We start from the raw sequence: 288,358 nt of genomic DNA on the forward strand, positions 1-288,358 counted from the left end.
ATCTGGTTTAGACCTCGATAGTCAATACACGGGTGCAGACCTACCTCCTTCTTCTTCACAAAAAATAAACTTGAGGATGCGGGTGAAGTGGAGGACCGAATGTACCCCTGACGCAGGGATTCGGAGACATATGTTTCCATAGCCGCCGTCTCCACCTGTGAAAGGGGATACACGTGACTTCTGGGAAGTGCGGCGTCTACCAGGAGATTTATCGCACAATCCCTGCATCGATGGGGTGGTAATTGAGTCACCTTCTTTTTGGAGAAGGCGAGAGCCAAATCGGCATATTCAGGCGGAATGCTCACGGTGGAGACCTGGTCTGGACTTTCCACCATAGTAGCACCAACGGAAACCCTTAACCTCTCTGGTACAAGTGGGACGCTTGTGTCCCACCTCTACAACAGCCAGTGAAATTGCAGGGCGCCAAATTCAAAACAACAGAACAACCACAGTGTCCGATATCAAAAAGGCTTTACTGCGAAAGCACACCATGCGATTATGTTAGGTCAGCACCTAGTCACAGAAAACCATACAGCCATTTTTCAGCCAAGGAGAGGGCTCACAAGTCAGAAAGAGCGAATAAATTAATCACTAACCTATGATGATCTTCATCAGATGGCACTCATAGGACTTCATGTTACACAATATATGTATGTTTTGTTCGATAAAGTTCATATTTATATCCAAAAATCTCAGTTTACATTGGCTCATTGGGTTCAGAAATGCATTTGTGTAAGTAAAGAAATAAAACAACAGTAAAAAGACATTTGAAAAAAGAGTAGCAAGGCTATATAAAGACACCTGAGGTAGTATGTACATGTATGTATCGTTAAAGTGACTATGCTTAATATGATGAATAGAGAGTAGCAGAAGCGTAAAAAGAGGGGTTGGCGGGTGGTGGGACACAATGCAGATAGCCCGATTAGCCAATGTGCGTGTGCACTGGTTGGTCGGGCCATTTATGTAGTATGTACATTAATTTATAGTTAAAGTGACTATGCATATAAGATAAACAGAGAGTAGCAGCAGCGTAAAAGAGGGTTTGGGGGAGGCACACAATGCAAATAGTCCGGGTAACCATTTGGTTACCTGTTCAGGAGTCTTATGGCTTGGGGGTAAAAACTATTGAGATTTCAAAAAGGCTTTACGGTGAAAGCAAACTTTGTGATTATGTTAGTGTTACGATCGTTTAGAGAATTAGACCAAGGTGCAGCGTGATAGGTGAACATCTTTATTTAAAATGAACACCGAAAAACAACAAAATACAAAATGAACATAAAGTTCTGCAGGCTACACAGCACCTATACAAAATCAAGGGGGAAAAGAGGGAAAAAAGGCTGCCTAAGTATGATCCCCAATCAGCGACAGCGATAGACAGCTGCCTCTGATTGGGAACCATACCAGGCCAAACAAACTAGAATGCCCACCCAAATCACACCCCGACCTAACCAAATAGAGAAATAATAAGGCTCTCTAAGGTCAGGGCGTGACAGTTAGGTCAGCACCTAGCCACAGAAACCCATACAGCTATTTGCCAGCCAAGGAGAGTGTCACAAAAGTCAGAAATAGCATTAAAATGAATCACTTACCTTTGATCTTCATCTTAAGGCGTGTGCACTAAGTCCAGACGAAAAGTCCAGAAAAAGTACAATAAAAGTTAGTAGAAACATGCCAAACAATGTTTCAAATCAATCCTCCGGTTGTTTTTGTCATAAATAATAAATAATATTTAAACCGGACAAAAGCAACGTCAATTGCAAAGGAGAAACAAGACAGGCGCGTTTCCGATCAGGTGCATGGCTGATGAAAGGAAATTTCCACTGGCCACTGATTGAAAGTGATGTATCTCCCTCATTTTTCAGAGTAAAAGCCAGGAAGAATGCCTAAAGACTGGCCACATATAGAGGAAGCCACAGAGCTTGTGAACCGAGTCCTAAGTCTTTGTATGGTGGATAGGCATTCAATGGAAAAACAGCCTTTCAAAATAATAGTACTTCCTGGTTGGATTTTCTTCTGGTTTTCGCATGCCATATCAGTTCTGTTATACTCACAGACATTATTTTAACAGTTTTGGAAACTAGAGTGTTTTCTATCCAAATCTACTAATTATATTCATATCCTATCTTCTGGGCCTGAGTAGCAGGCAGTTTAATTTGGGCACGCAAATTAAATCCACATCCACATCCATCCAAAATTCAGAATGCTGCGCCCTACCCTAGTGAAGTTAAATATCTCCCCGAACACTCTCACGACAAACCCGTGAGAGCCCTCCGTTGCCATGAAACAGTGGGGTCATGACAGGCTAACCAGGGTAGGCCTAGCACCACGGGAAACGCAGGAGAGTTAATGAGAAAGAGACTGATTCTCTCCTTGTGACCCCCCTGCGTCACCATGCCCAGGGGAGTGGAGGCTTCCCTAATCAACTCAGACCCTTATGGTCGACTGTCTAAGGCGTGAACGAGGAAGGGCACAGCCACGGGAACGATGGGGATCCCTAATATATGGGCGAACGATCTGTCTATAAAATTCACAGCCTCGCCTGAATCGACGAGCGCCTTATGCTGGGAATGCGGTGAAAACTCAGGAAAAGTGACATACAAAAACATGTGTGCAACAGATGTTTCACCCGAAGACCGGGTGAAATCCTCGAAATGGTCCAGCGCCGCCTCTCCTTCTCCCCACACGGCGTTGGCCCACTCCAGGGCTTTCCCTGAGAGGCACGTGACGAGGGCAGACACCCTCTCACGGCCCATAGGAGCCGGGTGGACGGTTGCCAGGTAGAGATCTAGCTGCAATAGGAAACCCTGGCAGCGTGCAGCTGTCCCGTCGTACTCCCGGGGAAGGGCGAGATGAATCCCACTGGGACCGGGTGAAGGTGAGGTGAGTAGTGGAGGCCCTGGTTGTGCTGGTGGAGGCGCTGGAGGAACTCCCTGTCTCTCCCAGCGGTCCATGGTTTGGACGACACGGTCCATGGCGGTGCCAAGATGGTCGATCATCGCCGCGCGCTCCTGGACGCGCTCCTCGACTCCTATACCAGGGCCACCTGCTCCTGCTGACTCCATATTAGTGGTGTGGGATTCTGTAAGGGGTGAGTAACTGGTGGCAGGGAAGTCAGATGCAGGAGAGCAGAACTAGGTAATAGCCAGAGCAGTTTAATTGCACAAACCAACTGCATAAAGAATAACAAAACATGGGTACAAACCCTGTCGTGCACCAGTCAACATGTGCACAAGCACTTACAATAAACAACAGAGGGTTAAATACACAACAATTAATGAGGGAAATGAAAACCAGGTGTGTAGGAAAGAAAGACAAAACAAATGGAAAATGAAAAGTGGTTTGACGATGGCTAGAAGACCGGTGACACCGACCGCCGAACGCCGCCCAAACAAGTATAGGAACCGAATTCGGTGGAAGTCGTGACAACCGCATAGAGACTGCCAGAAGTCAAGACAACAGGCCCTCCAATTTGACATACTGAACTCTATCTGAGAGGTAGTTGGTGAACCTGGCGAAGCAGTCATTTACGAAACAAAGGCCATTGAGTCTGCCGATAAGAATGTCTTCCTCACCAGCTTAAATAAGCATGCCCCATTCAAGAAATGTAGAACCATGAACAGATATAGCCCTTGGTTCTCTCCAGACCTGACTGCCCTCAACCAACACAAAAACATGCTATGGCGTTCTGCATTAGCATCGAACAGCCCCCGTGATATGCAACCTTTCAGGGAGCTTAGAAACCAATATACACAGGCAGTTAGAAAAGCCAAGGCTAGCTTTTTCAAGCAGAAATTTGCTTCCTGCAACACTAACTCAAAAAAGTTCTGGGACACTGTAAAGTCCATGGAGAATAAGAACACCTCCTCCCAGCTGCCCACTGCACTGAGGATAGGAAACTCTTTCACCACTGATGAATCCACTATAATTGAGAATTTCAATAAGCTGACCATGCTTTCCACCTGGCTACCCCTACCCCGGTCAACTGCACTGTACCCCCCACAGCAACTTGCCCAAGCCTTCCCCATTTCTCCTTCTCCCAAATCCAGTCAGCTGATGTTCTGAAAGAGCTGCAAAATCTGGACCCCTTCATATCAGTCGGGTTAAACAATCTAGACCCTTTCCTTCTAAAATGATCTGCCGAAATTGTTGCAACCCCTATTACTAGCCTGTTTAACCTCTCTTTCGTGTCGTCTGAGATTCCCAAAGATTGGAAAGCAGCTGTGGTCATCCCCCTCTTCAAAGGGGGGGGGGGGGGGCACTCTTGACCCAAACTGCTACAGACCTATATCTATCCTACCTTGCCTTTCTAAGGTCATCGAAAGCCAGGTCAACAAATAGATTACCGACCATTTCGAATCCCACCACACCTTTTCCGCTATGCAATCTGGTTTCAGAGCTGGTCATGGTTGCACCTCAGCCACGCTCAAGGTCTTAAACGATATCTTACCCGCCATCGATAAGAAACAATACTATGCAGCCATATTCATTGACCTGGCCAAGGCTTTCGAATCTGTCAATCACCACATCCTCATCGGCAGACTCGATAGCCTTGGATTCTCAAATGATTGCCTACTTCTCTGATAGAGTTCAGTGTGTCAAATTGGAGGGACTGTTGTCCGGGCCTCTGGCAGTCTCTATGGGGGTGCCACAGGGTTCAATTATTGGGCCAACTCTCTTCTCTGTATACATCAATGATGTCGCTCTTGCTGCTGGTGAGTCTCTGATCCACCACTACGCAGACAACACCAATCTGTATACTTCTGGCCCTTCTTTGAACACTGTGTTAACAACCCTCCAGACGAGCTTCAATGCCATACAACTCTCCTTCCGTGGCCTCCAACTGCTCTTAAATACAAGTAAAACTAAATGCATGCTCTTCAACCGATCGCTGCCTGCACCTGCCCGCCCGTCCAGCATCACTACTCTGGACGGTTCTGACTTAGAATTTGTGGACAACTACAAATACCTAGGTCTCTGGTTAGACTGTAAACTTTACTTCCAGACTCACATCAAACATCTCCAATCCAAAGTTAAATCTAGAACTGGCTTCCTATTTCGCAACAAAGCATCCTTCACTCATGCTGTCAAACATACCCTTGTAAAACTGACCATCTTACCAATCCTCGACTTCGGCGATGTCATTTACAAAATAGCCTCCAATACTCTACTCAATAAATTGGATGCAGTCTATCACAGTGCCATCCGTTCTGTCATCAAAGCCCCATTTACTACCCACCACTGCGACCTGTACGCTCTCGTTGGCTGGCCCTCGTTTCATACTCGTCGCCAAACCCACTGGCTCCAGGTCATCTACAAGACCCTGCTAGGTAAAGTCCCCCCTTATCTCAGCTCGCTGGTCACCATAGCAGCACCCACCTGTAGAGCGTGCTCCAGCAGGTATATCTCTCTGGTCACCCCCCAAAAATTCTTACTTTTTCTCCTTCCAGTTCTCTGCTGCCAATGACTGGAACGAACTACAAAAATCTCTGAAACTGGAAACACTTATTTCCCTCACTAGCTTTAAGCATCAACTGTCAGAGCAGCTCACAGATTACTGCACCTGTACATAGCCCATCTATAATTTAGCCCAAACAACTACCTCTTCCCCTGCTGCATTTATTTATTTTGCTCCTCTGCACCCCATTATTTTTATTTCTACTTTGCACATTCTTCCACTGTAAATCTACCATTCCAGTGTTTTACTTGCTACATTGTATTTACTTCGCCACCATGGCCTTTTTTTGACTTTTACCTCCCTTATCTCTCACCTCATTTGCTTATATCGTATATATACTTATTTTTCTTTTATGTTCTTATGTTTGTTTTACTCCATGTGTAACTCTGTGTTGTTTTATGTGTCGAACTGCTTTGCTTTATCTTGGCCAGGTCGCAATTGTAAATGACAACTTGTTCTCAACTTGCCTACCTGGTTAAATAAAGGTGAAATTACAGGTTTTTTGGATTGCTTACACACTAAAATTAAAAGTAGTACACTATTAGCAAAACCTTACACTCAAGAAGCAAAACATCAGCCCATATTTGCACAACTATAAGCACATTGTCAACCTCACACTTGTTGCAAAACTCTACACACAGTGATTTGCAAAACACTAAACACACTTAACATACATTACACACAAAAATCTATCATGAAGTCACGTCCTTGCAATACCAAAGCACTGACTGTCAAATTACCACACCGTCCAACCAATTGGTTCAACACAGTCATAAGGTGTGCAAACACTCGTTTGCTTAATTATAGACACACCAATCAGGTGTATAAGCACTATAAAAAGCAGCAGGTGAGTTCATCTGTCGTCAAGTACAATGGAAAGAGTCAGAGAAAGAGTAAGACGAGGAGGAGGAGGAGGAGGAAGAGAACAAGGAGGACGAGGAGAAGGAGGAGGACGAGGAGAACGAGGAGGACGAGGAGAACGAGGAGGACGAGAAGGAGAACGAGGAGGACGAGGAGGAGGAGGAAGGGGAGGAAAACGAGGAGGACGAAGGGGAGGAAGAGGAAGACAAGAAGGTGCTCAAAGAGGACCGAATCTGACAAATGAGATCCGCACAACACTGGTTGACCACGTTGTCAACCACGGCCTGATGCTGAGGGAGGCTGGACTGTGAGTACAGCCAAATCTAAGCCGATATACAGTGGCAAGTGTGATGAGAACATTTCGACTGGAAAATAGGTATTGTAAAAATATCATCATATCAAAAACATCTGCACGGTTTCAGTAACTGCTTACAGTACTGTATTCTATGCACTATCAGCACTGCTGTTACCTTTTCCTGTGAAATTACTGTACTATTGTATACTGTTTTTTTCTACATAGGGTTGAGGGTCAGGGACGACAAGGGGGAAGGCCTCCTATGTTCACAGAACAGCAAGAGAGGGAGATAGTAAACATGGTTTTGGCCAACAATGCTATAACACTCAAGCAGCTCCAAGCTAACATTGTCAATAACCACGCCCTTTTCAACGATATTCATCAGGTCTCAACATCAACACTGGCACGCATCCTAAAAAAAAACATATTCAAATGAAGCAACATCCACATTTCACCATCTTATATCTTCCACCATACTCTCCATTCCTCAACCCTATAGAATAGTTTTTCTCGGCATGGCGGTGGAAGGTATATGATCTCCGTCTCCAGGCTGAGGTACCCCTCATCCAAGCCATGGAGGAGGCCTGTGACCAGATGGAGGTAGCAGCAATGCAAGGATGGATTCGTCATTCAAGACGTTTCTTTCCAACGTGTCTTGCTAATGACAACATTGCCTGCGATGTTGATGAAATTCTCTGGCCAGATCCAACTAGGCGAAGAGACAATGTCTAGTTATTTTTTTTTTATTTTTTTTTTGAACTTACAATACGTAAAGTGATGTTTGGTTACAGTATTATGAATCTCCATGTCAACATTTTGGGCGTGTTGAGAAATAAATGAGTTTCTTCAGTCTGCAACATTGGTCTGGTGTAGTGTTTGGTGAATTTACATTATATTTGTACTTTGTTGATAGTAGCCTACTCTAATCATAGGGAAGTAGAAGTGCTAAAAGTGTTTTAGGTTTATCACAGCAGAGTGTAACTCGTTGTTAAGGGAATTTTAATGAATGATGACTAATTATGTATACATTTCAATCAGGACTGAATAATCAGAATACTATTATCTTATTATATATGTATGAATTTTCTTTTTAATCCTAGTACTGAATATAATGTGTGTAAATATAATCAAGAATTAGAACAATGACTGTCTGTTCCTTGGTAGAAATGAATGAACTATATCACCAGAAGGCTTATCTTCAGAAGCTGTCCTGAGCTCAGGTCGTATATTATCTTAATAGGGAGAGACGATGTGAGAACCATGCAGCCTTTGTATTAGAACGGAGATGGCACGGTTGGTACTGGAACTAATGACGTCATTTTCAGTTTATAACCTGTGGTAAACTGTATCGTGTTCAGTACTCTCGTGAATAAAATCTGCTGTTTGACTTTAAGACTGGGCTCTGTCCATTACTATAAAATAAGGGCTTACAAATCCTTATGAATTGACAGAGTGTTTGGGTGTTAAAACATAGAGTTATTTAATTCCTGCAACACTCAAACAGAGTATAGTAATGTGAAACGTGTGTGTTTCATATGGTAACAAAGTGTAGTTTTTAAAAATAAGTGTATAGTTTTTACAAGAGTGTTTAATTTTGCAAAGGATCTGTAGTGTTTTGCTAATTGGGTGTGTGGTTGTGCTAATTGTGTGTAGTGTTTTGAAAACACGGGCCCTGTTTTGAAAATCGTGCTTAAGCAATAAAAAAAAAGTGTAAAAATAAAACAAATTGAAAAATAATAAGGTGATTGACAGAGTCGAAAGCCTTGGACAGGTCGATGAAGACGGCTGCACAGTACTGTCTTTTATGGTTAGGGGTTTAGGACCTTGAGCGTGGCTGAGGTGCACCCATGACCAGCTCGGAAACCGGAGCGGAGAAGGTACGGTGGGATTCGAAATGGTCAGTGATCTGTTTGTTAACTTGGCTTTAGAAAGTCTAGATTGTCTCCACCTTAGTAGAGGGGGATGACCGCGGCAGCTTTCCAATCTTTAGGGATCTCAGACGATACAAAAGAAAGGTTGAACAGGCTAGTATTAGGGGTTGCAACAATGGCAGCGGATAATTTTAGAAAGAGAGGGTCCAGATTGTCTAGCCCAGCTGAATTGTAGGGGTTCAGATTTTGCAGCTCTTTCAGAACATCAGCTATCTGGATTTGGGTGAAGGAGAATCGGGGGGGGGGGGGGGGGGGGGTTTGCTTGAGCAGGTTGCTGCGGCGGGTGCAGAGTTGTTGGCAGGGGTAAGGGTAGCCAGGTGGAAAGCATGGCCAGCCGTAGAAATATTCCTATTGAAATTCTCCTATTATCGTAGATTTATCAGTGGTGACAGTGTTTACTAGCCTCATGGGAGTTGGCAACGGGGAGGCGGTGCTCTTATTCTCCATGGACTTTACAGTGTCCCAAAACATTTCGGAATTAGTGCTTCAGGATGCAAATTTCTGTTTGAAAAAGCTAGCCTTTGCTTTCCTTACTGTCTGTGTATATTGGTTCCTGACTTACCTGAAAAGTTCAATTTTGTGGGAGCTATTCGCTGCTAAAAAGTACGCCACAGGATGTTTTTGTGCTGGTCAAGGGCAGTCAGATAAGGAGTGAACCTGATTTGAAGTTATGCAGGACACAAGTAGCCTTCACACATCTGCATTCCTCCAGGACGCAGTCCCAGATGGCCCTGGTCACCCTACCTTGCAGTGCCCTACACTAACTTCTGGCAGGAATCTCCAGTTACAGGTTTCTGTAGGATTAGAACCTCTTCATCTGCAGACAGGCTTTCACAGCACTCTGTATCTGAGGACAGAAAACCTCACAAGAAACAGACTTCACTATACTCAAATTAGACTACACTAAATATTATGTTAATAATATCTCCATCCTCACTTCTAGGGATTGGAACTACACAAAGGTGCCTGCCCTATACAGAATAGCCTACTCTCTCACTTTGACAGTTGGGGCTGCTATCCTTTCACCCTCCTCTATGGCTGTTAGCTAGCTACCTACAAATGCATTTAGATTTTTTTTTACAGTGATAAACACATCAAGATGGTTAGCTAATATGAAGTTGGGTAGCTGGTGATATTTAATGTACTTAGCTAGCTATCATTACAGAATGTAAACTTGGCTAGATAGCTAACTACTGTTAACTACAGTAGCTAGTTATCTAATAGATTTTTTTTTTTTACATTTTAGAAATGTAATTACTTACTTAAATAGGTTCTCCCAGCCTTCCTTCTTCCTTCGCGACTGTTACAAGGTAACCATGCAACCAGCATAGCAACGGACGGGATGGTTCATTACATAATCCGGTCAGAATGTTGCAAGTTCTAGAAACAACCCTAGCAACAGAAGCGGGAACTCATAGAATCCCATTGTGACACAGAGGGGGACACTATTTGGCCGGGGGACATTGTTTGGCATGACAGGCCCACTATGTCCATGACGATGCGTTCAAACGGCACTCCGATGATCAGTAGGGGAACCAGCAGTATCCAGAAGTGTGCTTTTGGGGCAGTGACTCCAGGCAGCTGCGACAATAGTCTTCTACGGCCTGCCTCATCCCACGCTAGTGGAACCAGGCAGCGACCCGTTCCCGGGTCTTCTCCATTCCCAGTTGCACCAACAACAAATGGGTGTGGGCCAGCTGAAAAACGGTTCTGACGTACCGGCGGGCAGCAACGGCACCTCTCGAAGTTCCCCCTGTTCGTGGGGATGGGAGTGTCACCAGTCACTCACCCCCAGAAGAAGCTGGCCGGTCATTTCCGGTCACAACTTGCAGACTTGTTTTCGAGTTGCTGTGCGTTTTGTTGCCAACCTGTTTTGCTACCTGACAAATTTACGGTTTTTACTTTTTAATTACCGTTTATATATATATATTTTTTTCCTCAACTTTTTCACTCCGGACGCTTTATCTGGACACGATTTGTCAGGACCTCCAACAGCCGAAGCTAAGTAGTAACATTAACATGATGCCTTCTAATTGCAGTCGCTGTACTCGCCTTACGGCGAGGATAGCTGTGCTACAAGCCCAGCTTCAGACGCAATCGCTAGGCAAGGGTAATTTCAGTGTAGGAAAGGATGAAACCGCGTCTGTGCCACCAGTAAGTACAGATAGTAGTATAAATCCCCTGGCACAGTCCCCGCAGCCGGACAACTTTCTCACGGTTTCTGGAAGGAAATGCTGTAGTGTCGCTCATTCAGCCGACAGAAACTTTCAACCGGTTTTCCCCATTAAGCAGCGGGTCGGAATCAGAGGCCGAGTCTTCTCTGGTCTCTACTCCTCCCGTTACGGGGTCTGAGACGCCGAAGCTTCCCACCATTAGCTCTGACAAATTGAAAACTCTAGTCATTGGCGACTCCATTACCCGCAGTATTAGACTTAAAAAGAATCATCCAGCGATCATACACTGTTTACCGGGGGGCAGGGCTACCGACGTTAAGGCTAATCTGAAGATGGTGCTGGCTAAAGCTAAAACTGGCGAGTGTAGAGAGTATAGAGATATTGTTATCCACGTCGGCACCAACGATGTTAGGATGAAACAGTCAGCGATCACCATCACATAGCTTCTGCGTGTAAATCAGCTAGAAAGATGTGTCGGCATCGAGTAATTGTCTCTGGCCCCCTCCCAGTTAGGGGGAGTGATGAGCTCTACAGCAGTCTCACAACTCAATCGCTGGTTGAAAACTGTTTTCTGACCCTCCCAAAAGATAGAATTTGTAGATAATTGGCCCTCTTTCTGGGACTCACCCACAAACAGGACCAAGCCTGACCTGCTGAGGAGTGACGGACTCCATCCTAGCTGGAGGGGTGCTCTCATTTTATCTACCAACATAGACAGGGCTCTAACTCCTCTAGCTCCACAATGAAATAGGGTGCAGGCCAGGCAGCAGGCTGTTAGCCACTAGCACAGTCAGTGTAGTCAGCTCAGCTATCACCATTGAGACCGTGTCTGTGCCTCGACCTAGGTTGGGCAAAACTAAACATGGCGGTGTTCGCCTTAGCAATCTCACTAGGATAAAGACCACCTCCATTCCTGTCATTATTGAAAGAGATTATGATACCTCACATCTCAAAATAGGGCTACTTAATGTTAGATCCCTTACTTCAAAGGCAATTATAGTCAATGAACTAATCACTGATCATAATCTTGATGTGATTGGCCTGACTGAAACATGGCTTAAGCCTGATGAATTTACTGTGTTAAATGAGGCCTCACCTCCTGGCTACACTAGTGACCATATCCCCCGTGCATCCCGCAAAGGCGGAGGTGTTGCTAACATTTACGATAGCAAATTTCAATTTACAAAAAAAATAATGATGACGTTTTCGTCTTTTGAGCTTCTAGTCATGAAATCTATGCAGCCTACTCAGTCACTTTTTATAGCTACTGTTTACAGGCCTCCTGGGCCATATACAGCGTTCCTCACTGAGTTCCCTGAATTCCTATCGGACCTTGTAGTCATAGCAGATAATATTCTAATCTTTGGTGACTTTAATATTCACATGGAAAAGTCCACAGACCCACTCCAAAAGCCTTTCGGAGCCATCATCGACTCAGTGGGTTTTGTCCAACATGTCTCTGGACCCACTCACTGTCACAGTCATACGCTGGACCTAGTTTTGTCCCATGGAATAAATGTTGTGGATCTTAATGTTTTTCCTCATAATCCTGGACTATCGGACCACCATTTTATTACGTTTGCAATTGCAACAAATAATCTGCTCAGACCCCAACCAAGGATCATCAAAAGTCGTGCTATAAATTCACAGACAACACAAAGATTCCTTGATGTCCTTCCAGATTCCCTCTGTCTACCCAAGGACGCCAGAGGACAAAAATCAGTTAACCACCTAACTGAGGAACTCAATTTAACCTTGCGCAATACCCTAGATGCAGTTGCACCCCTAAAAACTAAAAACATTTCTCATAAGAAACTAGCTCCCTGGTACACAGAAAATACCCGAGCTCTGAAGCAAGCTTCCAGAAAATTGGAACGGAAATGGCGCCACACCAAACTGGAAGTCTTCCGACTAGCTTGGAAAGACAGTACTGTGCAGTACCGAAGAGCCCTTACTGCTGCTCGATCATCCTATTTTTCTAACTTAATTGAGGAAAATAAGAACAATCCGAAATTCCTTTTTGATACTGTCGCAAATCTAACTAAAAAGCAGCATTCCCCAAGAGAGGATGACTTTCACTTTAGCAGTGATAAATTCATGAACTTCTTTGAGGAAAAGATTATGATTACGGACTCCTCCTTAAATCTGCGTATTCCTTCAAAGCTCAGTTGTCCTGAGCCTGCACAACTCTGCCAGGACCTAGGATCAAGAGAGACGCTCAAGTGTTTTAGTACTATATCTCTTGACACAATGATGAAAATAATCATGGCCTCTAAACCTTCAAGCTGCATACTGGACCCTATTCCAACTAAACTACTGAAAGAGCTGCTTCCTGTGCTTGGCCCTCCTATGTTGAACATAATAAACGGCTCTCTATCCACCGGATGTGCACCAAACTCACTAAAAGTGGCAGTAATAAAGCCTCTCTTGAAAAAGCCAAACCTTGACCCAGAAAATATAAAAAACTATCGGCCTATATCGAATCTTCCTATCCTTTCAAAAATTTTAGAAAAGGCTGTTGCGCAACAACTCACTGCCTTCCTGAAGACAAACAATGTATACGAAATGCTTCAGTCTGGTTTTAGACCCCATCATAGCACTGAGACGGCACTTGTGAAGGTGGTAAATTACATTTTAATGGCATCGGACCGAGGCTCTGCATCTGTCCTCGTGCTCCTAGAACTTAGTGCTGCTTTTGATACCATCGATCACCACATTCTTTTGGAGAGATTGGAAACCCAAATTGGTCTACACGGACAAGTTCTGGCCTGGTTTAGATCTTTTCTGTCGGAAAGATATCAGTTTGTCTCTGTGAATGGTTTGTCCTCTGACAAATCAACTGTAAATTTCGGTGTTCCTCAAGGTTCCGTTTTAGGACCACTATTGTTTTCACTATACATTTTACCTCTTGGGGATGTTATTCGAAAACATAATGTTAACTTTCACTGCTATGCGGATGACACACAGCTGTACATTTCAATGAAACATGGTGAAGCCCCAAAATTGCCCTTGCTAGAAGCATGTGTTTCAGACACAAGGAAGTGGATGGCTGCAAACTTTCTACTTTTAAACTCAGACAAAACAGAGATGCTTGTTCTAGGTCCCAAGAAACAAAGAGATATTCTGTTGAATCTGACAATTAATCTTAATGGTTGTACAGTCGTCTCAAATAAAACTGTGAAGGACCTCGGCGTTACTCTGGACCCTGATCTCTCTTTTGAAGAACATATCAAGACCATTTCAAGGACAGCTTTTTTCCATCTACGTAACATTGCAAAAATCAGAAACTTTCTGTCCAAAAATGATGCAGAAAAATTAATCCATGCTTTTGTCACTTCTAGGTTAGACTACTGCAATGCTCTACTTTCCGGCTATCCGGATAAAGCACTAAATAAACTTCAGTTAGTGCTAAATACGGCTGCTAGAATCCTGACTAGAACCAAAAAATTTGATCATATTACTCCAGTGCTAGCCTCTCTACACTGGCTTCCTGTCAAAGCAAGGGCTGATGTCAAGGTTTTACTGCTAACCTACAAAGCATTACATGGGCTTGCTCCTACCTATCTCTCTGATTTGGTCCTGCCGTACATACCTACACGTACGCTACGATCACAAGACGCAGGCCTCCTAATTGTCCCTAGAATTTCTAAGCAAACAGCTGGAGGCAGGGCTTTCTCCTATAGAGCTCCATTTTTATGGAACGGTCTGCCTACCCATGTCAGAGATGTCAAGTCTCTACTGAAGACTCATCTCTTCAGTGGGTCATATGATTGAGTGTAGTCTGGCCCAGGAGTGGGAAGGTGAATGGAAAGGCTCTGGAGCAACGAACCGCCCTTGCTGTCTCTGCCTGGCCGGTTCCCCTCTTTCCACTGGGATTCTCTGCCTCTAACCCTATTACAGGGGCTGAGTCACTGGCTTACTGGGGCTCTCTCATGCCGTCCCTGGAGGGGGTGCGTCACCTGAGTGGGTTGATTCACTGATATGGTCATCCTGTCCCCCCCCCCCCCCTTGGGTTGTGCCGTGGCGGAGGTCTTTGTGGGCTATACTCAGCCTTGTCTCAGGATGGTAAGTTGGTGGTTGAAGATATCCCTCTAGTGGTGTGGGGGCTGTGCTTTGGCAAAGTGGGTGGGGTTATATCCTTCCTGTTTGGCCCTGTCCGCGGGTGTCCTCGGATGGGGCCACAGTGTCTCCTGACCCCTCCTGTCTCAGCCTCCAGTATTTATGCTGCAGTAGTTTATGTGTCGGGGGGCTAGGGTCAGTTTGTTATATCTGGAGTACTTCTCCTGTCCTATTCGGTGTCCTGTGTGAATCTAAGTGTGCGTTCTCTAATTCTCTCCTTCTCTCTTTCTTTCTCTCTCTCGGAGGACCTGAGCCCTAGGACCATGCCCCAGGACTACCTGACATGATGACTCCTTGCTGTCCCCAGTCCACCTGGCCGTGCTGCTGCTCCAGTTTCAACTGTTCTGCCTTATTATTCGACCATGCTGGTAATTTATGAACATTTGAACATCTTGGCCATGTTCTGTTATAATCTCCACCCGGCACAGCCAGAAGAGGACTGGCCATCCCACATATGCTCTCTCTCATTCTCTCTTTCTTTCTCTCTCTCGGAGGACCTGAGCCCTAGGACCATGCCCCAGGAATACCTGACATGATGACTCCTTGCTGTCCCCAGTCCACCTGACTGTGCTGCTGCTCCAGGTTCAACTGTTCTGCCTTATTATTATTCGACCATGCTGGTCATTTATGAACATTTGAACATCTTGGCCATGTTCTGTTATAATCTCCACCCGGCACAGCCAGAAGAGGACTGGCCACCCCACATAGCCTGGTTCCTCTCTAGGTTTCTTCCTAGGGTTTGGCCTTTCTAGGGAGTTTTTCCTAGCCACCGTGCTTCTACACCTGCATTGCTTGCTGTTTGGGGTTTTAGGCTGGGTTTCTGTACAGCACTTTGAGATATCAGCTGATGTACGAAGGGCTATATAAATAAATTTGATTTGATTTGATTTGATCCACCACTATCATTTGGGCCGCAGTGGCTTTGAAGTTTGGATCCTCCCGAACTGTCCCCTCAACTGAAGGGCGGGAGCATGGGCCCCTCCTATGGTTGTTCACTAGGTGATGTTGGTTCCAGGAAATTCCATGCAAGGTGTTCCAGGGCACCACACTCAAAACACTTAATTTGGTCTTCATTCACCCGTGGTCATTGGCGGGGTGTCGACTCTCCTCCGGCTGTCTCTCCACGGGTCTGCAGTCCTTCAACCCGGCTGACTGTCAGATTGGGGAGTACGGTGGTGGGGTCGTCCTTTCGTCCCCTCCGACGTCTCGGTATTCTGAGGTGTCTCCATGGCTCCCACGTGGTCCTCCAAGGTCTGGGGCATGTTTAGGCTTGTTGCCCTCTTCATGTCATGAAGTAGCGTTCGTAAGAAGCAATCCATGACCACTTTGCCCTACACAGGGAGGATGCCTACGTCAGTTAGGAGCTATGCTCTGGTGATGCGCAGTAGGTCGCCTCGGCCACGAACCTCCAGTCGTGGACCAGTTGGGACCAACGGGCCAGGCTGTACCCATAGTGGCTGAGTACCTCCCTCAAGACCATCGTAGTTAGCTGCCTGTTCAGTGTTGAGGTCTCCGGAGAGGCACAAAGGTCTTATTAACAGTCAGATAAACACACCATTATTATACTATCATTGTCCTCTTCTTCGCTGCTTCCACGTGTTCAGAGATGTTCTCACACACACGCACAGTCTGAGTCACACTCCAAGGCGACTCGTCCACATCCTTCCCTGAGTGCAGTCCATTCGAGATGCGATTTGAGTCTGTGTTTCATCTCACAGCTTCCTGACTTCCTCAAGCAGGCGGACCTTCTGTAGACGCTGTTCCTCCAGGGTTCGTTCCTGAATGTCCTGTTGCACTTGTTGGGCCCGAACAAACTGCGCTATCAACTCATCCATGCTGATACTGTGTAAACGGCAACACTGGTCTGACCACGTTGTCAATTTCCCCCCATTCTCCACCACTTGTGGCAGATCAAGGGGTTTGATCTAGACGTTTACACAGATCACACACAAGTTTGATACCTTAGTTTCAAGTGTTTATTTAAAACACTAAAGAAAAAGAAAAGAAACAGGTCTCCTCCAGGACCTCTTCCGTGTTACCGCCTTCTGGGCTCCGGGGAATGCTGTTTCCTCTGGGCTAGAACACAGAGCCCTTTGGTTGTAGCAGACCACAAGGACGTCTATCCGGTAGCAACCTCTCACTACCTCCAACACTCCCATGTGCTGCCATCCTGGCAGCTTTATGGGCCCCGTATTGGGGTTGAGCAATTTGCCCATTGATTACTCACAAGCCTCAATCAGCCCCCAGTTAGTCCTCAACGAGTCTCCCCCTTGTGGCTTGTCTGCGGTATGCCACAGTATGTTTTTACGTTGTAGAAGTGCCTATGAACTGTTCAGAAACAAACTGAAAAATTCACCAAAATATTTAAGGTCACACCTTTCGACTCCATAGGCAAATGTGTGATTCCGGTTGCAAACTAAGGCAGTACAGGCAGTGAAGTCTTGCATGTTTTGGCCATAGAATTAGGAATTAGAATACTTGTAATTTAATAGGACCTCTATGGTTTTGGCCTGTTCATAAAAAATATATATATATTTTCTCTGGTTCAGAACAGAATTATTGATGCGAGTTTCATCTCTCGTTGATGTTCACACATGGATTCAAACCTCCCAACATGAAAAAATAAAAAAGCATTTTGTAGAATTGAATCAAGACCACTTTCTCACAGATGGATGAAATCACTTTGTGCTTAAAGCTGAAGCTGTAACAAGTCGGCAGCCATTTAAGTGCCATTGAATGATGCATTGCTCAGAGGACACAGGAAAGAACATTCTCTGTCTTCAGTTCTATGAAATTGTGTGTGTGCTTGGCCCTGACACAGACCTTTCCCTTTTGACACATGCCCCTGTTGAATTGACAGGACACTGCAAGTCAGTTGATTTTCCTCTGCCTGGCCTGACCAGGGAAAGGTCTTGTCTGTTGACTTGCATACAAAGCTGAAATCACCACTGGGCAGAAAAGGAACCGATTCTGCTGATTGTTTTGGGGAATAGGTATTGTAATACAATAGTAAAGGGTAAAGGAAAAACTGAGGTAAATATATTGTACATCACCATAGGATGTTTAAAAACAAACCAATAAGCCAAGAGATGAAAAACCCCATAACTACCAGCTAATCTGCCATCAATTTAGAGGTTAAATCTCCAAAATGATTGCATTTTAGCTGGTGGTTTTGGGGATTTTCATCTCTCTGAAATGTTCAAATGTTTAGGGAGCTAAACATTCCCTTATTAGAAATACTACAAAAGCACTTGGTCATTTTAGTGGTGCAGATTTTACTGGCCATTTTTTGTGGAACCTTGTTGCATGGACGAGTCTGTGTTCAAAATATATCTTAGAGGCAACTGCCTTTGACTCATAATCAATTAGTCATCGTTCATTCCAGCATTTATACCCTTTCACATGTCCAGGATCGATAGAAAAATGATTATTTTACCTAATTGTTCTCGACATGTACTAATATAATCACAAATCAGATAATGCAAATGCAATTCTTAGATAGGATTGGACTCTGTCCAACTATGTTCAGCTAACACAACACCCCTGTCTGCCTGCAGACTACTGTAGTTGTCCCACTGGAGCACTGATGTTGGTTGAATCACTGATGCCAAGTGTCCTCTAATAAAATATAGAGGTCCCCCAAGCTCCACATGGAACAACTGTTAATACGTCTTCTCCTAATCTTTGTGGACCTCAGTGATAATCTGGAGAGTGCCGATCTTCATGAGTATGTGGGTTGCCAAATTATATCTTCATAAAAAAGGAACCCTGAATGAATACAGAATTGGAGAATCTCTCCATCTAATGAGTGCATTCAGGATTCGTTACAAGTTATGATACATAGTTATGATTCATTAGTTATGATGCATTTCTAAAATGCTAATGAAACATAACATCTCAAGGTGGAAATCCTCTTACACAGTTTTATGTTGTTTTCTTAATAAATCATCATCATTCATCTGCTATTAAAGAGAGATAACAATAAACAATACTTTCATTCAGAAACATTATTTTGGCACTATGCATGCACTCCCACACTCGAACACACAAATATTCGAACAACCAATCAGACATTCACAAACACACTATTATTGTCTCCCTGAAGCCTCCTCATGTTTTTCAAAACTAATCAAAGACCTTGTACTACGCACAACACTTCAATCTATTCACTCCATAAATTACAAACATTGAGATCAGCCATTTTCAAATGAAAGGTATTCATAATATGATGATAATCAAGTAGCTACATTCACTTTAAGACAAATGTTTATATTGTCTTAATTGGTATGGAAATTGCATGTCTGTGTATAAAAATGTGCCACAATATAACATCATATAATTTTGAACATATTACATAAGCAATCAAATTAACTGAGAATTACAACTGCAACCAGTTTGATGAGTTCAATTGTGTATATGTATAATTGTACATTCCTGTCTATAAGGAGGTTCTCGTTATATCTCCTTTCTGCAGACATTAATGTTGTGACAGTTTTGTGATTGCTCTGTCAATACTGAGACATACAGTAAATAAAATATCTGTTAAGATGCTTCTCACAGTGGAAATATTTCCCTCATATACTCATGAGTTATTGCTGTATGTTTGTGAAATTGTATAATGACATTTAATTGTATGCCATAAAGTGAGCCTGCGATTGCCTTTATTATCAGTACAGTGTTATCAGAGGTATACACCTGCATGTTACTGACTAGTGACTTTCACAAACATATTACACAGGCCATTGCTTTATAGGCATTTATCAATTAATGACATCCATAAATGAACATAAAAGCTTAAATTCCAAACAAAACCTTACGCCTAAAATCTCATACTTAAAATTAAAGTACTGGCAAAATAACAATAATACAGAATATATGCTAAAATTGAATTTATGAATAGATTTGTCTTTTTTTGAAATCTTCTTTCCTTTGTTTCCCTGCATCTTGCTCCCTCTCTGTAGTTGTTTTGTTTCCTTTGTTTCCCTGCATCTTGCTCCCTCTCTGTAGTTTTTTTGTTTCCTTTTGTTTCCCTGCATCTTGCTCCCTCTCTGTAGTTGTTTTGTTTCCTTTGTTTCCCTGCATCTTGCTCCCTCTCTGTAGTTGTTTTGTTTCCTTTGTTTCCCTGCATCTTGCTCCCTCTCTGTAGTTGTTTTGTTTCCTTTGTTTACCTGCATCTTGCTCCCTCTCTGTAGTTGTTTTGTTTCCTTTGTTTCCCTGCATCTTGCTCCCTCTCTGTAGTTGTTTTGTTTCCTTTGTTTCCCTGCATCTTGCTCCCTCTCTGTAGTTGCAGGCAGAGTGCTGACATGGCAGCTGCCCCATATTTGGTTTCCCAGCGCAGCAGTGTGATCAATAGATTAGGATTCATTGGGACCTGTGAACAGTACTGTGAAAATGCTCCCATATGGAGTTCACAGAATTGCCTTTCCAGGGGAAAATCTATCAATTAAGTCCAACAGAAAATGTACAAGAGATTGATTAAACAAGCAAAAATAGGTCTTTCCAGCACCATCACGGGTCATATGTGCGCCATACTGTATTTGCCAGAGTCAATAGACAAGGGTGGTGGCAGCATTGTGCAGTCACTCTTGTGAAGGTCCATGGAGGAAATGTGTTACGTTGTGTGCCTCAGCGCATAGCCTAGATGTGTGCATTCATGTGTGTGTGTGTGTGTGTGCGTGCGTGTGCGTGTGCGTGTGCGTGTGCGTGTGTGTGTGTGTGTGTGTGTGTGTGTGTGTGTGTGTGTGTGTGTGTGTGTGTGTATGTGTGTGTGTGTGTGTGTGCGTGCGTGCAGGGGCTTCATGAACCCAAAATCTGAGGTGGCACAAGTGTGTGAGTATGGCAGGGAGGTGTTCCAGAGGGGGCTAAGCCCCAGTTCTGTAAATTTGAGAATGTATCATTTTTCAAACACCTGAAACAGCCTTTTCCTGCACTCTAGAGCCATAAACATTATGCTTAAATCAATGTAAATGTATGTTATGTTTATACACGGTAGACATTTTTTAACACAACATGAAACAATTTGAAAGATTTTACTCAGTTACAGTTCATATAAGGAAATCAGTCAATATAAATAAATAAATTAGGCCTTAATCTATGGATTTCACATGACTGGGAATACAGATACACATCCGTTGGTCACACATACCTTAAAAGAAAGGTAGGGGTATGGATAAAAAAAACAGTCAGTATCTCGTGTTACCACCATTTGCCTCATGCAGTGCGACACATCTTCTTCGCATAGAGTTGACCAGGCTGTTGATTGTGGAATGTTGTCCCACTCCTCTTCAATGTCTGTGTCCGAAGTTGCTGGATATTAGCAGGAACTGGAACACGCTGTCGTACACTTTGATTCAGAGCATCCAAACATGCTCAATGTCTGGTGAGTATGCTGGCCATGGAAGAACTGGGATATTTTCAGCTTCCAGGAATGGTGTACCGATCCTTGCGAAATGGATTTGTGCTGAAACATGAAGACATGACCCATCATGTGCGTTTGTTAGTTTGTGTGAATTAGTGCGTGCGTGCGTGCATGTGCGTGTGTTGCATGTTTGCATGCCTCCCGTATTTGGGAAAATAACAGATACTCATTTTGTACATGAGCATACTAAACACACTAAATTTATCATGATTTCAATAACTGTTGCATTGAAAAAGGGAAACAACATGAGTAGTTTCATATCTCATATGAGTTATCAGACTGCTGAAAAATATGTCTCACGTTATTCATGAAGAGATGATGGAGTTGAGACCGTGGTAGGCCCTGGGAGGCAGTGTTCCACACAAATTGGGAGACGTTACTTTATCTAATTAAAAGCCTGTATTGTTAACAAGCCCCCTCCCCCAAGCAGTGACCCTGTGCCTTATGGGCTTTGGTCTGGGGAGAGAAGAGTCACTGAAAGGATGTATGTGTGACAATGAGAGCGTTAATGATGCACGGCAGAGATGCAAAGTATACAATTACCGAAAGTTCCCCCTCTTATCACACAGTTCCCTAGGCTTCAGAGGGGCTGGTCCAGAGGGACTGGTTCTGATGTGTGTGAGTTACTATCTGTCTGCTAACACTTCCAATCCAGGCCATGTACCGTAAACTACATTTGCACATGTGCACCCCTACTGTGTGCTTTGGCATTCTAACCCAGCAGCTAAGATCGATGTCCCTGTAATGACGGAGGCCTGTGAAAGGATAGATCTCCTCCAGGCTCTTACTCTGCTCTTCCTTTTGTCTGACTGGCTCGTTCAGTAATTAGTCCAAAGGGAGCTCATTGTGGGAGATGACTGTGGAGGGCCTAGTCTGAAACGCAGCTGGGAAAGATTCAGTGGTGTGAAAAGGTTGGCGGATTACAGGGGTTTAGAGTTAGAGCATGAAAGGAGCATCCTTCCTGTGATAACTGTGCTCTCTGTGGCTGTAAGAAGGGCCACAACATGTGTACAGATTTACTGAGAGTATCTGGTACAGTAGCTTGAGATGAAAGCCATTCTGTCACACCTCCACAGGTATATGTAAAGTTTTGAGAATGATTATCTTATCTTCTACTGCCATCTGATAAGACATTGCAGACCGCTCAGCAGAATGAGAGAATGCTACAACCATAGAAATAGAATGGGCGTCACCATTCAAGTCAATGTTGGTATAACGGGTGGACTGGCGGCCATTGTTAGGGTACCCTTAGGAGCTAAGCAGAAAGTAAAAGCAGGGAGTGTACACATCAATATGTGCTGTGTTGTGTTGATTGAACTCAATTGATATTACAAAAAATGCATTCCATTGCATGAGCCACACCAGTTAACGTTCAGTGCTATCTGGGTCCCTTGGGACGTCCCTAAACCCTAACCCTAACCTAACTTTAACCTTAACCCTTAACAGGGATAGATGTTCCAAGCCTGTTCTATTCATTATATTTACATGGCTACAATACCTTTGCGTTATGACATTTAGTTTTTTCATACAGTCATTTTGTTATCATTAAGAATGTATTGTGTTAGTGTGAAGTGGAAACATATTCACACGAATGGATTTCATATGCCTCCTCTATACAGGCCTTCAAGACCAACCAGCTCTCACAGTCTCACGTCAGAATTAGACATTCATGTTTCTCAAACTTAAATGTTGAGGTGTTTAAGGTTAAGTTTAGGCATTAATTCCAACTTTTTAAGGTTAGGGTTAAGGTTATGCATTAACTCAGAATGGTTAAGGTAAGTGTTACGGTTTGGGATAGGCTAAAAACAAAAATATCAAAAACAACTTTCTATCCCTAGATTCAAACTTGCAACCTCTGGAGTCAGAGGCAGATCCTATACGCAGTGAGATGGCCCGGCATGCTATTAAGTGTATAATCTGCAACATGTTCGTAGTTGTCACAGAGAATAGTCAGATGGGTACCTTCATTTGTGAAAAATGTATTGAACTTGATTCAGCTAAAGAAAGGATTATTACTCTTCATGATGAAATTCAAAATTTGACCAAATGACTTGAACTGAACAAGGATTACATGAGACTATCGGCATCTTTAAATGCTTCCTATCAAAACATCCAAAAGGATCATAATGGGATCTTTCTGGACTATGATCAAAGATATCCGACCAAATTATGAAAGACAAGCATTGTAATTTTGAATTTTGTAAATTAAGTGTGGAAGAGCTGAACACATTATTGTTGTCTATCAACAATGAGAAACCACCGGGGTCTGACAACTTGGAGAATAATAGTGGATGATATTGCCACTCATATTTGCAATATCTTCAATTTAAGCTTACTACAAAGTGTGTGCCCTCAGGCCTGGAGGGAAGCAAAAGTAATTCCCCTACCTAAGGATAGTAAAGCCCCTTTTACTGGCTCAAATAGCTGACCAATCAGCCTCTTACCAACCCTTTGTAAACTTTTGGAATAATTGTGTTTGATCAGGTACAATGCTATTTTACAGACTTTCAGCACACTTATATGGAAGGACATTCAACAAGCACAGCACTTACACAAATGACTGATGATTGGCTGAGAGAAATTGATGATAAAAATATTGTGGGGGCTGTTTTGTTAGACTTCAGTGTGGCTTTTGCCATTATCGATCATAATCTGTTGCTGGAAAAACGTATGTGTCATGGCTTTACACCCCCTGCTATATTGTGGATAAAGAGTTACCTGTCGAGCAGAACACAGAGTGAGTTATTCAATGGAAGCCTCTACAACAAATTCCAGGTAGAATCAGGAATTCCCCAGGGCAGCTGTCTAGGCCCCTACTTTTTTTCAATCTTTACTAATGACATGCCACTGGCTTTTAGTAAAGCCATGCATACCCATGCAAGTGTGAATACTTTTTGAAGGCACTGTACTTGAAGGTAACAGCGCTCACTGTTGACCCTAGTGGCCGGTGTCCACGTCATCTCCCGACATCCTCAGACATGCATGGACATTGAATACTGACTTGTTACACGGGTGAGCTGGCTGATCAAGACATGGGACTGAACCATCTCCACTTTAGCCTACTCCAGGTCTGTTGGGAATTCAACTGCTTTCAATTTCTATATAGCCTCAAGAAAAGGTTTTACTTTCTATTTTCTGTCAGTTCTTCCCATCCTTCCAGCTTTAATATCTCCGTCGCCCCATTTCTCTGTTTGAGTAAATTAATTCCCCCCTGATAGGCAGGGCGAGATCTGAGTGCAGCGTTCGAGGCCCTTTAATCTGATCGACCCATCCGTGAGGCTCTCCCGTGCCTCAGCGCTCTCTGTTCAAACACAATGCTTCCTAGCAATCTGAAAGGGATTACATGAGCGGCAGCTCTCTCTCTCTCTCTGTTTCTCCAAGGGGAGAGACCTTCTCTGTTGGAAGGAAAACCCTGTATGCACTTTCCAAGGACTGAATCAAACCTCCCATAGTACAAAATACATTTTCTTCCACCAAAATAAATCAAAATTGCAAGTGTGTCTGTTTTAATGCAATGCAATGTTTGAGACACTGTGAAGTTCATGGAGAATAAGAGCACCTCCTCCCTGCTGCCCACTGCACTGAGGCTAGGAAACACTGTCACCACCGATAAATCCACCATAATTGATCATTTCAATAAGCATTTCTCTACGGCTGGCCATGCTTTCCTCCTGGCTACCCCGACCCCGGCCAACAGCTCTGCACCCCCCGCAGCTACTTGCCCAAGCCTCCCCAGGCACTTCACCCAAATCCAGATAGCAGATGTTCTGAAAGAGCTGCACATGGACCCGTACAAATCAGCTGGGCTAGACAATCTGGACCCTCTCTTTCTAAAATGATCCACCGTCACAACCCCTATTACCAGTCTGTTCAAACTCTCATTCGTATCATCTGCAATTCCTAAATGTTGGAAAGCTGCCACGGTGATCCCCCTCTTCTAAGGGGGAGACACTCTAGACGTTAACTGTTAAAGACCTACAGTGGGGAGAACAAGTATTTGAAACACTGCCAATTTTGCAGGTTTTTACTTACAAAGCATGTAGAGGTCTGTAATTTTTATCATAGGTACACTTCAACTGTGAGAGACGGAAACTAAAACAGAAGTCCAGAAAATCACATTGTATGATTTTTAAGTAATTAATTTGCATTTTATTGCATGACATAAGTATTTGATACATCAGAAAAGCAGAACTTAATATTTGGTACAGAAACCTTTGTTTGCAATTACAGAGATCATATGTTTCCTGTAGTTCTTGACCAGGTTTGCACACACTGCAGCAGGGATTTTGGCCCACTCCTCCATACAGACCTTCTCCAGATCCTTCAGGTTTCGGGGCTGTCACTGGGCAATACGGACTTTCAGCTCCCTCCAAAGATTTTCTATTGGGTTCAGGTCTGGAGACTGGCTAGGCCACTCCAGGACCTTGAGATGCTTCTTACGGAGCCACTCCTTAGTTGCCCTGGCTGTGTGTTTTGGGTCGTTGGAAGATCCAGCCACGACCCATCTTCAATGCTCTTACTGAGGGAAGGAGGTTGTTGGCCAAGATCTCTCGATACATACATCCCCTCAATACGGTGCAGTCGTCCTGTCCCCTTTGCAGAAAAGCATCCCCAAAGAATGATGTTTCCACCTCCATGCTTCTCAGTTGGGATGTGGTTCTTGGGGTTGTACTCATCCTTCTTCTTCCTCCAAACACAGCGAGTGGAGTTTAGACCAAAAAGCTCTATTTTTGTCTCATCAGACCACATGACCTTCTCCCATTCCTCATCTGGATCATCCAGATGGTCATTGGCAAACTTCAGATGGGCCTGGACATGCGCTGGCTTGAGCAGGGGGACCTTGTGTGCGCTGCAGGATTTTAATCCATGACGGCGTAGTGTGTTACTAATGGTTTTCTTTGAGACTGTGGTCTCAGCTCTCTTCAGGTCATTGACCAGGTCCTGCTGTGTAGTTCTGGGCTGATCCCTCACCTTCCTCATGATCATTGATGCCCCACGAGGTGAGATCTTGCATGGAGCCCCAGGCCAAGGGTGATTGACCGTCATCTTGAACTTCTTCCATTTTCTAATAATAATAAAATCACAAATAAGAGTTTTTGCCTTCTCACCAAGCTGCTTGCCTATTGCTCTGTAGCCCATCCCAGCCCTGTGCAGGTCTACAATTTTATCCCTGATGTCCTTACACATCTCTCTGGTCTTGGCCATTGTGGAGAGGTTGGAGTCTGTTTGTTTGATTGAGTGTGTGTTCAGGTGTCTTTTATACAGGTAATGAGTTCAAACAGGTGCAGTTAATACAGGTAATGAGTGGAGAACAGGATGGCTTCTTAACCTCTCCCCCATACTTTGTGCAATTTCCGCCTGAAGACATACCCAAATCTAACAGCCTGTAGCTGAGGCACAGAATCAAGGATATGCATATTCTTGGTACCATTTGAAAGAAAACACTCTGAAGTTTGTGTAAATGTGAATTGAATGTAGGAGAATAACACACAATAGATCTGGTTCAGATAAAACAATGAAAAAAAACATGCGTTTTGTATCATCATCTTTAAAATGAACAAGATAAAACAAACATTCAGATAGGATGATGGGGACAATTTCAGTGAAAAATATAAGAGGGCAACAGTACTTGTGCAAAGTTTCAGAATGATAACTTCCAAAATGAGTGGGCTACATGACATTTATCATGAAGTCACCCAGGTGTCCCACACAAGTAGCCCAAATGTACCCAAGTGGCCAAATTGGTGAAGGTATACATTTTGAAACAAATAACTATATACAAAATGCCAAAATGGTATTCTAACATACACCCTCAAAAAAGTTGAGAAAAAAAATGCAAATAAATAAATGGAAAAAAATAATTATTGATTAAAAAATATGAAAATATATATATATAAATTTACAAAATTACATGGGTAACTATTTACACACTTCAATGTTTGGATGACCCTCAGTCCTCTATCAAATCAAATCTATTTATATAGCCCCAGCCTAAAACCCCAAACAACAAGCAATGCAGGTGTAGAAGCACGGTGGCTAGGAAAAACTCCCTAGAGAAGCAAAAACCTAGGAAGAAACCTAGAGAGGAACCAGGCTATGAGGGGTGGCCAGTCCTCTTCTGGCTGTGCCGGGTGGAGATCACAGTGGTTGTAGAGGGTGCAACAGGACCTCAATATTAAAAATGAACAGTTTAGGGTTCCATAACCGCAGGCAGAAGAGTTGAAACTGGAACAGCGGCAAGGCCAGGTGGACTGGGGACAGCAAGGAGTCATCATGCCAGGTAGTCCTGACGCATGGTCCTAGGGCTCAGGTCCTCCGAGAGAGAGAAAGAGAGAATTAGAGAGAGCATACTTAAATTCACAAAGGACACTGGATAAGACTCCCATTCGGAGTCAGTGTCACTGTGAAAGAAAATGTTCAGTTAGAATAGTTTCACATATGAGCCCTGTATCAACAGGTATAATAAACAGATATATAGAGAGAGTTGAAGGTTAAATATATTATTATATTATTATTACCTGCTAGATCTACTGTCTCTTTTATATTCTGACATTTCAGCTAGATCTACTGTCTCTATTATATTATGACAGACCAGCTAGATCTACTGTCTTTATTATATTACTGTCTTTATTATATTACAACAGACCAGCTGTATCTACTATTTCCATTTCACTTTGGCCATTGATGTGGTCCTGCACTCTCCTCAACAGCCTCAAATAGGCTATTTCATGTGGGTTGGGGTGGGGCGGCAGACACACGCGTCTCACATTTCATGACATTAAATGTTTATATATTGCTTCTAAAATAAATTAAAAATCACAAATAATATTTTATATTATTAATTTCAAACAAGGGCATCAGCATGATAAGAACTTACCAGTCCAAAACGATGTCCTTTCCCGTTCAAAAAATATTCCTCCACAATCGCTAAATGAAGCGTCCTACAACAATCTCTGTCTCACCTTCCCAATCAATTTATTCTAAAGTTGTGTGTACATCTGTATATCTAGACTTAGATTTAGCTTTCCCTGACTTAGTCACCATAATGATTGATATATAAACAGCTGAATCTGCGCATTCACCAAACAATACAGTGCGTAAATGCGTAGCTTCTTCCGGTGGAGCTGGAGCTTACTACATGGGTTGGTCTTGCAACACATAAACATGGCATATTGCCGTTTAGCTCAGCTCATTGGCTATCTACCCAGCTAGATTTCAAGACGATCAGTGGTCATTGGGTTAAAAGACAGTCAATCAACGAAACAGAGGGCAAATCATTGGTGCACAATGATGTCATTACTTGTTGTCTTCAAATCGTTTTTTTTCAGTCAATACCTCCCGCGAAATGGCCCATCAGGTTTGATTGTGTTACAAACAAACCAGTTGATTGCAGTGAAACCCAACATGACTGGAAAAGTTACGTTCTGTGTGGGTTATTTACCTGGAATGTGTTGTCGAAAATGGAATGAGACGGAATTCACTACACAAGCGGTTCACAAAATGTTTTGTGTTAGGCTATAAAAACGGATTTTATCAAACAAAAGATCATTCATTGTGTAACAATGAGCATTGGAATTGCAAACAAACGAAGATCGTCAAAGTTAAATGATTTATTTTATTGCAGTTTGTGGTTTTGTTGCGCCTGTGCTGGTTGAAATAGTTGTTTTTTATGGGGCTCTATGCTCCGATAATCGCATCTTATTCTTTCGCAGTAAATCCTTTTTTGAATCTGACAACGGAGTTGGATTAGCAAGATTCTAGCCTTTCGATACAGGTGAGACACTTGTATTTTCATGAATGTTTAATATGACTATTTATGTAGCGACCACCGTATGTTGTGGAATTCCAGCCCGCTAGCGGGTTCCGTGCGCAGAGGGGTTAACAAACAGCTCACTGACCTTTTCGAATCCCACCGTATCTTCTTCGCTGTGCAATCCGGTTTCCGAGCTGGTCATGGGTGCACCTCAGCCACGCTCAAGGTCCTAAACGATATCATAACCACTATCGATAAAAGACAGTACTGTGCGGCCATATTCATCGACCTGGCCAAGGCTTTCGACTTTGTCAATCCCCGTATTATTATCGGCAGACTCAACAGCCTTGGTTTCTCAAATGACTGCCTCGCCTGGTTCACTAACGACTTCTCAGATAGAGTTCAGTGTGTCAAATCGGAGGGCCTGTTGTCCAGATCTCTGGCAGTCTCTATGGGGGTACCACAGGGTTCAATTCTCGGGCAGACTCTTTTCTCTGTATATATCAACGATGTCACTCTTGCTGCGGGTGATTCCTTGATCACCTCTACGCAGACGACACCATTCTGTATACATCTGGCCATTCTTTGGACACTGTGTTAACAAACCTCCAACGAGCTTCAATGCCATACAACACTCCTTCCGTGGCCTCCAACTGCTAAAGTAAAACTAAATGCATGCTCTTCAACTGATCGCTGCCCGCCCGCCCGACTAGCATCACTACTCTGGACGGTTCTGACTTACATGTGTGGACAACTACAAATGCCTAGGTGTCTGGCTAGACTGTAAACTCTCCTTCCAGACTCATATTAAGCATCTCCAATCAAAAATTAAATCTAGAATCGGCTTCCAATTTTGCAACAGAGCCTCCTTCACTCACGCTGCCAAACATACCGTTGTAAAACTGACTATCCTACCGATCCTCCACTTCGGCAATGTCATTTACAAAATAGCCTCCAACACTCTACTCAGAAAACTGGATGCAGTCTATCACAGTGCCATCCGTTTTGTCCTGAAAACCCCATATACCACCCACCACTGCGACCTGTATGGTCTCGTCGGATGGCCCTCGCTAGATATTCGTCGCCAGACCCACTGGTTCCAGGTCATCTATAAGTCTTTGCTAGTAAAGCTCCACCTTAACTCAGCTCACTGGTCACCATAACAACACCCACCCGTAGCACGCGCTCCAGCAGGTATATCTCACTGGTCATCCCCAAAGCCAACACCTACTTTGGCCGCCTTTCCTTCCAGTTCTCTGCTGCCAATGACTGGAACGAATTGCAAAAATCGCTGAAGTTGGAGACTTATATCTCCCTCACTAACTTTAAGCATCAGCTATCTGAGCAGCTTACTGATCACTGCAGCACTACACAGCCCATCTGTAAATAGCCCATCCAACTAACTACCTCATCCCCATATTGTTTTTATTTACTTTTCTGCTCTTCTGCACACCAGTATTTCTACTTGCACATCATCATCTGCACATCTATCACTCCAGTGTTAATTTGCTAAATTGTAATTACTCCGCTACTATTGCCTATTTGTTGCCTTACCTCCTTAATCCATTTGAACACACTGTATATAATTTTTCTATTGTGTTATTGACCGTACTTTTGTTTATCCCATGTGTAACTCTGTGTTGTTGTTTTTTGTCGCACTGCTTTGCTTTATCTTGGCCAGGTCGCTGTTGTAAATGATAACTTGTTCTCAACTGACGTAACTGGTTAAATAAAGGTGAAATAAAAATACATTTAGAAAACATGTTTGTATCGGTTACCTGTACAGTACATTGTATTGTGCATGTTTTTTTTCCATTAGATTTTACAGATTGTGTGTGAAATGTGCAATCATGCTAACCAACAACTAACCAATACATAATGTACAGATTACAAAACATTTAGATTTTGTCATTTTCATAAATGCAATCATAACAAACACAGAAAAACAAGACAGCACCAGTGTGGCACATATCTAGAAATCCATCATCTGTGAAATTACGGTTTCAGAGACATCTGCACCATCTCAATGAGACAAGTAGGGAAAACTGTCTCTGAATAAATCACTTCTCCGCTGATGCACAAACAGCAAAGGGGCCTATGTTTAGGCTTCCTGTTTATGTGTGTGATGCACTGTGCCTTCACCTAAAAATTATATTTTAGCACCCCTTTAGGTATAAAAAAATTATTTAAAAAATGTATTTGATGAAACATTGAGTTTGGCCTTACTGCTATTAGCCCATAGAAACACATTGAACAGATTCATACATGGAAATATATGTAGTAAAAAAAATTCTAAAGGAAGTTTGTTTTGAAGTGTCTGTCCTATATCTGAGAGATATAAGAAAGATCCAGAAATGATTTAGTTCAGCATGGAATCATTCATCATTCCCTGCTCTGGCAGAGGGGAGCTTAAGTCTGCAAGTCACAATGGGGTTACAGAGAGAAAAGCCTGCAATAAGCAAAAGCCGTGGCTTGCATTCTGCTCCACTGTGGGAAATATAGAATCTGATCAAATCAAATCAAATAGCTGTTCTCTCCCATTTTTAAACGCTACTGAAACTAAAGCCCAGCTGTATCAACTAGCCTGTTATTAATTACCATGTTATTGCCTCAGTGACAGAGTACCACCAATCACTCCTCTCACTTTGATGGTATCACAGATATGGTGAATCCCCTGATAGAAACACACGTTATTTTGAATGTGAGAACGAAGCTATGGGGGGTGAGACTGAGATGAGTGTAACAGTGAAATATCAATGAAATATCCTAATAGTCTGATGCAGGGACATCTCCTGGGCTGTGAATTCTTTATTTAATCACCTCTCAGAGGGTTCTATAACTCCACTGAGCCAGAACCGCTCTAGGCATGACACATTTCAACACAAGGGGTGGAGGAGGAGGGTTCACTAATTCAGAAAGCAGGACTGAGTGTACAGTATATGTTTAAGAATAAAGTATCAAAGGGTCTATCACAATGCTTTGCTAAAGATTAATTTCCAAGTATTTATTTTCATAATATTTCAACATAATGTATACTCAGCAATCACCTTAACTTGTGGAATTTGAAATAGGGCAGTTGGTTTCACTGCTATGAATGCAAAGTGTAACAAGCAGAAGCTATAAGATCCATGATGCATACAGCTGCACAACCAATCGGAACAAAGGACCATCCAATGTGAAGTCACATCCACACTTTTTAATTCGGGGCAGATGCTGTGGGCATCTGTGTCGACAAAATACTGTTTACCAGACTGATAAAGAGTGCAACCCACAAAGAGTATCAGACGTTTTCTGACATTTAGTCACCTATTTAAATGTTCAGTATTTTATCAAATGTTTTGACAATAACATGCCACCTGCGAGTCAACCATGAAGCTTTAAATAGCATAAACCAAGCTATCAAATAGGTTACAGAATTATAGTTTCTAAGTGTGTTCTATATTTTTCATTGTTTGCCATGTTTTTAGTCAATTGGCTTGTTAATGGAAAACAGTGAAACTGGAGCTTTCTTTTTTCTGCAGGTAGGAAGGCTCCACTAGGATGTTGAGTGATGGTGTCTTACAGGTAGATCTTTGATTCAGATGTCTCTGGGTATTGTGGTAGGGGAGAAAACAAGAAAACTGCAAGACTAGTTTAACGCTGACGTGGATGGCGTTGCAGAGCTGGCAAATCCATTATTAGCTGGGTGGTTTCATGCAGAAGAAGTTTACGTTTCTTGTTCATAGAGTATAGGCCCTGCCTGACAGTTGTGAGTAATTTGTTGTTTTATTCATGTACTGCCATGACACTGAGCCTTTGTGTGGTGTTTTATAACACTACTTTATTGTTCTTTTTTTTCATTTAACCTTTTTTAAACTAGGCAAGTCAGGTAAGAACAAATTCTTATTTACAATGATGCCCTACTTGGGAATAGTGGGTGAACTGCCTTGTTCAGGGGCAGAACGATAGATTTAAAAAAAAATAATAATAACAATGTTTTTACCTTGTCAGCTCAGCGATTCGATCCAGCAACACTTTGGTTACTGGACCAATGCTCTAACCACTAGGCTACCTGCCGCCCCAGACCATTTGAGTAACTGTCTTGTTATAAAACACAACACAAAGGATTGAAATAGGAAGCCAATTTTACCCAATGTTATGGGGTAAAATGGATTGATTTGTAAACTCCATGAACCAAGAAACATTTATATATTTGTAACAGAGGTTGAATAATCATGATGTTCGGCAGAACCATCAGTACAACATCCCACTAGGCAAATATGTAATTTCAAGGTCTAGTTTTGATTTACATTTGGTTGAGTTGTCAACAAATGTGAATTCAACATGAAATCATCAAAAATGTTCACTGTCATTGGATTTGGGTTAAACATTTTGTTAAAAAAATACATTTCCTTAAGTTGATTACTTTTTTCAAATCCATTTAGTTTTCCACATTGATTCAAATTCATCACATTAAATTGTTCTGTTGAAATGATGTGGAAACAACGTTGATTCAATCAATTTTTGCCCAGTGGGATGATCCTTTTAATCTCTGAATAGTAATCTCAAAGAATAAATTGGTCAACTCCTTAGGTTATTATTCCTTAGCAAACTCCATCTCTGTTCGGTCTTAGCTGTTAATCTCTCATCATTTTGTTTTAGTTTGAAAACATTTAATATTAGCCTTGGTAACAAACTTCTGTCTACATGTTGTTTTTTCTCCAAGTGAAGTAATTGATGCATGATATGCTAATGCAGACGAGCACTCTGTGGGTACAGTGTACGCAGTCGCATCTGGCATAACAAATAGATGCAGATAAGCAGAGAGCTTTTATGATTAATGCCAAGCAGTGTTGTTGTTGATGTTGTTGATGTAAACTTCTTCTTCCTGCTCAGTAGAGCAGGCAGGAAGCGGACACCAGAATGTAAATATAATTTCATATCTGTGGGGGAACAAGCTAAGCAAGGGGCTGGAGACCTGTTGTTGTATTCTAATCAGTCTCTGTGGCTGTTCTGTTCTGAATAATCTTATCAGTTATTCATCTGGACATTCAATTATTTAAAAAACCTTGATTGAGTTCTGATTGATATCAAAAGCGGGAAACATCTTTGCACAATAGTACACTATATAAGTAATATCTTGTTTAAAACGGAAATCACATATTATTTCCTAAACCTAAACTTGCACTACAGGAACTAGCTACTGTGGTTGAAGTTGTGACACCAGAGGCAGTATGTGCAGACATGCCTATACTAAAGCCAGTTAACCACATAGGACAGGGCAAGACACGTGTGAACAAGTGAGAGAAAGACAAGGAAATGCCAATGTTATTGGTCAGCAGTGTACTGTAAATGATTGAAGAGTTTACTGTATCAATGTACACATCTATTTCATAGTAAAATGCACCTCTTTTCTAGTTCCATCTTTTCTCTTTTTTAGTGGATGGTGGCATTTAAATGAGTGTGAAAGGATGATGTGACATCAAAAGTGATATTGTTTTGTCTTTGTTGTCACCCCCCCCCCTATTCCCAAAGTGCTATTGCTAATGAGCATCGGCCTGTGAAAAACGAAGCCATCATAACATAGCAGAGCAGCGACTACAGCCAGGATGAATAGGGAGCCTGACAGTTTACAGTGAGAGGCTGGAGAGAGAGAGATAAATGGAATGAAACATAACTGCAGTATGCTGAATAATTTAGTGCGCAGTCCCCAGTAAAGATCTGACTACTCCCTCGTTTAAAAAGATTAACAGAGTCGACAAATCACTCTGCTGTCAATCTTTTTCAACTTTTCTGTGAACTAAAACTATGAACAATTCTTCTTTCATATCTCCCACTGCAGTTACTATTTAGGTGGGTCCCCCTCTCCTCATCCCTCTTTCTTTTTCAAAAATGTTTAAAAGAGCGAGATGCATTTGTTATCCTTGGGAATGAGCGCCTGTGGTTTAATGAATGTTATCTCTGTGAACTGTCCTTATCTCTCTCATTCAAATTCTGCCAGAGCAGCAAGTGTTTAAACAGATTTAGTTAAAGAGCATAATTTGTACTGGCCTCAGAACTACAAAATGATAAAACATAGTGCTCATGATCATGTAATACAGAAAGGCGAGTCCTACTTTGTCAGCGTTGAGTTCATTAGGACAAAGCTCAGTCACTTCCTCTGTGGTAAAGATACTAAACTCAAACAGTGCTACTGTTTGTTCATCGTTGACCAAAATCTAACATGTAACAAAGATAGCATCCAAACACTTATTTTATTAATCCAGACACAACAAAGACGGAATAGGAATGACACTGACAATACATGGCCATCCCTATGTGTGTTTGTTAATCCTGTACACTTGCAGTATGCACCCCACCACTCTATTTTGGTTTTCATGTAGACCTTTCCCAAACCCCCCTGTTGCCTTAATGATGAGCAACATCCCCTATCTACATACAGTAATAGCAGTAACACATTGGTCTGCTTCAACCATTTCCCTAGATATGATCCTCCAACTCTGCGATGCATTATTACCCTAACGGGGCTTATGCCGGTTTTTCATGACACCCCTGTAATTATAATACCTACTCTACTGTATATAGGAACCTTGTTAATCTAACTGCACTGTCCAATTTACAGTAGCTATTACAGTGAAAGAATACCATGCTATTGTTTGTGGAAAGCGCAGAATTGTGAACTTGAAAATGTATCAATAAACCAATTAGGCACATTTGGGCAGATTTGATACCACATTTTGAACATACATGCAATGGTGCATTGAATCAGTCTAAAACTTTGCACATACACTGCTGCCATCTAGTGACAAATCTGAATTGCACCTAACCTGGAAGAATACATTACAGCCTTTCTCTTGCATTTCAAGATGATGGAACAAAACAAATAAAAAATTAAAATACAATTATTTGTATTATCTTTTACCAGATCTACTGTAATATGTTATATTCTCCTACATTAATTTCACATTTCCACAAACTTCCAAGTGTTTCCTTTCAAATGGTATCAAGAAAATGCATATCCTTGCTTCAGGTCCTGAGCTACAGGCAGTTATATTTGGGTATGCCATTTTGGGCGAAAATTGAAAAACAAAAGGGTCAGATCCTTATTAATCTCCCATTGGCCACACAAACATCCAAGGCCAAAGCTGAAAGTTTCCCTCATAACAATATTCATGATACGGCTGTTGTTTATGATTCATTCCCCCCATCTTTTCCCATTCTCTGCAGAGATGTGAGACGTGGGGCTGCTGTGCTGAATTCTGTGTGCTGAGGCTGGCTAATTGCGGAGCAGTGGACCTGAGGAGGTGAGGGATATACAGCAAGCCCTCTCATTTCACCTCCTCAGCGTGTGTCCATGTATGCTCTCCCACAGGATAGAGGAATGCGTGCAGAATGATTTGCTTGGAAGCCTTGTTTTTATCCCTGCTTATCAGCAGCAGTAGAAACACGTCCTGTACAATCGTAAAGGAAAAGGGGGATACCTAGTCAGTTGTGCATTTAACCCAACCCCTTAAGTCTGTACACTTGTGGTAGGATCTTCATTTCACCAGTTTCTCACAGCAGGAAAATAATCAGGAAATGTGTATCAATGTATGGATTATAAATGTACATTTTTGCAGAGGTTGATAAATTTTTTCGTTAGGGCAAATCAAATCTGACATTTTTAAGTGGAAATTACAACATTTAGAAGCCTTTTTAAACTTCCTGCATCAAACCGTCAGTTCAAGCTCTGTACTAAATGTAATGTCCAATTGAAAATAACTTTAGAACACAATAAGTAAAAATGACACCCAATTTAAAGGGACAACAACAGGGTAATCAAATTAAGATCCTACACCTGTAGCTCAAATGTTCCATTATCTGAAATGCTTTGTTAATGTTCAGAGTAAATATTTATATTAGTGCCTTTAGCAAATTAATGGCATACCTGTTTCTATTCACATTGTATATTTGTTATTCTTTTACAGAAAAGTAGCACTGTTGAAACAGTTAATAACAAAATACTCATTCCAAAATGTCCTAAATTGCTGTAATATTTAAAAATCTGTTCCATATGATAGAATATTATGACACAGCAATTGGTGATATTATTGCTTAGGATAAGTTAACTCAATTGTCAGTTTGAGATTATTCCTCTCATACAATTTCTCAATCAACAAAATATCTGCGTCACAGCTTATGCACCATGGGCACATTGTTTACAGAGTAATTCTTACTCTCTTTGGAGAACTGAATTTAATTCTTTACAATTAGCCAAACCCAAGTGATATTTTTGAGTGATTGAAAAGCTGCGTCTGATTGAAGGAGACATCCTCCCAGTAAAAACACTACTACATGCTGCTATACAGAAACACCACATTGGCTGGAAATTAAAACTAATGAGCAATTAGCCCACCAATGAACTTGTGCTAACATCTGTTTTTTCCTAGCTCTCCTCTCTTCCTGAATCCTGATGTTTTTCATTTAATCAGTCTGAATAAGTACAAGTCAACATTTATTTGGAGTTCATTAACATTTCAGGTTTTCTCTTTCCTTCATAAAGAGCCTGATGGCAATTAGATAAGACGTCTTTCCCTGATGTTGTATGACTGGGTTTTGTAAATAAACCGTAACTCATACTGTATATAGGTAACTCTGAGAGTTATAGGTTAAGGTGAAATAAAGACTGAAATCCACAGATCACAGTATACAGTCTGAGTCATCTATAATATCAATAATTCATAGACATTTAACAAATAACCAACGGAGCATGTTTCTGAGCCACATCCAAATGCAGATGTACTTTGAAGCCTCTTGGCCAAGCCATCAATGTAGTGAGAACATATTCCCAGTTGACAGGCCTGGTTATAGAAAGGTTGCATAAATTACATAATCAGTTGGACATATAATATGTTGTAATATCCCGCTATGGAGTTTGTCTACTTGTAAATACTTAAGTATGTGTACACAAGGCATGCATTGTGTAAGCAGCAAATGGATATTCCTCCATAAGCAAAGCATTACCGTTCTCATTGGCTCAATTTGTTTGTGTTTTCATGTGGAGTTTATTTGCATGCTGCCTCTTTAACACGACTCTGCCTTTTGCAATATTAAAGCCCTCAAACTTCTAACCCTGAGAAAGAATCATGGTGCACTCTAGTTGAACCTCTGTTTCCCATTCCCTCTCATTAAATCCCCAATATCACCCAGTTCTATAAAAGCCTTCAATGTAGAGCAGGCGTCACAGGGCTGACTGTGGAGAACAGGGTTCTTTCTCTGTAATCACAAAGTGACATCAAGCAATACAATCCATTATGCACCTTCTCTTTAAGCCACTCCAGATCTACTGTGTTACATAAAAACAACAAGCAAGACACAAGACAGTCCTTTGATACAATAGCAATAGAATCAGAGAGTGTTAAATATTGAGTTGTTTGGTTGGATATTTCCTGCAGTCTCAAGCCCCTTTTATAGCTGCCTCTAACATGCGTTCTTTGTTCTGATCTTGTACGGATCTTGTCCTGATTTTGTCTGTTGACACTTATAAGATCTGATCACAATCAAATCACAATGTGTCTTTTAAATGTCTACAACTGTCTAAAAAAAATGTGGGCACAATCAGAATATGGACACATTGTCACAATCGTGTGTATAGGTGGCAGGGACGTCAGGCACAGGATAATTAAATTGGTAAAATGGAGTAATTTAATAAATCAAAACATAAATACAAAACCATAAATACAAATGAAACAAATTGGGTACGAGGACCCGTCGCGCACCAAATACAAAACAACACGAATTGAACATAAAACAATCTCTGACAAAGACATGATGGGAAACAGAGGGTAAAATACACAACAGGTAATGAATGGGATTGAAACCAGGTGTGTTGGAAGACAAGACAAAACCAATGGAAAATGAGAAATTGATCAATGATGGCTAGAAGACAGGTGACGTCTACCACCGAGCACCACCCGAAGAAGGAGAGGCATCGACTTCGGCAGAAGTCGTGACACACATGATAGCACCAGGTATAAACATGGATAAATAGGACCAATAGGATCCACTGTCTTCTGGACCATTTTGGAGTGTGGTGGTAATGATGTCTAGGCTGTGTATCAGCACCCAATTTCCCTTGTTACAATAAATATGCATTTGTACAAGTTTTAACACTAACTTGATGTTAGACCGATGAAGCATTTATGCCTGGCTGAGATGTGTAACCTTATAAAACATTATTGGGAACAGAATAATGGTATGATGTGATGTGCACCAGAGACCGAGTAATCAGCCCCACCTGAGGTGTTGAAGGCCATGATGTATTATAAGAAGAACACACCATGCAGTGGCAAATCTGACATGAAACCTAGTCATTCAATAACGATCAGTGTGATCTCTCTGACTCTCACTCACTGGACGGGATACTCAGTAACAACCAATCACACAATGACAAAACAAGCACACAGTCTTCATGCAAAGTTGTGTCTTTGAGTAATGTTAAGGCACTCCTACTGAATGACAACCTAATTTTGACTCATCATTACCCTTTTGATCTTTCCATTACCCTTCTGTTCTTTTAAGGCATTTGTTCACTGGCCCATGTAAATATGTGCCATCCCTTTGAGCTAACAGCCATGAACACAGACAGCAATGAATGTGAATCCAATGTGCCATTTGTTTATTTCTGTGTTTACGTGACTAATGCTACTACTTTTTGGAAAATATGTTGTATAATTACAACACCAGATGCACAAAATAAAATTGTATTGGTTACATGCTTCATAGACAACATGTATTGACTAACAGCGAATGGCTTACTTATGGGTCCTTTTCCAACAATGCAGAGTTAAATATAAGATAAAAATGTGATTAAAAGATATAAATAGTGACACAAGGAATAGGAGTGAACACCAACTTAACACGTCACTGACAATTTAACAGGGCACTGACAGTTTAACAGGTCACTGACAGTTTAACAGGTCACTGACAATTTAACAGGTCACTGACTAAATAAAGGAACCACTAATTAAGCAATTAACATCCCATCATGCTTAAGATCATGTATAAAAAGACAGGCCATGATTTTGGCCATTATTTTGACTACCATGGCTATTCCCCCATAGGATGACAGTGCCCCCATCCACAGGGCATGAGTGTTCACTGAATGGTTTGATGAGCATGAAAACAATGTATGCCGTTGCTGTCTCAATCACCGGATCTAAACCCAATTGAACACTTATGGGAGATACTGGAGCGGCTCCTGAGACAGCGTTTTCCACCACCATCAACAAAACACCAAATTATGCAATTTCTCGTGGAAGAACGGTATCCCTCCAATAGAGTTCCAGACACTTGTAGAATCTATGCCAGGGTACACTGAAGCTGTTCTGGCTCGTGGTGACCCAACTCCCTATTAAGACACTTTATGTTGGTGTTTCCTTTATTTTGGGCAGTTACCTGCATCTGCAATATTAACTGAGTCATTATGTAAATTAGCTAATTGCTTTCATCAGTTACAAAACACTTATCTTGTTATGCCACACACAGATGCAGATATATTGATCTTCCTTTCTCATTGTTTAGCCTGGCATATTCTGTTTGTTTGCAAATATCTACCTAAATTTGTGTTAAATAAATCAATAATTGATTCAGAGGCACTCTGAAAGCTTGATTGAATTGTAAATCTTTAACTCCAGTTAATTTATTAATGAATGACACTGTCTCGTACCCATTCACATCAAATGATCAGCAGCGACCTTTCACTGTGTATTTATTACTGTTGCAGTCGTTGTCTGCTCTAAACAATCACATTACTGAAAATGAATTCAGTTGTATAATTTTGGTGTTAAAAGTTTGTAATTGCACACCTAATTGTAACAGTAGTTTATGTCATGCAATCACCATAACAAGCCTATAATCATGAAATTACATTAACAATACACACTTGGGTTTAGCGCCGCGGCCAGCGCATTAGTAATGTCTGGTCAATGCACAACAGTTAGAGAGTTAAACTCTCTAGGGTCAAAGGTTCACATTTCACACTTTATTTCATGAATTATGTTATATCTCAGTTTTGGGAAAACCAACAGGAATTAGAGGGGAGCAGAAAGTGGGGGATCCCATTGGGAACTAGATTAAAGCATCTAGGTTGATGTAGTGTTACCTGTATTGCTCTGTAAGATTTGTGTAGAATAATTTACTTCAACCTCCATCTCCTTGTCCACGGTACAGAACATTTCTGAACGCAGCACTGTACCATTGACAGACATAATCTTGATCTTTAGACCAATGTTGCCCTCTAGTGTTAGAAATATGAACAAGCAAAGGTTAATTTGGTATTTAGGCCTAGATTCAATAGAGCCCCACACCGTAGGTGTCATAACACTCATAAAACGTTCAAACAGGGAAATGGTTCCAATCGTTTTTCCACCATTCGTTTTTCCCATAGGGAATTTTAGAAACACTTAAAATAACAGCTGTGTTTCGTGTACACCTACCCTGGCATGAAGTTTTGATAACCAGGTAACTCTCTCTCGGACAAGGTGACTTTTATCAATATATTCAGCTCTATTTACTCTCAGATTCGAAAATGCTAATTAGCATCAAAGTAGACATCATGCAAGACGACAAATCCCTGCATGCTCCTGCCTGGAATGTCTAGCTGACACCTTTGCTAACAGGTACTGTGTCATTTTAAAACTTGCACAAGACAGTCAAATGTTATTTGTCACATGCGCCGAATACAACAGGTGAAATGCTTAGTTACAAGCCCTTAACCAACAATGCAGCTCAAGAAGTAGAGTTTAAAAAATATTAACTAAATAAACTTAAGTTTAAAAAATATATTAATTTTAAAAAGTAACAGTAAAATAACAATAATGAGGCTATATACAGGGGTACAGGTTAGTTGAGGTGATTTGTACATGTAGGTACAGTAGGGGTAAAGTGACGATGCATAGATAATAAACACAGAGTAGCAGCAGTGTAAAAACAAAAGGGGGGGGGGGTCAATGTAAAAAGTCCAGGTGGCCATTTGATTAATTGTTCACCAGTCTTTTGGCTTGGGGCTAGAAGCTGTTATAAGGAGCCTTTTTGTCCTAGACTTGGCACTCCGGTACCGCTTGCTGTGCGGTAGCAAAGAGAACAGTCTATAAATAGGGTGACTGGAGTCTTTGACAATTTTGTGGGCCTTCCTTTGACACTGCCTAGAATATAGGTCCTGGATGGCAGGAGGCTTGGCCCCAGTGATGTACTGGGCTGTACGCATTACCCTCTGTAGCAACTTTCTGTCAGATGCCAAGCAGTTGCCATACCAGGCAGTGATGCAACCGGTCAGGATGCTCTTGATGGTGCAGTTGTATAACTTTTTGAGGATCTGGGGACCCATTCCAAATCTTTTCAGTCTCCTGGGGGGGAAAAGGTGTTGTTGTGCCATCTTCACAACTGTCTTGGTGTGTTTAGACCATGATAGTTTGTTGGTGATGTGGACACCAAGGAACTTGAAACTCTCCACTACAGCTCCGTCGATAATAATGGGGGCCTGTTCGGCCTGCCTTTTCATGTAGTCCACGATCAGCTCCTTTGTCTTTCTCACATTGAGGGAGAGGTTTTTGTCCTGGCACCACACTTCGTGGGTGAACAGGGAGTACAGGACTAAGCACGCACCCCTGAGGGGCCCCAGTGTTGAGGATCAGTGTGGCATATATGTTGTTGCCTACCCTTACCATCTGGGGATGGCCCATCGGGAAGTCCAAGATCCAGTTGCAGAGGGAGGTGTTAGCTTAGTGATGAGCTTTGTGGGCACTATGTTGATGAACTCTGAGGTGTAGTCAATGAACAGCACTCACATAGGTGTTCCTTTTGTCCAGGTGAGAGCAGTGTGGAGTGTGATTGAGTTTGCGTCATCTGTGGACCTGTTGGGGCGATATGCGAATTAGAGTGGGACTAGGTTTTCCTGGGATGATGGTGTTGATGTGAGCCATGACCAGCCTTTCAAAGCACTTCATGGCTACCGACATGAGTGCTACGAGGCAGTAATCATTTAGGCAGGTTACCTTCGCTTTCTTGGTTACAGGGACTATGGTAGTCTGCTTGAAACATGTAGGTATTCGGTCAGGGAGAGGTTGAAAATGTAATTGAAGACACTTGCCAGTTGGTCCGTGCATGCTTTGCGTACATGTCATGGTAAACTGTCTGGCCCCCCGGATTTGTGAATGTTGACCTGTTTAAAGGTTTTGCTTACACCAGCCAAAGAGAGCGTCATCACACGCTAGAACAGCTGGTGCTCTCAGTGTTCCTTGCCGCGATGCGAGCATAAGACACATTTAGCTCGACTGGTAGGCTCGCATCACTGGGCAGCTCGCGGCTAGGTTTCCCTTTGTGGTCGACAGAATTGTCAATTGAAAGAAATTTAGCAACCCAGATTGCACCATTTTCTTGTTTTTTTAATTAACGGATAGCATGCGGAACACTCCAACACTTAGACATAATTTACAAGTGAAGCTTTTGTGTTTAGTGAGTCCGCTATATCAGAGGCAGTAGGGATGTTCTCTTGATAGGTGTGTGAATTGGACCCTTGTCCTGTCCTGTAAACATTCTAAATGTAACGAGTACTTTCGAGTGTCATGGAAAATGTATGGAGTAAAAAGTACATTATTTTCTTTAGGAATGTAGTGAAGTATAGAGAAAAGATGTCAAAAATGTAAATAGTAAAGTGCAGATACACAAAAAAAGACTTAAGTAGTACTTTAAAGAATTTTTACATAAGTACTTTACACCACTGCTAACATTAGATAGTTAATCCAGATATTCTTACCTTTGCCTAGATTTGGAAGTCTCATCCAGATCATCATGTCAATTGTAGTACTTTATGAAGCCACATTAGCAGCTAATTTGCATTTGATTTTGGGGGTGTGTGTAAGGGGTGCGTAACTGGTGTCAGGGAAGTCAGACACAGGAAAGCAGAACTAGGTAATAGCCAGAACAGTTTAATACCAAAACCAACGGCATCAAGAAAATAACAAACATGGGTACAAAACCCAGCACGCACCAGTCAACATGTGCACAAGCACTTACAACAAACAATACCACACAAGACATGGGGGGAACAGAGGGTTAAATACACAACATGCTAAACATGTTAAAAGTCACCTTGCCCTAGAGAGATTTACACGGTTATCAAAACGTCATGCCATAGTAAGCCTACACCAAACTCAGCCCTTTTTTTAGGTGTTTCTAAAATCTCCTATGAATAGTGGAAAAATTACTGGAAACATTTACTTGTTTGACCACTAGGTTTTATGGGTATTATGACTCGTATGGGGGTACTCTATCAGCTCCAATGTTAAGGCAGCCTCATACATAGGTTCGGTTTGCTCCTAGCTAAACTCGGATAGGCGAAGTGACCATCTGTGCTCTCATACTTCCTAAAGCAGCCTTTCTTAAAGTATAGGTTGCGACGGACCTGTTAATGGTGGGTTGCGAAGTGTAAATGCATAATAAACTAATTAATTACTGGAATTGATTTGGACAAGTGCAACTGCGCTCACTGTTTAGCAGCGGTATCTCAGCTCAGTTTGGCAGCAGCGAGAGTGGGAGAAAGGTGCCTGTGTTAGTGATGGGTCGGTCACAAACGAGTCGGCTCTAAGAGCCATGTCTTGCCCACACAATCAACCTGATTGTAAGAGATGCTCTGAAGGTGATGAAGCCCACCATGGACAAAGTGAAAGCAGCTGTGGAATATTTCCACAGGAGCACAGAAGGTGCCGCAAAACTAAAGTCTACACAACGCCAGATGGGGATGCCTGAGCTGAGGCCTAAACAAGACTGCACTACAAGGTGGAACTCAACATGTTATATGTTGAAGCAGTTTCTTGAGTCAAAGGATGACATCACCTCTACCCTGGCCATTGTCAATGCACCTGTTGATGCTCTGACCCAAGAGGAATGGGAGGTGGTGGAGGAGGTGTGCAGAGTCCATATCAGTGGAGAGAGGTACAGTAAGCAGTTATTACTACATCATTATTTAATCCAGTATTATATATGTATATGCGCAGTATATTGGAATTTAGTGTCAGTAGACAAAACATGAAACTGGACTAATAAGTTAGTGTTCTCTCTTTTCAGCTATGTTACAGCCTCAAAAATGATACTCCTGTGTAAGGGTCTGCAGCGAATCACAGCCAGCTGCCAGAGAGAAGCAAATGTAACCACAGGACATGTGACAGAGTTGATGGACACCCTCTGCTCCCTCTGCTGGACGTGCCAGGTCTCGACGGGCTCTTCAGCCAGGACTAATTTATCTGAACACAGGGTGTCCAACAGAAAGTCCTCCTAAGATCTGCAGATCCTCTGAGCTGTTGGAAGAACAAGGACTCTGTCTACCCACGGCTTACTAAAGTCATGACAGGGAGACTCTGAATAGTGGCCAAATCTGTTCCCTCTGAGAGGGTCTTCTCGAAAACGGGACAAATAATTACTGAGAGACGAAACCGCATCAGCCCCTCGAAAGTGAGGCAGCTTGCATTTCTGAATGCAAATCTCTCATAAAAGCAAAATATGGTCAGCATTGCTGTGTGCTGCTGGTTATAACATGGCAATAAAGAAGAGAGAGAAAAGAGGGACCAGTTTAATGTTTTAAGTGGGATGCTGCAGTTTTGCACATTATTTATTTTTATTTGATATGGTGCAATATTCTATATATATTACGTTGTTCAGATTGTATTCGTTTTGAATTGTACATTTATATGCACTTTGTTTATAAAAAAAGTTATACTTTAAATGCACATGTGTAATAGTATCCATCTTTTTTTACATTTATTTCAATTTGTGGGATGCTGCAGTTTTGCAAATTGTTATTTATTTTTATTTGATATGGTGCAATATTCTATTATGCTGTTCAGATTATATTTGTTTTGAGTGTGTTAGATTTATATGCACTTTGTTTATATACATTAAAAAGTTATACTTTAAATGCAAATGTTTAATAGCATTATTTTTCATAACAAACCCATGCATTTTTAAATACATTGTGGTTAAGGTAGAGTATGATTTCATTTAATAATTTAATTGGAATTGTTTTAACACCAATCATAGTCAAACTATCGCAAACTGTTTGACTTTAAAAGACACAAAACACATATATTTTAAAGAGTCGTTTGAGAGCCAAAAGAGCCGTCTCTTTTTGGTGAGCTGAGCACCTGGGGGTAGCCTGTCAGAAAGTCCAGGACCCAAATGCACAGGGTGGGGTTGAGACTCAGAGCCTCCAGCTTGATGATGAGCTTGGAAGGAACTATGGTGTTGAATGCTGAGCTGTAGTCAATGAACAGCATTCTTATATAGGTTTTCCTTTTGTCCAGATGGGATAGGGCAGTGTGATGCCGATTGTGTCTGTGGACCCGTTGGGGCGGTATGCAAACTGAAGTGGGTCTAGGGTGGCCGGTAAGTTGGAGGTGATATGATCCTTGACTCGTCTCTCAAAGCACTTCATGATGACAGAAGTGAGTGCTACGGGGAAGTAGTCATTTAGTTCAGTTATCTATGCCTTCTTGGGTACAGGAACAATGGTAGCCATCTTGAAGCATGTGGGGACAACAGACCGGGATAGGGTGCGATTGAATATGTCCATAAACACACCAGCCAGATGGTCTGTGCGTGCTCTTAAGGACACGGCTAGGGATGCCATCTCGGCCAGCAGCAAGTCAGCCACGGAGAAGGAGAGGGGGGGGACGTGGCCTGCTAACCAGGACCACAACGGTGGGTGGCACTTTATTATCCTCAAAGCAGGCAATGATGGTGTTTAGTTTGTCTGGAAGCGTGGTGTCCGTGGAAGCGTGACGATGGTATCCCGGTGGAGGTCTCTCTTCCCTTTTTGTTATTTAAATAAACACCCTTGAAACCGAGCTAATCCAACTCTGTCCATGTCTGATCTGTGTAAATGTCTTGACCATACTGCAACACCATATCTGCAACACTAACTAAGATGTTGGGTGCAGTATACTGTGTCTCAAGTGAAAAAATGTGCATGTAAACTGGTCATCTCTCCTTGAATACCAACAAACACTTCATGTTCCCACTCCCACTGGGAGAAGTACTGATGACCAATCACTAATGAAGGGGTGTAGACTTTGGCTGCCGAACTTCGACTTGCCTGAAGAAAAAATTGTGTGCACGAATAGCCAGGGGGGAAAAAATATGAAGATCAAAACTAACCAAAACATTGCAGAATGTTGTCATATGTGCAAACTGTTTCGACTGGGAACATACAGTAAGCTTTAACCGGTGATAGCCGATACCCTCATACTGTAGCTAATGTTTTGGCGGTGTCAGAGGTGTAACTGCGTTGGAGCTGTCAAATCGGTGAGCAGCTACTCTTGATCATTGCCACAAAACCACACCCATCCCAGTCGCGGAAGTTCAGAACGAGAAAGTGTAGGCTATATAGAAATAATTATTCTCAAATTGAAATCAAATGAAATCATTTGTATTTCTATGATTTATGACTCATTCTGATCTCCGTTAGCTGTTGAAGCAGCAGTGATTCTTCCTGCGGTCCACACAAAACAGAACAAGACAAAGTACAGAACACTAATGGACAAGAACAGTAACACAAATTTTAACTAAGAACACTATGACTACATAACAATAGGACTAAGCAACCTAATCGAGGTGTAGATTACATCTCACATTCCAGCCAATGGCAATGGCCAATTTAGGTATAATGCCAGGACTAATTTGACAGCTCTATCACAGTTCCACCTCCAACACCACCAAAACAACTGTGGATGTCGGCTAAAGGCCCTTAAAGCCTGCTGCCACTAGAGGCCCTGTGATCATCTCATGAATCTGCACTAGTTGGAGCAGAAACTATGGCAATTTGTTTTGAAGAAAGGGATCTTATCAGCATACTTAATGTGTTGTGGCAGTTATTTTTGTTCAAATGTAGTTGGTGTATTTGGTCAGAGATGCAAGAGAGTCAATACAGAAATAATCAGTCAATACTTTTAACATCTCAGCTTCCTCCCACTGTTCCTCTCCAGCACGTTTTCCACTGCAGAGAGCTGGGGATGGACACGTTACCAAGTGAATCAGCCTAAGCTGAGAGTGCAAATCAGCTGATGATAACAGACTGGAAATAAGCTGCAGGCCACAGGTGACATCATAGAGGAAGGTCTGAGACGTTCAGTGGGCCCACCTGTGTCTGTCTCTCTCTCTCTCTCTCTCTCCCTCGTTAGTTTCCTATCCTCATGATGTGGTCTATACCTAGAGTTCCAAAACTATGGGGATGAAATGTACAGATGGTGATAAGTCTATTCATACAAAACTTAAAGATTTGTTTTATAATTTACATGCAATGTAAGCTATTGCTTAATAGCAAATGATTGCAGGTCTGTGGGGCATACGTTTTCCTCTTGTATGGAAAACATTTCCTCCATCATAATGCCCATATTTTAAACATTTGTGCATTCGTCAAGAAATCATATACTACAAGCGGTGAGCTTCTTTAGAGAAAAGAAACAGTTTGACGATGTAGTACATTTTATTTCATATTTAACCTTTATTTAACTAGGCAAGTCAGTTAAGAACAAATTCTTATTTACAATGACGGCCTTCCCTGGGCAAACCCGGACGACGCTGGGACAATTGTGCGCCACCCTATATGACTCCCAATCACGGCCTGATGTGATACAGCCTGAAATCGAACCAGTACCTTAGACCGCTATACCTGAGTAAATAATTGATTTATCTGTGTCATAGAAAACAATGCAATTAAAAAATATAATGCAGAATAGGATATCCGTAAAAGCTACATATTGACTGGGAAAAAATTAACAAACTACATGGTCAAAAGAATGTGGGCACCTGTTCGTCAAACATCTCATTCCAAAATCATGGGCATTAATATGGAGTTGGTCTCCCCGTTGCTGCTATAACAGCCTTCAATCTTCTAGGAAGGCTTTCCACTAGATGTTGAAACATCGCTGCGGGGACTTGCTTCCATTCAGCCACAAGATAATTAGTGAGGTCGGGCACTGATGTTGGGCAATTAGGCCTGGCTCACAGTCGGCGTTCCAATTCATCCCAAAGGTCAGGGCTCTGTGCAAGCCAGTCAAGTTCTTCCACACCGATCTCGACAAACCATTTCTGTATGGACCTTGCTTTGTGCATGGGGGCATTGTCATACTGAAATAGGAAAGGGCCTTCCACAAACTGTTGTTACAAAATTGGAAGCACAGAATTGTCTAGAATATTATTGTATGCTGAAGCATTAAGATTTCACTTCACTGGAACTAAGGGGCCTAGCCCAAACCATAAAAAACAGCCCCAGACAATTATTCCACCAAACTTTACAGTTGTTATTATGCATTGGGTTGCGTTCTCCTAGCATCCTCCAAACCCAGATTCTTCCATCGGACTGCCAGATGGTGAAGCACGATTAATCACTCCAGAGAATGTGTTTCCACTGCTCCTGAGTCCAATAGCGGAAAGCTTTACACCACTCCAGCCGATGCTTGGCATTGCACATGGTGATCTTAGGCATGTGTGCAGCTGCTCGGACATGGAAACCCATTTCATGAAGCTTCCAACAAACAGTTATTGTGCTGCAATCAAGGACATGCGATTTTTACCCTCTACAGTGGTTCCTCCGTTAAAAGTTGCGTCACACTGCAGCACTCCTTGCAGGCTGCTGCAGCATTCTGTGGCACGTTATCAAATTGTAAGCCATTTGTTCTGTTAATGCAAGTTAGTGCTAGTTTGACCACCAGAAGGCATCTTTGAGAAGCATTTGATAGTCTTCCATATTGGCATTACCAGAGAATTTAAAACCTTTTTTGTAAAAGCATAGTATATGGGATTGATTTTAAGAAATTTGTCTTAATTAATCTGATTAATATTATGGTGTTTATATTCGGAGAAAAACGAAAAAGGAAACTGTACAACGTGACGTCGGCAGTACAGTACTGGGCTATTTTGCTAAAGAAACCCTGTGTCGTGTGGGAAGAGCACGCGGGAGACCGGGGTTCAATTCCCCAACAGGGAGGAAGGAGTAGGCTGTCCTTGTAAATAAGAATTTGTTCTTAACTGATTCCACATGTGTTATTTCATAGTTGTGGTGTCTTCACTATTATTCTACAATGTAATGAGTGCTCTAACTCCCCCTTGCGGTGGTCTGGAGCAGTGAAGCCGTGACGCAGGGTACCTCTAAGTCCCGCGGTACAAACTTTTAAAGGAGGAACCACTGCATGCGTTTCAACACTGCAGTCCCTTTTTGTGAGCCTGTGTGGCCTACCACTCCACGGCTGAACCGTTGTTGCTACTAGATGTTTCCACTTCACTATAACAGCACTTACAGTTGACCAGGGCAGCTCTAGCAAGGCAGAAATTTGACAAACTGACTTGTTGGAAAGGTGGCATCCTATTACGGTGCCATGTTCAAGGCACTGAGCTCTTCAGTAAGACCATTCTACTGCCAGTGTTTGTCTATGGAGAATGCATGGGTGTGTGCTCGTTTTTATACACCTGTCAGCAACAGGTATTGCTGAAATAGTTGAATCCACTTATTTGAAGGGATGTCCACATACTTTGTATATATAGTGCAGAAGCACAACCTAAAATATGTAAAGGTGACCTTCTTGGGAAAGCATACACAATTTGTTCCACCTGCAGAGAATCAGAGTAACATCTCTGGCTGTAGTGTAGATAAGAACAAAGACCACTTTAGTTCAGAGTGAGTCCCAACAATCCAAGCAGCTATATTGACTTCCTCCGTGTGTGAAGGCTGCTCATCCCCAGAAAAAGGGCATCGCTGCTGGGGAAGGACTGGGTTGAGGTGCCCCTGGAGCTGCAGGAGGCTCCATCCACCCTGTAGGAGATGGAGTTGTAGAAGACAGGGTTGCTGTGGCAGCCTGAGTGCTCACAGTGGGCCGGAGAGGGGCTGTCACAGGCAACCAACCTGAAGCACATACAGGAGCAGAGGGCGCTGATGCGGGACTCAGGATGCTTAGCAGAGTCCCTGACCCCAGGGGTCTCTCTACGCTCCTCAGATGGAGAGGAGATGAGATTGGTACGACTGGTGCCTCCCTCCATGGGCAGGGAGAGGTTACAGCGGCTACTGTTCCCATCCTCAGCTCCAAACCGTTCTATCCCATCAGCTCTGTCCCACACTGATGCTTCCACATCTGCCTCCACCTCCCCACCCCCTGTCGTCTTAGGCGCTGCTGGCTTTTGCTCCTCCCACTCCACCTCCAGGCTCCTGGTTGCCTCCTCTGTGCTGTAGGTGAGGAAGCGTAGCACCACCAGGTTCAGGAAAGCCCCGATCACTGCCAGCCCCACCAGGATGTACATGAAGCTAAAGGCCACATAGGGAGTCCTCCTCTGGAGGGCCTCCTTCTTCTGCAGGGCCACAAAGTCCCCAAAGCCGATGGTGGTGAGCGTGATGAAACAGTAGTAGTAGGCATTGAAGAAAGTCCAGCCCTCAAAGTGGGAGAAGGCTGCTGCCCCGACACAGAGGGTGCTCATGCAGGACAGGAGGCCCACCAGCACCATGTTTCCCATGGACACATCAGTCTTCCGTAAGCCCATGCATCGCTTGAGCCTGCAGAGGAGGTAGCGGACGAACGTGTTGATCCTTTCCCCCATGCTCTGGAACATGACCAGTGTCAGAGGGATACCCAGAACTGCATAGGACATGCAGAATACCTTTCCAGCATCAGTGCTTGGAGCAGCGTGACCATAACCTGCAGAACAGAATCATATCAAAGTTATAGACACATCATATGTGTACATTAACACACACACAGTACATTTTTTAAATAACCCAAAGAACAGTAGTCTCCTTAACACAATTCCCATAACTGCATTATCATTACTGCCGGTTTCACTAATAATTTCAACAAGAATTCAGCTTCAGCACCATGGTAAGCGCCATAAGAGTAGAGGACATGTTCAAACAGATTTGTTGTATGGATGATTTCACTTGCAGAGCAAAGAAACCACATAAACAAAGAGTCCAAGACTTGCTTGGGACATATTTCTAAAGGGCATAGCAAAATTAGTCACCTATCGTTGTGAGGACGGTGATAGCAAAGTAAAAGGATCCCGCGAATTTCCACTGTCTCCCCGCGCGATGGGGCTCCGACTGAAGAACCACTCTCTCGATCTCCCGGTAGTCGTCATCGGTAAACCTGTACTTCTTCTTCAGCTCATTGCGTTTCTGTTCCAGGATCTTCTTCCTCGAGTTCTCGGTCTCTGATTCGAGGGCGTCGAACACCACGGCTCCCACAAGCAGGTAGGATAGCATACACAGGATGAGAGAAAGGGTCCGAATGTTCTGCGCCTTCATCCTCACTCCGAGAGAACTCGAGTGGGCACAGAGGTGGGAGGGTGTGTGTTAAGGAAGAGAGACAGCAGGTGTTCGCGCAAGTTATGTCATGCAAGCCTTGACCAACACAGCCTTGCTAATTATATGAAGAACGATCCTACACCTGTTTTACTGCTTGTTGTCCCTCTGTTATTATCTTAGGCTACTTGAAGAAAAGTGCTAGGCCCTACAGGTGATTAAACAGACACCGTTTTTTTTTTTTTGCATAATTTTCCCCTATTTGAACAAAGCGCGCACATTCACCCCATTCACATAACAGTTATGGGGCCTGGCCTACATAGTTGATTGATATAACTCATCAGTGTCCTAGGCCTATATAGTATTACGGTGTAGGTAATTGTACCTGTCGTATTTTTTACACTGGCACTGCACGCACATTCCATAGGCTTTGGGGTATGTGTTCTCATTACAGTATGCGTTCCGGTGTGCAGGCATAGCTTATAGTCTGAATGGCCATTATTTACTGGTGTTCATCCGAGTCTTTAATGATGATACTCTATCACACATTGGAACTAAAGCATATTGCGGTCAAATTACCGTTTATGGATAGGACCAGACTAGGAGAATTTCCTGACCTGGCCATGGCTAGCCAAACTGTTTTTTCATGGTACACACTGGGTTAAACCTCAGCTCTAATGATGGCGGGTAGTTTAGACAGTTTTTACAACGAATGGCCAAGAAGGACACACTTGGACTTTTTTGTCTGTAGCCTTTTTGATCCTCTAGCCATTGCTCTCATCCATCTTTAACCGATCCAACTTCTTATGTCAGCCCGATGTAGATCATTTCAAATAAACATTTATTTTAATCTAAATGGGTGAAATAAACTGGTGGCCTTGATCAAAAGTCATACCCCACTGTGTGCAGCGAGCTGGACCTGTCCATGGTGCTGAACACTGGTTTGTAATCAGTGAGAGATGGTCAATTGTACGGCTTCAGTTGGTGAAAGAGACTATTGTTATTTTGGTTTTTTGGAGAGAGAGGGGTGCACTGTAGAAACAGCTGGCCTCTTCAAAATCGACTCTCTTGATTACTTTGCTTTGCGAAGCGTACATGTGTGAAGTATTCACAAAACGCTTGGGTAATGTATTACTCTGACTGATGAAGCATGGGCTGGTGGTGGAGTTGACCTTTATAAAGCACACTTAGTCCCAGAGGGATCAATAGAGCCTTCATCATTAACTAAATCAGAGAGAGAGAGAAAATAAAGGTAGCCAACCACGTGAGTATTTTATTACACCCAAAGCATCAAGTCTTAAATGTCATGATTGCGCTCAAATACTCAAAGACTAGGACATGAGGTACATTTACATGGGTCTGATTAGACACAGAGACCAGTGATACAAATGTCAATTGGTCATTTTGTAACAAGTTTAGTATTATTGTATTGATTTTGTGCATACCATGTTACATTTCCATATTCAATTATATTAATATAAACATCATTAATAATAAAGTTAATGAATCATTGCTAAAGGCTGTATCATGTGTGTGTGTGTGTGTGTGTGTGTGTGTGTGTGTGTGTGTGTGTGTGTGTGTGTGTGTGTGTGTGTGTGTGTGTGAGAGAGAGAGAAAGCAAGAGCAAAGAGGGAGAGATACAGACAGAGACAGAGACAGAGGGAGGGGAGAAAGAGAGGGAGAGTCCCTCTAAATTCTGAAGGTTTATTACCTCTTCTCCACCGAGAGCATGATCATCTGTTATTACAATCTACGTGTATTGTTTGTCTCCTTTCAAGCCTATTCAGGGCTATTATGTCCTATATGAAGTACAGTAAATACCATATTGTGCTTTACTCAGTGCCAACAAAATCCATTACCACCCAGATGGTAAGAGTGCAGAGAGTGAGAGTGGCTGTTTTCTCTACTGAAAAAAAAGAATAAGAACAATCATTACTATTTAAATGGATTATATCCCTGAAAGATAAGTTAATAGCCAATGTCCAAAGTCCTTTCCAGTCAATATGCATGGCTGTTAGGGCAGAGCAGTTATACAACAGCAGCTTTAAAGTCAGACACAAATAATGCAATCAAACAAAGGTTTTTGAAGTTTCACAAGAATAATATGCATTGAGAAATATATTGGTTTGTGATTCTCTATAAAAACAGAAAAGGATCTTTGAGCATTAGTCCCCAACCCTCCTAATAGCTTTGTGGCTGCTGATGCCGAAGGAGTATTTATAGTGTTTATCTGATTTGCTAAGCTCCTATCGCGCTCTGGTTCGGCTTGACTCAGCCTCTAAGCTAACTCTCACAGGAAGACATTAAGACCAGGATATCAAGCACCAGGCCAGTCATCTGCCTATGTTCCATCCTTCGATGGAAGATGAGCCATGATATAACCAATAACATGATGCTGTCTTTACACTGATAACAGAGACTACTAAATGTCAGCATAGAAAATGATTAAGATAGAAGTCACTGCACAGTAGCAGAACTGATGCGTTGTTAGTTGAGCGTACCGAGACTTTCATGTTCACATAATACAACTTTTATGCTGAATTATTAAGAGTAAAGTGGGATGCATAAGATGTAGGGGTTCGGATGATGGTAAAAAAGTACCCACTGACTTTCATATCCGAATCCAGATCACTGTGAATGGTGGATTTCAGCTGTCTACTTGTGCTTATGTCGGCAGGGTAGCCTAGGGCGGCAGGGTAGCCTAGGGCGGCAGGGTAGCCTAGGGCGGCAGGGTAGCCTAGGGCGGCAGGGCGTTGGACTAGTAACCGGAAGGTTGCAAGTTCAAACCCCCAAGCTGACAAGGTACAAAACTGTAGTTCTGCCCCTGGACAGGCAGTTAACCCACTCTTCCTAGGCCATTGAAAATAAGAATTTGTTCTTAACTGACTTGCCTAGTTAAATAAAGGTAAAATGTCAAAGGCACTGGCTCTTTTCCCCAGAGGGATACACTGACTTGAACTTTATAGCTAATGTGAGTAGTGCTTTGAGGCTTATTAACCAAAAGGGCAGAATGACAGACCTTTCAAACCTTTCAGCATCTTTAGGGAGGCCTGACGGACCTTTCAATCCTCCTTTCCAGTCCATGTGGCGTCAATATGCATGGTTGTTAGGGCAGAGCAGTTATAGGGAGGCCTGGTGGAACTTTCAATCCTCTGGGACAGCACCTTTAGGGAGCCCTGACGGACCTTTCAATCCTCTGGGACAGCACCTGATGACTGTGACAAGGTATGACTGTGACCAAGTATTCAACAACAAAAAAATCACACCACAAAATCTTTTATCTGGTCTAAATTATGAATAGACATGAAACAAGCAGTGAATATGGAATGTAGGTTATATTTTAAATGCTATTAATTTATATTATAGTTTTTAATATGCCCCATTTCTTTCCTTGGGGACTGCAGATGGAATTTAAATAGAATTCTAAATAAAATAAATGTATTAACAAGTGCCCTATAAAGTCAGCCCTTGAACTCCACAACTCCCTACCAGTGCAACTGCAAGCTGCCTGTGCAGATGCCCTGAGTCATGGCTGCTAATTGTTACTTATCATTGGAGTGCACTTCCTATGATTCTATGGGAGGAAGGGTGGGGAAGGCTATGGCTGAAATTAGAAAAGTGTTTTGTAGGATATTTGGCAATAGCAAGGAACGTGGATGTGATCAGTAAAAAGGTTTCGTCATGTCAATATTAGCCTACTTATTGTCAGTATTCACAATATTCTCATGAAAAGATTCACCAATCTGTTGAAACTAACAATAACTAACCAACCACACAATCATTCAATTCTATCATTCAAATAAAGCATACATTTCCTGTAAACATGCAACTTATTGAATTTAAATCTCACTCTAAATTGTGTTATTTTGATTTTGGCAACAAATCAGCATTCCCTCCTTTAATCTGGTCTCTTGTAAATGTACATTTCCTCCACAAATAGCCTCACCAAAGGACTGTCTGTGTGTGGCCTATAATGAACCATGGATGGAGCTGGAGCCAGAGGGAGTCTTTCTGTACCCAGGCCTACCTGCTGTCTGCCAGCCAACCAGCCAGCCAGCCACCAGAGGGAGTTTTAGGCTCTGATGTTGCCTGGAGAAGATGTACTATAGGTGACGTTAACCTGGCTCAGGTCTGCAGCTGGTTGCCCTGGAAACCAGGGTAAAGGTCTTAATATATCAGATGAGACTTATGTAAAGATGAAAGGGGTCTGGCTATTTAAAAAAAAATATATATATATATACTGAAATACTTTTAACTGTACTACAGTATTTGTAGGCCTACTGATAATTTAGGACTAAGGTTAACTCTTGTATCATGTACGTCTCTGTTTAATGTCTATGCAAACTATGTCAACAGAATGACGTAGGGGAAACAACGCCCGAATGTGTTATCATTACATACTTATAGTGGGAGAAGGTGACTGGATGTGGAAGTGTGGACTCACTCAAATAATTTTAAATATACTACCATAATGACATCTTTTCACTTTTCTGTTGAAAAGTAACTTAGATGGCCTATAGATGGAGCTGATGTTCAACACAGAGCAATAATCATATACAGTACCAGTCAAACGCTTGGACACACCTACTCATTACAGGGGTTTTCTTTATTTTTACTATTTTCTACATTGCAGAATAATAGTGAGACATCAAAACTATGAAATAACACATATGGAATCATGTAGTAACAAAAAAAGTGTTAAACAAATCAAAATATATTTTAAATTTGACATTCTTCAAAGTAGCCACCTGTCACACTTCCTCTCCTTGTTCGGGCAGTGCTCGGTGGTCGGTGTAGCAGGTCTACTAGCCATCACTGATCCATTTTTCTTTTTCCGTTTGTTTTGTATTTGGTTTGTTCACACCTGGTTTTCATTTGATTTCATTTCTGTGTGTATATTTACCCCTGTCTCCTGCTTAGGTTTGTGTGGGATTATTTTCATGTTGCTTGTTGAGGTTTTCCTCAGTTTATTTCACTTGTGTACAGTGTTGTAGGATAAGTAAGGGGCGTTGTTTTTCTCCTTCTGTTAGTGACTGTGTGTTCCATTTGTCTTGGGCGTTTATTGGTATTGTACCTGAACCACTTTTGAACTTGCCTATTAAAGACGCTAAATTGACATCTCTGCTCTACTGCGCTTGACTACCTTAACTACCTCAAGTACAAAGTCGCAACTCCACCCTTTGCCTTGATGACAGCTTTGCACACTCTTGGCATTCTCTCAATCAGCTTCATGAGGTAATCACCTGGAATTCATTTTAATTAACTGGAGTGCCTTGTTAAAAGTTAATTTGTGGAATTTATTTCCTTCGTAATGCGTTTGAGCCTATCAGTTGTGTTCTGACACGGTAGGTGTGGTATACAGAAGATGTTCTATTTGGTAAAAGACAAAGTCCATATATGGCAAGAACAGCTCAAATAAGCAAAGAAACGACAGTCCATCATTACTTTAAGACATGAAGGTCAGTCAATCCGAACAATTTCAAGAACTTTGAAAGTTTCTTCAAGTGCAGTTGCAAAAACCATCAAGCGCTATGATGAAACTGGCTCTTATGAGGACTGCCACAGTAAAGGAAGACCAGAGCTACCTCTGCTGTAGAGGATAAGTTCATTAGAGTTAAATACTTCACGGAGTTCAAGTACACAGACACATCTCAACATCAACTCTTCAGAGGAGACTGCATGAATCAGGACTTCATTGTTGAATTGCTGCAAAGAAACCACTACTAACGGAAACCAATAAGACTTGTTTGGGCCAAGAAACACGAGCAATGGATATTAGACCGGTGTATTAGACCGGTCTGATGAGTCCAAATTTGAGATTTTTGGTTCCAAACGCCATGTCTTTTTGAGACAGAGTAGGTGAACAGATCTCTGCATGTGTGGTCCCACTGTGAAGCATAAAGGAGGATGTGCGATGGTGTGGGGTGTGGTTTATTTAGAATTCAAGGCATACGTAACCAGTATGGCTACCACAGCATTCTCCAATGATATGCCATCCCATCTGGTTTGCGCTTAGTGGGATTATCATTTGTTTTTCTTCAACAGGACAATGACCCAAAACACACCTCCAAACACAAGAAGGAGAGTGATGGAGTGCTTCATCAGATTACCTGGCCTCCACAATCACCCAACCTCAACCCAATTGACATGGTTTGGGATGAGTTGGACCTCAGAGTGAAGGAACAGCAGCCAACAAGTGCTCAGCATGTGTGGGAACTCCTTCAAGACAGTTGGAAAAGCATTCCAGGTGAAGCTGTTTGAGAGAATGCCAAGAGTGTGCAAAGTTGTCATCAAGGCAAAGGGTGTGTCACGTTCGTCGTAAGGATCGGACCAAGGCGCAGCGTGGTATGCGTACATTCTAATTTATTAAAAGAATGAACACTGAACAAACTAACAAAACGTGCCACTAATATGAATAGTGCAGACAGGCAACTAAACATAGAACAAGAACACACAAACACCAAAGGGAAATGGCTACCTAAATATGATCCCCAATCTGAGACAACGATAAACAGCTGCCTCTGATTGGGAACCATATCAGGCCACCATAAACATACAAATACCTAGACCTACAAAACCCTAGATGTACAAAAGCCCTAAACAATACAAAACCCCTAGACAATACAAAAACTAGCGTATCCACTCTAGTCACACCCTGACCTAACCAAAATATAAAGAAAACAAAGAAATCTAAGGTCAGGGCGTGACAGGGTGGCTACTTTGAAGAATCTCAAATATAAAATATATTTTGATTTGTTTACTACTTTTATGGTTACTACATGATTCCATATGTGTTATTTCAAAGTTTGTCAGGATGTGGCCCAGAAGTTAATTGACAGCATGCCAGTGCGGATTGCCAGTGCGGATTGCAGAGGTCTTGAAAAAGAAGGGTCAACACTTCAAATATTGATTATTTTCATCAACTTCATGTAATTGTCAATAAAAGCCTTTGACACTTATGAAATGCTTGTAATTATACTTCAGTATTCCATAGTAACATCTGACAAAAATATCTAAAGACGCTGAAGCAGCACAAACGTTGTGGAAATTAATATTTGTGTCATTCTCAAATCTTTTGTCCACGACTGTACACACAAGTAGACATGGATTTTGTGTTGTAGATACAGTATGTGGTAGTGGAGTAGGGGCCTGAGGGCACACACTTAATGTGTTGTTAAGTCTGTTGTGAATGTATTGTTATGTTTTAAAAATGGTATAACTGCCTTAATTTTGTTCCTGAGTCCAGTGGAGGCAAGCTTTACAGCACTCCAGCCGACGCTTAGCATTACGCATGGTGATCTTATGATTGTGTGCGGCTGATCAGCCATGTAAACCCATTTCGTGAAGCTCCCAAAGAACAGTTATTGTACTGATGTTGCTTTCAGAAGCAGTATGGAGGTCTGTAGTGTTGCAACCGAGGACATGCGATTTTTACGCACTTCAGCACTCGCAGGTCCCGTTCTCCTAGACCTTTCCACTTCATAATAACATCACTTACAGTTGACCAGGGCATCTCTAGCAGGGCAGAAATGTTACGAACTGACTTGTTGGAAAGGTGGCATCCTATGACAGTGCCGTGTTGAAAGTCACTGAGCTCTTCATTAAGGCCTTTCTACTGCCAATATCTATGGAGATTGTATGGCTGTGTGCTCAAAAATCCACTAATTTGGAGGGGTGCCCACAAACTTTGTATATATAGTGTATATCATGCAGAGTCATCCTGACTGTCCAGAATCCCTTCCCAGAGAAATGTAAAGTCCATAATCCCTTTCCACTGAAGGAGTGGAAAGTCCAGAATCCCTTCTAAGTGGAGGATCAGGGGACATGGGAGGATCCTCCAAACGAAGAAACTAGTCGTGAAAGAAGCACCTAACATGTACGTATGCAGGCCCCCTGGCCCCTTTTTGCAGTATCTCAGCAGATGAGTTTTATATTACTGTAGCCAAAGATCAAAAGTCTGTTATTTGCACCATATAAATACAGCTGGGATATTTAATTTTCCAAATAAAGATTTAAATTTTTTCAATGTAGAATAACGTTAACAGAATGTTAATTACTCAATCTTTCCGAATGTTCAGATATAACTTCATTATATAAAATGCTTGGCTCAATTGCTTATACACTTCCCTCTGTGTGTATTTGGACAGTGAAGCTAACATTTTGATACTCCAGCATTTTGGATTTGAGATAAAATGTTTCATATGAGGCAACAGTACATAATGTCACCTTTTATTTGAGGGTATTTTCATACATGTCTGTTGTATAGTTCAGAAATGAAAGCACTTCATGTATCTAATCCCCCCATTTGTACAAGTCATAAGTATTTAGACAAATTCACGTATAATTAATTATAAGGGCACAGGGCGAGACTCAGACGCAGACACGGGAGGCAGATGGTTTGAGTCTGATATGCATTAGTATCTAAGGGACAGGCAAGAGAATGGTCGTGGACAGGCAAAAAGATCACAACAAGGTTAGAGTCCAGGAGGTACATAGTGGCAGGTAGGCTCAAGGTCAGGCAGGCGGGTTCAGAGTCAAGGCAATGGGTCAAAGGGTCAAGGGTCAAAACCGGGAGGACTAGCAAAAACAGAGAAAAGGGGAGGGGTGAAAAGCAGGCGCACAGAGTAACACACTGGTTGACTTGACAAAAACAAGCTGAACTGACACAGACAGACAAAAAACACAGGTATAAATACCAAGGGGATAATGGGGAAGATGGGTGACACCTGGAGGGGGTGGAGACAAGCATAAGGACAAGTGAAACAGATCAGAGTGTGACAAAGGTGTCAAAAAGTATTTGGTCACATATTCCTAGCACACAATGACTACATCAAGCTTGTGATTCTACAAACTTGTTGGATGCATTTGCAATTTGGCTCCAAGATGGCATAGCAGTTCAGACGTCTTTTGTCCTCGTCTTGTCGTGTCCTATATATATATTTACAACTTTCTTCACATACCTTTTTATATATATATTTTATTTTCCATAAACTCATCTTCAAAACACTCTCCTGCAACCCGCCTCACCAATTTATATTTAAAAAAAAAAAGAAAGTATTATTTACCTCAAATCTGTAATCCTCCATAGAAGCTAACCAGAAGCTAACCAGAAGCTAGCCAGAAGCTAATCCAGAAGCTAGCCTGAAGCTAGCCTGAAGCTAATCAGAAGCTAGTTAGCTTCTTTACTGGCTAATCGTTAGTATTCAGCTAACCACGGTTCGTGGTCATCAGCTATCCTTTAGCTCGAAAATCTATCGCCAGTTTTGTACGGCGCGGCTCGGACCAGAACATACTGGACCTATTTTTCTCTCCATGACCCCGGATTTCAACCGCTAACTCTGGACATTTACAGTATACCTGGATCTCGTAGCTAGCTAGCTGCTATCTGTGTGACTATCGGCTTACGTCGATTCTGGAGCAAACATCAATTATTCCGGAGCTAGCCAGCTGAAGAGTTCCATCAGTCACTCCTGGGCTACAATCACCTATCCAGAGCCGTTTTACTGCCAACGCGGAGCCCCACCGGGCCTTCACAACTGGACTACCGATGTTATCTACCCGAGGGAGTTATCCGGCTGGCTCCTCCGTCGCGACGTTACCTGAACGCCCATCTGCGGTCCGCTAACCGTTAGCTGTCTTATCGGCTGCTATCTGAATAGACCTATCGGACAAGTCTCTCACCGTTGCCGCCTGCTATAGACCACCCTCTGCCCCCAGCTGTGCTCTGGACACCATATGTGAACTGATTGCCCCCCATCTATCTTCAGAGCTCGTGCTGCTAGGCGACCTAAACTGGAACATGCTTAACACCCCAGCCATCCTACAATCTAAGCTTGATGCCCTCAATCTCACACAAATTATCAATGAACCTACCAGGTACCTCCCCAAAGCCTTAAACACGGGCACCCTCATAGATATCATCCTAACCAACTTGCCCTCTAAATACACCTCTGCTGTCTTCAACCAAGATCTCAGCGATCACTGCCTCATTGCCTGCATCCGTAATGGGTCAGCGGTCAAACGACCTCCACTCATCACTGTCAAACGCTCCCTGAAACACTTCAGCGAGCAGGCCTTTCTAATCGACCTGGCCGGGGTATCCTGGAAGGATATTGATCTCATCCCATCAGTAGAGGATCCCTGGTTATTTTTTTTAAATGCCTTCCTAACCATCTTAAATAAGCATGCCCCATTCAAGAAATGTAGAACCAGGAACAGATATAGCCCTTGGTTCTCCCCAGACCTGACTGCCCTTAACCAACACAAAAACATCCTATGGCGTTCTGCATTAGCATCGAACAACCCCCGTGATATGCAGCTGTTCAGGGAAGCTAGAAACCATTATACACAGGCAGTTAGAAAAGCCAAGGCTAGCTTTTTCAAGCAGAAACTTGCTTCCTGCAACACTAACTCAAAAAAGTTCTGGGACACTGTAAAGTCCATGGAGAATAAGAACACCTCCTCCTAGCTGCCCACTGCACTGAAGATAGGAAACACTGTCGCCACTGATAAATCCACTATAATTGCGAATTTCAATAAGCATTTTTCTACGGCTGGCCATGCTTTCCACCTGGCTACTCCTACCCCGGTCAACAGCACTGCACCCCCCACAACAACTCGCCCAAGCCTTCCCCATTTCTCCTTCTCCCAAATCCAGTCAGCTGATGTTCTGAAAGAGCTGCAAAATCTGGACCCCTACAAATCAGCTGGGCTAGGCAATCTGGACCCTTTCTTTCTAAAATGATTTGCCGAAATTGTTGCCTCTTCAAAGGGGGGGACACTCTTGACCCAAACTGTTACAGACCTATATCTATCCTACCCTGCCTTTCTAAGGTCTTCGAAAGCCAAGTCAACAAACAGATTACCGACCATTTCGAATCTCACTTCTCCTTCTCTGCTATGCAATCTGGTTTCAGAGCTGGTCATGGGTGCACCTCAGCCACGCACAAGGTCCTAAATGATATCTTAACCGCCATCGATAAGAAACATTACTGTGCAGCCGTATTCATTGATCTGGCCAAGGCTTTCGACTCTGTCAATCACCACATCCTCATCGGCAGACTCGACAGCTTTGGTTTCTCAAATGATTGCCTCGCCTGGTTCACCAACTACTTCTCTGATAGAGTTCAGTGTGTCAAATCGGAGGGTCTGCTGCCCGGACCTCTGGCAGTCTCTATGGGGGTGCCACAGGGTTCAATTCTTGGACCGACTCTCTTCTCTGTATACATCAATGATGTCGCTCTTGCTGCTGGTGAGTCTCTGATCCACCTCTACGCAGACGACACCATTCTGTATACTTCTGGCCCTTCTTTGGACACTGTGTTAACAACCCTCCAGGCAAGCTTCAATGCCATACAACTCTCCTTCCGTGGCCTCCAATTGCTCTTAAATACAAGTAAAACTAAATGCATGCTCTGAACTACAAAAATCTCTGAAACTGGAAACACTTATCTCCCTCACTAGCTTTAAGCACCAACTGTCAGAGCAGCTCACAGATTACTGCACCTGTACATAGCCCACCTATAATTTAGCCCAAACAACTGCCGCTTTCCCTACTGTATTTATTTTATTTATTTTGCTCCTTTTTTACCCCATTATTTTTAATTCTACTTTGCACATTCTTCCACTGCAAATCTACCATTCCAGTGTTTTACTTGCTATATTGTATTTAATTTGCCACCATGGCCTTTTTTTTTGCCTTTACCTCCCTTATCTCACCTCATTTGCTCACATCATATATAGACTTGTTTATACTGTATTATTGACTATATGTTTGTTGTACTCCATGTGTAACTCTGTGTCATTGTATGTGTCGAACTGCTTTGCTTTATCTTGGCCACGTTGCAATTGTAAATGAGAACTTGTTCTCAACTTGCCTACTTGGTTAAATAAAGGTGAAATAAATAAACTGGAATTTAAATGGAATTGAACCCAACCCTGGTGGAAGCGGTCAATGGCAATGTCCATGCTAAAACTGGTTAGAATGATGAGTCCTCTATCTATCTCTATGACAACAGGTACAACTCCGATATAAAGTAGGGTTTTTTTCAGTCTTTTTTTCCCAAAAGTTTAGTCCCCAGGGTTTAGACTTTTAAAGTTTAGTGCCAAAAGTAGAAGAGAACTAGCACACTGTACTCTCTGAGAACTGGATTTGCCTAACCCTGCTCTACTGTAGACACACGTGTGGATTTTAAATAACAAGATGTGTAATCAATGTGGTGAAAATGACATGATGGAGCTCTTGTAACCCTATCATATTAGTAATATAAATCGGTTTAGACACACAATTTAGAATTCAGTCAATATCTATTCCTCTATCTTGTTCCAAGTGGTGTCTTTTATCCCACAGGAGGAAGGGGTGTGTGTTTGGGACAGATGGGGTATGGGTGCAGTGATCTGTGTGCTGCTCTGACAGCTGGTGCTTAAAACTAGTGAGGGAGATATGAGTCTCGAGAAGCTCGTCTGGAGGTTAGTTAACACAGTGATGACAAAGTTTGATAACAGAATTACAGACTGATAACAGATAACAGACTGCTGCGCCACCTTCCTGTTCAAGTGAGCACAGCACAACAAGGTGAGTCCAAAAATGTCTATCTTATATGCTACTGCATAAATGATGTAATATGCCAGGAAGATATGTAGAAAGCAGCTTAGAAAGTAATACTAAGTGTATGTTGTGTAGTAAGCTGTTAATAGCCCATGTGCCTCACCCTATTAATTTGGTATATTTTCACCTCTTAATTTCGCCTACTGTTCTGATTTGGTGGTGCACATGTAGCCTACAGTATAACCTGTTTTTGATAAATGTAATCATTTAATATTTTTTAGAGCTTTCATTGTCTGCTTATATGCCCCCTTTATTTATCCCACAGTTCTGACTTGGTGTACAGGGATAACACTGTAAGAACGGCCCATGTTCTGAATTCTGTCGCTGTACATTTGAAAAGTGCTGAACAAAAAGTTATATTGAAAACATCCGTCCTAGCTCGCTCATTGATGTCATAATCGAAATTGCGGATTGCCTCTTATCCGCTTGTCGTCCACTTATGCCATAGTTGTACATCTCAAATGTCAGTAGAAACCTCAAGTCAGCCATATCAGCTATGTTTTTTTTAAAGGCAGTAAATGAGGCTGAATGAACTGTTTCGCTGCCAGACAGCTTTGTGTAGGCCCTAACAGTTTGTGGGCACTGTTTGTCTCCGTTATAGTGCAATTAATGTATTGTTTAGTGTTGTGTTGTGTTGTGGATTTGCACATTAATTTACTTTTTGCCCTACCAAGATTTACATGCCAAAATCGCCACTGGGGTGGTCCAATCTCTGATGGTATGTATCCACATTTTACAGAATTAATTCTTTTTCAGTATTTTCATTGCAATCAATGTTATTTTGTAATTGAGCTTCATGTAATCTCCAGTTCATATTGGTTTAAGAAATTAGCTAATCGTGTGTGAGTGAATTTGTTGACAGACTCAAATTCTAATTGATTGTCATTTTATATTTTTTAAATGACACACAGTAGAGAGCAAGAGATAGCATAGCAGGTGCATAAAGTCACTCTATCCTACAGTTATTGACCTATTGCCAACCATAAAAGCCCACAAAAAAAGCCTAATCATAGGATTAATGAGGAAAAAAACAAAACAGTCCCCAATAAATTATTATTTCGATTATTGTCACTTCAGCCTACTGTCTCCAATGCCTGCTAAATAACTCAGTGTGCTGGATATGACATGTTTTAAAAACTGGTGGCACACATGATGTAAAATGTAAAAAACGAAACTGAAAGTGTACAGATATTCTCCGAATGCAAGATATCGTGGTGGCATGCTCAACTCGTCTTGATTTCATTCATCTTAACGACTGTTAACATTTGTAACGTTTTTAATAGCTTTTTTAATAGCATATTATCTTATTACGCCATGGTGTGCGCCTGGCTAGGGCTATTCCCATAGAATATAATCCATTCTATGTCTATGGCTATTCAAACAGGGAGAACGCTGCCAGCGATAGTCAAATTGTTTGCTGAGCTGAGACGAAAATGTAGGATGTGTCCCAGGATTGAACGGTTTTGGTTATGGCTAAACGGATTCTATTGCTCTACTCTGCTTAAACGCGCCTTCTGGCGTTTAATTATACTCCCCATACATGCCTGGAGATTGATCATCCCAAATTGTCCTCCTGATCATCCAGAACTCATCCAGGACACCAACGAGTACTACTGCGAGTACGACTCAACATGGGAGGATCCAACAAGTGAAGAAACAAGTCGTAAGAGAACCAACAATGTAAGTATTCAGGCCCCTTGGCCCTGACGATACGATACGTTGGTGCATGTGGTCTCAGCTGAAGAGTTTGTAAAATTTCAGAGAATGATGATGATACAGTAGGCCTAGGTTCCACCATAAAATACAGCTGGGATTAAATAAATGTAATATTCCAAAGAAACATTTACATATGAAATATTTGTTAAATGTATATAACCATCATGACATGATGTGTATGCTAATTAGGCTGTAGATTAGAGTTTAGGATCATTGGTTTTCTGTGATGTTGAAGATCTGTGTGTGTTTATTGAATTAGGCCAATATGAAATGCTTGATCCAAGGCTCCACCTCTTGTACCCTCTCATAGCCCCAAGTCTGTAGAGCATTGTTATACATATGTATCATTATGTTTCAATACTGTCATTTTGCTCCACTTCACATTGCTTGAAGGGGCTAGCAGCAGTTGCTACATTCATATTTGTACTTATAAATTAATGATATGTACCCCTTGATTCTTTAAGAATATAACTTATAAATGATTTGTGAGCTTAGTTCAACTGTCGTACCCAACCAGAACCTCAAAATATAAGCTTGTTTTACTCCAATGTTTGTAAACAAAGTAAATGTAAACACACATGGTTAAAACTGGAATGTTGATATAATGGATGGTCAGCTCATCCATAGCTCTGTCTTTGAATTTGAAAGTGGTTACATTTCTCCCTCCCCATCCCTCAGCTCTTTACCGAAACAGGGTGGGGAGAGCGCTTTGCTGTTGTTTCTACTGCTGATTGCCCCATTAAGAATGTTCCTTTTTTGTATTTACTCAGTACACCATTCGGTCAACAAGGCAACAAGTAAGTATGTTCTCATTTCTTATATACTACTATGTTTATAAACAGGTTTATTGAGGGACATTCATCAATATTTAACTATTATTAGATGCCATTTAGTAAACGTTGCATTTGTACGGCATCATTGGATGTCACATGTTGAGGAGTTGTATTGAGTTGGTAGGCAGGAATACTGATTATATCCTATATTTCATACCTTCATATAAATGTAGGGCATTATTGGATATGGCTCATAAAGTCTGGTAGAGTAAGATTATGTCAGTGGTAGAATGGTATCCAGCATATGAAGCTAGTGAAACAGTTCCCTTCCAGTTCCCTTCCAAACAGTTCCCTTTACATATTGAGCTAAGACTCGTGGGCCTATCAGTATTGTTCAGGTCAGGTATTTCCAGTATCTGCCATTTTCTCAACTCATGAAGTGAGTTCAGAAAATGTGTTTTCAGTCTCAAACAGGTTTAACAATTTCAGAAATGCAGCAAGGGATATGCAAAGTCCTCATTCTCTTCACAAAATCTCTGATATGAATCCTGTACTGTTGAAATTCAGGCATCTAACGAAGAAATTTCCCTATTCTGAATTTGCATTGCATCATCTTTTCAGGATTATAGGCGTATGCCTAATTTACAGTTCTACCTTGGACAGAGGGCCTCCTCCCCTGATGGTAATCTACAGTGTCAGACCCCTTGACTTTTTCCACATTTTGTTAGGTTACAGTCATATTATAAAATGGGTTAAATAAATATAAATCCTCTGAAATATATACACAGTACCCCATAATGACAAAGCGAAAACAGAAATACCTTATTTACATAAGTATTCAGACCCTTTGCAATGAGACTCGAAATTGAGCTCAGGTGCATCCTGTTTCCATTGATCATCATTGAGATGTTTCTACGACTTGATTGGAGTCCACCTGTGGTAAATTCAAATGATTGGACATGATTTGGAAAGGCATATACCTGTCTATATAAGGCCCCACAGTTGACAGTGCATGTCTGAGCAAAAACCAAGCCATGAGGTTGAAGGAATTGACCGTATAGCTTCGAGACAGGATTGTGTCGAGGTACAGATCTGTGGAAGGGTACCAAAAAAATCTCTGCAGCATTGAAGGTCCCCAAGAACACAGTGCCCTCCATCATTTTTAAATGGAAGACGTTTGGAACCACCAAGACTCTTCCTAGAGCGGGCCGCCCGGCCAAACTGAGCAATCAAGGGCCTTGGTCAGCGAGGTGAACTCTAACAGAGCTTTAGAGTTCCTCTGTGGAGATGGGAGAACCTTCCAGAAGGACAACCATCTCTGCAGCACTCCACCAATCAGGCATTTATGGTAGAGTGGCCAGACAGAAACCACTACTGAGTAAAAGGCACATGACAGCCTGCTTGGAGTTTGCCAAAAAGGCGCTGAAAGAGTCTCATACCATGAGAAACAAGATTCTTTGGTCTGATGAAACCAAGATTGAACTCTTTGGCCTGAATGCCAAGCGTCACTTCTGGAGGAAACCTGGCACCATCCCTACGGGGAATCATGGTGGTGGCAGCATCATGCTGTGGGGATGTTTTTCGGCGGCAGGGACTGGGAGACTAGTCAGTCAGGATTGAGGGAAAGATGAACGGAGCAAAGTACAGAGATGAAAACCTGCTCGAGAGCGCTCTGGACCTCAGACTGGGGTGAAGGTTTACCTTCCAACAGGACAATGACCCTAAGCACACAGCCAAGACAATGCAGGAGTGGCTTCGGGACAAGTCTCTGAATGTCGTTGAGTGGCTAGCCAGAGTCCGGACTTGAACCCAATCAAACATCTCTGGAGAGAACTGAAAATAGCTGTACGGCTAACGATCCCCATCCAACCTGACAGAGCTTGAGAGGATCTGTAGAGAAGAATGGGAGAAACTCCTCAAATACAATTGTGCCAAGCTTGTAGCGTCATACCCAAGAAGAATCTTGGCTGTAACCGCTGCCAAAGGTGCTTCAACAAAGTACTGAGTAAAGGGACTGAATGCTTATGTAAATGTAATATTTACGTTTTTTTAATTGTATAAATTAGCATACATTTATAAAATCCTGTTTTCGCTTTGGTAATTATTAGTATTGTGTGTAGATTGAGGGGGAAAAACAATTGAATCAATTCTAGAATAAGTCTGTAAAAAAGTCAAGGGGTCTGAATACTTTCTGGATGCACTGTATACTGTTTATTGAATGCTGTGTAGATTTGACAAGACTCCAATTCATGGGCATTTGTAACTGCAACCTTTTCTCTGATAAGGTATCTACATTGAGGACTTTCACAATAACTGGTATGGGAAATATTCAAAACTGGAAAGAGTTCACTCATACATACAATGGTCAGTTTCCTTAACATTTATATGGGCTTTTAATTATTTTTTAATAATTGTTATAATTCAATTATTTTCTTTAAAATATAGATATTTTTTAAACAAACATTTGATTTAGGTTGTTCCCTCTTCAAGAACGAGGAATGAATTATCAAGCCAAAGAACTCACCAAGAAGGAAATTGAGGTACTTTGTTGCATAGGCAAAAAATATAGTAGTTTCTTTGAGGAAAGAAAGTGTTCTCTACATTTACATAAGTCTTATCTATTGACATTCATAGAAATGAATGAAAATATATTGTGTCCATTATTGTCCTGACTGACAATCCGCTTCCTTCTCAGGCTTTTCTTGAAGATGAAACTGCAAAGAAGAGGCTGGTCAAGTCGTACAAGCTCATGCTGGACTTCTACGGCATCCAGCTGTCAAATGACACAACAGGGGAAGTACGACGTGCTAATAACTGGCGTGACAGATTTGACAACCTGGACAGGTTAGCAAGTTCTATATTTGGTCATTTAACTGTTATTATTTTCTAATCATTGTAGCAGTCTAAGGCACTGCATCTCAGTGCAAGAGGCGTAACTACAGTCCCAGGTTTTAATCCAGGCTGAATCACATCCGGCCGTGATTTGGAGTAGGGCCATAGGGCGGCGCACAATTGGCCCAGCGTCGTCCGCGTTTGGCCGGGGTAGGCCGTCATTGTAAATAAGAATTTGTTCTTAACTGACTTGCCTAGTTAAATGAAGGTTAAAAAAAATGAATACCTTTTTTTTTTTTAAATACTACAATTTCAGTTTTAAAATGAACCTTCTGTGAATAACAGTGCTGAGGTTAACAATACCCTTGTATTTTTGTTGGCCTTGTGTTTTTGTGCATGGTAGACATACACACAACAACCTGCGCATCACCCGCATCCTGAAGTGCCTGGGCACTCTGGGGTTCCCCCACTACCAGGCCCCACTCGTCCGCTTCTTCCTGGAGGAAACTATTGTCAAAGGCAACCTGTACAATGTGAAGGACAGCGTGCTCAACTACTTCATTTCCACTGTCATTGTTCAGCAAAAACGCAAGGAATTAGTTGAGTATGCCTATAAGCTCTATGAGGTCAAACATCAGTTTGTCGTGCCCTAAGAAGATCAAGTGTACATTTAGGGAAGGGACATTCCCACATAATAAGAACCCAATTGATCTGTAACCAGATCCAAAACAGAATGGCATATACTCAGATGACAGTGATGACAACACTACCAGTCATTAGTCTGTCTCACTATGTTAACAAGGGTAAGCCAACGGATAGGAGTGTAATGGGAAATTATGTTAGTGACTTAGTGCGATTGGGGACGCCAAACAATGTGTGGTTGACACGGGTATCCATACCTCATGATAGCTTGCGTGGTCTAGCGACTAGTTACACTTAGAGAAACAAAGGTACCAGTCAGGCCTCAAAGACTACTAGTGGAAGGAATCAAAACACCAGTGCTGATTCATCCTCTGAGAGTCTACCAATTATGCAAAATGATACTGCTCAGTCCAGTAATGGGGTTTTTGGTAACGGGAGCTCTTTAACTATCCACCTACTCTAGCGCCGCATCTACTGATTCTCTGAAAATAATAGCTGCAGCTATTAAGCAATCTGAATGTGGACCTAGTGGTGTAGTTTCAGAGACAATTACCGATGATCGGAGAAAGCGAGCTAGACATAAGCAAACAGAGCATAACCTTAAACTTAGAAGAGTTTCAGAGGAAAAGACTAATAAAGATGATGATGATGATAGAAACAATAAGGGAGCTGCAGAAAAGCAAGAAGAGAGTGAATCAAGCAGAGAGGTTTCAGAGGACAATATTAGTACGTCCAGTGAAAGTTAATTGAGTAAGAAACCTGAAGAGAAACTGCCATGCCCAGCAAAGGAAAACTTACTCCAGGGAAAGATTGAGTGTTTGAGATAATGTGAAGATTGATTAGAGTATTCACCCATACCCTGCACTAATGAAGGGAGAAATAACAAGTATGACATGAACCGGCGGGGGAGTGTGAGCCCGGCGAACCGGCGGGGGAGTGTGAGCCCGGCGAACCGGCTGGGGCGTGGAAGCCCGACGAGCTGACTTAGGCACCCCCGATTCCAACAGCGGCGGCCCCCGGACCCAACGTCACCACCAACCGGAAAGCCAGCACTCCCCGATGCTTCATATGATGGCTTCAGGATTCTGTAGGACGGACGCTGGAGAAGAGAAGCAGGTACGGGGAGTAGAACATTTAATATGGAACAGACATCAAACAGGACAGAGACAGCGTCAGAGCCAGGTGTGCAAAGACAAACAAACATTAATCCTGAAGCAGGGAACAGAGCTTGGAACATACAGATATAGGGGAGGTAATGACACAGGTGAGTCCAGGTGAGTCCAATAATTGCTGATGCATGTGACGAGGAAGGCAGGTGTGCGTACTGATGGTGGCAGGAGTGAGTAATGCTGGGGAGCCTGGCGCTTTTGAGCAGGAGAAGGCGTGACAAGAAAATAAATGTGAATTTACTTTTTTTTTTTATGTTTCAATGACAATTGTCAACTGCAATTAGCAATACTATAGATACTAGGGTTGGTGTCAATTCCATTTTAATTCCAGTCAACTCGAGAAGTACACTGAAATTCCAATTATTTTCAACGCTTATAAATGAGGAAAATTTGGATTTGGAATTTGGTTTACTTCTGAATAATATTAACTGGAATTAAAATGGAATTGACCCCAACCTGATAGAGACAACCAATCAGTGCTTTACTGCTGAACATACAATCACATACTGTTTCCAATGACTTCATACTATAGCAATCAATGTGTTTAAAATTCTCACAATATCCATTCCAGATATATGGTTTATTATCCCTCTACTTTTTTAAAATTGTGATTAAAAAGATACCAGTATGTACACAAATTCATTCATATTTATGTACCAAGGAAGGTGAAGGAGTTAATCAGTTACTTCCATGTGATGCTTAGACAGAAGAAAAGTATACGTAATATATAAATAACATGGTATCATAAACTCAGTTGAATTTAAATTACCTCAAAATCAGTTTTTTCAAATGTGACAAAAAATCATAAAATATGAAAATGACTACAAAGATGTTCAGAACTTTCAACTATAAGAGCATTGTACTTTCAAATCCTTAATTCCCAATAACATCTATTTGCATACAGTTATGATGCTGAAAGTGAAAGTCACAGTGTAGCTAGGAAAACAGAAAGCTAGGAAAACAGTAGCTAGGTTTCCATCCAATTGGCGACAAATTTTCGTGTGAATATTCTCAAATCTGCATAAAAACAATATGCCCATTTTCCCACCAGATATGTGTTTCCGTCAAATTGACTTGTTGCAGATAAAAGGTTGTGCGTGATGACGTACTGCGCATAAAAAATACATTTTGTGTTTAAATTCCCATGCACCAAATACATTTTGTGTTTAAATTCCCATGCACCAAATACATTGTGTTTAAATTCCCATGCACCAAATACATGTTGTGTTTAAATTCCCATGCACCAAATACATTTTGTGTTTAAATTCCCATGCACCAAATACATTTTGTGTTTAAATTCCCATGCACCAAATACATTTTGTGTTTAAATTCCCATGCACCAAATACATTTTGTGTTTAAATTCCCATGCACCAAATACATTTTGTGTTTAAATTCCCATGCACCAAATACATTGTGTTTAAATTCCCATGCACCAAATACATTGTGTTTAAATTCCCATGCACCAAACACATTGTGTTTAAATTCCCATGCACCAAATACATTTTTTTAATGTAAATTAGTTTCCCTCACAATTTCAACTCTACTGATGTTTGATTTATATAGTCTGGTATTGGCACGTGCGCTCTAGCCAACAGTGCTATCTGCGCCTTCTTGACTAGAGTACACGTATAGCCTACATGATGAGATTATTATTATGGACAAAGGAGCCAGATTATTTGTCAGGTGGCAGCCAAACATCGATTATCATGTCACCAGAATAAGATCCTCGATATTTTGGAAAGGAAGATCAAGCTGTAGGATCTTGCAATTTCACCACCCTGTGAAGTTCATCATAATTGATATCAATATTTGCAGACATAAAAGCATTTCCATCGACATTTCTCGCGTATTTCATTTTACAGACACAAAAAGATCCAACCTTGTGTAGTGTATTTGTTTTGTGGACATTTGAAAAGTTTACACAAAAATCTTTATTTTTCCATCAGGCGTTTCCATCAGACGTGTTTTATCCGACATGTACTTTACTCTTTACTTGCATAAAAAGGTTGGACCTGGTTATTGCAATGTATTTTTTTCAGTTTCCACTTCTGCAGTTAGCACTCTCCTTCGGGACGTTATTTTTTGTAAATTCTTTGCTCTTGCTCCTGTCCCAGCGGTCTCTGTGTTTGTCCCCAGTCTTGTGCTGGGACTGAGACAGGGAGAGAGTCAGTAATATTTATTCTGTTATCCTAGCTTGGCTGACACAAATACTTCGATTTATGTGCTAGCCAGACTACTCTCTCCCTGCCTCTGTCCCTGTCTCTGCTCCTGGATTTGTCCCTTTTCTCTGTCGCTGTCATAGTCTCTCCAGTCAGTGACCATTGTCCCATTGGCTGCATTAGAGATACTAAGCAACCTAAATCACATCCACGCATTATTACAAAGAGACATTTTAGAACTTTCAATGAGCAGCATTTCCTGTATGATCTGGGTTGTATGATTGGAAGGCTGTGTCCTCTATCTCTGATTTTTATTTTTATTTTAGCTTTATTTAACTAGGCAAGTCAGTTAAGAACAAATTCTTATTTTCAATGACGGCCTAGGAACAGTGGGTTAACTGCCTGTTCAGGGGCAGAACGACAGATTTGTACCTTGTCAGCTCGGGGGTTTGAACCTTCCGGTTACTAGTCCCCCGCTCTAACCACTAACCACCCTGCCGCCCCAGGGTAAAGGACAGCTCTAACTCATGGTTCATGCATGAATTAGCTGAAAGATTTCATGAACGAAACTTAGCTTGGGCTAAGGCTAGATTGACTGATTCTACCTCTGACTGGCAGTCCTTTAGACATTTCAGAAATAGATGTCTTACTCTGGTTAGAAAAGCAAAGTCAACTTACTTCTTGAATTTTGTATCTGAGAATGTTGGAAATCCATCTATATTCTGGAAAGTGGTCAAATCTTTGAAACAAAACTCCACCCCCCCATTTCCCCAGTGGGTTATGACAGCCTCTGGTCCCTTTCCTTCCAGTTCTCTGCTGCCAATGACTGGAACGTATTGCAAAAATCACTGAAGCTGGAGTCCCTCTCTAACTTTAAGCATCAGCTGTCAGAGCAGCTTACTGATCACTGTACCTGTACACAGCCAATCTGTAAATAGCACACCTCATCCCCATATTGTTACTTATCCTCTTGCTCTTTTGCACCCCAGTATCTCTACTTGCACATCATCATCTGCACATCTATCACTCCAGTATTAATGCTAAATTGTAATTATTTCACCTCCATGGCCTATTTATTGCCTTACCTCCCTACTCTTATACATTTGCACACACTGTACAAGATTTTTCTATTGTGTTAATGACTGTACGTTTGTTTATGTGTAACCGTGTTGTTGTTTTTGTCACACTGCTTTGCTTTATCTTGGCCAGGTCGCAGTTGTAAATGAGAACTTGTTCTCAACTAGCCTACCTGGTTAAATAAAGGTGAAATAAAAATAGTATGTCACTTCACTGCCTTTGGTTCCTTCCCCAGGCCTTATTGTTTCTGTTCTAGTGTCATGTTTGTGCGTTGTTCTTCTTGTTTTGTATTATGTCACATTTATTTATTAAAACACTCACTCCCTGAACTTGCTCCCCGACTCTTAGGGCACACGTTACACTGCTATACCTAAGATCTAAAAGGTGGCACATGTCCTCCCCCTTCACAAAGGTGGGGATCCTCCTGACCTAGATAACTACTGCCCAATTTCTAAACTATCTTGCCTTGTAGAAATATTAGAATCACTGGCAAACTTTTGTACTTCAAATTATATTCTTAACTAGTGCGCACCAGTCTGGTTTTAGGCCTGGACTGAGCAACGTTTCAGCAGCTACACTTGTCTTCAATTATGTGTTAAATTGCTTAGATCATAGGAATCACTGTGCTGTCATATTTATAGACCTATCCAGGAAGCAATTGTACATTAAACTTTCCTGCCAGCTCTTGATTATGGTTACATTTATTTATCAATCTCTACTCTAAAACCTTTGGATGCAGTGTACCATAGTGCACTTCACTTTATCATGTGACAGGTTTATTACTGCATCCTTTATCAGACGGTTGGCTGGACCTTTCTAAATTCACTACATTTCTTCCTTTTTGTTTACAAAGCTTTGCTGCACAAGCTTCCAAAATATCTGACTTCTCTGTTAAAGTTATTGAGAATTTTCCAGACCATGTGTGTCAAATATTTATTTCAGAAGAAGCCAGAAAAACATTAGACAGGCACCTGTCGTGTTGTGATACACTCTGGTTTGAATCCAAGCTGTATCACAACATGCCGTGATTGGGAGTGCCATAGGGCGCCGCACAATTGGCCCAGCGTTGTCCGGGTTTGGCCAGTGGAGGCCGTCATTGTGAATAAGAATTTGTTCTTAACTGACTTGCCTAGTTAAATACAGGTTACATTTTTTATTAGAATCTAAAGACACTACAGCCAAATGAGATGGGAGACCACGACCAGTCCTTCACATTATTATTTTTGATCTTTCCAGTGTCTTTCTGAATTCATAAAGTAGAATCTGAGTTGGCCATTGGTCAACGGTCAATGCGCAAGACTGCTCTCTACACATGAAAACAAAACTGAAACTATAAAAGTGCAAATGAGCCATCGTGAGGCAGTGTGCCCACAAAAGCCTGGGACTTGGCTGGAGACAGTACAGGGTCGTATTCATTAGGCACCAAACAGAATGAAAATGGACTGAAACTGCAAGGGACTACCTAGTTTTCCATTGCAAAAGGGAATTTCCGATCCTTCTCGCTTTTCCTCCTCAGAAGAGGAGGACGAGATCCCTTACATTGCTACCTGGCTGCTCCTCACAACAAGCCTCAGGACAATTGTCCTGAGGTGGTTCACACTGACATTATTGATTTGAGTTGCATGTAAATTAAAGAAGTGATCAAAAGATACTACCCATTACTGACAAAGAGAAATGTAGTCAAAGTAGGTTTAATTGGACAAGTTAAATCAGAACATGTTTCAATTGTCAACTGTAATTAACAATACTATAGATACAACCGTTCATACTGTTCAATGGCTTCAGGCTATAGCAATCAAGGTTTTTCCTCAATTCTCACATTATCCATTCCAGATTATTGCCTATAATTTCTCTACTTAGAAAAACTTGATTAAAAACATACAAGTGTATACACAAATACATTCATATCTACATTACAAGGAAGGAAATTAATCAGTTACTTTAATGTGATTATTGTACCGTGTGAAGGTACTTTGACAGAAGAAATGTACACATTATGATACCATGTAATTTATATATTAAGTCAGTTGAATTTAAATGACCTCAAAATGAGTTTCTTCAAATGTGACAAATTCATAAAATATGTGGCTAAAGGAATAAGAAAAAAGTAATTTAAAAAATGGTTAGACCTCTACAAGAGCATTTTACCATAAGATCCTTTGTCATTGTCATGTCCTGACCTTAGTTCCTTTTTTATGTCTCTATTTTAGTTTGTTCAGGGCGTGAGTTGGGGTGGGCATTCTGTTTTGTTCTGTGTGTTAGATTTCTATGTGTTTGGCCTGGTATGGTTCCCAATCCGAGGCAGTTGTCAATTGTTGTCTCTGATTGAGAACCATACTTAGGCAGCCTGTTTTCCCACTATGGGTTGTGGGTAGTTTTTTTCTGTGTCGGTGTTTCACCATAAAGAACTGTTTTGATTTTCATTGTTTCACTTTGGTTATTTTGTATTTCAGTGTTCAGTTATATTTCAATAAAATGGACACTTACCACGCTGCGTTTTGGTCCGGTCTTTCATACTCCTCCTCAGATGAAGAAGATCGTTACAGTCACGTTGAAAACATTCCCAATAACATCTATTTACATTTACAGTTGAAAGTCACACTGTGATTGAGTTACTACAGAGAAAAGTGGTCCACAAAAGTAAGACATTATGATATGTTTTAATCACTTTCCACCTCTGCAGGTTTATCATTCGCTACACTCGCATTAACATCTGCCAACCATGTGTATGTGACAAATACATTTGATTTGATTCTCTGGGACATCAGATTTGTTTATTTATTTTTTCTCTTGCATCTTTTCATTGCTCTTACTCCTGTCCCGGCAGTCTCTGTCTTTGTCCCTCTCTCTGCTCCAGGACCTGTCCCTTCTCCTGTCTCTGTCAGGATCCCCCTGCCTACTACAGTATTTGTAGGCCTTCTGATAATTTAGGACTAAGGTTAACTCTTGTATAATGTTCACATCTGTTTAATGCTGTCTCTGCAGTCCATGTCAACAGAATGACATAGAGGAAACAACACCATAATGTGTTATCATTACATACTTATAGTGTGAGAAGGCAGCTGGATCTGTACCCCTGTAAAAGTGTGCACTAACTCAAATTATTTTGAATATACTGCTATAATGACATCTTTTCAGTTTTATGTTGCAAAGTAGGTTAGGCCTATAGATGGAGCTGATGTTCAACACAGAGCAATAATCATGTAGGTGGTAGGCCTACAATTTTCCTGAAAATGTTAGGCCTATAATTTAAGTGAGGGGGAAAATAGAACAAAACCAGATCAAGTAAGGTAAAATAGTTACAACTGTTAGGTATGTTTCACTTTACAAATAGCTAGGCTTACATGACTCCAGTGAGTCATTTGACCAAACCCATATCAACAAAAAGGTGTAATGGGTTTGCACTCAAAAAGATGTTGCATTAAGCTTACTTCATTATTGTATTTTTCTTAACTATTTGTATAAAGGATAGCGTACCAAACCCATATCACTCAACAGTAAACTGGTTTGGCTGGTACCAAACCCATATCACTCAGCTGTAAACTGGATTGGCTGGTGTTTATGACTTCTTGCAAATGCTGGTGGAGGCACATGATGTAGTAAAACAAAAGTGAAACTGTACAGACATTCTCCGAATCCGAATGCAAGATATCGTGGTGGCTCTCATGGATTAATCAATCATAAACCAATCTTTGTTAAACTTTAGAACATTTTCAATAGGCTACAGAGTACATTATTTTGTTATTAGGGCAAGGGCGCAGCAGAGTTAGTGGGCATCCAATGATAATAGGAAGATAGCTGGCCCGAGCAGTAAGTAGGAAAATGGTTTACTAAATTGAGACGACAACTTTTTAGGATGCGTCGCAGAATTGAACGGCTGTGTCCATTTTTCCTGGTTCCAGTTCTCTCCTACTTACCCTGGAGATCGATTGTGGAAAATTATTTTGCAAGGTTTTTGGAACGCACAGGGAGATGTATCTTGCCAAATGATCCTGACAGTCCAGAATCCCTTTCTGGTGAAGGAGTGGGGAGTCCAGAATCCCTTTCCGGTGAAGGAGTGAGGAGTCCAGAATCCCTTTCTGGTGAAGGAGTGGGGAGTCCAGAATCCCTTTCCGGTGAAGGAGTGGGGAGTCCAGAATCCCTTCTAAGTGAAGGAGTGAGGAGTCCAGAATCCCTTCCTATTCAAGAAGTGGAGAGTCTAGAACCCCTTCCCAGTGAAGGAGTGGGGAGTCCAGAATCCCTTTTTAGTGAAGAAGTGGAGAGTCCAGAATCCCTTCCCAGTGAAGGAGTGGGGAGTCCAGAATCCCTTCCCAGTGGAGGAGTGGGGAGTCCAGAATCCCTTTTTAGTGAAGAAGTGGAGAGTCCAGAATCCCTTTTTAGTGAAAAAATGGAGATTCCAGAATCCTTTCCCAGTGAAGGAGTGGGGAGTCCAGAATCCCTTTTTAGTGAAGAAGTGGAGAGTCCAGAATCCCTTCCCAGTAGAGCAGTGGAGAGGCCAGAAACCCTTCTCAGTGGAGAAGTCAAGCTTCGGGTTCTCAGGTCAACTAGGTCATATGATGTTGAAGACACGGATGAGTACTACTGCGAGTACGACTCGACATGGGAGGATCCTCCAAACAAAGAAACCAGTGGTCAAAAGTCCCAACATGTACGTACACAGGCCCCTGGGCCCTGATCACATTTTTTTTGTGGACTCTCAGCAGATGAGTTTTAGAATACTGTAGCCCAGGGGTATTCAACTCTTCTCCTATGGATTTCTGTTCTACCTGATAATGATCTGCAGCCACCTGGTGTCCCAGGTCTAAGTCAGTCCCTGATTCAAAGGGAACATTGGAAAAATGCAGTGGAACTGGCTTTGAGGTCCAGAGTTGAGGGCTGTAGCCTATCATTAAAAGTATCTTATTGGCACCATAAAATACAGATTAAATATTTAATTTTCCAAAGCAAAATGTACATGTAAAATATTTTTACCAATGTAGGCCTAGAATAATGGTAACCGAATATTAATAACTAATCCTTTAGAATTTTCAGACAAAAATCATTTAAAATGCTTGGCTCAATGCCTTATACATGTGCTCTGTCATATGCCCACATCTTCAGATCATTTTAAGACCTCAGCAGATTATGATTCACTACTGTTGTTCACTGCTGTTCTTTGTACCTCCTTCTCACTGTTGTATTTCCTCAGGAGTGGGTACACCAGTACACCAGTTGGTCGCAACAAGTAAGTGTTATGTTCTGATACATTGAGAATCAGGGTTTTAGGACAACATTTATAATATATTTTAATATACGATATATAATATATTATATTTATTTAACCATTATTGCATTTGTATGACATTGCATCTTATATTGAGTAGCCTAAAGCTATTGCTCACCAATCAAAGCTCCGCCAAGGGGTTAGGAATACTGATGTATTATGTTTGTCTATGTGAAGATCTCTATCTTTAACTTCTAGATACATAAAATGGATATGACTGATAAAGTCTGCTATAGGCCCATGTCAGTAGCCAAGTAGAATGATTGCCGGCCTATCCAGCTAGTGAAATGTTCCTTCCAAGTTTGTTTCACTGTACATACTGCATGAGCTCAAACATGTGTTGTTGTCAGGTGTTTCCATAACTGCCATTTTATGAACTCATGAAGTTAATGTGTTTTTAGTCACACAGGTTTAACAGATTCAAAAGTGCAGCAAAGGATATGCAAAAGTACAGGCATGATTATCCAGTAAGTCATTATTCTCTTCACACAATCTTACATAATGTATGCTATTTCATAGAAATCCACCTGATAATGATGGTGTGCTGCAGGCTGCATTATCAATCCTAATGCAGTTATATTGCTGTTAATCATACACTCTTAGAAAAAAAAGGTGCTGAGTGGAATCACATAGGATTCTTCGGTTTGTCCCCATAGGTAGTGGTGTAGTGCAATTCTTTTAGGTGAGGGAGCACATGATTCATGTTATAAACCAGCTAATTATTAGAATCAGGTGTGCTAGATTAGGGTTAGAATGACCAAGTAGTGAACATAAAACATTACTTTGTACAATTGTAGGACATTTATTTTTAAACGGTCATAAAATCAAGCTTTTGGTGTGGTGTATTCATACATCTCAATAAACTATAACCTAAATGCATTATTACCTCTAACATGGCCCAATTCACATTTCCATTTTCCCACCCTGGCATACCAAGCTACAATGGGCCCAGCGTCTCAATAGCCAATAGAGGCTAAATATCCCAAGGAGGGCTAAAGCAACTTCCAGAGTGGGTCAGGCTCCTTGGGCTTTGCGGTGGCCACTCTGGTTTGTGTGTCCTTGGCAGAACAGTGTCGCCGTAACCAAGTGTTCCACTGTGCAAAGGGGGTGGGGGGGGGGGGGTCGGTGGAGTTTTCTGAACTTCAAGGCTGACACAGCATGAATTTAGATAGTTTTTTCTACGTTCTGATTGGCCAAAGTGGTCAAGCGTCCGACAGGCCTCCGCAGTCCACACACATAGCCTGTAGTTCTCCATCATTCTCGCCACTGCCAGAGAGAAGATAGGGAATACGCCACCATTTACCTACATCAAAGCTACTAAATAGTTCTACCAAGAACCCTTTTATCATCTGAAGGTTATTCCTAGAGCCTTCAATGAATGGTTCCTCCAGACGTATTAGGCTTTACAATTAAACTCTTTATGACAATCAATACAGTATCACAAGGCCTTTCTTTGAGGGCCTAGTTATACCCTAACACAAGTGGTGTTAGGAAACTCCTGGTTTACAGACCACATCAGGCTGCAAGTCACATCAGGCTGTCTTGCAAAGTGATATGTAATTCCTATTTGAATCCAGCCAGAGTGAGTATATCTAACAATTTTAACTTTTAATCACTCAAAACATGCTTTCAGAATGATTGCCAGGGTAGGGACGATTGATAGGTGAGACTACTTAAATAATCTAAACTGGAACAACCATCTCAGTAACGGGTGCAATACAGAAAGTATTCAAACCCCTTCACTTTTTACACCCTCAATTTTAAATGGATTAAAATTAGATTTTTTGGTCACTGGCCTACACACAATACCCCATAATGTCAAAGTGGAATTATGTAAAATAATATATATAATTAAAATGAAAAGCTGAGTCAATAAGGTTTCAAACCCTTTCATATGGCAAGTCTAAATAAGTTCAAGAGCAAAAATCTGTCACATAATAAGTTGTATAGACTGTTTGTGCAATAATAGTGTTCAACACAATTTTCATTGACTACCGCATCTCTACCCCACACATGCAATTATCTGTAAGATCCCTCAGTCGAGCAGTGAATTTCAAAATTAGATTCAACCACAAAGACCAGGGAGGTTTTCCAACACCTCACAAAGAAGGGCACCTATTGGTAGATGGGGTAAAATAAAATAAAAAGCAGACATTGAATATCCCTTTGATCATGGTGAAGTTATTAATAGTGCTTTGGATGGTGTATCAATACACCCAGTCACTACAAAGATACAGGTGTCCTCCCTAACTCAGTTGGCGGAGAGGAAGGAAACCGCTCAGGGATTTCACCATGAGGCCAATGGTGACTTTTAAACAGTTACGGAGTTTAATAGCTGTGATAGGAGAAAACTGAGGATGGATCAACAACGTTTTAGTTACTCCACAATACTAACCTAATTGACAGAAGCCTTCTTGCCTTCCAAGTAACCGTCAAAGAACCCTTTCTTCCAAAAACGGTTCTTAGGATGTTAAAGTTTCTAGGTAGAACACAATACCTTACAAAGAACCCTCGTCTTCCTAAAAGGGTTCTTTAGATGAATCAGTTCTTGGTGGAACCCTGTCGCTCCGCAAATAACTATTTTTTAACCCGTTTTTCTAAGAGTGTAGTCAGTAGCTGGTACAGTCTTTAGCACTTGGTTCTTGTTTCCACAGGAGCATAGATCAAACTTCGGCTGGCAACAACAAGTAAATAAGTTCTCATTCTTTTTTGTGTAATACATGGAAAAACTGAATGATCTAATTCCTCTATAATTCTTGTAGTGTTTTGATACAACTCAACTCTCTGAGAAATATCCCCATTTCTGAATTTGCATTGCTCTTTCCCCCTCAGGAAGATATGCCTAATTTACAGTTCTACCGTGAACAAATACCCTCCTCCCCTGATGGTAATGTATTTACAGTTTCTTTGAGTGCAGTTTAGATTTGACAATACTTTTTTACTGTAACCTTTGCTCTGATTAGGTGTCTTCATTGAGGACTTTCACAAGAAATGGAACAGGCAATATTTAAAACTGGAAAGAGTTCACTCATACATCCAATGGTTAGTTTCCTTTACATTTACATGGGCTTTCAATTATTTTTATTTAGAATATGAATTGTTATAATACAATTCTTTAAAATGTGTGTGTGTGTGTGTGTGTGTGTGTGTGTGTGTGTGTGTGTGTGTGTGTGTGTGTGTGTGTGTGTGTGTGTGTATATATTTTTTAAACAAACATTTAATTTAGGTTGTTCCCTCTTCAAGAACCAGGAATGAATAATCAAGCCAAGGAACTCACCAAAAAGGAAATTGAGGTACTTCTAGTAGTTTCTTTGAGCAAGGAAATGTTCTCTACATACTGCATTTACATAGAGGCAACTACGAAAATAAAGGAAATACAAGAGTAAATGGGGGATACAAAGTATATTGAAAGCAGGTGCTTTCACAAAGGTGTCGTTCCTGGGTTAATTAAGCAATTAACATCCCATCACGATTAGGGTCATGTATAAAAATGCCCAGTTGCCCATCTCGGTATAACCAGGACCGCTCGCGTAGCCCTGCCTCTCTTTCTTTATCGATACGTTGTCCGCGTAGAGAGGTCTTTTGTCTTGTCACTCAACGGTCTAGCTCTAGCTGGGATGTGTGAACCCCACGTTTATCCTCTAGAAACTAATGGATCATTGAGTTGTTATTAAGCCTTCTTCCTACCAGTCTCTATATGATTTCCCTCAGGTTGAGCATTTCCCCTCTGTGATGTATCTAGTTTAAAGTGTGAGGACCTTTAGTCAACTTAGTCTCACTACTCTGCCCGTCGGCTATGTATCGCTTGGATAATAAAACTTAGATCGATAATACAATTAATGAATCACTACTGGACTCACCTTCCTCCTTGTCTTTTAATGGTAACTCACTTTGTCATAGAGTATTAGTCTCCGTTTCCAGTGTCCCGGTAGAGGGGAGTGTCAGAGTTGTTATCTCCCGTGCCGTTAACTGTCTTGGGAGGGCGTTTTACTCGAGACAAAATAAGACTACCGTTTATTTTTGGAAACACTCTGTTTTTTGTCTTTTACAATCAAACACACTTCAAAATACACAATTTGTTACTTGGTTACACACAACGTTAATAAAAAACATGCAAATGCCTGAATGCTCTATAAAGCCTGGTACAATGATAATAACACTTATCTCTATATTTATGCCTATAATAGCTCTTTAATTACCTTTGATAGATGACGGGGAGACCCACGGTATCAGGAGCAGAGTTTCAGTCGGTCAGAGTTCTTTTAAGAATTTAGGTAGGTAGCGACTCCCCTCTACTGGCTGAGAGGTTGAATTGGAGTCGGTGCTTTACTAAATTTAGAGATTCAAGTTTGGACTGGATGAGAGAACCCGCTGGTGATTCCCTGCCCCACCGGAATATCGAATAGTCTGTGCCACGCAACGAGGGCGAGGTACTGAGCTCAATCGAGAGGATAAGTTTCTGAGACTTTCTCTGGATGTAATTTGCATCAGTATACACGCACCAAGGCCGCAGGCGACAGAATCAATTCGGATAACCATAGGTATAGACAGGGGATCAACTTAAGGACTAGAGTGACTCTCAGTCCCGTTGAACTACCGCAGCGTCCGTGCCATGCAACGAGGGCGAGGTACTGAGCTCAATCGAGAGGATAAGTTTCTGAGACTTCCTCTGGATGTAACTTGCATCAGTATACATGCACCAAGGCCGCAGGCGACAGAACAGCTGTTCAATAGTTAAACGGTATATCGGAGAGACACTTCTCAGATCCAACAAGTTAGAATCTTTAAGTAATTTGAGTCAGGTGCCAATTACCCTAAGTCAAATGGTTGTCTAAATGAATTCAGAATTCAAGAAGGCAGCGCCGAAGTATCGGCAGTTTCTCTATATATACCTTTTTTTCCCTCACTCGAGGTCACGTGAGTGTCCTCCCCTCTACAAACTTGGAGGACACACAGCTGCTTTACCACACATTAACAACAGTTCATATATGGGCATCCGTTTTTGACAGTGCCCTTACTCTTATAACAGTACATATATGGGCATCTGTTTATGACAGTGCCCTTACTCTATCAGCAATGAGTCTAACAGCTGTTCCCATTCAGAGGTGTCACTTGAGGTGGTTCTTCCTGACACCAGTCTTGTTCAGTAGTTGGTTGGCTTGAGTCATCTTCTGGTGACGTTGTCCAATCCGGCATTTCAGTAGGCGTGGTCATCTCTGTCTCTACCATTGGTGGGGAAGGCAGGGGAAGAGGACCAGGAGGTAGATCCCTTTGGTGTTTTACTACAGTAGATATGTACATATAAGTAGAGGTAAAGTGACTAGGCAACAGGATAGATAATAAACAGTAGCAACAGCATATGTGATTAGTATGGAAGTGTATGTGTGGCGACAGTATGCCTGTGTGTACAGTTGAAGTCGGAAGTTTACATACACCTTAGCCAAATACATTTAAACTCAGTTTTTCACAATTCCTGACATTTAATCCTAGTAAAAAATTCCCTGTCTTAGGTCAGTTAGGATCACCACTTTATTTTAAGAATGTGAAATGTCAAAACAATAGTAGAGAGAATGATTTATTTCAGCTTTTATTTATTTCATCTCATTCCCAATGGGTCAGAAGTTTACATACACTCAATTAGTATTTGGTAGCATTGCCTTTAAATTGTTTAACTTGGGTCAAACATTTCGGCTAGCCTTCCACAAGCTTCCCACAATAAGTTGGGTGAATTTTGGCCCATTCCTCCTGACAGAGCTGGTGTAACTGAGTCAGGTTTGTAGGCAATATGACCACATAATTTTCCTTTCTCATGAGCCATCTATTTTGTGAAGTGCACCAGTCCAGCAAAGCACCCCCACAACATGATGCTACCACCCCCGTGCTTCACGGTTGGGATGGTGTTCTTCGGTTTGCAAGCCACCCCCTTTTTCCTCCAAACATAATGATGGTCATTATGGCCAAACAGTTCTATTTTTGTTTCATCAGACCAGAGGACATTTCTTCAAAAAGTACGATCTTTGTCCCTATGTGCAGTTGCAAACCGTAGTCTGGCTTTTATATGGCGGTTTTGGAGCAGTGGCTTCTTCCTTGCTGAGCGGCCTGTGGATATAGATACTTTTGTACCTGTTTCCTTCAGCATCTTCACAAGGTCTTTTGCTGTTGTTCTGGGATTGATTTGCATTTATCGCACCAAAGTACGCTCATCTTTAGGAGACAGAAAGCGTCTCCTTCCTGAGCGGTTTGACGGCTGCGTGGTCCTATGGTGTTTATACTTGCGTACTATTGTTTGTACAGATGAACGTGGTACCTTCTGGTGTTTGGAAATTGCTCCCAAGGATGAGCCAGATTTGTGGACGTATGCAAAAAATGTTTGAGGTCTTGGCTGATTTCTTTTGATTTTCCTATGATGTCAAGCAAAGAGGCACGTAGTTTGAAGGTAAGCCTTGAAATATATCCAAAGGTGCACCTCCAATTGGCTAAAATGATGTCAATTAGCCTATCAGAAGCTTCTAAAGCCTTGACATAATTTTCTGGAATTTTCCAAGCTGTTTAAAGGCACAGTCAACTTAGTGAATGTAAACTTCTGGAATGTTGATACAGTGAGTTAGTTATAAGTTAAATAATCTGTCTGTAAACAATTGTTGGAAAAATTACTTGTGACATGCACAAAGTAGATGTCCTAACCAACTTGTCAAAACTATAGTTTGTCAGCAAGAAATTTGTGGAGTTGTTGAAAAACAAGTTTTAATGACTCCAACCTAAGTGTATGTAAACTTCTGACTTCAACTGTACATGTTAAATGTGAGTGAGTGTGTGTATGTGTTGGAGTGTCGGTGTAAGTATGTGTGAGTGCAAAAAGGAGTCAATGCCGATAGTCCAGAAGCTATGTGGTTAACTATTTAGCAGTCTTATGGCTTGGGTGCAGAATCTGTTCAGGATCCTGTTGATTCCAGACTTGGTACATCGGTACTCCTTGCCATGCGGTAGCAGAGAGAACAGTCTATGAATTGGGTGGCTGGAGTCTTTGACAATTTTTAGGGCCTTCCTCTGACACCGCCTGGTATAGAGGTCCGAGATGGTAGGGAGCTCGGCCCCAGTGATGTTCTTGGCCGTATGCATTACACTCTGTAGCGCCTTGTGGTTGGATGTGGAGCAGTTGCCATACCAAGTGTTGATGTAGCCAGTCAAGATTCTCTCAATGTAGAACTTTTTGATGATCTAAGGGCCCATGCCAAATCTTTTCTGTCTTGGGGTGTTTGGACCATGATAGTTCATTGGTAATGTGGACACCAAGGAACTTGAAACTCTCAACCTGCTCCACTACAGCCCCGCCTGTTCGGCCCACCTTTTCCTGTAGTCCATGATCAGCTCCTTTGTCTTTCTCACAATGAGGGAGAGGTTGTTTTCCTGGCACCACACTGCCAGTTCTCTGACCTTCTCCCTATAGGCTGTCTCATCGTTGTCGGTGATCAGGCCTACCACTGTTGTATTGTCAGCAAACTTAATGATGGTGTTGGAGTCGTGTTTGGCCACACAGTCGTGGGTGAACAGGGAGTACAGGAGGGGACTAAGTACACACCCCTGAGGGTCCCCAGAGTTGAGGATCAGCATGGCAGACGTGTTGTTGCCTACCCTTACCACCTGGGGCGGCCATCAAGGAACCAGATGCATACCGCGCAAACAGATCCACAGATGAAAAAATCTCAATCGCACTCCACACTGCCCTTTCCCACCTGGACAAAAGGAACACCTATATGAGAATGCTGTTCATTGACTACAGCTCAGTGTTCAATTGACATTCACAAATACAGTGCCTTGAAAAAGTATTCACCCCCCTTGTTGTTTTTCCTATTTTGTTGCATTACAACATGTAATTTAAATGGAATTTTATTTGGATTTCATGTAATGGACACACACAAAATAGTCCAAATTGGTGAAGTGAAATAAAAAAATACTTGTTCCAAAACAATTTAAAAAATAACAAAAGGAAAAGCGGTGTGTGCATATGTATTCACCCTCTTTGCTATGAAGCCCCTAAATCAGATCTGGTGCAACCAATTTCTTTCAGAAGTCACATAACTAAATAAATAAAGTCCACCTGTGTGCAATCTAAGTTTCACATGATCTGTCACATGATTTCAGTATACATACACCTGTTCTGAAAGGCCCTAGAGTCTGCAACACCACTAAGCAAGGGGCATCACCAAGCAAGCGGCACCATGAAGACCAAGGACCTCTCCAAACAGGTCAGGGACAAAGTTGTGGAGAAGTACAGATCAGGGTTGGGTTCTAAAAAAATATCAGAAACTTTGAACATCCCACGTAGCACAATGAAATGGAAAGAATATGGAACAACAACAAACCTGCCAAGAGAGGGCCGCCCACCAAAACTCACGGACCAGACAAGGAGGGCATTAATCTGGGAGGCAACAAAGAGACCAAATATAACCCTGAAGGAGCTGCAAAGCTCCACAGCGGAGATTGGAGTATCCGTACCACTTGAAGCCATACACTCCACAGAGCTCTGCTTTACGGAAGAGTGGCCAGAAAAAAAGCCATTGCTTAAAGAAAAAAATAAGCAAACATGTTTGGTGTTCGCCAAAAGGCATGTGGGAGACTCCCCAAACATATGGAAGAAGGTACTCTGGTCAGATGAGACTAAAATGTAGCTTTTTGGCCATCAAGGAAAACGCTATGTCTGGCACAAACCCAACACCTCTTATCAATCCAAGAACACCATCCCCACAGTGAAGTATGGTGGTGGCAGCATCATGCTGTGGAGATGTTTTTCATCAGCAGGGACTGGAAAACTGGTCAGAATTGAAGGAATAATGGTTGGCGCTAAATACAGGGAAGTTCTTGAGGGAAACCTGTTTCAGTCTTCCAGAGATTTGAGACTGGAACAGAGGTTCACCTTCCAGCAGGACAATGACCCTAAGCATACTGCTAAAGCAACACTCGAGAGGTTTAAGGGAAACATTTACATGTCTTGGAATGGCCTAGTCAAAGCCCAGACCTCAATCCAATTGGGAATCTGTGGTATGACTTAAATATTGCTGTACACCAGCAAGGAACCCATCCAACTTGAAGGAGCTGGAGCAGTTTTGCCATGAAGAATTGGCAATAATCCCAGTAGCTAGATGTGCCAAGCTTATAGAGACATACCCAAGAGACTTGAAGCTGTAATTGCTGAAAAAGGTGTTTCTACAAAGTATTGACTTTGGGGGGGTAAATAGTTATGCACGCTCAAGTTTTATTTCTTGTTTGTTTCACAATAAAAAGTATTTTGCATCTTCAAAGTGATAGGTATGTTATATAAATCAAGTGATACAAACCCCCCCAAAAAATATATTTTAATTCCAGGTTGTAAGGCAACAAAATAGTAAAAATGCCATGGTCGTTGAATACTTTATGTGAGAATGCTGTTCATTTACAACAGCTCAGCGTTCAATGTGAATGTTGACCTGTTTAAAGGTCTTGCTCACATCGGCTACCGAGAGCGTTATCACACAGTCATCCAGAACAGCTGGTGTCTCGTGCATGCTTCAGTGTTGCTTGCCTCGAAGCAACCATAAAAGGAATTTAGCTCGTCTGGTAGGCTCGCGTCACAGGGCAGCTCGCATCTGGGTTTCCCTTTGTCATCCGTAATAGTTTTCAAGCCCTTCCACATCCGACGAGCGTCAGAGCCAGTGTGGTAGGATTCAATCATATTCTTCTATTGTCGCTTTGCTTGTTTGATGGTTTGTCTGAGGACATAGCAGGATTTCTTATAAGCATCTGGATTAGTGTACCGCTCCTTGAAAGAGGCAGCTCTAGCCTTTAGCTTGATGCGGATGTTGGCTGTAATCCATGGCTTCTGGCTGGGATATGTACGTACAGTCACTGTGGGGACGACATCGTCAATGCGCTTATTTATGAAGCCAATGACTTCATTGGAGCCATTCAATGAATCCCGGCACATATTCCAGTCGGTGCTAGCAAAACAGTCCTGTAGCGTAGCATCCGAGTCATCTGACCACTTCCGTATTGAGCGAGTCACTGGTACTTCCTGCTTATGTTTTTGCTTGTAAGCAGGAATTGGGAGGATAGAATTATGGCCATATTTGCCAAATGGAGGGAGGGGGATAGCTTTGTATGCATCTCTGTGTGTGGAGTAAAGGTGGTCTTGAGTTTTTTTCCCTCTGGTCGCACATGTGACATGCTGGTAAAAATGTTGTAAAACTGATTTAAGTTTGCCTGCATTAAAGTCACCGGCTGCTTCTGGATGAGCATTTTCTTGTTTGCTTATGGCCTTATAGAGTTGGTTGAGTGCGGCCTTAGTGCCAGCATCGGTCTGTGGTGGTAAATAGACTGCTACGAATAATATAGATGAGAACTCTCTTGGTAGATAGTGTGGTCTACAGCTTATCATAAGGTACTCTACCTCAGGCGAGCAATACCTTGAGACTTCTTTAATATTAGACATTGCGCACCATTAACTAAAAGACACACACCCCAACTAGATGTGGCTTTTTATCTGTTCTGCCGGTGCATGGAAAATACCCCCAGCTCTATTTTGTCATCGTTCAGCCACGACTCAGTGAAACATAAGATATTACCGTTTTTAATGCCCTGTTGGTAGGATAATCGTAATCGTAGGTCATCAATTTTATTTTCCAATGATTGCATGTTAGCAAGTAGAAAGGATGGCAGTGGGAGTTTCCTCGCTCACCAATTAATTATCCAAAGGCAGCCCGACCTGCGCCCTCTTTTCTTCCGTCTTTTCTTCACACAAATGACGGGGATTTGGGCCTGTTCCCGGGAAAGCAGTATATCCTTCTCGTTGGACTCGTTAAAGAAAAAAGCTTCTTCCAGTTCGTGGTGAGTAATCTCTGTTCTGATGTCCAGAAGTTATTTTCAGTAATAAGAGACCGTAGCAGCAACATTATGTACAAAATAAGTTACAAGTGGGTCCAAGGTGTCTGGGGTGATGGTGTTGATGTGAGCCATGACCAGCCCTTCAAAGCATTTCATGGCTACAGATGTGAGTGCCACGGGACGATGGTCATTTTGACGGGTTTCCTTGGTGTACTTGGGCACAGGGACTATGGTGATCTGCTTGAAACATGTATTACACACCGGGTCAGGGAGAGGTTAAAAATGTCAGTGAAGAATACACTTGCCAACTGGTCAGTGAATACTCTGAGTACGTGTCCTGGTATTCCATCAGGCTCCGCATCCTTGTGAATATTAACCCGTTTAAAGGTCTTACACACATTGGCTATGGAGAGCAAGATCACACAGTCATCCGGAACAGCTGGTACTCTGATGTATATATAATTTTTTCCTTTAATATTTTCCCCTAACCCTACCACCCCTCCCCTAATTGGAGTAAACTAATGGACAACAACACTTAGGTTTCTACTTCCAGTTTATACATACTAAATACATTTTTCAGACACAGTATATTTTACAATAGTTACTGTATGTTTTGTTTGTTTTTAGTCCTATCCTTCAGCTACTCTCAACCTCACCCATCTATCTCTGAAGACCATCCAGTTTTTATTTCTGTTTGCCTTCTATTTTTCAACTGTACTGTGATGTTTCACAAAAGTTCTGAACCTTTCTATTCTCATAGTTTCTACAGATTATAAATTGAACATTTTTGCTAAGAGTATTATTATATTATTGATCAATTGACTATGACTTTTCAAATCACCATGCAGTGCTATTTGCAGAGTTAGCTCCAGGTAAATAATTTTAATTGAAAAACTCTACGTTTTGAATCCGGCATCAGTTCATAAACAATATGCCATGGAATCGGAACATCGAAAATATCTTCCCAACTATTTTGCAATCTATATGGCACAGCTGTCAATTTATTGGTCCTTAAATGCAGCTGGTATACTTGTCATTTATCACACCTTTAACCAATTTTGATCTTTAATGCAGGGCCGACAGACAAGTTCCCTACTTTCCCCGCCTTCCACTTGTCTCTTCCATTTTTGCGGTAATGCTGCAATTAGTTGGTTGTAATTGTGGGTCAAGCAGACATTTCCATATATTTTTGTTAGCTGAATGTGTGACATATTTATGAAATAGTCCTATTTATGATATCATTTACAAAGATTATTGTTTTTATCAATGAGTATATTTGAGTTTAACCATAATATTAGTTTTCTGGTGGATTAAACTGAAATTGCAACCAACTTTCTATGGCTTGTTTCATTTTCAAGTAACCGAAAGAGCTTGTAATCTGAATAAAGGGAAAAAAGCCATTCTTGAACATGATGTGAGACATTGTTACTAATCTGCTAGAGAACCAGTTCGGATTTAAGTATAACTTTTGTAAGACTGATGCCTTTAGTGAGAGGTCTAATGCTTTAATATTCAATCATTTCTGCCCTCCAAATTCATATTCATTATATAAATAGACCCATTCAATTTTGTCTGATTCAGTGTTGCTTGCCTCGAAGCGAGCATAGAAGGCATTTAGCTCGTCTGGTAGGCTCATTTCACTGGGCAGTTCGGCTGGGTTTCCCTTTGAAATCTGTAATAGTTTGCAAGCCCTGCAACATCCAACGAGCCCCAGAACTGGCATAGTAGGATTTGATCTTAGTCCTGTGTTGGCGCTTTGTATGTTTGATGGCTCGTTGGAGGTCGTAGCGGGATTTCTTATAAACGCCTGGATTAGTGTCCCACTCCTTGAAAGTGGCAGCTCTAGCCTTTAGCTCAGTGCGGATGTTGCCTGTAATCCATGGCTTCTGGTTGGGGTCTGTACGTATGGTCATGCAATTCTGTGTGTGGAGTAAAGGTGATCTTGAGTTTTGTCACCTCTAGTTGCAATGTGACATGCTGGTAAAAGGGATTTCAGTTTCCCTACATTAAAATCATTGGCCAGGAGAAGCGCCGCCTCTGGATGTGCATTTTCTGGTTTGCTTATGGCCCTATACAGTTTGAATGCGGTCTTAGTGCCAACATCGGTTTGTGGTGGTAAATAGACAGCTACAAAAAAATAGTATGGTAAATAGTATGGTCTGCATTTTATCATGAGTTATTGTAACTCAGCCGAGCAAAAAGTTGATGCTTCCTTAACATTAGAGATCGCACACCAATTGTTAAAGACAAATGGACACACCCCTCCTCCCTTCGTCTTACCTGAAGCTGCCATCCAGTCTTGACGATGCATAGAAAAACTAGAGAGATGTACAGTGGGGCAAAAAAGTATTTAGACAGCCACCAATTCTGCAAGTTCTCCCACTTAAAAAGATGAGAGAGGCCTGTAATTTTCATCATAGGTACACTTCACTTCACTTAAATACTTATTTTCCACCATAATTTGCTAATAAATTCATAAAAAATCCTACAATGTGATTTTCTGGATTTTTTTTCTCATTTTGTCTGTCATAGTTGAAGTGTACCTATGATGAAAATGACAGGCCTCTCTCATCTTTTTAAGTGGGAGAACTTTCACAATTGGTGGCTGACTAAATACTTTTTTTGCCCCACTGTATATTATCCTTGTCCCCATTCAGCCATAACTCTAAGAAACATAGAATATTACCATTTTCCAGGTCCTGTTGATAGAATAGTCTCGAATGGAGCTTGTCCAGTTTGTTCTCTAGTGACTGTACGTTCACCAATAGAACAGAGAGTACAGGTGGTTTATTAGCTCGTCGATATACTCGTCGACTTCTTCTTTCGAGTTCCGGAGATTAGGGCCTAGTCCGGTGGAAGCAGAACATCCAGAGCTGCCGACTCGTTGAATTAGAAATGTTCATCCAAATTGAGGTTAGTGATCGCTGTTCTGATGTCCAGAAGCTGTTTTCTGTCATAGGAAATTATGGCAGAGACACTATGTACCAAAAAAACTATGTTGGTATTTGCTTTATTTTGTCAGTTACCTGTATGTCATCTATTGACTGGTGGGCATAGAAATGAATGAAAATATAATTTGTTCATAATTGTTCTGAATGACAATCTACTTCTTCCTCAGGCTTTCCTTCAAGATGAAACTGCGAAGAAGAGGCTGGTCAAGTCGTACAAGCTCATGCTGGACTTCTACGGCATCCAGCTGTCAAATGACACAACAGGGGAAGTACGACGTGCTAATAACTGGCGTGACAGATTTGACAACCTGGACAGGTTAGCAATTTCTTCATTGGGTCATTTAACTGTTATTTTATAGTGATTGCGATACATAATAGCTACAATTTCAGTTTTCAAATTAACCTTCTGAGAATAACAGTATCCTTGTATTTTTGTTGTTCTTGTGTTTTCATTCATGATAGAAATACACACAACAACCTGCGCATCACCCGCATCCTGAAGTGCCTGGGCACTCTGGGGTTCCCCCACTACCAGGCCCCACTCGTCCACTTCTTCCTGGAGGAAACTCTTGTCAAAGGCAACCTGTACAATGTGAAGGAGAGCGTGCTCAACTACTTCATCTTTGCTGTCATTGATAAGCAACAACGCAGGGAATTAGTTAAGTATGCCTACAAGCACTATGAGCCCAAACATGAGTTTGTGTGGTGCCCTAAGAAGATCCAGATGATTTTCTCAAATGGAGAAGAATTCTCAGATAGTAGGCAAACAATGGCAGGCCATTACCAGCATGGTAACTACTTAGATGACAGAGATGTCAGTGACAACCTGTCCATTCCTCGCAATGTTATTGTTAGCACAGCTGAATCCATTCAGCACCCTGTTCCAAGATTGGTTTCCCCAAAAAAATATGATTTGGCCCCTGAGCGTGCATCAATTAGGCATTATGAAGATGTTCCAAAGTATGTAGGTACTCACTCTACAGGGCACTCACATACTGCCCAAGGTAATGTAAAGACTCGGTCCCTCACCAAAGATGTTTTAAATAATCAGGGAAATGAGAAAATAGAGAGTGCACCCACTAAAGATTCAGAAGGCAAGAACAATTCAGTGAAAGAGCCACTTAATAAAGAGGTTTCACAGAGTCAGTTAAAGATCGAATGCTCAGCAATTGAGCAATCTACTCAAGACCCATCCCAGAGCCTGGATAAGACCACTGAGGGTCCAGCCATAGACCCATGTCCTAAAGACCCATCCCAGAGCCCGGATAAGACCACTGAGGGTCCAACCATAGACCCATGTCCTAAAGACCCATCCCAGAGCCCGGATAAGACCACTGAGGGTCCAGCCATAGACCCATGTCCTAAAGACCCATCCCAGAGCCCGGATAAGACCACTGAGGGTCCAGCCATAGACCCATGTCCTAAAGACCCATCCCAGAGCCCAGATAAGACCACTGAGGGTCCAACCATAGACCCATGTCCTAAAGACCCATCCCAGAGCCCGGATAAGACCACTGAGGGTCCAGCCATAGACCCATGTCCTAAAGACCCATCCCAGAGCCAGGTTCAGACCACTGAGGGTCCAACCATAGAGCCATCTCCTCATAAGGTACCCCAGAGCAAGGTTAATATAGCCAGAACCAGAGATGCCCCAAAGAGCTGCCGCGCCAAAAAGCCTAGAATTGGGTAAATTACCAAAACAGTTTCGGAGAGCACCAGTAAAACACCAAATGAGAATCCTCCTTCTACCAGAGAAAAGCAATAGCATCTGTACATTAAACAGGTGTTAAATGTAACAGTGGCGATATAAGACGAGTGTATTCACCCAAATAGGTAGATTGTGAAGCAACCAGAAACCAGAGGGCATAAAAGCAAATGGGAAGGGGAAGATTTTGATATTTTAATAAAGTATAATGAAATTATAATTGACTGTTATGTATACTTAGTATCAGTGATGTTTAGTACTTAAGTAAACAAACTTTAAAGTAATACTTAAGTCGTTTTTTGGAGTATGTGTACTTTATTTTACAATTTATATTTTTACTCCACTACATTTTTACTCCACTACATTCCTAAAGAAAATAATGTACTTTTTACTCCATATATTTTCTATGACACCCAAAAGGACTCGTTACATTTGGAATGCTTAGCCGGACATGAAAATGGTCCAATTCACGCACTTATCAAGAGAACATCCCTGGTCATCCCTACTGCCTCTGACTCACTAAACACACATGCTTCGTTTGTGAATTATGTCTGAGTGTTGGAGTGTGCACCTGGCTATCCGTAAATAAAAACTGAAAAAAATGTAATGGTTCCGTCTGGTTTGCTTAATATAAGGAATTTGAAAGTATTTGCTATATATTTTTGCAATTACATTTACTTCTGATACTTGAGTATATTTAAAAACAAATACTTTAAGAATTTTACTCAAGTAGTATTTTACTGATTTGACTTTCACTTTTACTTGAGTCATTTTCTATTAAATTATCTTTACCTTTACTCAAGTATGACAATTGGGTACTATATAAACCACTGTTTAGTGTAGGTATAAATAGCATAACCATTTAACAGTTTATAAAAAACGACAGCTAATTTGTTATATAGATCTATATTTTATTACGGTAACTATCTTGGTAGAACTGTGTGATCTGGGCCCGGTTTCCCAAAAGCATTTTAAGGCTGACGCCATAGACCCATCCCAGGGTAGGACCATCGTTAAATCTCAGAGCTGTTTCCCAAAACCATTGTTATTAATTAATGTTGCACTTAAAAACGGTTGTAATCTAACGTCTGCCTCAGACCACCCGTAGAACAGCTAACGTTAAGTGCGTCGCTAGATGCTTTTTTGCCCTCCCGCGTCAATTTATACAGAGATCTCCACTAAACATAGAAACAAATGGTTTATCCGTCAATTTCAGAACAAAGTTGACTACAAATACAACGTTGTCAATGTTTTTGCAATTAACACACAAGCAACGTATAAAAAGAGCGCTGCCTTTCGATTCTATCAGTATCGACACATGCTCCAAAGACCACTAGCGAACGTTCTTTCTGCAAACGTTCTTACTGCATGGGGTTTTGGGAAACGTGTGATGCATCTTTGTCCGTTGTAGGCAAGATACATCATTAAAACACTTGTAAACCTAAATTAAATCGCTATCGGGAAACCAGGCCCTACCCGATGACATGAAAAGTTAAAACATTTTAAAAACTGGTTTTCAAACACTATGACATTAGCGGTGACGTAGGACGCAAGAAAATACCCTCCCATGGGCTGGAAACTCTATGCAGGTTTTTCAAATCACTTAACTTTTAATCCTACCCTGTGAGTCAGAAGCCTTTTTTGAGGACTTTTTTTTAACCACATACCATAGAAATGCAGTTTTCAGATATGTAGACGCTGGAGATAAGATTGAAAAGTGTCAGAATTGCCCTTTAAGAGATATCACATATATTCTGTTTAAAATAGGCTGCAGGTGCCTTAAAAAGTATGTGCCTGCCATTTTAGAATTGTGAATGATGTATAAACTGAGCCCATATGTTCGAAATCTCTCTTTTCAGCCTCTGAGGTGAGGTGTAAGTCAGACATCTTCCTGTTCTCAATATTCTGGAAGAATTATACTGGAATCCTCTAAAAAATATGTAGGAAAATGTAATAGGCATAATGTACATTCTCTGTTCACTAAGTCAATCATTGGCCAATCTACATTGCTTTTGGTTACATGCCCCCAGATCACACGTGCATCCAAATGTTGGATTGGATCGGACTCAATTTGGTGTGAGTAGCAGGTAGCAAGCCAAGGCTCAGGGCAATTGTCCTGAAGTGGATGTACCGGACATTGATTTACATGCAACTCAAATCAATAAAATAATCTGTTAGACAATACCCATTAATGACAAAGAGATATGTAGTCAAAGTAGGTTTAATTGGCCAAGTTTAAACAAAATCAGGACATTTCAACTGTTAACTGTAATTTGCAATACTATAGATACAACCCTTCAGTGCTTGACTGATGAACATATAAGCACATACTGTCATATACGTTAGACTATAGCAATCAATGTGTTTCCTCAATTCTCACATTATCCATTCCAGATATATGGCTTATAATTTCTCTACTTAGAAAAATGTGATTAAAAACATACCAGTATATACACAAATACATTCATATCTACATTACAAGGAAGGGAGTTACTTTCACGTGATTATTGTACCCTGTGAAGGTACTTTGACAGGAGAAAGGTAGATGGGATCATACTTAAGACCACACAATTAGTTCCTTTAAATGTGTTAAAATTTATAAAATGGCCAAAGGAATACAAAATGTGTAGACCTTTCAACTACAAGAGCATTCACAATAATGTCTATTTACATGTACAGTTATGATGCTGAAAGTGAAAGTCACACTGTGATTGAGTTACTACAGAGAAAAGTGGTCCACAGAAGTAAGACATTATGATGTGTTTTTATCACTTTCCACCTCTGCAGGTTTATCATTCTCCTTTGGGACATAAGATTTGTTTGATTCTTTTTTGTCTTCTCTCTTTTCTTTGCTCTTGCTCCTGTCCCGGCGGTCTCGGTCTTTGTCCCTTTCTCGGTCCCGTGCTCTGTCTCTGTCGTTTTCTCTCCTGTCAGGCTCTCTCTCCCTGCCTCTGTCCCGGTCTCTGCTCCTGGTCCCGTCTCTTTTCCTTTCTCTGTCTCTCTCTCGGTCTCTGTTCCTGGCTCTCTCTCGGTCATAGTCTCTCCTGTCAGGCTCTCTCCCCCTAACTCTGTCCCTTTCTCGGTCACGGTCTCTCTCCTTGTCCTTCCTCTTGTCTGTCTCTGGAGCCCTGTGCCCGTCTCCCTCTGGAGCCCTGTGTCCGTCTCCCTCTGGAGCCCTGTGTCCGTCTCCCTCTGGAGCCCTGTGCCCGTCTCCCTCTGGAGCCCTGTGCCCGTCTCCCTCTGGAGCCCTGTGCCCCTCTCCCTCTGGAGCCCTGTGCCGCTCTCCCTCTGGAGCCCTGTGCCGCTCTCCCTCTGGAGCCCTGTGCCGCTCTCCCTCTGGAGCCCTGTGCCGCTCTCCCTCTGGAGCCCTGTGCCGCTCTCCCTCTGGAACCCTGTGCCGCTCTCCCTCTGGAACCCTGTGCCGCTCTCCCTCTGGAACCCTGTGCCTCTCTCCCTCTGGAACCCTGTGCCTCTCTCCCTCTGGAATCCTGTGCCGCTCTCCCGCCCTCCCTCTGCTGCGGTCTCTCTCCCGGCTACGTTCCCTCTCTCCTCGGTCTCTCTCCCTGCCTCTGTCCCTCTCCCGGCTCCAGCGCTTGCCCTGGCTCCTGTCCCATGGCCTGGCCCCATGGGGCCCCTCACGGTCCCTCTCCCTCCTGCGGTCCTCAGACAGATCCTTCTGCCTTTCCGACAGCCCAGGGGAAACAGGGATTGGCTCCCGGTCTTTGTGGCCACCCTCAAACCGACTGGCACTGTCTCCACCGCGGGGCTCTGAGCCCTCTCTGATGGAGCTGCTCCTTCTCATGTCAGGCGAGTGTCGTCGCCAGTGGTCATCCCTGTGGGACTCTGGGCTGTGGCCCCTCATGCGGTTTGGTAGAGGTATGGGGCCCTCTGGAGGGGTTGGGAGCAGTGGCCCACTGTGGCGGGTTGGTCTTAAGTCTACTGGATTGTCAAGGCGAAACCGGTCAGGTCCTCCGAAATGCTGAGGTGGGCCCCCCTGGTGGTCTTGTCTCTGGTCATCATAAGATCCCCTGTGTGGTGGTGGGGAGGGTGCTCTAGATCCCCGAAACTGGTTAGGTGGATGGAAATGCTGTTCACCCACATCTCCACTGGGAGGCGCGCCTCTCTGCCCCTCATACTGGTAGTGTGGAGGTCCTCTGTAAGAGGGGCCTGGTGGGGGAGCCTGGTTGTCTTTGTACATGTGTGGAGGGGTCTGACCCTGGTGATGGTCCATGCTCTGCTGGTAGGAACCAACACTGGCATTGTTGTACTGGTCTACAGGGCCTCTTGGTGGGTCGATCATGGGTGCTTGGGACCCATGATCACCAAAATGAGAAAGCGGAGGACCTCTGGGTCCGGGGAAGTGCGATGGAGGGGGTCCTCTGTTGTCAAAGTGGCCTGGGGGAGGACCTGTGAAGGGAGGAGGGGGGCCTCTGGGTCCAGGGAAGTTGAATGGAGGAGGGGGTCCAGTGAACCTTGCTGGAGCTAAACCATTTTGCCCATCATAAGTAGGAGGTGGGGGAAGGCCATGGCCCTCCATGAACTGGCCTGGAGGTGGGCCTTGTTGCCCCATGTGCCGTGGAGCCAGGGAACCCATGGGTGCATTGAACATCTGGGGAGGTGGAGCTCTCTGGCCCATCGGTTGGAATGGAGGGGGTCCTCTGGGTTGCATCATGGTCTGGAGTGGAGGTCCAAGGGGTGCCTCATACTGCTGCTGAGAGCCACCCCACTGATAGGGAGGGTAAGCAGTAGGAGTTGGCCCATACTGAGAGTACTGAGACTGGTCACTCTCCACTTGCATGGGTGAAGGAACTGGTATGGGTAGAGGTCTCTGCATAGGAAGAGAGCCTGACAAGGAAGGAATACTCTGCATGGGTGGTGGCCCAAGCATTGGAGGTGGACCCTGCATCGGTGGGGGTCCAAGGTGGGGTGGGAAGGTGGCTGTTGGAGGAACGTCAGGAGGAGCTCCATAGTCCATGTAGCCTGATGTTTCCATGTGTAACATGTGGGAGGATTGGGTGTCCATCAGGGTGGAGCTATCCTGGGTGACATTCTGAGACAGTACATGAATTGTAGGTGAAGCTGAGGAGCTGTTTGCGGACATCTTGAAGTAGCCAGAGGACGTAGACTCTTGACTGTTCTGCTCAGAATTAGAAATCTCCCCTGTCTTTAAAATGCTGGCTGCATTTGGCCAAATACTGTATTTGTCAAAGTCACTCTTGGTTGGGTCAACTTCCTCCGATTCCACAGTTAGTTTCTCCACGTAATTGACCTCCATATCAGGTTCTACACTCTCACCTAACAGGGGAATGGACTCCCCTGTTGTGTCTGATTCCAGGAAGGGAAGAGATTCTGTTATAACCTCTTCTTGGGACAGTGGTGTTTCTGGTTCTTGGACATCAGTCTGTGGTGGTTGCGTGGTGGCTGTGACAGGAGCAGGAAGAGGTGTCTCTTCTTTTTCTATCGAGTCTGAGGTTAGCCTCCTGGGGTCTCTGCTCGGCCTGGGGTCCCTGCTCTGCCTTGGGTCCCTTCTCTGGTTAATCAAAGGAGCGGCAGTAGAGGATTTCATCAACTCATCAACCTTTTTTCCCAGCTGCAGGAGCTGACTGTTGGCCAGTAGGGATGGCTGAGAGATCAAGCTGTCAATTACTGAGAACGAGGCAGCTGATGTCCCTGTGGTTGACCCTGGTTGGTAGATGGATTCCTCCTGCTCCTCAAGCTGACGTTTCTGCTCCTCAATCTGTTTGTTGAGATCCTCCAGCATTTTCTGCTGTTCGGTCAGACCTCCAGGTGCGGCCCTGGCTTGACCAGGGACATCAGTCCTGACCTCCTCAAAGATGGTGTCATCCTCTGGGTCATAAGCCACATCGTCCAGATCCGTAGCCTCTGGCTGCTTGATGACCTCAGGTTCTTTAACTAACTTCTGGGGTGCTCCATAGCCCATACCTGGGTCATACTCTTCCTCTGGGTCATATGGTCGGTCATCCTCATCCTCCTCCACCTGCTTCTCCTTAGAAATCTGTCCAAACTGCTGAACGATGGGATCAAGCAGAGTAGCGGGGCCAGCTGAGACGTCAACAGCACCATGCTCAGAAGGGGACATGGAGGCCTCAGAGTCATGCATCTTGTTCCCAAACAAAGTCTTCAGGATGGTCTGAAGGGGGGTGGCATTGGTAGCAGAGGATGCAGCAGAGCTGGAGGAAGGTGACTCTCTGCCTGTAGCAGGGGCTTTGACAGAAGACAGGAAGGACAGCACTGATGAGGCTGCCATGGAGGTGGATGAGGTCTCTGAGGAGCTGAGAGGGGGAGGTGTACCTGGGGGGGATGTGTTGAAGGGAAGATCTTGGGTGTACCGCAAAGCTTTCTCTGCTTTCACTTCAGCCTTGATGGCTGAGGTTTGTTTTGGAAGGCCTGTGTCATCTAGGTCTCTGATTTGGGTCACGGAACGCTTCTCTTCAGTCTCAAAGGAGGCTACAGCACGCTTCTTCTCCTTCTGGCAGATCACCAAGCCGAGGAGGAGGTTAGGGCGCGCTGGCTCAAGACCTACAAGACAGAAAGGTAAAATAATGAAAATGGAATAAAAAACATTCTAGAACATATGTATCCACTCACATACTTGTATGCTGCATATCTCAACTAGAATCAAGAAACATTTCCAGAGACACAGATGTGTTTGAAGTGAAACGATAGCTTGTTTCAAACACCCCATAATATGACAGCAACATGGGATTTCAAAAACAGATCACAAAAAAGTGTTGATTTAAAGTCAAGCTGTGGTCTTCACTTTCCATTTTGAATTGTTCAAACAATCAATAACATGAGCAAACAATGCCACCTGTATAATCAGGTAAAAGTATAACCATTAAATGTAATATGAATGTGTCAAAAGAATACAAAAAAAGAATTGTAGGACACAGACAACCTTTATAAAAGTAGTAAGAATCATCACAATGCTGAGCAGTCAAACTTCCCATCATACTTTGAGAAATGTGACTGTCTGTGCACTACATGTTCCTGTTTGATCAAACAACCTCATTACCCTTCAAAGTTACACAAACACTGACATTCACACCTTTCAAAAAGCTTTTCTTCTTCCTAGATTGTCATTAGTATGCATTCTCATGAAGTCACTTGTAAATAAGTGGACATTTACACATATTCTTTACGATGCCATATAAAAAAAGACAAAATATTTGTTGTACAGTGCATTGCACTCAGCTTACGTTTTTAATGACACATATCAACCCAACCTCTGCTGACAAACTAAATGGATGTGTGTTTCTTGATTCTTAAATTCAGTCTGACAAGTGGTTGAAAGCCATAGATTATTCTTGTCCTTAATCTTCTTGAAAACAGCAACATAAGTGGGCCAATCTCTGTCCAAGGCTCACTGAGCTGGACCTCTCTCAGGATAACTTACCATGGCTCCCCAGGCATTCAGTTTGTGGTATGGGATGGGCTAGGTGCAGGTCAGGTGCTCCCGCTTCAGTTATGACATGTAAGTACTGGAGATCCACTAATGCAGTACACCAAGTTGCAGTGTAGAACACTTTAAATGTAACATACTGTGGCAGATGTCATTTTCAGAAACAACATCATTACCCAAACATTTTTCACTGGAGTATCTACAGTGCAGAATAAAAGGTGAGCCTTAAAAACAACAGGCTGAGACTGACATCTAAGGTGGCACCAACCTGTGATGCACAACATCCTTTATTTAAGACAGACATGTGATACAAGATAATATACACAAAGTACAGAGAGCGCACAGAAAAAGTACAGAGGGATGTTCATGGAGGAAGGCAACAACAAAAGTGCATGATTGCCCCCTACAGTGTATATCATAAATCAACTTCATGAAACGAGCTCTCATTTCACATAGAAGAAAACTAACTAACTAAACCCTGAAGATACTTACCACTCAGAAATAAACTATAGACTGACATCTTTACTAACTTAATTATGTTCAGGTATATTGACACATCATATTGGAAACAGTGTGTGGGTTATCAGAGGCCTCTGTGTCTCCCTGCAGATGCTTACCTGGCCCATCGAAGGGTAACAGTTTGGAGGGCAGAGGGTCCTTGGAGCTCAGGGGGATGAGGTATAGGTCTTTGATGCGGCGGTTGTTGTTGGCGACCACTCCAAAGCGCTTCCTGCTACTGAAATAAGAGAAGAGAGAGACATAGGCCACCTCCTCCTCCTCTGTGGCTGGATGGAACCGGATCAGACACAGCTCCTGGGGACAGGGCAAACCCAAAGAGAGAGGTATGACCTTAGGGTCCTCAACCAGGAAGTAGGTTGTTTATAAATATCTCATGGTGAACAGCTTTACCTTGGACAGTGACGTTTTTAGTTTCCCCACATAGTCCCACACGGTGCTGGGGGAGATTCGGCCTCCAATGTGGATGGTGTCAGGTAGATCCTGTACAGGATTAACAATGTCACCTTTGTGTTGAACTCTGAGGACATTATTACCACACCTACTCACAACCAGATGAAACAAGTAATATATGTATTCTGGTCAAAATTGAGTTCAAGTTTCACTATGATTAAAATATAACAGCTGTCATGTCAGTCTCAGTTATTAGTTCTACGATGTGTTTTTTCTTAGCTCACGTAAAAAAAACGTGTTTTTTTCAAACAAATGAATAACCAACCTCTTTCAGGTGCTCAAAGGTTCCTGAGACCAGGTATGCTTTAGTGACAAACTTAGCCACGGTGTGCATGTTGACGAATCCTTTCCACATCATCTCCTGACTATGGAGGAAGATGGCGGTCTCACCCTCTGGGGGAGGCTCTGACGAGGCAGCTTTTTGCATGACAGGCCTGGGGATGGAGGGTGGAGGAGCCGGGGGCATGGGAAGGGGCCCCTTGGGCACCACCTCCATCACTACAACCGGAGCGGGCTCTGCTGGGATAGGTCTTGAATAGGACTCTGTTGGAATGGGTCTTGAATAGGTATCTGTTGAGATTGGTGCCACCATGGAGGTGTCTGGAGCTGAGTGGGTGACCGTCACTCCAGAGCTGTGTCTTGCCATGCGGGGATCTCTGCGGGTGATGCTGACAGAGGAGACGGCTGGTACAGTGACAGGGGCTGGGGTCTGGGGTGGAGGCAACATGATGCTTGCGTCCTCATGGTAGGGCAGGGGCTCAGGGACTGGTGTCTCACTGCCGGGATAATTGACCGGGGCACCTTCACATGAGGAGGACCTGGGCAAGCGTCTCACCTCTTGCCTCACCTCGGGCTTCTTGGAGAGTTTGGCCTTCTTGGCTGCTGGTTCATCGTCTGCAGACTTCTGGCCTGGAAGAGAGGAGACAGAGGCTGCTTAAACCTTCAAATCCACTAAGTGAAGCATGGAGTAATAGGAATTAAGATATTTCCTCAGATCTTTGAGGGACATATGCCACCGTTTCTTACATACCATCAAAACACTTCACCCTCTCATTCTTTTCATTCATTATTACCTGTACAGATTTTGCAGTTGAGGTCAAAGAGATGGGCCCTGTGCTCAGCCGTGGTGTCCCGCATCATGCTGAAGATATCTGGCAGGGCACTGCCACTCTTCACCCCAGCCTGAACTGAGCCAGAGAAGGGAGTGGAGCCAGCTTCCTCTTGTTCCTGAACACATTGGAAAAGGAGACCAGAGAGACAGTCAAATCTACAAAATGACCTTCAATGGATTCTCAAAATAGCACATAAACCATAGCCAAATCTGATGAAGGCCTGAATACCAAAATTATTCTCAACAACCATTTGTTGCATGGCAATAAAGTTCTGATACATGAATCATTAGATCAACTGTAAAACAATAGCTACATTTATGCACAGTGGGTGTGATTTGAGTGATGCAAGGGTGTGGGGCAGATGGCAATGAGCTTCAGTAGGACAAAGGGACAGTTTAAAGAAGGATAGGACAGGTTGGCAAGATAATTCAACTGTAAAACCACAATATATTACCCAAATGTTAGCCACCCAGCATAGCATGTTTTCAGTCTTATGCAGGGAAAATAAAGATGAAAGACAAAACCACCACTTACTGCAGCAGATGCCATGCGAGGAGATGGGGAGGTGCCAGAGATACATACATCACCATCAGACATTGGAGGAGCATCCTCCATGTCCACATCAGGGGGGCCAGCATCCTGCCTATGGCTCGATTTGGACTGCCCTGTCTGGGATCTAGCGCTGGGAGCCTATGGGATACAACATAGGTCATCAACTTAGTGTCTGTAGCGCATATATGGGAATATAAGGCTAATGATATGGTCTCTTTAGTAGTGATATTTAGTTGCACAATCAATGAAATTCCAAGTATTGCTCTGTTCATAGAATTATTGGTTTCCATTATCATGTTCTCTTACCTCAGTAGTGTCAGGCTTCCTCCACTCTGAGATCTCTTTGGAGAGCAGCTCATCTGCACTCAGCCTCACCAACCTGAAGGGGCTGACCTCTCCCCAGACCACCCTGTAGAAAAGGCCCTGAGACAAGCACAACACACTGTCATTCACATAATTCTAGGTCTGGTAGGCTGCGCATCTGGGTTGGAGTGAGCATAACTTCCAATATTCAGCAGATTCATTTAAATCCAATTCATGACTCACGATCAATTCATGTTATAAGTGAATTTACCCACATACCAACAACGCATTACTATAATATAGAAAGACAGTTTGTCATTAAAATGTACATGGCTTTCCAACATTCAGCATAGTTGGTTTAGCATACACAACTTATCACTTGACTAGTCTCTTCTGCAGACACAAAAGAGCCCAAGTCAGTGTTTCTGTGGACTGACCTTGTTTTTGGGGTCCTTCAGGTTGAACATGAGGCCCCTGTACTTGTTCTTGTACTTGCTGTCCGTGCACAAGCAGAGGTTGAACATCTCTTTCTCAATGTTGACAGCCAGTTTTCCCACCTCGTTCTCAGACATATTCAAATCATCACTGTCACTCACCCTGGTGGGACAATGAGATACAACTCACATTTAGAGCTAAAAAATAAATAAAGATTTCAGGCAAATCCATTTCCCATTGGCCTACAACAGTCGTATTCTTTTAGAAATATAAACATTCAGATGAATGACCTTAGGTAGCATGAAGTTCACAAAACAATACAAACTATTCTCTCCAATAAACTTATGGGGTACACACCTCTTGTATAGGATGTCTGTGAGCGAGCGGCGGATGTTCTGTCTCATCTGGTTGTTTGGCGGAGCCGTCGGGCACATCATGGAAGGTGCTAAAGTGGCTGGCTCAGGGCGTCGGGAGGAGGGGGCTGGTGAAGACGGGATTCTGGACGGACTACGGCCTAAGGAGTCTCTCTGCTGGGGCTGGGCCTGCTTCTTAGGGATGGTAAAGCTGGACTTGCCGACCCTCAGGGCCCCTGTGACGTGATGGCGTGGGGCGTCTAGAGAGCCAGGGGCAGAAGGGGTCAGGACAGCAGGTGGTGGTGGTGGTTTCTTGGATTTGGTTGTTTTGCTAGGAGTGGGATATGGTTGTTTCTTTGGTGCCTTAGCACTGCTGACTGGAGTTACTGGTTTATTGCGTCTGGTGTATATCTTTAATACTTTGGGGCCAGGAGACTTCTTTCCTCCTTTGAGCGGTGCTGTGGAAGCAGGAGACTTCTTCTCAGGAGGGGTTGGTTCCTTCTCACTCTGGTCCTCTTCACTCTCCTTTTCAGGAGCTGCGGAGGATAAAACAACTTATTTTAAACTTAAGTAGAAACAGTATGTGAACCATCATAAACATAATGTCAAGTAAATAGAATTCAGAATTTAGGACATGTATGAATATTCAATGTGATCTTGGGGTGGTGTAAGATATCCCCACTTAGATTCACTTAATGACCGACTGTCAGACAGCATCTGACCAGAATGCATACAAAAAACACAAAACATTGGTGATTTGAAGACAGGACCTCCTCTCTTTGTTAGAAACAAAATAAACCTGGTTAAATACATCTTTCCACACACTGAAAAAGTCAACAATATGCACACATACAACAATGGGTTGAATAAATATAAACAGAAAGTTAGAACTTAGAAATCTCCATTATTCTCCGGCAAAAATGTATCGCCATCATGTTGGCGTTGCAATTTCAATCCTCTTAACATCAGTTGAAATGGTGATAATCCTTTTCATGAAGAATGTCGGCAAGACTCAACACTTCAGTCTTATCAGAAAGGATGAGCTGACTAAATCCTCACAGGCCTGACTGTGTACTAAGCAACAGTGCTCTCTGATATGAATGGTGCCTGCATAACCAACATTTTACAACCGTTCCTGAGCTACAACACTGGACCCCAATCAACAACCCATTAGATAAGAACAGATACTAGATGTGTCCAAAGACACCCTGTGTAGAAAGTCACTGGGTACAGAGATTTCTCCACAAAACTAAAATTCTATTGGTTTCTCCCTCCTTTATTTGGTCTTTGAAGATCCCACCAGTTGACCCACTCTATCAAGTGGCCCGAAAAAAAAACAATGTTTCCCAAAAGTTCAACTGAACTTGGAACTTACCATGTCAAGGAAAATAATGCCTGAACATTATATATCTTCATCCTAACCACCTACAATTGGATATGTTCACCACTGAAAGTAGAGCTGTGAAGCTAGCAAACAAAACAGTAGAGCTGTGAAGCTAGCAAACAAAACAGTGTAGTGATGTCCTAACACCATCTACCTTCAGGGGTACACACATTTAATGAGAATTCAATTAAGACTAAATATGTATTGTCAAGGAATATTACCAACCTCAACAATTCAATAAAAAACGATTTAAGATCAATGCAACATCTTCAACAGACATGGGTTGTGCATACTAGCTCAAATTACATTTGTATGACCATCTATATTAGTTTTTAGCTTTGTTAAAGCACATGAAGCTTTTCTGCCATGTCTGTGTTGCTCATTACCAAAGTATGAGAATTTGGGATGTACATGCAAAACGGCAATACCCGAGTGCCATCAAGAGAAAATGTTACTGCCATCACCAGCTACACAATTGCCCTGTGATACAAAGAGAGGCAATTTCAAGTTGACTGATTTGTACCAAAAATATAGATCTTGTTGTCAAACAATCAAAATGTCATAATCAGAACTTGTATGTCTGCAAAATAAGATATTACAGATCAGAAGATATAGACATGCGAGCAGGTTGAGTGAATCACATATGACATCCCTGTAGGTCGAGAGTAACAGACAGCTGGTATTATGGTGGATAAGATGATTCCTAAGAGCATGAACTGCCAAATACCTTGCGACTGCCCTCACACTCCAAAAATCCACAACCTGTAATATCTGCCTTCTTAAGTAACCTGGATAAAGCTAGGAACCAAAGCAGAGTTCCTCATAGTGAAAAATATACTCAATTGTCCCTAAATATATCTTTCATATATTTTCATATCAGTAAATCAGAAGTGTGGTATAACTTTTAGGTGACAACAGTCTGCCTCCCTACTCTTTATGTATAGTTTATGACGACTGTGGTCTTCCACTCTTCTTGTGCAGTCATTCTAATACTTCTGTGCTTCTGTGTCTTCAGCTGGTCTTGTCTCAGTAGAAGAAGCTATAGATTTCCTGTCCCAGCTGTTCCCCAGTCTGTCCGCTTCAGACTTGCACTTCCTCCTGGCATGGTGTAGATCTGTGGCACATGCTGTCAGAGCAACTGGCCAGGACATCCCCAGTAATCCAAGACCTCTCCCATAATCAATCAAGGCATCCAAAATCTGTCTTAACACCTTTTATTTTATTGCCAGTGTCGCAGAGGGAGTTTGGATGCATGACATTCAATATGAATAATAATGCAAACTATTTTAAAACCCAGCACCTTATTTACAAAACTAATAGTGAATACTTCCTTGGCTGCGCTGAAGAAACTTATGGCTTAATTAAATCAGCAGTGAGCTGTATTTCTGTATAGTCCACTGTATAAATCCAGGGATAAAAAAAAATCACAGACCTACCTGCTGGAGAGAAGAGGGAGGGACTGCCTTCAGATGAACAGCAAGAGGAGCACATGGAGATACTCATACGCACCACATGGGTGCCAACACACAAACAGCATACAGTAACCTAGGATTTATATGAATCTAGGATTTAAGTAATCCCCAACCATTGTTTTGTTCATGGTTACTGATTTTCTTTTTAACAATAGAGTTTTCAAAATAAATCCGAAAATACTTACCTTTGTATCCATTCATTGCAATGTGTACTTACCCACTCTGCATACCTGACTAAGTAACCATGCCCTGGCAACATACACAGAATACATTCGGGGCCCCATTGTCATTACAATTTTCCCCACAGATATGGGTCATTCAGCTAAGCCATTACGTCACCATGATAACAACCACATTTATAAATGGGCAAACAACGTGGTTTTTCAAAGAACCCGTAACAGATCAATGCATATCATACATTCAACTGGCTCACTTGACAACCCCTATAGTGTGAGAAGATAAACAGTTAAGAGTGGATTATTAAGACCTTCAAAGAGATACATACACGTTTTGTTTAACACTGTTGGTGGTGCTATGGGTGTAGTCTTTTCTGGCGTTACTGCATTGTAATTATGGTCGCTGGACCAGGACGACATGGCGGGTGGCGGTGGATGCTCTTCGTGTGACTCTTCATCACCATCCTCATCGGCCTCACCGTCAGACTCTTCCTCCTCTGTGGACTTCTTGCTGGTCTTCCTCCCAGTGGTGGAATTCTTCTGGATGGACAGACAGACATTCACTCAAATCAGTAACGTGCACAGGAAGGGTTTCATAGCAAAATATTGAAAGTTATGGTGTTATGTACACATATGCTCTCTCTAATTCTCTCTTTCTTTCTCTCTTTCGGAGGACCTGAGCCCTAGGACCATGCCCCAGGAATACCTGACATGATGACTCCTTGCTGTCCCCAGTCCACCTGACTGTGCTGCTGCTCCAGTTTCAACTGTTCTGCCTTATTATTATTCGACCATGCTGGTCATTTATGAACATTTGAACATCTTGACCATGTTCTGTTATAATCTCCACCCGGCACAGCCAGAAGAGGACTGGCCACCCCACATAGCCTGGTTCCTCTCTAGGTTTCTTCCTAGGTTTTGGCCTTTCTAGGGAGTTTTTCCTAGCCACCGTGCTTCTACACCTGCATTGCTTGCTGTTTGGGGTTTTAGGCTGGGTTTCTGTACAGCACTTTGAGATATCAGCTGATGTACGAAGGGCTATATAAATAAATTTGATTTTATTTGATGTATGTAATTGATGACAGCTTTGCACACTATTGGCATTCTCTCAACCAGCTTCATAAGGTAGTCACCTGGAATGCACTTCAGTTAACAGGTGTGCCTTGTAAAAATTGAATTTGTAAAATTTCTTTCCTTCTTAATGTGTTTCAGCCAATCAGTTGTGTGTGAAAAGGTTGGTTGGTATTCAGAAGACAACCAAGTCCATATTATGGCAAGAACAGCTCAAATAAGCAAAGACAAACGACAGTCCATCATTACTTTAAGACATGAAGGCCTTAGTCGCAAAAACCATCAAGCGCTATGATGAAACTGGCACTTATGAGGACCGCCACAGGAAAGGAAGACCTAGAGTAATCTCTGCTGCAGATGATGAAGTTAAAGCTACCAGCCTCAGAAATTGCAGCCCCCCAAAAAAATTCACAATTAACAGAAACATGTCAACCGATTAGGATTTTTCAACGCCGATACCGATTATTGGAGGACCAAAAAGAGCCGATACCGATTAAATCGGCCAATTTTTTTTTATGTATTTGTTATAATGACAATTACAACAATACTGAATGAACACTTATTTTAACTTAATATAATACATCAATAAAATCAATCTAGCCTCAAATAAAAAATGAAACATGTTCAATTTGGTTTAAATAATGCAAAAACAAAGTGTTGGAGAAGAAAGTAAAAGTGCAATATGTGCCATGCAAGAAAGCTAACGTTTGAGTTCCTTGCTCAGACTATTTCTCTCTATACCATTTGTATTTCATTAACCTTTGACTATTGATGTTCTTATAGGCACTTTAGTATTGCCAGTGTAACAGTATAGCTTCCGTCCCTCTCCTCGCTCCTACCTGGGCTCGAACCAGGAACACAACGACAACAGCAACCCTCGAAGCAGTGTTACCCATCGCTCCACAAAAGCTGCGGCCCTTGCAGAGCAAGGGGAACAACCACTCCAAGTCTCAGAGCGAGTGACATTTGAAACGCTATTAGCGCGCACCCCGCTAACTAGCTAGCCATTTCACATCGGTTACACAAACCTAATCTCGGGAGTTGATAGGCTTGAAGTCATAAACAGCTGCTGGCAAACGCACAAAAGTGCTGTTTGAATGAATGCTTACGAGCCTGCTGCTGCCTACCATCGCTCAGTCAGACTGCTCTATCAAATCATAGACTTAGTTATAACATGATAACACACAGAAATATGAGCCTTAGGTCATTGATATGGTCGAATCCGGAAACTATCATCTCGAAAACAAGATGTTTATTCTTTCAGTGAAATACAGAACCGTTCCATATTTAATCTAACGACTGGCATCCCTAAGTCTAAATATCCCTGTTACATTGCACAACCTTCAATGTTATGTCATAATTACGTAAAATTCTGGCAAATTAGGGGGCCCAAACTGTTGCATATACACGGACTCTGCGTGCAATGAACGCAAGAGAAGTGACACAATTTCACCTGGTTAATATTGCCTGCTAACCTGGATTTCTTTTAGCTAAATATGCATGTTTAAAAATATATACTTCTGTGTATTGATTTTAAGAAAGGCATTGATGTTTATGGTTAGGTACACATTGGAGCAACGATACGCACCGCATCGATTATATGCAACGCAGGACACGCTAGATAAACTAGTAATATCATCAACCATGTGTAGTTAACTAGTGATTATGATTGATTGATTGTTTTTTCTAAGATAAGTTTAATGCTAGCTAGCAACTTACCTTGGCTTACTGCATTCGCGTAACAGGCAGGCTCCTCGTGGAGTGCAATGGTTAGAGCGTTGGACTAGTTAACTGTAAGGTTGCAAGATTGAATCCCCCGAGCTGGTAAAAATCTGTCGTTCTGCCCCTGAACGAGGCAGTTAACCCACCGTTCCTAGGCCGTCATTGAAAATAAGAATGTGTTCTTAACTGACTTGCCTAGTTAACTAAAGATTAAATATTTTTTTTTTTTTTAAAAAAGACCAAATCAGTGTCCAAAAATACCGATTTCCGATTGTTGTGAAATCTTGAAATCGGCCCTAATTAATCGGCCATTCCGACTAATCGGTCGACCTCTAATGTCAACATCAACTGGAGACTGCATGAATAAGGTCTTCGTGGTCAAATTGCTGCAAATAAATCACTACTAAAGGACACCAATAAGAAGAAGAGATGTGCTTGGGCTAAAAAACACAAGCAATAGACATTAATTAGACTGATGAGTCCAAAGTTTAGATTTTTGGTTCCAACCGTAGTGTCTTTGTGAGACGCAGAGTAGGTGAACCGATGATCTCTGCATGTGTGATGGTGCTTTGCTGGTGACACTGTCTGATTTATTTAGAATTCAAGGCACACTTAACCAGCATGGCTACCACAGCATTCTGCAGCAATATGCCATCCCATCTGGTTTGGGCTTAGTGGGACTATCATTCATTTTTCAACAGGACAATGACCCAAAACACACCTCCAGTCTGTGTAAGGGCTATTTGACCAAGAAGGAGAGTGATGGAATGCTGCATCAGATTACCTGGCCTCCACAATCAGCCAACCTCAACCCAATTGACATGGTTTGGGATGAGGTGGACTGCAGAATGAAGGAAAAACAGCCAACAAGTGCCCAGCATATGTGGGAACTCCTTCAAGACTGTTGGAAAAGCATATCAGGTGCCTTCATATCATGAAGCGTGTTGAGAAAATGCCAAGCGTGTGCAAAGCTGTCAAGGCAAAGGGTGGCTATTTGAAGAATCTCAAATATAAAATACGCTTGTTTGGTTACTACATGAGTGTTATTTCACAGTTTTGATGTCTTAATTATTATTCTACAATGTAGAAAACAGTAAAAATAAAGAAAAACCCTTGAATGAATAGGTGTCCAAACTTTTGACTGGTACTGTATATACAATTGTAAACTGCTGCCAATTCATTATGTTGGGGAAAAAATAACAATTTAGTAAATCATATGACAGTTGTCTGTATTTTAAATAGATGAAATAGCTATTAAATAACAATCAAATGACGGCAAATATATTTATCCTGTCTCTCCTCCACAAGATGTTCCTCAGACCAGAATTGTGTTCTGTAGTTCCTACTGATTTTTTATTTTTACCTTTATTTAACTAGGCAAGTCAGTAAAGAACAAATTCTTATTTTCAATGACGGCCTATGAACTAGTTAACTGCCTGTTCAGGGGCAGAACGACAGATTTGTACCTTGTCAACTCGGGGGTTTGAACTTGCAACCTTCCGGTTACTAGTCCAACACTAACCACTAGGCTACCCTGCCGCCCCTGATGCAATCAATCACCAACCTTGATTGCTACCAATGACTCAGAAAAAATAACAATCTAGCAAGTAACCAATAAACATTATTTCAGGTCACTGTAATTACTCAGATATTTCTGAAAAAAATCTAACCAGTTGTATAACCCGTTGGTAATGAGATATTCCCATCAATTTCACACTCAAAATTGGTGTAGCTTTTTGGCCTGATTTAGAGAACGTATTTCAAAACATTGGAATGTATGACGCCTATGCTTAACTGGGGCTCCACACAATATATTACTAACCAGTTTCAGTAGGTAAAAATGTAAACATCTTCGGTATCTTATGAACCCCATGTTTACCTTGGGCGTTGCCCTGGTACCAGGTGTTTTCTTCTGTCCCTTGGCCTTGTCTTGGTCTTTCTGCTTAGGTTCATCTTTCTGCTTGGGCTCGGAGATGGACTTGGCTGCCATGGCTGCGGCGGCGTGTCTCAGGATACACTCACTGCCGCAGTAGACAGAGTCCTTCAGGGCGTTCTTCTCACAGCCTGGCCCGATACATTTGGGCAGATTAGACTCCTCTGCCGCCTGTTGAAAGTCAAACAGGTCACACAGGTGCACAGTGCAACACGGTTGTTCCAAATACAGGCTGTCCTGATACAACTGAAAACGAAAATCTACTTTCACTACAAACAAATCTCAGAGTTTGATATGTTGCCATTGTTTACACATTGAGTGCTTTTATTCAATTATTAGTAATAAAATAGAAACCTTCAATCAAGTATTCACACCCATCCCTAATATGGAGCTCTCAGATGTCTTTCAGAATGCTATTATTGGCATGACAAACTTGAACAGTTTTTTGTTGGGTTCATCCACTGGAGCTATGAGAAAAGTAATTGAAAACCTACTGCCTGAAAAATCTTGATCTTCTTTTTTCCACTGGGGTTTGTTGTTTTCTCTATTCTCCCTTTAATACCCAAGTCATCGCCACCCTTCTCATCTGCACCAGCTGTAGGTGAGGAAGCTGCCACAGAGGGGCTCTGCTCGGCCTTGCGGGCTCCAGGGACAGCTGCTTTGAGTTTGCCATTGGGCTTGGCTGTCTGGCTCTTCTTGGTGGTGCAGTTGGGGCAGACGTAGTCCTCCCCGTTCCTCTCCATCAGACGTCCACGAGCCTCAGTGATGCCCACACAGTCTCCATGGAACCACTCCTCACAGCGGTCGCAGCAGATCATGAACCTGGGCGCACACAGAGCACTTAGCAGAGCATAGAGAGACTACTATACAAACAGCAGCAATGGGAGGGTTACATATTGTGATATTATTTTTGACAATTTATATCACATTGTTTTGATAATGTCGCTATATTTTTTCACTAGTTGGCTGTACCTGCACCAAAACTCCAGTATTTTACCTTCACAGCTTGTTCTCCATCTTTTAAAAAGGGAGCCAATTTGTTTTGAGCACTTTTATTTTCTTGACTGATCAAAATTTGTTTCTCATGGCTTTCTCTCTGGTCCAGCGACCATGTGGTAAGCAATATGAAACATTGAATCGCAGTAAAATAACAGTATCGAATCGCAATACATATAGAATCGTGAGAATCGCAATAGATATCCTATTGGCTGCAAAGTATCGTGATAATAGTTTACAAGTCAAGGACATCACTCAGGTTAACTAATCACTAACTATTCATCCCCTTGTAGGTGGGAAATGGAGGCTATTTTGACCGCAATCCGTAATCCATGAAGGATCAGACAAAACATTTGTAAGTACTAGAGGCATCAGATTTCCGATTTAAATGCAAAATGACATCCAAATGTTTACCTTTTGTTGTGTTTCTGTCGACAGATGCAGTACAATGCATTAGGGTCATATCCTTCAGCGTCGCCCGAGTCACTGGATGATGAGGATGACGGGTATTCATCATCATCCTCATTATCTTCCTCTTTGCGGGTTTTTGCCCCTCTGGACTTGGTGTCTCTTTTGTTTGGGTTGGTGCCCCTACTTGCCGCCTTGGCAGGACTGCTGGACCTGGAGGCATGCCTCCCACTGGTCTCCACGGGCTTTCCCTCGCTCTCCTCTTTTTCATTTTCCTCCTTCTCGTCCTCCTTCTCTTCTTTTTCTGACACTTCTTTCTTCACAGAGTCCTGCACTAGCTGCGGCTGCACTATATCCTCCTCCTCTTTCTTTTCAGGGATGATTGTCTTCTTGTCCTCCTCCTTCTCCTCCTGGGGCTGAGGCTGGGGCTCTTTGGGTGCATCTCCACTACCCTTCTCTTCATTGTCAGAGCTTCCATCGTCACTGACCGAGCCACCTCTGCAGCTGCCACGGCCTTTAGGCTTCCGAGTTGTCCTCTTCCTGCCCGTCTTCCTCACTGGTGAATCTGGTTTACCCTCCACAGACTTGGCCTCTGTGTTGCCGTCAAAGCTGGCCTCAGAGGCAGTCTCCGCATCTGTATGGGTCTGGGAGGGAGGGTCCCCACCCTCTACGCTGCCAGGTGCACTTCTCCTCCCCACTGTACGCGCTCTCTTGGTGGTGAGCAGGAACTCCTCCAACTTGTCAGTGCGTTTGGCCTGCCTCCCGCTGCGGCGCACAGGCCCTACTTGGCCATCCTGGCTCTCAGCAGTCGTGTCTCCTGGCATTTCTCTCTTGGCTATGGTGGTCCGGCGGAATCCCCAGGTCTTCTTGAACTCGCTTGTGGTCTTAGCAGATTGCTCCGTCTCCTCTAACTTTTCCTCAGTAGCATTGTCACCGTGCTCTTGGTCTTCTTTATCTACTCTGTCCTTCTGGACCTTATCGTCCTCTGGGATAGCTGTTGATGTTATTAACACATTAATGGCCACAAATAATGTGTTTACATGAAGTAGCAGATTTTGCCAATCAAAAGACTGATTTACTAAGCTAATTAGGTCTTGAAAGCATATATAGGAATAGTGAAATCCATTGTGATTCTAGTACTCCTGACCCTACACACTAATCAACACCTTACAACGAGTAATTACAGAGAATCCAGCAGTGCAGTGCCCATTATTAAAGTTAGACAAACAAGATGCCCCCCTCATTGACAAGGGAAAGGAAGCTAGTCCAAGGTACCTTGAGAGCTGCTATCCATAGGGTCCTGGCTCTGCTCTGGCTCGAGAGCTAGATAGAGCTCAGGGCTCACATTCTCCTCCATAGATGATGGAGTCACTCACTACTTTCAAACAGAACGTCTACAGTTAAGAGAAGAGCACAAGAGACGAGCTTGAGATAGCTACTCTGCAACTCCATTTAACTGAAGAGTGTGGTTGTTTTGGGGAGGGTGGGTGGAGCAGCACTTTGTCAATGTTCAACTACTTTCTTCATATCGACAGACAACCCTTTTCCCAAAATTATCCGAATGTCTTTTTGTCAGCCATTGCTGTCGTCTTTTCATGCAGATTGCCTGGATACAGCCCTTAGCCGTGGTATATTTGCCCTATATCACAAACGTGCTTTATTGCTATTAGAAACTGGTTAACAATGTAATTAGAGCAGTAAAAATAAATGTTTTGTCATACCCATGGTATATGTTCTGTTACAAACTGGGTGGATCGAGCCCAGAATGCTGATTGGCTGACAGCCGTGGTATATCAGACCGTATACCAAAGGTATGACTAAACATTTATTTTTACAGCTCTAATTACATTGGTAACCAGTTTATAATAAAAATAAGGCACTTTGGGGGTTTGTGATATATGGCCAATATACCACGGCTAAGGGCTGTGTCCAGGCAATCCGCGTTGCGCCGTGCCTAACAGCCCTTAGCCGTGGTATATATTGGCCATATACCACACCTCCTCAGGCATTATTGCTTAAATATACCACAGCTGTCAGCAAATCAAATTCAGGGCTCGAACCACCCAGTTCATAAAAACTATATAGAACACCACTACTGGGACAAGCCCAGTCTGTTGAAATTGTACATTTACACGATTCCTATGGTTTACAAAAGAAATGGAACCACAAATCAAACAAATGAGTGCATGGTATCCGTTCTTTGACAGAATAAAACACGAGCCTACCTGCTGCTCTGTAGTGGTAGGGCACTGATAAAGTGCTTCTCTGATGAGAAAAATGCTCCTTTTCCACTCACAGCAGGTTCTGATCAGTACTCATCACAGGTCTGGTACTGGGATCTTGGACCTGTAGATAAGTCAGAAAACATCCGTTAAGCATTTGAGGGTATGGAAATTGCAACAGTATACAGCCTTGAAAAGCATAATGCATCACAACAGGTTGGCACCCATCCAACTCCTATCTTTTTTTCAATGTGTGGGACGCTTTCAGGGACTTCAGGTCATACAACGTCACGGATTCCAAATTCAAGACACTGCTGAAACAGAGGTTGTTCTGACATGAGACCCACTTCCTTTAGTGTCATGATAACACACATTAGCAACAATAATTCACTTCATCTAGACCTATTGAAATAAAAGGTTGCAACATAATAGAATAGTGACTACTGCAAAAAAGGTTCAGTGTGTAGGGTACAGACATAGTCAACTTGTTATAAAATATTTTTCGTAATCAAGACACACCGGTAGATAATCATTCAGCCCCACCTAATTTAATTCAGACAAACAAAAAATGTGTCCCAATCACAACTGATGCCTAAACAAACCTAAATCCCACTTTGTAGTTATCATTATCAAATAATGATTATCAAAACACAACAAACAGGCTGACATGTTATAAACAATGCTCCCTCCCAAACAGTTGGAACTGAAAATAGATAACTAAACCTGGACAGGTAGCATTTAGATGATAATTTATTTTTAAACCATCCCTCTCTGTAGCATGATAAACAATAGCCCTGAGCAAAAGTGCCAAACCACAGATTACTCAATAAAAGATTCCTAATAGTACAAGTAATTTAAGTTAAAATATTTTAACTATTTGATCAACAAAGACATTTTAAGAAAAGGGAATATATTCTCCACAATCAAAGCACCTTGCTAAATTTGCAAAATAAGGTTCAGATCAGTCTGGCCTGAACATTCCACTGACAATACCATAAGCATGAGGACCTCCAAATCATTTCCACCTCAAACATGTCTGAGAAACAGGTGTAGAACAAATAGAACCAACCATGTTGAAATTGTATATTTAAACATTCAAAGCATGGACACTCTCCTACAACAATGACGTGAGTGACTCAAATGAATAATCAATACAGCATGAACGATGAGACAGCCTATAGGGAAGTCAGAGACCTGGCAGTATGGTGCCTGGACAACAGTCTGTCCCTCAACGTGGGCAAGGCAAAGGATCTTATCGTGGACTACAGGAAACGGAGGGCCAAACACACTTCCATGCACGTTGACGGGGCTGTGGTGGAGCGGGTCAAGAGTGTCAAGTTCCTCGATGTCCACATCACTAAGGACCTATCATGGTCCAAACACAGCAACATAGTCGTGAAGAGGACATGATAGGGATGGCGATATGGCCTAAAAAAAATCTGATCTGGATTATTTTTTTATATATATTTTTTTTTTTACTTAAGGATGATTTACAATATACAGTGCATTCGGAATGTATTCAGACCTCTTGACTTCTTCCACAATTTGATACGTTACAACCTTATTCTAAAATTGATGAAATTGTTGTTTTTCCTCATCAATCTACACATAATTACCATAATGACATAGCACAAACAGGTTTTTCGATTTATTTTGCAAATATATAAAACTGAAATATCACATTTACATAAGTATTCAGACCCTTTACTCAGTACTTTGTTGAAGCACCTTTGGCAGCGATTACAGCCTCAAGTCTTCTTTGGTATGATGCTACAAGCTTGGCACTAGAGGTCGGCCGATTACTTAGGGCCGATATCAAATTTTCATAACAATCGGTAATCTGCATTTTTGGATGCCGATTATGGCCGATTACATTGCATTCCACGAGGAAACGGCATGGCAGGCTGACTACCTGTTACGCGAGTGCAGCAAGGAGCCAAGGTAAGTTGCTAGCTAGCATTAAACTTATCTTGTAAAAAAAACAATAAATCTTCACATAATCACTAGTTAACTACACATGGTTGATGATATTACTAGGTTAACTAGCTTGTCCTGCATTGTATATAATCAATGCAGTGCCTGTTAATTTATCATCGAATCACAGACGACTTCGCCAAACGGGGGATGTTTTAACAAATGCACATTCGCAAAAAAAAGCACAATCGTTGCACGAATGTACCTAACCATAAACATCAATGTCTTTCTTAAAATCAATACACAGAAGTGTATTTTTTTTAAACCTGCATATTTAGTTAAAATAAATTAATGTTAGCAGGCAATATTAACTAGGGAAATTGTGTCACTTCTCTTGCGTTCATTGCACGCAGAGTCAGGGTATGTGCAACAGTTTGGGCCGCCTGGCTCGTTGCAAACAAATTTTCCATAATTATGACATAACATTGAAGGTTGTGCAATGTAACAGCAATATTTAGACTTAGGGTTGCCACCCGTTTGATAAAATATGGAACGGTTCCGTATTTCACTGAAAGAATAAACGTTTTGTTTTCGAAATTATATTTACGGATTTGGCCATATTAATGACCTAAGGCTCATATTTCTGTGTTTATTATATTATAATTAAGTCTATCATTTGATAGAGCAGTCTGACTGAGCAGTGGTACGCGGCAGCAGGGTCGTAAGTATTCATTCAAACATTACAGCGTTTGCCAGCAGTACTTAGCAATGCTTGATTCACAGCGCTGTTTATGACTTCAAGCCTATCAACTCCTAAGATTAGGCTGGCAATACTAAAGTGCCTATTAGAACATCCAATAGTCAAAGTTATATGAAATACTAATGGCATAGAGAAATAGTCAATGCATCATCATTCCTATAATAACTACAACCTAAAACTTCTTAACTGGAAAAACTGAAGAACTAGGAATATTGAACCACCAGCTTTCATATGTTCTCATGTTCTGAGCAAGGAAATTAAACGTTATCTTTTTTAAATGGCACATATTGCACTTTCTTCCCCAACACTGTGTTTTTGCATTATTTAAAGCAAATTGAGAATGTTTCATTATTTAGAGACTAAATAGATTTTATGTATTATATTAAGTTAAAATAAAAGTGTTCATTCAGTATTGTTGTAATTGTCATTATTACAATAATACATAAAAATCGTCCGATTAATCGGTATCGGCTTTTTTTGGTCCTCCAATATATTGGTATCGGCGTTGAAAAATCGTAATCGGTTGACCTCTACTTGGCACACCTGTATTTGGGGAGTTTCTTCCATTTTCTCTGCAAATCCCCTCAAACTCTGTCAGGTTGGATGGGGAGTGTCGTTGCACAGCTATTTTCAGGTGACTCCAGAGATGTTTGATAGGGTTCAAGTCCAGGCTCCGGCTGGCCACTCAAGGACATTCATAGACTTGTCCCAAAGCCACTCCTGCGTTGTCTTGGCTGTGTGTTTAGGGTAGTTGTCCAGTTGGAAGGTGAACCTTCGACCCACTCTGAGGTCCTGAGCGCTCTGGAGTAGGTTTTCATCAAGGATCTCTCAGTACTTTGCTCTGTTCATCTTTCCCTTGATCCTAACTAATCTCCCAGTCCCTGCCGCTGAAAAACAGCCCCACAGCATGATGCTGCCAACATCATGCTTCACCGTAGGGATGGTGCCAGGTTTTCTCCAGGCGTGACTCTTGGCATTCAGGCCAAAGAGTTCAATCTTGGTTTCATCAGACCAGAGAATCTTGTTTCTCATGGTCTGAGTCCTTTGTTTTGGCAAACTCCAAGTGGGCTGTCATGTGCCTTTTATCGAGGAGTGGCTTCTGCCTGGCCACTCTGACATAAAGGCCTGATTGGTGGAGTGCTGCAGAGATGGTTGTCCTTCTGGAAGGTTCTCCTATCTCCACAGAGGAACTCTGGAGCTAGTGACCATGAGGTTCTTGGTCACCTCCCTGACCAAGGCCCTTTTCCCCTGATTGCACAGTTTGGCCAGGCAGCCAGCTCTATTTAGAGTTTTCGTGGTTCCAAACTCCTTCCATTTAAGAATGATGGAGGCCACTGTGTTCTTGGGGACCTTCAATGCAGCAGAAACTTTTTGGTTTGTGCCTCGGCACAATCCTGTCTCGGAGCTCTACGGACAATTCCTTCTTGCTCTGACATGCACTGTCAACTGTGGGACCTTATATAGACAGGTGTGTGCCATATCAAAACATGTCCAATCAATTGAATTTTACAACAGGTGGACTCCAATCAAGTTGTAGAAACATGTCAATGATGATCAATCGAAACAGGATGCACCAGAACTAAATTTCAAGTCTCACAGCAAAGGGTCTGAATACTTATCTAAATAAAGGTATCTGTTTCTTATTTATTTTCAAAACATTTTCAAAACATTTCTTAAAATACCTTTTCGCTCTTTTCATTATTGCGTAGTTGACAATTGAATCCATTTTGATAATGGATAATTTAATCTATTTTAGAATAAGGTTGTAATGTAATAAAATGTGGAAAACGTCAAGGGGTCTGAATACTTTCAGAATGCACTGTATATCTCCACCCAAAAAAGACACTCTAAATAAGCTTTGTTGCACAATTAAAAAGGTCAATACACTGATAAATATAAACCTACCACCATGACACACTAATAATTTAATCAAAATAGTTTAACCTGCTTTTTGCAATAAATCACTGATCTGGCTTTCAAGTCTGTCTATGAAAATGCCCTTTTTGTTATACATTTTGCCAGAATCATGCACATCCTCTAATAATGAACTTCTAGTAGCAGGCATTATAGAAAATTAACACAGGTCTCAGACAAATCCATCAAGCACAAGCCCGCATGCTAGTGAGTAGCCAAGATAACTTTCTATTTCAAGTCTAGCCTACTTGGATCTATTTGCTTGCCAACAACGTGGTACAGTTGAACTGTGATTAATAGACCCTCTAGAATGTTCACTTTATTTAGATATTGAAATCAAGTGGCCTACCTGGATAAGATGCTTATTTCTCAGAATGAAAATTAGTTACCAATCCCTTATATAAACGCGTATTTTAATGCTTCTTGCACAATTAGAAAACACAGACTAGACTGCTGACGTTTACAATGCTGCTAGCGGTATGTGGTAAAGCCGGGAGCGAAATAAACTGAGCATTAATTTCCCACGATCATGTTCATTGATACTCTCGTTTTAGTAGGGTCTGCTCTACTCTACATTTTGGGAGTCGAGACATAAAAAGGGTATCGTTAGAAAGGTTAAGTTGTCGTCTGCTACAGTAAAAAATAATGTATCTAAGCGTTTCAGTGTCCATATGACCGATTCTGTAGGACCAAATTTCAAATAGCGAGTTTAAATTGCTTGTTGTCAGAGAATAAATTACATTTCGTCTTGCGAGTAGGCTGGGGGAGGGGCTTGGTGTCTGAGTGGGAAGTTGCGAAGGAGACGGAACACTCATAAAAACTGAGAATACGACAAAACCTAGTCTAGATTCTAGCGATACAGGCAGTTGGAACATCGCGCTATAACATAAATTAGAATTAATAATTTGATATATCGCCCAGCCCTAGGGCACGACAATGGCTCTTCCCCCTCAGGAGGTTTAAAAGTTTCAGCATAGGCCCCTCTGATCCTCAAAAAGTTGTACAGCTGCACTATTGAGAACATCTTGACTGGCTGCATCACTGCTTGGTATGGCAACTGCTCGTCATCTGACCGTAAGGTGCTAAAGAGGGCAGTCGTACGGCCCAGTACATCGCTGTGGTCGAACTCACTGCCATCCAGGACCTCTATACCAAGTGTTGTCAGAGGAAGGCCCACAAAATTGTCAAAGTCTCCAGCCACCCAAGTCATACTGTTCTGTCTGCTACTGCACGCCAACCGGTACCGAACAGGCGAACCCTCTGGGACCAAAAGGCTCCTGAACAGCTTCTAACCTCAAGCCACTAAATAGTTAAACCAAATAGCCATCTGGACTAACTATTTTTTACTCTAAATCCACACACTCACACATTTGTCACAGTTACAGGTAAAAGTGATTAGGCAACAGGGTGTATGTACATATCTACCTCATTTTCCTCGTACCTCAGCACATCGACTCGGTACTGGTACCCCATGTCTATAGCAAAGTTATCGTTACTCATTGTGTATTTATTCCTCATGTTACTATTTATTATTACTACTATTGTATTCTGCATTGTTGGGAAGGGCCGTAAGTAAGCATTTCACTGTTAACAAAGCATGTGACAACTACAATTTGATAATATCTCAATGAGAAAGGTCATTGGTGATGGGGGATATACAAATGCAGCAAGAAAAGAGAGACAAGACCATTTCTTCAGTTTTTGGGGTGTGCCTGGGATTAAAGTCAGTCATATTTATCTCTGAATTGGTGCATTATTTGACAGAACATCTGCACCATAATAATAAAACTTAACTGGGTTGTAAAAACATATTAAACTGTCACTAAATAAACACTTCAGACCAACAACTTGACATCAAAATGACATTGGCACAGCTCTGGGAATGGCTTTGGCTGAGTAGAAGTTGCCTAATACACAAAGTTGTAAAATGTGCACCCCATTGTATGTTTCAATGACTGACAAACACACATGCAGTGAAATATTGACATTTACTTTCACATGTTAAGATTCAATATCCCATTTACATTGGTCTGATTATTCTCAAATGCATTTCTCATCCCCGATTTACTGTTGGGGAGGGTACACCACTGAATATAAATTGTTATTGTATGCCAAAAGACCATATTGATGGTATTAATGGGCAAATGCAACACAAAGTAACATTTCTACAACTCACCAATAGATGAAGCACTTGCCAAAAGATACAGACCCTACCGTTACACTCGGGGTCAAAAAAACGTACCTGAATGCAGGGATGGGATATGTCACTGTACTCCAAATGTTACCTTAATCCACACTTCTCCATCGAGAACATTGAAATACTGCTAGATGTCTGGGAAAACTGCCCTTTTCGGTGTACAATTGCATTTATTCTATTGCCATTTATCCTGTTATCAATCAAATGTACATGTTAACAGTATATTCTGATTACAATGATTATATTTTAATTAAATGCAATATATTTGCTTCCAAAATGTATGTAGGTATATATAGCGGTCTTCATAAAACATTCTGATTGAATGGCTTGTCCTGCACTTTGTAAAAACCCGGTGCATATTGGAAAGATATATTGGTTCCTTGCTAAACATAGCAATGTGAATGCAAAGGGACTCGGCCCACAAAATAGGTGAAGTGAACTGGCAAGAGTTGAGTCCTCATTCAAAGGCATAATGGTAGGCCTATTGACATTTATTCCCCTCCTTTAAAACATAGTAATTAAGTAAATAGCCTCACCCACAAAATGCAAAGGAATTTGAAATGTCTGTATTTGAATTTACAGCAATTCAACGGAAGAAAAAAATACTAGCAAGAGAACCACGATGCTGGGATGAGGGGTGCACCACGGATTGTTCCCCGATCATGGTCACGACACACGTGAGAAAACCACTCCCAGAGACCCACCCCAATTGGCATATTGGAGGAAGGGGTGGTCACTGCAACATTGTTAGCGAGTTACAATGTTATTCTAAACTAAATCGTGGGGAAGTGACAGTGATCGCATACTAATGATACTTTGCTAGCTAGATAGCTCTCAGTCCAGGCCTAACAGAACACTGCGAACCATCTAGCTAGATATTGACAACCGTTGTAGAAACGCATCACATGCTCGACTTTGTCTTTTGGATCATACAAATGATAATCCCGACAGTCATACTCGGGTGCCTGGCAAAGAAGTATCTGAATGACACGGAAGAAACAATCATTGCCACGAACCGCTTATCGTGGTACCGTTAACGTAGCAGTAGATCGCAGTGGTCTGCGTCCACTGAGAAATCCGACACGGTCAGCTAGATAACAATGATATTTATGTTGGGTGGCTAAATATTATAAGCCACAACTAGCCAAGTACTTGATGTTTTGCAAATGTACTAGAAAAAAGCACTCTACAGGAAAAAGCACTGAAGTAGAGAAGCTCGAGAAGGATCACACACCCACCACTTTAATGTAGTAAACTATGTAGCGATCCCCATGCAGTGACCTCAACATGAATTCATGCCACCAGACAACATGCGTTAATGCACACATAGATAGGGACTCGTTTAAAGACAAATAATGTTATTCTACGAACATTCAATTTGCGTGATGTATTACCCGCAAATTACGTTACAAATCGCGGAACGTTAGCTAGGCCACCACCACGCTTCGACTGGCTAGCTAGCTTGCTGCTTACAACTAGCAAGATACTTTCAAATATAAACAGCATTCAACCGTATCTAGTAATTGACAAAGAATGCCACACAAGTATAGTTTGGGTATATAATACGTTGCAATTCGACCCACTTGTAAACATTGACGATATTTTACGTTCTTGCACAGTCTCCGTTTAGTCCTCCATTTTCATTTCGTGTTGGTTGGCTCGCACTGGCTGGCAATGCAGAATGGCGCTGACTGATTGTCAGCTAGAGGAGAGCTATTTTGCTCAGTTGTTACTACAGCGCTAATTCAGGCCAGGGGTGGAAAGCCAGATTCTGATGCCAAAACAAACCCCCAGGGAAACCAGGGCATTGTCATTCAATCTACAATAGAATAATATAGATTATACGATCACTGTGTTGGTCAATTGCACACAAGGTCCAACCGAAATATTGCTTCCGATTTTAAACCGGGGAGCTGTTAAACTCAAGGGCACAACGCCAGGCAATGGCATCTAGGATTTGATGCCATTGCAGCTCACTTCGTCAGATTTTTCTAGGCGCACTTGTGCTCCAAATCAAAATTCGAGGTCACACAGAACAACAATGAAGCCATGTTGCTACCTATCTGACGGGAAGTGAGCTGCAAACTAAACACGTACTTTGCCCGCTTTGAGGACAATACAGTGACATTTGGCCTGCTACCAAGGACTGTGGGCTCTCCTCCGTGACCAACGTGAGTGAGACATTTAAACACGTTAACCCTCGCAAGGCTGCCGGTCGAGACGCATCCCTAGTGCGTCCTCAGGGCATGCGCAGACCAGCTGGCTGGTGTGTTTACAGACATATTCAATCTCTCCCTATCCCAGTCTGCTGTCCCCACATGCTTCAAGATGGCCACCATTGTTCCTGTACCCAAGAATGCAAAGGTAACTGAACTTAATGACTATCGCCCCTAGCACTCACCTGTCATCATAAAGTACTTTGAGAGACTAGTCAAGGATCATATCACCTCCATATTATCTGTCACCCTAGACCCACTTTAATGCAATCGCCATCACACTGCCCTAACCTATCTGGACAAGAGGAATACCTATGTAAGAATGCTGTTCATTGACTGTAGCTCAGCATTCAACACCATAGAACTCTCCAAGTTTATCATTAAGGAGGCTGAAGAAATGTTGCTTGTCACCCAAAACCCTCACAAACCTTTACAGATGCACAATTGAGAGTATCCAGTCGGGCTGTATCACCGCCTGGTACGGCAACTGCACCGCTCACAACCACAGGGCTCTCCAGATGGTGGTGCGGTCTGCACAACGCATCACCAGGGGCATAGTACCTGCCCTCCAGGACACCTACAGCACGCAATGTCACAGGTAAGCCAAAAGATCGTCAAGAACAACAACCACCCGAGCCACTGCCTATTCACCCCGCTACCATCCAGAAGGCGAGGTCAGTACAGATGCATCAAAGCTGGGACCGAGAGACTGAAAAACAGCTTCTTTCTCAAGGCCATCAGACTGCTAAACAGCCATCACTAACACAGAGGCTGCTACCTACATAGACTTGAAATCATTGGCCACTTTAATAAATGGATCATTAGTCACTTTAATAATGCCATTTTGTTTACATATCTTGCATTACTCATCTCATACACATATACTGTATTTTTTACCATCTATTGCATCTTGCCTATGCTGCTCTGTCATTGCCCATCCATATATTTATATATTATTATTCCATTCCTTTACTTAGATTTGTGTGTGGTAGATATTACATGTTAGTTATTGCTGCACTGTCGGAACTAGAAGCACAAGCATTTTGCTACAATCGCATTAACATCTGCTAACCATGTGTACGTGATCAACAACATTTTATTTGACATCTTTCACCCCAACTGCCATAATAATGGTCAAACAGTTTCAGAACATACTTTATTTATTTACAGAATGTAAACAAACAAGACATTAAATACAACAGAGTTGATTTAGTCACTTCTCTATACAGGGAGGAATGATTCTATTACAGTAGATTGTAGTAGGAAAATAGTTTGAAAATCAAATGACATTTCCTGCTCTCAGATGAGTGAATAAGGTGTAGAGCGCTCAAACCTGACAGACTTGTTCGCTGTAGTTTATCATTTTCAACCAATTATGTGGCAGACACATTGAAAAATGTAACAGCCTTAAATGTAGTGGTGTATTCTGTTACCTCAAACTAGGCCTGTGTTTGCCATAAATATGGTTTATTTCTCAGTGACAACATGCGTATAACACAGAAATATGAATTCAGGACAAATGGCAGCATTATGATGAACATGAGACCCAAGGGAGGAAAGAAAAACATTCCGAAATGGAAAAGCCTATCTTTAAACAATATCTTAATTCAACAGGCAGTATATTGAACATTATCTCTGCAATAAACTGTAGGCAACATTCTGGTATAAATAAATTAACATACACAATTGTAGAAAGAAAAAAAATACATTTGTGTTAACACTCATCTGAAGCCATGTTCCATTCTTGTCCGTTCATATTGAGTTTAGGCATCTGGGTGATCATTGACCAAACTGTCCAGTACCAAAACTTATCATGCACTCCCAATAAATGTTTATTAATATTACAGATAATAATAGATAAACTTTCTATGCATCTTACTCACACACCTACTCCTCAAATTTGGCCATAAAGCTGCTTCTCTGTGAGCTTGCAAAGGGAGTGTAATGTACTGCCTGTTGCTGACAGTGATTGCGAGAACAGGTGGTTCCCTCTAGTGGTTACTTGTCCCACAGGACATTGGACATTCATCTCCTGGAAATACAGTAAGTATACTTGAGATGGATAAGGATGATTGTAGATTTTTGGGAAAGATAAAATTCCGGTCATTAACAAAAAAAGAGCCTTTGGATTACTCCAGAGCAGCAGCTTGAAAATATAAAGTGTCGATAGTTTTATGTTAGAGGTTCAAGTGCAATAACTCAATGGTTGGGGCAAGGGCTCAGTGTTAGGAAAGGCTGACATTGTCCTTGCCTTTCTCCACGTTAGAGTCTTTGTCTGCGGGGGCGGATGTCGTTCCTCTGGGAGAGGTTTGACCACTTGACTGTCCTGAGGCTTTGTTTGGGCCGTCTGCCGTGGACCCCGACTCAGGCTCTTGCTGTGAGGCTGTCGCTACAAAAGGAGAACAGAAGTAACTATACAATTGTAAGACACTTGATACCGGTAGTCAGTCAGATGGATTCAATATTCTTTAACTAATATAAATTCAGCTTTGAATATGGCTGGTGCGTGTGCGTTACCTGATTGTGTGCAGGACTTCATGTGTTCTGGCCAGTGGGCTTGCTGGCAGGGATAGTCACAGTAGCTGGTGTTCCAGCAGCAGTAGAATATGGCCTCCTTCTTGCAGTTGGCACACCACTGCTTCTTCTTGGTCTCGTCTACTGCCTGTTGTTTCTCCACCTCCATCTGCTTCTTCACCTCCGCCATCAGTCGCTCCCTCTCCTGCTCCAGACTTTGCCTCATCTCCGCCATGGTTAACTCTGCACATGCACACATACAGACAATAACATAACCTTTTCTGTAGAATGTGATTACTTCACCTTCGTCAATGACATTCATTGTTATACTGACAGACAGTCCTTGACCCAGATTTGCCAAGGTCATCTGCAGTTTAAGCTAGAGTAATGCAAAGGTCCTTACCTAGATTGTGCTTCATTTCTGACAGCTCCTGTTGATGAAGCCACTGCAGTTTTTCTATTTCAATTCTCAATCGTCTAATCTGTGTGGGAGAGACAAGGACATACACTCAGACTCATACAGCTAACTATCATAGGCATGGTGGTATTCAGTCCCTCTGAGGGCAACCAGCAGATACCTACCTCTGCTAATGTGTTCCCTGAAGTGTTTTTGGAAAGGTCTGTATACAGCTCAGTCACAGTCCCTTTGATTGTATCCATGATCTGAGGGATAAAGGAGACCTGAATCAAAAACTTTTCGGAAGTAAGCTTTATGCAATCTCTTTGAATGCAGACCCATCACACTCTTGAATACCCAAGAGGCCAGTGACTATTCATACCTTAAATAAAAGACAGATAACAAAAAAAAAAAATATATATATATATTTAATCTATCTATGTAAAATTGTCCCCCAAAAGTGTGTATGCTTCAATAAGCCTTGCTCCAAGCCCCAAACCATAATACTGATAGTGTACAGCCTTCAGCGTGCTTACTCTGGCCATCGATCCAAGCCTCGCATACTTACTTTATTAGTGTACTTCGCAATGTCAGCTGCTACGTCTGCTGATGCGGTGGGGATCTGGAAGTCCACTGCCATGGAGGATGTGGTGGAGGGGCCACTACCAAATCCAGGGGCTGCTATCATGGCCACAGAGGGTGGGGTACTGGTCACCAGGGTAACAGACGACGTGGACGTACTGAGTGGAGGGTCTTTCTGCTGGACAGCTAGAGTAAACAAGAACCAAGACTAAAATCAGTGACATGGTTTAGACCCTTTCTTCTTTAATGTTGCCGCCCCTATCATCACCAAGCATATCTCTGACCATTTTAACCTGTCTCTCCTCTCTGGGGAGGTTCCCGTTGCTTAGAAGGCAGCCATAGGGAGATCAAGCTGATCCTAACTGTTATAGGCCCATTTCTATTTTGCCCTGTTTATCAAAAACTTGTCAATCAACTGACTGGCTTTCTTGATGTCTACAGTATTCTCCTGGTATGCAATCTGGTTTCTGCTCAGGTTATGGATGTGTCACTGCAACCTTAAAGGTCCTCAATGATGTCACTGTTGCCCTTGATTCCAATGTCGTGCTGCTATTTCTATTGACTTGCCCAAAGCTTTTGATACGGTAGACCATTCCATTCTTGTGGGTCTGGTTTGCTAACTACCCCTCTCAAAGAGTGCAGTGTATAAAGTCAGAAAATCTGCTGTCTCAGGCATAGCCTGTCACCAAGGGAGTACCCCAAGGATCAACCCTAGGCCCTACGCTCTTCTCAATTTACATCAACAACATAGCTCAGGCAGTAGGAAGCTCTCTCATCCATTTATATGCAGATGATAGTCTTATACTCAGCTGGCCCCTCCCCAGAATTAGTGTTAAACACTCTACAACAAAGCTTAATTAGTGTCCAACAACTTTCTCTGCCTTTAATAACCTTGTTCTGAATACCTCCAAAACAAAGGTCATGTGATTTGGTAAAGAAGAATGCCCCTTTCCCCATAGGTGTGATTACTACCTCTAAGGGTTTAGAGCTTGAGGTAGTCACCTCATACAAGTACTTGGGAGTATGGCTAGGTGGTACACTGTCCTTCTCTCAGCACATATCAAAGCTACAGGCCAAAGTTAAATCTTGACTTGGTTTCCTCTATCGTAATGGCTCCTCTTTCACCCCAACAGCCAAACTAACCCTGATTCAGATGACCATGCTACATTACGGAGACGTAATTTATAGATCGGCAGGGAAGGGTGCTCTCGAGCGGCTAGATGTTCTTTACCATTTGGCCATCAGATTTGCCACCAATGCTCCTTATAGGACACATCACTTCACCCTATACTCCTCTGTAAACTGGTCATCTCTGTATACCCGTCGCAAGACCCACTGGTTGATGCTTATTTATAAAATCCTCTTAGGCCTCACTCCCCCCATCTGAGATATCTACTGCATACCTCATCCTCCACATACAACACCCATTCTGCCAGTCACATTCTGTTAAAAGGTCCCGAAAGCACACACATTCCTGGGTTGCTCGTCTTTTCAGTTTTCTGCAGCTAGAGACTGGAACGAGCGTCAACAAACACTCAAACTGGACAGTTATCTCTCAATCTCTTCATTCGAAGACCCAATCATGGACACTCTTACTGATAGTTGTGGCTGCTTTGCGTGATGTATTGTTGTCTCTACCTTCTTGCCCTTTGTGCTGTTGTCTGTGCCCAATAATGTTTGTACCATGTTGTGCTGCTGCCATGTTCTGTTGCTACCATGTTGTTGTAATTTTCTGTTGCTACCATGTTGTGTTGTCATGTGTTGCTGCCATGCTATGGTGTTGTAAAAAATAAAACATCACAGCAATGTTTTTTAGGCCTGCAGTTGAACCTCAAATAGTTTTTTTACTGTGTCCATTTTCTCTGTAGTGTGCTAATTTAATTTTCAACTAATACTGTGGTGTACCTTTGACAGATTGCCTGGTCTGGTACCGCATGCTTTGGGAAGGTTGCTGTGGCAATGATGAAGATGTTGCAGATGCTGGCGTTTGTGGCATTGTCTGTGGCTGGCCTGGTGATGCTGCCTGCAGCTGAGGCGTATCTGGCTGCTGATTCTGTTGCTGCCGCTGCACCTTCTGCATGTGCCACTTCTGAGAGGAAGTCTGGAACTTGTTGGTGGGGTTCCACACCACCGCCCGCTGCACCACCGGGACAGTCTCCCTGGGCAGCAGAGGGCGCTGTTTCTTCACTGCTGTGGTGGCAGAGGAGGATGTGATGGGGGCCATCGGTAGTGTGGCATTGGGGAGTGTGGTGGGGGCGATGGTGGTGGAAGAAGCAGTAGTGAAGGACACCATGTTTAGAGGAATGGCTAGTGGAGAATGTGATGAATCTTTCATACTGGGGGTTAAGAAATGGGCTGTGTTGTTTTGAGATGGAGTAAGTGAACTTGACAGGGCTTTACCTACAATGGAAAGAAAATATTAATAACAGCATCTGTTTTGGTTAAACTTTTTTCTCGCTTTCATATTTTATCAACTAGTGATAGAGAACAGGAGGACTCTCACCCTCTGTCTTATTGGCTGGTGGATTTTTGGTGGTGCGTGAATCTTTCCTACTCTTCTTCCTGTCTCTGCCCCCCTGGTCCTCCCCCAGGTCAATCACCAGCTCCCTCTCAGAGTCGGAGTCATCCACCACAGAGGGCTGCCTAGCCTCCTGCTTCACCTGGGGCTTCTCTCTGGATGCCGGGGACACTGGGGCTGCTTTTGCTTCCTCTGGGGGCTCTTTGTCCGAGTGTACACCCTGATTCTCTTTAGATGAGGATTCAGAGAGGGTAGATGGTGCCCCCACATCCCCCATGGTTACCATGGCAGTTGCTGGCCCTTTTGTTTTGACCTCATTTATGCTGGGGGGTAGGGGGTCTTTGGATCCCCTCTTGGAAGGGTCCTTCTCGCCCTTGTCATTGGCCTTTGTGTGTTTGCCTGCCTTAGGTTTCTGTTCCTCGTCACTGGCGTCACTGTCACTCGAATCTGATTTATCAGAGTCCTCTGAGTCGCTGTGTTCTACTCCCTTATACACATCCTCAGAGATCTCATCTATACCTGTACACAGCAGAGGGGAAATTGGGTTAAATGTATAACGTGGTTGTTTTCATACAAATGGACTAACTGAAAACAAAGTAGTTGACTGGTGCCGCTATCTTCATAAGTGGTGCTTTACTAGCGGTGTGGCGAGTTCACTCACCCAGCTGGGCCTTGCAGCTCTCAATGGTTTTGTCCAGGTTGAGCTGGAAGCGGCTCCTGATCTGTCTCTTGGGCGAGGTGAGGACTGGTGGGGCCCCCTGCTGTTGCTGCTGTACAGTCTCACTCAACTCCTTTAGGTCCATCTCGGCTTTGCTACGGTCTGACAGGCCAGCACACAATATCACAAACAATGTTATTGACTGGTTGAAATCCACTCCAATCACTAGACCAAGTAGGAATGCCTCTACATATGGATAAGGTTTATGGATATGGTTTTGCTGTCATGAAGCCTTTCCCAGGTGTGCTAAATAGGTGAGCTTTGAAGATGATTGTGGTGTGACTGAGGGCAGGTGTGTGGCAGCTCACCCAGGTTGAGGTTAAGGATGCTCCCTGTGAGAGTTGCTTTCTCCTGCTTGGGAACTAGAGCAGGACCCTGGGAGTGGAACGGTTTAGGGCTGTCATTGGCACCAGAGGCAGGACCAGGTCGAGTGGAAGCAGGTGATGCTGTGGAGAGTGCACAGATACAGTGAGGGGGAAAATGTATTAGATCCCCTGCTGATTTCGTATGTTTGCCCACTGACAAATAAATGATAATGGTAGGTTTATTTGAACAGTGAGAGACAGAACAACCAAAAAATCCAGAAAAACGCATATCAAAAATGTTATAAATTGATTTGCATTTTAATGAGGGAAATAAGTATTTGACCCCTCTGCAAAACATGACTTAGTACTTGGTGGAAAAACCCTTGTTGGCAATCAGAGGTCAGACATTTCTTGTAGTTGGCCACCAGGTTTGCACACATCTCAGGAGGGATTTTGTCCCACTCCTCTTTGCAGATCTTCTCCAAGTCATTAAGTCGTACTTCTTTGCATATTACTTTGTTTCAGTTCCAACAGTATCCAGGAGTCAGTGGACATCCGCTTATGTGCATCGATGTCTCCTGACCCCTCCTGTCTCAGCCTCCAGTATTTATGCTGCAGTAGTTTATGTGTCGGGGGGCTAGGGTCAGTTTGTTATATCTGGAGTACTTCTCCTGTCCTATTCGGTGTCCTGTGTGAATTTAAGTGTGCTCTCTCTAATTCTCTTTCTTTCTCTCTCTCTCTCGGAGGACCTGAGCCCTAGGATCATGCCTCAGGACTACCTGACATGATGACTCCTTGCTGTCCCCAGTCCACCTGGCCGTGCTGCTGCTCCAGTTTCAACTGTTCTGCCTTATTATTATTGGACCATGCTGGTCATTTATGAACATTTGAACATCTTGGCCATGTTCTGTTATAATCTCCACCCGGCACAGCCAGAAGAGGACTGGCCACCCCACATAGCCTGGTTCCTCTCTAGGTTTCTTCCTAGGTTTTGGCCTTTCTAAGGAGTTTTTCCTAGCCACCGTGCTTCTACACCTGCATTGCTTGCTGTTTGGGGTTTTAGGCTGGGTTTCTGTACAGCACTTTGAGATATCAGCTGATGAACGAAGGGCTATATAAATACATTTGATTTGATTTTGATTTGTTACAGGATATTTCATATTCCTCTAGGACTCCAGACTATCAGAGGCAGTGTGCAGTACCTACCTGTGCAGTCCATTGACTCCTCCCCAGCACTGTAGTGGCTGACTGGGGCTCTAACCGGGCCCTTGTCTGGTGTATCCTGCTCTCCATCAGAGCCTGTGTGAGCAGAGGAGTTGGTGCTCATGGGCGAGCGGGGCATATCTGTCAGGGAGATCCTCCGGCCTGTACTCCCTCCAACTCCACCCATGCCCCCGTCAGACAGCATGCTCCTGGCCAAGGGCATCTTGGGAGATGCCGTCATGTCAAAGTTGAACTTGATCTTCTCTTGCTTCTCGGGTCGGACCGAGCCGGACGAGGGGTTGGCAGGATCCAGCAGCATTTGGTACTGGTTATCAGGGGTGTAGGGTGTCCGGAAGGGGGCATAGTTGAACACTCCAAACTTCTTCCTCATGTTCTCCACGTAGACCTCCATCTCCTGCATGGCACTGTTGAAGATGCTCTTAGTCTTCTTCACAGAAAAGGGAATCTCCCTGGACATGAGGTAGCAGTTGTTTAAGGGGACCCACGCCCTGGAAGGTGAAGAATAATAATACAATGCAACAGCTGAATAGACACAGAGGATAGGGACGGAGAGCTGTGAAATTCCAAATGTACTGATGAGTATAAGTGACATAGTTAAGTACCAAAAGTACCTGTCGTGCTGCCCGAAAAAACGAGCATCCACCTGCCCGTCTTTGTCCCGCAGTGCTTTGGCAGGCCAGAATGGAAACCCCTTCAGCTTGGCCCACACGAGAGGGTGAGGATTACTCTGAGCAAAGTAAACAGGTAGACTAGTTATCATACTGAGACCATTACACAGACCACACTCAGTATACACAAGGTAATACAATTCAAATGTATGACTTGTTTAGCACAAGCTTTGAACTCACGCATGGCTCACAGAACCAGTTGTCTCTCTTTTGGCAAGCTGACAGATAGCACTCCGGACAGACCTCAATCTCATTCATCTGAAAGAGAAGAATCATTGTACGTGTAAGAATAATCTCTTCTGAAGGCCTGAAATAATCTTTAACCACATACCCATACTTACCTCATGTTCACAGATTTTCACTATGACTTTAGCTGTGGCAGTGAGCTTATGATTGCCTAAAATAAGAAGGTCACAGTGAGTAATCATTACAAACCAGTTATTGATAACCAGTAAAAATCCATTGCAATCAAAACAGGGACACAGACCTCCATTATAAATTATGCAGTTGTGTAAAATCCATTTCACATCTGCCAAGAAAGCTTCAGTGCAGCCATACATTTTCTTTTTTGTATTCTGGAAAAATAAAACAGAAAAGGTCAGTGATCAACCACTGGTGAGGTTTGGGATTGTAGTTCTAACCTCAAAGAAAGAAGAGTACATTTTCTAACCTTCTCCAATGTACCGAGATCCATGGCGTGAAATATATACTCTGCGTAGTCTGGATGCTGTTCCAGAGATACTGGCTTCTGGAAGGGTTCAGTCTGGAGAAGAGACAAAAAAGACGTGCACAGTGAATTAACCTTCATATTCAAATTCCAAATAGGCCACACTTAGACCAAATCCTAACTTGAGACACACTCATAGCTAAAACTTTAATGTAAATATATAATTGCAATTAATTTAGGATTTAAGATTTCAATTGCATCTCAATTTAGGATTAAGCCTTCATTGCATGACCTCCACCACCACAACCCCTACAAACACTCTACCACCCCAGGACAGACAACAGCAACTAAAAACAGACACAAAAACACTCCAAACAGGAGGAAAATAACGGGGGAAATATGATTAGGTCTTTTTTTGTGTGTTTGATTACCCAATTAAAAGCCTTTCTCTGCGTGGCGCCTGCATGGGGGGAGTGAGATGACGAGCGTGGTTGGTCCTGAAAAAGAGTAAGAGGGGCAACTGTATCCTCACCACAACACCGCTTTCCAAAATGGACCCTTGGTTCAATGGTACCTTTGCTCTTTGTCATTGTAGAGGAGAGGACTGGCTAAAAACAGGCTTGGGTGGTTTAGTGTTGTTAGAACACACTTACTTATGGCTTACCATTTTGTAACCAGAACACCAAAGGATACTTCAGACTTTGAGTATAGTAAATAAGTTCACAGTGTATTGGGGAAGAGGCAATGGACCTCACTGATGGAACACAAAATCAGGAGAAATCATTGAGCAGTCTTAAAATCAGACCATATAAACAAGCACACAACCATTCTATTGTGTTTGTGTGAGAGAGTTCTGTTCACTCACATTGGAATTACACTGCGTGTACAAAACATTAGGAACACATTCCTAATATTGAGTTGCATGCCTCTTTGCCCTCAGAACAGCCTCAATTAATCGGGGCATGGACTACAAGGTGTCAAAGTGTCCAACAGGGATGCTGGCCCATGTTCACTTCAATGCTTCCCACAGTTGTGTCAAGTTGGCTGGATGTCCTTTGGGTGGTGGACAATTTTTTATAAACACGGGAATGTGTTGAGCGTGAAAAACCCAGGAGAGATGCAGTTCATGTCACACTCAAACTGGTGTGCCTGGCACCAACTACAATACCCTGTCCAAAAGCACTTCAATCTTTTGTCTTGGCAATTCACCCTCAATGGCACACATACAAAATCCATGTGTCAGTTGTCTCAAGGCTTAAAAATCCTTCTTTAACCTGTCTCCTCCCCTTCATTTAAGCTGAAGTGGATATTATTTAACAGGTGACATCAATAAGGGATCATAACTTTCACCTGGATTTACCTGCTCAGTCTGCAATTGAAAGTGCAGATGTTCCTAAAGTTTTGTACACTCAGTGTATATGAATTTTACTAATGCTGATCTCTATTCTTCAACAGTTCAATATCTACTGTCAAAACAATTAGTCAAACAACAGTTAGAAAAGGTAGAAATAAGTAGTTCTTCACGTGACAATGTGGTGAGGGTAAAAGCAGAAGCACAAGCCTTTGGAATATGTGCCCTATATACAGTTGATTTAGAATGTTACTGATCAGTCAGTTGGAGGAGGGAGGTCAGTGCACTTACACCTGGCTGTTTCATCTTCTGGAGTGAAAACTTTAGCAGGTAAGATAGCTGGTCTATTGTTAGCATCGTCATTGCTTTACTCTGAGTCTCTATGCACTCTGCAACTGTTATTTTCTGAAAGAAAAGAAATAATATTTTGTTAGCACGATGTTAGCTTCAAATGTATATTCCCATTTCAAAGGATATTCCCAGTATCAAGCCTCATTTTACTACCTTGACCACATCTTATACCAACATGGTCAGAATTTCTTGTAACTCCAAGATTTTTCTCAACTCTGTAAATTCCATAAAATAGGGATGTCTGTCATCATGGTCCAGCCTCAAGCCCCAGCCTCCCATGCATTTTAAGGTTCTAAAGTTGTCTTCCTGGTAGACAACTGGTTTTCGGTCCCACCCACAAGCGAGTACCTCACATTCAGGGCAGAACCAGTCACCCTCGGGCTCTGCGGGTAGTTTTAGGCACTTGGCGTGGTACACCCTCGGGCAGAGCTCACAGCAGAGCACCTGGCCCTCGCGGTGGCACAGCCAGCAGTAGAAGTCATTCCTGCCGTCCTGCGGCACAACATCAACAGGGTCTGTGGTGAGTGCTGGCTGCTTCACATAGTAAAAGGGACCATGTCTTAGTTCTGACTGAAATGCAGGCAAGAGAAAGAGAACGTTTGGGGTTTCAAAAATCAGGTGTGAGATTACATGAGCAGCATTGCAGACATGAAAAAAAACAAAAAAACAATTACAAATATGTTTTTCAAAAAAGACAATCTACATAGTAAATGCCCAAAACAGACTGCATGGAACCCTGTATTGTGACATAAGGTATTAAAACATTGATTAATTGACCTTTCCTGGTATCAGACTGGAAGAGAATCATTACTGTAGATTATATTACAAATCCCCTTTCAAAGGTCAAGACAGTGAAAAGGATACGTTTGAGAAACTAGCCTTTACTATCGCTTACTGATTGCATCTGATAAGCAGTCTGTGTTTTGGTCTACACCTGTTACTTTTTTTTGCATTGAGACAAGCTTTGATCCATGGCTTTTAAGCCCAGGTTGCTATTGTAATTTACCATTTATAAAGATAAGTGCTAATCATTAATAGTCTCAGTGTGAGTGAGCAACAGCCGAAGCATCACCAATCACTTGATTTCAGTAGGCAGAATTTGTAAAACAAGCATGCAAACACATTAATGAAACAATTATTTAGATAAATCTTATGGCCTAATACTAATGTAATATAGGCTTACTGTAACACTATTAGAAAAGATCAACCTCATGGTGTCACAAACATAGAATAGTCCCATGGCATACCAAAAGACAACCGGAACAGAAAATGTTTTACACCGGTTTTTTAGTAGGATATATTTCAGTGTAACAGAAACCCAGCAGCCTCTGAAAGCACAACAGTGTGAGCACAGAGGAGAGTGCAGGGGGAGGTCGCACCTGGTCTTTACTGCTGCTGACCGCTCCTGGTTTCTTCTTCTTTTTGACCGGACTGGGGGAAGTTTCAGCAGGGGAGTGACCATTAGATGAGTGAGGGGGGCTGGGCACCTTGCGTTTCTGGGCCGCCCGCTCCACTGACCCAGGGTCTGAAACTGCAGGGAGGGGGTCAAATGTCAGGCAAGCCAACATGACGGATGTATTATTTCCCAGAAGAAAGTGCATGTTCTGGCCATAGAATAGTAGATGTTCATTGTTTTCATACAGTACAGAAGATAAAAACCGGTTACCATAGTGATAAGACATGACAGCGATATGAACAGAAGCAGCACATTAGCCTCCATCTTGTACCGTGTGTGATTCAGCTCTGTACCAGACACATACAGTAGCCTACACTCAACATGGGAGCAATAAAATAAAGCCTTTCACCACCCCCACATACTGCCTGTAGGCATAGGCATAAATAGGTGAAAGTACAGCTCAGCTTTCAGTGTTTCTCACCTTTGGATCGTGTAGATATCTCCATCCCCTCTACTGCATCCGACTCAGTCTTCACCTCCTCCTCAGCCAAACTGGCAGAGAAAAGAGATGCACTATTAAAGCCCTATTATGACAATGCCTACGGAAAGACTCCCAACATAAATCAATTCATCCAATGCCTTTTTACAGTTTGACTCGCACAATGTTTACACCAGACATTGCTTCATCTACAGTATGTTCAGTATGCACGTGGTTTCGCAACACCATCTACTAAGTAACAATCATAAATCACACTGTATAAAAGCATCTGCTGAAATACTTGTGTGTAAATGTGAAACCAAAGTATCACAAATCTGATTTGTGTGGATCTAGTATCATTTTCAGAGGAAAGACAATCCTGTCTGGCTGTAAAGGTCTGCTTCAACACTGACCCACTCTCTCGGTCTCACTACAATGGGGTTATTCTTAGAGTGAGAGTCCATTTGGCCCGGAGGCAAACTCTGTCTAAACCAATCCTGACTGGACACAGACACACACTGTTCGCTTTGGTGCAGAGGTATCATAAATCTACGGTCTATGGCCAGCAAGAGTCCCTCTCTTATTGGGAGAAGGACAATGTCTAGTAAAGCAGTGTTCTAATGTTCAGAGTTCCAGAGTGTGAAACTGACAGAATGTGATTAGGTTGAAGGTCAACAATCATCTGTCAGTGCCTCAGAACAATGTCCCAGGGATTAGATGTGCTTTTCTGGAGTCATGCATTTCATAACATGGGGTTGAATCCTATCTACACATGAACTCAAACCCATAAATCATGCATTGATGTCAATAGTAGATTTCTCAAATGGACAAATTACACACAGAGACACATCTACTGGAATTGACTGGGCATGGATGTTATTTAACTAACTATTATTAACTAACGGCCAAATGCGTTCTAGTTTCAAACTCAACATGGGGTCGTTCCATATGATTTCAATTACTTTCTGATTGCACCTCTTGATTTGAACAAAACCTTCCATACATGTTTGCCCATGGTAGAAAGATACTTTTTGAACCTGAACACAAACATTCAGGAGCGAGAGGGGCTCAAAGAAGACCCATTTTGCATACCCCATTCTACCATGAGACATCCGTGTCTCCCCTAAAAAAGATAAACGTTTGAGTTTGATATAATTTGAAAGTTTACAAACAGGGTTGTGTAACTATTTTATGATTGAAAATGTTTTTTTTAATGTTTTAAATAAAAACTCATTTTCAGCTTTAGCATCAATTACCCAAAAACAAACGTATGTGGACACCCCTTCTAATTATTGGATTTGGCTATTTCAGCCACACCCATTGCTGACACGTGTATAAAATCGAGCACGCCGCCATGCGGTCTCCATAGACAAACATTGTCAGTAGAATGGCCCGTACAGAAGTGACTTTCAACATTGCACCGTCATAGGATGCCCGTCTTTCCAACAAGTCAGTTTGTCAAATTTCTGCCTTGCTAGAGCTGCCCCAGTCAACTATAAGTGCTATTACTGTGAAGTGGAAACGTCTAGGAGCAACAACAACTCAGCCGCAAAGTGGTAGGCCACACATGCTCACAGAACGGGACCGCAGAGGGCTGAAGCGCGTAAAAATCGATGCCAAGCGTCGGCTGGAGTGGTGTAAAGCTCGCCTCCATTGGACTGGAGCAGTGGAAATACATTCTCTGGAGTGATGAATCATGCTTCACCATCTGGCAATCCGACGGACAAATCTGGGTTTGGCAGATGCCAGGAGAACGCTACCTGCCCGAATGCATAGTGCCAACTTTAAAGTTTGCTGGAGGAGGAATAATGGTCGGTGGCTGTTTTTTATGGTTCGGGCCAGGCCCCTTAGTTCCAGTGAAAGGAAATCTTAACACTAGAGCATACAATGACATTATTGACGATTCTGTGCCTCCAACGTCTTGGCAACAGTTTGGGGAAGGACCTTTCCTGTTTCAGCATGACAATTCCCGTGCACAAAGCGAGGTCAATACAGAAAAGGTTTGTCGAGATCGGTGTGGAAGAACTTGACTGACCTGCACAGACCATCTAAACCCCACCAAACACCTTTGGGATGAATTGGAACACTGACTGCGAGCCAGGCCTAATCGCCCAACATCAGTGCCCAACCTCACTAATACCCTTGGCTAAATAGAAGCAAGTCCCCGCAGCAACGTTCCAACATCTAATGGAAAGCCTTCCCAGAAGAGTGGAGGCTGTTATTACAGCAAAGGGGGGACCAACTCCATATTAATGGCCATGATTTTGGAATGAGATGTTTGTCCACATACACAACATGACCAAAAGTATGTTGTAGCTTAGACCCTATTTTACATCATCTGAGGTGTTTGTGTTGTAGACATAATAGAATAGACATTTCCATTCAAGTTGACATTCGACAATGGGTGGACCAGAGGCCATCTTTCTGGTAGTGATTGGAAGTTAAAGTTGAAATTAAATGTAAAATGTCAATGGCGTACCAGCTAGATTGCAGGGGTCTGAAGGGATAGATCCACTATTTCTATGGTTGAAATGACACTCACCCTGCATTAAAGAAAATGCTATGTCTCAACCAATGGTGGGCAGAACAAACACTTCAGATAATGTAAAATAGGGTTTAAAAATGTGAGTTTATGCCTTTTTAGATAAATGTTCAAGCGTAAAAAAATAACAATTGTTTAAACACTTTTTTCAAGAAATCATAGATTTCTTAAAAATGATATCAAACTCAACCGTTCGCATCAGTCATGAATCCTGAGCCCACAACCATTGGGCCCCAATACCTACTGAGACAGGTCAAGGCTGAACTGAGGCCAGGGGCAATGGAGAACCATCAGCTCTAAAACTGCATGGTGACTACAATGCCATAGTCGTTTCCCTCTAAAATGGGACTACCCCAGTCTCATGCGTTTTATATCCCTCAAGTCAAGAGAGAAGCAACTTAAACATTACTGTTTCATTGTCTTGAACAAACACAGCCCCAGCCCTATGAACACATCATTTAAATGCACACTTCCTTGAATTTAAAAAAGGTACTTTCTTGTGGGAAAGCCACTGCTTCATAAGAAAACGGTCAAACAGGTTTTACGCAGTATCAGCTCAACATGAACATCCTTGTTTCTTCAGACACCAATGTGTCGATACCCTTGTTTCAGACACACACAAAAATTACGCCACGGCACAAGCTACTGTCTCACAGCTCAGATGGGTTCAATTTCACCAGTTTTTTATTTAGCTCTTGGAGAGAGCAGCATAATTAGAATGCGAAAGTGTGGGATACAAAGACAGCAGCTCCCTGTTAGAGAAGCAAATTTAGTCCCTTTTCCACCATTTCTTTATCACCCCTCTCTGTCTCTCTCTTCTCCATCTCGGGGGCAGAAAATTACAGAGACAGAGCACTGGCTTACTGGCCTCCACCTCTGATAAAGGCTTTCAGCACAGACAGAGTCTGCCTCAGCAACATCCCCTTCTCATCCGGTCAGATACGCAGAGCAAGAGACAGTGTAAACACACTAAACCAATGCCTCCAACACCCTTCTTGTAGTTAAAACATTTCCTATAATACATTATTTTCATTAATATAGTGATATAATCCCTCCCACGCCCTCTCTGACAGAACACCCATGCTTCAATGTAGGAAATTGACAGCATACCTTTTTTTCTCTTTACGCACAGAATACAGATTCTTCAGCCTTTTTTAATTGTTATTCTTTCTTTTTTGTATTTTTTTTGAGGCCGGTGGGGGATGAGGCAAAGATTGGTGCAGAATTTCCCAGAAGGGCCTTGCTCTCCCTGCTGCTCTCTCTGCGATTGTCAATCTTTAACCTCAGCTGTGGACTGCCGATTGGTTTGAGCGCCACACGGAGGTGCCTGATTGGGCGCCTGGCTCAGAGTGCCACACAGGCTCTCTTCTCCCCTATCTCCTCAGACACAGTGCTGCAATGCAGAGAGGATTTCTCCTCACTATCACAAAACCCCTGGAACCAAGTCCCTCACTCCCTCAAAGCCCATATAGTCTTCACTGGTTGTGTGCATTTTCTAAAACATGGGGGATGCAGTTACACAGGCAAAAAGGGAGCGTATCAGATTCCCTCCAATCTCACTCCACAGTTATGAGGCAGTGTGTGTGGCGTCCATTTTGAAGACATTCCCTTATTGCCTGCCTGCTGAGAACACTGCACACACAGCTCCAGTCGAGACGAGCTGCTGTAGAGATCACACACAGCTTACCAGTAGACCGGCTCACAGGAATGCAGGAAGGGCCTTACACTGAGCACAAAGACAGGGCTGAAAATGTCACAGGCCTCAAAATCAAAATGGTTAGCTATGGTTAAGACTGGAGAACATGCTGCCAACACCCTTTTCTTCCCAGTCCAACACTTTCCTACTGGCTTTTCTTCTGGACCTTTACAATGTGTCTATACTTGTAACCAACAGTGGTATTGCTATTACTTATTTTATTCTGCCAGTGCCACTTTGAACCATAATTTATATTTGTAGTTAAATAAATACTAATGCTGCCATTAAAAAGATGATGATATGGAGAACAAATCTGAATGACATGAAGGTCGTTAGAAAAGGTCAGACAACACAGGTGTGGTGAATAAACGCAAGTGGCAGCATGAATTGGTTTTCTTGTTTGGACCATTATTACAAAGCACAGTTGGTCGTAGCTCTAGAAAACCCTTCTCTCCGTAGGGTTTTCAGCTGTTAGCTTCGCCCACTGCTGGCCATGTGAACTATAATTCTGACGCCGTATTAGAAACATCAGTAATCATCGCTTGCTAAGCGGTTTTCGAAACATATGGCCCTTATCTTTCATATCAGTGAAAGAATCTTTCAAATAAAAAAGATACTTACTGTAACGTTATCAGATTTTCACAGATCCATACACTGTGTGCCTCCAGTTGACTAACTACAATTCCTCTCCAGTTATGCTGACACACAGGTGCACAGTAGATAGCTATTTAGCACAGGTGGTCACCTTTGTTTTCTGTCGGTCTTCCTTAAAAAGCCCTGTAACATGGCGAAATGGCCGTGTGGGAATACTAATAAAAGGTGTGTATTAATTTAACCTTTTGTGTTTAGAAAAGTATTTCTCACTGATATGAAATATACGTTTCTTATGTTTCCAAAACAACTGTTAAACCTGACCTTGCTGTAAAAGTTAACAAAAGTCCGCCAAGAAGAAGATACATTGATCAATGGGCGCTAAAGGTACTTAGCGTCTATCAATGGGTTAAGTCGGTGGCAGCACCTCAAATCCTCACACCAGACAGGAATGAAGAGATTATGGGCATTACCAAAGACCATTCACAAAAAGGCACTGGATGAAAAGGTTTGCTCTCCATTCAATTCATTAAGAAGAACCATTGTACGGTAAAAAATGTGTTTTGACTCCATGAATTAGAGGCAATTAGCGTTACATGCCAGAAATTCAGGAATAATATGATAGTTTGCATGGTTGTTGACAAAACATCTGCCGACATACAGCATTGGTCTATGTGTGTGAATTATGAGTTCCACTACAGAATTAAATATTCTTATATCCTTCTTGGGATAATGATATTTTTCTGTCCAAGGCTGTCTGAAACAGCCTTGCTTCCCTTCGTCAGGCTTCACATGATATCACCCAGAGTGCCTAGAGCCAAGGCACAGAAAGGGGAAGCTCTCTGAAATGGCTGCCACTCACAGCAAAGAGAAAGCAGTGAACTGAAAGACCATTAGGCAGATTTTCTCACCAGATACTAAACCTTTGAGGAATATAATCTAACATTCAGAGAGATTTTAGTTAGTTGTTCAATATACAAATCCAGTTCAATAATTAAACATGCTAAAACCTGTAGATATAAACAGTAGTCTGGAAAAAGACTGTACAGCCATGAGAATATGCCTATGCTCTTGTAAAGATAAAGATTGCTTTCCTGCTTAAAAGGGCATATGATTAAAAGCAGTGCCCTGCTCTAATACCACTAAGGCCTAAATCATTCTAGCTGTGCTGTCATTGCTGAGCTGTCTCTTTACCATCTGTTAAATCCACTGGGATCCCATCTTGAATGTTACAGCTCTCACCTCCCCACACCTTCCATTTTGACTGTACAGGCCTGTGACAGTCATAAACCCTTACAACCTGACAGCCAAGCCAAACAGATCAATCCTGTTCCTTATTCCAACAGGAATATATTCCTCTTGCCATGCTATATTCTGTAAAAAGGTAGTAAAACAGGCTGACCCGTATGTGATCAGAGACATAACCAGCAGAGGCAGCCTGCTGTGCTGTACTCTGCTCTCCTGCCAGGCTCCACTACTGTGCTGTGGGGACTCTTCCCCCTCTCTCCCTGAGACAAACCTATATTCCCAAGGCACAGAACATACACAGTAGCTGGTAGCTTATTAAAGTGAAATAATGAAAAGCAAGCTTACCTCTGTGGATGCATGGCTAAAAAACTCAGTGTTTTATGTCAATGCTTATTAAAACATGGAGGACAGCCCTCTGTCCTCACCCTGCTCAGAGCACAGCCACGGCTCTCCAGGCTGGCCGATCGGCTGCTAGGATAGATACCAAGCTGTGAGTGGCCTGCTCTCACTGGCAGGATGTAAGGCTGCAGCTGATTGGCTGGGGCATTTCCTGACTGCTAATCTTTTGTTCTGCACAGGCAGGCAGGCAGGCAGGAGAAGCGTTGTGGACAGAGGGAGAAACAAGGCCCAAATCACAAAATAAACCATTTCACAGCACAGAACATCCAATAAAACCACATGGTGCTGCAATACATGCTTGACCCGTCTATATCACAAGGACATTTGGTTGTATTTCACAAAATCCAGCAACAGGGGCATGAATACTGGACAGGCCCAAGGCCACATGTTTCAGAAAAGGCCTGTTTCATAGATCCCACCCTTAAGCTAAAATCCTCCGCAGTGAAAAAGTGTTGCACAAATACATGAGAGCAAACAAACAGTGAGACAGTCAGTGAGGTCGATCTGCAAAGTTTCCAACTCTTGTAACTGAGATGAACTTGTCCAAAAGCCAACTGAACATCAACGCATTACATAACAGTGCAAACAGAGAAAAAAAATGTAGATGACTTACTATTTTGAAGACAGAAGTTAACACCAAGTTCTTATGCGCCATCTAATTCTAAAGTGGTCACATAAACATATACTTTTTATGAACAGATAAGTGATGATTTTATCTAATAAAATAAATACATAATTGAAGGAACTTTTTATGTGATGCTATGGGTATTTACCAATTATGTTTATTTGGCAAGTCTGACTAATCAGGTTTTCAAACCTGTACAGTAGGCCAATACTCCAATGTTATTACCCCACTAACACAATACTATAATTGTGATTTGTCTGCTTTCCTAAGGGACATTTTCTTTAAAGAAACAGACTAAACTGTGGCCTATTTTGTTTCTTTACCTTTATTTAACTAAGGCAAGTCACTTAAGAACAAATTCTTATTTACAATGTCGGCCTACTCCGGCCAAACCCAGACGACGCTGGGCCAATTGTAAACTGCCCTATGGACCTCCCAATCACAGCCAGATGTGATACAGCTGGGATTCAAACCAGGGACTGTAGTGATGCCTCTTGCACTGAGATGCAATGCCTTAGACCGCTGTGCCACTCGGGAGCCTATAGTAGAAAGGAGAAATCAAATTAAATTACATTTTTAAATGTAGGGTATTCCTCTCTGCAGTTTGACAATGTACAGTAGTGCCTCGGTCCCTGTGCCGATAACATTTCATTTTTGCCCTCATCGGTACACTGAATGGCACATTGCATTTGTTGAAACTACACAGGGTACCAGTTTATTAACCGTGAGACATTTTGCCTGGTCCCTTTTGCCTGAATAGACAGCTCCATTGTTCATTGTTGGCACTTTGTAGACCATAGACTGTAAAACATATTATATATATATATAATGTGTATCAGATGTATCACATCTGGCTGTGATATATATATATATACACACACACACTGCTAAAAAAAATAAAAGGGAACACTTAAACAACACAATGTAACTCCAAGTCAATCACACTTCTGTGAAATCAAACTGTCCACTTAGGAAGCAACACTGATTGACAATAAATTTCCACATGCTGTTGTGCAAATGGAATAGACAACAGGTGGAAATTATAGGCAATTAGCAAGACACCCCCAATAAAGGAGTGGTTCTGCAGGTGGTGACCACAGACCAATTCCCAGTTCCTATGCTTCCTGGCTGATGTTTTGGTCACTTTTGAATGCTGGCGGTGCTTTCACTCTAGTGGTAGCATGAGACAGAGTCTACAACCCACACAAGTGGCTCAGGTAGTGCAGTTCATCCAGGATGGCACATCAATGCGAGCTGTGGCAAGAAGGTTTGCTGTGTCTGTCAGCGTAGTGTCCAGAGCATGGAGGCGCTACCAGGAGACAGGCCAGTACATCAGGAGACGTGGGGGAGGCCGTAGGAGGGCAACAACCCAGCAGCAGGACCGCTACCTCCGCCTTTGTGCAAGGAGGAGCAGGAGGAGCACTGCCAGAGCCCTGCAAAATGACCTCCAGCAGGCCACAAATGTGCATGTATCTGCTCAAACGGTCAGAAACAGACTCCATGAGGGTGGTATGAGGGCCTGACGTCCACAGGTGGGGGTTGTGCTTACAGCCCAACACCGTGCAGGACGTTTGGCATTTGCCAGAGAACACCAAGATTGGCAAATTCGCCACTGGCGCCCTGTGCTCTTCACAGATGAAAGAAGGTTCACACTGAGCACATGTGACAGACGTGACAGAGTCTGGAGACGCCGTGGAGAACGTTCTGCTGCCTGCAACATCCTCCAGCATGACCAGTTTGGCGGTGGGTCAGTCATGGTGTGGGGTGGCATTTCTTTGGGGGGCCGCACAGCCCTCCATGTGCTCGCCAGAGGTAGCCTGACTGCCTTTAGGTACCGAGATGAGATTCTCAGACCCCTTGTGAGACCATATGCTGGTGCGGTTGGCCCTGGGTTCCTCCTAATGCAAGACAATGCTAGACCTCATGTGGCTGGAGTGTGTCAGCAGTTCCTGCAAGAGGAAGGCATTGATGCTATGGACTGGCCCGCCCGTTCTCCAGACCTGAATCCAATTGAGCACATCTGGGACATCATGTCTCGCTCCATCCACCAACGTTGCACCACAGACTGTCAGGAGCATGCCCAGGCGTTGTAGGGAGGTCATACAGGCACGTGGAGGCCACACACACTACTGAGACTCATTTTGACTTGTTTTAAGGACATTACATCAAAGTTGGATCAGACTGTAGTATGGTTTTCCACTTTAATTTTGAGTGACTCCAAATCCAGACCTCCATGGGTTGATAAATTTGATTTCCATTGATAATTTGTGTGATTTTGTTGTCTGCACATTCAACTATGTAAAGAAAAAAGTTTTTAGTAAGAATATTTAATTCATTCAGATCTAGGATGTGTTATTTTAGTGTTCTCTTTATTTTTTGAGCAGTGTATGTATATATATATATATATATATATCAATAGATGTAGGTAGCCAAGAGCTGTAGTTCTGCCGAACCTGAAAGAGAACAGTGACCTCTTGTGGAGCCAAATGTGAAAAGGCATTGCATGTCACCCCTCCCTGACCTCTTAGCGAGTTGCAATAGAAAAATGCATTTCCATTAAAAGTCCTACTTCTTTGAAACGACAAAGGCTATTAACAATTTAGTCAGCGGTATATATATTATAAGTCAAAAGTTTGGACACACCTACTACTTCAAGGGTTTTTTCTTAATTTGTACTATTTTCTATGTTGTAGAATAATAGTGAAGACATCAAAACTATTAAATAACACATATGGAATCATCAACAAACAAAAGTGTTCAACAAACCAAAATATATTTCATATGAGATTATTCAAGTCTTGGCATTCTCTCAACCAGCTTCATGAGGTAGTCACCTGGAATACATTTCAATTAACAGGTGTGTCTTGTTCATAACAAAATAGTGTAATTTCTTTCCTTCTTAACATATTTCAGCCAATCAGTTGTGTTGTGACAAGGTAGGGGTGGAATACAGAAGAAAGCCTTATTTGGTAAAAGACCAAGTCCATATTAAGGCAAGAACAGCTCAAATTAACAAAGAGAAACCACAATCCATCATTACTTATACAGGAAGGTCAGTCAATGTGGAAAATTTCAAGAACTTTTCAGGTTTCTTCAAGTGCAGTCGCAAAAACCATCAAGAACTATGATGAAACTGGCTCTAATGAGGAAAGGAAGACCCGGCGTTACCTCTGCTGCAGAGGATAATTTCATTAGAGTTAACTGCACCTCAGATTGCATCCCAAATAAATGATTCACAGAGTTCAAGTAACAGACACATCTCAACATCAACTGTTCAGAGGAGACTGCATGAATCAGGCCTTCACGGTCGAATTGCTGCAAAGAAACCACAACTTTTATTTAACCTTTATTTAACTAGGCAAGCCAACTAAGAACAAATAATTATTTACTGCAGTGATGCGCCATCCCATCTGGTTTGTGCTTTGTGGGACTATCATTTGTTTTCAACAGGACAAAGACCCAACACACCTACAGGCTGTGTAAGGGCTATTTGATCAAGAGGAGAGGGATGGAGTGCTGCATCAGATGACCTGGCCTCCACAATCACCCGACCTCAACCCAATTGAGATGGTTTGGGATGAGTTGGACCGCAGAGTGAAAGAAGAATAGCCAACAAGTGCTCAGCATATGTGGGTACTCCTTCAAGGCTGTTGGAAAAGCATTCTAGGTGAAGCTGGTTGAGAGAATGAAGAGTGTGCACAGCTGTCATCAAGGCAAAGGGTGGCTACTTTGAAGAATATAAAATATAATTTGATTTGTTTAACACATTTTTGGTTACTACCTGATCCTATATGTCTCATTTCATAGTTTTGATGTCTTCACTATTATTCTACAATGTAGAAAATAGTAAAAAATAAAGAAAAACCCTTGAATGAGTAGGTGTGTCCAATCTTTTGACTGGGACTGTATATAAACTCAGTAAAAAGAAACGTCCCTCATAAAAATCCAAATAACTTCACAGATCTTCATCGTAAAGGGTTTAAACACTGTTTCCCATGCTTCAATTAACCATAAACAATTAATGAACATGCACCTGTGGAACGGTCGTTAAGACACTAACAGCTTGCAGACGGTAGACAATAAGATCACGGTTATGAAAACTTAGGACACTAAAGAGGCCTTTCTACTGACTCTAAAAAACACCAAAAGAAAGATGCCAAGGGTCCTTGCTCATCTGCGTGAACGTGCCTTAGGCATGCTGCAAGGAGGCATGAGGACTGCAGATGTGGCCAGGGCAATAGATTTTAATGTCCGTACTGTGAGATGCCTAAGACAGCGCTACACGGACAGCTGATCATGCTCACAGTGGCAGATCATGTGTAACAACACCTGCACAGGATCAGTACATCCGAAAATCACACCTGCATGACAGGTACAGGATGGCAACAACAACTGCCCGAGTTACACCAGAAACGCACAATCTCTCCATCAGTGCTCAGACTGCCTACAATAGGCTGAGAGAGGCTGGACTGAGGGCTTGTAGAGGCCTGTTGTAAGGCAGGTCCTCACCAGACATCACCGGCAACAACGTCACCTATGGGCACAAACCCACCGTTGCTGGACCAGACAGGACTGGCAAAAAGTGCTCTTCACTGATGAGTCGCAGTTTTGTCTAACCCTGGGTGATGGTCGGATTCGCGTTTATCGTCAAAGGAATGACCGTTACACAGAGGCCTGTACTCTGGAGCGGGATCGATTTGGAGGTGGAGGGTCCGTCATGGTCTGGGGCGGTGTGTCACAGTATCATCAGACTGAGCTTGTTGTCATTGCAGGCAATTTCAACTCTGTGCGTTACAGGGAAGACATCCTCCTCCCTCATGTGGTACCCTTCTTGCAGGCTCATCATGACATGACCCTCCAGCATGACAATGCTACCAGCCATATTGCTCGTTCTGTGCGTGATTTCCTGCAAGACAGGAATGTTGTGTTCTGCCATGGCCAGCGAAGAGCCCTGATCTCAATCCCATTGAGCAAGTCTGAAAATATCTGGGAACTTGCAGGTGCCTTGGTGGAAGAGTCGGGTAACATCTCACAGCAAGAACTGGCAAATCTGGTGCAGTCCATGAGGAGGAGATGCACTGCAGTGGCCACACCAGATACTGACTTACTTTTGACCCCCCCCCTTGTTCAGGGACACATTATTCAATTTATGTTAGTCACATGTCTATGGAACTTGTTCAGTTTATGTCTCTGTTGTTGAATCTTATGTTCATACAAATATTTACACGTGTTAAGTTTGCTGAAAATAAACGCAGTTGACAGTGAGAGGACGTTTCTTTTTTTGCTGAATATATATATATATACATATACACACACGCGATCTAGCCACACTAGGCCAAGCTAATTAGTTAAACTGGTAACGTTAGCAGTAGGCTAATTGCCAGGTGCAAAATAATTAACTGAAATCTTACTTGGCTAGTTATGAGAATAATTAAACTGCTGAAAAAGCTTTTCATAAGTATCGCTGGCGATATGAGAAAAATACTCACCAAAAGTCTCACTTGAAATTAGACTGGGCTATGCCTACTATTCGACCAACATTTGAATTGGATTTGAACTAGCCTAGGCAACCGATAGTTCATGGGTGCTAGATCTGCACTATGCTATGGGCTGTCTGAGCTAGATTTCATATGCACACTAATAATTCGATATTAAACTGTTGATGACTGTAGGCCGAGTATGGAAATGGTTATGTAAACACCGTGATCTGCTTATCTTAATCGGCCTTAAGTCAAAATCGAAGTAAGCATAGGTTGCTTAGAAAACCAGGTGTTTTAATCGATCTTTCGAATTATTAGGACATGTAAACAGTTTAATGGTGTATTTGATCTGCGCATGTGCTCGCCCCCGTAGCGCAAGCCTTCCTCTTTAACGAGAGACGACTCGTCTTCATGCACATTTTTTCATTGATAAATACTGAACCAAACATGTTAGTTCGATATAAAATTGCGCGACTAAAATCTCCTCGGCAAAAACGTAAAAATCAATGAAATATTTATTTAGTTATCATAGATTAATTCAGTCTGTTTTGGGGACGTGTTTACTGGCTAAGGCGTCTTAAAATGGACAAGCAGCACTATTGCCGTTTTTTTTTCTCGTTTTTCAAGCTAAGGTATTTTCATGCGAGCACTCTCGCCCGGTTCGCCAGCCGAAGTAAAGCATGCTGAAGCCTTTAACCCTACAACTCAGTTACTGATGCCAATATCACGTTGAACATGATGAAATGACTAATTGAATATTTAAAAGTCTGTATTAAATATGTATCAAATTATTTTTTGTCAAGTACAGTTTACATTAGGTATAAAATGTGCAGTAAAATGCTTATATGCTATGTCAAGTATGACTTTCAAATATAAAGTGTCTAAAGGCAGTTGAACAAATAGTAGGGTGAATTCGGTTTGTGGGCCAATTTTTGCATTTCCAGCTTCTGTAACCTCTTTCGAAATCTATGCAACATATTAGTGCAACACAAGATACATTTCTGAAATCCTTAACATGTTTCCTAATCACAAAAAACAACATGTTGATATATTCACAGATGACACATTTGTGTACGCTGAGTCAAACCCATGTTTTCAGTTCACATTTGGTAGACTGGGACAGCAGGTTAGAGAAACTGGGACACCATTATTATACACTACTGGTTAAAAGTTTAAGAACACCAACTCATTCAAGGTTTTTTCTTTATTTTTACTATTTTCCACATGGTAGAATAACAAATGACAGTCCCACTAAGCCTAAACCAGATGAGATGGTGTATCGCTGCAGAATGCTGTGGTAACCATGCTGGTTAAGTGTGCCTGGAATTCTAAATAAATCACAGACAGTGTCACCAGTAAAGCATCCCCAAACCATAACACCTCCTCCTCCATTCTTTACAGTGGGAAATACACGTGCGGAGATCATCCGTTCACTCACACCGCGTCTCACAAAGACATGGTGATTGGAACCAAAAATCTCCTATTTGGACTCCAGACCAAAGAACAGATTTCCACCGGTCTAATGTTCATTGCTCGTGTTTCTTGGCCCAAGCAAGTCTCTTATTATTATTGTGGTGTCCTTTAGTAGTGGTTTCTTTGCAGCAAATTGACCAGGAAGGCCTGATTGACCAGGAAGGCCTGATTCACACAGTCTCCTCTGATGTTGAGATGTGTCTGTTACTTGAACTCTGTGAAGCATTTATTTGGAATGCAATTTCTGAGGCTGGTAACTGTAATGAACTTATCCTCTGCAGCAAAGGTAACTCTGAGTCTTCCATTCCTGTGGCGGTCCTCATGAGAGCCAGTTTCATTGTAGCGCTTGATGGTTTTTGCGACTGCACTTGAAGAAACTTTAAACGTTTTTGAAATTTTTCGTAGTGACTGACCTCATGTCATAAAGTAATGATGGAATGTTGTTTCTCTTTGCTTATTTGAGCTGTTCTTGACATAATATGGACTTGGTCTTTTACCAAATAGGGCTATCTTCTGTATACCTTGTCACAACACAACTAATTGGCTCAAACGCATTAAGAAGGAAAGAAATTCCACAAATTAACTTGGTAATTGTATTCCAGGTGACTACCTCATGAAGCTGGTTGAGAGAATGCCAAGAGTGTGCAAAGGGTGGCAATTTGAAGAATCTCAAATGTAAAATATATTTTGATTTGTTGAACACATATTTCTGGTTACTACATGATTCCATATGTGTTATTTCATAGTTTTGATGTCTTCACTATTATTCTACAATGTAGAAAATTGTCAAATTAAAGAAAAACCCTTGAAGGAGTAAGTGTTCTAAAACATTTGACCGGTAGTGTAGTTCTAATTGTACCCTAATGACAATTACATTTTGTGTGAATAGAAAACAGTGAGGATTTCAGACATGTATAATGTGTTGGCTAATATTTTGGATAGATGCCAGAAGAAGTTACAGAAGACAGCAATGAAAAAAGTGTCCCACTTCTGAATTCACTCAAATATCAGTATTAATAACAGTACTACAAAACATTTTTTTTACAGGATATAGTACTTCAAGAACCAGAGCCTTGCCTAACCAACGTACAGGATCTCTTACCTCCATTGGAAAAGTCTATAACACTGTCCCAATGTATCTACTACATGTTGTCCTACTTTAGCTACTGTAGCTATGGTTGGGAAAGCAGGACAACTAAAAAAATGACAAAATGATCAAATGTAAATATAAAATTGGCAACTTTTTCATGTATTTTGAGTAACCAGTACATAGTATGCACATTTACATCACTGTCACGCCCTGACCTTAGAGAGCCGTTTCATTTCTCTATTTGGTGAGGTCACGGTGTGATGTGGGGTGGGCATTCTATGTTTTGTATTTCTATGTGTTTGGCCAAGTGTGGTTCCCAATCAGAGGCAGCTGTCTATCGTTGTCTGATTGGAAATCATACTTAGGCAGCCTTTTTCCCCACCTATGTTGTGGGATCTTGTTTTTGTACAGCTCTTGTAGCCTACGGAACGGTACGGTCGTTTTGGTTTCACTTTGATATTTTGTTGCTGGTTCTCATTTAATAAATATGATGACCACAAATTATTCTGCGCCTTGGTCTCCTTCAAACAACGCACGTTACAATCACAATGTGGCACTGTGCATTATTTATGACATGGCTTTATAACCTTAACATTAAAACAGAAAAAAAGCTATGTCACTGATCTTACCATGTACTTTGCGGGGTGAGCAACCTGTTGGAATATTGCTCTGCCCACCTCTATGATGTCATACCAATGAAGTGATGTGATTTTGATTATGTGGTTTCTCTGCAAGGGCTTAGTGACAATAGTTTAGATTTTCTCTTGTCAGACCAAGAAATAATTGTCACATTTAAAATGTATTAAATTGAGATTGTGTGTCACTGATCTACACACAATACCCCATAATGTCAAAGTGGAATTATGTTTTGATACATTTTTACAAACAAATAAAAAATGTAAAACTGAAATGTCTTGAGTCAATAAGTATTCAACACTTTTGTTATGGCAAGCCTAAATAAGTTGAGGAATAAAAAAGTGCTTAACAAGTCACATAAGTTGCATGGACTCACTCTGTGTGCAATAATAGTGTTTAACATGATTTTTAAATGTCTACTCCAGCAGTGAATTTCAAGCAAAGATTCAATCACAAAGACCAGGGACGTTTGCCAAAAGTTCGCAAAGATGGGCACCTATTGGTAGATTGGTTTTAAAAAAAGCAGCCATTGAATATCCCTTTGAGCATGGAATTAGTTTTTAATTACATTTTGGATGGTGTATCAACACACCCAGGCACTACAAAAATACAGGCGCCCTTCCTAACTCAGCTGCCGTTGAGGAAGGGACATACTCAGGGTGATTTTAAAACAGTTACAGAGTTTAATGGCTGTGATAGGCGATAACTAAGAATGGATCAACAAGATTGTAGTTACTCCGCAATACTAACATAAATGACACAGTGAAAATAAGGATGCTTGTACAGAATAAAAATATTCCAAAACATGCATCCGGTTTGCAATAAGGCACTAAAGTAATACTGCCAAAAATGTGTCAATGAAATTAACTTTTTGTCCTGAATACAAAGCGTTATGTTTGGGGAAAATCCAATAAAACACATCACTGAGGACAGATCTTCACAAACATTTTGCTACACCTGCAATAACATCTGCTAAATATGTGTATGTGACCAATAAAATTTGATTTGAATTATTTTCAAGCATGGTGGTGGCTGCATCATGTTATGAGTATGCTTGTCATCGGGGAGAACTGGGACGAAAGTAACTCTTTTTTTCCCCCTAATTACTCAGAGATCGATAGAGCTAGAGACACCATATTTTATGATAAATATCTTATACATGTCCTCTACTAGTAATTTTATTTCTAGTGTAAATTAGTTTAAATTAAATAGAAGAGATCTACCGCAACGTTAATTTTGCACCTGCTTATGGGGCGGGCGTAACACAGCCTTGGGACGGAAGTAACAGCTGGTGAGAAGTGCACAATATCTGTCCTGCTGTTTTCAACTCTCTCTCTTTACCGCACCTGCTGTCTCAACCTCTGAATGCTTGGCTATGAAAACCCAAATGACATTTACTCTTGAGGTACTGACCTGTTGCACCCTCTACAACCACTGTGATTATTATTTGACCCTGCTGGATGTTTGAACATCTTGAATATCAATCTGGCCTTAACAGACCATGTACTCTTATAATCTCCACCCGGCACAGCCAGAAGAGGACTGGCCACCCTTCAGAGCCAAGTTCCTAGCCACCGTGCTTCTACATCTGCATTGCTTGCTGTTTGGGGTTTAAGGCTGGGTTTCTGTACAGCACTTTGTGACATCTGCTTTATAAATAAATTTGACAATGTTATCCTTGTCATGCGTGCTCCTTGTGTCTTGATATAACAAATGTTTTTATTCTCTTCACAAATGGCAAACTCATCATGCTCATCACATTTCCATGGATTGACATAAGGTAATTGACGACCAGAATCATAAAGATATATATTTTTAACCACTAACCTGTTGATAAAAGTTTGTGAGAAGCTGATCCAAGGCATAATTCTAATGATGTCATATATAATTTTCAAACACTCAGTCACTTGTTGATACTTTTCTAACGTTATAAAAGCACTATGACCTAGAGTAGACAATGCTTAAAAGTTCATCATTTTACATTTTGTTACTTTCATCCCACCAATCTCTCCTGTAACTTATCCTAGGCTAACACCCAAGACTAGTTAGCATGATACTTGAAACTTGTGCTGTCATTTAGTCACTAGATGGGTTAAGAAAATTACATATGTTTGGAACCTTCAACAACTAAACGCAACCAAAGATTATCGATATACAGACAAGATACTTGTCTCTCCGCCCTGACAATGGGAGTCGTTGTCCACAAAGTGGCACTGCGGGCGATCTAGCTCCTGCCTATCCTTTCTTTGGATTGGTGGATATATCTCATGATTTGAATACTTTTTGGGATATTCGATGAGGGTTGTTGACAGCAACCGCCTGTATTCAATTGAGAGATGCTCTGCTACTCTTCTCAAGCCATGAATATACATAACCATCTTAAGACAACTCCGATATGAAGTTTTTTTTTGTTGTTGCAGGATGTCAGTATACTCTCGTAACAATCTAAGCATTAAGAAACTTACTTTTCAATCAAATAAACCTCATGTAGCAAATAAGCCATACATTTTTTTATTGACCAAAATCGACACTCTCATTGACATCCATACAAAAACTCTTTGCTTGGTGGGTCAAGAGGTGTAGAGGTAAAGAGAGAGTTGGGCCTCTCTCTTTACCTCTTCCTCTCTAATGCAACATTACAACCGAAAAACACCCTGTTTTGTTTGACATACATCACTCAAAAACACTTTTTGTTGATAATAACTTTGCGAAACATGGTCAGACTGGTCTGTTTTCTGCAGGGAGGTCATCCTCCACATTAGGAACATGGTGACTTCACTATGTCATTCTAGCTTTTGTGTTTTCTGAAAAAATCACTGTGTTACTTTTGCCCCTTGTTACTTTCGTCCCAGCTCTCCCTATATTTTGACTGGGGAACAGGAGTGGAGAAATATTATTTCTTTCTTTAGCATCTTGAGAGAATACAAATGCACAGTTAGATACCATCTGTAGGGGTATATTAATCAGCATCATAGGCTATAATCTGAGAGTATTTCAACCACGTCAAATATGCATCCAAAGTGAACTGACATTTTATCAGAAACATATTGGGTGGTAAACTTCTTTGCTCCGTGAAAGAAGCAAATATGACAGAATTTGACCGATGCCAACAAGATTGAAGGATTCATTCTATCGATTTATGACATTATTTTGGTGAGCAAGGGTTAATTTAGTCTTCTATGGCAACATAATGGCAGGAGATAAACTGCCTGTATCTTATTATAGACAAGTTAAGAAACAAATAGCCTACCAAAATGTCAGAAATTACAAACAGAAACATATCTAAAACATTCTGCATACCTGTGAAAAAATCTTTCCGCAGTCTCTGACGACAACGCATTTTCCATATTATTAACGGGTCCGATGCCAGCCTCAGATTTTCACTTTATCACATTGCCTATAGTCGTGCGGTTGCAGGTGGGTTATTAGCAACTGTAGGCAGGTGAACAAACAGCTGACCGCGTACCACTACTATAATGGTATATGGCTACGTGTCTGTTAGAAAGCACTCCACTAGATGTCACCCTCCAGCTTGCCTCATATTAGATACTGTATATTGACAGTTTTGCTATGGACACCTTGCTGCATTAATAAATCACAACAATCGCATAATGCCTGGGAAAAGCTTTCTTGTGTAAAGGACAGAAAAAACATCCAATGCTCTTAAGGAAAAGGAGGAACATTATCAGTTATTAAGGTATACTATTGATCATTGAAGAGCACTGGTTGACGAGTGCATGTTTTTTTTTCAATCATACTGTATGTAGCCTACTTTACCAATCTACAATCTACATCTCACCAATCCAACCCTATTGGATATCATCCCATAACTACAGAGGAATGGCTCACCCTCTAAAAGCAGTTATCAATTTGAGATAAATTGTCCAGGTGATAAGAAGTGCATGCGGAGTTAACTATAAAAACCGCTTTCTCTGAACTGTCAAGAAAGAAAGCCCAGTGCTATTGCAGCATTCAAATCCCCCTTTCCCTGTGCTAGAAGAAGAACTCACAATATGATGGCCATGATCCACTGTATCTCTATATAGACGCAGGTCAGGGGTGTAGATACATGGTCATCACCTTTGCTCTATATAAAATATTATACATGGCCTAATCCCATGCAATAGAAGCGCTGTGCAGGACTAGTATAAGCCATCTACAGATCTGAAATCAGAAATATCTGACTTCATCCATATGTAGTTAATGGGAAAAGGTTCTATGTGGGGAAATTTGACATGGATGCTTCTCAAACTTTTCTCCAGTGATAATTCAGTTGAAGAGTTGTATTATTTTCTCTATGGAAAATCTTGGCATATATTTAAGGAAATATTGATCATATAGGGATCATTTCCCACTTAATCTACACTGGATGTGTGTCTCCTTGTTTAATTAATATACATGTATTTCAGACTTGTAAGTGTTTTCATTACTTCTGTAGTTTTATTTCATGCAATGATGAAACCTAAAAGCAGACTTACTGTATTCTCACTGAAGTAAACGGTTTTTGAAAGAAGGAGAATGAAAAAAAAAGGAAACCCACACAGTAAAATGTCAGGTGAGTGTTCTGTTGTTATGTAGGCGACCCATGAGATACGCTCAGCAATCATTAACTTGGCAATGATTAAATACTTGTGTTTGAGTTTCACTGACGAGGGCTCTAGAGCAAACCATCAAACACCTATCATTCTGAAATGTTTATATGACTACCTCTATATCAGGTGGATAAAAAGACACTTCTCAAATTGGTTCTGTCTGTCTCTTGCTCTTGCTCTCGCTCTCTCGATCGCTCTCTCTTTTTTCTAAGTTAACTCACTCTTCTTATTGAAAATAACCAATTAATTAAATATTGAACATTCTCTGCCCTTTTCATGTGTGATTGCTTTATCTATGCATTTCACAATTCGTTGTATAATTTAATTAATAAATTGTGCACATGTACTGTAATTAGGGCTGTGACGATACCAGCATTTCAAACCAAACTCTTTGGTCCTTTAAAAACATGCTGTATGTAAAATGTTGTGTGCTATAGCTTGGAAAATAAATAAATGTGACTCTGGAGGACAACATAATGATGATTGTTTCCAACATTAGGACTTTTTTCCTAAAGAAGTTAAATCTGCTTCATGTTTTGTTTCCTTTGCATGATACTAACGAGTATCGTGATACTGGTATCATCTTGGCCCAAACTGGAATATATGTCTGTTTGTCATGATCCTAAAGCCTTGAACCTGAGTGCAATTCAAATGAAGTGGGGGAAATCGAGGGGTGAGGAGCAGAGGCACCAGATTGGTTGTTGCAGGTAAAGCAATCTGCAAATACATGAATTATTAGGGGCTATCTCCTGTCCTTACAAACTGTTATCTCCTGTCCTTTCATACTGGAAAGGCAGAGTGGGAAGGGGGTTGGGATGTAGCGTCTCACACTCACTGACAGGGGGGAGGTTAGTTTGTGGTGTGTTGTGGGGGAGGGGGCACAAACAGAGGACCATGGGCCCCCCTTAAGGACTCTGTGGAATGTAATTGAGGCTCACTCTTTAACACACAAGCACCCAACCAGGCAAACAGATAATTCATGATAGCTGTGTTAGCTTTATGGCTGTGGTGATCTCTGTTATAAACACATCATCTCAGTTGAATGCTGTTTATCAAATACAAGTGAACTCCAGCAACATAACTTTATAGGAAAGGATCCATATCAAACTTTCTCTGTCAAGACTAATACATCTGTCGTTCTCAAGTGACAAATAATACTTCCATTTGTGTTTTGAGTTCATGAGCTTAAATACGCATATCAACTGCCTGAAGCAAATAGGTATTTTAGAAGTTAAAATCGGTATAAAAGTGGCTGGACTGCATAAATCTCTGTGTGCTTGAAACTTGGGACACAGCTGAGGCTATGAACTTCACAGATTTTTTCAACAACACCCCTTTGAAGGCAACATCAAAGATGCATCGCCACACTGTATTTCAGGTGGGGCATTTTTTCCAGTATATATTTCCCCCTCCATCTTTAGCCCTGTCTCCCTCCCCAACAGTTGAAATTCTACGCTGGTGTGCCTGAGAGATCACCATGGAGACAGATTCGACACTATCTTCCATGACTCTTCTCAGGAGGGCAGTTGGGCCTCCTTAGCCCGTCAGTCTCCCATAGGGCGATTGCACTTCATAGTGTTTGCTACACAATTGCAAATTGTACCCTGAACACCGCTGTTCCCCATTCCCCATGTGGCATATGGATATTGGCCTGTTCTTGTGTTAGTGAACAGATGGATAACATGTATGAAAGTCTGAGGGTTGTGTGTGAGTGCATACTTGAGCTTGACTGCCAGTCACTGTGCAATTGTAAGGAGGCTGAGGAAGCACACATTTTGTATCATGCCTATTTATCCTTCTCCATGTTACTGCTCAATTTGAATTCTGTTGATTTTGTATTTTTGTTAATCTTTTGGAGAGGATTATATAAAAAGGTAAACTAAACCCACTTAGCCGATGACTCTTTGAAAATGCATACTTGGGAACCAGCAATGATTGGAGTGTAACAGATAATGTTGAAAATTGTACATCATACAATCTCAGAAGAATATGTAGGCTTATGTTACAATTGCAGACCTAAACACTTCATTTGTCAATATCAGTATTTGAGGCATCCGAATTATGGCTATATTTAGAAAATAATTAAATTAAAGAGATTCCCTCTAGGGACTGTCACTTTTTTGCTAATGGAGAATAGCACGTCACAACGTCCACGCTCACATAAATCTCCATGGGCTACTTTGGTGAGCTATAAATAAATGCATGTTGATGTATTTCCCCTAAATAATAGCATCGGTATTGCTGCCCGTCTCATCTATATACTTATTTCTAGTCTACGTGTAGTCCATGTTCAGAAAGATCCACACGTCTGAATTCTGAAAGAGGAGGAAGACAACTACTCTACCCAGAAGCCCTATTGCTCTTTTGCAAGCTGGCTTCTTGCGCTTTGGGAGTGTTTCCCATTTAAACAAACACAGTGGTGAAGATGGCGGAGAGTTAATAGGGACAAGAAAGAAACTGGTGTAGCCTACTCAATGAATGTGTTGAAGCGGGTGAGTTTTTCCTGCTAGTAGCCGGTGTTTTGTTGGAAACACTGATAGGGTTTTAAAACATGTGTCACATTTTCCAGTTGACCTGATGTAGTTTAAACGCTTTTCTTGGAATAGGCAGAGGGTTCACCCGTAGCCTACAACCAACTTACCTTGTAGTTCTGAGCTTGTCCGTTTATTTTGGAATTGTTGGCAACATGAAGAGTGCTCTCTCTCCCTGATGATGTAAGTCAATATTTGTCTATTGGCTGTTTTAAATATGTGTGCATTCCTCGTGGAGGTTGCATACGGATTTTATGCTCATCTTTGTTACAAAGTTTATCAGAGGGGCAAATTGATAACATTACATTCAGAAACTATTTCATCTCGACTGTGAGTTAACTCTTCTATTTTGTAGGCAAGATACCTGTTTGGTATTGCAACGGTTCTGTTAAAGTCGAAGTAAATCTTTTTTTTTTAAAGTACTAGTTGGCCCAAATATTTAGGCTCCGTTTTGATACTCCTTTTAAAATTAAGAACAAATATCCATAGTTTGATAACATTGGCCTAAAGCTGAATCTACTGTCGCCAACTAGCCTAGATTCCGAGGTTCAGTGTAGTTCTTTATGGTATTAATGGTTACAAGGAATAACTGTTTTCATCAATCTGCTACTTCGTAATGATTGTGACAGTTGACGCATGAAAATGAACATTGGCAAAGCGACTCAACCTCAACATGACGTAGCCTAATGGTCAGCTACGATTGAAATGCAGCTAGTGTTAAAATTACAACTCATTTAAGTTGGACAAAACAGCGACATGGTGGTGGTAGTAGCCCGGGCCATTGAAAAAATCCGCACATTTGCTGTTATTTATGGTTCACCCTTGCTAGGTTAAGTAGCTAGCTATCTGTGATCATAACGGTGAAGTTAATGACCTACCATAACGCCGTAGGATTGGATACGTACGTCAGGCCACCGGCTCAACTCTCTCGTAGGCTACATGCAGCATTGGTACAGAATAGGCTATTTATGATACCATATGTCTCAAGTTCACATACATTTAATTTACTGCAGGGCATGGTGAGGAGAATGTTCGTGTTCATTCGCGTGTGTGTGCGAGAGAGAGGGCTCATGTTTAAGCATTTACTTTGAGGCAATAAGGGAGCATTCTTCGACAGCTTGCTCATGTATTCTCGACAGACAATGGAGAGTGAGTAATTTCGCTTGAATTTAAAGGTCTAGGTGTGCAGTCTTTGCTTGGGGGCAAACCACGTGAATCACAAGAAACCTTTCTGATACCCACACATGTGCAGGAGGAGGACCTACTCATCCCAACATGCAAGACTCTCAATGCTCCGCCTGGTTTAAGACATTTTTAAGGGTAAATTAATTGAATTTGCCCTAGAAGAATTATTCAATCACAATCAAGTTTTGGGTGTTATTGAAGATGGGTTTCTACCTACCATACATGTGGCATGTAAATCTGGAGAGAACTGTGTGGACACACCTACAAATTAGTGGATTCACCTTTCCAACAAGTCAGTATGTCAAATTTCTGCCCTGCTAGAGCTGTCCCGTCAACTGTAAGTGCTGTTATTGGGAAGTGGAAACGTCTAGGAGCAACAACGGCTCAGCCGCGAAGTGGTAGGCCACAAAATGGGACCGATGTGTGCTGAAGCACGGAGAGAGAGAGAGAAGAAAAAAATACATTGTTCTGTCCTCGGTTGCAACACTCACTACCGAGTTACAAACTGCCTGTAGATGCAATGTCAGCACTGTTCGTCGGGAGATTCATGAAATGGGTTTCCATGGCCGAGCAGCCACACACAAGCCTAAGTTAACCATGCGCAAGACCAAGTGTCGGCTGGAATGGGGCAAAGCTTGTCGTCATTGAACTCTGGAGCGGTAGAAACGCACTCTGGTGTCATGAATCACGCTTCACCATCTGGCAGTCAGACAAACATATGGGTTTGGCGGATGCCAGGAGAATGCTACCTGCCCAACTGCATAATGGACATGGTCAAGTTTGGTGGAGGAGGAATAATGGTCTGGGGCAGTTATTTAGCAGACTGAGCCAGGCCTAATCGCCCAACACCAGTGCCCGACCTTAATCATGCTCTTGTCGCTGAATGGAAGCAAGTCCCCTGTTCCAACATCGAGTGAAAAGCCTTCCTGGAAGAGTGGAGGCTGTTAGAGCAGCAAAGGGTGGACCAACTCCATATTAATGCCCATGATTTTAGAATGAAATGATTTTAGAATGAAATGATTGAGCAGGTGTTAACATACTTTTGGCCATGTAGTGTATCAGGTGAATGTATGTATGGTGTCTGAGCTATGGGTGTGGAGTAAGAATTAGGCCACTGAGCTATCCTGACTAGCGAATTGTCTTCATGGTCTCATTTTAGGATTAGGCATATTTTATTTATCATGAATACTTTTTAATGCACATCTACATTGTCTACATCTTCTCTAGCAGTGTATATGTTTGTAGGAAGGGAACAGTGGCTGCTGTGTGAAACTACCCAATGAACTGCTGCTGCTACTCAGATTCTTTGCAAATTGGGCCCCCCCCTTCTCTTTATCTCTCCCTTTCTCTCACACAGGGTGTCAGGCTGCGTTAACAATGAATCAATCTTCTGGGAGATTCTTTGACTGCAGATGGGTTGAAGAAGTGACTTTGATGCATGGCATTTTCTTTGTCCGTTTACTACTGTGTTCTCAATAAGTCATTAACTTATCGCTTCATCTCATGGGCGCAGGAACATCTCTCTGGTGTCAGAGCTTCGTAGCAGATGAACCAATCCATTGATTTCCATGACATATTGAGTGGATATTGTTACTGTTTGTGCATTGGCATTTGTCAGTAGTAAGACCTTAGGGTTTGATGATGCATACTTGGCCTAATATTTAACTGTCATATTGTTTTTGCTCAGACAACTGTCTTCATCCTTGTCACTTCTGAAAGTATTCAGTTCTTTAAAATCAGGTTGTAGGTATTTTGACTTAAAGCAGAAAGAATGAGTGGGGAAATAAGCAAATGCCTCACCTTTTGTGTGGTGGAGAGGTACTTTATGATAACTGCCTCCACTCTCTTTGTCAAGCTGAATTTCTGCTCCATTGATGTTTGAATAGATTGCTTTGTTTTTGTTTGTCGTCAGGGTTGTGACTAAGGGGGAAATAAAAAATAAAAAAAGGTATGTGGTGGTCAACAAGTGAAGGTGAGGTTGTGTAGAATTAATCTTGTTAGTGGGGAGAGAAGAGCAGTGGCTGTGGGAGGGCTCTTGGAGACCCACTGAGCTGAAAGGAAAGCCTGATTGTTTCCCTAATTGAAATTTGATTCCTTGGCCTTTGTACCTTTTTTGTGGGTGATGGTGAGGTGCTGGGTTTGAAATGAAAGCATAAGTGGTCCTTATTACCTTGTTATAAGTAGGCCTTTCCCTTGTGCAGTTTTAAATTGAATGATTTCTGTGTTCAATCTTCTTTTTTGGTTTAAATCACACTTGGGCTACAAAGTTTACACATTTACATTTTAGTAATTTAGTAGACACACTTATCCAGAGACTTACGGGTAACTAGGTATGACAACCACATCTGTAATAGTTAGTAAAACTGTTAGGATTTGTTTTTTACAGCATTGAATGTTTTTGTTGGAGAGAGCGCTATAAAGTTACATTTCCAAGAAGACAAGCCCACATGACAACCTCAAGGTCATTAATTTGGTGACGGGAAACTCTCTGTGCATGTCAGCTGACATGCACGTGACATACCCGAGGGGCCTCAAAGCCACACGCTTCACAAATACCTGCAACAGGTTAGTTTGTTGAATCAACTAAAGCAAAACTCTTCTCTCTCCCCTGAAAGGAAAGAGCCGGAGATAGAACTGGAGTGGAGACTTCAGTTCCTGCTGATTAAATATTTAGGACTGACTTCTCAGATGGAGTGTGTTAAAGACCAGAAGAGTAGGAACTGTAGAGCAACTAAAACAGAGGTTTCCCCTTCAATGACACCAAACCTTGGTCTCAATCATTTCATACAGATTGCAGTGTGGCTCCGCTAGTATCACTTCGTATTCATGCATTCCCCTCTCGTTCAACTCTGAGGTAATACCCAAATGCCGGAGTAATTCTGCCATATGTGAGCCTGAGCCATGCAAACTTATGAAAGCCAAACGTGCAGCCTGAAGTAATCATTGCACCCAATTCCAATTTATAACCACTAAGGCATTGGAACAGTTAGTACTCTGTAGTCACTGCTGGTTGGGCGACAGAGGGAATAGCTTATGAGGAAGAGAGAGGGGGGCACAGCTCTTTTTTTTTTCCCCACCAGTCTTACTTTCTCTCCCTTGGCTGAAGAATGCTCGTTAAACTGGTTCACCTGAACAAGCCAATGGGAGGGTAGCTCCCTGCCCTGGTTTTGTTACTATTGTAAAATGTTAGTGAGACTATTTGTGTTTTGTTTAGGGCCCCCTTTTATAAAGTCTGGGGGAAAAAAAAGAGGAATAGGAAAAAAAGTTTGGTTTGTGAGATAAATGTTACCAGATGCTTTCTACGTCAGGCAGGCAGTGAGGAGAGAGCGTGTCAGTTCTGGATGAACTTCTCAACTGCTACACGGCCACCTTGCTTTGATTCTGCCCAGTCTCTGCCCCTCCACAGTTCGGAGGAGAGTTAAGTCTTCCACCCTGAAGTGAGAGGCCTCTGCTATTCTGGGTCGATCAGCGAGCAGACTGCAGATTTACTACACTGTTAACACCAAAGTATGATAATACATTTATTGTAATGTTTTTCTGCAGTTAAATAGTCTTAATTGACTTCAGGTTGAGGGGACTATTGCGGAATAGATTAACATATTCACTTAGCTGTCACTTATGCCCGTTTGTTACCATGATGTTGCACTTGTTTTATATGGTTTTTCGTTAAGCTAACACCCAATCCAAGGGTTGCTTTCCGATACCTGTCAATCCCTGTTTTAAGAGCAGTGCAGCACTGCTGTCATTTTCACAATACTCAGAGCTATGGGGTGGCACACAAGTAAACACATTTTGATTCTGAATATGGTGTTTGAGTCTTTGCTCTGCATTTATGCACCTCAACTGATGGGCACTACCAAGAGTAAGAGACTCTACCACTGCTTTGATAGGTCCCTGTGGTCAGAAGAGGTTAATAATGTGCAGATGGGAATCCAATTGCAAAAGAATAAGCTCCTGTTTGATCAGATTTTATTTTCTCTTTCCCATATTGTTACTAGCCTGGCAAATTAAGCTAGTCTTTCCTTGTGTGTAAAAGAGGCACCCAACATTGAGGCTCCACCCTCATGCTTTATATTACCTAATGAAATGCCATTAACATGTGGAGACAACCTCTGACCTCAACCCAGGTCAAAGGTTATCTTTCAAAGTACAAAACAAATGTTGTTTACCGCTTCACTTGTCCAAATGGGTGGTGAAAGCTGAATGTTTCTCTGCTGCCTTTTGAAGAACATTCGCTCACCCTGCCACAGGGCTTTTATACAGATATTCAGGGGACACGATTCAGAGTCCAGTGTTTGGGTCGTTCTGTGCTAGAACAGAGAACTACCATGGTAGAATGTATATGTTATACTTTTTTACAGTCATATAATTTGTGGTGTTTTGACCTATGAGAGCTGTGATTAGCTGGAAAAGCTTGACTTAACAGATGGAGTAGAGCGTGGTGCCGTTGAGTCAAAAACAACCACGTTTGGGTTGTCAGTAGATGACTGCTCAGCCGGGTGGGTTTATGAGTTCATCTTTGAATCTGAGTGTTCTAATACCCAACGTATGGCCCCCTCCCTCCTTTAAAAAGCTTGGTCCTTCTGACCCCTGTATCCACCCTGTCCTCAAGTCATTTAAACACTTTTAATTAGAGGTTGAATTAGACCGATTTATGATTTCTCAACACCGATACCAATTACTGGAGGACAAAAAAAAGCCAGTACCGATTAATCGGCAGATTTTAATTTTATATTTATTTGTAATAATGACAATTACAACAATACTGAATGAACACTTAACTTAATACCTCAATAAATAAATAATGAAACATGTTCAATTTGGTTTATATAATGCAAAAACAAAGTGTTGGAGAAGTAAAAGTGCAATATGTGCCATGTAAAAAAAGCTAACGTTTGAGTTCCTTGCTCCGAACATGAGAACATATGAAAGCTGGTGGTTCTTTTTAACAGGAGTCTTCAATATTCCCAGGTAAGAAGTTTTAGGTTGTAGTTATTATAGGACTATTTTTCTCTCTACCATTTGTATTTCATATACCTTTGACTATTGGATGTTCTTATAGTCACTTTAGAATTGCCGTCCCTCTCCTCGCTCCTACCTGGGCTCGAACCAGGAACACATCGACAACAGCCACACTCGAAGCAGTGTTACCCATGCAGAGCAAGGGGAACAAGTACTCCAAGTCTCAGAGCGAGTGACGTTTGAAATGCTATTAGCGCGCACCCCGCTAACTAGGTAGCCATTTCACACCACATCGTTACACCAGCCTAATCTCGGGAGTTGATAGGCTTGAATTCATAAACAGCAGAGCTGCTGGCAAAACGCACGAAAGTGCTGTTTGAATGAATGCTTATGAGCCTGCTGGTGCCCACCATCGCTCAGACTGCTCTATCAAATCAGACTTAATTATAACATAACACACATAAATAACGAGCCGTAGGTCATTAATATGGTTGAATCCGGAAACTCATCTCAAAAACAAAACATTTATTTCAGTGAAATACGGAACCGTTCCGTATTTTATCTAACGGGTGGCATCCATCAGTCTAAATATTCCTGTTACATTGCACAGCCTTCAATGTTCTGTCATAATTACGTAAAATTCTGGCACATTAGTTCGCAATGAGCCAGGCTACCCATACTGTTGCATATACCCTGACTCTGCATGCAATGAATGCAAGAAAAGTGACACAATTTCACCTGGTTAATATTGCCTGCTAACCTGGATTTCTTTTAGCTAAATATGCAGGTTTAAAAATATATACTTCTGTGTATTGATTTTAAGAAAGGCTTTGATGTTCATGGTTAGGTACATGTTGGAGCAACGACAGTACTTTTTCGAATGCGCACTGCATCGATTTTATATGCAACGCAGGACATGCTTGATAAACTGGTAATATCATCAACCATGTGTATTTATAACTAGTGATTATGATTGATTAAGTTTAATGCTCGCTAGTAACTTACCTTGGCTTCTTACTGCATTCGCGTAACAGGCGGGCTCCTCGTGAGGCAGGTGGTTAGAGCGTTGGACTAGTTAACCGAAAGGTTGCAAGATCAAGTCCCCGAGCTGACAAGGTAAAATCTGTGGTTCTGCCCCTGAACAGGGCAGTTAACCCACCGTTCCTAGGCCGTCATTGAAAATAAGAATGTGTTCTTAATTAACTGACTTGCCTAGTTAAATAAAGGTGTACATTTTTATTTATTTTTTATCTGCAAAATCGGTGTCCAAAATGACCAATTTCCGATTGTTGTGAACTTGAAATCGGCCCTAATTAATCGGCCATTCCGATTAATCGGTCAACCTCTACTTTTAATAGTGTTAATCTGACTCTGTGCAGCATGTGGTGTTGACCCAGTGCTGGACAGAAGGAGGGGAGTGAGACTGGCGTGAGTCTAAATTGTGGGCTATTTGGGTTTGCGAATTGCGTTTACGTTGACCACTATTATGCTGTACTTTGATTCAGGACTTTACTGTTTATCTAATACAAGAAATTTAGTAAAAACATCAAATGTCTGACCCAGAATTGCAAATTAAAAATTGTTACACCCTTACCCAGCTCAGCTCCAATGACAACTATTGAGATGGCTTGACACAAATGGTCCTATAAATAAATGTTAGAGGTTTTATTCTTTAACCTCCACTTGTGTAGAATTGTGGTTCCCACTTCCAGTGGAGATGTTATGGAGAGAAATTGAACTTATTTGATCAAGTTGAGCACTTGCACCTATAAATGCGTTGGTGTTAATTTTATTAGTGGAGATTCAGTTTAACTCATGAGTAACCTGATCTGAGTAAGACCAATCATCCTCTTATTTGAAAGCTACTGGTGCTTCTTTTTCTCTGCATAGCGTTTCTGACTATCTGGCCGAGTGGGATTTAAAAAAAATATACACAAAAAAAATACAAGATTCAGTAAATAAAAAATTAGTGGTGAAACTGGCATCAGACCATTTGAGTAGAATTCTTTGCAGGGGTCATAGTTCAGCTGCTGCAATTGGCTGAGGAAAGGTGAAATTAAAACTATGCTAAACTTTTGACCCTGCAGGAACGCCCAGCTCTGGTGTGGAACAGAGACTGTTCTCTTCCTGTGTTTACTCCACCGATTCATGGAGGGAGGAGCGAGTAAGGGGGAAATCTGCTGAGCTGCGGTCTGAAATGAATGTTGACTTTTCAGCTGAGCACCACACTGTGAGCACCCTACCTGGTTGGTGGGGGTATAACATTAGCACTCCTCTATACATTTTTATTGTTCATATCATTTACCCTCAATTCAAGAGTTGATGGTATAGATTTATGGATGTCTTTTGAAAATATGGTTAAGGTACCGTGTGCTTCCCTCTCCATAGCCTCTTCAATAGGAGACTGAGAGGATGCTGATATTATCTCAAAGGCAGAATGGGGGCATTGCAGGCTTGACTCTGTGCTGTCAGATAAGTCTCTGGCCATTGATTAATGATCTCATTAGCATAATATTAGCCCTGTGATCATGTTTAGCCATGGTCTGTGTTCTATAGGTTGCAAGATGGTGTGTGGGGGATGGGGTAGTAGTTAATAACAACCTAACTAGCATGTTCAGAGACTGTAGTAATGCCCTAAGGAAGTTAATATAGGGGATTATGATAGTACACTTTCATTTGGTGTTTGTGTAGTGTGCTCGTGTCCAGTCTCGTTCACGCTCTTTGTCTATTTTAATGATGGAAGAGATGTTCCTGCAGGACTTCTCTTTGTCTCTCCCTCTGCTGTATACACACACACACACACACACACACACAGTGAGTGAGATTAATCTCTTCTCTTTGTCTTCACCTTCATTTATATCCCCCTGTTTTTCCTCCACTCAAAATTAAAGCAGGAAAATGTGTGCGTTGTGCTACTATGGCTCTGGGGATGGAGAGGGAGTGCCTTCTCGAGGAGAAGCTGCTGTGCTTTGAATGTCTGCTCCTTTCAGCTTTGAACTACCTGCACTGCAGCACCAATAATTCACTCTTCAATGTTGATGTGCACACACTCACCTCTTCAGAAAAAACATGCAGAGAAGACACACTTTCACTGTTGGTGCTATGTAGTGGGGTTGTGATTAGTTGAATATCCCTTAATCGTTGCAACTCTCTGAATAAGCCATTGGAGGTTAGTCTACCAATTGTTCCCTTTTCTTACTCTATGCTGTAAACAAGGAAGTACAGGTATGGTTTTCTTGTGTAGAATCTCTGCCCTCCCCTTCCTTTCAGTCCTTGCCTCCTGTTGATAGGAGTGTGGCTATCAACAGCGCTATGAGGCTGGTTTTGATCTGAATTTTAAAAAGAAATGGACTCAACAATTTCAAAGATTTTATTTTAAATCAGTTAGGACCTAATCTATGGATGTCACATGACTGGGAATGCAGATATGCATCTGTTGGTCACAGATCAGTAAACCAATCAGTATCTGGTGTGACCACCATTTGCCTTATGCAGCGTGACATTGGCGTTTTGTATGGAGTTGATCAGGCTGTTGATTGTGGCCTGAGGAATGTGCGAAGTTGCTGGATATTGGCGTGATCTTTAACATGCCATCATACACAGTGATCCAGAGCATCCCAAACATGCTCAATGGGTGACATGTCTGAGTGTGCAGGCCATGGAAGAACTGGGACATTTTCAGCTTCCAGGAATAGGGCTGTGGCGGTCATGAAATGTTGTAATTTGGTGATTGTCAAGCAAATAACTGCTGATCTCACGGTAATTAACAAACACATTTAGCATCCACGCGTAGCCTACAAGCCACTGATGCAGACCTTTTTGGAACATCTACAATTTAAATAAGTCTAAATCCATGTAATATAGCATACACCACGATAAGTCCATTTATTGATTACAATACTCTTGAGTTGTCCTTATGTTAGGCCCTGATCTGGCTATGGCTGTGGGCTACGCTAGCTCATTTAGTAGATAAGATTAGCATTCAGTGGCATTATTTTATAGTATGAAGAATACAATTGAACATACAGTAGCTGAATAAAATATATTTTCTCAATGATTTGAGGGAGAGCGCACATGCGGCTACTCTGTATTGCCTTTTGCATCCAGTGAACGTTGTGCCCTTAGGCTAAATATAATATTTATAATTCCCTTCTCCCGGCTGCATGCTCCGAAGTGCCTCTCACTCACATAGCTCTCTGATAGCTCAATTCTTATTAGCCAATGCCCGTCACGTGATCAGATGCATCGGGGACACAACTGTGAGCCTTATCCAATTCTGAGGCGCATTTTGAAGATACTGGGACTGTCCACATTTCGTTGGCCAACAAGATATAGGCCTAACGAACAGCAAAAACACTGGCCTATGATCTACTATTCCCCCGTAGTACAAAAGTTGACCTATTCTGTGTAAGAACACAATATTCCAAACATAGTCTGGGACCGTTGTGTGACGCGATAGATCCCAAAGTATTACAACCACTAGCCTCAAATGACGCCAGAGAATTTAGCTTAAAATGTTGATAAAGGATATTTCTTCACATAAGCGCAGCAATGCGCACACGGCAGTAGGCTATAAGCACGAATGTTCCAAAATACAATCAATTAGCGGGAAAACACTATTCTCAAGTCACTGCAGATGCGACCATGCATTTAATGATTGTATTATAAATCTGCATTTTTATGCTAAATTCTTCCCCCAACTTGAAACGCACTGTGTATGTATGCCAGTTGAGCTCTACACCCGTTGTAAAGCGGATTAATTTTAAGTTATTTAGCCACTTGTGATACAAACCTTATAAAAACATATAGGCCTATGGGCTATGCTACATGTTGTGTGTATGACTATGATTTTTAAAGTTGAAAAAAAGGCATACACTGTTTCTTGCCTTACTGCACACAAGCTGGGCGTGATTCACAAGTGATAGGTGACAATTTTAGCCCATCGGACTTCTTGATTTAATCTTTACATATAAAAAAATAATGTGTGAAATTTGATTTAGAATGGACCCTTATCATGCACATTGAAACGGGCAGAGGAAAACATGCATGTAATCTATGCACTTAAATAGCGAATGGAGGATTTTCTTTTTTTTTTGCCCCCCTGGTTCATTTTCATGCCAGTCAGATAGGCTTTACTCCTGTTGTAAAGAGAATCAATGTGCTTGACATTAGGGAAGTTGATAAATATAGTAGGCCTAGCCTATAGAAAGCTGATGGATCCTCTTTTTAATAAAGGCCATCACTCTGTTTTCTCATGCAATTGCATAGCCTATAGAAATGTTGCGCAACATGAGCTCATACTCTCATGAAGTGTTTGATTAGATTTTTGTTTACTTTTGCATTGATGTCAGTGTGATTAGTGCTGAGTACCAGGCAGTTAGCAAGTTTGGTAGGCTACTAATGACCATCAGCAGCATCAGAGCTTGGAAAAGCCTGATTAGCGTGACTAAACTGTCACGTAGAATTTGACTGCCGTCATGACTCGTGACCGCCGGTGTGAATACGTTCACAGTAACAGCCCTATCCAGGAATTGTGTACAGATCCTTGGGACATGGGGCTGTGCATTATCATTCTGAAACATGAGGGGATGGCAGTGGCTGAATGGTACGTCAGTATCTCGGTGCATTCAAGTTGCCATCAATAAAATGCAATTGTGTTCATTGTATGGGGTAGGATAACATGTACTGGGGTATTTATAAAAAGCCACGGGATGATTTATCATAACAGTTTATTTTAAGTAATTTTTTAAATATATTTGAACAATGTCACAATATAAAATTTTTGCAGACGATACCAGGCGTAGTGTCATGATACCAGGGTGGAAAAAAATCTGTGACCTAGCGTCCTCTTTACCCTGTCTCTCGGATGCTTGTTCATGTTTTCGAAACGTTCTCCAAAAACCTGTCATTGAAATTCACACTTCTACTTAATACAACATATTGAATTTAGCTTCACACTGTTCTGAGTATAATCGAATACTGCATAGAATGACTGATTTGCTCATTTGCAAAAGCCTACCTATGATTTGGCTGGAGGAGTGGGAGGAAGGAATGTACATGCATGTCATTGTCAATAAGGGAAACGGCATGAAACCTTTACTCTTCAGTTAACACACACTCGCTATCTCCCTCACAAACACATTGCTCCCAACTTTTAAAACATTAGGCACAAAACAGAATTTAAGGAGCACCAAAAGAAAATATTTTTCATATAGTTTAGGCCTTTGAGTCCTACCATTTTTGAAGCACATCTCATGCATTGCAGACCCTTTTCCTTTCTGGCAGTGCCCATCAAATTTGCCTAAACCAACTGCCAACTTACCAGGTTGTTAGCTAGCTAGATGACAACATGACTGAACAATGTGTGCTGTCAAACCAATAATTAGTGACATGGTTTGTGAAATGTCTGAAATGCCTGTGAATCCAGATGGGGGATGGAGGCATCTCGTAATATGGTTAATATTTGACTGTTTAGGCTGGAGACGAGCTGTTTCTCTGCTGTGAAGCTGCATGCCTGTCGCCAAGCTGTGCTCCATTTTCCCTCTGACACTGAGGCTGCATGACCGTGAACTTGCAAAGTCTACTCAGACTGGTATGTGCTCTTGGGTATAACAGGTAATGAAATTATACAATGCATCAACATTGCCCTCTGCGCGCTGTTCCAATGTAATAAATCTAACAGAAGACTCGTCTGGGTCTGCATCCCTGGTTGCCATCACGGCCAGATTATATATTTTAACTGACAGAGGAATAGACACACATGAGGAGTGGACAGAGAGAAACAGGTGAGTGATGGCTGGTAGGGGATGAGGCTGGCTGATTCCAGCTGCCACACATGATATGTACATGAAGTGAAGTGGATATTATTGGACATGCCTGTACAAGAGACTAGAGGCTGGTGCTTCAATTCAACTGAGTTTATAAATAAAACTTGGTAAACATTTTATAACAGGCGCCAGCAAATTCTTTAGATCGGTAGGGCTGAAGTCTGTAGTATCATATGAAACTGTACTACAGTATTCTACAATGTCGGTATCATGTTTTTGTACTGTGATATTACCGTGGTACTGGTATACGGTGCAACACAATTCTATGTTCGTAGCAACTTTTTAAGTAAATAACTGCAGTCAACTTGTGTAATACGTTTGGAGATGAAGAACATTGCTTTCTTCATTTCACCTGTCACATTATTATGGCATTTATGGTAGTTCCCAGTCATGTTTGTTTACAAGCACACAATGAGAGTCCAGAGCCTTCTGAGTCACTCACTGTTGTGCAGCATGCTCCAGGTGATCTAATTACGTTATGCAATTCACAACTAGGGTAGCCTAGTGGTTAGAGCGTTGGACTAGTAGCCGGAAGGTTGCAAGTTCGAATCCTCGAGCTGACAAGGTACAAATCTGTCGTTCTGCCCCTGAACAGGCAGTTAACCCACTGTTCCTAGGCCGTCATTGAAAATAAGAATTTGTTCTTAACTGACTTGCCTAGTAAAATAAATTAAGGTAACTCTCTAAAATGTGATAAATGCTCTGCAATTGTGCATTTTTGGTTTGCATGTTAGTTACTTCCAAAATCAAGCATTTTACTTGGTAACAGCAAATAATCCCCTCCTGGATCAAGAAATCAATGAGTAGTATTTTTAGTTACTTGTATAGTTTAGGTCAAACTGTACAAAATGTTCGCTATGTGCTCGTTAGCATTTTAACACAACATGCAACAATTTCAGTTATTTTATATTAATATAAGGAAATCTAATAATTTATTTAAAATTGACTGATTTCCTTATGAACTGTTTAAAAATGAATAAATTAATTAGGTCTTAATCTGGATTTCATCTATGAACTGGGCAGGTGCGCAGCCTTGGGTTGGCCTGGGAGGGCGTAGGCCCACCCACTTGTGAGACAGGCCCGGCCAATCGGAATGAGTTTTTCCCCAGAAAATGACTTTATTACAGACAGAATTACTCCGTTTCATCAGCTATCTAGTGGCTAGTCTCAGACGATCCCGTAGGTGAAGAAGCCGGATGGGCTGGCGTGGTTACACATGGTCTGCGGTTGTGAGGCCGGTTGGACGTACTGCCAAGTTCTCTATAATGACGTTGTCGGCTTATGCAAGAAAGGAACATTTAATTATCTGGCAACAGCTCTAGCGGACATTCCTGCAATTAGCATGCCAATTGCATGCGGCCTCAACTTGAGACATCCGTGGCATTGTGTTGTGACAATACTGCACATTTTAGTGGCTTTTTATTGTCCCCAGCACAACGTGCACCTGTGTAATGAGCATGCTGTTTAAACAGCTTCTTGATATTCCACACCTGTCAGATGGATGGATTATCTTGGTAAAGGAGAAATGCTCACTAACAGGGATGCATACAAATTGTAGAGAAATAATCTTTGTGCGTGTGGAAAATGACTGGGATCTTTTATTTCTGCTCATTAAACATGGGACAAACTTTACATGTGGGGTGTGTGTGTGACGGCTCTTGGGATGGACCGAGGAGGAGAGAGCAACCAGATTCAACTCCAGACTGTCCTGCTCTGAAGTGCAGACGAGGAACAGTTCAAGTTTTCCCCCATGCTTTTCTTGCATCAGGGTTTGACTGGAATTTGGAGCTGCCAATGTACTTCATAATGGAGGCTTTCCTAGAGTTTTTTTTACAGCTGAACTTTTTAGAAGTCTGCACATGTACACACACTTGGCATTTGTCTGCCTCGCTGCACTTTAGTCCCATTGTGCATCGTATTTCTTTAACTTTATCTCAAGTCAGTTTTCTGGCTCACTCGCTCTGTTTTCATGAGAATTGTATGTGTTTTCACAAATGGATGAAACGGTTGTTAGGATTCTGTGGTGAACTCTGGCACATTTACAGTGCCTTCAGAGTATTCACACCCATTTGACTTTTTAACACCTTTGTAAAACTAATCAGAATTTTTAAAAATGGATTTCATTTTAGTGTTTTGGGTCACTGCCACGCACAATGTCGAAGTGTAGTTCTATTTTTAGACTTAACAAATTGAATAAAAAATAGAAAGCCTGCCTGGGCGGCAGGTAGCCTGGTGGGTAGAGCGTTGGACTAGTAGCCGGAAGGTTGCAAGATCAAGTCCCCGAGCTGACAAGGTAAAAATCTGTTGTTCTGCCCCTGAACAAGGCAGTTAAACCCACTGTTCCTAGGCCGTCATTGAAAGTAAGAATTTGTTCTTAATGGACTTGCCTAGTTTAAATAAAGGTAAAATAAAAAGTATTCAGTCAAAGTATTCAACCCCTTTCAAGTTCAAGAGTTAACATGTGCTTAAGTCATGTAATCAGTTGCAACACTGGTGTTTAACATGCATTTTAATGACTACCTCATCTCTGTACCTCCACACATGCAAACAATTATCTGTAAGGTCCCTCAGTCGAGCAGGGAATTTCAAACCGATTCAACCACAAAGACCAGGGAGGTTTTCCAATGCCTTGCAAAGAAGGGCACCTATTGGTAAAAAAAAAGCAGTCATTGAGCATGGTGAGGTTTATTACACTTTGGATAGTGTATCAATACACCAAAGTGTTGTACAATCCAGGTGTGCAAGGCTCTTTGACTTACCCAGCGACTCACAGCTGTAATCACTGCCAAAGGTGGTTGTCTCAGGGATGGGAATATTTGTCACTGTATTTCATTTTCAATACATTGGCTAAAATGTCTAAACATGTTTTCACTTTGTCATTATGGAGTATTTTGTGTGTGTGTAGGTGGGTGAGAATATATTTAAACCATTTTGAATTCAGGCTGTAACACCGCGAAATGTGGAATAAGTCAATAGGTATGAATACTTTCTGAAGGCACTGTACATGGTTGTGAAAACACATCATTTGTAGATGTGCGCAAGTCTGTCTAGTTCAATTGTATAAAATGGATATGACACTGGGTTGACACGGGAGAAAAGTACCAGCAGTGTGAGCAGCAGCTATTGTAATGTACCTGTCGTCATCCCAAAGTGTGAGAACTCTTAAGCATGCTCCCGAGGTGGAGGTGGGGCTGGTCTTTGAAGAAAAACAGGAAGTAATTCTGTTTCCTTTTGTACTTGTCCTAAAATCCAGTAGATGCCTTTGTTTCTGTAAGACTGTGTGGAAGAGGAAGGGTGTGTGTCTAGTAGGTGGGTGAGGGGGTAGCTATACATGGTTAAAGAAAGGCTCCAAATGTTTCTGCCACTATTTTTATATTTGAAGACAAAAAACTGATCCCACTCTCAGGATGGTATCATCAGTGGTTGATGGCTTGTCGGCTTAGTATGTTGTGGTTATGTATACATTTGTGTGAAAGCTGTGGTATGGTAAGTCCGTTTGTGTTTTCTTTGTTTTGGGTGGGACATGTTTGTTATTTAGCCTGCATCTCACATAGCTCAGATTACAGCCTTGATTTCAGGCTCTGTTGGAATGTCCCCGGATCCTCGCTATTCTGTTCCTGACCAAGGGACACTGCAGCTCTAGAGCTCAGCCCAACGCTCTTCCTCCTCTCCTTAATATACCTAATTTTCCTCACTTCTACTGCACCTCCCCCATCATATTCAGCTGCCTTCAGCTGTACCTTTTTATCTCAGTTGCTGTGGGAGACCCTTAGGATTTGATCTACGTGGAAGATCCCATAGGCACACAGTTTCCACGCTAGCAGTACCTACTTTCTCGTGTGTCGGCAGGAAGTTGACCTATGAATAATGCAGGTGACCCCCTCCAATGGGGGCTAGGGGATGATGTGGAAATTAAGTGACTAGGTTACCAAGAAAACGGACCGGGGAAAGCTTACCGTTGCTTGGTACTGAGGGTATTAAAGATGCAGATGGAGCGAGAAAGGGACAGATGCACAGAATATGTAAATGTTGTGGATCGGTGGCCACATCCAGGAAGTGATGATGCAGGGGACGGTGAGAGGATGCAAACAGGATGCTATCTTCTGTGGCTTCCTGTTTCTTTTTAGAATCGATGTTCCCATGAAGTTCTACCAAATATGAAACATTTTAATTAACCTCTCTGGGATATGTGGGACGCTAGTGCCAAATTCAAATAAATTACTATAAAAATCACACTTTCATTAAATCACACATGCAAGACAGCAAATTAAAGCTACACTTGTTGTGAATCCAGCCAACATGTCAGATTTCAAAAAGGCTTTTTGGCGAAAGCAAACAATGCTATTATCTGAGGATAGCACCTCCGTAAACAAAGAGAGAAACCATGTTTCAACCCTGCAGGCGCGACACAAAACTCAGAAATAAAAATATAATTCACGGCTTACCTTTGACGAGCTTCTTTTGTTGGCACTCCTATGTCCCATAAACATCACATGGTCCTTTTGTTCGATTAATTCCGTCTATATATAATCCAAAATGTCCATTGATTTGGCGCGTTTGATCCAGAAAAACACAGGTTCCAACTTGCTCAACATGACTACAAAATATCTCAAAACTTACCTGTAAACTTTGCCAAAACATTTCAAACTACTTTTGTAATACAACTTTAGGTATTTTTTTACCTAAATAATCTATAAAATTGAAGACTGGATGATCTGTGTTCAATACAGGAAGAAAACAAACTGAAGCATGCTTTCTGGTCACGCGCCTCTATCTAACAGTACCCTTCAAGTGACCCTCGTTCAAGATGGCTGTACTTCTTCATTACACAAAGGAATAACCTCAACCAATTTCTAAAGACTGACATCCAGTGGAAGCGATAGGAACTGCAAGAAGGTCCCTTAGAAATCTGGATTCCCATTGAAAAGAGTGACCTAAAAAAATCTAAATGGTTTTTCCTCTGGATTTCGCCTGCTACATAAGTTCAGGTATACTCAAATATGATTCAAACAGTTTTAGAAACTTCAGTGTTGTCTATCCAAATCTACTAATAATATGCATATCTTCTGGGGATGAGTAGCAGGCAGTTGAATTTGGGCATGCATTTCATCCGGACATGAAAATACTGCCCCGTCACCTAGAAGTTAACAGGAAATAGAAGCGTGTGGGTTCTGTTCGAAATAGTATCAGCCAGCCAATGGGGTCGCTCATTACTGTAGCGCTTAGAAGGCGGGACATAGTCCACATTAAAACATCTCTAATAAAAGCAAATTGGTGAACAAACTCAAAATAGCCAAATTATCTTGCAGTTTGTTACGTTACAATTTTCAGGAGCCACATTGGGCTTGGTTAATTTTGTTCACCAACTCTCACCTTTTTATCTTAGTCCTGTCTGTCAGACTGACTGGTAGCATCCATTGACCCTTTACTGCTCAGTTTGTTTTTTTTGGTCAGAGAACTTGCTTTAGACCTGCCAGTGTACAGTGTGTGAACTGGTCTCTTCTCTCATAACAGGCTGTGCTGAGACAGAGGTCATAGACTGACTGGATTGGGATTGGACACAATCAGGTGAAGGTGTGTGAACATGTGCAGTGGAGTCCATGCCATTTACACTGCACCTCATTCTCCAGATTCTCAATCTAGTTCAACAAACTTTGTAGGCCTATGTTGTCTTATAAAACCGTTAACCGCTTTCAATTCCTATCACTTTAAAACCTGCCCCGTACCTGGAACGAACATCTCCCAATCTCTGTGAGATTGGCTGAAGTGGCTGATTCAGGATCATTTACATAATGCCAGGCGTGTTGTGACTTGTTCATGGTGGGCTTCTGTTCAGACGAGACGACTCTGAAATAGAAAGGGTATATCTATCTGTTGTACATTTGTTTCCTTCCTTTTCAGAGTATAGGTCTGTTGAAAAGTTGAAGTAAAAGCGAACAACAAATGGAATGACCTAGCTTTCACCTGGATTCACCATGTCAGTCTGATTTCTTATTAATTAACTTCACCTGTTAATCCACTTCAATCAGTGTAGCTGAAGGGGATAAGACAAGTTAAATAATGTTTAAGCTGTGAAACAATTGGGACATGGATTGTGTATGCGTGCCATTCAGAGAGTGAATGGGCAAGACAAAAGATTGAAGTGCCTTTGAATGAGTGTCAAGAACTGCAGCATTGCTGGGTTTTTCACACAACAGTTTCCTGTGTTTCAAGAATGGTCCACCACCCAAAAGACATCCAGCCTAATTGACACAACTGTGGGAAGCTTTGGAGTCAACATGGGCCAGCATCCCTGTGGAATGCTTTTGACACCTTGTCGAGTCAATTCCCCAACAAATTGAGTGTTCTGAGGGCAAAAGGGGTGTGACTCAATATTAGGAAGGTGTTCTTAATGTTTTGTGCATGTATGCAAATATATTCAGTTTGATGCCACTGGGCAGCATGGTTGTCAAAATATTTGAGGAAACCAATATTCATATGCTTTACCAGCACCACCTTATGATATTGTGCAACGGAAAGATTTGTACAAGGAAATTAAACTTTTCACTGCAGTCTCCTATACAACCACTTTCTTGTTCTTTTCCCCCTATATCTTGTATACAGTCAAGCTATATAGCTTGACCTTTTTTCTTTCAGTACCGACAAGCGGGACTCTGCTCTTAAGGTGGGGGGGGGGGGGGATGAGGGAAAGAGATTTTAGAGGGATGGTGAAAAGGAGATTGAACAGGGAGCATGCAGTGGAGACGTAGGGCTTAGAGACTAGGAGTGTGTCCGCGGTGGCGCTCTACAGGAGACTAGGAGTGTTTCTCAATGCATACTACTGTGCTCCTGGCACGGGAGGGTCAGTGTACGAGTCCAGATCAAAGTATGTGAAGGAGGAGCACAAATCAAATGCGTACTCCGTTTATGCATATTTTGAAGCTTCAACAAAGTATGCACAGAAATATATGACGCAACCAAGTAAAAAAAATAGGCACATTTTCTTGAAATCAATGGCGGCCATTGTTTGAGCTGAAGCGAGAGAAAATAAACTGACTTCGGATTGAAATTTTGCCCAATCACATCGCATACTGTATGTTGCCTGGCTACAATATTTTATCTTGATAAGTGAATAAATATGTAATTTGGGCATATTTTTTTTTTTTACCTGCCTACAATGTTTTAATTAAAAATAATTTTACTAGGCAAGTCAGTTAAGAACAAATTCAAATTTTCAACAACTGCCTTGTTCAGGGGCAGAACGACAGATCTTTCTTTACCTTGTCAGCTCGGGGATTCGATCTTGCAACCTTTCGGTTACTAGTCCAATGCTCTAACCACTAGGCTACCTGCCGCCCCAATACCCACTGTAGTGTGCGTAGGTCCGGGTTCCCGAGTGGCGCAGCGGTCTACGGCACTGCATCTGAGGTGTCACTACAGTCCCTGGTTCGATTCCAGGCTGTATCACATCCGGACATGATTGGGTGTCCCATAGGGCGGTGCGCAATTGGCCCAGGTTTGGCCGTGGTAGGCTGTCATTGTAAATAAGAATTTGTTCTTAACTGACTTGCCTAGTTTAAAAAAAAAAAAAAGTTTTTTTTTTACCCTTTAAGTCAATAGCGCTAACAGGCTAGCAACTTCTATTAGCTAGCAAGCCAGATTTAGCCACAAATAATTTACCTAGCTACCCATGAAGAATTGACATCTCTATTAACATTAGTTAGTCATTTTTGCCATCTGGTTAGATTATGATTCTCACATACTTCATAACCATCAGCTAGCTACTGTAACTATTGTTGCCATTGTCCTGGCTGGAAGAAGGTTCAGTGAATGGGGGTGCAGCATGAGGTAATACAGTAGGGGGGGTGTGGGTGCTTCTCAAATGTTTTGTGTGTTCTGCACACTATCTGATCTTCACAAAAACGTCTTCGGAGAATGCACTTGGAGCATGAGCGTGTGGAGTACGGTAGTATGTATGTATATTGAGAAACCCCCTAGGAGTGTCAGAGGTGGTGCTCTACATGTCCAAGCCTGCAGTTTTGGACTGAGGTTGCATAACGGCTCTCATCCATTCTGCAGTTTTCCACTCCAGAATGATGAGCTCACACGATTGTGTGAAAGACAGTATGTCTGTGTGCCAGTGTGCTTGCCTGCCCATTTCAGTTTGTGTGTGTGTGTGTGTGTGCCGTAGCCTACCTCTCAAGCGCTGGAACAATGAACTTGTTTTTTTTTCTTTCTTTGTTGTGCGGGAAAGGGAAAGTAGTGGCCGTCTTCCTCTGGTGTGAACCCTGAGTGGGTCAAGGCCCGTCCAGGGGAGGAAAACAAGGGCAGTGTCTACGAAGAAGGGAACAGCAGCTGTAGAGGGAGGATTCGGGGAAAGAGAAGTGGACATGAAGGGAAGAGGTGTGTAGTGGAGGCAGAGACTGTTGGAAACGCGAATGCAGTATAGTCTAATCTCAGGACCAACGTTTCTATTGCTTTCCATGAACACAATTCAGCTTGTCCCTGTGCTGGTGTTTGACTACTGTACTGCTAGAGGAGGAGGAGGAGGAGTAGAGCAGGCAGCAGCAGGCTGAACGCAGGATGACCCATTTCTCCAGAGGCTTTAAATCACATCATCAGTCCCTCACACTGGAACAGATGTGATTTTCCTCCTATCAAATGCTATGTAGGGAGACTTGTATAGCTACTAGCTAACTCGGCTTACTGTCTGAATCGCCTTTGTAAATATGTCAATTCAAAAGAAATAGCAAAGGGATTTTGGTAGTTAGTATATGGAATAATAGTAGTGAAGGACAAACCTCTTGAACAAGGTGCACGAAGAGGCCTAACGCAGTGGGGGGGGGCTCAGAACTGCTTTCAACTTAATCTTAAAAGTTGTAGTAGTAGAATGCACAAGGTGCAATTTCGAAATTGGCTAGTACATCAGTTTTCCTTTTGTCATATCAGTCATTGCATATCGTAGCTATTTATAACTTGTCAGAAATGTCCAGATCAACTAACCCATGTCAGCTAATGTTTTTTAGCCCATGGATTTTGTTATGTTTGAGTCACTCATATCACATGAATGCACATTAGCAATGGGAAAATGTATAGAATTGCAGGAAAATGACCTTTAAAACCTGCACAATTTTTTTTTTCTTCTGCAGATGGGGGGAGGGGGGGGCGTGTACTTTTTTTGTTTATTTTTTTGTTGTGTGACATTAACAGTGCATGTGCCCATAGAAATAGATGTGGCGCACATGAGATGTTCCCCAATGCTGGAAGTGGGGCCTGAGTAAAAGTGTCTGGAAACCCTTCCTCTAATGCATAAATCGGAGCGGAATGAAGTACAATAAGCCAGTCAGTAGCACTGGTCACATGTCAGTCAGTGTCTGCGGTTCAGATCTGTCTTGTCTCCCCAGGTGCTGATATGTGCTGAGGATGAGTGGCGTGGCAGACAACTCCATGGCGCCCATGTGCTCCGAACGGAAACGCAAGATCTCCACCTGTGATACACCAGGCCTTGGGTGAGTCACTGTTGGGAGCTGTGCCTCCGTCTGCATCTCCTTCCTTTCTCTCTTTTTGTGTGTGCCTGTCTTAGTGTGTTTACAAGCAAAGAGTTTTCTTTCCTCACTAGCCTCTGTGAAATGCCCCTTTCCTTGGCTTCAATATCTATTTTTCATTCCCATGGATTTCTGTTCATTATGGAGGGATAGGTGTGGTTGTCATGGTGACATTTGACTGTACCCTCCCCCACCCTGCAGGTGTGACAAGCGCAGAAGGGAGCAGGAGAGTAAATACATCGAGGAGCTGGCCGAGCTGATCTCTGCCAACCTCAGCAACATGGTCAGCTTCAACGTGAAGCCAGACAAATGTGCCATCCTCAAGGAAACCGTCCGGCAGATTAGGCAAATCAAAGAGCAAGGTACCAGCTCCCCAATGCTCTACTGATGCCACTAGTGTGCTCTTAATATCAGCATGTTTTTGATTTTAGCTTAACAAAAAAACGTTGGGAGAACATGGTAAGTCATTCATAAATCATTGCTGTAGTATTTGCTCAGTGCATGGTTTTATGATTAGGAGGATGCCGTGTCAAACTGGGCTGTAGAGACTGTCAGTGATGAAGCTGTTAGGTGGTGGCTGCCTGGCCTGGACTCAGTGTTTTGTGTTTGGGAGAAATGAACACCTGTAATTGAGTCGTGATGGCTCAAGGCCATGGTGCTCCAGGCTCATGTGTCTGTTTGCACTGGAGTGGCAGGCCCAGCCTGGGAGACGGATGGGACTGGAGAGCAGGGTGGAAGGGGAGGGCTCTCAAGACAAGCGAGAGATTCCAGCACCATAAACCCCCCTTTGTCCTTTGTGGCTCTGAAGTGGTTGGATCGTGTAAGCAGTATGGTATTAGCTCCACCTAGCCTTCAGGTAAATTATGTGCAGTTTATACCGATGCAATCCACTCGGATTAGACCAGTGAGGAAGGTGAGAAGGAAGGAAAGTTATTGGATTGGTATCCACCCCAGGGCCACAGCTGGCTGCTGCTGCTTGGAGCGTTGTACAGCCAAGTTGCCATAGTTACAGGCAGTGAATGATGAAGGCCCTCTTTTTCTGTTACCTTTTAACCACACATCTCTTGCCCTCTTTCTCCAATTCATTTACTCCTGTCTAATTTAGTTATACTCTTTCACCTCTTCCCTCACATTACTGTTAGCCTTGTGACTCTAAATAAAGAACCAAAATCTATTGTTCAAGCTCTCCCTTACTTCCAAGTGAATTTCTCTTCGAATCAGAATATGTTGAACACTGAACTATATCATAGTTCATAACTATATCATAGGATTTAATCTAATGGTATTTTTAGAAGTGTATACATTTAGTTAATATTGCCTTCTGGTGGTGGACAGTTGGTAATTTCTACTGTGACATGGTTGGCTGGATAACTGGTGTCTGTAGGCTAATTTCGGTCTCCTGCAAAACTGTTTTGCAGTTATGTTTCTAATTTATCCTCACAATTCCACAATTGATATCAAGCTGCTTGTTTAGAGTTATGTCCTGCAATGTTGCACTATAATAACTGGATATACCTTATCTAATGTGAAGTGACTGTGGATCCTTGTCCCTCTGCAGGGAAGAGTTCATGCAGCGATGACGACGTCCAGAAGGCAGATGTGTCTTCCACTGGTCAAGGGGTGATTGACAAGGACCATCTGGGACCGCTGCTACTACAGGTTAGCCTGTGGACAGGGTGGGGGTCAAAGGGCAGTGGAATTAGGTTCACCTCCTTATGTTGAATCGGTGACATACAAGACTGTGAATAGCTCTTATGTGCAGCTGGTCATAAACATTAGTATTGATAGTTATTGACAAACACAATTATCTCCCCCTGTTCCTCTCTCCTCTGCCTCAGGCCCTGGATGGGTTTCTGTTTGTGGTGAACCGGGAGGGCAGTGTCGTGTTTGTGTCTGACAACGTGACCCAGTACCTACAGTACAAACAGGAGGAGCTCATCAATACCTCTGTCTACAACATCCTCCATGAGGATGACCGGGAGCAGCTGCACAAGAACCTGCCCAAGAACAACAGTGCGAGACACACAGTCCCAATAAAACTTGAACATATGACATTTCACTTTTATTTAGTGGCACTGCAGAATGGCATGAAAGTAATTATTGTGTCCCTTTATCTCATCCAGCACCCAATGGTGGGTCATGGGGAGGAGAGGCACTGCGGCAGAAGAGCCACACCTTTAACTGCCGTATGCTGGTGAAATACGGTCACGGACAGAACCATCAGAACCATGGGCAGTCTGAGGGTCCCAACAGGCAGCGCTACGAGACCATGCAGTGCTTCGCCCTGACCCAGCCCCGTGCCATGATGGAGGAAGAAGGTAGCGGACTAGGGGCAGGACATCCTCAATCATGTTTAACAGTTAAATGTGTATTTTCTATTTATGACGCAGACCTGCTGTACTTCTCACATTTACTTTCTGTAAATGTATTATGGGAACTGGGACAGAAATGTTGTAGAGCCTGATCTAGGTTTATTTGAGAATGATTGTGTATACTGACTGGGCTGTGGCTGTGTATGTCCAGACCTGCAGTCGTGTATGATCTGCGTGGCCCGTCGCGTCAATGCAGTGGAGAGGACTGAGAGGTTCAGCACCCGCCATGAGCTCTCAGGTGAGACGACTGTAAACGCACTACAGTCACGTGTTCATTCTCTATTCAAATGCTCGCGCCATTCGTTCAATCTGAGTAACCGAACACGCTCTCGAACTGTTGGGAATGTCTATTGATCTGCATATATTGAGGACTGGCCCGTTTTAGAACATGAATTTGAGTCTGGGACACACAGATAACATTTGTTTTTCAGAATGAATTAAGAATACAGTTGCAATGTATGTGACCCCTGCCCTTTGGTTGTGTTGTCTGATAGGTAAACTGATAGAGATCGAACAGCAGAGTTCTCTCCACACTACCATGCATCCAGGCTGGGAGGACCTGGTGAGGCGCTGCATGCAAATGTTCCTCCATCGCAGTGAGGGCCAGCCCTGGTCCTACAAACGTCACTACCAGGAGGGTACGTCTCTCTCTGCTATACTCTTCTCTTCTGGCTCCCTGCAATATAACCATGACTTCTCAATGTCTCACCTTGATACTGAGCAATACATGCACAAGTACAAAGCATATCTGCTCCTAATTTATAACAGACTACTATTAGGTGATAAGCATGTTGGTTGGTCAGTCTCATTTTCTGTTGTCATGGTTCTCTCCAGCCTTTCTGCATGGCCGTGCCGAGACGCCATCTTACCGGTTCTCTCTCTCCGACGGCACCCCGGTCACTGCTCAAACCAGGAGCGAACTGTGTCGTAACCACACCTCCAATGAGCCACCCACCTTCCTTTCTACCCACCTGCTACAGAGGTTAGTATGTCAGCTTGGTGCGCTCAGAACCATGGCATCACCATCACCCACTCAGTGTAGGATTTGACTGTTTTCTTTGTCCAGTTGTAGTAGGTCAGATTTAGGTTTTTACTGTATTGTAGATAGTGTTTTCCACTCCTGACCTCTCCTTCTCCCTGCCAGGGAGCAGAATGGCTTCCAAACCAACCAGGGGGGTGTGATGAGGCACCAGGGCATGGGCCTCCCCAACACACAGATGAACATGGCTCCTGGAGGGGGCATGGGTGGCATGAATAGGGGCTTCGGCACGGGGGCAGAGCAGGGGCACATGGGTCAGAGAGGCGGGCCCCCGTATGCAGCTGGCAACAGGATGAACTGTATTAATCAGATTAACCCTTCGATGCATCAAATTAACTCTCAAAGGAATTCAATGAACAATATGAGTCCGATGAATTCCATTAATCCAACAAACTCCATGCATCCAATGAACTCTCAGATGAATTCCATGAACCAGATTAATTCTATGAGTCAGATGAACCAGATAAATCGGATGAACCAGAGGAGTCAGATGAGCCTCCCTGGAATGCATCAGCAGCATCTACAGCATCCTCAGCAGCAGCAGGCACCGTTCCATGGAGCGGGGTACAGCATGGGGGCCATGACTAGCCCCCCCCAGGGCAGTCCAGGTATCAATATCCCCCAGCAGAACATCATGGGCTCCCCTAGAGTAAGGGGGAGCCCCAAAATGTGTGCTAGCCCCTTCTCCCCAGGAGGTATGCACTCTCCCATGAGCTCGGCTCACCCAGGGGGGTCTGGAGTTAGCACTGGCTTCTCCAGCAGCTCCCTAAATGCCCTCCAGGCCATCAGTGAGGGGGTGGGCACCTCTCTACCTGCACTCACCTCTCCCCCCGCACACAAGCCTGACAGCTCCCCAAGCGTCAACTCCACCCAGCAGGGACAAAGCCAGTGGCAGGGCACGGTCTGTAAACCAGGCAGTTCAGACTCCAAGAGCCCGAGTAGCTCACTGGCCAGTGGAGGGGAGCAGCAGCAACACACCCCCACCACAGAGGGGACCTCAGACAAGCCAGACAGCCAGGCCAACAGGGAGGGCCCAGCCTGGGGAGAAGCCAACCGACGGGTCCCTGACAACAAGGGGGGCCATAAGAAGCTCCTGCAGCTCCTCACCTCCCCTACAGAGGAGCTGGTGCCCCATAACCCCCAGGCTGGCCCTGGCACCACCCCCATGGGCTCTGAGGCCAAGGATGACATGCAGGGTATGCCCAGCCCCTCCACGTGTGTGTCGTCCTCCACTGCTGCAGTGGGACAGCAAGGCCTGGGAACAGGGGCTGCAGCAGCACACTTTGCCAACCAGTCCCTGCAGGAGAAGCACAAGATACTCCACAAGCTGCTGCAGAATGGCAACACCCCAGATGAGGTGGCCCGTATCACAGCTGAGGCCACGGGAAAGGTCGCTGATGGTGGTCCAGAGGCTGGGCCAGGAGGTCCAGGATTGGGGCCAGGAGCGAGGGGGGCTGAGGTGAAGCAAGAGCAGCACAGCCCCAAGAAGGAGAAGACCCACGCCCTCCTCCACTACCTCCTCAACAAGGATGACTCTGAAGGGGCAAGGAGAGATGTCAAGCCAAAGCTGGATGACCTAGAGGGGAGGGGAGCCTCAGGGGTCACAACCTCTGAACCCAACCCCATGGTGGGGAAGGTCAAGACTGAACCACCTGATGAGGTAGGGAGAGACATTGTGCCTATGGTTAATTGATTTATATTTATTCAGCAAAGAGCAGCTTGTTAACAGTAACATTTGTTTGTTTTCCTTCCCAGTTGGAAACCCTGGAGACAATTCTTGGAGGCTGCAGGAACGCCAGCTCTGGGTTTTATCCCGAGCCCGACTCCAGAGCAGGAAAAGGAGGAAACCAGCGGGGAAGTGGCCCAGACAGTTTGCATGGTAAACTAGCATGAGTTTCTGCTAATTCTGAATAGATAATTCCAGAAGTGCTAATATGTTGCCCATTTTAAATGACTTATGCAGCAAACCACACATCCTTACCATATGTAGAGTGTTTGTCCTTGGCCTGTACTGACCCTTCCTCTGTGTGTTCCAGATGGGGGGAGAGGAGCCATGATGTCTGCCCAGCGTGGTCCCCTCCAAAGGGCTCTGTCATTGGACGCTAGGCCCCTGGATGGTGGTGGAGGCCTGGCAGGGAGGAGGAACGTCCCCTGCCCCACCCTCATCAAATTGGAGAACATGGAGGCCCCTATCCAGCCAGGCATAACCAACGGTTTTCCAGGACCTGGAGGCATGGGTATGTGTCCACCTGCCGCCCAAAAAATAATTTACTTGCTCACTTACGTTGGGTTGATTGGTTTCAGCATGTGAATTTTGCCCCTTAACCTCTCAATCTATTGACCTTTCTAGCCTCTCCTTATTACACTCCAATTACACTCCGACAGCACTGCTGTTCAGTACTACAGTTAGATGTATTTAATTAATGGACGTTAACAAGACTGTTCCCTAGGAGGTATGAACAGGGCTATGGGGATGCCACAGCGGCCCTCCATGGCAGGGCAAGGTGACTGGGGGATGCCAAGGTCCAGTGGCAGTCCTGTGGTTGCACCAGGACACCCCTCAATGGGACGGCCAGGGATGGACTTCAACTCCAAGGGCATAATGAGAGGCCCCTTGGTCAACCGATCCAATAGTTTACCTGGCAACACCAGGTCTATGCTGAAGCAGCAACTCATGGAAATGGGTATGTAGTGTGTGGGCGGGGTGAATGAATATTACATGTAGTTTGGTTGAGTATTTATGACCAACTGTATGCGTGTTCATGTTTGTATGATTTGGTTCATGCTGAATTCTACTCTCTGTAGCTTCTAATGAGGTGAATATGGGGATGAGTCCCTTCAGTGGGCAGGGTCCTCCACCTCACTCCCCCTCCTGGCCTGACAGTGCCATGGGAATGGACAGACCACCCACTAACACAAATAGGTGAAAAAACATCATCATAAACACACACACATTTATACACACTCGCTGTCTGCCTCATTGTTCCCCCCTCATCTGTTTGCTCTCTCCTGTTAACCCAAACATAATTAGCACTTGGTCTGGAGTGTGTTGGCTCCTCTGTATACAGTACAACTGGTGCCTGTACTGTACTAACCCCCCTTGTTGTGTACCAGGCGTCAGTTTGGGAACCCCCTTGATGAGATCCTGGTTCCGCCCTCCACCAGCCAGGGGCAGAGTGATGAGCTGGCGCTGCTGGACCAGCTGGACTCTCTGCTCAACAACACTGATGTTATCGCCCTGGAGGAAATCGACCGGGCCCTGGGCATCCCCGACCTCGTAGGACAGGTACAGTGCCTTGCGAAAGTATTCGGCCCCCTTGAACTTTGCGACCTTTTGCCACATTTCAGGCTTCAAACACAAAGATATAAAACTGTATTTTTTTGTGAAGAATCAACAACAAGTGGGACACAATCATGAAGTGGAACGACATTTATTGGATATTTCAAACTTTTTTTAACAAATCAAAAACTGAAAAATTGGGCGTGCAAAATTATTCAGCCCCCTTAAGTTAATACTTTGTAGCGCCACCTTTTGCTGCGATTACAGCTGTAAGTCGCTTGGGGTATGTCTCTATCAGTTTTTTACATCGAGAGACTGAAATTTTTTCCCATTCCTCCTTGCAAAACAGCTCGAGCTCAGTGAGGTTGGATGGAGAGCATTTGTGAACAGCAATTTTCAGTTCTTTCCACAGATTCTCGATTGGATTCAGGTCTGGACTTTGACTTGGCCATTCTAACACCTGGATATGTTTATTTTTGAACCATTCCATTGTAGATTTTGCTTTATGTTTTGGATCATTGTCTTGTTGGAAGACAAATCTCCGTCCCAGTCTCAGGTCTTTTGCAGGCTCCATCAGGTTTTCTTCCAGAATGGTCCTGTATTTGGCTCCATCCATCTTCCCATCAATTTTAACCATCTTCGCTGTCCCTGCTGAATAAAAGCAGGCCCAAACCATGATGCTGCCACCACCATGTTTGACAGTGGGGATGGTGTGTTCAGCTGTGTTGCTTTTACGCCAAACATAACGTTTTGCATTGTTGCCAAAAAGTTCAATTTTGGTTTCATCTGACCAGAGCACCTTCTTCCACATGTTTGGTGTGTCTCCCAGGTGGCTTGTGGCAAACTTTAAACGACACTTTTTATGGATATCTTTAAGAAATGGCTTTCTTCTTGCCACTCTTCCATAAACGCCAGATTTGTGCAATATACGACTGATTGTTGTCCTATGGACAGAGTCTCCCACCTCAGCTGTAGATCTCTGCAGTTCATCCAGAGTGATCATGGGCCTCTTGGCTGCATCTCTGATCAGTCTTCTCCTTGTATGAGCTGAAAGTTTAGAGGGACGGCCAGGTCTTGGTAGATTTGCAGTGGTCTGATACTCCTTCCATTTCAATATTATCGTTTGCACAGTGCTCCTTGGGATGTTTAAAGCTTGGGAAATCTTTTTGTATCCAAATCCGGCTTTAAACTTCTTCACAACAGTATCTCGGACCTGCCTGGTGTGTTCCATGTTCTTCATGATGCTCTCTGCGCTTTTAACGGACCTCTGAGACTATCACAGTGCAGGTGCATTTATACAGAGACTTGATTACACACAGGTGGATTGTATTTATCATCATTAGTCATTTAGGTCAACATTGAATCATTCAGAGATCCTCACTGAACTTCTGGAGAGAGTTTGCTGCACTGAAAGTAAAGGGGCTGAATAATTTTGCACGCCCAATTTTTCAGTTTTTGATTTGTTAAAAAAGTTTTAACTTTATTCTTCACAAAAAAATACCGTTTTATATCTTTATGTTTGAAGCCTGAAATGTGGCAAAAGGTCGCAAAGTTGAAGGGGGCCGAATACTTTCGCAAGGCACTGTACCTTATGAGGATTTCCAGATAACATGGAGCTGAGTCTTTTATTTACAGTGCCTTTAAACCATTTGACAAGAATCATACTGTTATATTGACCATGTCTAACCTCTCTCCTTCCCAGACTCATGGTCCAGAGCAGCAGCCACAGCCAGGTCCGGGGCGGAGGCCCCCATCAGAGCCCTTCACTGGCCCAGGACCAGACACCTCCATGGGGATGGAGCAGAAGCCCATGTATGGCCAGGGGTACCCAGGACCCCCCTCTATGGGCATGCAGTCAGCCTATGGGGGTAACCCCATGCAGGGCCAGTCCCCTGCTGGTTTCAACCACATGATGAACCAGATGGGGGGCCAGCAAGGCTCGGGGGGCTTCCCTGGCATGGGGGAGATGGGCCACCCCCGCGCCAACATGAGACCCCGCATGATGAGTGCCATCAAGCCCCTTAGACAGCAGCTGGTGCAGAGGTTACAGGGCCAGCAGGTATGAGCATATGGCACACGCCACTTCAAAGTTGCAGAAAAGGCTATATTTGATTGTGATGTCTAGATGTAGAGGCACGTGAACGCAGGCAGGTGGATCACCTATATGGATGGCAAATGTGACTAACTTTATTCTCTCCCTCTGCAGTTCATGAATCAGACCCGTCAAGGTATGGGCATCAAGATGGAGAATACCCCTACAGGAAACCCTGCGTTGCGGCCTGGGATGCAGCCCAGTATGGGGAGTCAGGTAGGTAGTCAAACCCCTCCCATGTCATGTTCCATAAAATCACCATCTGGTAGGGCAGACCACCCCTCTCTCACACACACTGATTAAACCCATTCTGTTGGCATGTCGGAAATCATATTTTATTGGTCACATACATATGGTTAGCACCTGTTTATTGCGAGAGTAGCGAAATGCTTGTAGTCATATCAATGTTTTCCCCTGTCTGCTTGGGCAGCCTGGATTCCTGAATGCTCAGATGATGGCTCAGCGCAGCAGAGAGATGATGACACTACAGATGAGGAGACAGAGGATGATGATGCTAATGCAGCAGCAACAGGCTGCAGCAGGAGGCTTCAGCCCCCCACCTAACATCACGGCCCCTGCAGGCATGGACAACCCAATGGCAGGACCCCCCATGAACCAGCCAGGACAGCAGCAGTTCAACTACGGCGGGAACTATGGTCTGACCAGGATAAATTTCTATTTATTTATTAGCCTTGAAGCATCTCCTCCATTGGCTATTCTCTAAAATAGAGGGCTCTATACTCCTGTCCCTACTCCCTTTCCCATTCATACCTTCCTGACGAGGAGTTTGCCCATTCAAAGGGGTTGTAATGTTAACTGTCCTCTTTCTAACTGCTATTTCTAACGCATCATTACAAGTATGCATTGTTCATTCTAAGACCTGGCTGTCATTACAGGAATGAGCCAGCAGGGGGACCACTCGTTTGTAGGTGCAGGCAGCAGCCCACCCAGCAACATGATGCCAGGTTGTGTGGGAGGGCCTCAGAATCCCATGATGCAACACCACCCCCACAGCGGCCCCATGTACCAGTCAGCAGACATGAAAGGCTGGCCACAGGGTGGAATTCCACGGAACAAGTATGTCTGATAAGCTAATTATAATGTGGGGGAAAAACATGACTTCCTGTTCTCCCGATCTTCTCTACTCTGTTCTTTCTGTGTTTCAGCTCATACCCCCAGCATCATCAGTTCACCCAGCAGGGGAACCCAGGCCAGTTTGGGGGGCCCATGATGATGAATGGCTCCATGGGCGGGCCAGGCCCGGTCAGTGGTGCTGGTGGAGCACAGATGGGCATGAACTCCATGGGAATGGGCCGCATGCCAATGGGACCTGAACAGGTAGATGGTTTGAAATGTGTTAATACATTAAAATAGTTAAAGGTAATAACTTCCCAGTAGTGGTTTGATAGCTCAGCCTGAACAGTGTGGATTTATTGTAACATCTGTCCATCCAATTTGTCATTTACAGAAATATTGCTGAAAATGTATGTAATCTATAAGAGCCCTCACCAGGAGGTCAGCAAAGACTGCAGTGCCCCACCTATGTGTCTGCAGTGTGGGTGGGAGAAGGGATGGCTAGGGGTCACCGGACACAGCCCCAAGATCTTCTCCCTCCACTGTTCTCCGGTTTGCGCTTGGAGGACACTCATAATAAGCCACAGTGAAAACAAACCAACTACACAGTGAGAGACTCTGGAATAAAGATACACCTCATACCTAATGCAGCCTCCCGTTGTAGGCTTGCCCCTCTCTGGGTGGCGTGTGTATGACTTAGTTCAAGAAGAGGCCCTGCTTGTTCTTCCTGTGGGAGTGTCTGCTACACCAGAGGAGGCCGCATAGTATGTGTGCTGGAAAACAGAATCTATTTGATACAGGATGGGATACGGTACAACTAGCTATGGCTGCACTTTACCAGAGGGCTTCTATGTAAAAGGATTGTTGCAATATTTCTTAGTCATTACAGCCTTACTAGATTCAATGCATTCACAGCATTGGTTTCTTTTTATTTTATCCTTTGGATATGCCCCTCTATTTAATAAAAAAAAAAAAAAATTGGGGAGCTGTTAGCGCAGGTTATTTCTATATTATGCAGATTCAAGCAATACAACTTTCTTCAGATGGAAACTGAGTGTCAAACTCATAAGCAAACGGTACTGCAGTATTAATGTCACAATTTATTCTATGTGAATATGAAATGTAAATATGCTACAAAAGTATCCTACATGCTTTTTATAGATCACTTTTTTTGCACAGAGTATGAGACTTGGTCAAATTCTAACTTGTGTATTTGTCTACAAGGTCAATACCATTTTAGTTTGCAGTTTATTTTAACGTTTTGGACTGATGAGTGAGGGTTTCCCACTTTCAACTTTGTCATTATCCTCTGAACATGTTTCTTCTAAGTGATAACAGCCATGTTTTTTTTTAGAAACACTTTTATTTGGATATGGTGCATTGACAGTTTGGAGCTTTGAAATTGCAGTGAATGAAGAAAGGACAGTCTCAAATGAGCAGAGCTTCCTGTCAAGCTGCTGTGTTGGCGTGTGTATGAGTATTATAGAAAAGAGGTGGGGTGGCGTTATTGACTAGGGACTGTTTATAAAGTAGTTCTTCCTTTCTTTCCTAGCTCTCACTATTGTTTTATGTCCTTTGACTGTTACTCAATCCAAAGATATTTTTCCAGTTCTTTGTATGGTTTTTGACAGTGTACATTTTTATCTATGCTTGGTATATGCAGACAGTAACTAGGTACATATCGTCATATGATATTGTACTGATAGCATAGGGGACTGAGTACTGTTGTTCAGAAGCCAGTGGGTAGCTAACAGTAGCAGTAATATGTGGATGGGTGATTCAGTGACAGGCGGAGCCCTTTGCAGTGGCATGCAACAGAATGAAAGGCATATCCACCTCTTACTTTTTTTTTTTCTTCCTGAAAATAACATTCTGTTTTGTCCAGTTTAATTACTTAATTTCATTAAGTCAAACAAAGGATTCACCTGGTTATGTTAATTTTTGTAGTTTTCGTTTGTTTTACAGGATGTATATTCTGCCGGGTTTTTTTCTCGATGTTGATAGGGCCATGCTATCCTGGATCCTTGGGACATCTCTAATGTTTATGGTTAGTGACATCCCAAAGGAACCTGGCTAGCATTAACTGATGTTGATATTGATGTAAATACAAATTTATATTTAAACACTCATGGCTCCAACAGTTGTCTTTTGTCCACAATTTATTATTAAGAAGAATTGAGGGTTGTCTGAGGCATGGCTCATCTCTGGATCTTGAGACAGGACACCAATAACTTTTCATAGGGTGGAACAAGCTGGAAAAGACAGCAATGGAGGTTAATCTTGGCCTACTCTACCAATGGATTGATGAGCATATGTAAGTAATGCCTCATTTAGGCTGCGTTTAGATAAGCAGCCAAATCCTGATTTTAAAAAATCTTCCAATATTTGTTATTTTGGTCCTTTAACATCAGATCTTTTTCAGAGCTGATCTGATGGGTGAAAAGACCAATTGGTGAATTTTTTTTATCAGAATTGGGCTGGCATTATAACACATGTGCACCAAAGGTTCAAATCAGGATCAAATTGCTTTGTCCTTCTTTGTCCTTCTCAATAACACCAGAGGGTGGCGCTCTTGACACTCCACCTCAAGCCTAATGCTATTATTACTTATCTGGGGGCCCATGATTTTATATATATACATCTGGCAAATGTTTAACAACCATACCTGGTGCAAAAAGACTCCTTTATTATTAAGACACTATTCACAGTAGTCTTAATTCACATTCTTTTAATTTACTGATACAAACTATATTATGTGTAAGTATTTCATTTTCATGTTCAAGATTATTACTTATCTGGGGGCCCATGATTTTATATATATATATATATACTGCTTCAATTCGCATTCACTGGTGTATTTCACAGGTGCAACCCAGGTAGAGTGTGTGCTGAACAAAAATATATAAATGCAACATGTAAAGTGTTGGGCTGAAATAAAAGGTCCCAGAATTGTTCTACACACACAGCATATTTCTCATGTTGTGCAACAATGTGTTTACATCCCTGTTAGTGAGCATTTCTCCTTTGCCAAGATAATCCATCCACCTGACAAGTATGACATATCAAGAAGCTGATTAAACAGCATGATCATTACACAGGTCACCTTGTGCTGGGGACAATAAAGGGCCACTAAAATGAGCAGGTTTGTTACGCAACAAATCAAATGCATTTATATAGCCCTTCGTACATCAGCTGATATCTCAAAGTGCTGTACAGAAACCCAGCCTAAAACCCCAAACAGCAAGCAATGCAGGTGTAGAAGCACAATGGCTAGGAAAAACTCCCTAGAAACACAATGTCATAGATGTGTCAAATTTTGAGGGAGCGTGCAATTGGCATGCTGACTGCAGGAATCTCCACCAGAGCAGAGCTATTGACAGATAAAATAGTTAATTTCCCTACCCTTAGCTGCCTCCAACGTAGTTTTAGAGAATTTAGCAGTACATGCAACCAGCCTCACAACCGCAGACCACATATATGGCGTCATGGGCGTGCAGTTTGCTGATGTCGACGTGAACAGAGTGCCCCATGGTGGGGTTATTGTATGGGCAGGCATAAGCTACGGACAACAAACAGAATTGAATTTCATCTATGGTCATTTGAATGTACAGATATACTGAGGCCCATTGTCGTCCCATTCATCCCCCACCATCACCTGATGTTTCAGCATTATGCATGGCCCCATGTCGCAAGGATCTGTACACAATTCCTGTAAGGTGAAAATGTCCCAGTTCTTCTTTGGCTTGTACACCAGAAATGTCACATGTTAAGCATGTTTGGGAAGCTCTGGATCAGCGTGTTCCAGTTCCCTCCAATTTCCAGCAACTAAGCAAAGCCATTGAAAAGGAGTGGGACAACATTCCACAGGCCACAATCAACAGCCTGATCAACTATGCGAAAGATGTCACGCTGCATGAGACAAGTGGTGGTAACACCAGATACTGACTGGTTTTCTTATCCCCACCCCTACCTTTTTTAAAGATATTTTTGACCAACAGATGCATATCTGTATTTCCAGATTAGGGCCTGATGATTTTATTTAAAATTAGTGATTTCCTTTATATAAACTGTTACTCAGTAAAATCTTTGAAATTGTTGCATGTTCTGTTTTTACATTTTTGTTCAGTATATTTTACAAGAAGGAATTTCGAATGAAATTTGTTTGAACCGTAAAGTGTAGCTCACATCCCAATAACATTGCATAGTGGTTGTTTTACACAAATGACAGCTGTGGTCCGATTGCTGCCTTCACTTGGTGCCAGTTTATAGCATGTCAATTAACCATGAACAAGACAGACAGTTGATGTAATTTCAGTGGACTGCAGTCTACCAAGTGGCCACATGGGTGCGGTACATTATAAGGTATTCCAAAAAAACATGGACAAACAGGCTACAATACGCATGCATGCCTAAAGTATTCAGGAAAGATACAATATAATTTTGTTGTTTTGTGATTGTTTGGCATTAAGGCAAACAAATGTTAAGCATATATTACTGTGTAAACTAGACCCCATCTGTAGCCTACAAAATCTTCCCAGTCAGAACCCACAAGACTTATTTCAATCCACATTGTTTCCACCTCATTTTAATGAAAGTACGTTGAACCGACGTTGAATTGATGTCTGTATCCTGTAAGAGGGCTCTTTAACTTTCCTCTGGCAAAATGAACTGACTTTTCAATCATACAAACAGGAATGTATTGGAAAAATAACAGAAAACGTGGCATATTTCATCCACAAGTAGGCTAAACATATATTACCAGATTTAATTTAAAATGGTCTAAATTATTTAGAGTACTTATGTTACAGTATAAACTTGCTATTACTATATAATTTGTCTCTGTGTGGGAATAGAATCTATAACAGTGAGTCTCTTTCTTGGTAGAGCACCCCACCCATCTGCGGCCTGGTTTGTGGATTACTGTTTGTTAATGTTTCAATCAGCTGTGTTGAGAAATGTGGAGCTATTTAACCTGAACTTCCCCAGGTGTGCCGAGGCGCCTCTCGGTCTGGGCCCAACCGCCTGCTTCTGCCCTTTTTACAAAGCTATAACACACACACAATCCCACACTGGCCGTGTCTCAGAAAGAAGGGGCTGCAGCTGTGCGCATCGCAATGCAGGGAAATGGGAAAACATTGCACCAGGGAAATCTTACAACGAATTGCCTTTCCAAAAACAATTTAACCCCTCCCCTGCCGAAATAGAAAATGCTAGTGTAGAGGATCCTCAACTAAAACACAATTTACATTTAGCATGTTCCAAATTGATATTACATTTTTTTTAATTAATAGATGTTTCTTAATTCCTGATTAGACCAAATGCTTTCCTATTACTTTGCTAGTCTGTTTGACAATTCAGCACATATTTTCTGCTAGATATCATTGTCAATATCCGTCACGACCTCTTGACTCAAGACTTCTCCATATTATTTATACTGTATGCTAACTTGTAATTTGCTGTTGTAGGACTCATTAACTGTTAACTGCCTCAGCTCCTGAAATGACTTAATTCTGATAGTAGAAAAAAAAGCCTGTGCACATATGAACACTATATGAATCTATTATGCCTAACTGAATGTGATGTGGAATGGGAATGATCTGTGACACACATACCATAAAAGCCATGTTTAAAAATAGTTTTGTTTTAATAAAAACACCATTTAAGGTACATTGTATACAAAAATAAACATTTTTTTCACATAGTGTGACATTGTAATATACAATACAGTTTGTCGCTCAGGAATCTGAGAAAATTAACTTTTCTATATAAAATGTTGAATTTCTACATGTTTCACAAAACTTCTTGAGCAACTACACAACAGGCAAAGCTGTTTGCAGTAACTGCCATGGTCCCCTGGCTAACACAGTCTATTCGGACCCAATCGTCTCTATGAGATCTCGAAATGGATCGAATGCCTTGAGTGACAGTTCCTCGCTTCTTTAGAATGTCCATCGAAAGTATTTTCTAGCATGGGAGTTTGCAACTTTCCTACTTGGCTCAAGGTTTGGTAGTGATAAAATGTCACATAATGTAACCTTGTTCATTCATCGTGGTGGTCGCTCTGGAATGATGGGGCAATACTCCGAGAGGTCTAGCGGCACATGATTCTGTCATCCGAGAATCCATTCTGGAAATAGAGAAAATAAAAAAAATTAGGTCAGTGTTTGCAGTGAAATTACTTGCCTACTGAAACTGAACTTTACGCAGTTATAAACAAACCAGTGTACGCACAGTTATACTATTCGTATTACTACTTACAGTTAGGTCAGAAGGGGGACACTAGGTAGCTCTTGTAAAAACTAATAAAGACGTGTCAGAGTGATATTTACCTCGACAGTGATGCTGGCCAGCTCTGCGTTCAGGGTTGTCAGAGGTGTGCGGGGCACGCTGCTCTGCTGACGGTTATTTTCCGGCTCGTCCAGTTCAACCTGCAGGTCCCATATGTAGTCAATGACGTGTTGGAGGATCTCCACCTTGCTGGCCTTCTTGTTGGTAGGCAGAGTGGGGACCAGCTCCTTCAGCTTGCTATAACAGCTGTTCATGTCCTGCAGAAACACGGTCATCTGCTCGTCCAGCAGCGGGATCTTACATTTGGAGATGGAAAGGCTCTGGTCGGATAGGCACCGCACCATGTCCTTGCCTCCAACCTTGCTCTTCAGTGCGCAGGTAGGTCCGACAACCTTCATATTGGCTGATGTTGTAGTTTCCAAGGATAATGAAAATATGGTGCGTAAATAGATTAGCGAAGGCTCCAAAAGTCTTGTTAGTAGTCTTGTGAATGTTGTCTCAGTGATGTTGACAGTTCTCAACAACGCACGAGTGTACAGCTTTGAATTTATAGGAGACTATTTGGGGGCGCCCACAACTGTCCTGTTTGCAGAGCGAGGGCCAATAGCACCGCAGTTTTAGCGCTAGAAGGACGGTTCACAAATGCGTTCTTGGCCAATGGGAGCGCGCGCTGGTTATAAGGATTTACATTCTGTTTGAGGGATGCCGTTACAAATCGAAACAAATTTCTGTCTTTTTACGGGTGAGATGTGGGAATCCAGCTGTCCATGGTTTAGGGACTCTGCAGGTGTAGAGTTCCTGGGGACACTCAAGGGGTGGTGTTGGGTATGTGTGCTGTGTTTGTGAATGTGTGTGGGATGGAATTGATTGGATGGCTGATGGTAATAACCATAGCGCTTGAGATTTTTCTCCCCCAATCAATAACCGTTGAGTGCACCACAGGCACTGTTATTAAGGTGCCATAAACACCTACCTAGACTATAGATCTATAGGCCTAACACGCACATTCACAATTTAGTCTAGCAGTACTTCTTTATTATAACGGTTTATTTATACATGGCTGTCTTTGGTGCCCTTTCTCCTGTTAACATAGATGGCAGAGAATCTGTTGTCTCTTTATTGGCTACTTACAAACTGCACTTTTTAGCACTCTTTTTCCTCTCGTGAAGGGAAGTTCCTGTGATCAACTTCACGAATTCCTTCACATGTTCTCCGTGTGTGCTCAGCCTTGTATGCACATTGAAATTGCATTGCTCTGAATCTTCCCCCAGATTGTCCAAACAAGCCGAGGCAGACTGGCAGGCGCCAGCGCCGTGACGTCACCCATTCATCCGAGCCTTGACGCCTGTCAGCCTGGCGCCGAGCGGGCGGTCGCTATGGAGACCTCAAACAACAGGCTCTCATTCCCCCATTCACCTGCATTGCGCGCAAACCCTGAGAACAAACTGGCTGCGGTGATCATCATTCATTTATCACCTTAAGTCACTCTGATGATATTACCGCCCCACGCACCTGCAAACGGCCATTGTTGCCAGTTTACTCGAATACTATTTAGGGAAAGAAAACTAAAGATGGAGAGCTGTAAAGTGAAAGCATGCATTTGTACCGCATTTTTACCAAGTTGATAGGATAAGTTGTGGCAGCATTCCTTCACATGGAAATATGTCTATATGCAGGAGTCTGTCTCTGTGGATGTCTCATCACATGAACACACTAGCAACCAGCAAAATGTGTTATATGAAATATGCAGCTTTTCTCAAACTAGAATGTCCAAGAAAAAGTGATGTATACATTAACAAAGCTATTGTTTTATAGTGCAATTATATGTCATGCAACATTTTAAGACCATATGCGAAAATAACTATAAAGGTAAAAAAAAAAATTAAAATGTTCCCCTAGTTTTTCTGGTGATATCTAGGTTAATTTGCTTATGTATATAATTGCAATTGTTTTTAAATATTACATTTATAAACTAAACCCATTGTTATAAGGATCCAAATAAATTACCCATATGAGTAAGCAACCAGCCTCACAAGCAAAAAGGATGACTTAACTTTGTTTTTACCAGAAATAATAGTTAACAAGGAACCTTTTTTTTTAACTTGCTGCAGTAGCCCCTAAAACTAAAAAAATATAAATATATTGCCCTCTGTCCCAGGTCGCAGATGACATGGCAGAGGGAGAAGGGGGGGCAGCAAGAACAATGGGAGTGCGGTGCAGGGATTGTGGGAGAGAATCTAGACTGGAGCCACAGTGTCTGGAGCGCCCCTCCATTCCCCTCATCCAGCTTTTGTTCAGCTGCAAAAGCTATCAGCACTTCCTACTGACACCAACAATAACTCCACACAGCTGGGCCCTTTTCAGCCTGTTTGCAGCACATCAAGGCAATGGAAAAGAGAGGGAAGAGGCAGAGGAGGGAAAAGAAAAGTGAAACATATTAACTCCTGATTTTAACTGACAGAATAGCAATGCCTCCCACCATCACCCACCCATCCAAAATTCCCTCTTCCATGGCCAGTTATTCATTGTAGTTAATGCTGGAATGCAAACTGACATGTAATTGCACCAATGAATTATAATGATTTATGGTAAAAATTTGATCCCACATTGTATTTCATCTTTGTACATTGTATTCTGTATGTATCAATGTCAACACATGCAATCAGATTACTTGATGATGGCAGCTGATGACGGAGACACTAGCATCCTTTAAACTTCTTTCTGGACAAGACAGCAGCCATTGACACAGTGAATCATGAGATTCTCATCAGCAGACTTAAGAACTTTTTGGGATTCTCTGGCACAGCACTCCAGTGGTTTTGCTCCTATCTGACTGATAGACAAGAATTTGTGACACTTGGAAATTATGAACCCAACCCTGCCACAGTCACTCAAGGGGTCCCACAGGGCTCTGTTCTGGGGCCACTCCTGTTAACTATATACATGCTGCCACTTGATATACTAATCCAAAGATTTGGAGTAAACTTCCATTTTTATGCTGTTGACCCAGAAATATATTTGAGAACAAAAGGGGACACTGAGACTGTAACAACCAAACTGACAGAACTGTCTAGATGCAACCAAGATATGCATGCAGTTGAACTTCCTAAAACTTAATTGCAGCAAAAGAGAGCTTGTGCCCTTTGGCTCTAAGAGTGCACAGAGTAAGATGAGCACTTTCTAAATTTTAACCACCTGTATAACATTGCTTGAATCAGGTTATTCTTGTCCACTGCAGATGCTGAGAAGCTTGTCCATGCCCTGGTAACATCTCAGCTTGACTATTGTAGTGCACAGCTGACAGAAATCGCAGTAAGGCTTCTGTCTCGACTCCAGATGATCCAGAACGAAGCTGCCAGGATGCTCTCACAAACTACACAAAAAACTCACAGCACCCCTGTTTTATTCAACCTCCATTGGCTTCCTGTTCAATACAGGATCACATTTTAAATTCTGCTGCTAACCTTGTTTTTTCTACTTTTTGATGTATTGTTGCTGAATTTTGTTTGTGTTTTACAAATAAATTATTATTACTATCAAAAAGGCTGGCATGCAATAATTTCAGTCTGTCACTCAGAAGGAACACTGTGTACAGCACAACAGGGTTTTCAACAGTTTGTGCCAGTACAGAAACTTCCCCCCCACAGCTTTGTCATTATACTGTAAATTGTCCCATTTGTAGAGGGGAAGTGTATTGGCTAATACGCCCTCTTTATCACTACAGAAAGTAGTTCCACAAAAGCAGAGTACAGGAAGTAGTGAGGGGAGAAGTTGGTGTTCAGAGGGAAAAGACCATTCCAGTAATGTTTTAACCATGTTGCTGCTGTTATTATTACCATGGAACAATAGCTACTGCTCAAAGGGATTCCTGAAACATGGACCTTCTAAAACAGTGTTGTCAAACTAATTCTATGGAGGGCCTAGTGCCTGCTGGTTTTTGTTTTTTTCTTTCAAATAAGACCTAGACAACCAGGTGAAGAGAGTTCCTTACTAATTAGTGACCTTAATCCATCAATCAAATAAAAGGGAGGAGCGAAAACCTGCACAGACTCGGCCCTCCGTGGAATGAGTTTGACACGTTTTCTAAAACTATGAGTCAACAATAATTATGGATATCATTGTTGGTTGTGGACGTCACACTTAGCAATAATCATTCAATCATGTAACATGACATAATATAGTATAATTTATTTTATAATGTAATTTAACTTGAGCACTCACGCACCAGCGCGCACACATGCACACACACACACACCATCTCCCTACAGCTGTGAGATTAGTTTCCAGTTCCCAGTCTGGCTCTTCCTATTTGGTCGATAATGATCACACCTGTGCAGGTATTTGGAGAAGAGGGCCGTCATTCATATGGGAGTGGTGCGGTGTCACGTATACAGAATGTGTGATGTGATAGTGAAACGCTGTCATGGTTTTCTCATAGCTGCCTCAATGTCAAATGTATAATGTTGATAGTGATTGAGACACCTTAGGAGCAGGGACAATAATTATGATAATATGGAGGGGGTGGGGGGGCTGAGTGTGTCATTTCTGCTTACTCAATGGGTTTGTTATGATTGGTTCCCTCCTATTCCCTGTGGTGACTGCTCGTCTCTGCCATGGCCTGCTATGCCCTGCCCTGCTCTGGCCTGGTCAGCCATGGCGTCCCCCTGGGGAGACTGGCCTCTAATGAGTGCCTGGCCGTGGGGGAGTCAGTCACATCCTGTCCGATGACAGGGCAGCTCCTGTTCACAGATGTGTCATCAGCAGAACAGGCTTGCTGCTGTAAAGTCTGGAGGCGTTTGAACAGTTACTGTGTGTGAGGCTATTTATTTTCCTGAGCTCCACAGGCTTGTCCTGCTCTGAACTGTAATACTCTGAGAAACAGGGGCATGTTGCAGGGGGAGGTGGTGTTGCTGACAGCTGAGAGGATGAACAAAGTTAGTTCATGGCTACGTTGCTGTTCATCCTAACAGTCTATTAATTGACATCAATATTGTCAGATTTCTGGATTATAAATGTAGCGAGTTGTATTCACTGATCGTAAGTGCTGTGGCTATAGATGTAGAGATCCATCCAGTCCCACAGTTGTCTAGGACTGTGTCCTTGGCCCTGGCTGCCCTCTCCCTCACACTCAGGGACAGGCACATCTTTGGCCCTCTGCATCCAGCAGCAGCTTCTGTGCCTTCGCGTTCACAGTGGGACCAGCGGACCTCGGCCTAACCCCCTGCCTCCGCCTGGTTCCCACACACACTATCAAAGCCCTTTAATGGCTTCTAATTAGCTCCCCATCTGCTGGTGACGGCGCACTGGTGGCATGCAAAAGCACCCATTGAGAGCATCGGCATTGTGCTCTGGAATACTTTCCACTCCAGTGGCAATTGTCTGGAGAGAGTTTTAGCCAGGGAGTGTTCTACGGTCAGGGGTTTGGGGGAGGGACAGACAATGGGAGACAGTGTTACGGCTTGTTGCAAATCTAACAACGCCAGAGTCCCTTCCATCCCTGGACATCCTCTACACCCCCCCCCCCCCCTACCTACCTCTCCTTTCCTTCTCACAGTTTGGCCTCTCTAAAGTGTTCTACATGGAGAAGGTGCTGTTCTGTGTTCCGTTTTGAGTATAGGTAATAAACCTGATAAGGTGTTCCGATTCATTACGCATACGACTCTCCAGCTCTACCTCTCCACAGGGGAAGCAATGACTCTACCTCTTTAGAAACTACGATGTCTTCTAATGAGGCCTAGTCATTAGAAGCTCCTCTAGTGGCTTGCTATGCTATATGTGAATAGGGCCTGTGTTTGGGCTACATGGTCCTCACACAGACAGACACAATGACAGACAGACAAACAAACAGACAGTGTGGCCCAGCCCAGGTTCAGTAGATCCATTAGGGGGAACCAGCTGTTCACAGCGGGGGAGGACTATGGGGACCAGCGCCCACTGCTGCTGGGCAGCTGTCACCAGCAGCAGGGAGATGATAGGGGGCAAACTGCTGCTGAAAATCATCAACTCAACCAGCCAGCATCCTCTGCCTCCCCAGAGTAGAGCCCATCCTCACCTCAGACTGCCTAGCACATTGAACTGGACATGGAGAGTTCCAAGTCATCTAGCTTACGATCATACACACTGGGACCTGATCAAATCTGTTTTAAATTATATGGCAGAGATATACACTGTTCACGAGTGTGGAGTGTTGTTCAGGAGCATCAAGATGCTGAATTAATAACAAGATGGAATGCTTTGTGGTGGAGTATAGGCATGTACTCATAATTGAGAATATTTAACCTTTAAGATAGAGAGCCTTTATTTCAGATGATGCGTGAGTGCCTGTGTGTAGGCTGTGTGTGTGTGATGAATGGTCAGTCACCTGACCTCTCTCCCTATTACACACACATCCCCACAGCTGCACAGAGGCAGTCCAGTCAGCACAGCCAGGGGACATGGGAGCCAAACCCTAAAGATGGAGCCTATACAGTGGCAGCTGGGGAGCTCACAAAGCCCCATTCAGAGGGCCCAGGGCTGGGGACAATGGCTGGGCCAGGCTGAGCCCTCTCCTCCGCTGTTCCACCCAAAGATTAATACTTCAGATCGGCTTCCCGGTGGCAGGCTCAGCTAAAAGGAGAGCCCTCCTGTTTGTCAGTGGGCATTGTGCAAGTCGCCTGAGAACCAACCTCTTGGATTGGCTTGACAAATGAGCTCCGCCATTGACAGTGAAAAGATTGTCCCACCACTTTTGTTTTGATTGTGGCATGTATATAATCAGGCTATTTGGGTGTTGGTTTTTTGTTTCTCTCTCTTTAGGCACTTGACACTTCTGCACTTTCGAAAGGGCAATGATGAGGCTTCCTCTGTTGTTTATTGTTTTGTTTATCTAAGCTATGTTGAATGAACATCACAATCATGATGGTATTGGATGTTGGAATTCATACATCCATTCCATTCATCCCCCATCTTTTTCTGAAGATGCGGTACAGGAGCACAGGTTTGAGCATGAGTCTCAGTCAACAGACTTACATTGTTATTGCTTTGTATTCTATGCAGGCTTCCCCATCTACCTGACCTAAACAAAGTGTTAGAAAGAACACCCTCAGTGCGGGAAGCTCAGTAACATAATACAGTGTTAGGTGAAGTGGTGTGATGTGAGATACCAGGGCACAGTGCCCTATGGGAGGGTCCGCCAACAGCCTGGGAGTGGAGTGCAGGTGTTTAGCTCCCAGCAAGGCACCATTTCAGGTTTGACTAAAATAATCCCCCCCACCTCCCTCCATGTAGGAAACCATAGGTGTCCACTAAACAACGCGCACAGTCAGTCGCACACCTGTGCTCACAGGAAGTTGTCTAATCTGTTTACATCAGAACAGTTCAATGCACAGTCCTAGAAAATATTTAATCAGGAGAACTTGAGGCAAAGAAATGTTGTCGTTGTTAACTATCAAAGCTATGTTAAGAGTTCAACATCTAAACTATGCTTCTAGTGGCATCTCCTTAAGCTTTCTTAAGATTATTTACAACAATAAAAACCAATGTTATAACAGTTCAACATATGACTCGAGACGTTTGAACTATTTTTTATATGAAACAGTTTGTGAACTACTTTGGTCCTCTAATTGATTACAGTAAAGGATGTCCCGTCTGTCCCTGTGTGTTGAGAGTATTCTCACGGTAAAGGAATTTGACCGACACATAAACACAGACCCCCCCTACAAGCCCCCTAACCCCCTCCCTACAGCCTCATTCTCTCAACGTCTAAACTTAAGACACTACTCTGTTTCCCTGTCTCCCCCTCTCCCTCTCATTTGACTCCCATGTCTCCCCTACTCTTCCCTCTCTCCCTCCTCTCCCCCTCCTCTATCTATAGCACCACTCTCATAGTCATGCCGGCAACAGCACCTCAAGGATGCTCTTGGTTCACACGTTGTCTAAGGCACGCTCAGCTAGGACGTCACTCTGCTTCTCACCCAGCTAGGGCCCACTTCCAGGAATCTGCTTGTGTGAAACTTAAAGGCAGCAGAAGGCGCCCTAGTTTAAAGTTATTTCCCTGGGATTGTTTCAGGGAGTTAAGGAAGGGGGATAGAGTGTGTGTCTGGGTTGTACACGCTAGTGTGTGTGTGAGTGTGTGTAACAGTGCGTATGTGTGCACGTGAGGGGAGGTGTGTAGGATTATAAAGAGGAAGTGAATGGGAAGTACACACTCAGTGACAGAAGGGGAAGGAGACATTCCTTCGCAGGCCCTTCCCCTCCTCCTCCCTCCTCTCCTCTGTCGCTCGCAGGCCCTGGGAAAATCAAACAGGTGGTTTGGCTCTGGCAGGAAAGCTGGCTGGGTCTGGGGTAGGCAGGCTACAGGCTGCTGGGGGCTATCAAAAGCTTTTAGGCCCAGCTTTAGGCTGGCGGTCTGAATGGCCCTCCGCTTCATTATCATGTGAATTCTGGGAACTGCCTTGGACCCCCAGTAACACCAGTGAGCTGCCCATATGGAGTTCGCTTGGCAACTAGGGAGCCCCTTGTTTCCTCACCCCTCACTCTGCACCCCTCCCTGCGCTACCCTTCTATTCCACCACTCCTGATATCAAAGGAGGACAAGAAGGAGAGAGACACTGAGGGGCCCAGCAGCTCCCCCTGTAACCCCCTGGTGGGCTGGACCACACAGACTAATATTGGACAGGCCTCATCATGGTCGTTTGACGCTGCCTGCTGCCCTAGAGGGAACTTTAAGGTAGTGAACCCCGATTTAGCATCCTGACTTATTCTAGTTGTAGCTATGATTGACAGAGACACTGTGAGCCTCCTCTCAGTGTGACAGGGTGTCCAAAATCAATGGGAATTTATTTATCATTTTCCATATCCTACTCTGTGAGAACAAGAGTGTAGTTTGTAACACAACAGGGTCAGTGGAGTGTGGCAACCCAAACCACACACTTTGACCTGTCTCAGCCAGCCTTCATTGTTTGTGTGTAACACATTTACAAAACATTGTGTATCGAACATTAACACAATTTGCCTGACGACTCAAACTGAGAAGAAATCCACTCGGCACAGACGTCAATTCAACGTCTATTCCATGTTGGTTCAACGTAATTTCACTGAAATTACATGGAAACAATGTTGATTCAACCAGTGTGTACACAGTGGGAACGTTCGTAGGCGTAGCTGAGCATTTGGACGAAGCAATGTGGTTGGATAGCCAGGCAAAAACACAATCACAAAGTGATCCAATTGAGCTTGAAACAACATGATAAAGGCTATACTTACTCATGTGACTAATCTAACATTGTGATGAATGTAATTTTCCTAGACGATACGGCCACTTCCATTATCTATTGTAGTGGAGACATCAGTCATCAGTAACAACATACCAGGGCAATGCTCTGCTCAAGAGCCACCTGTGGTTGAAGGGCAGGAAGGAAGTCTCTAAACAGTATGTCACATGTACCACATGATTTCATAATGATGCAGAGAATGTATATTTTTTTATATGCTGAACCTTGTTTGTGTGTGTGGTTGGGTGTGTGTGTATGGGTGGCGCACATGTGTGTGTAATCTCTTGGCTTACTTCCCTGCTTGCACCTGTGTAAATGGGCAGAGGCATGGAAAATGCATGGATGAGGTTTGGGAGAGTAGGGGAAAGATTTGAGTCTGATCCTAGTTCAGAGGAACTCCCCTGATGACTCATGTTCTTGCACATGGAGCGATTCACTCCCTCTGCAGCAGTGCAGCCACATGCTCAATATTATTTCACAACATCTTCCCTGTCCTTGGAAATTCCTCCCCCTCTCCCCTTCCACCCTCTCACCATCCTGGCTTCACTGAGCAGCTGCAGGTGTTACGCATGTCCTCTTCCCCTCTTCCCTGGATGTGCCTGTGCTGTGAGAGGCTTTAGTCAGTTAATAAGCTTCTCTATACCACAAAAACCTTACAACACATACTTGAGGCTGTCATCACCCTGCCCCGCCCTGTATATAAACACACAGCTTATGACATCCTTAAAGGCCTAGTGCAGTCAATAACGTTATTTACCTGTGGCTTTTAAAATATATTTCCACACTATGAGGTTGGAATAATACTCTGAAATTGTGAAAATTATGATAATGACCTTTTAGTGTAAGACCTGTTTGGAAAGACCGCCTCAAATTCCAGCCCATCATCAGGTGGTATAAGTTAATAGACCAATAACAACTGATGGATTTACATGTGTAAAATATGTCTAGTGAGATCTATGTCTCTTTAACATCATATTTTAAACTTTTCTGTTTACAATAGCCTTGAATGTGGTGTGGCCAAAGCCACATTCCGGGTTCATGTGTGAGTGCAGCTATTAGCATACTGTAAATACATAATATATAGACAAACAAAATAAGGATATCAATTCAGGCTGTGTAGGATCTTCTAATCTAAACAATATTGCACATAGTGTATACTCTTGATTAATACAATGATTCACAAATGCGTGGATATTTTAAGCCTTTCATTTTCTATAGGGCTGACAGAGAAAACATGCTGTCCACTGGTATTAAGGTAATTGAGGTAATTCTTGCAGGGACATGTTGTCTCGCCCTGACCTTAGAGATCCTTATTATTTCCTATGTTTGGTTTGGTCAGGGTGTGACTCGGGTTGGAAAGTCTATGTTTTCTATTTCTTCGTTTTTTGCCGAGTGTGGTTCCCAATCAGAGGCAGCTGTTTATCGTTGTCTGACTGGGATCATATATAAGTTCTCATTTTCCTTTTGGGTTTTGTGGGTCTTGTTTTCTGTTTAGTGTCTGTTACCTGACAGAACTGTTCGCTTTTGCTTTGTTATTTTGTTTGAGTGTTTTTTGATAATAAATCATGAACACTTTCCACGCTGAGCTTTGTTCCACTCCTTTCGACGAGAGCCGTTACAGAAGACCCCACCAAAAATGGACCAAGCAGCGTGGCCAGGATAAGTGGACATGGGAGGAGATCCTGGATGGAGAAGGACCCTGGACACGGGCTGGAGAGTACCGCCATCCAAGGGAGCAGATGGAGGCAGCGAGAGCGGAACGGCGACGCTACGAGGAGTTGAGACAACAACGGAAGCCTGAGAGGCAGCTCCAAAAAAAAATTGTTCGGGGAGCACACTGGGAGATTGGCAGAGTCAGGGTTTAGACCTGCTTACCATGGGGAGCGAGTGACCGGTCAGGCACCGTGCTATGCGGCATGCGCACGGTGTCTCCAGTGCACATTCACAGCCCGGTGCGCTCTGTTCCAGCTTCTGTGCCGGCTCAGCGCTCCTGGTCTCCGGTGCGTCTCTTCGGCCCAGGATATCCTTTGACAGCTCTATGCACGGTATCCCCAGTTCGCCAGCACAACCCAGTGCGGCCTGTTCCAGCTCCCCGCACTTGCCGGGCTACAGGGGGTATTCAGCCAGGACGCGTTGTGCCAGCTCTATGCTCCAGACCTCCAGTGCGCATCCACGCCCAGTATATCCTGCGCCGTCTCTACGCACTATGCCTCCAGTGCGCCTTCATAGCCCAGTGCGTCCTGTGCCAGCTCTCCACAATCACCGAGCTAAAGTGGGTATCCAGCCAGGAGGCGTTGTGGCAGCTCCACGTACCAGGCTTCCAGTACGTCTCCTCAGTCCGGTGAGACCTGTTCCGGCTCCACGTACGAAGCCTCCAGTGATGATCCATGGCCCGAAGCCTCCAGTGATGATCCATGGCCCGAAGCCTCCAGTGATGATCCATGGCACAAAGCCTGCAGTGATGATCCATGGCACGAAGCCTCGAGTGTTGATCCGCAGTCCGGAGCCTGCAGCGACGGTCCCCAGTCTGGAGCCTCCAGTGACGGTCCCCAGTCCGGAGCCTCCAGTGACGGTCCCCAGTCAAGAGCCTGCAGTGACGATCTACGGTCCGGAGGTCCCGGCAACGATCCCTGCACCGGAGGCGCCACCGAAGTGGGGGAAGCCTCAAGGGAAGCGGTGTCTATGTCCAGCACCGGAGCCCCCACCGAGAGTAGATGCCCACCCGGATCCCCCCCCCCTATAGGTTCAGGTTTGTGGCCGGAGTCCGCACCTTTGGGGGGTGGTACTGTCACGCCCTGACCTTAGAGATCCTTATTATTTTCTATGTTTGGATAGGTCAGGGTGTGACTCGGGTGGGAAAGTCAATGTTTTCTATTTCTTTGTTTTTTGCTGAGTGTGGTTCCCAATCAGAGGCAGTCGTTTATTGTTATACAGTGGGGAGAACAAGTATTTGATACACTGCCGATATTGCAGGTTTTCCTACTTACAAAGCATGTAGAGGTCTGTAATCTTTATCATAGGTACACTTCAACTGTGAGAGACGGAATCTAAAACAAAAATCCAGAAAATCACATTATATGATTTTTAAGTAAATAATTAGCATTTTATTGCATTTCCTTTTGGGTTTTGTGGGGTCTTGTTTTCTGTTTAGTGTCTGTTACCTGACAGAACTGTTTGCTTTCGTTTTCGCTTCGTTATTTTGTTTGAGTGGTTTTTGATAATAAATCATGAACACTTTCCACGCTGCGCTTTGGTCCACGCCTTTCGACGAGAGCCGTTACACATGTGGTGTGGGAGAGCCGTTGTCTTTACACTGTGGTGTAGATGTCTCCAACCCTACCTCCGGAGGTAGTGTGGTAGACATCGCTTAAAGAGATTTGAATCTATATCCGTCTCTTTACACTACACAAGTATCTCTCTTGGACCTAGTTTGTGTCGTAAAAGTAGTGTCGTATAAAGAGGCTCAAGGAAAGTTTCAAACCTCTCTGCCAATAACAGATAGTTTTCACGTTACCCTACACAGCCTTTTCCTTGATGGCCAAAAAGCAACATTTTTGTCTCATCTGACCAGAGTACCTTCTTCCATATGTTTGGGGAGTCTCCCACATGCCTTTTGGCGAACACCAAACATGTTTGCTTATTTCTTTCTTTAAGCAATGTTTTTTTTCTGGCCACTCTTCCATAAAGCCCAGCTCTGTGGAGTGTACGGCTTCAAGTGGTCCTCTGGACAGATACTCCAACTTTGCAGCTCCTTCAGGTTTATCTTTGGTCTCTTTGTTGCCTCTCTGATTAATGCCATCCTTGACTGGTCTGTGAGTCTTGGCAGGTTTGTTGTGATGCCATATTCTTTCCATTTTTTAATAATGGATTTAATGGTGCACTGTGGGATGTTCAAAGTTTCATATATTTTTTAATAACCCAACCCTGATCTGTACTTCTCCACAACTTGGTCCCTGACCTGATTGGATAGCTCCTTGATCTTTATGGTGCCACTTGCTTGGTGGTACCTCTTGCTTAGTGGTGTTGCAGACTCTGGGGCCTTTCGGAACAGGTGTGTATATACAGTGCCTTGCGAAAGTATTCGGCCCCCTTGAACTTTGCGACCTTTTGCCACATTTCAGGCTTCAAACATAAATATATAAAACTGTATTTTTTTGTGAAGAATCAACAACAAGTGGGACACAATCATGAAGTGGAACGACATGTATTGGATATTTCAAACTTTTTTAACAAATCAAAAACTGAAAAATTGGGCGTGCAAAATTATTCAGCCCCTTTACTTTCAATGCAGCAAACTCTCTCCAGAAGTTCAGTGAGGATCTCTGAATGATCCAATGTTGACCTAAATGACTAATGATAAATACAATCCACTTGTGTGTAATCAAGTCTCCGTATAAATGCACCTGCACTGTGATAGTCTCAGAGGTCCGTTAAAAGCGCAGAGAGCATCATGAAGAACAAGGAATACACCAGGCAGGTCCGAGATACTGTTGTGAAGAAGTTTAAAGCCGGATTTGGATACAAAAATATTTCCCAAGCTTTAAACATCCCAAGGAGCACTGTGCAAGCGATAATATTGAAATGGAAGGAGTATCAGACAACTGCAAATCTACCAAGACCTGGCCGTCCCTCTAAACTTTCAGCTCATACAAGGAGAAGACTGATCAGAGATGCAGCCAAGAGGCCCATGATCACTCTGGATGAACTGCAGAGATCTACAGCTGAGGTGGGAGACTCTGTCCATAGGACAACAATCAGTCGTATATTGCACAAATCTGGCCTTTATGGAAGAGTGGCAAGAAGAAAGCAATTTCTTAAAGATATCCATAAAAAGTGTCGTTTAACGTTTGCCACAAGCCTCCTGGGAGACACACCAAACATGTGGAAGAAGGTGCTCTGGTCAGATGAAACCAAAATTGAACTTTTTGGCAACAATGCAAAACGTTATGTTTGGCATAAAAGCAACACAGCTGAACACACCATCCCCACTGTCAAACATGGTGGTGGCAGCATCATGGTTTGGGCCTGCTTTTCTTCAGCAGGGACAGGGAAGATGGTTAAAATTGATGGGAAGATGGATGGAGCCAAATACAGGACCATTCTGGAAGAAAACCTGATGGAGTCTGCAAAAGACCTGAGACTGGGACGGAGATTTGTCTTCCAACAAGACAATGATCCAAAACATAAAGCAAAATCTACAATGGAATGGTTCAAAAATATACATATACAGGTGTTAGAATGGCCAAGTCAAAGTCCAGACCTGAATCCAATCGAGAATCTGTGGAAATAACTGAAAACTGCTGTTCACAAATGCTCTCCATCCAACCTCACTGAGCTCGAGCTGTTTTGCAAGGAGGAATGGGAAAAAATTTCAGTCTCTCGATGTGCAAAACTGATAGAGACATACCCCAAGCGACTTACAGCTGTAATCGCAGCAAAAGGTGGCGCTACAAAGTATTAACTTAAGGGGGCTGAATAATTTTGCACGCCCAATTTTTCAGTTTTTGATGTTAAAAAAGTTTGAAATATCCAATAAATGTCGTTCCACTTCATGATTGTGTCCCACTTGTTGTTGATTCTTCACAAAAAAAATACAGTTTTATATCTTCATGTTTGAAGCCTGAAATGTGGCAAAAGGTCGCAAAGTTCAAGGGGGCCGAATACTTTCGCAAGGCACTGTATACTGAGGTCATGTGACACATAGATTGCACACAGGTGGACTTTATTTAACTAATTTTGTGACTTCTGAAGGTAATTGGTCGCACCAGATCTTATTTAGGGGCTTCATAGCAAAGGGGGTGAATACATATGCACGCACCACTTTTCCGTTTAAAAAAAAATACAAAATGTAAAACAAGTTTTTTTTTTAAATTCCACTTCACCAATTTGGACTATTTTGTGTATGTCCATTGCATGCAATCCAAATAACAATAAATTAAAATTAAAAAGTTGTATTGCAACAAAATAGGAAAATTGCCAAAGGGGATGAATACTTTTGCAAGGCACTGTATCCCTCCCATTAGGCTTGTCCAATTAAGCCCTTCACTCAGACCACTTCTAATTGCTAAGAAGCTATTTTCGTTTCTTTTTGACCATTTTAATTGAAAACAATCACAGTAAGGTACTTAATTCTTACCCAGAAATTATTTAAAAAACGTTTGCATTATACCTTTAATACCGTTTTTTTCAAAGCTTTCATGCCATTTTAACAAGTCTATGGTACATTTTCGCAACTCTTAGTGCAAAAGTCAAAACAGATATACACAAATAATACATTATTTGATGAAATTGCTTTAGAAAGGGAAACAAGACAGGGTGTCTGTCCCCTCTCACCCCTCTTGTTTATAATGGCAATTGAACAGCGTGAAGAAATAATTAAACAGGACCCAAACATAACAGGTATCAGTATTGGTAAACATGAATATAAACTAATCTTATTTGCAGACGATCTCCTGATATACCTGAACAATGTTGAAAACTCAATGCCCCCTTTGCTAAAAATGTTTTCAGAATTCTGCTAAAATCTCAGGATATAAAATGAACATGGAAAACCCCTGAAATATTGGCAGTAGGAAAGAGAAAAACAATAACTCATGTTTTACAGCAATCCTTTAAGCGGACCACAAAAAATATGAAATAATTAATAGGATGAATAACAAGTGAGCACAAATACACAGTGCATTCAGAAAGTATTCAGACCCCTTCCCTTTTTCCACATTTTATTACGTTACAGCCTTATTTTCGAATTGATTCAATATTTTTTTTACTACTCAATCTACACACAATACCCCAAAATGACAAAGCAAAAACAGGTTTTTATAAATTAAGAACAGAAATACCTTATTTACATAGGTATTCAGATCTTTTGCTATGAGACTCGAAATTGAGCTCAGGTGCATCCTGTTTCCATTGATCATCCTTGAAATGTCTCTACAACTTGATTGGAGTCCACCTGTGGTAAATTAAATTGATTGGACATGATTTGGAAAGGCACACACCGGTCTATATAAGTTCCCACAGTTGACAGTGCCTGTCAGAGCAAAAACCAAGCCATGAGGTTGAAGGAATTGTCCGTAGAGCTCAGAGAAAGGATTGTGCCGAGGCAGAGATCGGCAGCATTGAAGGTCCCCAAGAACACAGTGGCCTACATCATTCTTAAATAGAAGAAGTTTGGAACCACCAAGACTCTTCCTAAAGCTGGCCTCCCTGCCAAACTGAGTAAACGGGGGAGAAGGTCCTTGGTCATGGAGGTGACCAAGAACCCGATGGTCACACTGACAGAGCTCCAAAGTTCCTCTGTGGAGATGGAAGGTTCTCCCATCTCTCCAGCACTCCACCAAGCAGGCCTTTATGGCAGAGTGTCCAGACGGAAGCCACTCCTCAGTAAAAGACACATGACAACCCGGTGCAAGAGTCTTTAGGTACCCAAAGGCACCTAAAGACTCTCAGACCATGAGAAATAAGATTCTCTGTTCTGACGAAACCAAGATTGAACTCTTTGGCCTGAATGCCAAGCAGTCTGGGGAAAACCTGGCACCATCCCAACAGTGAAGCGTGGTGGCAGCATCATGCTTAGGTGTTGTTTTTCAGCGCAGGGGCTGGGAGACTAGTCAGGATCGAGGGAAAGATGAATGGAGCAAGGAGATAGATCCTTGATGAAAACCTGCTCCAGAGCACTCAGGACCTCAGACTGGGGCGAAGGTTCAACTTTCAACAGTGACCTTTCAACAATGACCCTAAGCACACAGTCAAGACAACGCAGGAGTGGCTTCGGGATAAGTATCTGAATGTCCTTGAGGGGCCCAGCCAGAGCCCGGACTGAAACCCGGTCGAACATCTCTGGAGAGACCTGAAAATAGCTGTGCAGCGACGCTCCCCATCCAGCCTGTTAGAGCTGGAGAGGATCTGCAGAGAAGATGGGAGAAACTCCCCAAATACATACCCAAGAAGACTTGAGGCTGTAATTGCTGCCAAAGGTGCTTCAACAAAGTAGAGTAAAGGGTCTGAATACTTCAGGGTCTGAATATTGCAGTTTTTATTTTTTTTTATAAAATTGCAAACATTTTGAAAACAACAGCTTTTTTTTTGTCATTATTGGTTATTGTATGTTGATTAATGAGGGGGAAAAAACAATTTAAACCATTTTAGAATAATGCTGTAACACAACAAAATGTGGAAAAAGTAAAGGGGTGTGAATAGTTTCCGAATTCCAAAATTATTCAAGATCATTTTATTCCATTACTTAAATTGAAGAATTATAGTTTTTTATCAAAGATTCTTTGTAATTAGTATTACGAGATTAAACTGATTAATCATGTAACGGTAATTAACTAGGAAGTCGGGGCACCAAGGAAAATATTCAGATTACAAAGTTATAATTTCCTGATAACTTTTCATATATTTTATATCTGATCAATTAGTCTTTGAATTAATTAATGATTTACTTTACCTCACGTTAGTCTCATTCCAAACGTTGTAAATTGTTGGTTATCTGCACGAACCCAGTCTTCACTAAGAGTCATCCATACATCAATTGTCTTAAATCATTTATTTATTAACTAACTAAACAATCACAGAAGTGCACACACAAACAAACAAAGTAAATATGGTTACAAGGAAATGATAGCGGAGTTTCCCTAGTGGGATAAACCGGTATCGCGGCTTGGTGGACAAAAGGGGAAGTGGGGGTCAACTGAGATGAGACACTACAAAGTTGATAATTATAACAATTGAAATGCTAATCCTTGGCACATGAACGCTCACTCATTCGGGAACAATTGCAATCAATGAATATTTACACTCAGTGTGTCGTCGGGATCTTTGTTGAAAAGTTAGTTTCTGTTGGAGAGTTTTCGTCCTCTCTCTCTCTGTCGCGGTTAGAGAGGATTGTTTAGAGTGACATTCATTCATGTTGTTGTAGAATGGATGTTTCGGCAGTTGTCGTTCTTCGCGTTCAATGATACAGAATTCCTAGCTGCAGACTAGTAATTAATATCAAAGACTTGTTCTTATTCCGTCGGTATCGATAGTCTAAGAGTTTAACCACGTGGTATGGTTAAAAGATTCAGCAATGGTCTGCAACCTTTGTCCTCCCGTGATTGAGAGAAACATGGTCTACTGAGAATTTCTCAAAATTGGGGTTTTATTCAGAATTGCAGAAAAGGGGCTGTCCCAGGATGCCTGACCCTAGCGGCACTCATGGGCGGTCCTCTGATTTAGTTAAACTCAAAATGGAATTGGAGTTTCCTTCATTAACCAGTCCAATATCACATTACACAATTTTACAAACAGTATCATCCTCACTCATTAATCTTATACAACAATTAGATGTAAACCTCATATCTGAGGCTATTATATAAACAGCATTAAGGTAATGTGGCCACGTCTCCCATGAGCTTCCCCAAGTTGTAACAAACAGACCAGTTCGTAGCTGGGTTCTCCACCGATCTTTTATAACTTCTCCGGAAGATAAATGTTGTTCGGACCTCAAGTTCTGTGAGTGGGAAGAAATTCCTTTGTTCTCTATGAAAATTCACTCTATCTTTATACTGTGTGGCCATGAGGAGATCCTCTCCTCAGGAATTTACGACCTCTCTCTGACCCCAGCAGTCTGGTTGTAGGAGCAGAGAGCGGGGGATGGTGCTCGCTGTACCCAAAGAGGGCAACGTCATGACATAGGTAAAGCACTGCCTTATCTCAGCTCACTGGTCACCATAACAGCACCCACCCATAGCACGCGCTCCAGCAGGTATATCTCACTCGTCCACCCCCAAAGCCAATTCTTCCTTTGGCCGCCTTTCCTTACAGTTCTCTGCTGCCAATGACTGGAACGAACTGCAAAAATCACTGAAGCTGGAGACCCATATGTCCCTCACTAGCTTTAAGCACCAACTCACAGATCACTGCACCTGTACATAGCCCATCTGTAAACAGCCCATCCAACTACCTCATCCCCATACTTTGTTTATTTATCTTGCTCCTTTGCACCCCAGTATCTCTACTTGCACATTCATCTTCTGCACATCTACCATTCCAGTGTCTAATTGCTATATTGTAATTACTTCGCCACCATGGCCTATTTATTGCCTTACCTACCTTATCTTACCTCATTTGCACTCACTGTATATAGATTTGTATTTTTTCTACTGTATTATTGACTGTATGTTTGTTTATTCCATGTGTAACTCTGTGTTGTTGTATGTGTCGAACTGCTGTGCTTTATCTTGGCCAGGTCGCAGTTGTATATGAGAACTTGTTCTCAACTAGCCTACCTGGTTAAATAAAGGTGAAATAAAAAATCTCCTCCACCCAAACACGCATGTTCACACCCCCATCTCTAGTGCCTGCATTATTGTTTGCCACATGGCCTTCAATTGTACCAGAAAAATGTCTTGGTTGCCCATGCTATTTCAATATTTCAATGATAAATTATTAGATTTGTCCATTGTGTTAACAATATGAAAGCATATACTGTAATTAAACGGAACAATGTTACAGGTAGGATAAACCTCTTCAGAATGGCTCCCAAAGTTGTTGTATTTATTTTATTTATTTACCAATTACCTCACAGAAGACATTCTTTAAAAAAGTTAACTTTGTCATAACAGACTTTATATGGGCAAATACAATTCCTAGAATAAGAAGGAAAGTTTTACATATTCCTAAATATGGTTTTAACTTTTCAGACCTGGAATTGTATGAACTTGATACCCAAGGCTTTTACTTTCTTACATTTGAGTCATTTAGCAAATACTCTTATCCAGAGCAATTTGGGTTAAGTGACTTGCTCAAGGACATAATAACACATTTTAAACTAGCCAGCTCAGGGATTCGAACCAGCGACCTTTCAGTTACTGGCTCAACACTCTTAACACCTGCCGCCCACTTGCTTCATATAGTTAAATGCACTCAAGTGGTACATAATGAAGCTGTGCATGCATCATCTCCAGAGTCTTTTTACTTGTCTATTTTCAGAACATGAAAAACTTCATAGTTAAGAACAATATAAAAATATGGAAGAAAATTAAACTTATTCCACAGGAACCAATATCACTCCCTAAAAACACAAAGCCTTGGATAGCTTTTTAGAATTCACTGATAAATTGGTCCACATAGAAACATAAAGGAATAGAAACCGTAAATGACTAACAGGAAATACATTTATTTCCATTATAGAATTAAAAAGCAATTTTGCACTGGCCAATGTAAATATTTTCAAATACATGCAACTTAAAAGTTATATGTCACAAAATGTAAATTTGAAATCTTTTGGACATCAGTGCAACCTTCAGGGAATTTTATTTGAGTCAGAAAGGGATGTTCATATGATAGGTAAGATATACAAAACCTTGCAAAGAGCCTATCCAAATGACAATCTCTTAAAAACAATTGAAACTATTGGAACCAAGACTTAAAAGGAACTGATGTTAGCAGAAAATCAAGGGAATGTTGGAGCATAAGTAACAAAATTACAGTTAACAAAAATGCATGCTTAGTCCAGTAACTAATGTATTGAATTTATTATACAAGAGAAAAAAATCTGAAATTCTACAGCACAACTCCATGGTCATGTCTAAAGTGTAAAATTAATAATTAAGTGATAATCCCAGAGAAACCCATGTTTGGAGGAGATATTGGCACAGGTGTTGTTAGGCCCGAGACGAAGTCCTCCAAACACCGGCTTCAATGGCATTATCACTTTTATACAACGGGTTACTGTCATATTCTAATGATTTACATATTTTAATTAAAGACTTTATTTTGATGCATTTATTCATACTATTTAATCCTTCCACAAGATATGGTCCCGACACAAATCTAGGGTTGCTACCCAAGCTGGCTGGTCGTTCGTTCTATCGGTTTGGTTGCCAAACTATATCTACTATATCTTGTGTAAGGATTTTTTTGTTCTGTATCTATGGACCCGACCCAATCGTTTGTTCTAAATGTTCCATTGCCATACTGGCTGGCAAAGTTGTTTTCCCTTGCTTACCATGTTGTTTTCCCTTGCTTACCAACTACGACTAATTTACAGTCATGTCAAAAACCACAGGCAGCCAGAATAACAGCAAAGTAGCGTCATTTGCATTTGTTGAAGCTGTTTTCTAATGACATTGACTTGGATAAATCCGTAACAAATGGCTAATGAGGCGTGATTTCACCTGGCATACAAAATGTGCTCACTCATCAGGACACTGTTGTTCTGAGGAACTAGCCAACAACACAGCTGACACAATCACTTCAAACTGAAGCTGGAAAGACTGCAAACTAGCTGCACTTTGTTTCGTTTGACCTTTTTTTTTATTTACATATTTTTGTATATATCCAGAAATACTATGCCAGCTGATTTATGATTTCGACTGGCTGAGAAATGCTGCCTGTCTGTCCGTCTCGTCCCGACTCCCTACACGTTCATTACTATGGGACAATGTTGCAAATGTCGGAGAAATGTCGGTCTAAACAAATGTGACGTAATGTCTAGAAGCTTTTTATAGTGGAGATCAAGTTTATGAATTGCCTGGCTGGGCTGATGAGACAGTGGATTGCGCAGTCAGATGGAAATCGGTATTTTAAAAATCATAGATTTAACTGGCGGTAACTTGTGGAATAGACACCGGCTGGAATGCGGTTTTAACCAATCAGCATTCAGGATTAGACCCACCCGTTGTATAATGACTCAATAATCCATGTCGCCTGGGAATGCTCAATAATCCATGCCTTCTGGGAATGCTATAAATTCCAAAAGTTATGGGCAGCAGTAGAAAGTTGGCTGTCAGAAGTATCACAATGTAAACTTACTTTTAATCCATCTGTCTGCATATTTCAAGACGTCATATGGGGGTCTAGTGAGATATCCAATAGGCTGGATGATTCTTTTCTTATCACTCATCTTGAAAAAAACGTATACTAACAACGTGGAAATCAATCAATCCACCATTATTAACCTCTTAGAACTCCCCCCCTACTTTGTGCAATTTCCGCCTGAAGACATACCCAAATCAAACAGCCTGTAGCTCAGGCACAGAACCAAGGATATGCATATTCTTGATACCATTTGAAAGAAAACACTGAAGTTTGTTTAAAAGTGAATTGAATATAGGAGAATATAACACAATAGGTCTGGTTTAGATAAAACAATGAAAAAACCCATACGTTTTTTATTTTTATTTTTGTATCATCTTTAAAATGAACAAGATAAAACAAACATTCAGATAGGATGATGGGGACAATGTCTGTGAAAAATATAAGAGGGCAACAGTACTTGTGCAAAGTTTCAGAATGATAACTTCCAAAATGAGTGTGCTACATGACATTTATCATGAAGTCACCCAGGTGTCCCACACAAGTAGCCCAAATGTACCCAAGTGGCCAAATTGGTGAAGGTATACAGTTTGAAACAAATAACTATATACAAAATACCAAAATGGTATTCTAACACACCCAAACCCCCAACATTGAGAAAAATATGGAAAATATATATATATACACATTTACAAAATAACATGGGTAACTATTTACACACTTTCAATATTTGGAAGACCCTCAGTCCTCTATCAAATCAAATGATTTATATAGCCCCAGCCTAAAACCCCAAACAGCAAGCAATGCAGGTGTAGAAGCACGGTGGCTAGGAAAAACTCCCATGAAAGGCAAAAACCTAGGAAGAAACCTAGAGAGGAACCAGGCTATGAGGGGTGGCCAGTCCTGTTCTGGGGGGGGGGAGTTCCCCTATGGGATCGCCATAACAGGTTAATGATAGTAAAGACACGACACCTAGCAAAGACTTGTAGATGACCTGGAGCCAGTGGTTTGGCGACGAGTTTGAAGCGATGGCCAGCCAACGAGAGTGTACAGGTCTCAGTGGTGGGTAATATATGGAGCTTTGGTGACAAAACGGATGGCACTGTGATAGACTGCATCCAATTTGTTGAGTAGAGTGTTGGAGGCTATTTTATAGATGACATCGCCGAAGTCTAGGAACGGTAGGATGGTCAGTTTTACGAGGGTATGTTTGGCAGCATGAGTGAAGGATGCTTTGTTGTGAAATAGCCGATTCTAGATTTAATTTTGGATTGGAGAAGCTTAATGTGAGTCTGGAAGGAGAGTTTCCAGTCTAGCCAGACACCTAGGTATTTGTAGTTGTCCGTCCAGAGTAGTGATGCTGGACGGGCAGGCGGGTGCGGGCAGTGATCGGTTGAAGAGCATGCATTTAGTTTTACTTGCATTTAAGAGCAGTTGGAGGCCACGGAAGGAGGGTTGTATGGCATTGAAGCTCGTCTGGAGGTTAGTTAACACAGTGTCCAAAGAAGGGCCAGAAGTATACAGAATGGTGTCGTCTGCGTAGAGGTGGATCAGAGAATCACCAGCAGCAAGAGCGACATCAATTGATGTATACAGAGAAGAGAGTCGGCCCAAGAATTTAACCCTGTGGCACCCCCATAGAGAGGTCCGGACAACAGGCCCTCCGATTTTACACCCTGAACTCTATCAGAGAAGTAGTTGTTGAGCCAGGTGCGGCAGTCATTTGAGAAACCAAGGCTGTTGAGTCTGCCAATAAGAATGTGGTGATTGACAGAGTCGAAAGCTTTGGCCAGGTCGATGAATATGGCTGGACAGTAATGTCTCTTATCGATGGCGGTTATGATATCGTTTAGGACCTTGAGCGTGGCTGAGGTGCACCCATGACCAGCTCTGAAACCAGATTGCATAGCGGAGAAGGTATGGTGGGATTCGAAATGGTCAGTAATCTGTTTGTTGACTTGGCTTTCAAAGACCTTAGAAAGGCAGGGTAGGATATATATAGGTCTGTAGCAATTTGGATCTAGAGTGTCTCCCCCTTTGAAGAGGGGGATGACCGTGGCAGCTTTACAATCTTTGGGAATCTCAGACGATATGAAAGAGAGGTTGAACAGGCTAGTGATAGGGGTTGCAACAATTTCAGCAGATCATTTTAAAAAGAGAGGGTCCAGATCGTTTAGCCCGGCTGATTTGTAGGGGTCCAGGTTTTGCAGTTCTTTACGAACATCTGCTATCTGGATTTGGGTGAAGGAAAAATGGGGGAGGCTTGGGCGAGTTGCTGTAGGGAGTGCAGGGCTGTTGACCGGGGTATGGGTAGCCAGGTGGAATACATGGCCAGCCGTAGAAAAATGCCTATTGAAATTCTCAATTATAGTGGATTTATCGGCGGTGACAGTGTTTCCTAGCCTCAGTGCAGTGGGCAGCTGGGAGAAGGTGCTCTTATTCTCAATGGACTTTACAGTGTCCCATAACTTTTTTGAGTTTGTGCTACAGGATGCAAATTTCTGCTTGAAAAAGCTAGCCTTTGCTTAACTAACTGCCTGTGTATATTTGTTCCTAACTTCCCTGAAAAGTTGCATATTACGGGGGCAATTCGATGCTAATGCAGAATGCCACAGGATGTTTTTGTGCTGGTCAAAGGCAGGTCTGGAGAGAACCAAGGGCTATATCTATTTCTGTTTCTACATTTTTTTTAAAGGGGCATGCTTATTTAAGATGATAAGGAAGGCACTTTTAAAGAATGACCAGGCATCCTCTACTGACGGGATGAGGTCAATATCCTTCCAGGATACCCGGGCCAGGTTGATTAGGAAGGCCTGCTTGCTGAAGTGTTTTAGGGAGCGTTTGATAGTGATGAGGGGTGGTCGTTTGACCGCAGACCCGTTACGGATGCAGGCAATGAGGCAGTGATCGCTAAGATCTTGGTTGAAGACAGCATAAGTATATTTAGAGGGCAAGTTTGTTAGAAGGATATCTATGAGGGTGCCCGTGTTTACGGATTTGGGGTTGTACCTGGTGGGTTCATTGATAATTTGTGAGGGAGTGAGGGCATCAACCTTAGATGGTAAGATGTCCCAGTTTAGGTCACCTAGCAGCACGAGCTTTGGAGATAGATGGGGGGAAATCAGTTCACATATGGTGGGCACAGCTGGGGCCGAGGTTGGTCTATAGCAAGCGGCAATGGTGAGAGACTTGTTTCTGGAAAGGTGTATTTTTAAAAGTAGAAGCTTGAATGTTTTAGGTACAGACCTGGATAGTAGGACAGAACTCTGCAGGCTATCTCTGCAGTAGATTGCAACACCGCCCCCTTTGACAGTTCTATCTTGTCGGAAAATGTTATAGTTAGGGATGGAAATTTCAGGATATTTGGTGGTCTTCCTGAGCCAGGATTCAGACACGGCTAGGACATCCGGGTTGGCAGAGTGAGCTAGGGCAGTGAATAAAAAAAAGTTGGGGATTGAGGCTTCTAATGTTAATATGCTTGAAACCAAGGCTTTTACGGTTACAGAAGTCAACAAATGAGAGCGCCTGGGGAATGGGAGTGGAGCTAGGCACTGCAGGTCCTGGATTAACCTCCACATCACCAGAGGAACAGAGGAGGAGTAGGATGGGTACGGCAAAAGGCTAAAATAACTGGTTGTCTAGTACTTTCAGAACAGAGAGTAAAAGGAGCAGATTTCTGGGCACGGTAGAATAGATTCAAGGCATAATGTACAGACAAATGTATGTAGGATGTGAATACAGTGAGGGTAAACCTGTGCATAGAGTGACGATGAAAGAGATATTGTCTCTAGAAATATCATTTAAACCAGGTGATGTCACCGCATGTGTGGTAGGTGGAACTAAAGTGTTAAATAAGGCATATTGAGCAGGGTTAGAGGCTCTACAGTGAAATAAGTCAATAAATACTAACCAAAACAGCAATGGACAAGGTATGTTGACGTTAGCGAGAGGCATGTGTAGCCGAGTGATCATAGTAGTCCAGTGAGTGGCTTCAAGTAGCTTGTGGGCCTGTGCTAATAAGCTAACAGAAGGGCCTTGGAGGGACGTTGCGACGGAAGTCTGTTGTGGCCCCCTCGTGCTATTACGTCAGCAGACGGATCAGCATGGCTCCATGTGGTAAACCATGGCCAAATTGGCAGAATATGTTTAGTGGCCAAAGAGTTTGTCTGGTGGGCCTCTCAAGCTAACAGTCCGATGTGCTCTGGACAGCTAGCAGGCTGCTGCTAGCATGCTGGCAGATGGGCATTCAGGGGACGAAGCGACGACGAAGCCAGTTGAGAAAAACCCCATCTGGCGAATCACGTCGGTGGTCCAGTCGTGATGAGTTGGTGGGGGTCCAAGCAAGTTGGCAAAAAGAGGTATTGTAGCCCAAGGAGTGGCTGATGGACCTATTTGGCTAGCCGGGAGATGGGCCTAGCAAGGATAGCTCCAGGCTAATTGGTTCTTGCTTCGGGACAGTAACATTAGCCAGGAGTGGCCACTCGAATAGCAGCTAGCTAGCTGCGATGATCCAGGTGAAGAAAAAAAAGGTTCAGAGATTGCGGTAGGAAGCCGGAGATATGGAGAAAAATGAGTCTGATTTGCTCTGGTTTGAGACGCGCTGTGCAGACTGGTGAGAGTTGTCCGTGCTAGAGGTGGCTGATGACCGCTAGCAGTGGCTAGCTGACTACTAGCTAGTAGCTAGTTAGCTGGCTAGCTTCTGTTGGTGTTCCGGTTCAGGCGATGGATCAGCAGGGCTCCGCATGGTGGGTATAGTATAGTGGCCAAAGAATTTGCCTCTTAAGCTAACAGTCCAATGTACTTTAGACAGCTAGAGGGCCGTGGCTAACTAGTAGCCAGATAGCTAGTAGCCAGTTAGCTGGCTAGCTTTTGATGAGTTGATGAGTTCTTAAGTATAAAAACTGCAGATCCATACCACATTGGGTGAGGCGGGTTGCAGGAGAGTATATTCAGTCCGTAGATAGAAAGTGATATTAAACTATTAAATATATATACGAAAAAAAACAAGGAAAAATTATGTTTACACGGGACAAAAACACACGTCCAACTGCTACACCATCTTGGAAAACAGTGATTAAGTTAGTTGTTGTTTAGTTGTTAGTTTAGTTGTTGTTTGTGTGTGTCTATCTGTAAATTGTTGTTCTGTGTGTTTGTTAATATTTGGCTTGAGAAAAATAAATACAGTACATATATTTTTTTAAAGCAGTTCCCACTGGGCGAAAACTGGTTGAATCAACACTGTTTCCAAGACATTTCAACCCCCCAAAATCTATGTGAGGACGTTGAGTCATCAGTCATCAGCGTAAGCACATTTAGAATTTTTCTCACCCAACTTTTTAACTTTTAATCCACTGACTTGATGACATTTTTTGTTGATTTCACATTGAATTCACATTTGGTGAAAGCTCAACCAAATGTAAATCAAAACTAGACCTTGAGCTGACGTCTGTGCCCAGTGGGTTGTTTAAAAACTCTAAGCACATTTTCAATTGACTAAGTACAACAACCAAAATCATACAGTCACTTTTTCACCAGACATAACTAATCAGTGTTTCATCTAGAAATACATGTTTCACATTGCAGTACATGTTCATATAAAGTAATTACCTTTCACAATGCAATGCTCACATTACTTATAAAATGATGATCTTCTCTTTTGTTAAAATACATTTTACTATTACTTAATTCAACTGCTCTTAATTGATAATCAACGTTTGGTAAACCTATAGATTTTAAACTGGCTTGTATACTACAGATTTGGAGAACTACATAATGAAAATGGAGGTATGTAAAGTAGAAACATAAAAATGACGATACCTACTTGAATGTCCTACTATGATGATGACTGTTAAGATTTTACTTCACAGTAATATATTTTTTAAATCTGATATTGACAAGGTCAGAGATGTAACATATCAAATCAAAGTTTATCAAGTTAAATCAAATTGTATTTGTCACATGCACATGGTTAGCAGATGTTTATTAAAGTGTAGCGAAATCCTTGTGCTTCTAATGCCGACAGTGCAGTAATATCTAATAAGTAATCTAACAAATTCACAACGACTACCTTATACACACAAATGTAAAGGGATGAATAAGAATATGTACAAACAAATATTTGGATGAGCGATGGCGGTGCGGCATAGATGGTATAGAATACAGTATATACATATGAGATGAGTAATGTAGGATATGTAGACATTATTAAAGTTGCGTTATTTAAAGTGACTAGTGGTACCTTTATTACATCCATTTATTAAATGTATTAAAGTGGCAGCCACTCAATGTTAGTGGTGGCTATTTAACAGTCTGATGGCATTGAGATAGAAGCTGTTTTTCATTCTCTCGGTCCCAGCTTTGATACACCTGTACTGACCTCGCCTTCTGGATGGTAGCAGGGTGAACAGGCTCAGTGGCTCAGTGGTTGTTGTCCTTGATGATCTTTTTGGCCTGGAGAATCAAACCCACTCTGGTGTTGCTAGTACTATGCTCTCATGAACTGAGCTATGTACAGGACCCCTACAATACATACGTACAATACAATACTGTAATACAATACACAATTACAGTACAATTGGAAGATGTATGAGTGTGTGTACCACCCTCCTTCCGTGCATGGATAAGGCATGCAATGATTTCAATCCAGACCTATGTCAGGCTTGGATTCACCATGCCAAAAGCTTTTTCCCCAGGTGCATGAATAATGAGGATATTTACTGGGATTTTGAGAAGAACCTAACCATTTAACTCCGTTTTGTTTGTAGCTACATCTTGTTTGGCTATCTTTGTGTCAAGTCACTCTGGTTCACACTGACCATGGTGTGTGCAGAAAGTAGGCCATCACTTTTTCCTACTGATCTGTCGATAGCGCCTTCTAAATTCAGGGCATCAATGTAGTTGAGAAAAGTAGCAAAACGTTTGTAGTTCTCGATGGCTAACGTAATATCTTTCAGAAACGGTATGGTAGAAAGGACTGTCAACACATACTGAACAGCTCACGTTATAGACAGAAGTGTGCTACATGGCAGACCAATCCAAATTCGTCTTCTGGTATGTCCGGCCCATATATTATCTCAGCCAATCATGGCTAGTGGGAAGGTTCCTCCCTTTTTCCATGGCTAAACCAACTAGGCTCGTAATTTAAAATGTTATTCGTATTTTGATAAAAAACACATGTTTACGTTGAAATGCTGCTCCTGTGCAGTAGTGACGTGCAGCATATACCTACTTTCCTGAAACGAGTCACCTACGGCCAAACGCTCAAGACAGGCTTGATGCAAACTACTGCATGCTAAACATTATGTTGCTTTAATTTCTTTAATTTGATTACAGTACACCTAAGTTGTAATGATATCGAAACAATACATTTGTTTTATTGCATTAATGACCGTAAAATATGTCTTAAATGATCATACTTTTGATCGAACATTAATAGAAATTATGGAAATTATATGTTCAGTCAATTTTAATCGGAAGTGCAAGTGTATTGCCTATTGTGAAAACAGTGTAATGTACTGTAATTTACAGCACTGTAGTATTTTACATTCAAAGGGAAATTTAGCTTTTTTAATTACTATGTTGAGCAGATTTGATGTTTTTGTTGATGGTATTTCACAGTCGACTTATATTTTGGATGGTTGTGTGGTGAAAGATGCCTTCAAACTAAATTAATGCACAATAAAAACATTTTAATATGAGACTTACTGCATTACAAATGTTACCAGTTTGGAGTTTTGTACTAAGAGTTTTGAAAATTCACCAAATACTTGTGAAAATAGCAACAAAGCGAATGAAAAAACCTGTAGCAACAATGATAGTACTGTCATCACAAGATACTAATAATGATGATTCACTTGTGCGTGCGCGTGCGTCTGTGTGTGCGTGTGTGTGTGTGTGTGTGTGTGTGTGTGTGTGTGTGTGTGTGTGTGTGTGTGTGTGTGTGTGTATGTGTGAGGGCATGTGGACAGATAGGAGTCTACTTGTGCTCGAGCACATGCCCCTTTGCCCTCCGATTCGCCAAGAGCCTTATTTTGGGGCAGTTTTTATCATTGTTGTTCAAGTCGCCTTGACGTCATCAAGTTCACCACAGTCCTCTCCCACCCCACCCCATCTGTTGGTTGCTTGTGACTGTTGGTATGCCATGTACAGAGCTCGCACACACCCGGATGCGGCCACCGGTCGAGTGTGTGTAGCAAGCTACCTAGTTTAAATATCAACAGTACTGCCACAGCCGTTGCAGCATAACATTTGATTAACACAATTGATAACACTTGATTTACTTACATCATCATCAATATTCAGCCTGGTTGGCTGATAGCCTACGTGCAGAAGAGAGGCAAAAAGACATAGAGAGGAGTAGCTCCATCTACGACCATCCGACCCAACTCTATCCCTTCTTCAGTCGGGAGTTGCACAAGTGTGTCAGGACAGCAGCATCACAGGTAGTCTAGACTCTAGCTTACCACCATATGTACTGTATACACTCAAATATCCACACAAGCCACTAGACAGACAGACATATTTGAGTTAGAAGATTATGACTATTCTATTATGAAGTTATTATTTAAGAGCATTGAAGATTAATCACAATCAGTTAAAGCAATTTTTTTAACAAGCTAACTAGCAGATGCCGGTGGTGACCCTTTTTCATTAGCACCTTCCCCCTGAAATGTCTGTGCACAGCCCTGTTTGTGTGTTTGTCTGTCTGTGTGTGTGTCTGTGTGTGTGTGTGTGTGTGTGTGTGTGTGTGTGTGTGTGTGTGTGTGTGTGTGTGTGTGTGTGTGTGTGTGTGTGTGTGTGTGTGTGTGTGTGTGTGTGTGTGTGTGTGTGTGTGTCTGACAGTATGTATGGCAGTATCTCTCTAGAGGACTGCCAGCACTGGTCCAGCTCTGGTCTAGGGGAGTGCTGCTCTGTTCCTCCCCAGTATGACGTGTGTGTGGCACCCGTAACTCATCGCACAGCTGCCCCTGGACTCCCACCCACCCTGGAGGAGTGGGCTCAGTCAGACCAGGTAACAGGCCAGTGGCGACACCACAGTGTTTACAGCAAAACTAATGATGTCTGAGGAATAATACACATTCTACTATAGCACTACTCACTGGTACTATTTCACAGATACAACCTGTTGAACTGTTGAACATGCACATCATGGATCAATCTCCACTCAGACTCAGACCTGGGTTCAAATACTATTTGAAATATCTCAATTACTTTCACATACATTCAAAGTAAGTAAGTATTTAGATATGTTTGATTTGAAAAGACAAGTAGTTTAATATTTGTATGTATTTGGAAAAACTCTTGGTAAGTATTTGAAAATTCTCAAATACACTGACTCAAATACACTCATATCCATTTAACCAGGTATTTGAAAATAGTACTTGAAATAAGACTTTGAAAATGCTCTCAAATAAAATTTGGTCGACTATTTGGATTTCACAAATTAACATTAAAATACTCAAATAAAAGTACTTTTGGGCTTTTGAAAATACTTGTATACACAAAAAAAGTGTTTTAAATACCAGATACTCAAATACACATGTATTTAAACTCAGTTCTGCTCATAATAACACATTCTTCAAACTGCTTCACCTTCACTAGAACATGGTACTGTCATGTCTCCGTGAGGAGGGTTATTCAAATTGCTTCTATTCACACATTATGATCTCTACTTTAGCGTTTACCAGTGAATGGCATTTTGTTATATGCAAGTCCAAATAGCCTATAGAAATTCATATGGAAAATTTTACTTTTCATTCAAGAGAGTAATTTACCAAACCCAGTCCTCCCGCCAAAACAGAAGGAGAATGAGCCTTGAATAGAGAGAGATGAGAGTTGAGTGAGGAAAGAATGAGTGAGGAAAGAGTGAGTGAAGAAAGAGTGAGTGAGAGATGGGGAGAGAGAGAACAGATCCTTTTCTGAGGGGCCTAAAGACAAGTTTTCCTCAGATGTTGGGTCTTCTTCAGATGCTAATGGGAAATGTCTATTCCCAAGCAGACCTTAGCATAACAATGCTATAGAAGTGAAAGAGCTAAACCTCTGCTTTCTTTAGGAAGCCAAAGCTGTTCTTTCTTATGGACTAATGCCCTTCTCTCTTTGTACAGAGAGTGAAAGCCCTCTGGAACGCGATGGCAAGGTGATCACAGCGCTAACTGAAATTAGATTGAAACAACACATTATCCACCCAAAAATACCACTTTAACTCAAGAAATGACCAAATATAGCATTGTGTAGAAAGGCAATGCCAGATACACTTACTTTTAGACAGAGATTGTTTCAAATATTATCTGGCTTTTGTTTTTAAAATCTGTGGTGAATTATGTCTATTGGAATGCACAAACCCAAATGTTATGACTATATGTCTCATTCAGACGCCAAAATTATATCTGAAATTCAGAGCTTGAAGCATTTTTGGAAGACTGACCTTGAGGATTACAATAGAATACTTTTATCAGCTCTGATATGAAGAGTTCATGGGTTTCCTTTATGTTGCTTAAAACAGGTGAGCCTTCATTCAGGTTGAATGGTGGTAGATATCATTTTAGAAATGTTAGTAATCCTGTCTGTCAAATGTCTCAATGTTGTTTCAAGTTATTCTCCATGGAATTCTGGGCTATTTATTCATCCTTAAAAATTTGTTTTTTGAGAGGCGGTTTCATAGGCATCCGTTAATGAGTGTGTTTATAGCATATAACATAGCCTATATATTATAATCCCACGCTCAAGATGTATGGATGTGTTATTCACTGACATTTTACTGGCCCGAGGGAGTGGCTGTTAATGTGATTTTATTTGTCGACATTGAAGAAGGAGACAACAGAAATGGTTTGATTAGAGGGTACGATCCACCAGTTGTGTTGGGAGACTTCATGTCTCTGGAGAATATGACGTAACCTGACATGGGTCACATGGGTAACAGTAACACAATTAGGCTTAATCTCTTTTTCCTGTTGCCTCGTGATGACAATTGTTGCTTAAATACCCCACAATGACCAGTCTTTATCTCATGAACACCTCTCCTGTTCCCCCGTCTTTCTCTGACACTTTCTATTTATGCAGATCAGATGCAAGTCCAGGATCAGGTGCAGCACGAAGTTAGCACCTTCTCAACCAGGCAGACACACTCTATTTACATGCAAAATGCATGCAGGTTTATTCAGCAAATCTGTGAGCACAGGTGTGAGTGATGTATGGGAGGGGGACACATATTGTTGTTACTAGAGCAACATACAGTGCCTACGGAAAGTGTTCAGACCCCTTGACTTTTTCCACATTTTGTTAGGTTACAGCGTTATTCTAAAATTGATTAAATATTTTTTTTTTCCTCTCAGCAATCTGCTAATAACAAAACTATTTTTTTTGCATTTTTGCAAATGTATTAAAAATAAAAAACAGAAATACCTTATTTACATAAGTATTCAGATCTTTTGCTATGAGACTCGAAATTGAGCTCAGGTGCATCCTGTTTCCATTGATCATGCTTGAGATGTTTCTACAACTTGATTGGAGTCCACCTGTGGTCAATTCAATTGATTGGACATGATTTGGAAATGCACACATTTAATGCACACATATAAGGTCCCACAGTTGACAGTGCCTGTCAGAGCAAAAACCATGCCATGAGGATGAAGTAATTGTCCGTAGTGCTCCGAGACAGGATTGTGTCGAGGCACAGATCTGGGAAAGGGTGTGGTATGATCTAAAATAAGGACGCGCGACAACGAGGTTCTAGCTCCAGCCTGTTTATTAACCTAACCCTCGCATGTCCTACATAGGTACGGATACCCCCAAGGGACATCCTACTATCTCTCACATGAACAAGAACTCAACATGCTTAACCACTGAAGCATAACTGAAATGCAATTTGGAAACCAGTATTATTCTCTAACATGCTACTTCCCATCCTGAAACACTATGAAAGCATTAAATCACACAGTATGAACATTAACTTAGGTACAGTCTCTTTTTGCTGGGTATGGTCCCCAACACTATGTTTTCTCTTCATTTAACATAGCTAGCCAGAAGCTAATCCAGAAGCTAATCCAGAAGCTAATCCAGAAACTAATCCAGAAGCTAGCCAGAAGCTAGCCTGAAGCTAACCAGAAGCTAATCAGAAGCTAGCCAGAAGCTAGTTAGCTTCTTTACTGGCTAATCGTTAGTATTCAGCTAACCGAGGTTTGTGGTCATCAGCTATCCTTTAACTCGAAAATCTATCACCAGTTTTGTACGGCACAGCTCGGACAGGAACATACCAGACCTATTTTTCTCTCCATGTCCCCGGATTTCAACCGCAAGCTCTGGACATTTATACCTGGATCTCGCAGCTAGCTAGCTGCTATCCGCTATCGGCTTACGTCAATTCCGAAGCAAACATCAATTATTCCGGAGCTAGCCAGCTGAAGAGTTCCATCAGTCACTCCTGGGCTACAATCACCTATCCGGACCCGTTTTACTGCCAACGCGGAGCCCCACCAGGCCTTCACAACTGGACTACCGACGTTATCTGCCCGAGGGAGTTATCCAGCTGGCTCCTCCGTCGCGATGTTACCTGAACGCCCATCTGCGGTCCGCTAATCGTTAGCTGTCTTATCGGCTGCTATCTGAATAGACCTATCAGACAATTGTTTTATTTTTTCTTGGGCCTCTATAACTATATCTATTTATTTTTTTTGCGAATTGGATTGATCCCCTCTACCACACGGAACCCCACTAATCCTACTGACGGAAACGCACGAGGTGGCTAAAAACAGACCTCCATCCTATGCTAGCTTGCTACTGATGGCCCGGCTAGCTGTCTGAATCGCCGTGACCCCAACCAACCTCACTACTCACTGGACCCTTTTGATCACTTGACTAAGCATGCCTCTCCTTAATGTCAATATGCCTTGTCCATTGCTGTTCTGGTTAGTGTTTATTGTCTTATTTCACTGTAGAGCCTCTAGTCCTGCTCACTATACCTTATCCAACCTATTAGTTCCACCACCCACACATGCAATGACATCTCCTGGTTTCAATGATGTTTCTAGAGACAATATCTCTCTCATCAACACTCAATACCTAGGGTTACCTCCACTGTATTCACATCCTACCATACCTTTGTCTGTACATTATACCTTGAAGCTATTTTATCGCCCCCAGAAACCGCCTTTTACTCTCTGTTCCAGACGTTCTAGACGACCAATTCTCATTGCTTTTAGCCGTACCCTTATCCTACTCCTCCTCTTTTCCTCTGGTGATGTAGAGGTGAATCCAGGCCCTGCCTTGCCTAGCTCCACTCCTATTCCCCAGGCGTTCTCTTTTGATGAGTTGTGTAACCGTAATAGCCTTGGTTTCATGCATGTTAACATTAGAAGCCTCCTCTCTAAGTTTGTTTTATTCACTGCTTTAGCACACTCTGCCAACCCGGATGTTCTAGTTGTGTCTGAATCCTGGCTTAGGAAGACAACCAAAAATTCTGAAATTTTCATCCCAAACTACAACATTTTCAGACAAGATAGAACTGCCAAAGGGGGCGGTGTTGCAATCTACTGCAAAGATAGCCTGCAGAGTTCTGTCCTACTATCCAGGTCTGTACCCAAACAATTTGAACTTCTACTTTTAAAAATCCACCTCTCTAAAAACAAGTCTCTCACTGTTGCCGCCTGCTATAGACCACCCTCTGCCCCCAGCTGTGCTCTGGACACCATATGTGAACTGATTGCCCCCCATCTATCTTCAGAGCTCGTGCTGCTAGGCGACCTAAACTGGAACATGATTAACACCCCAGCCATCCTACAATCTAAGCTTGATGCCCTCAATCTCACACAAATTATCAATGAACCTACCAGGTACCCCCCAAAGCCGTAAACACGGGCACCCTCATAGATATCATCCTACCCAACTTGCCCTCTAAATACACCTCTGCTGTCTTCAACCAAGATCTCAGCGATCACTGCCTCATTGCCTGCATCCGTAATGGGTCAGCGGTCAAACGATCTCCACTCATCACTGTCAAACCTTTCTAATCGACCTGGTCCGGGGTATCCTGGAAGGATATTGATCTCATCCCGTCAGTAGAGGATGCCTGGTTATTTAAAAAAAAATGCCTTCCTAACCATCTTAATTAAGCATGCCCAATTCAATAAATTTAGAACCAGGAACAGATATAGCCCTTGGTTCTCCCCAGACCTGACTGCCCTTAACCAACACAAAAACATTCTATGGCGTTCTGCATTAGCATCGAACAGCCCCCGTGATATGTAGCTTTTCAGGGAAGCTAGAAACCATTATACACAGGCAGTTAGAAAAGCCAAGGCTAGCTTTTTCAAGCAGAAATTTGCTTCCTGCAACACTAACACTAACTGTAAAGTCCATGGAGAATAAGAACACCTCCTCCCAGCTGCCCACTGCACTGAAGATAGGAAACACTGTCACCACTGATAAATCCACTATAATTGAGCATTTCAAGAAGCATTTTTCTACGGCTGGCCATGCTTTCCACCTGGCTACCCCTACCCCGGTCAACAGCACTGCACCCCCCACAGCAACTCGCCCAAGCCTTCCCCATTTCTCCTTCTCCCAAATCCAGTCAGCTGATGTTCTGAAAGAGCTGCAAAATCTGGACCCCTACAAATCAGCCGGGCTAGACAATCTGGACCCTTTCTTTCTAAAAAATTATCTGCCGGAATTGTTGCCACCCCTATTACTAGCCTGTTCAACCTCTCTTTCGTGTCGTCTGAGATTCCCAAAGATTGGAAAGCAGTTGCGGTCATCCCCCCCGTCAAAGGCGGGGGGCGGACACTCTTGACCCAAACTGCTACAGACCTATATCTATCCTACCCTGCCTTTCTAAGGTCTTCGAAAGCCAAGTCAACAAACAGATTACCGACCATTTCGAATCTCACCATACCTTCTCTGCTATGCAATCTGGTTTCAGAGCTGGTCATGGGTGCACACGCTCAAGCTCCTAAACAATATCTTAACTGCCATCGATAAGAAACATTACTGTGCAGCCGTATTCATTGATCTGGCCAAAGCTTTCGACTCAATCACCACATCCTCATCGGCAGACTCGACAGCCTTGGTTTCTCAAATGATTGCCTCGCCTGGTTCACCAACTACTTCTCAGATAAAGTTAAGTGTTTCAAATCGGAGTGTCTGCTGTCCGGACCTCTGGCAGTCTCTATGGGGGTGCTGCAGGGTTCAATTCTTGGACCGACTCTCTTCTCTGTATACATCAATGATGTCGCTGTCTCTGATCCATCTCTATGCAGACGACACCATTCTGTATACTTCTGGCCCTTCTTTGGACACTGTGTTAACAACCCTCCAGGCAAGCTTCAATGCCATGCAACTCTCATTCCGTGGCCTCCAATTGCTCTTAAATACAAGTAAAACTAAATGCATGCTCTTCAACCGATCGCTGCCTGCACCTACCCGCCTGTCCAACATCACTACTCTGGACGGCTCTGACTTAGAATACGTGGACAACTACAAATACCTAGGTGTCTGGTTAGACTGTAAACTCTTCTTCCAGACCCACATCAAACATCTCCAATCCAAAGTTAAATATAGAATTGGCTTCCTATTTCGCAACAAAGCATCCTTCACTTATGCTGCCAAACATGCCCTTGTAAAACTGACCATCCTACCAATCCTCGACTTTGGCGATGTCATTTACAAAATAGCCTCCATTACCCTACTCAACAAATTGGAAGCAGTCTATCACAGTGCCATCCGTTTTGTCACCAAAGCCCCATATACTACCCACCTTTGCGACCTGTACGCTCTCGTTGGCTGGCCCTCGCTTCATACTCGTCGCCAAACCCACTAACTCCATGTCATCTACAAGGCCCTGCTAGGTAAAGTCCCCCCTTATCTCAGCTCGCTGGTCACCATAGCATCACCCACCTGTAGCACGCGCTCCAGCAGGTATATCTCTCTGGTCACCCCCAAAACCAATTTTTCTTTGGCTGCCTCTCCTTCCAGTTCTCTGCTGCCAATGACTGGAACGAACTACAAAAATCTCTGAAACTGGAAACACTTATCTCCCTCACTAGATTTAAGCACCAGTTGTCAGAGCAGCTCACATATTACTGCACCTGTACATAGCCCACCTATAATTTAGCCCAAACAACTACCTCTTTCCACCATATCCTTCCTGTTTGGCCCTGTCAGGGGGTGTCCTCGGATGGGGCCACAGTGTCTCCTGACCCCTCCTGTCTCAGCCTCCAGTATTTATGCTGCAGTAGTTTGTGTCGGGGGGGCTAGGGTCAGTTTGTTATATCTGGAGTACTTCTCCTGTCCTATCCGGTGTCCTGTGTGAATTTAAGTGTGCTCTCTCTAATTCTCTCTTTCTCTCTTTCTTTATCTCTCTCGGAGGACCTGAGCCCTAGGACCATGCCTCAGGACTACCTGACATGATGACTCCTGCTGTCCCCAGTCCACCTGGCTGTGCTGCTGCTCCAGTTTCAACTGTTCTGCCTGTGATTATTATTATTTGACCATGCTGGTCATTTATGAACATTTGAACATCTTGGCCATGTTCTGTTATAATCTCCATCCGGCACAGCCAGAAGAGGACTGGCCACCCCACATAGCCTGGTTCTTCTCTAGGTTTCTTCCTAGGTTTTGGCCTTTTTAGGGAGTTTTTCTTAGCCACCGTGCTTCTACACCTTCATTGCTTGCTGTTTGGGGTTTTAGGCTGAGTTTCTGTACAGCACTTTGAAATATCAGCTGATGTACGAAGGGCTATATAAATAAATTTGATTTGATTATAGTTAATCTCATGCTATTCTACACCTGTTGCCATGAGACTGAGAGAAAATGTTGCATTTTTGAAATAATTAAAGCTAAAATATACAGCACCTTCACAAAGTAATCACACCATTTCACTTTTTCTACATTTTGTTGTGTTGCAGACTGAATTTACAATTTATCACTGGCCTGCACACAATATCCCAAAATGTCAAAGTGGAATTATGTTTTTCATTTGTTTTTATACTAATTAATAAAAAATGAAATGTCTTGAGTCAATAAGTATTCAACCCCTTTGCTATGGCAAGCTTACTGTAATTAAGTTCAGGAGTAACAAGTCACCTAATAAGTTACTTGGACTCACTTTGTGTGCAATAATAGTGTTTAACATGATTTTTGACCACCCCACACATACCGTACAAGTACAGTGCCTTGCGAAAGTATTCGGCCCCCTTGAACTTTGCGACCTTTTGCCACATTTCAGGCTTCAAACATAAAGATATAAAACTGTATTTTTTTGTGAAGAATCAACAACAAGTGGGACACAATCATGAAGTGGAACGACATTTATTGGATATTTCAAACTTTTTTAACAAATCAAAACTGAAAAATTGGGCGTGCAAAATTATTCAGCCCCTTTACTTTCAGTGCAGCAAACTTTCTCCAGAAGTTCAGTGAGGATCTCTGACCTGGCCGTCCCTCTAAACTTTCAGCTCATACAAGGAGAAGACTGATCAGAGATGCAGCCAAGAGGCCCATGATCACTCTGGATGAACTGTAGAGATCTACAGCTGAGGTGGGAGACTCTGTCCATAGGACAACAATCAGTCGTATATTGCACAAATCTGGCCTTTATGGAAGAGTGGCAAGAAGAAAGCCATTTCTTAAAGATATCCATAAAAAGTGTTGTTTAAAGTTTGCCACAAGCCACCTGGGAGACACACCAAACATGCGGAAGAAGGTGCTCTGGTCAGATGAAACCAAAATTGAACTTTTTGGCAACGATGCAAAACGTTATGTTTGGCGTAAAAGCAACACAGCTGAACACACCATCCCCACTGTCAAACATGGTGGTGGCAGCATCATGGTTTGGGCCTGCTTTTCTTCAGCAGGGACAGGGAAGATGGTTAAAATTGATGGGAAGATGAATGGAGCCAAATACAGGACCATTCTGGAAGAAAACCTGATGGAGTCTGCAAAAGACCTGAGACTGGGACGGAGATTTGTCTTCCAACAAGACAATGATCCAAAACATAAAGGAAAATCTACAATGGAATGGTTCAAAAATAAACATATCCAGGTGTTAGAATGGCCAAGTCAAAGTCCAGACCTGAATCCAATCGAGAATCTGTGGAAAGAACTGAAAACTGCTGTTCACAAATGCTCTCCATCCAACCTCACTGAGCTCGAGCTGTTTTGCAAGGATGAATGGGAAAAAATGTCAGTCTCTCGATGTGCAAAACTGATAGAGACATACCCCAAGCGACTTACAGCTGTAATCGCAGCAAAAGGTGGCGCTACAAAGTATTAACTTAAGGGGGCTGAATAATTTTGCACGCCCAATTTTTCAGTTTTTGATTTGTTAAAAAAGTTTGAAATATCCAATAAATGTTGTTCCACTTCATGATTGTGTCCCACTTGTTGTTGATTCTTCACAAAAAAATACAGTTTTATATCTTTATGTTTGAAGCCTGAAATGTGGCAAAAGGTCGCAAAGTTCAAGGGGGCCGAATACTTTCGCAAGGCACTGTATCTGTAAGGTCCCTCAGTCGAGCAGTGAATTTCAAACACAGATTCAACCACAAAGACCAGAGAGATTTTCCAATGCCTTGCAAAGAAGGGCACATATTGGTAGATGGATAAAAAAAAAAGAATAACCCTTTGCGCATTGTGAAGTTATTAATTACACTTGGGATGGTATATCAATACACCCAGTCACTACAAAGATACAGGCGTCCTTCTTAACTCAGTTGCTGGAGAGGAAGAAAACCGCTCCGGGATTTCACAATAAGGCTAATGGGGATTTTAAAATAATTACAGAGTTTAATGGCTGTGATGGGAGAACTGAAGATGGATCAACAACATTGTAGCTACTCCACAATACTAACTTAATTGACGGATTGAAAAGAAAGAAGCCTGTACAGAATAAAAATATTCCAAAACATGCATCCTGTTTGCAACAAGGCACTAAAATAATACTGCAAAGAATGTGGCAAAGCAGTTCACTTTTTGTCTTGAATACAAAGTGTTATGTTTGGGGCAAATTAAATCCAATACATTACTGAGTATGACTTTCCATATTTGCATGCCTAGTGGTGGCTTCATCATGTTATGGGAAAACCTGGTTCAGACAGCTTTCCACCAGACACTGGGAGATGAATTCCTCTTTCAGCAGGACAATAACCTAAAACACAAGTCCAAATCTACTTACCCAGAAAGACTCACAGCTGTAATCATTGCCAAAGCTGCTTCTACAAAGTATTGACAGGGGTGTGAAAACTGTAACTGAGATATTTCTGTAATTCATTTTCAATAAATTTGCAAACATTTCTAAAAACATGTTTTCACTTCGACATTATAGGGTAGTGTGTGTAGATTTATGAGAAAAACATATTTCATGCATTTTGAATTCAGACTGTATCACAACAACATGTGGAATAAGTCAAGGGGTATGATTACTTTCTGAAGGCACAGTAGGTGTGTTGACTGTGATAAAGGCACTGGATGATGAGCTGTCTTGTTTGCTTAATGAACAAATGAAGTAGGAAGTGGCATGGTGCATATAGCCATAGAAACACAGTGACATATGCCTAAATGTGGTCATATTCAATGCTTATTGGGGGTGTGGCTTTCAGTTAGTTATTTTTGGCCACTTGTCCCATGAGAGTGAATGTCATACAAGTGCACTGCTTGTTATAAATTCTATCTGATGGTGTTTGCTTGTTTAGTTAAAAGGACAAATAATGTCCCTGTTTGGAACACTAACCAGGTTTCCATCAAACCTTTTTATGTGAGTAAAGTACATGTTGGATAAAACAAAATACGCTAGTGTCACAACTATCACCGAAGGTGGCTCCCCTTCCCGTTTGGGTGGCGCTCGGCGGTCATCATCACCGGTCTACTTGCTGATACCGATCCCTTTTCCCCTTTTCGTTTTGTTTGGTCGATTTGGTTTCACCTGTTCCTTGTTTGGGGTTTTGGGTTGGGGTTATTTAAGTTCAGTTAGCCCGCCTGTGTTTGTGCGGGCTTGTTTCCTGTTTTGTTGTTTGTGTCACCATTCAGGACTGTTTCGGTTTTCGGTTTCATTCACTTTGTTACTTTTGTATTTTGTCGTGTTCAGTGATTATTAAAGTATCATGGACACGTACCACGCTGCGTATTGGTCCAATCCTTGCTATTCCTCCTCAGACGAAGAGGAGGAAATCTGTTACAGCTAGACAAGGTGGGATTGTTTTTTGTAGTTTTGGCAAGTCGGTTAGGACATCTACTTTGTGCATTACACAAGTAATTTTTCCAACAATTGTTTACAGACAGATTATTTCACTTATAATTCACTGTATCACATCCAGGGGGTCAGAAGTTTACATTCACCAAGTTGACTGTGCCTTTTGTACTTTGGTGCAATAAGTGCAAATCAATCCCAGAACAACAGCAAAATACCTTGTGAAGATGCTGAAGGAAACAGGTACAAAGTATCTATATTCACAGTAAAACAAGTCCTATATCGACATAACCTGAAGGGCCGCTCACAAGGAAAAAGCCACTGCTCCAAAACCACCATAAAAAAGCCAGATTCGGTTTGCAACTGATCATACTTTTTGGAGAAATGTCCTCTGGTCTAATGAAACAAAAATAGAACTGTTTGGCCATAATGACCATCGTTATGTTTAGAGGAAAAAGGGGGATGCTTGCAAGCTGAAGAACCCCATCCCAACCGTGAAGCACGGAGGTAGCAGAATCATTTTGTGGGGGTGCTTTGCTGCAGGAGGGACTGGTGCGCTTCACAAAATAGATGACATCATGTGGAAGGAAAATTATGTGGATATATTGAAGAAACATCTCAAGACATCAGTCAGGAAGTTAAAGCTTGGTCGCAAATGGGTCTTCCAAATGGACAATGACCCCAAGCATACTTCCTAAGTTGTGGCAAAATGGTTTCTGGACAACAAAGTGAAAGTATTAGATTGGCCATCACAAAGCCCTGACCTCAATCCTATAGAAAATGTGTGGGCAAAACTGAGAAAGCGTGGGCGAGCAAGGAGGCCTACAAACCTGACTCCATTACACCAGCTCTGTCAGGAGAAATGGGCCAAAATTCTCCCAACTTAATGTGGGAAGCTTGTGGAAGGCTACCCAAAATGTTTGACCCAAGTTAAATCATTTGACCCAGTTAAACCAGCTACCAAATACAAATTGAGTGTATGTAAACTTCTGACCCACTGGGAATGTGATGAAAGAGATAAAAGCTGAAATAAATCATGAAAAAAATTATGATGAACTTCACAGGGTGGTGAAAGTGCATGGTGATGAGGTTGATGCTCCTTTCCAATAAGTATCAAGGGACTGGTGACATGATCATCGATTCTTGGCTGCCGTTTGACCAATAAAAATAATCTTGCTCTTTTGTCTATAATAATATCATCATGTATGAAGGCTATACCCGTACTGTATCTGTGAGCTGTTGGCTGGAGCATATGTGCCAATACCAGTGGGCAAACTCACTATACTATACTCACTATAATGCAATTTTCTTGTGAGGAAACCATCAATTGAGATGGAAACGTTTTATTCGGTACAAGGGACTTTAACCACAAAAGTATGTGCAGTATGTCATCATGCAAAGCCTTTTATCCGCAACAAGTCAATTCAATGGAAACACGTCTTGTGGGAAAATGCGCATATTGTTTTTTTCTGGGATTTTAGAATATTCAAATGAAAATCTGTCGCCAATTGAATGGAATCCTAGCTTCTGACAAATAGGGAACATATTTTTTAAATATATTTTTTTATTTCACCTTTATTTAACCAGGTAGGCCAGTTGAGAACAAGCTCTCATTTATAACTGCGACCTGGCCAAAATAAAGCAAAGCTGTGCGACAAAAACAACAACACAGAGATACACATAAACAAACGTACAGTCAATAACACAAAATAAAATAAAAATTGAAAATCTATGAACAGTGTGTGCAAATGTAGAGGAGTAGGGAGGTAAAGCAATAAATAGACCCTAGAGGTGAAAATAATTACAATTTAGCATTAACACTGGAGTGATAGATGTGCAGATAATGATGTGCAAGTAGATATACTGGGGTGCAAAAGAGCAAGAGGGTCAGTAATAGTATGGGGATGAGGTAGTCGGGTTTGCTATTTACAGATTGGCTGTGTACAGGTACATTGATCGGTAAGCTGCTCTGACAGCTGATGCTTAAAGTTAGAGAGGGAGATATAAGACTCCAACTTCAGAGATTTTTGCAAATCGTTCCAGTCATTGGCAGCAGAGAACTGTAAGGACAGGTGGCCAAAGGAAGTGATGGCTTTGGGGATGACCAGTGCAATATACCTGCTGGAGCATGTGCTACACATGGGTGTTGCTATGGTGACCAGGTAGCTGAGATAAGGTGGGGCTTTACCCAGCAAAGTCTTATAGATGACCTGGAGCCAGTGGGTTTGGCGACGGATATGTCGTGAGGGCCAGCCAACGAGAGCATACAGGTCACGGTGGTGGGTAGTATATGGGGCTTTGATGCCAAAACGGATGGCACTGTGATAGACTACATCCAGTCTGCTGAGTAGAGTGTTGGGGGCTATTTTGTAAATGACATCGCCAAAGTCAAGGATTGGTAGGATAGTCAGTTTTACGAGGGTAAGTTTGGCAGCATGAGTGAAGGAGGCTTTGTTGTGAAATTGGAAGCCGATTCTAGATTTCATTTTGGATTGTAGATGCTTAATGTGAGTCTGTAAGGAGAGTTTACAATCTAACCAGACACCTAGGTATTTGTAGTTGTCCACATATTCTAGGTCACAACAGGCCCTCTGATTTGACACACTGAACTCTATCTGAGAATTAGTTGGTGAACCAGGCGAGGTAGTAATTTGCGAAGAAAAGGCTATTGAAACTGCCGATCAGAATGCAGTGATTGACAGAGTTGAATGCCTTGGTCGAATGCCTTGGTCTTTTATCGATGGCGGTTATGATATCGTTTAGGACCTTGAGCGTGGCTGAGGTGCACCCATGACCAGCTCGGAAACCGGATTGCATACTGGAGAAGGTATGGTGGGATCCGAAATGGTTGTTGATCTGTTTATTAACTTGGTTTTTGAAGATTTTAGAAAGGCAGGGCAAAATGCATATAGGTCTATAACAGTTTGGGTCTAGAGTGTCTCTCCCTTTGAAGAGGGGGATGACCGCGGCAGCTTTCCAGTCTTTGGGGATCTCAGACGATACGAAAGAAAGGTTGTATAGGCTAGTAATAGGGGTTGCAACAATTTCGGCGGAAAATACACAGTGCATTTTGAAGGTATTCAGACCCCTTGACTTTTCCCACATTTTGTTACGTTGCAGCCTTCTTCTAAAATGGCTTCAATTGTTTTTGCAAATTTATAAAAAATATCAAACTGAAAAATCACATTTACATAAGTACTCAAGCCCTTTACTCAGTACTTTGTTGAAGCATCTTTGGCAGCCATTATAGCCTCAAGTATGACGCTACAAGATTGACACACCTGTATTTGTAGTTTTCCCCCATTCTTCTCTGCAGATTTTCTCAAGCTCTATCAGGTTGGATAGGGAGCGACGCTGCACAGCTACAGTGGTTGCGAAAGTATTCACCCCCCTTGGCATTTTTACTGTTTTGTTGCCTTACAACCTGGAATTAAAATAGAATTTGTTGGGTGTTTGTATCATTTGATTTACACAACATGCCTACCACTTTGAAGATGCTAAATATTTTCTATTGTGAAACAAACAAGAACTAACACATAAAACTGAAAACTTGAGCGTGCATAACTATTCACCCCTCCAAAGTCAATCATTTGTAGAGCCACCTTCTGCAGCAATTACAGCTGCAAGTATTTTTCAGTGTCTCTATAAGCTTGGCACATCTAGCCACTGGGATTTTTTTTCCCATTCTTCAAGGCAAAACTGCCTTCAAGTTGGATGAGTTCCGCTGGTGTACAGCAATCTTTAAGTCATACCACAGATTCTCAATTGGATTGAGGTCTGGGCTTTGACTAGGCCATTCCAAGACATTGAAATGTTTCCCCTTAAACCACTCAAGTGTTGCTTTAGCAGTATGCTTAGGGTCATTGTTCTGCTGGAAGGTGAACCTCCATCACAGTCTCAAATCTCTGGAAGACTGAAACAAATTTCCTTCAAGAATTTCCATGTATTTAGCACCATCCATCATTCTTTCAATTCTGGCCAGTTTCCCAGTCCCTGCCAATGAAAAACATCCCCACAGCATGATGCTGCCACCATCTCGGGGTGATGAGAGGTGTTGGGATTGCGCCAGACATAGTGTTTTCCTTGATGGCCAAAAAGCTTTTTCTCATCTCACCAGAGTAGCTTCTTCTATATGTTTGGGGAGTCTCCCACATGCCTTTTGGTGAACACCAAACGTGTTTGCTTATTCTTTTCTTTAAGCAATGGCTTTTTTTCTTGCCACTCTTCTGTAAAGCCCAGCTCTGTGGAGTGTAGACCTTAAAGTGGTCCTTAGACAGATACTCCAATCTCTGATGTGGAGCTTTGCAGTTCCTTCAGGGTTATCTTTGGTCTCTTTGTTGCCTCTCTGATTAATGCCCTCCTTGTCTGGTCCGTGAGTTTTGGTGGACGGCCCTCTCTTGGCAGGTTTGTTGTGGTGCCATATTCTTTCCATTTTCTTTCCATTTTTTAATAGTGGATTTAATGGTGCTCTGTGGGATGTTTAATGATGCTCTGTGGGATGTTTCAAATCTTTTTTTATAACCCAACCCTGATCTCTACTTCACAACTTTGTCCCTGACCTGTTTGGAGAGCTCCTTGATCTTTATGGTGCCGCTTGCTTGGTGGTGCCTCTTGCTTCGTGTTGTTGCAGACTCTGGGGTCTTTCGGAACAGGTGTGTATATATACTGAGATCAAGTGACACTTAGATTGCACACAGGTGGACTTTAACACATTTTGTGACTGGTTGCAGGTCATTGGTTGCTCCAGATCTTATTTAGGGGCTTCATAGCAAAGGGTGTGAATACATATGCACGCACCACTTTTTATATATATTTTATTTATTTATTTTTTTTTTTTTCATTCCACTTCACCAATTTGGACTATTTTGTGTATGTCCATTACATGAAATCAACATCAAAATCCATTTAAATGACAGGTTTTAATGCAACAAAATAGGAAAGATGCCATGGGGGATGAATACTTTTGCAAGGCACTGTATTTTCAGGTCTCTCCAAACTGGCTGGGCCACTCAAGGACATTTAGACACTTGTCCCGAATCCATGCCTGCCTTGTCTTGGCTGTGTGCTTAGGGTCATTGTCCTGTTGGAAGGTGAACCTTCCCCCATAGTTCTGAGCTCTCTGGAGCAGGTTTTCATCAAGGATCTCTCTGTACTTTGCTTCCTTCATCTTTCCCTCAATCCAGGGAAAGATTATCCAGTTTTTCCCAGTCCCTGCCGCTGAAAAACATCCCCACAGCATGATGCTGCCACCACCATGCTTCACCTTAGGAATGGTGCCAGGTGTCCTCCAGTCGTAATTTATTTAAATAAGTAATTTGACCCATTGCTATGAGTCTCAAAATTGAGCTCAGGTGCATCCTGTTTCTATTGATCATCCTTGAGATGTTTCAACAACTTGATTGGACATCACCTGTGGTCATTTCAATTGATTGAACATGATTTGGAAAGGCACACACCTGTCTATATAAGGTCCCACAGTCGACAGAGCATGTCTGAGCAAAACCAAGCCATGAGGTCGAAGGAATTGTCCGTAGAGCTCAGAGACAGGATTCTGTCGAGGCAGAGATCTGGTCAAGGGTACCAAAAAATGTCTGCAGAATTGAAGGTCCCCAAGAACACAGTGGCCTCCATCATTCTTGAATGGAAGTAGTTTGGAACCACCTAGACTCCTCCTAGAGCTGGCCTCCCAGCCAAACTGAGCAATCAGGGGAGTTTTGGCCAGGGAGGTGACCAAGAACCCGATGGTCACTCTGACGGAGCTCTAGAATTCCTCTGTGGAGATGGAAGAACCTTCCAGAAGGACAACTGTCTCTGCAGCACTCCACCAATCAGGCCATTATGGTAGAGTGGCTAGACGGAAGCCACTCCTCAGTAAAAGGCATATGACAGCCCACTTGGAGATGGCCAGAAGGCACCTAAAGACTCGCCAACCATGAGAAACAAGATTCTCTGGTCTGATGAAACCAAGATTGAACTCTTTGGCCTGAATGCCAAGCGTCAAGTCTGGAGGAAACCTGACACCATCCCTACGGTGAAGCATGGTGGTGGCAGCATCATGCTGTGGGGATGTTTGTCAGCGGCAGGGACTGGGACACTAGTCAGGATAGAGGCAAAGATGAACAGAGAAAAGTACAGAGAGATCCTTGATGAAAACCTGCTAATTCAGACAGGGGTGAAGGTTCACCTTCCAACAGGACAATGACCCTAAGCACACAGCCAAGACAATGCAGGAGTGGCTTCGGGACAAGTCTCTGAATGTCCTTTAGTGGCCCAGCCAGATTGTGGACTTGAACCTTGAAAATAGCTGTGCAGCAACTCTCCCCATCCAAACTGACAAAGCTTGAGAGGATCTGCAGAGAAGAATGGGAGAAACCTCCCAAATACAGCTGTGCCAAGCTTGTAGCGTCAAACCCAAGAAGACCCGAGGCTATAATTGCTGCCAAAGGTGCTTCAACAACGTACTGAAATTGGCAAAAATGTGTAAACCTTTTTTCTTTGTCATTATGGGGTATTGTGTGTAGATGGATGAGGAAAAAAAATATTTAGTTCATTTTAGAATATGGCGGTAACCTAACAAAATGTGGAAAAAGTAAAGCGGTCTGAAGATTTTCCAAAGGCACTCTGTATATATATATAATTAAAAAAAAATCTCAATAAACCCAAGCCCACCCGTGCCTACGCGGCTGGCGTTCACTACTCCCTGTTCTCTCTCTCTCTTCCATTCCTTCTTTCTATCTCTTTACCCCTCCCATTTTGCCCTCTGTGTCTATCTTTCCTCTCTCCATCTCTCTGATGTTGTGATGGGTCCCTCCCTCCTCCCTCACTTAAGAGTCGAGACTTCATGGAGCCGAAGCTGCAAAACTTACTTCCTGGAGCTAGCGCCCACTTCCTGTCTTTTTGTGACTTCCAGTCCTGACTCTGTGATCAGGCCCCACGGAGCCGCCTCTCTGGGAGAGACTTCCGGTTCCACAGACAGCTGTGCAGATAATTACACCTTCCTGCTTTTGTCAGGGATTTTTCTCTTCTGTTCTCTCAAAGGTCTTTCCCCTGCACTGTTTTTACACTTTATTTGCTGGGCTGCAGGTTTATTTTGATATCAGGTGAACCGAATCAAATCCCCTTGAGAGGTGTCATCTCAACTTTTGGAGGCACAAAGTAAATATTAGGCACAAAGTAAATATTCCACATGGTGATTTGAAAGACTAACCGCAGTATTTCACCAGTCTATCCTCGGTGGACTGTGTATTCCCATCAGCTCCCCTCTCCCCAGAGCCTCCCATCCAGCCCTCCAGGCCACTTGCCCTGCCCTTCGTGTGTGTGGAGGAATGCAGTGGGTGTGGTGACTGTGGGCCCGGTAGAGACAGGCACTGGCTGGTACATGAAGCCCCACCACAGCCTCCCCTGACAGGCAGGGCAGAGCAGAGACAGCCTGCATGGAGGAGGGCTCCACTGGGTGAGGGAGCACAGGCCAGAAGCAGAGGGGAGAGGCAGAGAGTCAGTACAGGGAGAGGGAGAGGAGAAGGGAACATTGTGTGGATGAGGCTGTTTTGGGTGCCTTGCTTTCTGGGATTGCAGTGTAAATCTTCCAAAATAATACATCTCTCTGCCCAGCTGAAACGGTTTGTTTATATATGAATGCATATTTTTGTGTGTTGATGTGATGTGTACACCAGCTGACTTAAAATATTCCACATGCTCTACATTGACATGGTGCCTCAAGGCTGATGAATCTCTCAGTCCTCCCATTCCTATGTCAAGCCCACTGAGGCTATCTGTCTCCCCACATGTGGCTAACTAACGACACCACCAGTCATCCGCATATGTTCACCTTATGCCTTCATTGTGTCCATGTGGCCACCTGCATCGGCCGGGGGTGACAGCAGGGTGGCTGCTAGGGCCTGGGGAGTGGGGAGAAGGTCTGGGGAGTCAGCCCAGCCTGGAAAGGGTTCAGGCCTGTCGGTATGTCTCCCCTCAGAGAGGATAAACTGTGAAGGGGACATCACAGCCACATGGGCATCTTATAGCGGTCAGTGGGGGTCCATCTGGGCCGGTCATGGTGTCAGCGTGGTTTGAGTACCCATTAAGTTCAAATGAGTGTGAGTCCCTTAGATTCATTGATGTATGTTTAAGGATTTTTGGGGGGTATTTTATTAGGATCCCCATTAGCTGTTGCAAAGGGCGCAGCTACTCTTCCTAGGGTCAACACAGAACATGAAACATGACATAATACAGAACATTAATAGGTAAGAAAGCTAAATGACCGAACTACATGCATTTAAAAATAGCACACATAGCCTACATATCAATACACACACACAAAATATCTAGGTGAAATTGGGGAGAGGTGTTGCTTTATCTGTTTTTTGAAACCATGCAATAATGGCTCTATATAATACTGTATGCTTTCTTGCATTTGTTCTGGATTTGGGGACTGTGAAAAGACCCCTGGTGGCATGTCTGGTGGGGTAAGTGTGTGCTTAAGTTGACTATGCAAACAATTTGGAATTTGACACATTAATGTTTCTTATAAAAATAAGTGATGCGGTCAGTCTCTTCTCAACTCTTAGCCAAGAGAGACTACCATGCATAATATTTATATTAGCCCTCTGATTACAATGAAGAGCAAAATGTCACTCTGTTCTGGGCCAGCTGCAGCTTAACCAGGGCTTTCTTAGCAGCAGTTGGCCACATGGCTGGACAATAATCAAGATAAGTTTAAACTAGAACCTGCAGGACTTGCTTTGTGGAGTGTGGTGTCAAAAAAGCAGAGCATCTCTTTCTCACAGACCTCTCCCAATCTTTACAACCATTGAATGTATATATTTTGACCATGCCAGTTTACAATCTAGGATAACACCAAGTAATTTAATCTCCTCAACTTGTTCAATTTGCCAAAGAAGTAATCATTAAAATAATTTGCAACATCAACTGGTTTTGTGATAAATAAGCCACCTTATTTGATTAAAGATGGCATTGAATTTGCCCATACTTTAATTGAAAGTATGCCACAGTTTTTCCCCATTATTCTTTATATCATCGATCTTGGCTTCATAATACAGTTTCTTCTTCTTTTTGTAAAGTTTCGTCACAAAATGTCTCAATTTGCAGTAAGTCAGCCAGTCTTATTTGCCACTCCTTTTGCCCCATCTCTTTCAACCATACAGTTTTTAATCACTCTATGAAGCCTTAACACAGAGATTGGGGCAGTAACCGCAAGGTTGCTAGATCAAATCCCTGAGCTGACAAGATGAACATCTGTTGTTCTGCCCCTGAACAAGGCAGTTAACCCACTGTTCCTAGGCCGTCATTAGGCAATTTCATAAATTCATCAAGATCTGCGTCTGGATGCTCCTCATTAATCACATTCGACCAACAAATATTAGTTACATTGTCCACATAATAGCCACTTCCTACTTAGATTTGTGTGTATTGGGTTTTTGTTGTGTAATTTGTTAGATATTACTTGTTAGATATTACTGCACTGTCGGAGCTTGAAGCACAAGCATTTTGTTACACCCGCAATAACATCTGCTAAAATGTGATTTGATTTGATCTTGAGCGGACAGCTTGCTGAAAACCAGTCAATATTCAGATCCCCAAGAAAGTAGACCTCTGTTTACATCACATATACCATGAATAATTTCACACACATTATTTAGATACTGACTGTTGGTGGCCTATAGCAACACCCCAAAAGCATAGGCTTTAGATGAGGCAGGTGAACCTGCAGCCACAGTACTTCAATAACACTTGAGATCCTCTCTAAGAGGGATATGGGCGGGATATGGGATATGGCTCTGAATATATACAGTGGGGCAAAAAAGTATTTAGTCAGCCACCAATTGTGCAAGTTCCCCCACTTAAAAAGATGAGAGAGGCCTGTAATTTTCATCATAGGTACACTTCAACTATGACAGACAAAAGGATAAAAAAAATTCTCCAGATAATCACATTGTAGGATTTTTAATGAAGTTATTTGCAAATTATGGTGGAAAATAAGTATTTGGTCAATAACAAAAGTTTATCTCAATACTTTGTTGTATACCCTTTGTTGGCAATGACAGAGGTCAAACGTTTTCTGTAAGTCTTCACAAGGTTTTCCCACACTGTTGCTGGTATTTTGGCCCATTCTTCCATGCAGATCTCCTCTAGAGCAGTGATGTTTTGGGGCTGTTGCTGGGCAACACGGACTTTCAACTCCCTCCAAAGATTTTCTATGGGGTTGAGATCTGGAGACTGGCTAGGCCACTCCAGGACCTTGAAATGCTTCTTACGAAGCCACTCCTTCGTTGCCCGGGCGGTGTGTTTGGGATCATTGTCATGCTGAAAGACCCAGCCACGTTTCATCTTCAATGCCCTTGCTGATGGAAGGAGGTTTTCACTCAAAATCTCACGATACATGGCCCCAGTCATTCTTTCCTTTACACTGATCAGTCATCCTGGTCCCTTTGCAGAAAAACAGCCCCAAAGCATGATGTTTCCACCCCCATGCTTCACAGTAGGTATGGTGTTCTTTGTATGCAACTCAGCATTCTTTGTCCTTCAAACACAACGAGTTGAGTTTTTACCAAAAAGTTCTATTTTGGTTTCATCTGACCATATGACATTCTCCCAATCTTCTTCTGGATCATCCAAATGCTCTCTAGCAAACTTCAGACGGGCCTGGACATGTACTGGCTTAAGCAGGGGGACACGTCTGGCACTGCAGGATTTGAGTTACTGGTGGCGTAGTGTGTTACTGATGGTAGGCTTTGTTACTTTGGTCCCAGCTCTCTGCAGGTCATTCACTAGGTCCCCCCATGTGGTTCTGGGATTTTTGCTCACCGTTCTTGTGATCATTTTGACCCCACAGTGTGAGATCTTGCGTGGAGTCCCAGATTGAGGGAGATTATCAGTGGTCTTGTATGTCTTCCATTTCCTAATAATTGCTCCCACAGTTGATTTCTTCAAACCAAGCTGCGTACCTATTGCAGATTCAGTCTTCCCAGCCTGGTGCAGGTCTACAATTTTGTTTCTGGTGTCCTTTGACAGCTCTTTGGTCTTGGCCATTGTGGGGTTTGGAGTGTGACTGTTTGAGGTTATGGACAGGGGTCTTTTATACTGATAACAAGTTCAAACAGGTGCCATTAATACAGGTAACGAGTGGAGGACAGAGGAGCCTCTTAAAGAAGAAGTTACAGGTCTGTGAGAGCCAGAAATCTTGCTTGTTTGTAGGTGACCAAATACTTATTTTCCACCATAATTTGCAAATAAATTCATAAAAAATCCTACAATGTGATTTTCTGGATTTTTTTTCTCATTTTGTCTGTCATAGTTGAAGTGTACCTATGATGAAAATTACAGGCCTCTCTCATCTTTTTAAGTGGGAGAACTTGCACAATTGGTGGCTGACTAAATACTTTTTTGCCCCACTGTATAGCAACACCTCCCCCATAAGCATTCCTGTCTCTTCTATAGATGTTATATACTTGTCTAAACTACTGTATTCTAGGGGATATATGGTTGAAATATTACTAAACAATTAGTAATCAGACTGGATAAATAACAGTATTTAGGGTTGTTCCACCTAAGCTGTATGTGAAACCACAAAACTTACACTGTTAGAAAAAGAGGTACTATCTAGAACCAAAAAGGGTTCTTCAGCTGTCCCCATAGGATAACTCTTCTGAAAGAACCCTTTTTGGTTCCAGGTAGAACCCTTTCCCCAGAGGATTCTACATGGAACTCTAAAGGGTTCTACCCGGAACCAAAAAGGGTTCTCTTATGGGGAGTCGAATAACCTTTTAGGAACTGTTTTTTTCTAAGTGCGTAGGGGTTGTCTAGTCAAGGCCATGGTATCTGAAAGCATGAATTGCTTCAGTTAACATCGATACAGATAGCATTTCAAATCTAAGCTATGCGAATATTACTGGACAAGGGCAGCTGAAAATCCACCACAACGGTGCATAAGAGCAAGAGAAGCTTTTGGCATGAGCCTGTGGCATTTCACTTTCCTTACACAAGAATGAACAGCTATGATACAATCTCAATCCATCACAATTAGTGGGTGAGTGTGGTTTTAAGAGTCGGACTTGAGGTGATGGAGTTGAAGCCTCTACTCAGGACAAAGTCTCCATCCTGGGGGACCTGAGCATGTATCTGGGTCTCCCTTGGTCCTGGTCTTGGCTCTGCCTGTGCTGTGCTGAGTGACAGGTACACACATGGGCTACTTCACACATACTCCACTTCCTGCTAATGCTGGGCACTGCACTGCGTCCCTCAGGACCAGCATGTAGGCCAGGGCAGGAGGCCACGCAAAGATAGATAAGGGTTTGTCCCCCTAAGCAGTAACAGTAAAGAGCACATTAATAAAAGTGAAGAAACTTAGTATGAATGTGAAGTAGCAAGTATATGCTGTCTCATTGCATTTGGACTCTGTGATCCCCCTCTGTGGACCATACTGTATTCAACTCTATCCTACCCCAGCAGCATTGTTGTGACAGTGGCATCTGATTTACAAACTCAATACCAGCTAATGAAAAACAAGATTTGAATACAACAACAAAAAATATGGCATAAATAGTGAGTTAATTACATTTTCCTTTGGTATGCTGAGGCTTAATTGGCCCAAACCATGACAACAACTTGAACAATGTGTGTGTGTGTGTGTGTGTGTGTGTGTGTGTGTGTGTGTGTGTGTGTGTGTGTGTGTGTGTGTGTGTGTGTGTGTGTGTGTGTGTGTGTGTGTGTGTGTGTGTGTGTGTGTGTGTGTGTGTGTGTGTGTGTGGACATCAACCAATAGATTAATTACACTGACATTTTCAACCTGGAAAAACATCAGTAGCATAGTCTGCAAAAGCATGAACACCACTATAACCACACAAAGTATAATTAAATATACTTTTTCAAGTTTTTCAGTCTAGGTGGGAAAACACAACTATGTTCAGTTATCAAACAAAATAACATAATAATGAGTTACCCAGTAAAAGGACAGTGACATGTAAAGAGCAGTAGAGAGAGAGAGAGAGAGAGGGGCTGTATGTGTAATGAGCTTTGTGACTGTCCTCCCTTCCTTTTTTCTCCCTCTTTTGGGAGACATGCGTTTTCCAGCTGCACAGCCCCCACAGTGCGAGGCCAGGCCAGGAGCACAGCTGGCCAGACATGGTGGAGCCAGTCGACAGGCGCATGGAGCGCCGCCCGCCCTCTTCCTCCGCAAACATGTCCAGGTGTGGGGCCTCCGAGCTGGGCTTCTGATCTGCACCAAACAGGTTTGTGTGTGTGGGGAGAGAGTGGGGGGAGGAGGGGGGTGTCCGGGTGTGGAGGGAGTGTCCTGCTGAAGCTGTGTCAACACTGAGAAAGAGAGAGAGAGCACGAGAGAGAGCAAGAGAGATTGTGTGTGTAAGAGTGTACGAGAAGGTTACCCAGGGGGAGACAGTTGGAAACAATGATTACTACAGCGTTGTAGCTAAATTGTTCACTTCATACCTAGCCTACTTCGAGCCCTACCAGAGGAGAGAAATACAGATGGGATAAGTGGTTTGCAATGATTTTGATTTAAAACATATAGGAACACTGGTTATTATATTTTAATGAAAAACAAATGGCCACCTGCAGTACACACACACACACACATATGCATGGATTTACACAGAAACACACAGCTGCGTATAACTCCCGCCACACAGCCTGCACAAATAAGGTTAGAAAAAAACAATCATAAAATACTGTACACTTGAACGATTTCAAATCAGTTCAGTTTAATGACATTACCTGTGGAGATTTGATATGCAATTTGATTTCATAACCTCAACTGAAGATGACTTCACCCAAGTCAAGCACCCAAGTCAAGCACCCCCCCCCCCCCCCCCCCACACACACACACACACACACACACACACACACACACATTCACACACAAACAAAAAAAGAACAGGAGGCATATAAGTGGAGATCAGATAAGACAGGGCCAGACACAGATAAGGCCTTTGAACAGAGAGAGTCCCCCTCCAGCCATCTCACACGATGAAAGGTTGTTGGGCTGTTTGTTGACAATATTGCTACTAATTAACTGGGCCAGTAAAAGCCCTGAGTGCCTGTATGGCCTCCAGTGTCCCCCCTTGCATGCACACAGACAGAGACAAACAGACACCAACTCATCATCATGTGGAGTCCCTCAGCGTCAAGTGGTGTATGTGGCCCCCTTGTGGTATAGGCAAGACACTGCAGAAAACAGGAGGAACCATTGTGCCCCTCTTTCTCTCTCAGTATGTTATGAGGCAGATTAATTATGAAGTCAACTTTCACCGGTCCACATGCAAACATGTCCATGTCAGACTGTAACTGACCATGCAATGGGTGCATATATGGCATAGTAGAGCTCCCTCCCACTGTGCATGTTGTTAGCAGGCAGGGTTAAAGCCTAGTTAACCTAGATGAATGATTCCATAAACCTTCAGCTGTTACTTCTGATGCTACCATAGACCCATGGAGGGACTGGGGCCTGATGTCCAGAGAACTCCCTAACTGTGGCAAAGAAAAACAAAAGCAAGGTGTTTAAACAACCACAGGAGTGTGTGTATATGTGTGTGTTTGTCTCTGTTTGTATTTGTTGGGAGCAATGCCTGTGGCTTGCTCACCTGCTCACACACAGGGACAAAAGACATTGGGAGGAAACAGACGTCCCTGAGGGAGAACAAGCCTTGTGGTGAACACTGCACTGCCTAACACAGCCTCCACTACACTACACCTGTTTGTTTAGAGGACGGCCACACCCTGATCAACTTCAACACAGCCTGCATGTCTACACACTACCTGTTTAAACAGCTGAGTAAGCCTTGACTCTAGAGGCCTCACAATGGCAGAGGATCAGCTGGAAACACATGCTGCTCTTTGGGTGTAATTGTGCATCCATTGCTGCCCTAACCACTTCTGTCAAAATGAGCCACAATAAGCAGAGAAGGGGAAAGAAACACATTCTGGTGTACAATGAGAAAGCCTAGTTTCAGTGAATGTCTGTGGTGTGCATGGCTTACTATATATGGACTAGAGCTTCAACTAAAACATCTCATTATGTGTTGGAGCTGTTGTGGAGATTACACACATAAACCAAGAATCTGTAATTCTGTGAATGAATTATCTGAAGTTGGATTGGATGAGAGTCTAGAGCTGGGCCCAGTTTGGATGTAGGGTGCTATTGAAGGAATGACATGGAACCAGAAAGCGTATATTTAAAATTACATTCTGTGGTAAGCTAAATGAGGACAACTTCTGCGCAAATTATCACATAAAAGTATATTCTTCTGTACTATATAGTAATGTGTTGATGATCACATGCACAGCTGTTCACACACACACACACACACACACACACACACACACAGACACACACACACACACACACACACACACACACACACACACACACACACACACACACACACACACACACACACACACACACACACACACACACACACACTAGTATAATTTAACTGCAACCAGTGCCCAGAGGTACAGTACATGGAAAAGGGGGGTAGCATTAGTTGGAACCCTGTGCGTCTCAAATACTGTGAGTAGGGGGAAGGTTATTGGAGTCACGCGTTGAGTCAGGCTTGCTGGCGTCCGCCTGTCGCTGGCTTGCACGTTTTGGGGGTCCGTGCGGAGGGTGTTTTGTGGCCGCGGTGCTGCCTCAGCCCTGGCCTGGGTGATTTACAGGCGGAGCGGTGACATTTTCTGGGGATATTCAGAGAGCAGAGCGGGCATAGCAGGCCAGGCAGAGCCACAGAGCACAGCACATCTGGAGTCTAGACTCACTGGCTCTCCCTCTCTCATTCCCTCTCTCCCTCAGCCACTCGCCTGCCTGCCATGCCTGGGCCACTGTCTTCTCTGTCTTCTGTTTGCATAGCTGCTGGTGTTAAATTAAAATGGAATCCCCCTCACCCCCACACTCACATACACACACTCCCCTCTCTCATCTCCAAATTCATATGATGAAGGACAGACTAACTAGGAAAATGACTGTAGTCAAAGAGAGCATGTGGAAGACATCATAAATGGATTGTTATTACTATCCTTACAAAGACACGGAGCATTAGTGTTCACAGGGGACACCTGTCATCTCTCCCTCTCCTGTATATATCTTGTTGTAGGAGTCAGTGCAATAGAATGTTCGTAGGCTGATAAAAGAATGTTGAGACAAGTTGGAATGTTCACCTGCTCATACTCAGAGTCACTATTCACATCATGAACAAGTAGTCCCCTGAACAACGGCTGCTGTGGGGGAAAACAACTGCAGTTCGCCATCTGTAAACTCTCCTTCCAGACTCATATCAAACATCTCCAATCTAAAATCAAATCTAGCGTCGGCTTTCTATTTCGCAACAAAGCCTCCTTCACTCACGCCGCCAAACTTACCCTCGTAAAACTGACTATCCTATCGATCCTCGACTTCGGTGATGTCATCTACAAAATAGCTTCCAATACTCTTCTCAGCAAACTGGATGCACTGGTTAGTCAGGCCAATTTAGGTAGTATGTACATGAATGTATGGCTTGGGGGTAAAAAACTCCCCCCAAGCCTGGTGTAGAGGTCCTGGATGGCAGGCAGCTTTGCCCCAGTGATGTACTGGGCCGTACGCACTACCCTCTGAAGTGCCAACCGGTCAGGATGCTCTCAATGTTACAGCTGTAGAACCTTTTGAGGATCTCAGGACCCATGCCAAATCTTTTTAGTTTCCTGAGGGGGAATAGGCTTTGTCGTGCCCTCTTCACGACTGTCTTGGTGTGTTTGGACCAATCTAGTTTGTTGTTGATGTGGACACCAAGGAATTTGAAGCTCTCAACCTGCTCCACTACAGCCCCGTCGATGAGAATGGGGACATGCTCAGTGCTCCTTTTCCTGTAGTCCACAATCATCTCCTTAGTCTTGTTTACGTTGAGGGATAGGTTGTTATTCTGGCACCACCTGGCCAGGTCTCTGACCTCCTCCCTATAGGCTGTCTCGTCGTTGTTGGTGATCAGGCCTACCACTGTTGTGTCTTCAACCAACTTAATGATGGTGTTGGAGTCGTGCCTGGCCATGCAGTCGTGGGTGAACAGGGAGTACAGGAGGGGACTGAGCACGCACCCCTGGGGAGCTTCAGTGTTGAGGATCAGCGTGGCAGATGTGTTGCTACCTACCCTCACCACCTGGTGGCGGCCTGTCAGGAAGTCCAGGATCCAGTTGCAGAGGGAGGTGTTTAGTCCCAGGTTCCTTAGCTTGGTGATGAGCTTTGAGGGTACTATGGTGTTGAACGCTGAGCTGTAGTCAATGAACAGCATTCTCACATAGGTGTTCCTTTTGTCCAGGTGGGAAAGGGCAGTGTGGAGTGCAATAGAGATTGCATCATCTGTGGATCTGTTTGGGCGGTATGCAAATTGGAGTGGGTCTAGGGTTTCTGGGATAATGGTGTTGATGTGAGCCATTACCAGCCTTTCAAAGCACTTCATGGCTATGGACGTGAGTGCTACGGGTCTGTAGTCATTTAGGCAGGTTGCCTTTGTGTTCTTGGGCACAGGGTCTATGGTGGTCTGCTTGAAGCATATTGGTATTACAGACTCAATCAGGAGCATGTTGAAAATGTCAGTGAAGACACCTGCCAATTGGTCAGCACATGCCCGGAGCACGGCCCCGCAGCCTTGTGTATGTTGACCTGTTTAAAGGTCTTACTCACGTCGGCTACGGAGAGTGAGATCACACAGTCATCCGGAACAGCTGATGCTCTCATGCATGCCTCAGTCTTGCTTGCCTCGAAGCGAGCATAGAAGTGATTTAGCTCGTCTGGTAGGCTCGTGTCACTGGGTAGCTCGCGGCTGTGCTTCCCTTTGTAGTCTATAATAGTTTGCAAGCCCTGCCACATCCAACGAGTGTCGGAGCCGGTGTAGTATGATTCAATCTTAGCCCTGTATTGACACTTTGCCTGTTTGATGCTCTCTAACCTTCAACCTTACAGGTTATTTCATGAAATTTGTTACCTAATCATTTTGTAGCCATTAGCTTTGTGGCTGGTTGATAAATGTAATTGAAATTCTGCAATTGGTGATAAGATAAAATCCAGCCTTTTAGCAATTGGACATTTGCTGATGCTGGTCTCAACAACCCTCAGTAGCCACTAACCAATACATATTTTAGTAGGCCCTGTACTTCCCTATTTCTTCCATAATGTAACTAGACACCATTTATAAAAGCTGTAAACCTAAGGCTTTAAAACGTCAACAGCTATGCAAGTTGATGCCCTCATCATCAGGTGGTTTGTTGTCATCGCCTGGTTCCTCTCTTTTTTTCTTCCTAGGTTTTGGCCTGTCTAGGGAGTTTTTCCTAGCCACCGTGCTTCTACACCTGCATTGCTTGCTGTTTGGGGTTTTAGGCTGGATTTCTGTACAGCACTTTGAGATATCAGCTGATGTATGAAGGGCAAAATAAATACATTTGATTTGATTTGATTTGTTAGAATGAAGTTGAAATACATTTAAACTCCGTTTTTCACAATTCCTGAGAATGATTTATTTCAGCTTTTATTTCTTTCATCACATTCCCAGTGGGTCAGAAGTTTACATACACTCAACCAGTATTTGGTAGCATTGTCTTTAAATTGTTTAACTTGGGTCAAACGTTTTGGTTAGCCTTCCACAAGCTTCCCACATTAAGTTGGGTGAATTTTGGCCCATTCCTCCTGACAGAGCTGGTGTAACTGAGTCAGGTTTGTAGGCCTCCTTGCTCACACACGCTTTTTCAGTTCTGCCCACACATTTTCTATAGGATTGAGGTCAGGGCTTTGTGATGGCCACTCCAATACCATGATTTTGTTGTCTTTAACCATTTTGTCAAAACTTTGGAATTATGCTTGGGGTCACTGTCCATTTGGAAGACCCATTTGATATCTTGAGATATTTCTTCAATATATCCACATAATTTTTCGTCCTCATGATGCCATCTATTTTGTGAAGTGCACCAGTCCCTCCTGCAGCAAAGCACCACACAACATGATTCTGCCACCCCCGTGCTTCACGTTTGGGATGGTGTTCTTTGGCTTGCAAGCCTTCCTCTTTTTCCTCCAAACATAACAATGGTCATTATGGCCAAACAGTTCTATTTTTGTTTCATCAGACCAGAGAATATTTCTCCAAAAAGTATGAGCTTTGTCCCCATGTGCAGTTGCAAACCATAGTCTGGCTTTTTTATGGCGGTGGCTTTTTCCTTGCTGAGCGGCCTTTCAGGTTATGTCGATATAGGACTAATTTTACTGTGGATATAGATACCATTTCTAGGAGACAGAACGCGTCTCCTTCCTGAGCGGTATGACGGCTGTGCGGTCCCATTGTGTTTATACTTGCATACTATTGTTTGTACAGATGAACGTGGTACCTTCAGGCATTTGGAAATTGCTCCCAGGGATGAACCAGACTTGTGGAGGTCTACAATTGTTTTTCTGAGGTCTTGGCAGATTGTTTTTGATTTTCCCATGATGTCAAGCGAAGAGGCACTGAGTTTGAAGGTAGGCCTTGGAATACATCCACAGGTATACCTCCAATTGACTCAAATGACATCATTTCTGGAATTTTCCAAGCTGTTTAAAGGCACAGTCAATTTAGTGTATGTAAACTTCTGACCCACGGGAATTGTGATACAGTGAATTATAAGTGAAATAATCTCTCTGTAAACAATTGCTGGAAAAATTACTTGTGTCATGCAGAAAGTAGATGTCATAACCGACTTGACAAAACTATAGTTTGTTAACAAGAAATTTGTGGAGTGGTTGAAAAATGAGTTTTAATGACTCCAACCTAAGTGTTTGTAAACTTCCGACTTCAACTCTATGTTGGGATGCAGTGTATTAGACAGGATTCAAAACATATATTTTATAGTTAACATTATGGCATAATATTGTATATCATTATGATCACTACAAACCAGTGAAAGATCCCTTCAGGGATTTTATAGATGCATAAAATATTGAGATTAGGGATGAAAATGACCGAAACCATATGAATGGTGATTTTGGAATATGTTTGAAACTATTTTGCTATTGTTTTACAAATATTACATATTTTAGCAAAACTGGCTTAATTGGTTGTTTTATCTGCACAACAGATAATTAAAAAAAGTATCATTAGGCATATTCCACCTGTTGTTGAAAGACTTGCGATGTCAGACCAATTCAATAAAAACCGACAGAGGCTGTTGGTGGATGGACCTTAATGACAATCATTATTAGAATTTTGCCACAAGTATGGACAAATATGTGAAATTTGGCCCGCTGGCCCATGGATTAATGTCACAGATGACCAAGTCATCCAATGCCTGTTTTAGTCTAAAGTTGCGATGCTGTATGTGTGTTTCCACAGAAGCTTCTGGTTCTAACTTTATTTCTGGTTCTGTTGTAAACAGCATCCAACCCAGGTTTTCCCCTGGTATAAAAACACAATCACAATAGTGTCCCCCTCTGAAAGGGTGGAAAACTAGAAGAGACCTTTGTCAGAGAACCAGAGAGTTAGGCGTCCTGAGCGGCAAATTGATTTACTGCAGACAAACAGGGTCCTCAGTTTACCATGTTCCCTGATTTCCTCCCAAGTAATGAACATGGTGTTTTTATGGCCCTGATCGCCCTATCGCAATCACACTGTGTCATACACTCGGGGATAAATGGCTGTGTTCAGGTTTCTGGTGTTAAACAGGTCATAAATGGCAGCTACCCAATACCCCAACAAGGCCCTAACCTGCCTGAACTGCCTGTCCTCCTCTCTCCAGCTCTCAAATGGAAAAAATGACTGTGGCTTCTTGGGAACCACAAGATAATATCCATTTAAAAAAAGAAAACACATCCTAGTCACATCTGGATTACACTGGTTATGTTTGCCTTCTCTGGAAGCTATTATCACAAATAGACAAAGTGTGCTTTGCGTGTCTGAATGGCTCTCACTATGAAATCAATCTCTCACATTTGCACTGCTGAAGCGCTCACACCCATTTGCCACCTGTATCCACTCTGGTTCCCACCCTTGTTTTCTGTGTGATGAAGAGGGAGAGGGAATACTGAGAGGGGGCGATACCAGATACAGGAGAGAGTAAGCACTCCCAGGTGAGTGGGGCTAGAACTGACCTTAATTCCTCTGATTACAGGTGCAAACAGCCACTGTTGCTGTCACCTGTTGAGGAGGAAGTTTGGGCTGACTATCACACTATATAAAAAAGGTCACAAAGATCCTCTTCCCCGCCTGCATTCTGAAGGTGAGATGTTGAACAGTTCCCACTGACTGATTGTCAAAGCACCAGGCTGATTCCAGCTGACATTAAGAACAGAATATGGAACACTACTCATCACCCAAAGCATATCATTCACATGATTATCCAGTCATATTGTCATTACAGTATGTGTGATATGATATTTGCAGAATATTTGGTACAGTAATTAAATATATGAAATGCATGTTTCCCCACAAATAGAAAACCACCAAACAAATGAGCCAATACTCTGACAGTAAAACACTCACAGAGGCAGCTGAATATGATTTCTGTTATTTCCTTTAGAGGCAAAAAATAAGTGCTGATTCATAGTGACAATCAGAGACTTATAAGTTGTGCAATAAAACTTTGGGGAGGTGTGTGTGTGAATATGTGTCAGGGTTTGTATTTACATGTTGCGACAGAACCAAGGCCCTCTGTGTTGGTAATTGGCTTTGCACAATGAATGACACTTAGCAGTATAGTGCCAACAACAACCTCTCCCTCAACACCAGTATGACCAAAGAGCTGATCGTGGACTATAGGAGAAAGAGGGGAGAGCACGCCCCCATCAACAGGGCTGTTGTGGAGCGAGTCGAGAACTTCCAAGTTCCATGGGGTGTGCATCACTAAGGACCTAACATGGTCCACACACACCCACACAGTTGTGAAGAGGGCAGCGCCTCTTCCGCCTCAGGAGGCCGAAAAGTTTTGTCATGGGCCCTCGGATCCTCAAAAAGATCTACTGCTGCACCATCGAGAGCATCTTGACTGGCTGCATCACTGCTTGGTATAGGAAATCCAAAGCGCACGAGAGGGTGGAGAGGACAGAACGGTACATCACATGGGCCGAGGTCCGTGCCATCCAGGACCTCTATATCAGTCATTGCAAGAGGAAGGCCCGAAAAATCGTCAAAGAGTCCGGCCCCCCAACCCATAGACTGTTCAGTCTGCTCTTGTTTGGCAAACGGTACTGGAGCATCGGCTTTTGAACCAACAGGTTTCAACACAGCATTCTACCCCCAAGCCATAAGACTGCTAAATAGCCAGACTGCTAAATAGTCAATTAAGGGTACCCAAACTATCTGCACTGACTCTATCTTGCACTGACCCTACGTACACTCAATAGACTATGTATACAAACCATATACACACACTCACTCACACACATTACATTGACACTCCCACACGAAATCCACACACATTCACATAATCCACACACACACACACACACACACACACACACACACACACACACACACACACACACACTGCTGTTCTTTATTTTATGCTTACAATTATCTATCCTGATGTCAAGTCACTTTACCCTGCCTTCATATACATATCTACCTAAAATACCTCATACTGTACCTCTACACCAGTGACTACTGGTGACTTGAAAAACTGAAGAGGAACGGGAGACCTATGGTATAGGTGCGGAACGCATCGGAGACGCCAAAGTGTGTTTCAAAAATTGTTAAGAGTAATTATTTTAACCTAAAGCATTTAATAATGCATTTATAGTACAATATTATGGGGAATGGGAATGAGAGGGCTACTTACACCATTCTGGGAAAGGATCACAGCAGCGACTGAATGAGGGTAAGAGTCATGAATTGAGGTGTTCAGAGGCTTGACTTCAGTGCAGGACAGGATTTGACTGGGAAGACAAAAAACTATAACACAACACACTACATAGTTAGACAAAAGAGCTAAGAATGAGTTAGTACAGCAAGGAGTAAAATCACTGATGTGTAATCATGTGATTGTGTTTGTGTATGTGGTTGACTCTACATACAGCAATGAGAGAAAATTGCTAAGGGTTCTCACAGTGCACATACACGGAGGCACACACACTTACACAAATACTAATGAACAGGTGCCGTGTCTGTTCATGTTTATAATAACACCAGTGATGTGAGAAAATCTTACATTGACTTGAATTAGTCAGTGTCAGGTAACAAAACCAACAGGATGTCAAGCCTACGATAATAGCAGTAATAACAACACTGGTAATAACAACAATACAGATTGTGAGGTGAAACTCAACTTGTGGTGTGTTGGTTTTGTGCAGCAGTGCATCATGGGAGTTGTATGAGATGATTATGTTCATACAAATGGTTGAACTGATTCCTGTCTCCCGTCTCATCATTATTGAAGTGAAATCCAAACATTAGGGTTAGAAACAGCACCGTGTGGTGTGTCTCCTGTGAAGCTGGAAATAGGTAGTAGTAGGAAGACACTGTGTTCAATAGTAAGGTCATGGGAACCTCACTGGAAGCTCTGCGCCAAAAAACAAACAGTGAGCCTTGATGTTTACTCTATTACTACTATTATTATGGCTGTGTTCTCTCTGCTTACTGAGCTCCTGATCCAGCTTAGAGGAGAATGTTCTCTCTGCGCTGCACCTATGCCCCCCCCCCCACATGCTCATGCCATGTCTCATTTACACCTATGATGGAAGAGCGTAGACCACAGGGGTGCACTGTGGACACAACTGGCATTGGAACAAGTCCAAATCACATTATAATCTTTTTACCTGGATCTGCATCACCTCCTCAGGGAAAACTGCAATCCTGTGGAATCTAGGCCTAACAGCTCGACTTGGGGTCAAATATCACAACAGCGAGAGAGAGAGAGAGAGAGAGAGAGAGAGTTAGGTTTACCATTTCATGCATATTATCAAAGTCAACGTTGTCAGCATTGTGGTCAAGAGTTGCCTGTCACAAACTGCAGGGACACAGTCAGGTTTAAGAGATGTGCTCTGAAACTTTGCTTTGAGTTTTGTGATTTGTTTCTTGTTCCTGGAGCAATGTATTGTCGCCCCCTTGTGTGTAAAATATGTTATTGCGATTAAAATATATAATTTTTTATATTTTTTTACCTTTATTTATTTTATTTATTTAACCTTTATTAACTAGGCAAGTCAGTTAAGAACACATTCTTATTTGCAATGATGGCCTACCACAAGGAAAAAGACCTCCTGCAGGGGCGGTGGCTGGGATAATTTTTTATATATATAGGATAATTTATATATATATATACATAAATATAGGACAAAACACACATCACAACAAGAGAGACAACACAACATAACTGCAGCTTGCAGTGGTAATGGGTTAGGGTTAGGGTTAGGGTTAGTCTCTGTGGCCTTCATGGGAAGGTCAGCCTCTTTCTACAAATCTTTAAATCAAGGCCCAGTCTTTTTATGGAATTTATCTAACACTTGCCTTATTTTAGTAGTTTTATTTACCCAGAGTGTAAGTTCAAGTCTTGAAGTCATTCAACTTCGGTATAAATTCAACTCTCTCTCAGCAACTTGGTGCATCTATTTTCAATAGGCATAAGCGACCTCCTCTCCCATGTGTCCTTTCCAATATCTGAAAGAAAATATCCGGTAGGTTTCCACCATACTGTTCAACTATTCGGAGTTGTCAGATCAGTGCAAATAAAGGAAAGGACTCTGTTAGAGTAAAGTATTGAGATGGTCGATGGATGCCTAGAGTCAGCAGAGGCTGGTGGGGGGAGCCATAGGAGGCTCGTTGTAATGGCTGGAATAGAATAAATAGAATGGTTGCAAAGACATCAAACACATAGAAACCACGTTTGATTCTGTTCCATTCATTCTATTCCAGTCATTACAATGAGGCTGTCCTCCTATAGCTCCTCCCACCAACCTCATAACACATCAGCTTTCTCTGTAGGGGTCTTAGGTGGAAATGTGTATTTATTAAGGATCCCCATTAGAGATCCTGGGTTCCAGCAACATTAAGGCAGTTATATACAATTTAAAATATTACATGACATTACATTTCATAACACTTTTCACAACACATTAAGTGTGTTCCCTCAGCCCATTACTCTGTGTCTTATCATGTGTATATGTAGATGTGTGTCTGTGCCTGTGTGTGTCTCTTCACAGTCCCCACTGTTCCATAAGGTGTATTTTGATCAGTTAAAAAAAAATCTGATCCTACTGCTTGCGTCAGTTACCTGATGTGGAATAGAGGTCCATGTACTGTATTCATGGCTCTGTGTAGTACTGTGTGCCTCCCATAGTCTGTTCTTGACTTGGAGATCGTGAAGAGACCTCTAGTGGCATGTCTTGTGGGGTATGCATGGCTGTCCAAGCTGTCTGCTAATAGTTTAAACAGACACCTCGGTGCATTCATCATGTCACCTCTTCTTACAAAACAAGTAGTGATGAAGTCAATCTCTCCTCCACTTTGAGCCATAAGAGATTTACATGCATATTATTAATGTTAGCTGTCCGTCTACATTAAAGGGCCAGCCGTGCTGCCCTGTTCTGAGCCAGTTGTAATTTTCAAGGTCCCTCTTTGTGGCACCTGACCACACGACTGAACAGTAGTCCAGGTGCGACAGAACCATGTTGATAGTGTTGTTAAAAAGACAGAGCAGCGCTTTATTATGGACAGACTTTTCCCCGTCTTAGCTACTGTTGTATCAACATGTTTTGACCATAACAGTTTACAATCCAGGGTTACTCCAAGCAGTTTAGTTACCTCAACTTTTACTTTCCACATTATTTATTACAATATTTAGTGGAGGTTTAGGGTTTAGTGAATGATTTGTCCCAAATACAATGCTTTTAGATTTTTTTGTTATATTTAGGACTAATTTATTCCTTTCCAGCCATTCTGAATCTAACTGCAGCTCTTTGTTAAGTGTTGCAGTGATTTCACTCACTGTATTAGCTGGCTTGTATAATGTTGAGTCATCCGAATACATAGACACACTGGCTTTACTGAAAGCAAGTGGCATGTCATTAGTAAAGATTGAAAAAAAGAAGGGGCCTAGACAGCTGCCCAGGGGAATTCCTGATTGTACCTGGATTATGTTGGAAAGGCTTCCATTAAAGAACACCCTCTGTGTTCTGTTAGACAGGTAACTCTTTTTCCACAATATAGCAGGGGGTGTAAAGCCATAACACATACAGTTTTCCTAACACATAATGTTTTCCTAAATTTTAGTAAGGGTTGGTAACAGGCTTATTGGTCAGCTATTTGAGCTAGTAGGCTTAGATTGAAGTTATGACAAATAGGGGTGGAAAAATCGTCGGCTATTATCCTCAGTAATTTTCTATTCAAGGTGTAGACAACAACAAAAAAATGTACCTCTTCCACACTCACTTTACGGATTTCAAAATTACAATGCTTGTCTTTCATAATTTGATCAGTTATACTTGGATGTGTAGTGTTAGCGTTTGTTGCTGGCATGTCATGCCTAAATTTGCTAATCTTGCCAATGAAAAAATCATTCATGTCACACCTGCTCCCGCTTTCCCTCTCTAGGACTCAAGGGTGCCAGGCTGCCCTGGATTCACCTGGACTCCTTCACTTTGTTGATTGCCTTCACTATTTCTGTCTGTTCCTCCGTTGGTTCCCTGTGTCAGCATTAATGTCATTAGGTGTTCATGTCCAGATGCTGTCCTGTCCTGTTCCATGTCTGTTGCTAATTAAATGTTCACTCCCTGTCCTTGCTTCTTGTCTACCAGCGTCGATCCTTACAATTAAAGTAATTGGCAATTTCAGTGGGTTTTGTGATGAATTAGCCATTGATTCAATGAATGATGGAGTTGAGTTTGCCTTTTTGCCCAAAATGTCATTTAAAGTGCTCCAAAGCGTTTTACTATCATTCTTTATATAATTTATCTTTGTTTCATAGTATAGTTTCTTCTTGTTTTTATTCAGTTTAGTCACATGATTTCCCAATATGCAATTTGTTTGTCAGTCAGTTGTGTAGCCAGACTTATTTGCCAGTCCTTTTGCCTCAACCATACCATTTTTTAATTCCTCATCAATTGATGGGGATTTAACAGTTTTTACAGTTATTTTCTTAATGGGTGCATGCTTATTAGTAACTGTAATAAGCAATTTCACAAATGTGTCAAGTGCAGCATCTAGTTGCTCCTCAATACACATCACAGACCAGCAAATCTTTTTTGGGGGGGGACAGCTTGATGAAAGCTGGTCAATATTTAAATCACCCAGAACATATTCCATATGTTGATATCACATACCTTTTCAAGCATTTCACACATGCTATCCAGATATTGACTGGTCTATAGCAGCTTCCCACAATAATGGGCTTTATGTGAGGCAGATGAACCTGTAGCCATAATACTTCAGCAGTATTTAACATGAGATCTTCTCTAAGCTTTACATGAATGGGGTTCTTTATATAAACAGCAACATCTCCACCATTGCATTTCTGTCTTTTCTGTAGATGTTATAACCATGTAGGGCATCATGATACAGTAAGTCCCTTAGACTTAAAAATGGCAATGTGTGGGACACCCTGTGGGTGACAGGGGTATGTACAGTAGAGGAACGGAGGTATCCAAGATAACAATATCCTCTCAAGATTTGTGTTAACAGGTTTTGTCAGAGCAAATTTATTGATGGCTGAATGGAAAAGCACCTGATTTAAATGAAAATTAGGGGTTCGCTCCTTTTCTCCTTCTAGTTTCAATTCTAATATTGCCATCCCATATCCACTCCCTCAACGACTGCTATCACCTCATTTTCAAATTAAAATACAAGAGGCTGCAGAGGAGAAACTAGGTTTTGAAAAACTAATTCTGAAATCAAATGAAGTGTACGTACCATGCATGTCATCAGTTGGCTTGGAAACATTGTTATTTAGATCGCTGTGGGAGCAGCCAATCTGATTTGAAAGAATCTCATCTGGGTAGTCACCAGTCAGATAGGAAGATTACTCAGCCATATCTGAGTGGAAGGCTGCTGATGAGCAGCAAGGTAATTTATTGTGTTGCTGTTCCTTCCATTAGGACAAAGAGACAGCTAATTAAAGTGAGATGTGTACAGTACGTCGCCCTGGCCATGGGAGAGGCCTATTTCTCTGATGGTGTTCTGGGCTCTGTCTGTCTACATCAGCTTTTCTGCTTTTGCCTCACCAATCTCTGGATTTTTAATATGAGATGCCAAAGATGATTTTACTCATCACTTAGGTCAGGGGTGCTCATTTTGCACGCTCCTGTCCCCCGATCTCTGGAGCCTACCTGACACCCTGCCTAGTACTGGGCCATCTCTGGAGCCTGCCTTACACCCTGTCTAGTACTGGGCCATCTCTGGAGCCTGCCTCACACCTTGCCTAGTACTGGGCAATCTCTGGAGCCTACCTGACACCCTGCCTAGTACTGGGCCATCTCTGGAGACTGCCTTACACCCTGTCTAGTACTGGGCCATCTCTGGAGCCTGCCTCACACCTTGCCTAGTACTGGGCCATCTCTGGAGCCTACCTGACACCCTGCCTAGTACTGGACCATCTCTGGAGCCTGCCTTATACGTTGCCTCGTACTCAACCATCTCTGGAGTCTGTCTTACACCCTGTCTAGTACTGGGCCATCTCTGGAGCCTGCCTAACACCCTGTCTAGTACTGGGCCATCTCTGGACCCTGTCTTGCACCCTGCGTAGTACTGGGCCATCTCTGGAGCCTGCCTAACACCCTGTTTAGTACTGGGCCATCTCTGGAGCCTGTCTTACACCCTGCCTAGTACTGGGCCATCTCTGGAGCCTGCCTCACACCCTGTCTAGTACTGGGCCATCTCTGGAGCCTGTCTCGCACCCTGCCAAGTACTGGGTCATCTCTGGAGCCTGCCTTACACCCTGTCTAGTACTGGGCCTTGTCTGGAGCCTGCCTCACACCATGCCTAGTACTGGGCCATCTCTGGAGCTTGCCTTACACCCTGTCTAGTACTGGGCCATCTCTAGAGCCTGCCTTACACCCTGTTTAGTACTGGGCTATCTCTGGAGCCTGTCTTACACCCTGTTTAGTACTGGGCCATCTCTGGAGCCTGTCTTACACCCTGCCTAGTACTGGGCTATCTTTTGAGCCTGCCTCATATGTTGTCTAGTACTGGGCCATCTCTGGAGCCTGCCTCACACTTTGCCTAGTACTTGACCATCTCTGGAGTCTGCCTCACACCCTGTCTAGTACTGGGCTATCTCTGGAGCCTGCCTAACACCCTGTTTAGTACTGAGCCATCTCTGGAGCCTGTCTTACACCCTGCCTAGTACTGGGCCATCTCTCGAGCCTGCCTTACACCCTGTCTAGTACTGGGCCATCTCTGGAGCCTGCCTCACACTTTGCCTAGTACTTGACCATCTCTGGAGTCTGCCTCACACCCTGCCTAGTACTGGGCAATCTCTGGAGCCTGCCTAACACCCTGTTTAGTACTGAGCCATCTCTGGAGCCTGTCTTATACCCTGCCTAGTACTGGGCCATCTCTGTAGCTCTGGCACACACACAGTGGAGCAAAAGATATGCTTACACATGATGACACTTTGACCTCTCCCCTCTCAGCGGCCATGCAACTTAGTCTTGACATAGAACAGATACTGCAACCCTGCCCACAGTATTATACAAAAATACCATTCTGATGAGAATTAACTTACACACATTTGATAAATATAAAACATCTTACATATGTTACCAACAAATTCTGATTATCCCACGACAGGCTGTACAGGAACTTTCCATTTACAGAACAACTTGACACATTCCGTAATGAACTCGCCTGTTTAAAAACTGATTACATGAGTATTTATACTGAAGACAATGGGGTTCCTTGTTTGACAAACCTACAGGCGCCACCCGCTTAGTATGTGTGGCAGATATTACAGAAAATGTGGTATATTATATATGCAAATGGTAAGACGTCAAAGGGGTTTAGTTAATTAGCAAGAGATGTGTGCATGGCTTTCCCCACAGAGGCTTCTTTTACTCTGGAGTGCATGTCTCTGCAGGGGGCCCCACTTTGATCTGTAGATCCCACGGTCTGAAGGAACACTGCTGCTACCAGCAGCACTGACGGACAGATGGGAGTGAGGAGGATACGGGGTACAGGAAGGGTGTTTGTTCTGATGTATCCTCCTGTACTGATTAATGTGCAGCAGCTTTGTAATGAGAGGATACTGTGTTACGCCACTGATGAATAAAATGTGATCCTTCTTCAAGGTAATCTTCCGCTTCTCAGATTTCCAAAACCGACCTCTCACATTGTCATTTTAGGAACTGTTGATGATACCGATGTGGACACATGGTCGCCATGCTCCAGACTGCGCTAACGCTTCCTCCTGTTGACATGGTAGTCCAGACATGAGATGGAGGAGGGGACATTGGTGAGGACCTCCCTCTTTCTCTTCTTTGCTGTCTGTCTGTCTATCTCTGTCTGTCTGTCTCATTGTTTCCTTTCTCCCACATTGAAGATCATGTATATATGGAGAGGTGGGCGCTCATTAATTAATTATTACAGTACTGTGGGGCATAGAGCCAATTGCTTGAAATAAATGGTTGTTCATAAAATATTTATGGTCATAATGGGAGATGTGATGTGAGGACAAATAAATAAGGCGAGAATACATTAGACATGACAAGATGATGAGTGATATTCATCATCACTGGGGCCCTAATGACCCTTGGATGTTCGGCTAAATCATTGCCTTGCATTCAGATGGCATCCATGGAAAATGGGTGTACTACTAATATATTGCGTGCCCAACAGCTAAATGTGTCCATTAGCATAAGTCCCCCATACACACTGGTGAATATGTACCAAATGGTACCCTGGACGCTAGTCCAAGTGGCTGTGTGTTGTGTGTTCAGAATACTGTAGCACTTTCAGTAATGGCCACAGGGTGATATAGTGTGATTTATATGCAGGGCCATGAGTCAGACCAGTGGAGTATGGTGATGGGCCAATAGTGGGTTAAAGCCAAATGCCTAGAGATTACTATTGGCTATATGCATACTAGGAGTAGCCTATAAGCTATGTTGAGGGTTCTGCAACGCTGTACTCATCCCCAATGTCATTCAAGCCTCTGTGGCTGAGTCTCCACATTCAGAGCACCTCCATTCACATCCTCTGTGATGGCTCACTCTCTCCCTGAGTAGTCATGGTGATCAAGGGGTGTCTCAATGCTAGGGCGTGCTGATGGATAGACACCCGTATTCAGCCATGGATTTCTCTTTTTGAAGAGGGTGGGAGGAGTGGAGGGCTGGGGGAGGACTGGAAGAGGGGCTCAGCTCACCCTTGAACCAAAAAAACAGAGAGAATAGAAAGAGGAGTGCTTTCAGAGATAGAGAGGGGTCAGTCTCATTTGCACAAAGTCCTCCCGCTTCACAAACACAGCTGACACAGGATATTTTTATCAGTGAGCCGCGCACTGTGCAAAATAACATATTCATTTGTAACTGGGACTGCGAGCCAAGGACAATAGCCTAGCAGGGCGCAACATAGATGTCTGTTTGGAGTATTAGAGGAAAGATCATTCTTTCTTATTTATTTGCTGGCCCAACAACCTCACCCAAAGGGGCTAACATGGCTCTCAGCTTGAAGCCCACTGAAGCACAAAATGTAAGGCAAAACAACAAGTTTCCCAAGGTTACTGCATCCAGCTTGGGCTCTCTGTGGAGTTCAAGGCTGGACTCTTTCCTGCCTGTAGCTGCACAGTTTTCTAATGTACTTAGAAACTTTGATGTACATAGCATATTGTACACTTTTGTAATACTAAATCTAAATCTCTCTATACTGATCATCTACTCTAGATGAATAGTCGTCCAAATACCACTGAATCAATTTCCACTTATTAATAGTTAATTAGCTTGTTAATAAAACAGCATCATTATCCACAGTGTTAGTATATTAAAAAAAAATATCTGAATCAGCAATCATGGTAGATGAGAGAAGAGCACCCATCAGGTCATTAAACCTGCAGGGTTAGACTGACTTGATGACATAACCTTCCACAGTATGTCTGCTACTTATCTAATTCATCTATTGTCAATATCTCAGCCGTTTTCAACCCAAACTAATAATTATCTTATAGATCTTCCCAGAAATCTGAGGCAATAGCAGTATCTAAAATGGATTTTTGCAATAACAAACTTCAATCTCTCACCTATCAGTCACCATAAAACCTAAACGAGGAACGTAGATGACAAACGGGTAGTAGGATGTCAGAGTGAGGATGAGATTAGGTGGTAATACAGTCAGACGTCAGTGCCACGATGACACAGCTGAAGTGTATGAATAAACCATATCATAAAGTGGTGTCATGGGCTCATGTGTTGGCATGTCATCTCTGCTCAGGAAAAACACGTTTGTCTCTGGGAACTCATCCTAATCCAGCTTCTTTTATGTTCACTGGATCACTGGAATGTGGTTTATATTAGGAGCTTGACTTGGGTCAGAAATACACTCAGAGATCAGTTTATAACAGTATGTGTTGTTATGAGTCGTGTCAAACTTTACTAAGTCAATCAGACAATAGCTTCAGACTGTTCTTGGGGACAGACAATGTTCAGGAGGATTGTGACAAGGCTGATCATTTACCAACAATGTAAAACTCAGTATTTCAAGGTTCTTCTGTGCTGTAAGGAAGGTCATCACATAGAAGTATAATTTCATGTTTTTGAGGCAGCATGATATTATCTTTGCAGCAAGGGAATATGCTTGCCTGATAAACTGACAGATAGATGAAATATTGCAGGCGTTACAATTGAATCGATTGTGAGTGGCTCAAAATGAATCTCCCTCTCTGATTTCCATGAGCAGTATAGAAATACAGAACTAGATAAGGGGGTTATTGATTGGATGGGTGAGAGGAGAGGAAGACGGGGGAGTGCGAAAGGAGGAGAGGGAGAGGAGGGTTTCCATCTATAATCTGTGGTGCTGCGGATGCATCTAAATAACCTGCAGAAAATAATAAACAGAAGCATTAATCACCAGGGAGACCAGAAGACAGTGATGGATTCCTCCTCCAGCCCCATCTCATCCCTTCCTGAGGAGAGATGGGAAGTGACACTGGCACTTATGAGAAATACTTGCTGCTGCATCGAACACATACAAACAAATGCAGGTTAGTGTTTTTTGTCATGAATCTTGTTCTGGAGGCAGCTTTGCAGAGTGGTCACTAGCTGGCACAGCTACAAAGTAATACAATCTGATTTTAAACTTAGCCTTAACCCTAAACCACACTGCTAACACTAATGACTAACCCGAACCTTAAATGAAGACCAAAAAGCTATTTTCATGATTTGCTGTTTTTGTTTTTTGTGAATTTTTACAATATAGCCAATTTGGACTTTGCCGTTAGTGATTGCTCAGTTCTGCCTCCAGGACAAGACTAATGACAATAAATGTCAACCTGCTATACAAACAAGAAAATGAAAGCATTGGCTACATTACGATGGATACTGTATTTAGGGATGTGTATGGGAAATTGTGCTCTGTTTTACTCTGACAGTGTGTTTGTGCTTATTTGTGGAAGTGTGTGCATGTGTGTGTGTGTATGCATTCATGTGTGTATGGTGTGTGGGCGTGGTGTTGGGTGGGTGTGCATGCGTTTGTACTTGAATGCATATTCCTCTCTTCAGGTTGTTGGTGCTGTTCCTCTAAACGGGCATGGCCATGCCAGCGAGCCTATTAGAGGTGCCAGGCTAATAAATATAGTGTGTATGCCAAACTCTCCCTCTCCCTCTCCTCTCCTCTCCCGCCCTCCAGCATTAAGATTGATCCCTGGTTCCCTCCCCTTCCTTTCTCTCTCTCTTCTCCCTGGCCCTGCCTTTATGAGTCTGTGAATAGGTAAAGCGCAGAGGCTCCAACAGATGGCTAGATCTGCCCTGATTCACTCACACACACCACAGCCACATGAATGAGAGTCGAGCGAGAGAAAGAGAGAGAAAGAGACAGGGAGAAAATTAGGGTGAAATTGACAAGTATAAAGAGATATGAAGAAAAGAGTGGGAGAAAAAGAGAAGGGGATAGAGAAAGAGGGGGAGACCGTGAGGACCACGAGGAGAAAGAGAGATGGAGAAACAGAGGGAGTTTCAGTGTGTTGGAGAAAAAGAGAGCTAGAGCATTTCAGGAGTGTGTGTGAGTGAATGTTAAAGAGTGCAAGATAATTATGTGATAGAGAGGGAAAGGGAGACAGAGACTCTGTCAAAAGGGGAGTGAGGAAAAAATGAATTGCAGATTGAGGGACCTTCTCTCCTTCTCCCTCCCTCTTTTATCTATCTCATCTGAAACCACGCCTCCCTCCTTTCACTTGTGTGTGCATCTATAACAGTAGGCTTTCAACGTCGGGCTATGTGGGGGTTAGACTCTCAGACTGCCAGCAGAGCGGACACTAGGGCACAGGACAGGAGTGTGTCCAGGACTGGTCAGAGCAGGTGTGTGTGTGAACCGACGGACGGAGCTTTGTGTGTATCCTACGTGTGTCGGCTCACTCGCTCCAACCAGGGACATCGCTGCTGAGGAACACAGCTGGGAGGTATAGTACTGTAGCTTTGCTCTACTTTACACTTCACTGCTCTTCTCTATTGGACTCGCCTCCATGAGATTTACTGTCACCACCACCATCATCATCATCATCTCCTCTGCTTATTGGAGGAGGACGGAATATTCACAAGCAGGTGGCATTGAACTCCTTCACAAAGTATCTGACTTTGCATTGGGCTGTTGTGGAATTTGAGCCAGGAGAGATTGACATGCATATTGTTATTGTTATTGTTGTCTCTGTGTACATTTAATGGCCAGCCGTGCTGCCCTGTTCTGGGCCAATTGCAATTTTCCTAAGCCCCTCTTTGTGGCACCTGACCACACAACGGGACAGTAGTCCAGGTGCAACAGAACTAGGGCCTGTTAAGAAAGCAGAACAACGCTTTATTATAAACAGACCTCTCCCCATCTTAGCTCCTGTTGTATCAATATGTTTTGGCCATGACAGTTTACAATTCAAGGGTCTCCTCAACTTGCTCAATTTCCACGTTATTAATTACATGATTTAGTTGAGGTTTAGGGTTTAGTGAAATATTTGTCCCAAATACGATGTTTTTAGTATTAGAAATATGAGGACTAACTTGTTTCTTGCCACCCATACTGAAACTGACTGCAGCTCTTTGTTAAGTGTTGCAGTGATTTCACTTGCTGTGGTAGCTGACGTGTGTAGTGTTGATCCATCAGCATACATAGACACACAGGCTTTACTCAGAGCCAGCGGCTGGTCATTAGTAAAGATTTTTAAAAGTAATAAACCTAGACAGCTGCCCTGGGGAATGCTTGACTACCTGGATTATGTTGGAGAGGAGTCCATTTAATAACACCCTTTGTGGTCTGTTAGACAGGTAACTCTTGATCCACAATATAGCTGTGGATGTAAAGCCATAACACATACAGTACTAGTCAAAAGTTTGGACACACCTACTCCTTCCAAGGGTTTTCTTTATTTTACTATTTTCTTCATTGTAGAATAATAGTGAAGACATCAAAACGATGAAATAACACATATGAAATCATGTTGTAACCAAAACAGTGTTAAACAAATCAAAATATGTTTTAAATTTGAGATTCTTCAAAGTAGCAACCCTTTGCTTTGATGACAGCTTTGCACACTCTTGGCATTCTCCCAACCAGCTTCATGAGGTAGTTACCTGGAATGCATTTCAATTAACAGGTGTGCCTTGTTAAAAGTTAATTTGTGGAATTTCTGTCCTTCTTAATGCGTTTGAGTTGTGTTGTGACAAGGTAGGGGTGGTATACAGAAGATAGCCCTATTTGGTAAAAGACCAAGTCAATATTATTGCAAGAACAACTCAAATAAACAAAGAGAAACGACAGTCCATGATTACTTTAAGACATGAAGGTCAGTTAATACGGAAAATGTCAAGAACTTTGAAAGCTTCTTCAAGTGCAGTCGCTAAAACTATCAAGCGCTATTATGAAACTGGCTCTCTTAAGGACCACCACATTAAAGGACCGCCACCCAGAGTTACCTCTGCTGCAGAGGATAAGTTCATTAGAGTTACCAGCCTCAGAAATTACAGCCCAAATAGATGCTTCACAGAGTTCAAGTAACAGACATCTCAACATCAACTGTTCAGAGGAGACTGTGTGAATCAGGCCTCCATGGGCGAATTTCTGCAAAGAAACCACCACTAAAGGACACCATTAAAAAGAAGAGACTTGCTTAGGCCAAGAAACATGAGCAATGGACAAGTGGAAATCTGTCCTTTGGTCTGATGAGTCCAAATTTGAGATTTTGGGTTCCAACCACCGTGTCTTGGTGAGACGCAGAGTAGGTGAATGGATTTATGATTCCCACCGTGAAGCATGGACGAGGAGGTGTGATTGTGTGGGGGTGCTTTGCTGGTGACACTGTAGGTGATTTATTTAGAATTCACACTTAATCAGCATGGCTACCACAGCATTCTGCAGCGATACGCCATCCCATCTGGTTTGCGCCTTGTGGGACTATCATTTGTTTTTCAACAGAACAATGACCCAACACACCTCCAGGCTCTGTAAGGGCTATTTGACCAAGAAGGAGAGTGATGGAGTGCTGGATCAGATTAACTGTTCTCCACAATCACCCAACCTCAACCCAATTGAGATAGTTTGCGATGAGTTGGACTGCAGAGTGAAGGATAAGCAGCCAACAAGTGCTCAGTATATATGGGAACTCTTTCAAGCTGGTTGAGAGAATGCCAAGAGTGTGCAAAGCTGTCATCAAGGCAAAGGGTGGCTACTTTGAAGAATCTCAAATATGAAATATATTTGAATTTGATTAACACTTTTTTGGTTACTACATGATTCCATGTGTTATTTCATCGTTTTGATGTCTTCACTATTAAAACAATGTAGAAAAAGGTAAAAAATAAAGAAAAACTTCAACTTGAATGAGGTGTTTCCAAACTTTTGACTGGTACTGTACGTTTTTCCAGCAGCAGATTATTATCGATAATGTCAAAAGCTGCACTTAAGTCTAACAAAACAGCTCTCACAATCTTTGTATTATAAATTTCTCTCAGCCAGTCATCAGTCATTTGTGTAAGTGCTTTACACATTGAATGCCATTCCCTATAAGCGTGCTGAAAATCTGTTGTTAATTTGTTTACAGTGAAATTGCATTGTATATGGTCAAACACATTTTTTTATCCAAAAGTTTACTAAGGGTTGGTAACAGGCTTATTGGTCGGCTGTTTGAGCCAGTAATGGGTGCTTTGCTATTCTTGGGTAGCGGAATGACTTTGCTTCCCTCCAGGCCTGAGGACACACACTTTCCTGTACACTTAGATTGAAGAGATGGCAAATAGGAGTGGCAATATCGTCCGCTATCATCCTCAGTCATTTTCCATCCAAATGTTCAGATTCAGGTGGCTGGTCATTGTTGATAGACACCAATAATTGTTTCACCTCTTACACACTCACTTTACTGAATTCAAAATGACAACGTTTGTCTTTCATAATTTGGTCAGTTATGCATGGATTTGTTGGTTCAGAATTTGTTGTTGGCATGTCATGCTGTTGGCATGCCTAAGTTTGCTAATCTTGCAAATGAAAAAAATAATTAAAGTCGTTTTGTGATGCCATCTGATTCAATGAATGATGGAGCTGAGTTTTGCCTTTTGCCCAAAATGTAATTTAACGTGCTCCAAAGCTTTTTTACCATCATTCTTTAAATAATGTATCTTTGTTTCACAGCACAGTTTCTTTTTTTTTTGTTAAGTTGAGTAACATGATTTCTCAATTTGCAGAACATTTGACAATCGGCTGTGCAGCCAGACTTATTTGCCATTCATCTTGCCTCATCCCTCTCAACTACACAATTTTTAAATTCCTCATCAATCCATGGGGATTTAACAGTTTTTACAGTCATTCTCTTAATAGTGCTTGCTTATTGGTAACTGGAACAAGCAATTTCATAAATGTGTCAAGTGCAGTGTCTGGTTGCTCCTCATTACACATCACAGACCAGCAAATATTATTTACATCTTCAACATAAGAATCATTGGCACAAACCCATCGTTTCTGGACCAGACAGGACTGGCAAAAAGTCCTCTTCACTGACGAGTCGCGGTTTTGTCTCACCAGGGGTGATGGTTGGATTCGAGTTTATCATAGGAATGAGGAATTTAAGGAATGAGCGTTACAACCAGGCCTGTACTCTGGAGCAGGATCGATTTGGAGGTGGAGGGTCCGTCGTGGTCTGGGGCGGTGTGTCACAGCATCATCGGACTGAGCTTGTTGTCATTGCAGGCAATCTCAACTCTGTGTGTGTTACAGGGAAGATATCCTCGTCCCACATGTGGTACCCTTCCTGCAGGATCATTCTGACATGACCCTCCAGCATGACAATGCCACCAGCCATACTGCTCATTCAGTGCGTGATTTCCTACAAGACAGGGATGTCAGTGTTCTGCCATGGCCAGCGAAGAGCCCGGATCTCAATCCCACTGAGCACGTCTGGGCCCTGTTGGATCGGAGGGTGAGGGCTAGGGCCATTCCCCCCCCAGAAATGTCTGTGAACTTGCAGGTGCCTTGGTGGAGGTGTGGGGTAACATCTCACAGAAAAAAATGTGGTGCAGTCCATGAGGAGGAGATGCATGGCAGTACTTAATTCAGCTGGTGGCCACACCAGATACTGACTGTTAATTTTTATTTTGACCCCCTCTTTGTTCAGGGAAATATTATTCAATTTCTGTTAGTGACATGTCTGTGGAACTTGTTCAGTTTATGTCTTAGTTGTTGAATCTTGTTATGTTCATACAAATATTTACACATGTTAAGTTAAATAAATGCAGTTGACAGTGAGAGGACATTTATTTTTTGCTGAGTTTATATTAGGCCCAGTGTAACGAATCTCGTCTGAGGAAGAGTAAGAAGGATCGGACCAATATGCAGCGTGGTAAATGTCCGTCATAATTTATTGACTGAACGCACAAAACAAAATAATAAAGTGAAATGGAAGAAACAAAACAGTTCTGTAAGGTGACATACACTAAACAGAAAACAACCACCCACAAACAAGAGTGGGAAAACAGGCTACCTAAGTATGGTTCTCAATCAGAGACAACGATTGACAGCTGCCTCTGATTGGGAACCATACCAGGCCAAACACATAGAAATACCAAACATGGAACAAAAACATTGAATGCCCACCCCAATTCACGCCCTGACCAACCTAAAATAGAAACATACAAAAGGAACTAAGGTCAGGATGTGACAGTACCCTCCCCAAAAGGTTCGGACTCCGGCCGCAAAACCTAACCCCATAGGGGAGGGTCTGGGTGGGCATCTGTCCGCGGTGGCGGCTCTGGCGCGGGACGTGGACCCCACTCCACCATAGTCTTGGCCCACTTAATTGGCCGTTGGAGCCGACCTCGGACTCGGGACCCTTACAGCGGGCTGCGAATAGACGGGAGATTCCGGCAATGCCGGACAGGCGGGAGGCTCCGGCGGCGCCGGCGTGAAGGGCGACTCCAGCAGCGCTGGAGTGAAGGGCGACTCCTGCAGCGCTGGGGTGAAGGGCGACTCCAGCAGCGCTGGGGTGAAGGGCGACTCCAGCAGCGCTGGGGTGAAGGGCGACTCCTGCAGCGCTGGAGTGAAGGGCGACTCCTGCAGCGCTGGGGTGAAGGGCGACTCCTGCAGCGCTGGGGTGAAGGGCGACTCCAGCAGCGCTGGGGTGAAGGGCGACTCCTGCAGCGCTGGGGTGAAGGGCGACTCCTGCAGCGCTGGAGTGAAGGGCGACTCCTGCAGCGCTGGGGTGAAGGGCGACTCCAGCAGCGCTGGGGTGAAGGGCGACTCCTGCAGCGCTGGGGTGAAGGGCGACTCCTGCAGCGCTGGAGTGAAGGGCGACTCCAGCAGCGCTGGGGTGAAGGGCGACTCCAGCAGCGCTGGGGTGAAGGGCGACTCCTGCAGCGCTGGGGTGAAGGGCGACTCCTGCAGCGCCGGGGTGAAGGGCGACTCCGGCAGTGCCGGGGTGAAGGGCAATTCCGGTGGTGCCGGAGTGAAGGGCATCTCTGGCAGCTCCTGACTGACGGGTGGCTCTGGCAGCTCCTGACTGACGGGCGGCTCTGGCAGCTCCTGACTGACGGGCTGCTCTGGCAGCGCTGGACAGGAAGGAGACTCTGGCAGCGCTGGACAGGAGGGAGACTCTGGCAGCGCTGGACAGGAGGGAGACCCTGGAAGTGCTGGACAGGAGGGAGCACCTGGAGGGAGGAGACGGAGAGACAGCCTGGTGCGTGGGGTTGCCACAGGAGGCCTGGTGCTTGGAGGAGGCACAGGATGGACCGGACCGTGGAGGCGCACTGGAGGTCTCGAGCATCGAGCCTGCACAACCTGTCCTGGCTGGATACTCCCCGTAGCCCGGCAGGTGCGGCTGGGTGGAACAGACCGCACTGGGCTGTGCTGGCAAGCCGGGGACACCATGCGTAGGGCTGGTGCCATATACCCCGGGCCGAGGAGACGCACTGGAGACCAAATGTGCTGAGCCGGCCTCATTTCTCCTGGCTCGATGCCCACTCTAGCCCGGCCGATACAAGGCACTGCTATGTAGCGCACTGGGCTATGCCTGCGCACTGGGGACACCTTGCGCCTCACGGCATAACACGGTGCCTGCCCGGTCCACCTGTCGCCACGGTAAGCACGGGGAGTTGGCTCAGGTCTCCTACCTGACTTAGCCACACTCCCCGTGTGCCCCTCCCCAAGAAAGTTTTGGGGCTGCCTCTCGTCCCTGTTGCGCTGCCGTGCTAACTCCTCATAATGCCGCCGCTCTGCTTTGGCTGCCTCCAGCTCTTCCCGGGGGTGGCGATATTCCCCAGCCTGTGCCCAGGGTCCCCTACCGTCCAAAATCTCCTCCCATGTCCAGGAGTACAGAACCCTCTGCTCCTGGTTACCACGCTGCTTGGTCCGGTTGTGGTGGGTGGTTCTGTAACGAATCTCCTCTTCGTCTGAGGAAGAGTAAGAAGGATCGGACCAATATGCAGCGTGGTAAGTGTCTGTCATAATTTATTACAAACATACAAAAGGAACTAAGGTGACGTGACACCCAGCCTTTGGAACTTTGGTTTTCCTAGATAAGGCTACTTTTATCAAGCTTCCCACTCAAGAAAAAGCTTCAAACTGTAACTAGGGCCTGCAACCTGGTTCAGGTTATCAGTCAACCTACCATGTATTGATCACATATTTACTAATGCTGCAGAAATCTGCTCTAAAGCAGTATACAAATCCATCAGATGTAGTGATCATAATATAGTAATATAGTATGCCCAAATACTTACAATTAGCATTCTGTAGCAGCTTCCCACAAGAATGTGCTTTAGGTGAGGCAGATAAAACTGTAGCCATATTACTTCAGCGTTTGACATGATATCCTCACTAAGCTTTACAGGAATATGACTCTGGACATATATGTCAACAACACCATTGGTATTCCTGTCTCTTCTGAAGATGTTGAAACCATGTATTGCCAGCACTGTATCATCAAAGTTATGAATTATCTAAGTGAGTTTCAGAGATAATGAATATATATGAATGTTATCTGTTACTAGAATGTTATCGATTTCATTAACCTTATTTCTTAGACTACATATGTTAATGTGGTCTATTTTTAGAACTTTTCTGGTGTGCTTTATTGCTTTAATGGGAGGCTTATGAGAGGTAGACATGACAGTGATATTTACGTTTGAGCTGATGTGCATGGTGAGCTTCACACAGTGGATATCCTACTACGGAAAACCGCCTCAGTGCTAACAGCATTACTCCGATTCATAGGCGCATGATTAATGTATACAACAGCTGTAGGATTGACAGACGCATTCAGAGGAGTTAGAGGGACATAAATTAGGTTGCTTACATTATGACTGCCAATGCCCCTGGGATAATGTATATTTGCAGCAGCACTATGACAACTCAGCGACACGATGGTAGGGATTATCTGAGCAGGGCTTGGGTCACTGATAAATCATTGTCTCAGCACAGCCCATTAGGCATGTAGCTTTATAATAAGCATTATTACAGTAAGTCACTGTATCATGTTAGTGGGCGACTTGAGATGCCAATACTGTGCCTATTAACACAGGAGTTTGGTTATTTTATAAATAGGGCACTGATTTTTACAGATTATTCCGAAAGTTTACGATTTCCCCCTAGGTTTATCAAGAAAGGAGTTAAGAGATTCTTCCATCTTGACTCCACTCATATGTGTTCTTGATGTGGTTTCTGTTCTTTTGGGTTACCGTATTGGTTAGGTCCTCTCTCTGATATTTCACATTCTTTTGGTTTTCCTGTTGGTCTTCGCATTGTCATAATATATGAGAAAATACTGTATTATTTAATATTGTGTTTATTTCAGGTGTATACAATGTTAAAGAACAGCGAAATATGTTATTTGTTGAATGTACATGCACAACAATTGTTCTTTCAAAAATAGATACACTACAGAGAAGAAACAGCTCTCTTGTCATGTCCCAGGCAGTAGGCTGGACTAGTTTAGATGTTCACATCAGTGTTTTGTCTGTGTCTTTATGGGTCAAAAAGATCAGGCGGTAGTGAGTGCTCTCTGAGTGCTGAGATAGAGAGTAGAACTGAGGCTGAAATATTAATGACTGAGACTGGTTTGGCTGTCTGGATGGCTAGCTGCTGCTACTGACTGGAGGGATGGAGAGCTGTTTGTTAGAGGTGGCAGAGATCTGTAGTTAAGATATTCATTATTTACTGAGCATTCTGCTGCTGGAGGCTGGAGCCAGCCCCCAGCTCAACTGGCCTCTTTTCTCTGCTAGACGGTGGACTGGAGGAGGCTGCTCCTGTTTAGTCAACCTGTCAGCTAGCCCCTAGGCATTACGCTGGTTCACACATGCACACACACACACACACACACACACACACACACACACACACACACACACACACACACACACACACACACACACACACACACACACACACACACACACACACACACACACACACACACACACACACACACACACACACACACACACACACACACACACACACACACACACACACACACACATTATACCTTGTATGCTCTTTCTGTCTTTGTCCTCACACACACTCTCAGCTCTAGGCTTAACTTTGAGACCTGTTAAGAGACTGTCTGCTGTGGCTCAGTGGGAATACATAAAAGGGTTGCATGTGTAGTCTAAGTTTAAGAGGGAATGTGCTTACATGTGCTTGGAGAGCGTTTGGTTCGAAGCTATGCAAACATGCATGAGTGTAGAATGTTATATACTGTAGATACTGCATGTAGAGACTGTAGTATTGACAGTTGTGGACTTGAGTACAGGACACGTCTGGTGTCTCCCAGATAGGGGGAAGACATATTGGCAAGCCATTACACACTAACTACAGAGCCCGCCCACAGGAGTGACAGGAGACAGATATCAGTGACAGTGATAACACTCAAGGTGACATGCTTCTAGTGTGGCTGCTCACTTCACCTCCACTCTTCATTAGGCTGTTTGGGCCAATTATAGACAGAGTTGAAGGTTGAAAGAGGAGACAAAATGATGCTGAAAGACTGAGATGTAAAGAGCATGATTAACATTGGAGGATGATTTGGATGATGGTGACTGTCTCTATTCTTTTTTAGCAATGAGTTCCCTGTTCATCAGTATGTATGAACTATTGTGTGCTAGGCCCTGTAATGATAAGATATCTGGAGATCACTGTTTTAATCTCAGCCTGCAGCTCTACTCTTTAATGATAGTGGCTGAGAGGGCCTCTTTAATTAGGGTTTGAAGT

The 288,358-nt window shown here is 42.6% G+C and overlaps 7 protein-coding genes across 14 annotated transcripts; 3 read left to right on the forward strand and 4 right to left on the reverse strand.

Moving 5' to 3' along the window:
* Positions 1-50,714: 50,714 nt before the first annotated feature.
* Positions 50,715-52,305, reverse strand: LOC139369871 (potassium channel subfamily K member 15-like). The gene is made up of 2 exons (XM_071109153.1): positions 52,023-52,305; positions 50,715-51,700 (listed from the first exon to the last, which is right to left on the reverse strand). Exons 1-2 carry the CDS (start codon positions 52,303-52,305, stop codon positions 50,715-50,717), a joined length of 1,269 nt encoding a protein of 422 aa, XP_070965254.1.
* Positions 52,306-67,303: 14,998 nt separating this feature from the next.
* Positions 67,304-72,134, forward strand: LOC139371246 (opioid growth factor receptor-like). Its single transcript, XM_071111470.1, has 6 exons — positions 67,304-67,422; positions 68,020-68,080; positions 69,684-69,762; positions 69,872-69,938; positions 70,094-70,242; positions 70,634-72,134. Exons 2-6 carry the CDS (start codon positions 68,032-68,034, stop codon positions 70,881-70,883), a joined length of 594 nt encoding a protein of 197 aa, XP_070967571.1. The 5' UTR covers positions 67,304-67,422; positions 68,020-68,031; the 3' UTR covers positions 70,884-72,134.
* Positions 72,135-78,875: 6,741 nt separating this feature from the next.
* LOC139371247 (opioid growth factor receptor-like) lies at positions 78,876-96,351 on the forward strand. Of its 3 annotated transcripts, none has more exons than XM_071111471.1 (9): positions 78,876-79,926; positions 80,467-80,502; positions 80,943-81,008; positions 83,196-83,228; positions 83,374-83,428; positions 83,505-83,583; positions 83,768-83,834; positions 94,517-94,665; positions 94,812-96,351. In XM_071111471.1, exons 1-9 carry the CDS (start codon positions 79,135-79,137, stop codon positions 96,037-96,039), a joined length of 2,505 nt encoding a protein of 834 aa, XP_070967572.1. In that variant the 5' UTR covers positions 78,876-79,134; the 3' UTR covers positions 96,040-96,351. The 3 variants fall into 3 exon arrangements, with proteins under 3 accessions (XP_070967572.1, XP_070967573.1, XP_070967574.1); XM_071111472.1 differs by having other exon boundaries at positions 78,897-79,926; positions 80,470-80,502; XM_071111473.1 differs by lacking the exon at positions 83,196-83,228 and having other exon boundaries at positions 78,935-79,926.
* A 1,908-nt stretch (positions 96,352-98,259) lies between these two features.
* LOC139371248 (death-inducer obliterator 1-like) lies at positions 98,260-127,059 on the reverse strand. Of its 3 annotated transcripts, none has more exons than XM_071111476.1 (16): positions 126,954-127,059; positions 118,589-118,709; positions 117,639-117,757; positions 116,370-117,357; positions 115,454-115,781; positions 114,906-115,130; positions 110,563-110,773; positions 107,206-107,737; positions 106,851-107,010; positions 106,417-106,533; positions 106,141-106,248; positions 105,520-105,673; positions 104,712-105,355; positions 104,387-104,476; positions 104,095-104,290; positions 98,266-102,594 (listed from the first exon to the last, which is right to left on the reverse strand). In XM_071111476.1, the coding sequence occupies exons 3-16, from the start codon at positions 117,718-117,720 to the stop codon at positions 98,807-98,809; spliced, it is 7,623 nt and encodes a 2,540-aa protein (XP_070967577.1). In that variant the 5' UTR covers positions 117,721-117,757; positions 118,589-118,709; positions 126,954-127,059; the 3' UTR covers positions 98,266-98,806. The 3 variants fall into 3 exon arrangements, with proteins under 3 accessions (XP_070967578.1, XP_070967577.1, XP_070967575.1); XM_071111474.1 differs by having other exon boundaries at positions 106,093-106,248; XM_071111477.1 differs by lacking the exon at positions 117,639-117,757 and having other exon boundaries at positions 98,260-102,594; positions 106,093-106,248; positions 126,954-127,046.
* A 1,607-nt stretch (positions 127,060-128,666) lies between these two features.
* Positions 128,667-147,304, reverse strand: LOC139371249 (MYND-type zinc finger-containing chromatin reader ZMYND8-like). 2 transcript variants are annotated; one of them, XM_071111478.1, is made up of 21 exons: positions 147,178-147,284; positions 140,759-140,829; positions 140,261-140,412; positions 139,230-139,451; positions 138,822-138,935; positions 137,611-137,676; positions 137,183-137,275; positions 137,000-137,087; positions 136,854-136,909; positions 136,693-136,770; positions 136,456-136,571; positions 135,827-136,332; positions 134,624-134,761; positions 134,259-134,417; positions 133,583-134,116; positions 132,985-133,479; positions 131,066-131,265; positions 130,683-130,763; positions 130,504-130,582; positions 130,104-130,343; positions 128,729-129,975 (listed from the first exon to the last, which is right to left on the reverse strand). In XM_071111478.1, the coding sequence occupies exons 1-21, from the start codon at positions 147,189-147,191 to the stop codon at positions 129,812-129,814; spliced, it is 3,666 nt and encodes a 1,221-aa protein (XP_070967579.1). In that variant the 5' UTR covers positions 147,192-147,284; the 3' UTR covers positions 128,729-129,811. The 2 variants fall into 2 exon arrangements, with proteins under 2 accessions (XP_070967580.1, XP_070967579.1); XM_071111479.1 differs by lacking the exon at positions 137,611-137,676 and having other exon boundaries at positions 128,667-129,975; positions 147,178-147,304.
* A 16,213-nt stretch (positions 147,305-163,517) lies between these two features.
* Positions 163,518-198,138, forward strand: LOC139371250 (nuclear receptor coactivator 3-like). Of its 3 annotated transcripts, none has more exons than XM_071111480.1 (21): positions 163,518-163,619; positions 186,016-186,120; positions 186,358-186,518; positions 187,715-187,815; positions 187,995-188,169; positions 188,280-188,474; positions 188,680-188,766; positions 189,023-189,166; positions 189,363-189,510; positions 189,673-191,227; positions 191,323-191,446; positions 191,604-191,804; positions 192,018-192,251; positions 192,373-192,490; positions 192,682-192,853; positions 194,550-194,906; positions 195,054-195,155; positions 195,370-195,595; positions 195,836-196,016; positions 196,106-196,277; positions 196,408-198,138. In XM_071111480.1, the coding sequence occupies exons 2-21, from the start codon at positions 186,035-186,037 to the stop codon at positions 196,417-196,419; spliced, it is 4,551 nt and encodes a 1,516-aa protein (XP_070967581.1). In that variant the 5' UTR covers positions 163,518-163,619; positions 186,016-186,034; the 3' UTR covers positions 196,420-198,138. The 3 variants fall into 3 exon arrangements, with proteins under 3 accessions (XP_070967581.1, XP_070967582.1, XP_070967583.1); XM_071111481.1 differs by lacking the exon at positions 163,518-163,619 and adding an exon at positions 163,821-163,841; XM_071111482.1 differs by lacking the exon at positions 163,518-163,619 and adding an exon at positions 168,331-168,350.
* A 3,169-nt stretch (positions 198,139-201,307) lies between these two features.
* On the reverse strand, positions 201,308-202,873 carry LOC139369872 (DNA-binding protein inhibitor ID-1-like). Its single transcript, XM_071109154.1, has 2 exons — positions 202,343-202,873; positions 201,308-202,140 (listed from the first exon to the last, which is right to left on the reverse strand). The coding sequence occupies exons 1-2, from the start codon at positions 202,697-202,699 to the stop codon at positions 202,105-202,107; spliced, it is 393 nt and encodes a 130-aa protein (XP_070965255.1). The 5' UTR covers positions 202,700-202,873; the 3' UTR covers positions 201,308-202,104.
* Between the last annotated feature and the right edge of the window lie 85,485 nt (positions 202,874-288,358).

The sequence above is a fragment of the Oncorhynchus clarkii genome, chromosome 17 (genome assembly GCF_045791955.1).
Source record: "Oncorhynchus clarkii lewisi isolate Uvic-CL-2024 chromosome 17, UVic_Ocla_1.0, whole genome shotgun sequence".
NCBI lineage: Eukaryota > Metazoa > Chordata > Actinopteri > Salmoniformes > Salmonidae > Oncorhynchus > Oncorhynchus clarkii.

What these genes read in the sequence shown, in the direction of transcription:
- LOC139369871 (XM_071109153.1), bottom strand. Translation starts at nt 52,305, where the DNA reads ATGAAGGCGCAGAACATTCGGACCCTTTCTCTCATCCTGTGTATGCTA. An exon ending in CACCGTCCTCACAACGATAG is followed by an intron (nt 51,701 to 52,022) that starts GTGACTAATTTT and finishes TCTGTTCTGCAG; the next exon opens with GTTATGGTCACGCTGCTCCA.
- LOC139371246 (XM_071111470.1), top strand. Translation starts at nt 68,032, where the DNA reads ATGCCTAATTTACAGTTCTACCTTGGACAGAGGGCCTCCTCCCCTGAT. An exon ending in GAGGGCCTCCTCCCCTGATG is followed by an intron (nt 68,081 to 69,683) that starts GTAATCTACAGT and finishes TTCTCTGATAAG; the next exon opens with GTATCTACATTGAGGACTTT. An exon ending in GTTCACTCATACATACAATG is followed by an intron (nt 69,763 to 69,871) that starts GTCAGTTTCCTT and finishes CATTTGATTTAG; the next exon opens with GTTGTTCCCTCTTCAAGAAC.
- LOC139371247 (XM_071111471.1), top strand. Translation starts at nt 79,135, where the DNA reads ATGCGTCGCAGAATTGAACGGCTGTGTCCATTTTTCCTGGTTCCAGTT. An exon ending in ACACCAGTTGGTCGCAACAA is followed by an intron (nt 80,503 to 80,942) that starts GTAAGTGTTATG and finishes ATGTGTTTTTAG; the next exon opens with TCACACAGGTTTAACAGATT. An exon ending in AGATTTGACAACCTGGACAG is followed by an intron (nt 94,666 to 94,811) that starts GTTAGCAATTTC and finishes CATTCATGATAG; the next exon opens with AAATACACACAACAACCTGC.
- LOC139371248 (XM_071111474.1), bottom strand. Translation starts at nt 117,720, where the DNA reads ATGGAGGAGAATGTGAGCCCTGAGCTCTATCTAGCTCTCGAGCCAGAG. An exon ending in CTCGCATGGCATCTGCTGCA is followed by an intron (nt 105,674 to 106,092) that starts GTAAGTGGTGGT and finishes CAATGTGTTCAG; the next exon opens with GAACAAGAGGAAGCTGGCTC. An exon ending in CCTTTGAGCACCTGAAAGAG is followed by an intron (nt 104,477 to 104,711) that starts GTTGGTTATTCA and finishes AATCCTGTACAG; the next exon opens with GATCTACCTGACACCATCCA.
- LOC139371249 (XM_071111478.1), bottom strand. An exon ending in ATCTCGGTACATTGGAGAAG is followed by an intron (nt 137,088 to 137,182) that starts GTTAGAAAATGT and finishes TTATTTTTCCAG; the next exon opens with AATACAAAAAAGAAAATGTA. An exon ending in TTGCGAAGTACACTAATAAA is followed by an intron (nt 130,764 to 131,065) that starts GTAAGTATGCGA and finishes TTTATCCCTCAG; the next exon opens with ATCATGGATACAATCAAAGG.
- LOC139371250 (XM_071111480.1), top strand. Translation starts at nt 186,035, where the DNA reads ATGAGTGGCGTGGCAGACAACTCCATGGCGCCCATGTGCTCCGAACGG. An exon ending in TCTACCCACCTGCTACAGAG is followed by an intron (nt 189,511 to 189,672) that starts GTTAGTATGTCA and finishes TCTCCCTGCCAG; the next exon opens with GGAGCAGAATGGCTTCCAAA. An exon ending in AGACTGAACCACCTGATGAG is followed by an intron (nt 191,228 to 191,322) that starts GTAGGGAGAGAC and finishes TTTCCTTCCCAG; the next exon opens with TTGGAAACCCTGGAGACAAT.
- LOC139369872 (XM_071109154.1), bottom strand. Translation starts at nt 202,699, where the DNA reads ATGAAGGTTGTCGGACCTACCTGCGCACTGAAGAGCAAGGTTGGAGGC. An exon ending in TGGCCAGCATCACTGTCGAG is followed by an intron (nt 202,141 to 202,342) that starts GTAAATATCACT and finishes CTCTATTTCCAG; the next exon opens with AATGGATTCTCGGATGACAG.